Below are 242,444 nucleotides of genomic sequence, written 5' to 3'. Positions count from 1 at the left end.
TGGAGAGTCAACGAACGTTAGTGTGATACAGGAGATATTTGTAGTCTGAATCCATTGCTTCACAAAGATCTGAGAAAAGTCGGGATGCAAGCGGTCGAGATTTTATGAAGTTTAAAACTTCAATCACTTGATCCAGAGCAGACATCAAATCTTTCGGCAAAGATTTGAATGCAAGAGCTTATCTGTGGATCATGCAGTAAACAACTAATACTTTGGATTTTCTTGACGCACAAGAGTGACGAATCCCTTTCTATTTCCTTGCATGGAAAGACAGCCATCGGTGCAAACGCTGACAGTTTTTCCACAGTAGTTTGAATAGCAAAATGTTTTCGTTCACCACTTTGAAAATATCTACGCCTTTGGTCGTAGTTGGTAAGTCTTTGCAAAATAAGAGTTCGTTGACACATTTTTCATCCTTTATGAACCTAATAAAAGCTAGCAGCTGGGCTTTGCCGCTAACGTCAGTGGATTCATCAACTTGAAAAGACCACAGCAGAGACACTTCATCGTCAGTCACGTCGAAGTGTTCGCAGATTTGATCTTGTAAATTTGACGATAAGTTTTCAATTCTGCGCGAGATAGTATCATTTGACAAAGGAACTTTTTTAACTTTTCGGCGGCATCGGGTCCAAGGATAGTTTCAACAACTATTGCTAAAGCTGGTGCAATGACTGATTCAGCCTCTGTGTGTGCTTTCTTGCGTTTTGCTAATAACTGAGCAACTTTATAACTTGCAATCAATCCCTTTTCTGGCAGCTTTAGGTAGTTCGTAAGTTTCTTAGCTTGTTTATTTTGTTGAGCCATGATGTTTTCAAAGTATTCCTTCGGTTGCGCTTTTACAGCTGGATGTTTTGTTTCCAAGTGTCTCTTCAATTTGCTTGGAACAAGCGCCTCATTCGACAGAGTTGCATTGCAGATCAGACAGAATGGCAATGGAGCATCTTCAGGTCTAGAAGATATGAAACCATATCCGATGTCATCTTCTTTGTACCTTCGTTTGGTTCCTTGCTTTTTATTTAACGCTTTCGCAGTTTCATTCTTGCTAACGTATTTCTCCATGGATAATAAATAACGCTTATTGATAATTTGTTATTATTAGCATACACGTGTGGCGTTCGGAAAACTCCCGCGGCACACCTGCAAATCTTCGGCGGCACACAGTTTGAGAAACACTGGTCTAGAGTCTAGATCTAGAAGTGGTTCCCAAACTTTTTTGACAGCCTCAAAGTGGCTCTCAGGTGGAAACGTTCGTAAAAGGAGACGATATGGCCAATAGGGAAGCAAAACAGAACCCTATTGGGTTGTTTAAGGAACAAGTCCATTCACTCGCGAGGATAGAAGTAAGACCCGACAAACATGTCACTATCCACACACCGTTCCTCCTGAGGCCGTTTTTATGACACATGCACGACTGATAGGGTACCGTACAGAGAAGGAATGTGGAAAAGTTAGCCCATGTGCTCCGCCCACGGTTACGCCTTTAGCCCGAGAGTCTTGGGATATGCGCCATCGGTATAGGCCTACAGGGGCGGACTGGCTATTTGGGCATTCGGGCTAATGGGCCGGTAGGACCACAGTAAGCATCTTCTTTTTTGAAATCACGTCTGTATTTAATAAGATAAGGACCGCATGGATACCACTATTAAATTGTTAAATATTTTATAGAATTCCTTTTTCAGGTGAATGGGCCTCTGAGCGAAGTGGGTATTCACACGTCGCTACGGATGGCTGCGCGCTGGACTGTCAAACCCTGCCCGCTTCCACCTCCCTTCGTCCTGCGGGAGGTTTGGACTAAGAAGTAAACTATTTTCAACTCTTTAGGATACATATATTAGGCATAAATAAATAGCAGCACCAAAGTTTTTAAACTGCTATTCATTTATGTCTAATATATGTATGTATGTATCACATTTGTTTCAGCACCTAGCTTCAACTCTATGTTTACGTTCACAACTCTGAAGGAACATCCGAAACATGTAAAACATTTTACAAACAAACACTTTACAAACATTGTGAACAAGAAGTCATGGAAAGAGAACAAGTAATCTACTATTTATATTAACACGTCACTAAATAGCAGGGCCGGACTTAAGCATTGTGGGGCCCTATGCGAAACGGATTTCGCGGGGCCATGTTTGGGTAGGGAAGCGGACAATAAGTGAAATTTAAGAGTTTGTATTAGACAATAAATTCGTCTATGCATTTTATTCATTCTTTACTACGTACAGAATTACTTTACGAGCCTTGCGTGTAGCAAGGTCATACAGTATATCAATAATTCTGTTTCCTACATAAATCACGCTCAATAGCTTGAATTACCAAATGTTTCAATCTATCTTTGAGAATTGTTGACCTCAATTAATTCTTCATTAGTTTGAGGCGCGAGAAGCTTCTTTCACCAGATTACACAATTACGGCTTATACATAATGTCGTTTTTATTTATCGCGCGTTGGATTGGTGTATTCCATATTGAGTGAGGCCCCAAAATGACAACTTGTGTCTATATATATTTCCGTATATTTTAAGGACATTTTCGTAGCCTATATTTTGCAATTTCGGGAGATTTCCAAGAGCTCCTGGTAAAATCGACAAGAGGGCGCGGAAAATTTGTTTTAAGTTATAAAATGGTTTAATTTAATAATTTATACACCTTGAATTAGCGCGGGTCCTATGAAAGTGCGGGGCCCACTGCGGTCGCATAGGATGCAGTGGCCTAATGCCGGCCCTGCAAAATAGCGGCGTATGCTACGCCGCCGGCCGATTAGTGAATACATAATTGCTGTGTTCAAGGCAGATGTCCTATGTGTTTGTCAAGTCTCCATGTAAAAAAACATCTATGTCACGTTGAGTGGCCTCCCTTAAGTTATTATAATTGTCCCTGTTGTGTGATTATCTTGTTTGGATTTTGTTGTTGATCCAAAAAATATAGTACGATCTCTCACGGATCTTTTGCTGGACCTGGAGCAGACTATGACAGTGATGTATAGACACCCAGACAGAGACATTGGTTGACACCAACACTACGAAAACTCGGAAGGAGCAATAAACTTGCGAACACTAGGGCTCGAAATACCACGGCCAGTGATACTGGCAGGACACATCGCGGATCTTTAGATTCATGTAGGGAAAATGTGGTACTAGCAGAGTCCGGGTGACAAGACAATGTCTGTCAACTTATATCTAGGTGACGGTAGATTTATACCAGTACATATCACATCAAGACTATACGTAGGCCTACTGAGATGTGGGCTCCAGGATCCGTGCTAAGACAAGAAAGAGAGAGAGACACTGTCCAGTGTGACTTGTTATTTGTACCAAACAGCAATCTATATGTAACTATGTTATTTTAGCCTTTATGATTATATAACTCCGAACTGTTCGTAACATTATTCATTTCTTATATGTTTTGTATTAATTACATTGTTTTATCTACTTAATTAGCCAACTAAATTAATCACATTATTATTTCAATTCTATCCAATGTTGGTGGTTAATATATGAACTATATATATCACTAATTAAATACCTATTTTAATGACAGTATTGTGTTCGGAGATCCTAATTTGTTACATTAGTAATTGTTGTGCTCTTTACTTCATCGTCACCTGTTGTATTAATTTCAATCATTATTACTAGTTGACTAGCAACAGCGATAATCATCCTAGACATCTTGCCATCAAGAGCTGATATTCAGTTTCTTGACAATAATATATTTGAAGATGTAGGCCATAATAAATGATAAATATTAGATTCTGGTTGAAATCAAAGCATAACTACTATTTGCTTCAACTAAATAAATAAACAAGTTGAAGTTCGCAAATGCATGACTTATAAAGTATTTTACCCATTTGTACAAAACTTAGATCAACTTACTCTGTCTGTCTGGTCAAAAGTTTGTACACGTTTTTTCTCCCACACCCAATCTCGGATCAAGCTGAAATTTTGCATTCTTATTGATTTAAAAAATAACCAATTTGTCAGGGTTCTTTTCTATGCTTGGCTGATTAGGCTCTTTAGTGGTTACTTAATATTACTATTACGAAAAATTATTACTTGATACACTTTAACTCCAACTATATATATCCATTGAAACGCAAATAATACTTTAATATTCAATAAGCACACGATGGCATCAACTCAATAAATATTAATACAAAACCACCAGTCCAGGAAGCGACTATCCAACCTTCCTGGACCGGGAACAAGACCTCACTAACTTAACACTCTCTCTGTTACATTCAAGGAAGACTAAATCATTCAGCTCATAACACGCGCAAGACTATTCACATTCATAACCTGGGGGGATACATAAACAAGGGATATAACTAGCATACCAAAATATTAAAGTAACATATTCACTCTCGCCATACCTCCCCCTGACGAAATTAGTTAAATAACTATTGGTAATTCATTATTTTGTTTGGTATCGAACAAAGTAAAGAAATTGTACTTGACTGATGCGGTGGTATAGGTTGAATGGTTAGCCTACTTCAGAAAGGACAATGGTAAAAAGCTCCCTATCCACACCTGTATGCTGAGAGCTATCCTTCACAGTAGTCAAAGGGTAATGGGGTATGCACAGCGCTCCTATTCCTTAATACTTGTTTAAAGGTAGGCCTACTCAGCAGTTACGTTCTCACTTAGTCGCTTTCTTCTACCAAGCTCTGTGACTGTGCCCTGTAGGATTGTCCTTTAAAAGATCTTTAAAGCTTGACACGTGTAGCCTAATTACTCATAGAATAAGCTTCATCGTTATGACAACGCTAATAAAATTGTTAAAACGGGTTTTTTTTATAGACCTCACTATAACAACTAATGATTTCGGCATGTTCAAGAATTCAAACTAGTCATGCTCACAGAAGGAAAGATTAATAATTAATAAACAAATAAGTGCAAGCGTTATTATTTAAGTATAGGCCTACTATGGAGATAAAACTTTAAAGGCTATTCGAAAAAAAAAAAAAACAGTTACCCAAAGAGACGAGAATACTCAAGTTTGTCTCGGTTTGATATCACTTATCTACGGCGACAGACTGTGGGGTCAACTCGTTTTCTTAACGAGGATAATTTATCTGAATATAGTATTGATAAGTAAGGTCAATGTAACTTAGATATTCAATTCATAGGTAGAGTCTACATTTACAAAAACCATTTTAATGGTAGGCCTAATGGAGCAATAAAAAAAATAAAGATTCACTCTCTTATATTCGTTTATTTTAAATCAGATTCGTAAATATTTTTTTAAAGCTTGACTCTCACATATAAACTGCTAAGAATCCTATTCCATCAAGCATCTCAAATCTAATATCTCCAAATTCCTGCTATGAGTGTATTAACAAATCCTGCTTTTGGCAGGTAGGCTTACGTTAAACAATAACCAATCAGGTGCTGATTCGCCATTTGTTGATTTATAATACCAGATAGTTTTAACATTAAAGTCAATGAAACTTTAATCGATTCATAGGACGACTAGACTATATATTCTATTTAATTTTAGAGGACATGCCTGAACTTTAAAAGATAATAATATCGTATTTCATTCTTCCACATTCATCACTATTTGCTATAGTCTATCTCTGATGTGTAACAGTAATATAATATGAAGCATAAGATTGTAGCCAATGAATCCAGTCGTAGCACATTTCGAACTAAACAATAGAAAAAGTTTTCAAACAAATCAAAATTGGAATACGAAATTCTGTTTTTCTTTCACTTCTTACGTTGAAATTCTCGTGTCCTATAGATCTAGCTTAGGCCAACACCTTTCTACTCATTTGTAGACAGTAGTAGCCTACGTTATGTAACGTGTATACATTTGAAGCAGTATAGGCCTACATGTATTTTTAGGTACGAATTCGAGTGTGTGCTGTAATGAAAACAAAATCGTGTGGAGATAACCAGAACCCCCACCCCCTCGCCCAAAGAAATAAATGTCTGTGCTTACGCCACTGTAAAATGATAAACTAGGTATAGGGACGGCTACTAATGTAGGGACAACGCAATGCACTCTGTCCACAACTTCACAATCTAAGAAAGATGGCTACATCAAATGGCCTTAATGGATACATATTTGTATACATTTATTTAGTAGGTAAGGAGGAAATAGCGTACGTTATATAGATTTATGTGCTTGCATTTGCAGAAGAAGCATTGCTATCTAAACACTTGCTTGAAGATGGTTTTATTTTGGACCAAAGTAAGCTTATACACAATTAGGCTGAAATAAATTGTATTACTGCGTAATAGTGTTACTTTTCTAATTTATTTGGTTACAACAACAGCGTTGGATAAAAGTGAGGTTAAATGGTGACATTCATCAATATTTTGTTAGTATCACAGGGGCTACATAATTATTAGACCATCAGGTTATATGTTGATTCTAAACAATATACAACAGCAACAACGTTGACAAAACCAATTTACACACAATGCTAAGAACAAAAGATTTTACTGATAGACTGTATAAGTTAACTAACTGAACATAATTTATTTATTATATAAATTAACTAACTGAACATAATTTATTTATTATATAAGTTAACTAACTGAACATAATTTATTTATTATATAAGTTAACTAACTGAACATAATTTATTTATTATATAAATTATAAGTTAACTAACTGAGCATAATTTATTTATATATATAAGTTAACTGACTGAACATAATTTATGTGTTATTACAGCAAGTTTGTTTCGTACAAGCACTGTCTGGGCCCATGAGTGTAAACATGAAGGTAAAGTTAATCTATAACGGCATAAATAATAGTAGGCTAAACATAATACAGAAACTTTTGCTGATTAACCATCATGATACTATTACCTACTGAAACCACAAACGCCGCCACATTCATCTAAATGAGAAAAAAAAAAGGGGGGGGTGTTTCTAGCTCAAATCCCGATGTAGAATAGGAATTTAAATTTCGAGATTTTGTACTCAAACTAAGTTGTGTTTGCTAAGAGCTGAAAGAAAACCTTCTCCCAAATATCCCATACCTCCGTCCCTACCCTGTCCACATTGGACCAGAGCGGCAAATCAGCGTGCTACAGAAGCAAGAAAGTTCCGTTGTACAATAAATAAATAACAAAACAATAAAATAACCCTTATCTCGATCATACCTGGTTTTCAAAACGAAATCGATAAATAAATATCAGGTTTCATTACATGGATTGGACGCAGTGCTTTTTTGTAACAAAAATAGGTTCCGGTACTCAGGGATGGATTGCCTAACTTTTAACTACTAATAAATTAATAATAAACGTTAAAATACAAGAAAAGTAGGCCTAATATTTTTTCCACACATTGAAAAAGGTGCCGGTACGCCGTACCGGTGCGTACCGTCACAAAAAAAAAGCACTGCATGGACCCATATATCGATCATTTAACCCAGCTTTTTTACCAAAGCTTCTATCAACTAACTCCGTCTGTTTGTCTGGTCAATATCTTGTACACATTATTTATTCCTCTTTTATTCTTGGATCAAGTTAAAGCTTTACACAGTTATTCATTGTTGATGACAACACATTAATCAATCAAACACACTAACCAATTATTTAATCAATAAGTCGTAATTAATTTTTTTAATATGGAAAATGTAGGACTACTAAGCCAACGCGAGATAAGCAAAAATGAGAGGTATGGCAGCAATTAAACGGTGCTCTCTACTTAAAGCAAGAATGCAAGATTCAAGACGCGTAAAAACGAGACCAATCGTCAGACTTTTGATATGGCAACGAGTGTTGTGTGACTGTGTGTTTCATTTGTTCTCTTTATGTAGTCTCTCTTGTTCTATTGTTCAGACTTCAGAGTATTCACGTGTTTTTCTCAAGTATGCTATAGAACTAAGTGTGTTGGCAGTCTGTTAATCTTCTTGTTCATATTACCGTATTCAAAATGGAGTTGTATTTCAAGCATCAGTGTTTGTAATTAAATCTTAAGTAACATCATAACAACGAGGTCTAAATTGCCCACATGTTGCGAGGTCACAGGTAAGTGTTGAGGCCTTCTCTAACGATTGGTCTCGGTAAACGTCACAAGAGCAACTTATGCAATGGTGTGATGTGTACAGTTAGGATTGATTCAAAATAATCGATGCCATTTCACTCGATATAAGCGAGGTTTTTTTAGAAAAATATTTATTTATTACCCTGTTTTCCACTTGTGTTAGCTTTGCAACACTGGCGTCTGCTCATATCTGTCAAACAGAGCATTGTAATTTAAAAGAAAAAAACAACATAACCTTTCATTTCAAAGGCTTTGTATTTTCAGGATCATGTATCTCTCCACCCAAAGTATGTTCTAATGAAGGTAAGCGTTATATAATACAAACTATATTTTCATTCATATGTAGTTTTCAACTCAAATAACTCATAATGTGTGTGTGTGTGAGAAAGAAAGGGAGAGAGAGAGAGGGAGAGAGAGAATTAAACAGATAAGTGGTGAGGTGAATTAATTTAAAGAAATATAGGCCATGAAGAAAGGGTTAAAGAGAAATCATTAAAGAGAGCGCGAAAATAGTACAAAAAATATGAAAAAATAAAAAAAAACTTTGTGAAAGAGTAAAGAGAGATAAAATTTACTGAGTTAGATCTATGAGAGGGACATAAGGAATGTCAGCACAGCTCTAGAATCATAGCCTACATAATACTTATGCTAGCCCTCACCAACACAAAACATAAATTAAAATCTTTCTTCTGTTTTCTGTTTGTAATAAGGCTCAAGATTTAGAAAAGGTGACAGGTACGAGTTCTCCTACGAAGTGATGACCAGCACTGGACTAACACGTGATCCACACGGGACTGCTGGTACAAAATTGACATGCAATCTAGTTATATCGGTTCTACGCAAATGTGAACTGACAATGGAGGTCAGTGCAATTTTGAATTTCGTTCCAACTGTGTATCTTTATCTAGTCAAGTCATAGTGATAGTTCACAAAGATAAAGGCACATTCCTCGTTCCATATACTAGGACAAATTTGTACATATGCTCTTTCTTCCCTAGCGCTATTAGAGCATAGAATGGGTTGCCTTAGCTAGCCAGGAAAACCAGTGACTTGGCAGAATTTAGGTCATTGGATAATATGCATGACTAAATGCAATGGCGTAGCAAGACACCCATGGGCCCGGGTTAAAGAATATCTCGGCGCCCCCCCCCCCCACACACACAATACGACAAATTTAGTGTATGACAAAAATTAAGTAATCTGAGTGAAATGGTACATTTATCAAAAGACATTCCAATGTCATTGCAAGGATCGAACTTTTTTTTGTCAGTAATAATGTCAATAGATTTGATTCAGTTGTGACTCTACAAATCTTAAAAGTCAACGTTTGTAAAAAATTCTATACAGAATCAAGCGACATTTTTCAAATCTGTTTTCAAAATAGTACAGTTTTTTTTTCCCTTTAGTGTCATCCCAAGTGCTCATGTGGCCCCAACTGGTCATGAGTCATGGGCTCAAGCGCAATGAGCCCCTTGTTACACCACAGGCTGTGGGCCCCTAAAGGTCGTAGACCCGGGTTCATTGAACCCTTTCGCGCCATGGATGCTACGCCACTGACTAAATGCATGACGCGTAGGACGTAATCATCTTCTTTTTTTTAAAGTAACGTCTGTATCATATAAGATAAGAGACCACAGTTGACTTAGTTGAATAGCAGACCATCCGCATTTATTCCGCAGTAAGGTGCAATGTAAAAAAGCAAGGCTGTTCCATTCTTCACAATATTCACTTATCGTCCAATTAGATCTAGCTGTACTTCTACCAAGTATAGATCTAGAATCTAGATCTACCTCTGGTGACCTTTGAGATATTTGGTTTCTCCCGCCATGCTACTTTGAAAAGTGGCCCAGAAGAGTAGGCCTAAAACACTAGATCTATATAACACACATCTCAAAGCTCATCAGGCTTAAACTCATCACAGCTTTTTGCTGTTTACCTGGCAGGTTTTACTAGATCTATATCATAGACTATCTTATCTTCTTATCTTATATAATACAGACGTTACTTCAAAAAAGAAGATGATTACGTCCTACGCGTCATGCATTTAGTCATGCATATTAACCAATGACTTAAATTCTGCCAAGTCACTGGTTTTCCTGGCTAGCTCAGGCAACCCATTCCATGCTCTAATAGCACTAGGGAAGAAGGAGTATTTGTACAAATTTGTCCTAGCATATGGGACGAGGAATGTGCCTTTATCTTTGTGTCTTTCAGAGTATTTTATTAAATTTTGTTTTTGTATTTGAAGATTATGGTTCAGTGTTTTATGTATGATTGCTACTTTACTTTTGAGCCTTCTGTCCTGAAGGCATATACAATAAGATCTAGATCTAGATAAAACGACAAACTCATTATTTAGTTGTCTTTTTCTTGGACCTAACTCGGTAACTGCTATAATTTGCGTGTAGTGTTGATTATTGAAACATTTGTAACATCGATATAATTAGCTAGAAAAAAATCTACAATGTATTACAATCAAGACCAAGTCTCAGTGAAGAAAAATAAAAACCAGGGTGGCTAGTTGTATCAATGTAAATGTATGGTATGCACCGCGGACTGTCGTCACAATACTAGAGAGATAGTGCCGAATTTCGCATTTCCCACCCTACCCGCTGCTAATCAATGAATTAAACTATTTCTTCGTTTTACACGGGAATAATAATCATACGTTAAGTGAAATCAGTAATTTAAATAACTGAATAAGTAATACCTTTTTTATTACTATACTTATAATACTATATTTCCTTAGTTACTCAACTGTCATTTAGATGATCGAGGTCCTTCAAGATTTTATACCACAACAGAAAATTCAGAAACGCTCGCAGAAGAGCTAAGCAGGTAGAGTCTAACTAACTAGATCTAGATCTAATTTATGTCATGAAACTTTTATTCTGAGAATTCGCAGCGGTCTGAATCCGTCTAGTGAATTTTGTTTTGTTATTAACCAAATTGCAAGATGAAGGAGTAGATGAGAAAGAGGGCATAAAAGGAGTAGACTACTTGATAGAAGAGTGAAGATAACTCTAATAAAACTATATCTCTGACTAAGACAAAGTCTGATTCAGCAGAGGCAGAGGTGTTCACTGTTGAGTGTTTGTTCAAAATCTGGTTTAGATCATTAGATGATTCCCCGAGCAACACAGAGTTCTGGAAGCTGCTGTTTTGTTTCATCAGTTTGATCAATTGTAATTTTTGGTAGAAAAAAAAAAGTGAGTAATATTATGCTCATGTAATTTTGCTTATTATGGCTTTGAAGGTTTGAACTCTATTTTATATTGTCATTGAATTGTATAACTAAGTATGACTGTTTGAAAAATGTTATATTTAATATATCATTAATTTTTGTTTTCATTACTGTGAAGGCATCAAGTCTATTTTCATTACAATGAAGGCATGGTCATTGGCCATGAGATATATGTTTCTGAATTGGAACCTTTATACATTCTAAACATAAAGAGAGGTATTGTATCACTTCTTCAGTTGCCTACAAAGCCTGATGATCTAGAAAACAAATCAGTCGAACTGGTAAATAAATACAATATAATATAGATCTAGAGAGTAAATATATACTTTGTTTTTAAGCTGAATTTTTAACAAATTAAAGCCACCAAAATCTAGAAAATGTTGAGTATTCATTGTAAATTTTTATGAGTTATATTTTATTAGCATTTATCTTACATTTGATCATGTTTTATATTACGATTTTGAGTTGGTAATGTATAGGGAAGCTTTAAAATGTTTGCTATAGATTCTATTTAATTTACAAACATCTTTAGTCAAATAAGAGATCAGAACAAAAAAAAAATTATAACAAAGAAGAGGCAAATTATCCTGTAAAAAAAAAATCCCATAGTAAATATCATCTAAAGGTACTTGATTACATGTTATTAGTATTTTTATTTAGTAATATATACATTTTCTTGCCTAAAATTAAAGAATCTCACTTTTGTTTTTCTTTCTACTTTAGCATGATATTTTTGGAACTTGCTTGACAGATGTAACATTCCCAGAAAATACTGCTACCTATGTACAAACTTATCGCGATTTAGTTGCTTGTAATCTTTCTCACATAAGTGAAAGCCAAGCAAATGTTTTGTCTTATAGCAAAACTCTGATTGGAAGACATAGAATGGCCCCTATCACTGAGGTAAATGTAACCTAGTACCTGTGGCTACTTATTTAATACACTTTTTTTTCTTTATGAAAGAAATTCAGTTATAAACTGAACATTTAGAAAAAAAACTATAGTTCTTATTTCAGTTAATAAAGACCCAAAGAATTTTTTCCCTTGGGTATGAATGCTTTCAACAAAAAAGTCAGTGAAATCGTCTTATTTTATATATTACAGATGTTACTTAAAAAAAAAGATAATTACGTCCTATGCATTTCTTGTGTCAATCTAGTCATGCATGTTAATCAATGACTTAAACTCTGCTAAGTTGTTGGATTTCCTGGCTGATTCAGGCAAACCATTCCATTCTTTAATGGCACTAGGAAAGAAGGAGCACTTGTACAAATTTGTTCTAGTGTATGGAATTAAGAAATGTACCTCTATCTTTGTGTCTAAGTATTTCATTAGGTTTTGTTATTCTTTTTGTAAATTATAGTTCAGTGTTTTATGTAGGCTATTATTGCTACTTTACTTTTTATTCTTCTGTCCTGAAGTGTCTCTAAATTTAGGGATTTTACTAATGGCGCTACTCTAATCAAATTTGAATATTCATTTGTTATTAATCTCACTGCCCTTTTTTGTATTTGTTCTAATTTCTTTGTTTTCTTGAGTTGAGGGATCCCAAAAAGATGCATTTTCTAATATTGGTTTAACTAAAGTTAAATAGCATTTTAGTTTTATGTTCTTGTTTGATTTGTAAAAATTTCTTTTAATAAATCCTAATGTTTTGCTTTATTTTTAATAATTTCATTTTCATCAATATGGGGATTCCTTGAAAACTTTTCATTTATTATTACACCTAGATATTTTGAGTTTTTAGTCTGTGTGACTGGTTTAGTAAGTAGTTTTTATTTGTTTTAGTGCCTTGTTGTCACTCTCAATAACTGGCATTTTTCTGGGTGGAAATACATGCTCCAAATGATATAAAAGGCTTAACAGAAATGTCTAGCTCTGATTTTATTTAGGAAAAAAATGGACAAAGTTATCAAGATACACAGAGACATTTACTAATTTGATCAAAATTGCACTGACTATTTAACAGTTAAGAAATTTAGGTGCTTCACAAAACTTTGTTTTTTAGTGCCTAACTCATGTAACCTAACTTGTGTAACCTTTTCTCCTGCCAAAAATAGTATTATAGACTGTCCTATGCTAACAAACAGACAGCATTTCAGTTGATTGCTTCTCATGAGGAAATAAAAGGGAAAAAATTTGAACCTTGTAGGAATACAATGGTGACAAATCATTATCTTAAGACAAAGATAAAAAAAAAAATGCTTACACAAAAATGCTGGACACATTGAAATGGTAAAGTTATCAGATTCAACCTAGATGTTTCTTGTTCACATTATTTTGCCTTTGTATCTGATATTTTTTTTACATTGTTTGAAAATTGTGTTTTAATTCATTACTTTTTAATCTTATAGTTCAGTTATCCATTTGAATCAGAAGTGACCTGTGATTTTGAATTAGGAAAACACAACATTTTAAAACTAGCAAGATGTGTTCAAAGGCAATCTCACATACCACTTGGCTATGAAGACCAACATTTTCACTCAGTTGTCACCAACATCAGGTGATCTTTTATTTTAAATATACATAATCTTAGTTGGATTTTAATTGATGTTAATAATCTACTACATTTACAAATCATGCTAATACAGTCATCCAACTCATTTAAACTCTGATATAGAGAAAATATTTGTAACTTTTTTTTAAAGTGTTTTTTTTTCCTCATGCATTGTTTTTGGTTCAAATTAAATTGACGCTTGTAAGCAAACAATAAGTAACTTGAAAAATATAATTATAAATAGTTTCTAAAAAAAATACATCTTGACAACTAATAAAGCACAAGCATACCCTCCTAAGCTTTGTGTATCTAAATGCCTCTCAAGGTCAATTCAAGCAACTTACAATGACAGAATACACAACTGCTGTTTTAAGGGGAAAAATATTGAAAAAAAAAACATGGATCACAAAAAATGCAATAGACAAAAAAAAAAAAAAAATTTCACTAGTCTCTCTGTCTTTGAAATTACATCAACATACTGCATTTTTAAAAATAAATTGTAGTATTGTTTAAGTTCACATTTTTCTCAGTTCAAGCCTTGTCTGGATGCAATATAAAGTAAATAAAACTATTTTAAAAAAAAGTTTTGAAGAGGAAGGTAGAAAGGCCAGACTAGACAATTCATTGTTCATAACTCAGACAGGGTTATGCCCACCTGGTACAGACCTGAGTTGCAAATAAAAAACATCCTTAATTTTTATGTATTTCTTTTCAAGTTTTGCTTCAAAGATAAAAATATGTTATATCCCAAGCAAAACTAGGAGTTAAAAGGATCTACATATCTTTAAACATAAGTGAGTCAACTTAAAATGTAAACATCTAACATTGCTTTTTTCCAAATCTAGTCAGGTGATAAAATTTTTATCCAAAACTCGAATGGGAAACCGACCTGTTGACCATTCTTTGAATGGAAAACGTTTGGTCAAGCTAACGATGGAGTATGAGTCCAGTGATAAAAAACACAGTAGTGATGATTTGGAGAGAGATCTAGATGTTGTGCTACAGGATTTTATTGCCCAGGGTCACAGCAACAAAATCAACCTAGATCATTCTGCCCAAAGGTAGTATGAGAAACTGTTTTGTATCATGTGAACTTATAGCTCAAGCATACTTTTTAATCTAAAAGAAACAGTATTGACTTGCCTTTGCATTGCAGTTACAGAAGATTGGTACACACATTGAGAGATATGGAAGAAGATGAAATTAGAAAAGTGAAAGATGCAATTTTTGCTTGTCGTCATTCAACTCTTTGCTACAAAGCATTTAATGAAAAGTTAGATTATAAAACCCTCCAGGTAAAAGATCCATCTAGGTATTGTTCAGTTGCTTGGAAATCCCATTCTTTGGTGTTTTCCTGTTTTATATGCATTGAAAGACATACTAAGCAAAAGCAATTTCATTGTTGATTTTTATTCAGCCCTTATTTAGCTATTTAAGCCGAAAATAAGTCTTTTATGACTCTTATGTTTCTTCTCGGCTACTTTAAACATTGATATGACATCATATAAATGTTAAAAAATAAAAAGGTCAAATAAAGTAGAAAGCAGCTGAAAGGGAGATCTTATTAAATCATTATTTATAAATTAATAAATTGTAATTAAGTTAAGCTATTTTTTTCTGGATAGTAAATTTAGCGTTTTTATGTTTTCATTTAAGTCTACAAAAGAAGGTCTCTTGATTAGCAGCTTGATGTCATGTGGCTCCAGAGATTGTATGATCTTTGTGGCAGAATCTTTGAAGTTGAAACACATTGAGAGATTTGAAGCTGATAGAATATTGTTAAACCTTGGATTGTTTTACCATCCTTCAAGTAGATTTGTTAAGCACATATTTGTAAGTAAAAAATATTTAAAAAATTGATAGCTACATTTTGTTATCAGTACTGCTGAGCTGATTATTTGAATTTACTGAATGCAGATACTGAGTTTCTGCTTAAAATACCAACTCTCTTACCATATTTTTTTTCATTAACTTAATATAGAATAGTAATAATAATGCAATAAAGTTTCAAAATTTAGATGGTCCCAAAGAATATCAGAAATTTTGTCTTATGAGAGTTAAAAAGAAATAAATAATGCTAAAGCAATGTCTTCAAATCTAAAGAGTTCACATGGTTTGGGAGACCCTCATTGTGTCACAACTAACAGTAAAAGTTCCCCTTTCAGACCTTGTGATTTTTAGGGCAGATGATGTAAAGATCATCTGTTTCTGTGGTGCAAGGGAAAAGGGGGCCTGCGGGGGGGGGGGGGGGGGGGCTTGTGGATAGCATAATGACCAACCCTCTATACTATTCCCTGACTAATGTGAAGTACCCTTTAGAGCTGGGTGGACTCAGAGGTGCCCTTAAGATCCCAAAATGAATCTGGGACCCCCCCATCAGTTCAAAAGCCAAGAGTTTTACCACTCAGCTACCACACCTAACTGTTAAAACCAGGGCTTTTTCTTTTTGCAGTCTCTTTTCTTCACTGATAGCCTTTGCGTTGTCTCAGATGTATGTCCCACCATTCTTGTATAAGTCCTCAAGCTGTCCCTTTCAGAAAACCGTTTGCTGCTAGGTGATCTCCTTTGTGCCAGTTGGGTGTCAGAGCCAGCTGAAATTTGAGCTTTGGTCATCTTTATATGGGATAGGTGCAGTATCCAGTGAAGCACAATTATTGAACCATCAGTAATTTCCCTTTGCTATAAGAATTTTTGAATAATAAGAGAATTAATTAATCATGTTTATTTTTTGCATTAAGGACTATTGCAAACATGACTACAGCTCAGAGTGTCTTTTAGCAATGTCTGCTATGATGAGCCGTCTCAATGATTCCTTAGAGTCCACTAGTCACAAACAAGTGGTAATTTCTTTTCTAATGTAACTTATAACATGGAAATTAAATGTTTTCAAATATTTCTATCAAAATAAAAACAAAATTGTCTTTAATTTTTTTCTAGAGTGTATATAATAAAACATTCCATTTTGAACATGTCCAAAAAAAAATTGTATTTTTAATTTTCGGGTTTAGCCTTTTATGATAAATTAGCAAAATATTTTCCCAAACAATTTCAGGTTGGCTATATTGTATTTGATGTTTTGACTTATTTGCACAAGATGATTACTGAAAATGGAAAACCTTTAATAGAGAATAGACTAAATCACAGAGATAAATTAATAAAAGAAGAAACATTGCTCACAGCAATCAAGGTGAGAATGTTAAACTAATGTTGTGAATAATTAACTGCATGAAATCTGCAATGGTAACTTTTATTTTTGGATAATCTTGTTCCCATCATTTCATCCTAATGAAAACTCTCAGTGATTTTTCTCAGATTTTTTAAATTTATATTTAGAGGAAAAAACCTGTCTATAACTGTTGATGCCTTTTTCTATATTATTTTGAAATCTTGTTAAATAATTTATTTATTACCTTTCTTACACTGTGAAGACTCCAGGGGATTAAAATAATTATACAAATTCATTATTATTTTTCAATAGTGTGTTGGAAATATTGGCATGTTTGCAGATAAGTACTATGATAGTGTTTTGGAGAAAGACTTGAAGATCACAAAATATCTTTTGTCATTGGTAAAAAATCAAAATATAAGTGTCAGTGTAGCTAGAGCTAGTGTTCAGGTATGTTGTAATTTTTTTAAACAAAAAGAAAACTCATGACAATGAAAAAATTTTCATTGTTTATTTAACTAGTTATAATATATAATATTATATAAACAATTTTATTACAAAATGGGACTTGTAATAGATGGCAATAGATAGATAATTCATGAATTAATAATAGTATAAATAATTGATTCTTTATTTGTTCAGGTTATAGTGGTTGCCCCTTGCATCTTTCTAGTTAATAGTGAGAAAGTATGCAATATAGTTAATCCTAGAATGATAATACTTAACTTACCTATCTGTATGCAGAATCTTTTTTGTCATCACATGGTTAAAAGTGCATTTTTTTATGTATTTAGATATTGAAACTGTAAATATTTTTGATCATGACATACTAGTATTTGGATACAGGCTCTTGCTGCTGTTGGCTTAAAAGATGCTATGATAAATGAGCTTCTAACAGTGTTAAAGGAAGAAAGACGGCCCATTGTATTGAGGGCAGCTATTTTCGATGAAATATTGATAAAAGGAAATGAAACAGTCATGATGAAGCTTGTAAAACTTCTTGAGGAGACTTCCATAGAAAACCTTCAGACATACATTGTAACTAAAGTGTCAAGTCTAAATGAGGGTCTTCATTTAAATCATGAAGAGTAAGTCACACATTTTAATAGAATCAAAGATGTATAATTTTAAAAAATTTATTGTGAGTTGTCTTTGAATTTCTATTCTTTTCATTTATTGTCACATAAAAATTTAATTTTTATGATGACTTTAGACATATCTTTAAAAAACAACTTTTATACTGAAATGAGAATCATAAATTGTAACTAGTTAATTTGTGTTTACCAAGCCAGTGTGCATCTAGAGACTAGGAAAGTTTCCAAGTTACAGTTTTGTTCTCTCTGAAGCAAAAAAAAATTCTACTTAAAATATTTGTTATTACAAAATATTTAGAAATTGCTTAACTTTGTCATAATTTGTGCAGATTTTTAGATTTTTAAATATTTTTGTATACATCTTATACCAAACTAATCTATGAGCTACAACCTTTTTTCTTTCATACATTTTGTTGAAACATGCCTGAACAGTGGAAGAGTGTAATTATATTCCTTCAGATTTGAAAGATATTGTTACGTATTTCTGAATCTTCTGGCTAAATGTATTAGTAGGCACACAAATAAAAACACTGCAGAGAACTTGACGACTCAACTTTCAGCTTCATATAACTTTATTGACTATTAACTCTAACAATTTGTTACTGTAACATGTAGCGTAGAAGACTGTACAATATCTGTCAGTTTACAGTTAGCTATACTTCGTTGCAATTCATCTCTTCACTTCATTGCAATTCATTTCTCAACTTGCATCGAGCCGTATTCCACAGAACAGACCAACGACACACTTCCCAGTGTCGCTCCAGGTCTCCCAAACCTGAACCAAGTCGTACTCAAGTCTACCGAATCAGAGCCGCACACGTCTTACATCGACTGTATCGACTGTAACGGCTCAAGTCCACTGTAGTTCGCTGTATAGACTTTAACGACAGCAGTCCACTCCCGTTAACTCTACCCTAGTCGTACACATTTCTCTTCTACTGTCTCGCACAGTAGACAACAGTACTGACGACTCACTCACAACTGACTTTTACATTAAATCTCTGGCTTATATAGAGTCCCTAATCGATCCTCCAAAGTTGCACAAACACTGCTAGTATTCTCTGCAATAACATGTGAGGAAACGTCACATCCTGTCTTTGTTTATACATGTAGATTCCAGAAAACATCGGCTGCAGTGTCATCTTGCCGGGGTCACAAGTTGTGACCTCTATCTGTCACTGTTCATTTGTAACACTGCCCCCTTCATAGATCAGTTCGTCCTCTGGAACAACATGTGAGGGCACGTCATATCCTGTCTTTGTTTATTCGCGTAGATTCCAGAGAACACTCGGTGCTGTGTCATCTCACTGGGGTCACACGTTGACCTCTACTTGTCACTGTTCATTTGTAACACTATTCCTATATGCGATTCGTTGTTCCATACCCTTTAAAAAAACACAAAAACATTCCTTGAGAGTGATACTTAAACAAGGAATGGATTAGGTAGAATTAAAGTAAATCATACAAGATTAGATTTTTAATAAACATTTAATTATGAAAACAAATTAACTAACATAAAAAAAAGCTTTTACATTGGTTATAGTTGATTATTTTTTATTAATTAATCAACCCAGTTAGTACAATAATGTACTGAGATTTACTGAATGTTTTTGCTTTAATATAAGATGGAGACATAAATTGACAAAACTCGTGGAAGGACTTCAGATAGATCAAGAAGAAAATATTTGGTTGAAGTCTCAGTTTTCTCAGTTCTCACATACAGTGGTCATACCTCTGACCTCATTGCGACTAGGTGGACAGCTGGCTCTTAATATTTTGTACACACCAACAAGCAGCCTATTTCACAGTTTTACCATCAAGGGTACTTTAGAAATTGGAGAGGAAGTGTGGAATGTATTTGACATAGTGGTTGATATTGAAGGTTTGTTTTGGTTTAAAACTTAAGTTTAGCATTTGTTGTTTTTTGTTTGTTTTGTGTTTTGAGTTCAATTTTAATTTGAATAAAATAAGTAATGTTTGTGTGTTTTAGTTTTGTGTTTGTTGTGTTTGTTTTCTGGATAAAGAGGCATGCTTTCATTAGCCCCCTATTTTTAAAACTGTTTTTACTTTTAGTAGAAATTCAGTGTAACCTTTTGTATTAATATAAAGAATATAAATAAGAAAGATATTTGTACCAGCATTAGATTTAATTTAATAGTTTAGCAGCAAACTTACAAGCCCTGCTTTTGTGATCAATAGTTTTGTTTTTTTTCAGGGATGGATGACATTGTTCACTTACTTCGATCCAATAATAAAAATAAAACAGATAAGTCAAACATTATTCAAGAAATTATGAGCATCATACAACAAAAGTTTCGTGAGGCAGGAAAGAGTAATACATTTCATTTCAAACACTTTAGTAAAACCATCACACAGGCAATCATTTCTATTATAACATCCTCTAATTTACAAGTGACAACTCTGCCTAAGGCATACATATTTCTAAAGCTCAATGGTAAGTTTTGAAAGCTTTTTACTTATGAATTTTTTTTTTCTATCAAACTATTTGGTTTTATGCAGCTTATTTATGTATGATCTGAAATTTTTATCTTTCAGGTTATGATGTTGGTTGGGTTTCTTTGAACTCTTTTCTAACCACTCTTTCACACATGAAAACTTCTGACAGTTTAGTTACTACTTTAATCAAAACTGTTACTAAAATATGTAACACCTTTTTGCCCCAAGCAGTTCAACTCTTTGACTTTCACATGGTATGCATTGTAAAGTATAACTTAGTTTGAAAAAATTAATTTCCTTGTTAGAAGTTAGAATAATAAGTCAAACTACCAGAAAACGTACTAGTAAGAAACTTTAAAATATCATTTACAGACTCTACCCACTATTGCTGGATATCCACTGAATACCAATCTGGAGGCTGCTTTTGTTGCTAAGTCTGGTTTGCAGATAAAACACAGTCCAGCAATCAATAAGCTATCGCTAAATCTTGCCTTTCATCCGAGGTAAATAGTACAATTTTTTAGTAGGGTAAGTAATAATCTTCCTGTCTGTAAAAATGCGATTAATGATAGAATTAATAAGGTAGACAAGTAACAGAAGATTATTCTTTTTAATTTCCAGTATAACTACACATTTTCAAGGAGGTATGCAAGTCTCTGTTGGTGGATACTCAAGATCTAAAATAACATCAAAAATATCAGGATTTGCTACTTTAGATTTGTCTACGAAAATTGAGTATTCTACTGCAGACACGGTAGCAGAAAGAGAACTATTTTTAAACCTATTCTGGAATATAGGAAGTGAACAATTCAAATTTTTTAATTTCAAGTGATCCTTTTTTTTTTGTTGTTGTTTTATCATTTTTTTAACTAGCGAAGCCATTTCTTATCACTAACTACAGCAATATAAGATCAAAACCAGCTATTCTAATGTTTATAAATATAGAATTCACATTCAAATATTTTATTTTTAGGACTGATCTGTTCTTGTTGCACAATGATATTGAACATAAAGTATCTCCTCCAGAGACGGAAAAGAAATTCTTCAAATGCCTTCCTGACATATATAATTTAATAACTGGTAGAAGGTTTTGCTTTCATGGCAGCTATTTTGATGTATCAAAAAGTGGGTTTTACAATTTCATGAACTCATTTAGGATAACTGGAACATCAGACTCAGAAGATGAGTAAGCAACAAAATAGTTTTATTTCAATAACATTTAGTTTCTTCTTGTCCATCAATCTGTACAGCCTCTAAGCTAGTCTACTTGTCCATCAATGTGTACAGCCTCTAAGTTAGTCTTTAGAATACTTGTCCATCAATGTGTACAGCCTCTTAGTCTTCTGAATACTTGTCCATCAATCTGTACAGCCTCTAAGTTAGTCGTTAGAATACTTGTCCATCAATCCGTACAGCCTTCTTCTGCATTCTCATTTTTATGTTGTAGGGTTCAGGATAACTAGTCCTATAACTGAGTGCACAGTGGTTTACAGAACAGGCAGCTCTTCTCTACAAGGACTAAATTTACTTGTTACAATTTTCAGCTTTCAGAAAATGCAAAAAAGTTTACTTGTTGTGATTAGCATCATTTTCTCTTAAAGTTGTGATGGTCCATTTTAGTTTTTCTTTCTATTATTCTCTTAATTTCTTCTGGATAGAGAGGTTCAATTGCATATTCATTCTTCCATATTCGTTCAGTATGTCAGCCTTTTTATATCCTCTTATTTTAAGTTTCATGTTTAAAATGCTATGGCTCTTGATAATCAGTCATGTTGTCTTTTGAATTGCATTTGATAGGGGACATTTGTTTTGTTAACATTATTTATTGTAATATTCTTTAATTTTAGTTAGACAATTTAACTAAAGCAAATCATGTTTTAATGCAGAGGTTTAAACCAATACACAGTCAATGGTAGCTGGAGTAGCAACTTGCAAGGACCACCTGAACATCAATTTAGAATACAAATATCTGGCTTAGGTCTGTAGTTTTAATGTTTACATTTCATCAGTGCTCAAGGAAATATTTCAACTCATTATTTAATACTGGGAAAGCCCTTAGGATCTGGGGCACTCATTGGTAGTATGCTAAGCTGTTATGTGCACCATAATTGAGAAAAAGTATGAATGCAGAAGCCTTCACTGACAACCTTTTTTTTAAATTAAAAAAAAAGTTTCTCTTTCAATCCTTGCAATATATGGGGCTGATGATATTAAGGTCATCTGTTTCTTTGGCAAATGGTTAATGAGCAGGGTGTCATGTGGCTAGCACAATGACCAACTGCCTGTACTTTCCCCAACTAAGGTCAGGTACCCATTAGAGTTGGGTGGATTCAGGGGTGCCCTAAAAATCCCGAAATTAAAAATTCCAGAGATTCGAACCCAGGACTCCAGGTTTGGAAGCCAAGCACTTAGCCATTCAGCCAGCATGGCCCCTTTTTTTTTAGTCAGCACCTAATGTCTCTTTCTTGTCTGTTGCCTTCCCAGCAATACCTCATGCACTTGAATTTTATAGTAGAAGACACTCTCTTGACTATTCTACTTTCTTGTTCTTTGTCTGTCATACCAAAATTCATATTTATGCTGGGCGGGAAAGGTACCATGTGAATAACAAATGAATGTCCCATTGACTCTCAGATATTTCCATGCATTGTAATAGCTGTGGCTTAGGCCTTTAAATAAACTTTCTTTTACAAAAAATAGAGTGGCTTAGATTTATATTTGAGAATACACAGTCATTTTAAGTTATGTCTAATACATTAAATAGATTATGTTCTATCATCTGCTACTCAGGTTCTGAACTGTCTCGAATATTGAACATCACAGTAAATGTAGATCATCATTTTGGTTTTAAACTGCAGTGCTTTATTCCTGATGCTAATATAGTTTATGTGCTCCAGCGTAAGAAAGTTGTGAACTCTACACATCATCACATTGTTTATGCCTCAGTTCTTCAGCAGGAAAGCAAAACTTTATACACTTTACTTTTTGAGGTACCTTAACAATTCATATGTGAAGAAGAAAAACTTGGTTTATTATAAACATTTTAATGAGAAACTAAACACCCATTCAATGGATGTTACTAACCACAAGTTAAACTTCACAAATATAGAGTAAAACAGTATGCTTTACATTTGATGTATATATCTTTTTGTTGCTAATGTTGAGAGTTTTAGTAATCAAACCATTATTTCTTTGTTTACCTTTATTGTATGTAGAGCAAAGGTCACAGAATACCTAAAATTGGAATACTGCCTGGTAATATAATCCTTCCTTACAATCACACTGACAATGTCATCCACTTCAGCTTTGCATTGCCCAGTTTATCTCTGGACCTACGCTATAAAGATAGAATTCATTCTGCAACTTATGCAACTAAAGATTTTATTGTCAAATATTTCTGGTTAGTTTTTTAAAATTATTTATTTTGTGAATTAGCTATTTTTATAAATAGAAGCTTCCATCAATGATCAAAATGCTTGCAAATTTTATGTTATAAATGTTTAAATAAAAGTAAATTTTCCCTTTCTGACCTTGCGATCTATGGGGCAGATAATGTTAAGGTCATCTGTTTGCAATGGCCAATGATTATTGAGCAGAGTGTCAGGTGGCCAGCACAACGACCAACCGCATTTACTTTCCCCAACTAAAGTCAGGTACCCATTAAAGTTGATTGGACTCGAGGACGCTCTAAAAATCCCGAAATCCAAAATCCCAGTCTTCATCAAGACTTGAATCCAGGACCCCAGGTTTGGAAGCAGATCTTAATTAATTAACCACTCAGCCACCAGTTTAGACATAGGTATTGTTTTTAGGTTGAAACCATACTATTGGAAAACCTTTTTTGCTAATTAAGTAGACTAAAGGAAAAAACTCAATCCCTTTTCTCTATCTTAATAATCCACAATGTAGAGAACATTCTGAGTTTGGGTCATACCATTTTGAGAAAAAAAGGTATGCCCCTCAGATGTGCATATTAGAACAGGATCAGCCAGAAAAACTAATAGTTTTGTAGAGTTTAATTAACATACATGACTAGACTGATACATAGTTACTTGATGGACGAAATTATCTTCTTCTTTGAAGGAAAATCTGTAATGCATAAAATGATAAGTGAACTATTCAAATCTTCTTTGAATCATATTATATCTCACTAATTATTTATTTCTACAATATTTTTATTGACATTCCACCCTATAAACTTCTGTATTTTGAATGAAATTAAAACTGTTATGCTCATGAATGAGCTTAAGAATATATTTATTTAAATTCCAATCTAAAAGATATTTGATGACTACCACCATTGCCCAAGGTTACTGACTAGGAGCTTAGACAGTGATTTGATAACAAAAAAAAATATATCAAACTTAGCTGTATGTACAGCTGTTTTGACAGTAGAGCAAAGTGACTATTATGATTAAAAAAGGAAAACTAAATAATTTCTCTTTTGAACATTTACTGATCACAAGAGAAGTCCCTATATGGTTTCCCCCATGATTTTTTTTTCTTTTACCCAAGTAATCAATACTGACAATAAGTGAATTTTTGTTTTCCACAGTGAGCCTAAACTGAAATTTCTATATGCATTTCACCCAGTTATAAGACAGGCTGTGTCACATGGTCATACGTCCACTTTTTCTTATCATCAGGAGATTATGGACTCAAAGACCCCTCTAGACAAAATCTGGAAAGCATTTTATAAATTTGTTATCATTTGGCCAGGTAAAATGATATTAAAGATGTTTACTAAATATTTTTTTTGTCAAAACATATGGATAAGCTCTTACTTTCTTGAATATTTTAAAAAATTTAATTCTATTGTAGTTAAAAAAAAACTACATATAAATAAAAACAAACTGTTTTTTTCTGGGTTTTTTTGGTTGGGGGAGGGGGTGGGCAAAGATAAAATAGTAATATCTTATCCTGTTGTTTCTTTCTCTTATACGTTCTGTAGTGTTCAAAGGGTCACACCTAAAGCCTTATTTTAGTTTATTTTTATGTTTAAATTTTTTGTCAAATTAGTTTTGTCTACATGGCTTTGAGTCCTGTGAGAAAATTTTTTTTGATGGTTAAAATATAATATATTTAAAAAAAAAAAAAAAGAAAGCCTTATTCATAGATGAATATTTCTTTTTAGTCAATAAGTAGATTTGTGGAGTATTAGTTTTCTTTTTTTTTCTCTCATAAATAGAACAAAAAATTGTGACAACAACAGAAATGGTTGCTAACATGTTCTCTGCAGACAGAGTTTCGCATTTAACTTGGAAATATGGAAATGAAGTTGTAAGTTTAATAAACTGTGACATTTTTATTTCAGTCTTGACACTTGTAATCTACTTTTTCATGATGATACATAAAGCTGCAAATAGAAATACTGAAATTTTACTTGGTGCAGTAGCAATTTTAACAGATTTGATAAGCCATGGCTTGTTTGAATGAATAAAAATAGCATATTCTTTGCTATTGAGTGGATAATACAGATATTCTTTTCTATTAAATGGATAATACAGATATTCTTTTCTGTTGAATTGATAATACAGATATTCTTTTCTATTGAATGGATAATACAGATATTCTTTTCTGTTGAATTGATAATACAGATATTCTTTACTATTGAGTGGATAATACAGATATTCTTTTCTATTGAATGGATAATACAGATATTCTTTTCTATTGAATGGATAATACAGATATTCTTTTCTATTGAATGGATAATACAGATATTCTTTTCTATTGAATGGATAATACAGATATTCTTTTCTATTGAATGGATAATACAGATATTCTTTTCTATTGAATGGATAATACAGATATTCTTTTCTGTTGAATGGATAATACAGATATTCTTTTCTATTGAATGGATAATACAGATATTCTTTTCTGTTGAATGGATAATACAGATATTCTTTTCTATTGAATGGATAATACAGATATTCTTTTCTATTGAGTGGATAATACAGATATTCTTTTCTATTGAATGGATAATACAGATATTCTTTTCTGTTGAATTGATAATACAGATATTCTTTTCTATTGAATGGATAATACAGATATTCTTTTCTGTTGAATTGATAATACAGATATTCTTTTCTATTGAATGGATAATACAGATATTCTTTTCTATTGAATGGATAATACAGATATTCTTTTCTATTGAATGGATAATACAGATAATTCTTTTCTGTTGAACTGATAATACAGATATTCTTTTCTATTGAATGGATAATACAGATATTCTTTTCTATTGAATGGATAATACAGATATTCTTTTCTATTGAATGGATAATACAGATATTCTTTTCTATTGAATTGATAATACAGATATTCTTTTCTATTGAATGGATAATACAGATATTCTTTTCTATTGAATGGATAATACAGATATTCTTTTCTATTGAATGGATAATACAGATATTCTTTTCTATTGAATGGATAATACAGATAATTCTTTTCTGTTGAACTGATAATACAGATATTCTTCTCTGTTGAATGGATAATACAGATATTCTTTTCTATTGAATTGATAATACAGATATTCTTTTCTGTTGAATTGATAATACAGGTATTCTTTTCTGTTGAACGGATAATACAGATATTTTTTTCTGTTGAATTGATAATCAGATATTCTTTTCTCTTTCACATTTCTAAGTGTATGTTAATTGGGTGGATTGAAATAAACCACAAAGATTATTAATATTTGTGAACGTCAAAAGTAAACTTCATTTGGCTTTGGGTTATTTTTTCCATAAGAAGTCATTAGTTTGAATACCTGAGGTATTTATTGATTTCTGTGTAACTAAGTAAAGACCCTTCAGGAAAATAAATATTTTTTTAGTATTAAATTACAAAAACTGGTTACATTTGAAAAGGAAATCCATACCCACAATCACAATTTTTTTTAACTCAGGATGAAATACACATGACCTCTCATGTGACTAACAAGACTACATCACATTATCAACTGTTTGACTACACTCTTTCATTGAACAACTCTGGAAAATTTGCTGTTGGCCTAGTAGGTCATTTTTTAATAAAAGGTGCAAAACCATTTGTGAATGTGACCATCAGAACTGATGTCAAGTATGTGAAGACTGGTATGTGTGAAATGAAAATAAAAGTAAGTTAGTCTCATATTTACAACGTATTTTAAAGTCTCACTATAAGAAGTCAAGAGAAAATTATTCATTGATTCAGCACTTAGCTTCACATTGGTATTTAGATCAGTGGTTTGGACATTAGAATTGACATTATCATTTTTCATATGCATGTTTGTTTTGTTATGTTCAAATGCATCTCTATCTGAAACTATTATCTTTTTTCTATTACTTACTTCTTAATGAATAAAGTCCATTACAAATACATTTCCACAGAAAACAAAATCATCTTGTCATTCTTCAGATTCTAAAGAGAAACCACTTTCTATATATGATGTGATACAGGTCAGAATTTTATAATTATGTTGATAGAAAGTATCAGGAAGAAAGATGAGCTCTAAAAGTAGTGTTCTTAAGCTTGACTGTACATGACATAAGCTAATTCTCCCCTTCTCCTAAAAGGTGAATATGATACGATGGTTACGGGGATGTGATAGAGCCTTTGAATTAAATAATTGTCAGAAATGGTTAGAAAAGGTAAGATTTATAATTCATCTGTCAACAAATGACTACATTTTGATTAAACTATTTCAAAAGTTTTGAGTTGATATGTGAATAAAACATTTCTTTCCTTCTGCAGGAACGTTTTCTACAGTGGTGGAAAGGTTGTGAGCTGCCAGTGCAGGAAGACAACTGTAAAGTAACACAGGGGACTGAAGAAAGTTTTTCTCTGGTATTTGGATAATGTAAAATTTGTCATCAATTCCATTTTAAATAGAAATCATAGATCATACCATCTGCAATGCACTTTTATAGGTTAATATTAAATGAGTTCAGGAGGTGCAGTGGCTGAGTGATAAAGTGCTTTGCTTCTGAACGGGGTTCAAATCCTGGTGAAGTCTGGGATTTTTAATTTCGGAATCTTCATGCGCCTCTGAGTCCTCCCAGCTCTAATGGGTACCTAACAAGAGTTGGGGAAAGTAAAGGTGGTTTGTTGTTGTACTGGCCACATGACACCCTTGTTAACCGTAGGCCACAGAAACTGATGACCTTTACATCATCTGCCCTATAGACCACAAGGTCTGAAAGGGGAACTTTCCTTTTACTTAACTATTATATGAGTTCAAGAAAATATTTAGAACTAAAACCTCTCTAAATAAAAACATTGTCGAATTGAGAAATTCATTTTACACACATATATAATATGTAATATATTACTATTGATTTAAATTGAACTGTATAAATTTTAAAAAATATTTCTTTGATATGAAGATTTTCTGAATAAATGTGTACATGTAAATAGATTTATATTTTAAGCTTGAAACCATTTTGTATTTTAGCAACATCTTCATATCATAGTTTCATATATATATATATATATATATATATATATAACATCTGCCCTTAATAATAATAAAATGAGACATCAAAACTTGATTTAGTTACTGAATACAATATATTGTTGTTTCAGAGAATTTACACACAAAAAATAAATATTTTGCACTTGATTTCTTATTATTCTTAAAATCAGAAAAACTCTTTCTGGACACTTGATACCTGGAGCTATGGAATGGATGGGCTAATTCTAACCAAACCTCATAGAACTAAGTCAGTTGTTGGACAAGAAGCTGGATTGATGCTACTTTGGGAAACTAATTCTACTTGGCCAAAAGCAGAGGAGCCATTTATTGCAACTAATGGAAGTCTCTTTATGAGTAGAAAGTAAAATGTCATATTTTCAATGTGGCTTACTCTTACTCTGAAAATGTATCATATTGTAACTACTTCCAGTGCTAGAGTAATATTTAAAAGTTCTAACTTTTCTCTTTTTCTTCAGGCAATGGGTAAAGCTTAACCTGAATGACTATGTTCACAACATGATGTTCACTTTTCAAGGTGAGCATCTCAACACTCCACAGGTGTTTCAACATGACCACAGCTGGACACTGGTTGAGACAAGTGAGCACAGTTTTGACAGGTCCTTTAAAATTCATATAGATTTTGAGCACTACAAGCACTTTGATTATAACTTGCAGCTGTGTTCTCCACGCTCTAATGTGACTCATTACATTAACTACACAAAGATTTCTGACTTAGAACATGAAATACGTGCTAATGCTTCTATCCATTCTCATCAACCAAAGTTCAAGCTCAGTTATTTTGGTGAGTACTTAGTTAGTAGTGCACATTTCTTTTGTTAGTCAGGACAGATTGCTATGTGGTAGAGTGTTTGTAAGATCTGATTATCTCCTTATCTTAAATTATCTTATATAATACAGATGTTATTTCAAAAAAGAAGATGATTACATCCTACGCATCATGCATTCAGTCATGCATATTAACCAATGACTTATATTCTGCCAAGTCACTGGTTTTCCTGGCTAGATCAGGCAACCCATTCCATGCTCTAATAGCACTAGGGAAGAAGGAGCATTTGTACAAATTTTTCCTAGCCTAGCCTCCTGCAATGTTAGAGCTTGTGACCAGAGTGATGACATAATAAGGCATCCAAGTGATAACACTATTTGCTCAGAGACAGTGTGGAGAGGTAGAGCAAGTGTAGAGAGGACTACAGCACAGTGACAGTGTAGAAGTAGTTTTGAGAAGGATACAGCACCAGGCAAAACAGATTAAACTTGTCTTTCTTTTACAACTTTCTTCTTTCATTTTAAAATAATTTCCTTAAAGTATTAAAAAAATTTTGCTTTGTTACTAACCCATATATTGTGGTCAAAACAGGATAAAGTCATTGGTTAGAGACTAGTATCATTTCAATGTTTTAAAATGTAAATGACAATTAGTTATAATTGTTGCATTGGTGTCACTAGCAACAAGAGTCACATTTTATAACATGACAATAATTAATAGACAATTGAATAGCTTTTAAAAAAACATTGTGTATTTCTAGAGGCTACTGACATTAATGCAGTAAACTTTGCCACTCATATTGACTTGATGAGCACATTGTTAAATTATGATCTCAACTTAAGAAAACAAACTGATGCTAATGGTTTGACAATGTCTGCAAACATTTCAGCTGATGGACCGGTAAATATTTCAATTCTGTCATGTTTAGCATGTATAATTTTAAGGATATTTAATGCAGTGCAGAATAGTTTTTTGCTTTGTTGTATTTTTTTTTTTTAATTTATATCTTAACTATTTTAAATTGAAACAAATGCATTATAAATAAACATGGTTATGGACTATTATTTCAATTTTAATCATAATGTTTGATCATGAAGGAATCTTTTTTTTTCTTTTTACATTTTTCATTTCAAAAGATATCTAAATTTTTAAAAGACAGATTTTCTGTGTGTTTATGTTGTTATGTATGTACACAATCCTGATGCTGTCCCAGCTGCGATGGGCAGGTCACGTCTACAGAATGGAAGACCACCGCATCCCTAAACGACTCTTGTATGGCTAACTAAGCGAAGGAAAGCGCTCGCACGGTGGTCAAAGAAAGCGCTTCAGGGACACCCTCAAAGCTTCTCTGAAGGCGTTCAACAAGGCACCTGGGAGACAGAGGCACATGACAGAGCATCATGGCGTCGCGCTGTGAAAACTGGTTGCTGAGGAAAGAAGAAAAACGACAGAAAAGAAAAGCAAGGCAAACGACACTAGCTCCTGCTGGAATAACCTGCCCAGTGTGCGGCCGAACATTCCGGGCTCACATAGGTCTCACCAGCCACATGAGGAGGCATAAAACCCCAGTGCAAAGCCCTCAGCCCCCTAGATGACAAAGTGGTCATCATCAAACCACGATGGACGAACTATATGGAAGACTAACCAATGAATGTTGTCTTAAGTTGTTATGTATGGAAGACTAACAAATGAATGTTATCTTCAGTTGTTATGTAAATAAGACTAACAAATGAATGTTATCTTAATTTGCTATTTCTGGGAACTAACAAATGAATTTTATCTTAATTTGTTATGTTGTATGGAAGACTAACCAATGAATGTTATCTTAAGTTGTTATGTTGTATGGAAGACTAACCAATGAATGTTATCTTAATTTGTTATGTTGTATGGAAGACTAACCAATGAATGTTATCTTAAGTTGTAATGTTGTATGGAAGACTAACCAATGAATGTTATCTTAAGTTGTTAGGTGCAGGTAGCAGAAAAACATTCTCCACATCCATATGGCTACAGAAGAATCATTCACCTCACTGGGACTTGACTTATTGGTCAGACAAACATTCTGGCATTGCTGCTGATATTTCTTTGATAAAACAGAACCAAATGAAACTTATCCTAAATTTGTTGAGGGTACAAAACTTACATTTTATAAAGATATTAGCAAAAACTCTTATTAAGTTTTTTTTTAAATCACTATTATCTATTAAGTATTTTAATGGATGATTTAATAATTTTTTTTATGGTAAACATATTATCATTCTTTATTCAAGATTGACCAAGATAAGATAAAGTATATCCCATTTATAACCTGGACTTTAGAACTAGTGGAGCCACAAAAATTACACCATAAATTGGAATTCTCTAGCCTTACTGCAGCAAGCATTCAACACAAAATGGCTGTTGTACAAAATACTGTCTCCCATGTGATGAGGAGCAGTGGACAGACAATGGCACATAACATCAAGGCAGAGTTAAAAAATAAACTATTGCCTATTTTGAATGAGGTAATGAAAAAAAAAGAGACAAAATGGAACATTCTAGGGCTATTTAAGTTATTTTCTATCACTATATCATATAAAAAAACTGTTTTTAAATGTAATAAAAATTAATTTCTTTATATGCCCAAGTACATAACTATTGGAACTTTTAGCTTACACTAAGACAAGTAACACACAAATGTCTGTTTGGTAAAGCTATTTGCACCAATTGACACATTGATTCTACTTTTTCCACTTTTATATATGACTTTGTTGATGATCTTAACAGAATCACTGATATATAAGGAAAACTAATCTTAATACCCATTCTATAAGGTGGTAAACAAAGAAATAAAAAGCAGCAATTGTTTAATCAAAATAGTACTCATTAAGAGAAAAGTTCAAAATATTGACAAAAGCTATAAAAGCCACACCCTTCATAACAAAGCTCCAAACTTAACATTCCAACAATAATTGGGTACTGTGTTCTCAAGTTGTCCATCTAAGAAAAGAAATTTAAAAAATGTGAAGTTGGCATTCTTGAAAAACAGTGTAATTAAGAAAATGTAATAACAAAAAAAGAACACTTGGATTATTGAAACCTAAGATAATTTTTAAATTGAATACTGACTTCATTTTTAATTGCTTGTTAGCCATAATTTTAATTTACTCTATGTAATTAATCTTGCTGCACACTGGCATTTAGTGGATTAAGCTCTAATATCACAAAACAAAATATTTATTGCAGCTGGTATAAAAAAATGATTTGAAGAGCAAACATGATTATTTTTGTTTTACTGTACTTTTTTAGACTTCACAAAAAATATTACTTTAAGTAATTTTTACTTTAAAAAAACAACAAAAGTCAAAGTAAAAATATTAAGAAGTGAAAACTCATTGCTTTTTTTTAATAAAATAAGTTTTAATTATATAAAGAATCTGTTTGGATCACAGCTTACTTGTTATGTATATTATTATTTTTTTTTTTTTTGTAATTCTAAAAAATGTTGAATTCCTATCAATTTTTTTTCTAGAGTTTAGATGGATTCTTCAAAAGACAAAAAATTGGTACAATGGCAGTGGATGTTCTAAATGAGCTTTGGTTAGACCTTCCTTTAGGTATATTGAAAATCTTTACACTCATATTGTTAATCTATAATAGCCTATATATGCAAAAGCCCTAGCTGACTGACTGATTGATTTATTTATTACTCAATATTACTAGTTCTCCCACTTGGGCTGGATGAAAAAATATGAAAATGTAACCTGTTACTACTTACCTTTCACTTTGGAAATGGCATCAGTTAATTTTCTCTAAAATGGTTTTTTATTTTAAAATGATTTTTTATTTTACTCTTTAATAAAACCAAATTGATACTTATTTTTGCTTTCAAGATCACTGAATATTTGTTGAAATCTTTAGTGTTTGAAGCACTATATATTGTATTACAACTAGACCTAGATCTACATGTATTCTAGATATAAGAATCCACCAATTCTCACAGTGAATATGAGGGCCTATTATTTTAGATCTATAAGTTTTTGCAAAGCTTTTTATTTTTGTATCATGCTGTTCTTTTGGAAAAGGGGGGGGGGTATTTTTTCACAAATATTCTTAAATTCACCCAGTTATTCCTATAACATAATATAGGCCTACACTAGGAATAACTACAATAAGCACTTTATAACCAGAGATCGTAATTAGGTCTTTTTTTTGGTAGGGGAGGTGGAATTTTATTATCAAGTTTCCATTTATGTTTTACTAGAGGTAGAGGAATAGTTAGGCCTACTCCTTGAAGGATTATAAGATGCCTAAAATTAATTTATGTTTTGGATGTTCCTTCAAGATTGAAGATTATTACATCCTGGCCCAAAACTCCAGAAAGATGGTAGCAGGGCATGGCAGAGGGCAGAGTTTGAACCTGGGACCATAAAGATAATAGTCCAAAGTGCATACCACACATTGTGCTAAATAAATATAACCATAATTGGGGAGAAAAGTGATTCTAGAAATCACAGGCAAAAATAGGTATGTGTGGAGGATATTAGAAGTAGGCTGTTCTAATTCAGTGAAACAAATACTAGAATTACCAGACTAAATGTATATTAGGGAAGTATCAGAATTGTGAGTATATAGTTATTAAGGTTTGAATGGAAATGTGATAAAAAAAGAGCTAGACTGAAACTTAAATATACAATGGAAGACATGAAGAATAATCAAAGAGCATATCTAGTTTTTTTTGTTAGGTAGAGGAGCAAGAACTAAGAAAAAATGTGGGCATAGTGAGCACAAGTATCAGTGATACTAGAATTCATGGGCCAAGACTATGAGTGGAAACATTCTCAAGTATGCTGGCATGAAAGAGGGTGGGATCATGTTCAAATCTTATAAAATAATACATTTTGAAACAAGATTATATTGTAATTAATCAGAGATAAAATCAATGGGCTTAATCAGTGGGTAAATGTAATCCAATATATAAATGAAATAAATAGCAAATACAGAAATATTCTCAACATTTTTAATCCAGTCAGTTAGTATAACTTTTTTTAACTTATGCTACAATTAGATTAATTTGATTTATAAGAAGTTTAATACAGACAACAATCATATAGGCCCCTATTAGAATCACACCTTTATTCACCCATCTAAAATGAAGGGTTTTACCAGTGTTTTGAGAAGATATTTAAATGTATGTTAAATTGAACCAGTTAATTTGTACTAAGCTATCTTACTTAAACTATATGTTGTATAAATCTTTCCACCCAATAAAACCATTAATTCCATCTTGGCATCTTCACCAGTTCAAGCACTCAAGTCAAGTCATATTGATGAGCTTTTGACTACTAGTGTTCAGTACTCTACTCAGTTCTTATCTCATTGGATAGTACATCCACCATTTTTCATCAACCAATTTATCAAAGTCCATATGTATCAAAATTTCTTGGAAGCATTGGCAGATAAAACCTTGACATTTTCACAACATCTTTTTGTAAATATGCCAACATTCATGGTAAGTATATAAATCTGCATATTGTTTAATACTGTTGTTTGAAAATGAATGTCTGTTTTTAACTCAAATTATTGCTAGTTTTACAATAAGTTCAAATCTTTGGTCAATAGTTTTAGAGCTTTTGTAAAGTAGTTAGTCATATCTCCCCTCAAACTTATTTACACTCTAAGGCCTTGATGCAGTAAACATTTACATTTAAATTTGATTAAAAAACAAAATAAATTTTTGCCCTTTAAGGCTTTTTTTTCTTTCAAGTAAAAAAATATATGATCTACAAATTAAAATTGTTTTAAGCTTCCATTTTAATATTACAGCAATGGCCAAAGTTACCTGTGTTTGAGAAAAAATTACTTGCTTATATTAAGTACAAGACCTTGGGCTCTCAGCTGAAAGACAAAGATGTTGCTGTTATCATTGATGGGCGACGAATCAAAACATTCGATGGTATTATCTACGACATCACAGGTATTTAGTGACAATTAAACACTATATTTATTATATATGTCAGCGATGATGCACCTAAATATAATTACTTATGGAACACATATAATTAACATTTTTGCTAAAAATCTTGTGATGTAAATCTATCTTGTAAAAGCTTAGCAAATTAGAGAAGGTCTTTATGATAAATGTTAGAAAAGCCTACATCAATTTTTAAAAACATTCGCCTCATTCTATATTTGGGTTTAGTAAATTGTGAATCTGCATACAGCTTTTATTTTTTTTGTATAAATAAACTGTTTCAAAATTTCTCTTTAAAATGTTTATTGTTAAGTAGGATAAGTTTGCTTGCTTAATGCTACAAATCATATTTTTTTTTTAGAACCTCCAGCACAGTTCTGCTCTTACTTGATTTGCTCTGACCTTAAAAAGGGTCATTTTGCTTTAACTTATGCCAAAGCTGGGCTAACATTGTCTTTACAAAAGTTTGGTTTGACACTTGCACAAGATGGCTCCATTATTAGCTTTGGTTCCAAGAAGATTGAGTAAGACTTTTTATAATATGATTTATTATACAACATTTGAAAATGCAATCTTTTTTCTTTTATAGTGACTTATATAAGACTTGTTATTTATAACCTTTCAGTTATCTTCCATACTACTCCAATGATGCTCATTTAATCCTGAGTATCCATGATGGAGAGTTTCATATTGACATTGGCTCAGGTCTGGTGCACTTGATTTTTAATCCTGTTAAATCTTTTTACATCCTTGCCATAGACAGGACTCTCAACAATGCTACAATCGGTCTTTTAGGTAAGATAAAAATTATCATATTGTGCCTTATAAGCAGTTTAAAAAGTGTTTGAGAATGTTGGCAACTTACGTTTAGTTCAAATGGTATTAAAAATGTTAGTGGATAATGAAAAAGAGAAAATTTTGCATGCAGTGATTATATTAATATGGGTTCACAAAAACTGAGTCACATTTTATGCCTACATTTTTCTATCCTTTCTTTGTTAATTTGTATAATCTAATACTACAGAATGCTTTGCTAAAATTTACAGATAGGTAAAAATGTTGTTGATTTAATATCACTAATTTTTAAAAGTTCATTTAAAAAAAGAAAAATTTAATAATTCTAATTCTGCTGTATTCTGTTATTGCATTAAATTATATTTTTGGATGTGTGGCATTAATTCCCCCCCCCCCCCCCCCCCATGCACTTGAACATTGAAGAGATGGACTAAAGTACAATGACAATACTACTACAGAACAATTGAATACATATGCTATACACATGCAATGATAATAATAATTATAATAATTTATTTGGACTCATTATTTCCTAAGACATTCAATGATGATCTATTTCAGGTACTAACAATCATGAAAAAGGGGATGATTTTCTCCTGATCAATGGCACTGTAATAGAGAACAGCATTGACTTCCAGAACAACTATGAGCTAAGCAAGAGTGATGAATGTCACATTTCTGAACCTCCATCTTCTATTTCCTGCATGCCTTCTAATGATCAGACCTGCTCTGTATTTTCTTATCCTGATCTACAGGTCTGCAACACTATTCTAAGATCCCAGCCTTTTAAAGTAAGGTAACATTTTGTTAGATAAGATTATTTTATGGGTCCAAACAAATAAAATTTGATTTGACTACAATTATTTTCATCAGCCTTACTGCTATTACAAATTACAATATACAAACACTAACAACATACACACAACAGAAGAAATAAAAAACCACAGACACACACACACACACACAATCAGCACTTGATGAATTGGGCTCCTTTGTACTTCTTGTTGACATCAAACATCAAATGATTTGAAACACCCCCTAACAGTTTTATAAATCTATCTGTTCAGCAGTTTCTATAATAAAAAGTTATTCATTAACTGCTTATACTAAGGTTAATGTATTTCCTACATTTACTTTATACATGTATTTCAGTTACAGTGTCAGGTTGATGTTTGCCAAAAACAATCAGAGTGTCGCAGCATTGCAGCTTATGTAGCTGCATGTCGTAGTCGAGGAATTTATATTCATTTGCCTCCTCATTGTAAGAAATTTTCTATGCCATATAATTATTTTATTCTAGTAATTACTTTTATTGTGGTTTGTTTTGCATGTTTCAAATGTTCCTACAGAATTGAAGTTTATATCATCCAAGCCCAAACCCCAACTGGACAGTGGGGGTAGGCGCTGGGCAGGGTTTGAGCCTGAGACTATTGAGAGAACAGTCCCAAGCGCATACCACATTTTTATATTAATTTACAAAAATTATATTCATAAATCATATTAAGACAGTCTTTGCTTTTGTCTGTTTTGACAAAGTAAAACTTTAATTTGAAAATATCTTATTTATTATTATTCACTCTGAAAAATCAAAGATCACTTTCCACAGGTGAGTGTGGTAACAAACTAGAAGGACAAGAGATTGTTGTGGTTCAGTCTCTCCACCAGAAACTTATCAAATCCAATGATCCTTTGCTCAGTGTTAAGCATTTGTTATCTAGTTTTGAGCATGATGCCAGTATTGGATTGGTGACCTATGGAGGAAGTGGGCTATGGGCAGAGCCTAAAGCACATCTGCTGGATGGGAAGTAAGCCAAATTATTACATGATAAATGTATTTGTATTATTAAAAGCATTATCAAAATTACATTTTTATAATAAAACAATAAAAACAAAATTATCATCTACATAAATTATTTTACAGAAAAAAAGAATCTTATAAGGTCTCCATTGACTGCTAACTGCATTGTTTATACGAAACACCTTAACTAACCATTATTTTGTATACATTCAATATTTATAAATGAATGGCCTCTTAAAGTAATCTCTCCTTATATAAAAAAAAATTGATATTTCTATTAGACATTATAAATAATGTTGCTTTATGTTACTATTTCTAGACTTTTAGTAAAAAATACAAAAGCATTACACAATTTACCAAGTGCTGTAAGTCCAGGACAAAATGAAACTTCAGCAGAAGATGCTGTCAAGGTTGCAGCCAGCTATCCATTTCAGTCATTAAATTCCAAGATGATAATTCTAATATATCACCATGTGGTAATTATTTTGAAGTAGTATTTTTTAAAGCCTTGTCATATTCACATTAAACTACAAACAAGTATTTCAGCCAGTGATTACTAAGATTTAGAGAGAAAAACTAAATATTATTGTAAACATTGAACAATTACAAATTGCTAGTGCCTATATTTAATGGTACATAATTATAATTGGATGGAATTTTTGTTTAAACTACACAACAATTAGTTATGTTTTGCTTTTAGCCATGATGATTTAGGGAAGAACAAACAAAGGAATAGTTTGTTTTTCATTTTACTTTTGTTTTTTAGACTGGACAAAAAAGGATTAAAGAAACCTTGTTAAAAACTTTGCAACGCAAGGGTATTATTTTAGTTGCAGTATCTACCTATTCCACATTGGAAGATAAACAGATAGTTGGACTTTTGACTGATGGGAAAACTATTGGCACTTCTGCTAGTGTGACATTGCCTCAGGTAATTTATTGTACTATTTTCAAATTACACTGACAACAGTCTATTTATTAACTGCTTATGGAAAATGTGTTGAAGCATGGGAATATAGGTGAATCAGTAAAGGTAATAATAATGATGTCCAGCTTTGCTCATATCTGTATATTTAGGTTACCTTAACTAAGTGTTGAGACACTAATTAATCAGCATCTGCCTTGAACCCAAACCTTGATGATTTCATCATTCTTGATTCTAGGAGTCAAAAGAAGGACTATTAGCTCTAGGAAGACATACACATTTTTACTTTAATGCAATCACACAAGTCTATATGTACATAGTTGTCCTTTTATTATTTTTCTTAAAAAAATGCAAGATACCAGTGAATCTAATTAATAGATAAAAAGATGAACTTGAACCATATAAAGAATGTTTCTTTTAATTGATATTTACACCTTATTGTTTTTTTTTTTAAATCACAAAGAAAATCTGTCAAACATTAAAGGCATTATACACAACTCAATGATACTTAAAAAAAAAATTATATTTCATATTCAAGTACAAAATACAATGTGGATTACTTCAACAATAGAGATCCCCCCCCCAGGTCTCAGAGCCATAAAAAGGCAAGACCACACTATGAAAATCAATGTCCTGATGAATACCACTATGGACAGTTTAGACTAGCATAGAGCAACTGCTTACTGTTGATGCAGTGAATAGAAACATATCCCCTATGGCTACAACCATATGCTAAAGGTTAATTTTTAGGCTAGACAGGTGAATATGTAGATGGCAAAAAGAGAACTTAAATCTTTTGTCTGCATTAGATGTGGCAAAATATATAGATCACTGCAAGGTTTGCATAGCTAAGTGAAATGCTACACCCCTCCTTAATCTAAGGACTTCAAGATAATTTAAGCTTTTATATATATACACTGTCAAACAGGTATGAACCATGTAAGGCATTATTTATTTTAAAGTTGATTAGTTCTTTAAATCAAATAATGTTTGTAATTCCAGGACTTGTTCACCACTGCAGTGCAAGAGTCAAAAGGAATGTGGATCAGTCTTGACACACTCATTGCAGGACAACCAAACAATATCCGAAAAATTGTTTATGAATTGACAAAACTTAGGTCTGACAGTCATAACTGTACCCTTAGCAATGATAGTCATAGTTAATTTAAACATAAATTCAACAAAACATCTATATATCTTTGTTAAAATATAGTTTACTACTTCAGCATAATAAATTATTATAATACTATGTATATTATCACGTAGAAATTCAATTGCAATTGTCCATTCCATAGTTTTAACTGAAGCTATTCAAACATGTAAAAAATGTCAAACCCTAATACTATAATTTAAGAAATTTGAGTGAACTCCTGCAAAACTTTTTAAGGTGTTGATGTCATTTTATTCCTCTCTTGTTTGAAAGCTTGGCTTTCTTTTTATTTTACTGCTTTCAGAATGCCACACTTTCAACTACAAACTAAAACTTCATTCAAACATTCTCCATGGAAATGGTTTAATACATTGGCTCTTGTCTAAGTAGTAAAAATGCTCTGTACACAGCTGTCTGTAGATTTACTTTTAAAACATTGGATGGTGCCTTTCATGTTTTTATTATTAACACTGCCATTGGATGATTATTTATTTTTATTTAACTATCTCTGTATTAATGTAAATTGTTTAATAGGACTAGTTTTGAATTTTATGATTGCTTTCACTGATTAAATGTTACTGGTCTCAACTGTTTATGATAAATAAATATTGTATTAAAGCACTTCAGATAAGTAAAAGGTGTAAAGGGAAAGCCACTATCAGTACTTTGTGTTGTATATCACATAAAGAAATTCAAAAACTAGAAAACCTATTGAAAATCCCATTTCATCAATTTGAAGCTTGTTTAGTTTAGTTGCAGCAGCTACTTATACCATCGGAAAGCAAACTGTTTTGATTTGAAAATGAATTAAGCACACCTTCACATCCCTTAGTCTTTTGGACCGCTGGATACAAGATATGTTGACCGTCTTTCTCCATTCCTCTTTGTCATTTGTCTTGGATAGCTCATTCAATGGCAGGCCCATAAAGCATTATTATTATCTAAACAATACATAAAATGCTTTTATAGTTTTGCTTAGAAAAGTAAATTTATAATGTATGGTATACAATGTTATGGAACGGGAAATATTTTTGGAACATTTATACCTAGCTTTGTTATTATAATGTTATTAAATAAATTAAATATTACTTGAGTGTTTTCTTAAACTAAGCATGCACATTGTATACAAAATTTAATAGGCAGTGGCATATTTACTTCTAGTCTTATGAAAGCCTCTTGAGACCCTTAACCATTGCCTGTCATGTCAAGGCTGAAATGTCTGGATGTCTGCCATATTTCCACAATGTTTAGCCAATAACTGTTAGAACGCAGCCACCACAGTGTGCAATGCTTGTGTAATATGGTGGAGAGATAATAAGAAGGCAGGCTTTATAACTAAACAGCAAGTCTGTAACATTTTTTAAAAAGTCAATCCAATGAAAGCTTGTGGGCCTGATGGATCAAAAGGGCAAGTTTTATAAGAATAAGCAGAACAACTGGCTGAACCTTTTGTAGACATTTTCTATACCGGTACTTCGCCAAACAACCACGAGATTCCATCCCTGTGGAATTTGTCCACAATTATACCTGTCCCAAAGGTTGTCAAACCAGTGGAAAATAACGATTATAGACCTGTATCTCTGACATCAATTGTTTCTAAATGTTAAATAAACCAGTTAAAATGTTTTTAATTAATGACATTTCAAATAAGTTAGACCCATTACTATTCACATACCAACATGGAAAAGGTGTAGATAATGCTGTACTATACATTTTAAATTATATTTACAAACACCTCGATTCACACAACACTTATGCAAGAATGTTGTTCATTGATTTCTCATCAGCTTTCAACACAATCCATATCCTTATTGAAAAAATGAAAGCAATGAAGATAAGTCCATATATAATTCTGTGGGCTAATGAACTGAGACCTCAGAGAGTGAGGGTTAACAGCACAGTTTCTAACGCATGTATTGTTAATACAGGAGCACACTAAAGGGCTTTGACATCGCCATTGTGGTACATTCTATATACCAATGATCTTCAAGCAGGTAGTCCTTTTTGATCCTTAACAAAGTTTGCAGATGACTTGGCTGATCTTGCCCTACTCTCAGAGAACACAGATGTAAATCAGTATTTAAGAGAAATAAATGATATTGAAAAACTTCCGAAAGGAAAAGAAAGAAAATGTTATTGTTTCAGTAGCTGTGGAGATCAATAGTTCAAACCTTTAAGTACCTCGGAACTGTGTTAGACACTAAATTAAATTTTATTGAGAACATAGATTACATCACCAAAGATTAAGGCTACTAAGAAATATGTCATCCTTGAGTGTTAGTGAAAAAGCATTGTTTATGTTTTACCATGCTCACATCTGTTTTTAGTAATGCACAATTGTAAAACAAATTTCCTCACTGATCATAAAGATTATTATTATAATATAAACATTTTGTATGAAGGAAGGTTAGATTGGAATTGTTTGTTGTTCTTAGGTTCTGTGCTAAAAATATGGACATCTGTCTACCTGCATCTCTTGTCAAACAGTGGACCCATGGGATCTGCCTCAGAGTTTGTGCTTAATGTTGTTTTGAATATTAAATTGTGTAAAAATTATTTTGACCAAGTTGTAAAAATAAGATGTTACAGTTTACTTAGTATAATAATGTTTTCATTTTAGATTTTTTTTTATTTTTTTGCTTTAGATTTTAATACTTGTGGCTAGGTTAAGGGAGAATTAAGAAAACAATGTGACTGGTGGAATTCAGCAGTTCAGGCAAGAGTAACACATATTCATTTTTTGGGTTCTCTCAGCCCAGCCCTTATGACAATGTGAAAAATACACCTCATTATAGAAACATCAGAGTTGAAGTGCTATTCGTAAAAAACCTCACCAGCTCAATGGACTGCCCAGAGCTATACTGCATGTAATTTAATTATTGAATATAAAAACAAACTAAATTTTATTTAAAAATTAAGAAGAAATGAAAATAAATGATTCATGGTAATATTTTTAATTAAAGTACTTCACTCAAATTTAAAACAAATATTTGAATAACATTAACAAAATGTATTGATGACTAAATAATTTTGAAAATGGAATTGCAGAGAAATTTGATACATTTTCAGGAAGGAATATCAACACAGAGCTATAGAATGAATCTATTCAAAGGCAGTGTTATACTGAAAGCAAAATATGTCAGAATAATTAGGCATCAAAAACAAAAATTTTAAGAAGTTGGTGTCGCGCAAAAACTCATTGGATACTCCCAACATATTTACAAAATGACACCCAAATGGCATTAATAGTTGCAGATTGACACCAATCTTGTTTAAATTTTTTTTATATATGTACATGTATAAAATATGCATATTAGTTTTCAAAACCTATTAACACTAATATTCATTATAAAAAAAATATTATATATATATATATATTATATATACTGTTGTAGCCCTATTGGTGGAACGATAAGGCTAACCGTGTATGATCAGCTGACACATGTGACACAGGACAGTAATACAGTTAGCGTGCTATATCGAAGGGCAAGGGACAGTACTGGTATGAACTTTGCATGTGAATATGACCCGTGTTATCATCGGATCATAAGCCTGCATGGACCAGAGACAGTGTGTAAGGCAGTGCAGTTCAAGACAGGACAGGGATGAGACCGGGACTGTTAGTAGGCCATAAAGTCAGTCCTGGCGGAGTCCTCAAGTGAACATACGGGTCCAGGAAGAGATAGAGACAGTAGAGTTTAGTACAGTGATGTAAAGTGTAACATTTTTAGTAGTTGTGTTGCCTATTGTCTAGCATTGGCTGTTATCTATTCATTAAAGTAGCAGATTATTTGGAACTCTTATCAAGTTCTTGATGTGTTGTGTGTTGAGCAGTTGTTTACAGAACGCCTAATTAGGAGAGAGAGAAATGTAACAATATGTATATGTGAAGGGTGGCTGAGGGGTAAAGCGCTTGGCTTCTGAACTCAAGAGGTCCAGGGTTCAAATCTTGGTGATTTTAAATTATTTTTAAGTACTCCACCGAGTCCACCAAACTCTACTGGGTATAGACTTTAATTGGGGAAAGTAAAGGCAGTTGGTCATTGTGTCTAAAAGGGGATACTTCACTTTTTACTTTACTATATATATGACACATAAGACAAAACAATTTGATAATATTTAGATGGTCAATATTGTCATAATATTTAGTGTATGGAGAAATACACTATTTTAAAAAGGGTTCAGGCTCAGATGACTAAACATAACAAGTGTACTTATTTTGTGCAAATAAATAGATTGGTGAAATCAGATGGAACAGGTTATAATATAGGCATTTCCCTATGGGAGGGGGAGGTGATACATACAACTTAGTTCATCACACTAATGTGACTAATGTAATGTTTACCTACAGCTTTAAAAAGGAAGTATGCACTGTGCAAGCAGTAATTAATTGAAAAGTTCTTATATCATACCAACAGAACTTTTTTTTTTACATACAATTTGCAAATCATGTTTAAAAAATGTTAACCAATTTATACATTGATGGACTCTTAAAATTCCATCTTACCATAACTATGTATTCTTGTCTTTTATATCAATTCTCTGATATCACAAGTCTTGAAATGATAATGTTAAAAAAGAAGAAATGCATTTATATACTTAATAATAAAATGTTATTCAAGATGAATTGTATAACCTTTAGTTAGTAGATGGAGCGGTCAACTAGATAAAAAATAATATTAAAGACAATGATTTGATCTGTTAAATTTAAAAAATAAAATTAAATACTCATAGCCAGTGGTTTTCAAGCAGGAAGCCTGTAGAGTATTCACAGGGCTTAATGGTACTTAGAACATTAATGATGATATGTAACTAACAACATTAATAACTGAAAAGCGGACGCTTTCAAAAGAAAGAGGGACTACTTAGACATAACAATATTACACATTTTTAGCTTTAATGAAATCACAGATATATAATTTATAATGTATATAGATAAGAATACAACAAAATGATTGAAATTTATAAATAGATAAAAAGATGAACAATGTAAAAAAAAAAAATTGAATTTGGTACAAGATTAGTAAGCTAAAGTAAAATACCACAACAGAAATGGGTTAATATTGGAAATCATTTCAAAAATATAAGACAAGAACTGTGTATCATTAATTATACATCAGATGTAAAAAAAATCCAACCACTCCACAAGATTTGTTCCACATTTTACCCAGTTCTACTAAAAGTTCTTTGTACCCAATATAACATTTTAAAAAAATTCTTTTCTAGCATTATTTCATGAGCATATTTACTAGCATAATAATAAATAATATTTACTAACATTATGGTGATCATATTTACAAACATCATGTGTGAGCATATTTACTATATCATGTGTGAGCATATTAACTAACATCATGTTTGACCACATATACTTAGATGTCTCTGTATGAATGACCATACTACTTCACCTTACTTTAAATTTTCACAAATTAATATTATATGATATGCATGATCATATGACGGAATAACATTGCCATAAGTTTGAACATTTAAATTGTTAATTCAAAAATTAAAGCTACATAAATACTAATAAATAAATATTACAATCGGTAATGTTAATAATTTTCATCTAGGTATAGTACACAATAAAACTAAAGGATGATTTGGACTAAAATTAACAGAAGCAACTTCAGGTCACTATTAGTTTGTATCAATATTAAGAAATAAGATGTAACTGTAAAGGATTCAGCAGCTCAAATTTTTTAGGCAAAATTTTTTTTCTAGAACAAAAGAACATTTCTTTGATCAGCTTTTAGTGCAGAAACATTATTTCCATGAAGCAAAACTTGCTTATTAGACATATAATATTTGTTAAATATAATTCTGAATTCAAATTATTTCATTGATTCTTGCCAAAACTTTGGTCTAGTATAGATACAATTTCACATATTATTATGCTTTCATTTCCTATATCAGTTTTTCATTTCTTTTCAAATTATGGCACTAACACATTCAAATGAAACAAAAACAATGAATAAAGTAGATATTTCTCTTGTTTTTTTTTTCCAAATCACATTGTTAACAATGTGAAATGAGATTCTATTGCCTTGAATGAAGATTAATAAAAGCATTTTACCTTAGTCAAAGATAAGGTACCATTAAAGTGAATGTAATATGGGGGATACATTTTGGGAGAGGGTATTCCCTTCATAGTCCTCCAGTGAAAAAGACAAAATTACAACTTATGGCCCTCAAACAGTCATGTGTGTGTGTTATACAGAGAAGTAGGCAGGTAAAGCAAAGGTATTTTATCCTTAGAAACTATGACAATTGGGCCAAAGAAGAGAGTAAGGTAGTGGGGTTAAACTGTGATGTCTAAATTGGATATATGCAGTGAAGTAAAGGAGTGGCATATACTGTAGGCCATTGGAATTTTTAAAAATTTATTGTCAAAACAAACAACATTTAAACTTCAAATTTATTACTCTCTTCAAACTATTTCTTTACAATTTAAGTTAAATACACTTTTTAAATACATATTTTCACTGTAGTTTCATCTAATCTTAAATACATATATATTAACCATTACCTTAACTATGGTAAGCCTTAATTGTGCATAATTAACTTTGTTTAACAATTATACTTTATGTATGTATGGATGACTACCCTGTTGTGTGGCATGCGTTCTGGGCCACTGTTCAAACAATGCCTGCCACTGCTGAAATGCAGGAGATTTGGGGGATGTAACAATCTTCTTTTATGAAGGAAAGGCTTTAACTTAACAAGGCAAGTCATAATATTCAGGCTGTTTTGTAAAGTGTAATTTATTCAAACTCTCACTTAAAAATTTGATAAAGAATTATTATCTAATCCCCATCCAAACCAAACCAATACTAGCAATACCCAGGCCTACAGTCCAGTAGATTTGCTGTCCTTTATGAAAAGCATTTACAGCTGCAAATGTTCCACTCCATAAAAGAACTGATGGCAACAAGGCAGGCAGGCTCAGGGCCTTAGTTACACGCATGCAGGGAAATCTGGCCTCTTTCTCTGATTCAGCTGAATAGAATTCATGCAATAACCTAAAAAAATGAAGCATTTAGAAAATGAACACATATACACCACATTACTAAACAACTTTAGTTCACTATAAATTAATAAACTAAATTAATAAATCAAGCCTAACTTTGGATGTCAAGTACTTAATATACTGTAAGTAACAATTATATATAATAATAAATATATGCATCTTAAGTCCAATTCTATGGATATATTCATTTACAATTCATTTAATCTAAAGAGCTCAATATACCAATAATTAAACGAAAATGACTTATACAATTTTACTTTTTTTCCTATTTGATCTAAGTCTTCTTTTCTTTAAAAAAAAATGGTCTTGAAAAAATTATATTGAAAGCGGAACTAAGTTTTACACCAACCTGTCTTTCATTTGATATCTTAAATAAAGCCACTGCTTCAGTTTCTCTGCTTCTACTGGTACTTCATCAATTGGTATTCGAGAGACATGAATATGAACTTGAGGACTTAAACCCATAAGAAAATCTTTGAAAACAAAAAGTTCAATTAGATTTTTTTAAAGACCTAATTTAAAAAAATCTAATTAAATTTATGTCATTAAAATTGATATTATTAACCTTGCATTGGAGGGGCTTCTCTGTGTTTCTTTTCACTAAAATTGTAAGAGTTTCCATAAGCCAAGGTGATGTCAAAGACAGAGTCCACAGTGGTTCTTAAGTGATCAACACAGACTTGCATAGCACCAACTCTAGGAAACAAAACATTTTCCAGTGGTTCTAATCCTGTTGAGTAGTAAAAAAAAAATAGCTGAATGAATCCTGTTTTCAGAAAAAAAGAAACAAAATTGCAATATCTATTTTTCTTCTCCCTTTGGTTGAAAGAAAAAAAAGTAATGTAGTTAAAATAGAAAATATTACGATGGAATCACAAGATTGATGATAGCCAAAAGTGTTATCAGAATAGACTTTAAAAAAATCAAATTTCTTTTCTAGGGATTTATCTTGAAATAGGTAATTCTATAAAGATAATAAAAATATATCTTATCTTCTTATCTTATATAATACAGACGTTACTTCAAAAAAGAAGATGATTACGTCCTATGCGTCATGCATTCAGTCATGCATATTAACTAATGACTTAAATTCTGCCAAGTCACTGGTTTTCCTGGCTAGCTCAGGCAACCCATTCCATGCTCTAATAGCACTAGGGAAGAAGGAGTATTTGTACAAATTTGTCCTAGCATATGGGATGAGGAATGTGCCTTTATCTTTAATCACAAAGTCACATTAATATGTTTCTAGAGAAATTGAAAAAAAAGTGAGGTTAATGTTAAAGAATAAACTTGAATTTCTTTTCAATATTATAAATTTTTTACTTTTGAATAGCAAGTAAAAAAGAAAAAGTTTATCATAGATAATTAAAAGACAAAATCTCACAAAAACTCCTTGTACCTTGTTCTATTGCAAAGTTTTTACTCAGTTTTATTGTCTCATGATGTTCTGGGTTGAACCGGGTTCCCTCTGGGAAGATGACCAGCCACATCTACTTGTTGCATAAAAAAAAACATGTGAAGTCATATTTATGTTATTTTATCCTCATAGTGTAACTTAGACTACATCATAAAATATTATGGGGAGTTAAAGATTACTAGTTTTTCTATATAATTCAAAATAGTAAATGTGCAAGAACTAAACTAGTTCTATATTGTACTAAGGCGATAATGATAGAATGCATCAAATAAATATTTAATGAACTAAAATTTTAGCTCATTTAGTATAAGGATATCTTAAGTAAAATAAGGTTAGTGAAAAAAGTGAAAATGAAATTTAAAAAAAAAGTTAAAGCAACATTTGTTTAAAAAAAAAGTTGCAAAGTTTTGAAATAAAGTCCCAATGAAAATAATTTTTAATAATGTAAAAACAGCTTTAGATTCAAAATTTAAACACTTTTCAAACTTTAATATTATAATCATATCTAAAATGGACTATGAATTTTTGAGAATATGAGCACCTACAGGTTTTTGGTCTGTTGCATCCCTAGTCAGTTGTTTTTCAGCTTTTGCTCTGTTGAATTTTTTTGCCCTCTTAACAAACAGTGATCCATGCTGAAATGTGTAAGTTGGGAAAATGTATTGACATCCTCAAAATGTGTAATAAAATTATAAAGTCTTATAATGGCAAATGTAATACAAGGCTTTAATTACCATTCCTAAATAAAAGCCATAAAATGGTAGAAATTTCAATCCATCCTTCAGGACATAGCGAACTCTACCCAAGCTTCCTCTGCGTAATGCAATGCAGCTTGCTATTACCCAGTCCACTAAAGAAACAAAAGAAAATATTCTGTGATGATCGAGCAAGATATACATTTTACTTTTAAAAATTAGTGTACTAAGCATTCTTGCTAATTACATTCACTATACATAACATATTAAGACCAGCTCTCTTACTTGTGGTTTGATGATTGGACATATAAATACAGTTCTCTCCACTTGGTAACTCCTGAAGTGCTTTAAGGTCTCCATAAAATATCAACTGTGATTGAGATAAACATTTAATTAAGTACAAAACTACTCAGAAGAAATAAAAATGTTTCAAAAGTCTTTGAGTTATTTTCAATAAGTTCAGAATATAAAAATGTTTCAATACTGGAAACTATGCTTCTATTTACCTCTACACCAGTTAAGACTTCAAAGAAGAACATTAAATTTCTGTGATAAGTAGAGAATAAGAAATCATCTCCTTTAACATAAACCCACTTAGGGAAAATTGCTGAAATAATTCTCCAGCTTCCCCAAACAGTTATATATGCTGGTGCTGCTCCCAACATAAAAGCAGTAGGAACAATCCATTTGAGATTTACCATTAAAATAATAGCTGACAACATTTTCTGTGGAGAAATAACACAATTTTATACATAATTTTATAAAAATAATAATCATCAATCTTCAACATGATGATTCTATAAGACTGCTTTGTCTAGTTTATGTAAACATGTACAATCAACACTCACTGCTTAACACAAGCAAAGAACACTTGAAATAAAAATTATTTAGAGATAGATCTTTGACAACAAGTCAGGATGCAGAAATACTAACAAGTCTTAAAAAAAAAATCTCCAATTGATAATAATTATTTGAAATGTTAACATTTTTTATGGAAACATAAAATAAATTCTCAGAGTAAGTTGAAACTTTGCACAATTATTCATTGTCAATAACAAATCACGAATTAATAAAAAAATTAACCTTTTAATCAATTAGTTGTAATTAATCAATTTTGATCTATATGCAAATGTATTAAGCCAACAGAGATAAGCCTTGCTATAATGAGAGATATGGCAGTGATTGAATGGTGCTCTCCTACCAAAGCGCAAATGGGACTCTTGTCAACATGCAAGATAGAAAATGTGTAAGAGTTACAAGATTAGGAGAGAAACAATTGTGTACAGTTATGATTGATTCAAAATAATTGATAAAATTTCACTCAACTTCTTAAAGTATTTTTTACATTTCACTTGTTTAAACTTCTAATTAAATTTAAATCTAATATTAATATTTTATGTAAATTTGTATTCAATTTTCTTTAAATATTGTCATCTTTTCAATTGGCCTATATTGATTATATCAAGAGGAAAACATGAAATAGTTTCTAACAGTGTTAATGAAATTAATCTGAGATAAATCAAGACTTAACTATTTAAGAGGTACACTAGACCTATGCTTGCTATATAATGTAATTTCTTTTTACATATATTAATATAGCTACATCTCTTTATCTTGCACTCTGCTAACATTAAACAAATTGACACCACAAACTCATAAATGCACTAATCAATTTTAAGTTGCATCAAAAAATGCTGTAAAAAATGTCAAATCTTTTATTATGTTTTAAATGCTATCCAGATATTGAAATAGACTCTAGAACCCATGGCTAAAAGAACAAAAATTTCAAGGAAGAGTTTTCATATGATTTAACAATGTCTGGACTTGATTTAATCACTCATTTATGTCTGACTATAACTCATCAAGATGATAATGATATTCATTTATGAACTTCAATATAAACATATTTAATGTAAAATGTAGAATAAATTTCTGACATTTCTTCAAAAGAGAAGAAAATTATGTCTTAAGCATATCCAAATGTGAGGTCTTAGTCAGTGGCATAGCTAGGGCTTTGGGAGTTTGGCTTCTTTAGGAGCCCATGCATTTTGACATCATGACAAGAGATAATGTACTTAATAATATAATTCACATATTTGGGAACAACAATAGCCAGCAACCTAGATTTAGACACTGAGCTGACAAAAAGAATAGGAAAGGCTTCTGCAGCAATGGCAAAACTGTCCAAGCGTGTGTGGGAAAATGCCAAATTGACAACGGCAACAAAATCCTGGTCTACAATGCCTGCGTTCTGAACACACTTCTTTATGGCAGTGAGAGCTGGGCAACTTACATGCGTCAAGAACACTGATTAAATAGCTTCCACCTACACTGCCTGCGACGCATAATGTGCATCTCCTGGAGGGACCATGTCACCAACCAGTAAGTTTTGACACAAGCCAACATGCACAGCCTCTATGCTCTCCTTCAAAAGAGAAGACTACGCTGGCTCAGTCATGTCACTCCCATGCCAGATGGAAGAATCCCTAAAGACATCCTATACGCTAAGCTTGCAGAGAGAGTCTAACCCAAGGGCCACTCAAGACTAACCTACAGAGATGTCTGCAAGCGAGACACGAGAGCCACGGGCATCAACCAAAGTATGTGGGAGGAGATAGCCCAAGACCGGACAGCATGGAGACAGACTATACGTGCTGGTACGAACTTTGCCGAATGCAAGAAAAACAAAGCTGCGTCAGCAAAGAGAAAGAAAAAGAAATCTGCCCTGTCAGCTATCCCTAGGACAGATGAATATACATGCACGAACTGTGGCAAACTCTTCCGCTCCAAAATTGGCTTGATCAGTCACTCCAGATTCTGCCCCATCTCAAGTCGTAACCAAAGACATTGACTCATTTGGGTGCATCCATTGTCTTCCGAGACAGAAGGAGCCATATATATATATAATATATATATTTTTAAAGTCTAAATTCAAATTGGTAGCATATATCAGTAAAATTAACAAAAAATAATCATTAAGACTCTTTTAATGAATAATACTGTAACTGTTGTTTGTTGGCAAGATAATGCACAATTAAGTGATAATCTCAATTCTAGATCTAGAGAGTATAGATCTAGATATACAGTGTACTAGCTAATTCAAGATGATATGTGTAGTATCATAAAAAAGGGACCAAAAAAAAAAAGTATTATCAGCTAGATCTAATTCCTAATCTAAATAAGTAATCTTAAAAATATATCTTCAAAATCTAGCCAGTCTTGAGTAGTCTAGACCCTATCTGCCCCAAATGTTCTATGAACTCTCTGAGTGTGATGATGATGATCTAGATTGTAGATCTATGAATATGATATGAATTATCTATTTTAATTTTTATTATAGAATTTATAGATCTACATCAGGGGCGCGCGTGTGTGTGTGTGCGTGCATGCACGCGTGTGTGTGTAATGTCTTTTAATTTCTATTTATACTGAATTATACATTCACTTTTTTTTTTTTACATTCCCAATTGAGGAATTACAACAAGAGTTAGCGATTTCTGAAACCAATTTTACGATTTAAAAAAAATGTTCCGGAACTGTGAAACTTGCTTATCGTTGCTTATCAGTTGTTGTTCTTGTGGCTGATGCCAAATTACAGCCAGTCACCATTGACCTGTGATACACTTGTTTAGTTTCCAAAAAAAAAAAAAAACTTGTTCACAGATGTATGTGTATCTAAATTATGTGAAAGTTTAGCAGCTAATTTTTTTAAAGTGTGTAAATACAGCTTCTGGCACCCATAAAAACTCCTGCGAAAGAACTGACTGGAACTTCTAATTCAGGTCATAACTTGCTTGGAGTTACGTCCTCTAAATGTAACATCTTCGCTAAATGGTAAGCTGAAGGTATTGAAAACTGGTTCTTGACATCTTTAAATTTGTTTTTATAAATTCCACAATTAAGGAATCTAAATAAGTCTTGTACTTTTAACCATTTCTCTAGAAATAGTTTATAACCTTTTAACAAAGGAAAATTACAAAACCTGTTTTCTTTTGCTTGCCTAGACAAATGGGAAAACCTTGTTTGAAAAGATTTAACATGCACTTACATTTTATGTGCAAACAACCCATTGCAATGATACTTACGAAAACATGAAATCTATCTTCCACTCTTCATTCAAAAATATTAGTAACAATGTCACAGTTTAATGTCATAACAATTTCTTCCTTAAGTATTTATAATCTTCTCATTACCTTGCCCATGCTAAGCCTGCAGATGCATTGGAATATTTAGTTTCTAGATCTTCAAGTAATTTTCGGAACTGCCTGTGGTTAAGACCCTTAGTTCTGATAACTGAAATGAAACTGTACATTCTATAAAACATTATCATTTTATGCATCTTTGTGCAAACTTTTCTGTTTAAAGTTTATGGTTGGGATATTCTTTGTTAAAAAAATTATTTTTTTTCTGTCATTGATCAAGTTCCATCAGTTGTTACACTTGCCATCTTGTTCCAAGCATACCCAAAACTCAACACAGTTCCTCATAGCATTGAATAAATACTGGCCTGAGATTGTGTCTTTGATTGAGTGTATTCAAGTATAGCCATAAGAATAATCTTCGTTTACTTGAAACTTTTTATAATTTATAAATATATTATTTTTTAGTGTATTTGCATTTTTATATATATATACTATGGGCACACCTGATTTCTGTAGGTGTCCGCGGGCCGCATAAAACACTCCAGCGGGCCGCATGTGGCACACGGACCATAATTTGCCCACCCCTGATCTACATCAATCTTAGAATCTAGATACTACTACTACTACTAGATTTACTATTATTTACTATTAGTACTATTCTACTTCTTTCTAGTCTAGTACTCAGTAGTACTAGATCTATTATCATTATATTTCTAGATATAGATTGATAGAATTTTAGAATAGAATAATGAATAATGATATAATCTAGATCAGTAGATCTAGAATGTAGCATACTTATGGGTTACTTATGAATACTACTAGATATTATAGTAGTTTATTTAATTCGGACATTCGCTGTTTTTTGTGGTCATTAAATAATCATTTTAATATTTATTATAAAACTAGTGCGCTGTATAATGTGCTTGTCCATTTTCCAATGATTCTGACCCAATTTCCTTCCATTTAGCTGTCTTTTAATGTAAGAAAAATGAATTTCAAATCTGTTAGTCAGGTTGTTGTATTTTCCTATGTTACCCGGATGACTTTACCTCTTCCTAGGGTTAAGACTATATTTTTTGATTAGCTAAGTCTATACTAATGAGCCCGGCAATATTTATTCTGTTTTGGAGCTGATTTGATTCATAAGCCAAGTTGTTTGATTCCATACAAAAAAAAAAATTAATAGGGTGGCCGAATTAAATTACGATTTTCTTACCAAAATTTATTTGGACAGCCAGTTTTGGACATCAATGTTAATGATCTTATATTATATTTGTTGTTGTTTTTTTAATAGAGAATAAATGGGCAAATGTTTGGAGTGAGCTTGGTACATTAAATGAAGTTAAATGCTTAGATCTAGACCTACTAGATAGATCTAGATTTATATAGAGAGAATATAGAGGATTCAGTTAGGCAAGTATGGCTATTAGATCCTAACCTGTACTATACTACAAAAGATCATCTGTATTAGAAATTTATTAAATGAATAAACAAAAAGCACAAACATTCAACACACATCTAATCATGCAAACATAAAATAAGTCTAAAAGTCGGTGTAGAAGTCACTATCCCAGTGACCTGATTTTGGTAGAATAAGTGTGTTGACCTTAAATATAGATCAGGGGTACAAATATAAGTAGTTAAACTAACTTAAAGTAGTCATCCTTACATTTCCTTTGCCTTTAAGTTACTTTAACTAAAGAAGATTTTGATTTTCTTTTCTATGTCAAACCATTGTAAAATAATGCGCTGTCAAAACTTTCAAATTTGGGCCTATAGCCAGGTGTCCAAATGGCGAATAGGGGGTCTAAGTCTAGTTACAGTCTAAGTCTAAAGTAATAAACTACTCTCTCTAGACTAGTCTAGACGAGTAGGTAGTAGATCTGATCATCTGCATCTGATCCTGGATTTTAATTATTAGTATTAGTATGACTAGAATCTAGATTAGAATAGACAAGTACAGGCTTTTTGTTTAATGAGATTTCATGCTAAATCTAATCTAGATCTATATTTATACATGCTAGACTAGATAAATGTAATGTAAGTCTACTTGTCTTTCTAAGGACACTGTGACTGTGTGATTATCTCATAATCTGTGATACCGGCTACTTTCAACTTTCACATAAACATAGAATGATAGATCTAGTTGTAAGAGGCGTGTTTCCGGTGTTAAAGGTCAAACGCCTGCTTGCGGAGGCATGTTCTGCATTGGTACTATTATTTCGTAATTTAGATTTAGTGATAAACAAAGAATCTAGGTGGTAGACTTATTAATGAAAATAAAAATAATGGTTTTAAAATCTAGAAACCTTACCTAGATCTATTCTAGATCTACAGCAATTCCCATTTACCAGATTCTTCAAGTTATTCAAAACAAAACCATGCGGTCTCCATTAATATAGAAAAGTGCATACTCTAGCATATTTGATGTTTGACATGCACTTTTTTAAATGATAAAATATTAAACTTGTCTTTTGACCAGTCAAACAATGGAACCATTGAGGCCTCCTATATTTTTTTTCCTTTAAAATTAATTATCAATGATAGGCTCTGATAGGTTAACTGTTAACAGCATACATAAGTGGACTGGTCAATACTAAGCAGACACAGCAGGCTCACTAGAACGGAAGCAGGTCACACGAAATGATGCCCAAACCAGCCTCCATCAAGGTTTACGGGATAAATGGGGAACTTTTGAGAAAGACTTTTCTTAATGATCTGTTTAAGCAGATATTGTCAGACGTTTATACAGGCTCTGAGTCGTGCAGCATACGAACTTCTACATGTAGGCCTATAATGATTCCATCTACCCGTCTGTCCTCTTTGTAAGCCTAAAAGCTGAGCTTATCAAACCAATGATGCGAATCTTGTGTGGAGAATACTAATGCTTCAAGAGTTGCTTTTTGTGGGGCAGCTTTTTAGATACTAAAGACAAACTTGTGAACTCAGGCCAGAGGCTCATAGATTTACATTAGAAACCAAAAAGAAAGCTTGTGTGTGCTATCTTCGGCTTTGAGAAAGTTTTAAGCGATATACAATGGAACGAGAAAGAGGCTTTATCTGCGTCAAATAGGGCCTAATGTATAGATTAGTTCAGAAGCGGACTGGGTGTCAAAATCGGACATGCAATCCGTCCCACAAATAGTTGTTTTACATATGATGTGATCATTCGTATCTGTCTTTATAGGCTTAAAAGATCTTTTATAAAAGGCAATGGTAGGCCTATGATGTAAGAACATATTATAAAATCTTTTATTTTCATTCAAAGTGGTCTATTTTGGCGGCAGCCCTACTGGCCCCTGATGTAGGTAAAAGTTTGGTCTTAGTATCTACGTCGACCTACACTTGGAGTCCCAAGCTGCTATATTAGTTGTCTGTCTGTGGCATTTTACGTCTCGAGAGACGATCTTTTCCCTTTGCAACTTCTTGTGTGACTAAAGAGGCCAATCCTTGATACACAGCTGCGATCGCAGGTTGGGCATATATAATCACCAGGCGCCGTTGCATTTTCACCCTTCTTTCTGTTTCTGTTGTGTATGACATCTGCAATCCGTGACCCTTCCTTTATGCTCTCTCTCCATGTGGATCTATCCAGTGCCACCTCTTCCCAGTTGCCAGTGTCGATTTTGAAGAGCTTCATGTCGCGTTTGCATACATCCGTATAACGTAATTATATTACTTGTATTATAATGCTAATTTAATAAATGATAGGTCTACAAAACAAGACACATTGTTTATCTGAAACCTTGTTCTAGCTTAATGTAAACTAATTAGACCCAAGTGATACTCCATAATCAAAGAATATATACCATGCAAATCCTTTTGAAACCTGTATATTTTGCCACATTTAATTCCGACAAAGCCGGCGATGGTCTATTTAAGGCTTAAGTTTTTCGATATTTGCACCAATGGCTTTTATATTGGTTCCCAAATTAGTAAATTACAGGGGCAATGAAATTTTATTGTTCTTTAAAGCTAAAGTGAATTTAAATATCACTCACCTTCGCCTATTCCTTAGTCTGTTGGATCGCTAGGGAACCACATATTATCTGTCGACTGTATTTCTCCATTCTTGTCTTTGCCTAGGCCTGTCCATTTTTGATGTGGTCTTCCTATTACTTTCTCTGCCTCTCTTTCTTTTCCCTTGTACTGTTTCCTCCAAAAAGGTCTTAACCAGCCTATCGGCTCCGAGATCTTTACTACAGGAAGGGTGCATGGCATTATATATTTAAGGGCACTTGTGCATTACATACTTTAGGGGACTTCACCTTTGTAAAGTTTTAGGAACCACTTGTGATGGAATGGGTGTGTTGACTTGATTTATAAGTTTTCGGACGCTCCCTTCAGAAATGAAGCTAATTGCATCCTAGCCTAAACTTCTTCAGGACGGCAAGGTTCGATCTCGGAATCATCGTGCCGACAGTCCGGAGCGCATTAATTCCAGGAGACCAGGCAGTCATTTGAACATCCAATGTTGTCGCTCTGCCGTGTTTCGGACCCACCGTTGGGTGTGGCTACAGTGGAGACACTCTAGGAAATAGTTCTAAGGCAAGCCTCTACTTATATAGTATAAGTAATGTTCTAATGGTTCTAGTGGTTGATCTGGATCCTCTAACTAAATTCTATACATTTTAGCTACTGACAATGTTTTACTGGTTACGCGACGTCATTGCGTGCTTCACATATGGTAATATTCCTCTGTAAATATTCACAATCAATTAAATTTCACTATAACTGTCTCTAGTTACTTTCTTAGTCTTTCTAATAACTACACACTGTCTTGAATGAAGGCTTTTAATACATCGATGAGATGTCAATAATTAGGCCTATACACCTTCTCGACCTCATAATGGTACTGAGAGATCTGAATTTTACTAAGTCCTCTTTTTCTGACTGATACCTTGTTAAGTTTTAAATTTTTTTTTTTTTTTTTTTTTATAAATGTGCCTTTCTTATTAATTTAATAAGTTGTTACAGGCCCTATTTGTAAATTATTTTTTTTTTAAATTTCTTTAAAAAAAATATTTTCATTATGTTTTAATATGTTATCATAGAGTGTCTCTATCTATTGACTTTAGGTGCAGACGAGACTTAAACCAAGTAGGTCGCCGTTGGGTTTGCTATTCACGTGAACTGGTTCACTATTTTTTAATCATCGAAACTGACGATGTCTTGTTGTCAACAGATGTAGGTTAGACGTATATTACATAATGTGCATCATTGGAGCTCGCCATGCAGAAAATACTAGAACATTGCCTACAAATACAAATAAATAAATGAGCAATAATTAGATTTATCACAGAAGAATATTCAAACCAAAAGTACAATCCATAGCGGTCAAATAATGCTGTTTATTTAACCAAATAGCAACACATTTTTGCACGCCTATTAAGTCTATAGTTAACGGTAGCTCCCCCCTCCCCTTTGTGAATGGTCATTGCAGGAGTTCAAAGAACAGGCGACCCTAACATTTCACCACTCACTAGCCTATATACCAGGCCAACTTTGCCAATCGTACTTTAGGCTTCTTTGTTTTAGTAAGCATGTTAATCAATTTATTTTTTAACCGTTACTCCGTAGCTTTTAATCTCTTATCTAATATCTGAACAATAAAAATTATTCGCAGACCAGATCTTGCATATTAGTTCTGATAATGAACCAGAATTAACACATGTAATTATGCTTAATCATGGGGCAACATGTTTCTGTCGAAATGTCAAAAGTTTCTTTCAGAGCCAGACTAAAGACGGCATTACACATTAACATTGACCAATAGATAGGAGACCTAAGAAAGACATTTATTTACATTGTTTGAGTAGGCCTAATAGTAAATTACACTCCATTATAGTTGCTATATACTTTTATTGTTCTTTAAAGCTAACTTGAATTCGAATCCATGTTATCATTATCAATAAGAAAACCAGACATAGAAACCTGTAGAATACAATGACAATATAGCAGTGTTGCTAGAGGATCAAAGGAAGAGATCTTTACATCAGGAAGAGGACATGGTATCTATGCATCAGAAGAAAAAAAAAGGGATTAGGTCTTTATTATATACTATACAGAATACGATTAGGGAATGAGGGATCTTAGGATTAAGGATGGGGTAAGGGTTAGGGATCTACACACCAGGAAAGGATAGCCCAGTCAAACACAAATCAATCGGAATCACACAAAAACTTTAAGACAAAGTTCAGAATTCTTCTTTAAATACGAAAAAAAATATATTGCGAATAAATTTAGAAAGTTATAATTTTACTCAGTGTTGTACAATCCTTTTATTAGTGTCATTTGTGTGACGTCTTGAACACGAAGATAATTACAACTATCACACCCATTACAGACATACGTGAGTTACATATATCTCATATCTTCCCACCTTTCAGAATCGGCCAGTAAAGTCCATTTTAGTTATTTATTTCAGTTAATTAGGCATTTTAAAATTCTGTTGCACACATTGTAGGCTATGCACTATAGAATGTATTACAGCAAGAAAACGCATGGCGCTGGGTCCCTGACATCGCTGGTGCAGTTTTTGCGTTTCTCCGGACCCTCTAGCTAGCTAAGGTCAAGGTGACATGAATATCCTTTTTGTTTTCGTCTGTGGGGCCGTCTCAAGAAACGGAAAAGAAGAGCACACGTACTTTTTTTTTCTGCTATCGTGACGCGCTCTAGTAACAAGCAAAGGAATTTAAAAAAAACTTTAATCTAGGTTTAAAAATTTGAAAAGAAACACATATGCAAGATAACAATTGCAAAAATAAATGCTAAAAATATCATGGTTCCTAAAGTCCCAAAGTCTCCACCTCTGCCAAACTGTACCTGTTATTGAAAATATTTTATAGGCCCATGCAAATATGCACGGTAGACATTTAATATGTCTGTGACCTTTTTACTTATCTCCTTTCACTTCGTATATTTAGGTAGGCCAACTAGATTCTAGAGAATACTGACGTCTTTTTCTTTGTTTCTATTTAGATCTTCTAGATAGTTACTAAACTTGAGATAGTGGAGAGTGTATCAATTTCTAACGAAACGATGTCTTCAAAAAGGTAACTAATAAAAAAGAATTTTCTTCGTTTTTTTTTTTAGTGCTAACATAGTTATTTTTTTATATTTTCATTCACTTTCTACATTTTAATAATAAATGAAGCTTCCCTCTCATGTGTTTGGTTTGTTGACAGAACTTTACGATGTACAAATGTGAAATTTAGACCTCAAAAAAAATGTTTTATAATGATGCTTAGATTATATTAAACACTACGAGAAATGCAAAAGGACGCGAAAGAAAGATTTGATGATATAAAAGTGAATCCACTGATACAACTTGACGTCCTTGTTTTAGCTAAACACCAGGCTATCTTCCAAGAGAGCTTCCCTTAACTGGAGATTTTCCCGATAAACTTAACAATGTCAAGGATGCTTAGGGCCTTAGTGTCAGAGATTGCCAACTAAATTAAAAGGAACTGAACTCTAATGCTATGTCTCTATGTGCACCAAACTTTATAATGTATGTTCTTTAGTTCCGCAAGTTAGTTGCCCGTTTGTTTTTCATTAGCCTAAGTTGTAAGAGAGTGGAGGTCTAATGCTTCTTCCAGAATGAAATTATTTTGTGCAACAATTTAAAAACCTTAGAAAATTTTATTCTGCACTTCTAAAAATGATCAAATACTTTAAAAAACAAACAAACATAGTCTCAGCACTTCCTTTAGTAGGCTACACCAGCTACACTCACTAGCTAACTATTTGTAGTTGTTCTACCTAGGTGTGATCATCTTCAATAAAGAATAAAAGCTACTCTTTTTAAATGTCCATTTCTTTTAATAAACATAAGACTTGACACCAAGACGTGATCTACGCAGAGGCGGACTGCCTATATGGGCCGCGGTACCCAATTAGGCCGTTAGGGCCAGCGAAAGGGCAGCATGAATGCCAGTACATTGTTTTATGATTTTATAATATTCTCTTTAAAAGCAACACTTTGGGCATCGTGAGTTTAAACAAATCTTTGACACTTAAAAGTCTAATACTAATCTAAAGCATTGTCATAAATACCATTCATCCGTAATAAATGCTCCAAGTAGACGTCAGTTCCTTATATACATACTAAATGATAAACAAGAAACTGTATGCCATTATTTCTTATAGAGATCGACGTTAGTGTGAATATATTCAGATGTATCTATAAAGAGACCAAAGTTTTAAGTGCTATAGATGACATGTCCATTCACATACGATTTCCTATTGATTTGATGGAGTTGTCGCATGATCTCAAGTTAGCCCCGCTACGAAGTTCTTCACAAATCATAATTATTATCTTGAACAGTGTAACAATGTGTTGATTGGACTCAAAATGCAAAAGAATCGAAAAAGAAGGAGCAGAAAATAAGTCAGATAAAAAGCAACTATTGCTGGATTCCTGTGTTAAAAAATTGGAGTCAAATTCTGAATGTTTTCTCGCAAGCACTAGAGATTCACCAACCTTATGATGACAGCATTTATGAATGAACAGACTCAACGCCATAATACGACAATTATATAGACTTAGTTTGAAATACATAGAGGCTTTGCTAAAATATGAAATAATCTTGACAGCATTAGTTTTACTGAACGTAAGGATATTGAATTGCCGTCAAACAAGTGGACTTGATGTTATGTTGTGTGTGTAGCCAGCTCTACGATGCGGACAGTCAAACTAGGTTTTCAAGTTATTAAGAAAGCAGTATTTGACCTTGTGAGTAAAGTAAAATTCCTCTTTCAGACCTTGCTATCTATAGGGCAGATGATGTTAAGGTCATCTGTTTCTTTGAGAAATTTTACAAAGAGAATTATATAACTGTTGGAAAAGAAGTCATCTATTTTTATTTTATATAAATAGTACTAAATTTAGAACTTTTAAGTTCATTAAACGTACTTTTTCTTTTTATTAATAATCTTTTGAAACATATAAAATATTTTAATTTATATTAAATTCAATATTTTAAAGCAATATTTACAAAATACTGAATTTAAAAATTGTAGATTTATCTTCCAGAAAGAAATTTAATTTAAAGTAAGAATAAAAGACCTCGAATTTCGTTTACCTTGATTGTCATGTGGTAATTGCGTAGAACATTGGCTTTCCATACCAAAGGTGCGAAGTTCAAATTTCTGTAAAAAATTTTCTTTCTTAAATAAAGTTTTTAAACCTATTAATAAATAACTAAAAATTGCAATAAATTGTGCTTACTTTTTTTTTAAATCATCATCTGTCCCTTAAACGGTTAGCGTAACACAATTTCTTCACTCTTCCTAATTAGAAGCTATCCTTAGCGGAAATCAAAAGCAGGTTCATTGTTGACGTCAATCGTCTTTCTTTTCTTTGTAATTTTATTTCTTCTGTACCTTTATTATAAATGATTTAGACAGTGAGTCGTATTAAACAGTATGACCAAACCAGCTTTGAATGCCTTGAATGTGAATATGTATATGTTAATGTATATGATAGCAGGAATTTTTCATAATAAGAGATTCACCATTCCAAGTGTTATACTTTATTAATTTTATTCATTTAGTAATAGTGCTTATCAGTTAGTTTCAAAATCATCTAATAAATTATTCATATCGCAGAATACTTTCGATACATTATTAAACTTTACACAATGCTTTTGAGGACAGATATAATTGGATGTCCATCATATTTCATATGGCATACAATTTGTGGGCCACCTGGGTCGATTTTGACCCACCGTCCTCCCTGGATCTACGTCTAGCTAGCTGTGGCCAATTGTAATGCATGCTTCATATCTGAATGGCACAAACTGTGAGACTAATTTCCTCAAGGTTAATAGAGATTTTATTTTTACTATTAACTAAACCACAACCGCATGAATAAAAAAAAAGTATTTTCTTTTCTAAAACAAAAGCTTATTTTCTTTTTATTCCTTCATTTTTAATCTGCTAGAAGGGATGAGGGGGGGGGGTTGTGTGGGTGGATGGAATAATAATCCACTAGAAAACCACAAAAACAAAAAAACAAAAAAAAAAAAAAAAATTAGTGGAATAGGCTGGTGTAAAACAAGAGGAGGAAATTCCAGCTACCGTCGCCTCAGCGTGGCGCCTCCGTGGAAACGTCCGCGCGGGAAAGTGGATAGGCTAAGAATGGTAGCTAACATAGCTCTCAGTGGGCTACCACACGTACCCTCTAGCGAGGTTACATTACACGTGGTAGGGATGTAAAAAAGGCTCGCTAAACCAGTCCGAAACCCCCATCAGCCCGTTTCCCAAAGGGGCCCATACGTGTGGTGATGGTCCCCCCACTGGTACGATGGGACAGCATAGGCATAAGGATGGCCCCCACGTGGGGCTTGAGCTACAGGCCACACATGAAAGGAGGAATTCATGCAGAGGTTCGGAAGAACGTGCAACCTGCCAGGACGGGTGTGCATAAATGATCACTTAGTCGATGGGGGCCTCCGGACAGAGAGATCGGTGAAGAGCCAATTTCTCATCCTGGCCACGAAATAAAAGCCTTTCTCGGGTCACATGGTTCATAAAAGGAGCGTGCTTGCCTCGAACCATTTGGACATCTGAATCAGGTGTAAAACAAGTGATATAATGAAATGTTATGATGTGTTGATTGACTGTGTTGACTGACTGACTGGGATGTGTTGATGACTGACTAGCTATAACAGTTAAAGGTCTCCGGTCAGAAGGCAGTGCGCTTCAGTTCCATTACATGTAGAACGCCTTTTGCCAAACTATTCTATTCTGTGAAAAGTAAAACATGGCCAATGGCTATTGTGTGTGTTGATTTCCTGTAGGCAGCACTCAATACTGTGTGTGTTGATTTCCTGTAGGCAGCACTCAATACTGTGTGTGTTGATTTCCTGTAGGCAGCACTCAGTACTGTGTGTGTTGATTTCCTGTAGGCAGCACTCAATACTGTGTGTGTTGATTTCCTGTAGGCAGCACTCAGTACTGTGTGTGTTGATTTCCTGTAGGCAGCACTCAGTACTGTGTGTGCGCTGTTTCATGTTTATTTTAATGCAGGCTACTTAATAAATATTTGTGTTTCGCAATTGACTTAACATAGTAACACTGGACCGTGTCACAGTTTGAAACAATCAAAACCAAACGATGAGCCGTGAAAGGTAACTTATACACACTACAAATAGATTTGATTCATTGTAAGTTGTAGCCTATTATCTGAAGTAGGGTACGTTAGAGACCTCATCAGTTTCGTTAGTGAGTTTTGAGTGTATTTAACACATGTATGTATGTAATGTATAATGCATAAAGAAATAGATAACTACAATTTATAAGATAAGTTCAAAAACATGTACATTATATTTGCTTATCTCACTGACCTACAATATTTCGTTGGTTTATCTGCATTTAAATTTTAAGAAGGCTGAGAAATAAAAAAAAATCTATAGAATTAACACAAATGTTGGCACATGAAGATTTATAGCCTATAACTCTAGCAAATCAATTCTTAAGGCTTTATCAATTCTGGATAAATCATCCAAAATTCCATATTTATTTACTCTTATTTAAAAAGTTAAATGACTGCATAAATAAAAAAAAAACTAATTAGAATATACAAAATTAAATTAAAGCTTATATATATTAATTATATATATATGCTACAAAATATAAGATCCAGTTGTTTAGGACTTTTCGGCTCGTTTTTGGTTACCGTCAGATTGAAAGTTGAGTGTCTGCGGTTTAGTTTAGTCTACAGCAAATTTCTAGTTTTTTTTTTCCGGTTTGGTTCTGTTCTGGTATCTGTATATTTACAATTGACGCACATGCTTCTAAAATGAAAACCATTGTGCTAGTTTGTTAAAATGAGAAATGATTAGAAAATAAATAGTTGACTACAAATGTACATTAAACGTTTTTATAACCTTTTTTAAACGATCATTAGTGATAGGGACAGCCACTCAGATAAGATTTATTTTTTTTTGTACGTAAGTCTAACGTAAAATCTGGCTAGTTCTAGCTTGTTCTAGATGTAACCAAAGTTTTTGATGTCAAGAAACTCTATATTCTATACATTTAACTGATCGCGTAAAGCAACGGTTTTAAAAATGGTCATGTGTCCAAATCAACAATTCTTTTTTTAATTTAAAAATTTGTTTTAGTCAATAGCAGCCATTATTCTCAATCGTAGATTTCAACCACTAAGTTATATTCACATGCATAAGTTCAACCTAATTCTTTATTCACAACCTTACTAGTCTAATATCAAGCAATATTCTCATCACAATGTCTTTAGCAATGCAGTGGAAGATCACCTCCAGAGTGCAGTCCACTTACCCAACTACTGGGAAATTCTGAGTAAGGCTGGAAAAAGAATTACAGACAACAAACTGAGAAGTGCCGGGAAACAATGTGAGTTAGTTTTAGGCTTTGTTTCAGCAGAGGAGTACTTAGAGTTCAATGAAAATGAAAATTAGTTTCCAGGAATAAGGTGTAAATCATAAACATAAAAAGGGCAGTAATTTCAACTGAAATAGCTCCAAACATTTCACAAATGCATTATTTTGTTTGTTTTTTCGTAATTTTCAAAGAAAACGTCTAAAGTTTGAGTATTCTCTTATAATTAAAGAAGTCTCAGTGAGACCATTACGTTTACGATAGTTTTATTGACACTCATTTTTAATATACATATTTTTATTGAAATTGATTCGAAGGAATTTAAATTCTTTAAGTTCATGATTTACTATAAGCGCTGTTGACAAGATACCATTGTATCACTTTCGCTAATTTTTTTTTAAAAAAAGGAAATCATCCTTAAGTGTTGTGGGAAAACAGGGAAGAACATATGTATAAAGCAAAAAGTCATCATTAAACAAGCAAAATATTTTTAGAAATTAAAAAAAAAAGATTCTCTAGTGGAAGAACTCCGCACTTACAATTATATCTCTCAATAATGTAGAATATATTTCCCTTATTCAATATCAAACACAATAATTAATTACCGAAAAATTGACTAATTCGGGAATTTTTTAATTGATTCATGTAAAATATATAAATTAATTAATTAATAATTATTTAAAGTTTCAACTTTATCAGATAAAGGGTGTGGGAGAAGTAATGTGCTCAATGGACCTCATTCACCAATCGTAAACATTTAGTCACGTGATCTTATTGATAAAACAATGGAAAAAACTGTCACGTGACAACCATCATGAATTAAACATGAGATCGTAAATTATATAGAAGAGATAGAGCACCACGTGGCTAAATGTTGTTTGTTTACGATTGGTGAATGAGGTCCATTATGTAAGCGGACGAAACCTTACATATTTAGCCGTATCTGTGAATACAGAAGGATTAATTTCCCTTAATGGTATCAAACAAAATACTTAATTACCAGTAATTAATTAATTGGTTTATTTTTATAATTGATTGTTGTGTCTATGCCAATGAATAATTGTGCAAAATTTCAACTTGATCCGAGAATGCGTCTGGGAGAAATGACGTGTACAAACATTTTAGCAGACAGATTGAGTCTTTATAAGCTTTGTACAAATAATAAGGGGTCTGCTCTTTTGGACTGTACGCTTATTTTTTGTCTGAAACAAATGTTTTATCGTTTCTCAGGATTCTAGTTGAATGAACAATGTGTGTGTGGGTGTGTTTGTAGTTGAGTCTTTATTTGTATCTTGAATAAAATTATATCTTTATTGTTATATCTTCAATGATCTGACTAGTTTCTCTTACTGTGACAGTATTAAATGGAAGATTTTTGTGCACACATAGATTGAGTAGTCAGCCTTTATAGAAATAAATAAATGTCAAATTAATAATTGTTTTTATATTGTTAAAAGTATTAAATCAGCGAAATTATTTAAATTTGAATTGCACAGAATTTCAAATTGATGACGTAAATCTAATAAGCAAATGAAAGTAGAAAAACATTTTTGGAATTGAACCTCTCTAGTGTACGAAAGTTTTCTTTTCCTGGTTTATTTCCTTTACATTGTTGTATTAAAATAGCCATTTATATGTATAGAACAACGACAAAAATTGAAACAAGGTATGTTGCCATAGAATAAAAACCTATAAATCTTAAAAAAAAAAAACCAACTTACAACTGACCCCCTACATGAAAACAAAAATGAATACGTACTTCTATAAGTACATATCTTCAGTGAAATGATGATTTGTAGAATCGGATGGCTGCATGGGTCTTGTGTGTGGTATGCGCTTGGGAATATCGTCAACATCCTCTGACTGTAGTACGTGATCTCCTGCTGTCTTGCAAAAGATTTGGGCAAGGACGTAATTGTCTTCATTTCTGAAGGAAGGTAGTAAATGTACATAGAGCCGTGCTCCCCACCAAGAGGTCACACCAAAGTGATACATTGCACACACACACACAAAAACGCAATAGCGCACATTTTATAGAAGTAAAATGAAATTAGTATAGTTCCATGATAAGACAATTAGCTCTGCATCACTTCTCAACAAAACAAAATAAAAACCAATTTTATTGCAAAGGTTTATGTGGGTTTACGTTTCTGAAATCACATATTGTGTGCATTTTGGTGTTAATTCTTTTGTCTTCAGATACCGTAGGTCGATTTAGAAATTTTGCAATGACAGTTAGTATGCCTTTTTAAAATTTCATCAGTTGGAGTGTGGAACTTCAGCCTGTATTATGGGCAGCACTTTCCACACGAGCATCTTTTCCTATGTCTTTGTCAACAAGGCAGAAAAGCTAATTCATGACAGAGCTACAAATTGACCGCACGGCCAAGGAGCCACCTGATTCTACACATCTTCTCACTGAAAATATATACATCTAAATAACTTATACACCAATTAATGCGATTTCTTTTACAGACCTCACAGGTGGCAAGTCAATCATGTTGAGTGGTGGCTTACCAAATCAAAAGCCATTGCCTATTAAAAAAATTCAGTTTACGATGAGGTAAAATAGTTGTTTGTATGTAAAAAAAAAAGGAAGCCCGGTGGCTGAGTGGTAAAGCGCTTGGTTTCCGAACCGAGGGCTCCGGGTTCGAATCCTGGTGAAGACTATGATTTTGAATTTCGGGATTTTAGGGCGCCTCTGAGTCCATCCAGCTTTATTTGGTACCTGACATTAGTTAGGGAAAAGTAAAGGCGGTTGGTCGTTGTGCTGGCCACATGACACCTTCGTTTATCAGTGTGCCACTGAAACATATAACCTTTACATCATCTACCCTATAGATCTTGATTTCGAGATTTGGACTTCGTATGTATGAAGGAGCAGGCGGGACCTCGATTTAAAGGCCATTCCTAGGTACACGCATAAAATGTTTTCTTCTTCCTTTTTCGCGCATACAACCCGCGGGCAATACATGATTTTACAGACGGAAGGCAGCTGTGCGGGGTGTTCAAAGGTGCGGGGTTTATTAAAATGTATTTTACTCATAAACATAGCATAACGGAAAGTATGGACATACCGGTGGGTTTTTATACTTCCTTCAGTTCGCCGTGTGGCTGTCAAATGTACAGTGAAAAGATTTATAAACATCGCATTATAAACCTCAACAAAACAAATAGTAGGGGTGCGGGCTGTACGATTTTGTTTTTACTTTTTTTGTAATTTGTGCGGGGTATACGCGTATACTGTTGGTGCTGTGATAACGGACTATTAGCATTTCAGTTAGACAGTTTAGAGTACCGGTAGTGGCTAAATATTGAATACGATTATTCGTTATTAATATTGCTGGTAGGCTGCAAGGAATGGTTAGACCCTAACGACAGAAGTGGATTAACCCCAGCGGGCTTTCTCCTAGACTTAAAATGATGTGTATTAGAATACTTATGAAACAACTTTATTCTCCTGTGCTTAAAATGATGTATATTAACACTAAGAATACTTAATGATTTGAGAAATTATTCATTGTAATCGCGTTCACCGAATATTAAAGCCATTAAATCCGTTGTCATTTATATTTGGAAAACCGCAATTTTAACTTGAACTTGTATTTGAAAATGTACACAATACTACAGATGGATGTTATAGTCTTCATCAGAAACAGAGTTAGCAAATAATACTTGAAGTGTGGACAAACACATTTACACAACATTTACACAACTCAAATCTAGTAATCACACAAAGGGGCTTCTACATCCTGATATTTAAATACAATTAAGAAAGTTGCCTTTGCATCCTTTGTTTTTCTTTCCTTTAGCGATGGGCACGAGATCTCCCTCAGTGACAAAGAAGTTGCTCATGCTAACAGTTACGGTCTCAGTGAAGGGTAAGTAAAATTGACTTGAAACATAGGCCTCTCTTTTGAAATAGGATTATCTTTGCCTATTATCTTCAGTTTTTACTTGAAACATAGGCCTCTCTTTTGAAATAGGGTTATCTTTGCCTATTATCTTCAGTTTTTACTTGAAACATAGGCCTCTCTTTTGAAATAGGGTTATCTTTGCTTTTTTTTTTCAAGCCTTATTTTTGTTTTCCATTAAAGAATAACAGAGCTACGTGATTGGCTGTTGGGTCTGCACAAATTAGAACACAAACCACCGCAACTGACGAGGAAAGATCACCCTGAGCCATTTGCTCTGACAATCACTAATGGGATTACTGATGGCATCAGAACTGTATGTCTTGCATTCAAATACAAGATATATCAATAGATTTTAATTGCCAGAAATTAGTTTTTAAGTTATACATGAATGTATGATACATGGCTATTTGATACATGAATGTATGATACTTTGATATTTTAGACATTGATATTTGATACACAGAAGTTATATACATGAATGTATTATACACGGATATTTGATACATAGAAGTTATATAGATGGGTGTTTTACACATGTTTGTTTTAAATGTCCCCCTGACTCAATTTATCTCATTATTCAGTGTTTCCACATTCTCCTTGATGAAGGCGACTCGGTCTTAATGGAAAGAGAGACTTACTCCAATACTCTGACTTTGGTAATTTACCTCTTTTATTCAATTAGCCAATCAAAATGTACTTATGTTGACGCCTGATGTCTAAAGAAATATACTGAAAGTATATGATTATGGCATTTTGTATTAATGTTAAAAATTTTACATTTCAATATGTTTTCCAAAAATTGAGTAGTCTATCTTTAAGTCCTCATTTGGTCATTTGGCCTAGTAGTAATAGTCCTGAATGCAAAATGAATAATAAAGTAAAAATTAATGTATTTGCAGCTTCAACTTTTCGCAGCCAGTCCTGTTGCTGTGAATACAGATGAGGATGGAATAAATGCTAAAGATTTAGAGGCGATTATGAGTTCATGGCCAGAGGTACATCCGCATTCCAAACGACCTCGTGTTATGTACATCACTCCGGCCTGCAGTAACCCAACTGGTAAATTAATTGGAGATGGCTATTAAATAACCAATAAAGCCCTATTGAACTGAATGGTGTGCTTTGATAGATATGGCTAAACTATGTTAAAACCCTAAATTATTTCAATCTTCATTTCGCCCTAGATTAGATCTTAAGTTGAGATCGAAATAAAATCCACTACACTGCCTTAAGAATTCAGCATAGGTAGAAGGTCAATATGTACATCTATTCATATAATACATTCGAAAAACTTAATTTAAAAAAAACACAAACGAAATAATTGGCTCCATCTATCCACAATGACTATGATTACCTAAAATGATGTCCACACGTGAGACTCGCACCTCTCTAGCGACCCCAGTATTGAGAGGTTATCATAATTACTTTTTTACATTATCTTTCTTTAAAGCTCTTGTAAACCTGTCGGGTTTGTGCAGAGCTAGAAGTGTATCAACCTTCTGGATTCGAGCTGATCTCGGGTTTGTGCAGAGCTAGAAGTGTATCAACCTTCTGGATTCGAGCTGATCTCGGGTTTGTGAAGGGCTAGAAGTGTATTAACCTACTGGATTCGAGCTGAAGTCTTTTGAGAAGAGAGGCAATCTTTTTACTGCACTATCCCAACAGTTGGCATCATGGGCGTAGCCAGGGGGATGGGGTTTGGGGTTCAACCCCCCCCCCCTTGAAATGAAATCCCCCTCACCCCCCCCCCCCCCCGCGGGAGGGGGGGAACGGAATTAAGTGACTGATTTTTGCTTTCATTTTGTTTATATTAGGTGAGATTTTAATACTAAATCATCACTTACCACAGCACAGCCGAGGGGGTTTTGAGTTTTAAAAAAACCCTACCAGGGGGTTTTGAGATACAAATCCCTCTACCAGGGGGTTTTGAGTTTAAACCCCCCTACCAGGGGGTTTTGAGATACAAAATCCCTCTACCAGGAGGTTTTGAGTTTAAAACCCCCTACCAGGGGGTTTTGAGATACAAAATCCCTCTACCAGGAGGTTTTGAGTTTAAAACCCCCTACCAGGGGGTTTTGAGTTTTAAACCTCCTACCAGAGGTTTTTGCAGTTAAATCCCCCTCTTCTATAAAACAAAACAAAAAAGTGCAAACAACAATCCCCTAATTCCAACTGCACAGTTAATGAAGATTTTGATTTTAAAACCCCCTCCAAAATTTACGATAAACCTCCTCTTCAATATAAAAAAATGCAAATCACACACTCAAAATTCTATGAGTGTAGCCAAAGGGGTTTTGAGTTTAACCCCCCACCTCCAGTTCGGGTTTCAAGGTAAAAAGTACCTCTTCAATATAAAAAAAAATTTAAAAAATTACACACTATAAAATCTATGAGCGTAGCCAAAGGGGTTTTGAGTTTAAATCCCCCTCCTCCAGATGGCTTTTTTTTTTTAAGTTTAAAACCCCTCCAGATGGTTTTGAGTTTAAAATTCCCCTACAGAGCGTTTGGAGTTGAAAACCTCTCTCTTCAATATTATTTTAAAGCAAACTACAATCACCAAATTCTATGATCGTAGCTAAATTGGGTTTTGAATTAAAAAAAAACAACAAAAAAAACCTCCAGAGATTTTTTAGTTTAAAACCCCTCAACAGATGATTTGACGAAAACAACTTTCCTTTTCGATATAAAATTTAAAGCGAAATATAGGCATGTAATTCCAAGAGCGTAGTCAAGAAAGGTTACAAATTTCTACCAGTGGCTTGGGCTCCATTAATAAAGTGTGAATAGTCTTCTGCCAAAATTGAAAAACACTAAATGTGGCTCAACAAAGATGGCTAAGGAGTCAGTTATAGAGATCGGGTCTAAATCAAGGAAATCATATGCCGAACTGGGAATCGAACCCTTAGTTAGGTTGTGACAGAGCGTCGCATGAGGTTTTGCGGGACATGTTCTCCGACAAAATGAATTAAGCAAAATAAGTTGCGGAAACAGCTTGCCGGAAAATGCGCCGAACGATGCGAGAGGGTCTAAGTCAGTAAGAATAGCACATTAGGTTTTTGAAATAAAACTTTTTAATAGCAAGATAATGCACTGTAGATACCTCAGAATATGCATTTTGTTGGCTTTCAATACCAGAAATAGTGCTCGGCGGCGGGGCTTCGCCCCGCGCTAGGGGAGCGCTGCGAGCTCCCCCAGACCCTCTTGCTAACAAGGGCGGGGAGTCTACAATAAACAATAAACGTCTTCCGAAAGGGTCAGAATGTAATAAAGATTATGTACACACACACACACACACATATATATATATATTTTTTCCGCTGGGGTCCCCCCCCCAAAAAAAAAAAATCCTGGCTACGCCCATGGTTGGCATATGTCATTGGACTTATCAAGACTTTTAGAGAAAGTGTCCTTTTTTTTCTTTTTAAACGCTGCACTGAAAATTAAACTATATAAGACACCCACCCATATATGTGTATATATTAAAATTTGTTACTGTGCAGTTAGGATGAATTTATTCAAGTTTGTCCTAAGTATCTTTCATTTTTTTAAAACAAGGCTACACGTGGTCAGAGCAAAATATGGTAAATGTGTACAAAGTGTGTAGAAAATATGACGTCATCATAATTGAAGATTCTGCATATTACTTTTTGCAATTCGGAGAAGTAAGTATAGTCATTAGAAAGTCATAAGTTAGTCATCGTAAGGTCCTTAGAAAGTCATAATTTAGTCATCTTACGGTCATTAGAGAGTCATAATTTAGTCATCATACGGTCATTAGAAAGTCATAATTTAGTAATCGTACGGTCATTAGAAAGTCAATATAGTTATAGTATATAGGCCTATAGGCATACACATCATGTAGGCAATGTTAGAGAAGAAATATAGATTATATTTTTCCTAAATTTATCTAAAGGAGAGGTCATCTTGACGGTCCTTGAAACCTGCATGAGTCCATGACCCTAGCAATATTTTTTAAAATGTCAATCTAACAGTCCAAAATATTTCAGCAACTAATACACAAAGAGACATATGCACTTCTCTTTAAATCAGTATGTTATAGTATGATCCTATTTGATTCTTAATCAATTCATGTTAGGTGTCTCTTTTAAATACTTCATTCTGGAATAGGGCTGTCACAGTAAATGTAGTAGCTTAGGCTAATTAATATTGATTTATTCCAGATCTAATCCTATTACCGATGATCAGTAAATGTATACCTTCTAATTGACTGAATCCTAAAAGAAACTCTAGTTCTGGTCTTCTGAAGGAAAAATATGAAATCTTTAAAGGAGTCGACGTTTCAATTGTTATTTAGTTAATACATTATCATTTCAATAAAAAGCTAAAACTTTTTTTTTTACAAAAACAAATATTAAAATAGAGGCAGCGGACTTTCCAGTCGATTGATGTGGATGGCAGAGTCATTCGATTGGACACATTCTCTAAGACCATTGGAGCAGGGTCAGTTTGACATTTTTTTTAATACAGTAATTTCAAAAATGAAAAAAAAATTGTTAAAAGAAGAGGTAGTATTGTGCTAATTTATTTCGGATTAGTATTTTTTTAAAAGTAATTGACCTGTTTGGAATGAGAAAGTTACAATTTACGGACAGATTTTATTGAAGCATTTGTCGAAACAACTGAATAGAAATGTATAAAATGAATAGCGTATAAAAATGCTAACCCTGGATTCAGATTATAATTTTTATGGATGCGATGACCATTTAGGCTTATAACTAAATGATGTTATCAACTTAAAAGCGGCCCTCGTGAATAAACTTTTCCATAATGTTGAGCATTTTCGAATAAACCAATGATAATGCAAATATGGAGATTAGGCTAAACTTTCTAAAATGTCCAAATGTCTACAAGATTTATTGTTACATTTGCACTTTCAGGCGTTCATTCAGAAATGATGACGTCATATCCCATGCAGGATTGCAGGGCATGGTTGTGGGCAGTACATTGCGACAACAATCCGTATTGATTACCACACGACTATCCATTAATAATGTTTGACTATTTTTGTTCATTATGATAACAAATTATTGTTATTTATATAGATGAATGATTGATGTTACAGGTATCGTCTGGGATGGATCAGTGGTCCATCAACATTGACCGATCGCTATGTTTTAAGCATGTCTCAGTATACTGCTCATCCTTGTGTGCTGTCTCAGGTAATCATCGAGAGGCCTTTGGGAAAGTACACTTTAACTAAGACATTAGTAACGAATGAAAACATGTACACAAAGTTTTCAAGAATCTATGGTATTTGTTAATCTGGCAGAGATTTGTGTACGTTTCTTTATATTGGTATTTTAGTTTGTATTGGAAAAGAAAGTTTAAAAAAAGACATTCGCAATTTGACCAACTAAGGGAAGGGCAACTCTCTTTCAGATTTTGTTACTGCTCTGAAGGACACCTTGTACTTTGGACTATCACTAGCTTACAGTAATTGATGTGTTCTAACATTTGTATGCCAATGTTTAGGAGACTAGCTTTGAAGATTAGTAATCTAATCCAAAGTAACCACATTCACTGTAAACTGTATTGTCAATGAATACAAATACCTATTTTATGCCATTAACTATTTTAAATTAGAATTTTAAATTGTTTGTCAGATATTTCAATTGTTATTGTTGCTCTTGTATCAATAGATAATGATCAATCACATACTGCAGTATTGGGGCTATGAGACTTTTAACAAACAAATGATCTACACCTCAGAAATCTACCGGAATAACGCTGAAATTTTGGCCTCTGCACTTGACAAGTATCTTACAGGTGGCGTACTTAACTTTTACTGTTTAAAAATAAGTAGTTTCTTTTTTAGTGTAGGCTTATGTGAGTCGAGACTACACGACCAGTCCTCCGGTGCAAGATTCCACATTTTTTTTTAAATTGGTATAATAGACGTTGTTTAAGCAGCACAAAAATTACTTGTATTCATGTAATGTACATACAAAAATTACTTATATTGAAGGCCTAGCGACCTGGAGTTTTCCAAGAGGAGGTATGTTCATGTGGCTTAAGATCAATGATATTGCAGACACCTCTGTGATTATGAGGGAGGCTTCTCAGGCTGGGGTATCCCTGATATCTGGGGACTTCTTTGTACCTGAGTTTAAACCAACGTGCTACATTAGATTGTCTTTCTCTATGGCTGACATGGAGGATATTGAACAAGTGAGTACACCAAAATAATGTCAGATGGATGACTTTCTATTTGTTTTATACACACGTAGTTTTGATTGAAATAAATAGTAAGATTTGTAGACTGAAACAATTCAGTCATACATTATAGCATCGTTTCACAAACTGTTGGGGGGGAACCCCTTTTCGAGGTCGCAACATGTTGTCTAAGAGGAGGGCGCAAAGTCATTCATTTTATTTTTCTTGGAACAAAAAGTAAACAACCCTTATTTTCATAAATGATAAATCCCTAATTGAATATTAACCAAGCAAAGATTGCAATTTTACCAATGTTTAAAAAAAAATTAAAATAATTTAAAGTAAGAGACGTCATTTCATCTTTTAAATAGAAACATTAGGAATGTAAACAGTTTTTGAAAAAGGCGTACTAACAAGATCAACTCAATACTTTGTATAAGAATACATTTAATAAATATCCGCAAATGTGATGTTTTCTCGACCTTCTTTTGTCAGATCAGTTGACTTTCTTCCTATTGTACATCATTCTGTTGACTAATTTTGCATGCCATGAAAACTTGTAGTGACAACAGGGCCAGATTTAGGCAAACTAGGCAGCCGCCTAGGTCCTCTAATTTGTCAGGGCCTTGCACAGGACTCAAAGAAAAATTTTTTTTAGAGAAAAAAATTGCGAAACATGGATCAAGTGTTAAACATAGCCGAACTGTATGGCTACTAACATGTATCTAAGTCTCTACTATGATTGAAGGTTTATTCACGAATACTTGATATATTATATCGTCCATAATATATATGTATTTGCTATCGGCGCTATATGAATTTAACTTTTTGTTGATTTAGATATAGACACAGAAAGGTTTTTTATTCTTTGCATATTTTTCAGTCTTGATTTTTTTTCATTTGGGGCTACCCTAATCACTTCGCTTTGGGCCTCCAATTAATTAAGGCCGGCCCTGGTGACAAAACTTAAGACCAAGGTGATTATGTGCCGATCACGCCCATAACAGAAGTACATGAAATATAAAGGCCAGTGATGCCTCTTTTATTAGATTTATTTGACCTGCGTTTTTTGTTTTTTTTACTAAGATGAATGGTGCGATCCAAACGCCAGTAGAATGCATTTCAACAGCTCATAATGCAGGAACTCGCTTTAATATTGGTCTTCCCCACACATTCTTACTATTTTTTACTGACCAAAAAGTGCAATGTGGACAACAAAGAACGCAGAAAAACGCCTCGCTGGGGTAAGGGAGGGCCTGGTGCCATTCCAGAAAGAACTTTTTCAAAAGAGTACAGAATTATCAATAAAGCACTACTTTTAAAAAAGAATTTCATATAGAGTTTTTGTTTTCACACAAACTCATAGGAGCCACCCAAGGGTCCACCACCATGGGTCAATGGCCACAATCTGACCTCCCTCCTTACAAAATAGACGTGTGTAGAGCAAACGTGTTGCTGGTCTGTATTGTTTGACTGACTGATTGCATGATACCGCAAAGTGCGGCAATATATTAATTTTATTATTATGATTTCGTTGTTGATATTCATAAGTATCCAATGAACTGATTGGTAGGAAGAAATGGTTCAGTGAAAGCCTGGCTTAATGACACATTACCCAAGCACATTTCACCGTCACTCATTACATTAAAAAAACATATGAGTAACGGGTCTTAGAAATACTGTATTATAGTCACAATTGTGCTTTCTCTTTTTAAAAAATCTTTTATATATATATATATATATATATATATATATATAATATTTTTTCGCCAGGGCATTAAAATTTTTGCTGATGTGATAAAGGCAAAGAAGAAAGAGTGTCTTTGTAACGGCACACAATAATAAGCTAACAGAAAGTCTTGCTTATCGCTGAAGCTCTGGTGAAATCCTGCTGCACAACATTTTTACTTTGAATTTTGTTTCAATTTCAACCACAATTGTAAAATGAGCATTCATCAGATGAGATAACTAATATTTTTAGCTTCTGTACATTAATTGAACGTTGTGTGAACAAAATATAAATACCTAAATAAACTGAGCACAAATAAACTGAGCACCTCCAGAGTTCTTTTATTTCTTGAACATCTTTTGAGTTGTCATGGGCAAGGGTATTGTGACGATATCATTAAATGTGCTGAGGCACTAGCGGATCCAGAACTTTGGAGTGGGTGGGGGCGATTTTTTTCCAAACCCTAACCCTATGCATAAACGTGCGTACAGCACACACACACATATATATATATATATATATATATATTGTGATGTTGCTAGTTCAGGCTGTCTTGAAGTCAACCAATTACTCTGCAATCGTTTGGGTGTAATTGATCGGGTGTATTACGTGTAGTTGACCAACAACACAAACAAGAACCATACAACACCTGTTTTAACAAGTGTAGAGATGTAGTCAACGATGATGAACAAGTTAATATATATTTATTATGATAAAAGGCCACAGTAGAAGTCTCTGTCACTAAACACGTCGTTACCCTGGAATGTTCTAACGCTAACTGATTTTCCGGTCTCTAACCCAACATATCCCAAACGTCACTAGTCCCGTTCAATATGCGTCTACTATGGTGCGTCGCTAAATAACTAAAATAACTAACCTATATAAATAAGGTGTCTAACAGATTCCTCCCCCCCTTGAAAAAAAAATATGTCAATATTTTTCCACTACTGTCAAGTCTTACAAGGGCGTTTTCAATTTAAGGGGAAGACAACAAACATAAAATCTTGACATCTTCATCTTGACTTCTTCATCTTGACATTTTCATCTTGACTTGACAGTTCTTCATATACATGTCAATGTTCATAACAGTTCATAACATTCCAAAATCATCTTCATTGTTACACAGTTCATCATGGAGGAAAATGTGGCATCTTATGGGCATGTCCTACACATCTCAAATGTTCTTCACTGGCAGTAATCTGATAAAATACAATATTTCAAAAAAACAATTATAAACTTTATTTACACATTCAATACATTTTTTCTTACCACCCTTTTATACGCTTTTGTCCATTTTTCTTTTATACTCACCCTTTTCCATAGAACTAACTTTCGTCAATGATATATGAAATGATTCACACAAAAAAAATATCCATACTTACTTTTAAATGCTTAACATCAACTTTACTTATCTCCCTTTTTCATAACATATAAATGGTGTCAATATATTAATATATATTACATACTCAATATAATCATAGTTTATTTACAAAAGTATTTCATTTCAATGTCATTCTAGACAATAGAACAGCTACAATATTCACAGATCCACTAATAGCTTTCACTTCAAATTTATATTCCTGTAGTGCTAAGAACCATCTATAAACACGACTGTTTTTCATGCTCTTTTGCTGTATATACTGAATAGGTTTATGATCAGTTAATAATATGAATTTCCTTCCTATTAAATAGCTCTCTAGCTTAGTAATTACCCATATTACAGCTAAGGCTTCTCTTTCAATGACACTATATTTTTTTTCTGCCTCTGACAATTTTCTGCTTACATATAATATAGGATGTAAGTTATCATAGTTCTGCATTAAACAACCACCAATAGCATTACCAGATGCATCAGTTGTGACATAAAATATTTTGTCTTTATCAGGTAGTCTTAATATTAGTTCATGACTAAAAACATCTTTAATTCTGTCAATAGCTTTCACACATTCCTCATTACAAACTACTTTTTGAGGTTTTCCTTTTTTAAGTAAGTCATTTAATGGATTCACTATTTCTGCTAAGTTTTTTATAAACTTTCTGTAATAATTTACTATTCCCAATATACTTTTAGTTTGTCTTTTTGTTGTAGGTATTTCAATATTAAGTACTTTCTTTATGTTATCTTCAATAGGGCTAATCATGTTGTTATTTACTTTATGTCCTAAGAAAATTATTTCCTCCAATCCTATTTCTACTTTTTCTGCTTGAATTGTAAGTCCACTTTCTTTTATTATTTTGAACACTTCTTTTACATCTACCAAATGTTCCTCCCAACTATTATTAAAAATACATATGTCATCTAAATAGCAAATAACATTTTCTTTGTTTCCAATTATCATGTTCATCATTCTATTAAATGTGGCAGGTGCATTTACTAATCCAAAACTCATATAATTCCATTGAAAAATACCATATGGTGTTACAAATGCTGTGTAAGGTTTTGCATTTTCTGTTAAAGGTATTTGCCAATAACCTTTAGTTAAATCTAATTTAGTAAAAAATTTTGCTCCATTTAATTTATGTAAAATATCCTCTATATTTGGCATTGGATATGGGTCAAATTCTGTGATGTTGTTAAGTTTCCTATAATCAATACATAACCTTATATCTCCATTCTTCTTTTTGGCTATCACAATTGGTGAAGCATAAGGAGATGTTGATGGCTCAATTATACCTGATTCTAGTAAATTGTCTATTTCTTTCTTTACTTTGTCTTGTAAATGTAACGGTATTCTATATGGCTTAAGCTTGATAGGTTTTGTGTCTGTTACTTTAATGTCATGTTTAATAATATTTGTTTTTCCTGGTATGCTGGAAAAAATTTCTTTGTATTCCTGTATTATTTTAGTTATGTCTTTTGACTTTTCCTTAGTTAGATTATTAAGATTAATCTTTTGCCAAGTTTGATTCTCTTTTGTTTCTATTACAGGTATTTCCTTAATATCATTTTCATTGTGATTTTCATTTGTTATTATCATCAAGCATTCTTCTCTTTCTGAAAATTTATTTTCTATTTCCTCCTGAATGTTTTGTATTAACTCATCTTCTCTATCATGATACAGTTTCAAATTATTTATGTGATATGTTTTAATTTTCCCATTTATTTCAATTTGATAATTCACATCATTAATTTGTTTTATCACCTTAAATGGACCTTTCCATTGTTTACCAATTTTATTTTTCAGGTCATTTATCAATATTAATACATTGTTTCCTACTTCTAGTGTTTTCAATTGTCTTTTCTTATTTAGATTCTCATGAGCACTTTGTTTGTACTTCTTATTGTTGTTATATGCTTGAGTCCATATTTCTTTCAATTCTGTTGTGATTGTTGTTTCACTGTCATTATTTAATTTATTCTCATTGTCTATTAGATTTTCTTTAAAAACATCTAATTCATCTCTGGGTTTTCTTCCATGTATTATTTCATATGGTGAAAATTGTGTTGTTTCATGGATGTTGTTTCTATGAGCAAATAGTACATAGTTAATGTAATGATCCCACTTGTTCTGATTATTCTGAATTATCTTTGTTAGTGATCTTTTTAATGATCCACCATATCGTTCACATAAACCGTTACTCTCCGGGTGGTAAACCGAAGAGTATATGTGTTGTATATTGTATTGTTTAGTCCATTTCTTAAATTGTTCTGACTTAAACTGAGATCCCTGATCACTCAATATAATTTTAGGTATACCATGTCTTGTAATTACTTTTTGAGTTATGGCATTAATGATATTTTCTGCACTTGTATTTGATAATGGGATTGCCTCTGGGTATCTACTAAACATGTCTATTACTGTTAGAATGTATTTGTTATTATTTTCAGTTTGAATTAAAGGACCTATTAAATCAATAGATACTTTCTGAAATGGTGCTGTAGGTTCATCCATTTCTTGAATAGGTGCTTTATTCACTAGACTTTTGTTCGATCTCTTTTGACATATGTCACATGAGTTTATGTATTTGTTGATTGTTGCTTTCATTTTGGGCCAAAATACTTGTTTTGACAAATTCCTATAACATTTCTTTACTCCCCTATGTGCTGCTAAATTATTATCATGTGTCATGATTAAAACATCTTTCTAATATTTCTGTGGTAAGACAAGTTGTTTTATTTTCTTATTATCATTACTTGTTTGTCTAAACAATATTTTATTCTCTATGCAAAATTTCTCCATTGGATTATTATTGTTTTTATCTGATATTCTCGAATAAATTTTCCCAATAATATTGTCATTCATTTGTTCTAATGCAAATGTGGGTGTTGTTTCTTTTTCACTTTGAAATATTTGTGTTTCAAGACTATTTTGTGTTTCATTTTCTATCTCTCTTTCCTTAACATCTGTATTTTCTATTTGTATTACATTACTGGTTTCTTTTTCTTTATCATTACTTATTACATTTATTGTATTTTCCTGTTTCTCATCTTTTTTATCCATTGATCTTGTTATTATCATACTTGTTATATTTTGTGTTTCTATGTTTTCATGATTTTGTCTTATGTTTTTGTATTTGTTTTGCCAGTCTTCTAATTCTTTTCTTGAACATTCTTTAACTCCTTTTATGTTTCCTACTAACATATCATATCTCATTTCTGGTATTGCAATGCCATCACAATAACCAGTGAAAAATGGGGTTTCAATGTATACCCTTATAGCTTTAAATTCCCTTACAGTGCCATCTGCTAATTCTACTTTCCTAGTAAACCCTTTATACCAATGAGGTTTGACAAATTTAGTTTTTACTGCCAAGGTGTTACAACCTGAATCCCTGATTAATTCCACCGGAATTCTATCTACAAACCCTGGGTACACTGCAAAATTGTTCCTATTTCCTTCCATGAAATATATCCTATCTGTACCTTTATTTTTGTATTCCCTACTGTAACTCCTATTTCTATAATTTCCCCTGTCATTCCTATCTCTACTCCTATATCTACTGTTATTTTGTTCATTGTATCTATTTCTACTTCCAGACCTACTATTCCCTCTTCTACAGTTAGCTGCTATATGACCTTTTCCTTGACATTTAAAACAGGTTATTTCACTATATTTTCTATTTCCACTATTTGATCTGTTTCTATTTCTACTTCTATCAACATTTTCTTTGGTGTATCCTATTAAATCTACTTTGCTCTTATCCCTATCAGAAAATGGTTTATTTGGATAGGCATTTTTGTATACTCTCATTATCTCTGTTATTTCATCTATAGTTTTTGGGTTTCTTTCTCTAATAAAAGATTGTAATTGAGGATCACATTTATTTACAAAGTTGTCCACTAGAATAAAATTTTTTAATCCTTCATAAGAGTTATTCACTTTTTCTAATTTTACCCACTTATTGAAGAAATCCTTTTCCATATTAATGGTGGTTTGGGGTTCTATTCCTAATGATGGTATATTGTCAAAATATTTCTTTCTAAAAGTTGTAGCATTATGACCATATGCATTCAATAATTCTCTTTTTAAAACTTGATAGCTATCATCAATATGATGGTCATGATTTTGGCATATTGTTAGAGCTTGACCATGAACAAAGTCTATCAGTATTTCAGACCATTCTTCTTCAGGCATATTAAATGTAGACATTTTTGCCTCATATCTTTTCAGGAAATCACCAATGTCATCCTTCTGTTCATCAAAACTTTGTATTTTTCTCTTTAGCCATGTTTGTGAATTAGGGTTGTCTCTTTGAGTGGTATAATTATTTGAGTTATTAGTGTTATTTCCTTGTTCAGTTTGGGCTCTGGCTTGTGCTGCATCCAATCTCATCTTCTCCATTTTAGCTTCATGTTCTCGGTCCTCTTTTTGCTTCTCATATTCTTCCTTTCTGATCCTATCTTGTCTCTCTATCTCTTGTCTTTGACGTTCTTCTTGTCTTTCTATCTCTTGTCTTTGACGTTCTTCTTGTCTTTCTATCTCTTGTCTTTGACGTTCCGTTTCTTCCTTCACAACTTGCTGTACATAAGCTGCTAAGTCCTTTCCTTTTAACTCCATGGCCTTTCCATCCTGCATAGCTGTTTCCTTAACCTCCTTAAGGTCCACATATGATGATGTAGCCATTGTGTTTTATATTTTATATATATTTTTACTTGGCCTATATTAGTTATGGCTATACTTTAAACTTATTTTATATTTAAGTTTTTCCACACTTTTATACAAATTTTAAATGATATGTCTCTATCTATAGATTTAGTAAATGTATAAATCTAGTCTGAGTTATTATGGTTATATTCAAATCTGTATATTAGGTCCAGTATTACACACAAATTTAAATCTAGTATATTATAGTATGTATAATATTACCATTTAGATCTATAGTTATCAAGAGCACTATGACTTTTAGATCTAGTATGAATAACTATGATCAATTTCAAAATCTGGTATGACTGAAGTCACAGTGAAGTGTTTAGAGTAAATTCAAAGACTGTCTAGAGTCTAGATCTAGAGTAGATTATGGTTCTATTTAACCATACGAAACAAATATGTGTATACAGTGTCAAATATATCTTCAACAAGATATATATATATCTAGAATGTACTACCTTCATTCATCTTCCAATTAATAATATTTCAAATTAGAGTCTAGATAATTAAATTGTACCAAAGAGATGTACAACAATTTGCAGATCTAAATTTAGCCAGACGATAGTGTTTGACTACATAGCCAGTTTCGGCATTATTCTCATGGCAAAATCATATTTGATTTTAACCGCTCAAACTAAAATTATTTTAGTCTGATTCACAATGAAAGAATCCTACCCGCACTTTCTATCATTAAGTGAAAAAAAATACAGATCTAATTAAATTAATAAAAATAAATAATTTAAAATAATATAAACAAATGAAATAATTAAATGAGACTATCGCTATGGGTTGGGATGTGACAATATGGCACACAATGATAACGTCACGAAGTAACCAGGCAACAACGGATATGACGTTTACACAAACAAAACAAATTACAATCCTAAACGTATAATATAGCTTTTCATCTAAATTACGTCTTCTACCCCGACGGGTTTTAAGGCGCACCACCTGATTTTACTCAGGCTAACGTACCAAATTTAGACAAAATCTATTTCTAAGGGCAATCTAAACATATACTAATAAGAAAAATGGCACTTAGCTTTTGATAAGAAAGATCCCTTTGTTCGGACTCCCGAATATGCTAGATCACAACAAATTCCACTGCCTCTCTTCCAGTTCTGACTCTGTTCTCCGGTGCTACCAGTATCCCACGTAATGCCACAGATGTCCTGATATGCCACAGCAAAATGTTCCAGTTTCTTTGACGACTGTTGATGACCGTATGTGTAGTTCCGACGACTTTGTATACACAGTTACTGACGAATAAGTTAACGGTTCTTCTAGCGATGACTTGACTTGTGTAGATGATTACTGACAAATAACAGTCTCTTGACGGCAACTTGATCTGGACGACTGACGAATAACGAATTTCTTGACGATGACTTGATCTGGGCTGACGAATAACGGCTTTCTTGACGATGGCTTGATCTGGGCTGACGAATAACGGTTCTCTAAAATAGTTCACTGCTTCTGCTGCTACTCTGGTAGTACGACGAAGTTTGCTGTTGTACTCTGCTTCATTAGACCAAACTGTCCAATGCAGACTAGGTGAAACCAAGGTCACCTCCGACGACGTTCCGTTACACGATTAACGGTTTTCAACGAAATTAAGTGGATGTAGCTGTTTCCACAACTTCACTGCTAACAAGTCTAGGTATGGTCTAGACCGACGAATACTAGATATATCAATGTTCAGTAATGATAAAGATTACTTCACTAACCTTCCAAAGGTTAAACACAGTGACCGTTATAAACGTGGCAAGCAACCGGTTCAATGAGCAAACTGCTCCACAAGAATCTCTCCAAGGGTAAGACGACAGAGCGATTTCGATTTAGTTAGCTACCAAACTTGTAGTACTCACAATACTTCTGACAGCGGGCAAACTGTCCTTCTCGAAACTGACGAGGTAAAACTTGATACTCGATGTGGCTCCTATGACGAAGAAAAAATATGTCCAACAGGTTCACTAACGATCTCTCACCCGTTATGAATGAACGGTTTCTCTGGTTGTAGGTCGATTCAGCATATGAAGATCAGGCGTTGCGATGATTACGGTCCTGACGAAGGTCACCCTGAGTTAACGGCTCGTTGAACGTGCGATCAAACAGGCGACGACTGCATGTAGATCTAGAACAAAGTCACTCTGCGATACTGCTGTGTTCAGCCGTACTCCGATGAAATCTTATATCTTCGAGTGCACGACCCTCACCTGAGTAAACGTTCTGCTTCGAGGTCCGGTTCGATGTTCGGCTTCATCAAGGGTCCGGCTTCGAGGTTCGGGGTCGCCACTGTGATGTTGCTAGTTCAGGCTGTCTTGAAGTCAACCAATTACTCTGCAATCGTTTGGGTGTAATTGATCGGGTGTATTACGTGTAGTTGACCAACAACACAAACAAGAACCATACAACACCTGTTTTAACAAGTGTAGAGATGTAGTCAACGATGATGAACAAGTTAATATATATTTATTATGATAAAAGGCCACAGTAGAAGTCTCTGTCACTAAACACGTCGTTACCCTGGAATGTTCTAACGCTAACTGATTTTCCGGTCTCTAACCCAACATATCCCAAACGTCACTAGTCCCGTTCAATATGCGTCTACTATGGTGCGTCGCTAAATAACTAAAATAACTAACCTATATAAATAAGGTGTCTAACAATATATATATATATATATATATATATATATGAGAATTAAAAAAAGGAGTGTTTCTCAACCTTCTGTCAAAAAAAAAAAGTCATTTTGAGGCCTTTCTCTTGCAAAGTTGGGGGTCTGGGAAAGCGCATTAACCTTCCTCAGTGGAGTTCGGCGAAGCCCCGACGCCAAAAGCGTTTTCTTGCATTTTTCACTGTAGAAACGCATTCTCCTAACATCTACAGCTCATTATTCATCAGTGGGGTTCGGGACGACGCCCAAACGCCAAAAGCGTTTTTTTTTTTTTGCAGTCTTCTCTGCAGAAACGCATTCTCCTGACATATACAGCTCATTATTCATCAGTTTTCGTCTGGAAAGCGGAAGGGGCGGTAGAGTGAAAACGATTAATCCTCGCTCCTTTTTACAATTTCTGCTAATGATTGCATTTGGCATTAAAGGATAGAGGTGGGGCGAATCGATATAAGAATTTAATTTAGAGCATATATAATTATATTAGTGACAGATTTTTTTTTTATTTTGTAATTTCTTAACTATAATACAAAAAGAAAAAGTATTGGTTTGTCCGATGGCCGGGGGGGGGGGGCGATTGCATGTATCGCACCTCCCACCTGGAACAACCCTTTTTCATTTTATATTCACTAATCATAAACCTGGAACAACCCTTTTTCATTTTATATTCACTAATCATAAAATTTGACATTGGAGTGTGGTGCGACATAATATACAAATAGGTTCACATAGGCTATCAATACGTAGCTTATATTATGTAAATATTCAATTAATTTTGTTCACAACTTATGATTTATCCATAAAAATAGGACTGCCCCCCCCCCCTCACTCAGAGGGCTAGAGTGGGGAGGGCAGTACATGCAATTGAGCCCCCTTACCCCACCGAATCGGACAAGATATCAGAACATAATATAAAAAATATATATTAATTAAAATAATTTTGTTCACAAATTATGATTTCTCCATAAAAGTAGGACCCCCCCCCCACTCAAAGGGTTTAGGTGGAAAGGACAGTAGAGGTATTTGCCCCCCCCCCCCCCAATCGCCCAGCAGGGGAACGACGGGATTGATGTCAACGCCCCCTCCCGACCATACCAAATCGGCCAACATACTACAGGGGGGAGGCGAAATAATCTAAAAATAAGTTGAAATATAAATAATTAGTATATATTATTAACTTAAGTAATAAATATCAGGTGACCGAGCCTCGCTCGGATGAATAATTTGTTAAGGAAGGATATATACCCGAAGTCATGTTGGGAATATTGTTGTAATTACGAAAATGAACGATCGGGTAAAGACTATCAATGCGAAGAGTTGCATTTTCGTTCTGTCAGTTCTCAATGTAATAGTACATGGTGATTAGAATAGAAAGTTCCCCCAACAGTAGGCCTATAGAAAACCACAGCTCACGTCTTAACGTTTTACATTGCTTCTTTCGCGTAAAACTATTAGGCTATTATAGGCTTGGAAGAAAGTCTTTGCAGTGTAACTTCTAAACTGGTTACTTTCTGACACTTAATATTGCAATTAATATATTCATTATGGCTCTAAGACATGGACACTTTACAGAAAACAACTAAGACTTCTTGAGTGCTATCACCAAAGATGCTGGCGCTTCATCATGGACATACGGTGGCAAGACCGCACTACAAACAGCTATGTCTTTGACAACGCTGGTATGGACAGTATAGAGGGTCTGAGTAGGGCACGTATCCCGTATGGGAGACGAACATATGCCAAAGGTAATCTTTTTTTGGGGAGCTAAAAGGTGGTCGACGTAACAGAGGCGCCCCATGGAAACGCTTCAAAGACCAGCTTAGGCGTCTGACATAGAAGAGAGCACCTGGTTGTATGCGGCCTCCGAATGAGACAGCTGGGGGTCACTCACGAATGCCGCGGGACACACATTTGAGACCAAAAGAAAATCTGCTGCCGAGGACAAACGCAGACGGCGAAAAGAAAATCTAAATCGACCATCTGCGGACAATGGTTATGCTTGCCCTGGATGTTGCAAAATATGTAGGTCACAGCTGGGGCTGCGCATCCACGGGAAATACTGCATTCCTCACTAATCTTCGGACTAGAAGACAAGCCTTATTATTATGGCTTTAGTAAGAATCATCAAGTGATGCAAAATCTCTACGTTATAGTGTAAAACGTGCACCTAGTATTAAAGTAAAATCGCGCATTTTTTCCTAAGAGACTTAAAAACATCGCGTTAGTATTCTAAAGAAGCGTTATTGTGAGGCATCTCTTTTACTCCGACAACCTTTCAGCTTACTAAAAAAAAAAGATTGCCAAAAATATGTTGTCCCCCATACGGAATAAGTGCCTGAAAAGCGTGACTGTCGGATTATAAGAAGTTCATACCATTTTGCAAGAATATCGCTGTTTGTATTGCGGTCTTTGGTAAAGTCGTTCAAGAAGTCTTAGTTGCTTTCTATAAAGTACTCGTCTCAGATCTACATTACGGGGGTTTGAGAGAATCACTGATTGACACTGATTTTTGTAGACAGGCGGAGCGATTTATTTCGCCACACTCTCGCCTGGAGGCGTCCAAAAGCACGACTATCCCTGATCACATATCAACCTCTCTTTAAAGCAATGAGTCATTTGATACTATATCTACCACTTTAAGGGATGTCTATGTACGGTGATCTTTGGGCGGAATAGGTTTTATTGGGTGACTTCTGGAATATGACTTTTGTTTTACCGAGGTTTATAGGTTAACCAAAAAAAGCAGCAGCGTGATGAAAATTCGTTGACCGCGAGCTGGATATCATCAGGGGCAGTCTTAGGCCTATGCAGCCGCCCGCAGTGGACCCCGAAGGTTCAAAAGCCCCGCGCTAATTCTAGGTGTAAATTATTAAATTAAACCATTATAATTTATAATAGGGTTCCTGTGGTCTCCTTGTTTTCAAGGAGATCCTGGCAATCTCCTGAAACTCATAAAAATGTCCTTAAAAAGACAAAATTGTCATTTTGGGGTGTCAGTCAATATGGTAAACGGTAGTCCTATGCGTGATATAAAAAAAACGACATCGTCAGCTTTCATTTAATAAAAATGTAATGCAAATACGAATTTATTTTCTAATACAAAATTTTTATTTTCACTTATTATACTTATCCCTATCCTTACTGGTCCGCGAGCAATCCATTTCACATACGGCCCCGCAAATGTTAGGGCCGGCCCTGGATGTGCAAGTAAGGCATACATAATGGGACAGTCAGTAGACTTCGAAGCTTAAACACATTGCAATAATTCACCAGCAAAATAACAACAAAGTAAAAGCTACCTGTCGGTCTAGTGGTCTAAAGAGTAAACAACTTATAAAGCCTTTAAAACACAATAACTAATCTTACATTAAGATATTTAATTTCATTATTTTTCTTCCATAAATTCCTAATGGATCAATGTACAATAAGATGGTGCGCAAATGTTTAATTACGCCAATTGAATCATTAAAACTTGTTCTTGTTTGCGAAAAAAAGTCTTAGTGTACTGCTGTGAGCCTAGTGACGTAAGCGGTGTCAAGTTTTTTTTCCCATTGACGTCATACAGAAAATTTCATTCATAAAACATTCTAGCCAAAATAAATTTTTCGATAATGAGCCATTTTCAAACCGATATAACGGTCGACCTCGAGTTTTCCCGATGTGGCCAGTGAGTTGAGAATTTTTTTCTCATTATTATGCACATACCGTGAACTTTTAAAGAAAATCGTTAGAGCCGTTTTCGAAATAAAATTTATATATATATATATAGGCCTATAAATATATATATACATACATACAAGAATTGCTCGCTTAAGAGTATAGGATTTCGTATACAAATTGTGTGAATTCTATACAAAAATTCGTCCGTATAATTGTCTCCTTTTAAACAATTACTGAACACTCCAACACTATCGTGATGCAAGAGATACAAATGTAAACTATAGATTCAAAACGGAGACCCTTCAACAATAACTACAAATCTTTTATTCTGAAACTAGGAATCAATTTAATAATATCCAAACTTTATAAATGTACAACGTACAATGTATACAACAATGTATATATAGCAACCATAAACACAACTGATTACCACTAATTAATTTGCTAAATGATTAGTTTAATGTTATTTATTTATTTATGTTTTGTTTCCAACAATAAGTAATTGTGCGTAGTTTCATCTTATGATCTGAGAATAAGAAGTTGGAGAAATAACGTGTACAAAAGATTTGTGCCAGACAGTGAATTCATATACGCTTTGTAAAAAATATAACACCCCCAACATACCAATACAAAAATGTTGCTTTGTTTTCTTACCCAGTTTTTTTTTTTTTTAAGAAAAATACTGAATGTGTCGATATGCCAGATGAGCCTGAAAGCCAAGCAACGTGCAACGCGTCCTTCTGTCGTGCTGAGCTGGACAGAGCGATGGCTACGTGCAAAAACCGAAAAGCTCCGGGGCCAGATAAGGTTACCCCTGAGATGGTAAAACACCTCGGGGGTATTGCGAGAGGTAAACTCTTGGAGAGTATGAATCGAACATGGGCAGAGTCCAGACTACCCGGGGCCTGGAAAAGTGCTATCATCGTACCAGTCCTCAAGAAGGGCAAAGACGCGACTAACTTGGTGTCCTACTGAGCGCATGGTTAACGAGCGGCTAGTTTGGTCCTTTGAGAGTGCCGGTATCCTGGCGCCAGAGCAGGCCGGCTTTAGGGCAGGCTTGAGCCCAATCGACCAGGTCACGATATTCGCACAGGTGGTGGCCGATGGGTTCCAGAGGTCCGAAAGCACATATGCAGTATTCATAGACCTAAAACAGGCTTACGACCGCGTGTGAAAGCAAGGCCTCTATCTTAAACTTAGAGCCATTGGTGTGCGGGGAAAGATATACAATTGGATACAATCCTTTCTGTCTGGGAGGAGCACACGTACAAAATACCAGCACTCCCTTAGCAAGCCAAAACAACTACTTAATGGCCTGCCACAGGGCTCTGCCCTGTCCTGCACACTTTTCATGGCCTTTCTTAATGATTTGCCCAGCTCACTGCGGTCCAAAAAACTGCTTTATGCGGATGACACTGTCCTCTGGTCAACCGGGAATAAAGCCGACCAAATTCAGGCGGCATTACATGCAGACCTCCAGACCATCTCCTCGTATTGCGATAAATGGCAGATTCAGTTAAACGAGTTCGAAACCTATAGGGTGCCCGCAGTTAGTATATAATTATATTCAAATCTGAAGAAACATCCGAAACATGTAAAACACATTTATATAGGCATACTGAATCTAGTACGACTATAGAGTATAATGGTTCATTGAATATCATTTTTATGCGGCTCGACTACCTCGCCATGAGGATTAAATTTCTTATTATTAAAAAGAAAATTGCGAAAATACTTACTAATATTTCCAACCAATTGTATTATTAAATAAGGTCACATGGAACAGCAACCATAAAAGTTTACAAAATGTCTGACATAATTCCATTTCTCGTATTCTCTTAATATTATTACTCTACTATTTTTTGTCATTGAAATGCTAAGGAGTGTATAACACTATAGATCTAGATCTCTGAATCAGTACAAACTTTGATAGTTTCTGCTTTTAGCGTCGTGTCGTTATATCGGTTTTTTCTCTTAGACTAGTTAGCCTGCTGGATCGGATGAAAGCATCAATAATTTCAATTTCATTGAATTGATCAATTCAATGACGACAATGATCAAATTCAATTAATGAATTATCAATAATATCAATCAATCATTTCAATGTCAATAGCCGACTAGAGTTTAGATACGATGAAATCTTTTTGTGATTCTGACAGAAATCTGACTTCAACTTGGAATGACATTTCATTTTGTTCATTCAGTTTCACTTATTTTCAGTGTTACTCAGTGTAGATTCGGACAATCATCAATTATTGTGAATGATTGATTCTGTAAGATTTATTTGGTACTTTGTCAATCACTACTAGAAATACTTTCCACAGATAATATTTCTATTTAGTTAGTTACTAGATCTAGTAACTGTAGCAGAAACTATATCATCTCTAGGCTCATAGAGACTCTTAAATTTTAATGTATTATTAGTGAATGTAAAAAAAATTTCCACTTGTCAACACATGTATTATTGTATACACATAATACAGATTTACAGATATCTACTGTTTACTTACAAAAAATCCTTATTTTGTGGACAAATCACTTATAAGTATTTAGATTACAGTGTCCTTTAAACTTCATTTTGATGTTTATTGTAGAACACTGACCCGAAATATTGGTAGGCCTACTGTACATGCTCTACCTTTTATATTTCCATGTCATATTGCTTTCATTCTCATACATGATGAAGTATTGGTCATTTGTTAAGGGAACCATATTTTTTTCAAATTTAACTTTCTATATATTTCTCCAGATGAATGCACCTAGTCCATGGTATATTTCTAGCATGTTTTTGTTAATGCTTTTTTTGGCCTTTAAACTATATCTATTTAAAAAGGAATTTTTTTAGCTATGTTATTTACTTACTTACTCTCTATGTTTACAGTTTTGCCTGTTAGTGCAAAAAATAATAAAAAATTAATGAGTGATATAAGAAGGTCTTAGATAAAATATCAAAGCAGAAGTGGAAGACAAGATTCAAAGTGTTGCATGAATAAAGGACTAGAATGTCTAGCTGTTGAAACAATGACTTAAATTATATATATTTTTTCTATGCATTGTCAGCAAGCTTTTAACAGCTGACTGTGGACAGTAAATTACTAAAAAATGGTATCTGCAAGGGATACTTGCCCATAGCAAATTGAAATGCATTATAATTTTTTATAGTAAACATGAATATCCAATATCTTATTTATGTATTTCAAGTTTCATTTACTTCTTAGGTCTATTACTATATGGCTCCTTTTGTCTCGAAAGGCAATGGTTGCGCCCAAATGAGTCACTGGTTTTGGCTTAATCTTGAGACGGGGCAGAATCTGGTGTGGCTAATCAAGCCAATTCTAGAACGGCAGACTTTACCACAATTCGTACATGTGTATGCCTCTGATTTAGGGCTAGCAGACAGGGCAGCTTTCTTTTTTTCCCTCTTGATTAAAGCCGCTTCAATTCTTTTGTTCTCAGCAAGGGTTGTCCCAGCAAGCACAGTCTGTCTCCATGCACTCCGGTCTTTGGCTATGTTTTCCCACATACTTTCGCTCATGCCTGAGGCTCTCATGTCTCGCTTGCAGACATCTCTATATGTTAGTCTTGGGCGGCCCTTGGGTCTGACTCCTTCCACAAGCTCAGCATATAAGATATCTTTCGGGATTCTACCATCTGGCATGCGGGTGACATGTCCGAGCCAGCATAATCTTCTTTGTGTCAGGAGAGCATACATGCTGTTCATATTGGCCAATCTCAAAACTTCCTGATTGGAGACATGGTCCCTCCAAGAGATGCCCATTATGCATCTCAGGCAGCGCAAGTGGAAACTATTCAATCTGTGCTCTTGATACATGTATGTTGACCAGCTTTCACTGCCATAAAGGAGAGTGCTCACAACACAGGCGTTATAGACTAGGATTTTGGTCGCTGTGGTCAATTTACCATTTTCCCAGACGCGCTTGGAGAGTTTTGCCAATGCTGTGGTAGCTTTTCCTATCCTTTTTGTCAGCTCGATGTCTAAGTCTAGGTTACTGACAATTGTTGAACCCAAATAGGTAAATTCCTGCACCACTGAAAGGGTGTGGTTCCCAATTTGTATTATAGGTATTTCTGCGACGTCTTGTGCCAGGATTTCGGTCTTGGAGAAACTTATAGTAAGGCTAAACTCTTGACAAGCAGCTGCTAAGGCGTTCACTAGCTTCTGTAGACCTCCTTGTGAGTGAGATACGAGTGCCGCGTCATCGGCAAACAGCAGCTCCCTTATCAAGATACGACGCCTTTTCGTTTTGGCTTTAAGACGTGCCAGGTTAAAGAGCCTTCCATCTGATCTGCTATGGATGTATAATCCGTCTTCCAGGGATTTAAAAGCACTGGATAGTACGACTGAGAAGAAGATGCCAAATAGTGTAGGGGCCAGTACACATCCTTGTTTTACACCGCTCTTAATGGAGAATGGCCTGGAGGAAGAACTTTCAAACTGAACGGTGCCCTGCATATTTTCGTGAAAAGCTGACACTAGTTTTCTTAACTTATTTGGGCAGCCGATTCTCTCTAGTACAGCAAACAGACCGCTTCTGCTAACAAGGTCAAAGGCCTTGGTCAAATCAATAAAAGCTATGAAGAGGGGCTGCTTTTGTTCTCTGCTCTTCTCCTGTAGCTGCCGCAGAGAGAAGATCATATCTGTTGTAGATCTACCTGCCCTAAAGCCACACTGCAACTCTGGATAAACACGATCTGCACACTATTACTAAGCTATCAATAAGAAAGTAAAAATGACTTTAAACTCAAGCTAGAGATCAATAAATCTAAAATTTGCACAATGCTTTTTTTTTTAGTGTTTGTGCCATTCTAATTAGTTTGAGCAAGAGAAAATTGTTCACTTTATAAATGATTTTGGTGTGTCTAAGAGAGTAGATACTTGTATGCTTGAGAAGGCTCAGGAGTTCAAATTCAGGTGTTTTTTTTTATAAATGCATTTAAAAAGTAATCACCTAGATACCTCCTTCTTTCTCCCCTACCCTTTTCTAACTGATCCAGACAAGTGATAGGATCATAGTATATTGAAAAATCTAAAAACATGAAATTGCACTATGCAAAAACAATTGGTAAAAATATTTGTAATTGCGCAGATTTATCATTGTTAGTCTAGATCTATTACACATTTAAATACATGACTGATCCAAACTAATTGAAACAACTATGCTTAATATAAGTTTTGTGGTTTTTATTTTTAAACTATTTTTTTTTTGTTTTTCTTGCTGTTTATGCACATTTTCACCATATTCCTAATTATTTTAACAATTTTTCATATATGTTGTTGTTTCGAGTTTACTTTTTTGTGTCTTCCTTTGTTAAGGCGTGGTGTTCAAATTATGTTATATGATGTATTCATTCTTTAAAAGAACAAATTTATTGACAATAAAATAGTTGACAAATTGTTCTAGCCTTTTTTAAAACTTAAAATCAAATTAATGTTTTATTTATTTGTCTAGCACCTAGTAATTTATTCTAGGCTTACTTAACTATAGACTACAAGGTCTGTAAGGGGAACTTTTACTACTTCCTGCTTATTAATGCAGGCTTATTTGTATTCGTTCATACAGCACTAAAATAAAGCTATTTAGTACATTTAGAAAAATTGGAGCATTTTGAGTTGTTATGTACATTTTCAAAGTTAGTCAAATGAATATAAAGAATGATTAAATATATCTAATTCTTCAAGGAAAAGATCATTTTGTTCTGTAAGTCAGACATCTGTCAGCTGAAACACATGATGCAGTTCAGACTTATTTTATACAGTGGAATTAGAAAATGGTTCTTTAAGCAGCATAATAACAAAATCAATTGACATAAAATAATTAAAAGATAGCTATAAAACATAAAGAGGATTTTTTTTTTAATTCAACAAATTTGACTATTTACAAGAAAACGAAAATGAAAATTTTAATTTTAGTTAGAATCAGAATTTTAGGTGTTCCTTGCCCTGACATGCCTTAATTAAGATTAATAGCTGCCCTGTTTAGGTTAAATATCTGTTATAACATTAGTCATATTATCAAATCAATTCATGACTGATATTTGCTAAATATCCTAATTTTGAAAAATCTTTCTTGATGAACCCATATATATGTAATAACATTACAGTAGTATGTGTTGTCTGCACAATAAGCTTACATGGCATGAAGCAGAATTGAGCTAAACTTGAATTGTAAAAGGCTGATATTATTTTATTGTTTTATTTTTTTATCTTAAATATGTCATTGTAGTTTTAAAAATTTATTTACAGGTTGGCTTTTATTAAATAGCTTTTTACAGATTTAATCTAAAAAACAAAGTCTTCAGACTTTCAGCAATTGTAAAATAAAATGATGTTTATTTCCTTATTTGAGCCTTTGAGTTTCAAGAGTATGATAAAAACCATTCTTAGCCAATGATTTACAACTGCGATATGGTTCCACGACAATTCGTTCACTGACATTTCGTTCACCGACAAATCGTTCACGACTTTTCGTTCACGCGACTATTCGTTCACCAGACATTTCGTTCACCCGACAATTCGTTCACGCGACTATTCGCTCACGGACTATTCGCTCTCGGACAACTTGTTCACCGACAACTTGTTCACCGACAGTTGGTTCACGACAAATCGTTCACGCGACAAATCGTTCACGCGACTATTCGTTCACGGCACGGACAAATTGTTCACAGACAAATCGTTCACTGTACAGTAACATATTGTTAATATTATATATTCTCGTCGCGTGTTTAATTTATTTACATTAAAACTTTTGTAGCTTTTATTTCCAAGTGCAAAAAACTTCTAGAGATCAGGTCAAATCCGAGTTTATTTAATTTCGTTGTTGTTGTTGTTGTTGATATTTTGTTAAAGAGGACAGTATGTGATAAAAATTATACTTAAAATAAAAAAAAAATAAAAAAAAGAGATCTTACAAGCTAGCTGAAAAATGTAAACGGGCCCTCACTTTAATATAGGTAACATTTTTACTTTCACCTTTAATATACCTTTACACCCCCCTCTTTTTTTTCATCTACCGGGAATCTACCCATTCATCTGGCTACTCTAGTTAACACCTAGTGGAGTGCTACACAGACTGGCTCCTCTGGAAGTAATAAAACTTTATTGGACATTGCCTATACACATGTTCAATCTGTCTACATTGAAAATATCTACTAGGCACTAGTATAGTACTTTCCATCAAGTTTAAAAGAAGTTTTATTTTATTTTTATTTTAGTTTACTTGTTTCTATATGTGACCACCCATTGGTAGACTAATTTGATTGCTTGGACCTCAATAACAAAATTATTGAAACAATTTTATTTTGTTGTATTGCGATAAATTATAATTTTTTGATAGGGAACCAAAATATTTCCTAGTGTTGTATATGTAATTAGTTTTCTTTTTTCTTAGATGTCTTAATTGATAAGTATTAACCTTAGATCTGTATCTATAGTATGTGACGTTCAGAGTTGAACAGTTAAACCATATATTGTACCAAATCTAGTACCATTGTTAAAAATCTAAATTATCTCTCGTAAAAACACTAAAAGGATTGTGGAAAAAATACTAGTGTGTCTGAGCTAGCCAGGAAAACCAGTGACTTGGCAGAATGCATGACGTGTAGGACGTAATCATCTTCTTTTTTAAAGAAACGTCTGTATTATATAAGATAAGATTTGTTTTTGTTAAAAAGATATCAATAAAATGGGTATGTTAATTAAACATCTGGACCGCTATTAAGAAAGATAAGCAAATATGGGTAGGTCGAACAAGACCACATGATGGACATGAGTGTAAAAGAAGGCCTACATGTTGAAAGTAAAAATGTTACCTATAGTAAAGTGAGGGCCCATTTAAATGTTTCAGCTTGCTTGTAAGATCTCTTTTTTCTTTTCAGTATAATTTTTTATCACATACATCCCTCGTTAACAAAATATTAACAACAAACAAACAAAAATTAACAAAGAATTTCGGATCACGCCCGATCTCTAGCAAATTTTTGTTTTTGGAAATATCAAGTGAACGATTTGTCTGTGAACAATTTGTCTGTGAACGAATTGTTAGTGAACGATTTGTCGCGTGAACGATTTGTCGTGAACCAACTGTCGGTGAACAAGTTGTCCGAGAGCGAATAGTCCGTGAGCGAATAGTCGCGTGAACGAATTGTCGGGTGAACGAAATGTCTGGTGAACGAATAGTCGCGTGAACGAAAAGTCGTGAACGATTTGTCGGTGAACGAAATGTCAGTGAACGAATTGTCGTGTCCCCCTGCGATATATGGCCATTTTTTCGTACCCAAAGAGAAGTTTGGGATATATCTTGAGCTTTTCCAGTCTTTATCTGAATTTAAAACTTAAACCTTTGGCAAGGCAGCCAAGTAGACCTATAGTTAATGTCTCATTTTATCATTTTTGATGGCTTAACAATTAAAGCAATTTGTATTTTCTATGAAAGTTACATACCACAATGTTTTTTTATTTTTTACACAGTGATTCCATTTGTTAATGAAGGCAAACACAGAAAATGGAAATAAAAATTGGCAATTTGTGTTTCACTTCTAAATTTGACTCAGGAAATCTAGCAAGAGTAGAAAAAGTTTCTAAAGATGATGAAGGCACAGAAAATGGTAATTCTTTGTTTAAACTTACAAATTAAAGTTAACTTGCTTTATCTTTAAAAACATTAATTTCTTTAAATTTGGTTGACATGAAATAGACAATGTACAAAATATCTGCATAGCGTCAGGACCAATTAAAAAAAAACATGTCCATCAGAGCAAGAAATCACTGATTGGAAAAAGAGAAAAAAAAACTTTACCTAGTTCACCAAAATGGAAGCCTCAGAGAAGCACCTACTCAAAAACAAAATTCACAAGTCAAAACTGACTTAAATGTACCCATTTTATATAAGAATCTCTGAATCTTAAAAAAAAAAAAGTAACCCTTTCGGACTTATAAAGGTCATCTGTTTCTGTGGCCCATGGTTAATGAGGGTGTCATGTGACCAGCACAATGACCAACCACCTTTACTTTTCCCCAACTAATGTCAGGTACCCAGTTGGGTGGACTTGGGGGCACATAAGAATTCCAAAATTTAAAAAAAAATTCAGTCTTCTCCAGGGTTCAGATCCTTGGTTTGGAAGCCAAGCACTTTACCACTCAACAATCATGCCACTAAAATCAAATCAAACCTAGAAATTGAATCTTCTGAATAAGTTAAACATTACAATGACTACTATGGTTGCACATATCTTATGTGGGACGATGGGCTGTAATTAAGCTGTACAAGCCTAATGCTTTTTTTTCTCTATTAAGGTTCAGTTCATATATCACTCTGTATGTATATTTAAAAATTGATTTTAAGTAATTACAGTTACCTGTAAAAAAATTATTCATAGTTCTATTCCCTTGTTTTAATTTTGCTTGTTCTCAGATGTCACAAATAGCTTTCAATATTCAGGTTCTAATGCAGACATCAAACCTGATTATGAATTTAATGTTTGGACAAGTCCTGACTGTGCTGGAACTGAGTTTGAAAATCCCAACAGGTAAGATACACAATATCTAAAAAGCCTAAATAAATTTGGCTGAAAATAATTCAATTGGAAATAAGTCAAGTTTATTTTCCACAGATCTTGGTTTTATTTTGGCATTAAAGGCTTGACCAACAACAAAGTAATCAAAATTAATATAATGAATCTGAACAAACAAGGGAAGCTATACAGTCAAGGTCTTGCTCCGATTTATAAAATACTTCCTGGAAAGCCAAAGTGGGAAAGGATTAGAGAGAGGCCTACTTTTGAGGTTTTGTTTTCTTAACAAGTATTTGAAATAGATTACTGGTGCAATACATTTCATTATCTGGTTAGCTACTTATTTGTAAAATGTGTATTTTATTTTAAGTATCATGCACAGCTCTTCAAATGTTTTTTATGGCCTTTACTATTTATCTTTAGCAGTCAAAGGTCAATATCAGCAAAGGCTCTAATAGAAAATGCACAAAAATCCATGAATTGTAAAAGTTTCTTTTTAATTTCCAAGTACAATTCAAGTTGCCATGAAAACAAACCAACAATACAAATAAGCCATAGAACTGATAATATTTTTTTCTTTTGTATTTCTTTTTTTTTGAAGATTAAATTGTCATAAAATATCTCAAATATAACCACAAAAATGTCTCAATACCAATAGATATATACATTATCTGTCTACTTTTCAGATGATTGATGGTCAGTTTATTTTGAGGTTCACATTTAGATTTCCTGATATGAAAAGTGGTGCAGTCTACTTTGCATTTTGCATTCCTTGGTCCTATGAAGAGAGTCAGAATCAACTTAAAGAACTAGATGCTCAGTTCTCTGATTGTCAGCAGTATTCATCAGAAACGTTAAGTAACTTTTTCTTCTTTAACATAAATATTTTGAAAAATTAATTATTAATTTGCTAAATACTTTCATTTTATATTAAGAGAACAGAGTGTTGTAGTACTTAGGGTGATCAATTCAAGGTCCTGGTTTGTGTATGGAGTTTACTATCTACATATTTTCTCAGGACATTTCTTTAGTTTCATCAGCTTTAATAGAGACTAGCCTTAAGGCAGTGTTTCTCAAAATGTTACTACTGATGTTCCCCTTAGATAAAAAAGTTTAAATTGAGGTCTGGAGCGTGCATTAAACTTTTCCAGCTATGCTTCCTTTGAAATGTCTTTTTAAAAACAAAAAAAACCTGCACATAATCAATCTTGTTCCAGATAATTCTTGTGAACACACTAAAAAAAGGTTTTACATATAAGAGGAAAAGATACCAATTCCTTTTTTTAATTTTTCAACTTTGGTATTAATGACATTTTCACTTGATTAATACTCATGGAGGTGCGGTGGCTGAGTGGTAAAGCATTTGGCTTCTAAACCGGGGGTCCCGAATTTGAATCCTGGTGAAGACTGGGATTTTTATTTCAGGATCCTTGGGTGCCTCTGAGTCCACCCAGCTCTAATGGGTACCCGACATTAGTTGGGGGAAAGTAAAGGCGGTTGGTCGTTGTGCTGGCCACATGACACCCTCGTTAACCGTAGGCCACAGAATCAGATGACATTTACATCATCTGCCCTATAGATGACAAGGTCTGAAAAGGGAACTTTACTTTACTTTAATACTCATATATGGAGTTATAATATACAACACATTTTTAGTCCTTAAAAAAAATGAGACTATCTTTGCACCATTTATCGGCATGTCATTTGCAAGAGGTCTGGAATAAGACTTAATAAAATAAAGAAACACTTTGCTTAGGATAGAATCTTAACATTTTACATCATATCTAATGTGGACCACTGTTACTATAAAAAGGACCTATTAGTAATGTGTAAGAATTTCATCTTCAAAAATGCTTATACACACCTCACTTTGTTTATGTTTACAAATTTTTTTATCGAAGCTGTAAAGCAAATCAATGTCCTTATGGCACACCATTTCAAATATGGTGTGATATAAAAACATATGGTGTTATATAAATGCGACTAGATTCAGTTATAAGTAAGTCATTAAAAAACTTAGTACATAGTGTGGCAAACACAATGTTGCAACCATACTCAGTTTAATGTTTGTCTAGCCTAGCTTTATTTTGTATTAACAAAGCTCTTGCTAAGTTCAGACTTTTTCCATTTGTAATGTGTCAGTTTCAAAGATCTCTATTTAGAAAAAAAACAACACTTTTTTTTTAAATTAAGAGCCCCCCTCTGTGGGGAAGCTTTGAGAAAAGTATGGTACCTTGAACTCTTGTATCAATGCATTGGTTAATGTAGTTAAAACCTCATAAGACTTAAAGATTTGGGCTTTCAATTAAATAGTAATAATTTTTTTTATCGATGAATTGGATTATGTTTAGTTGTTAAACCAATACAAGTTCTGTAGATCTGTACAATAAATGTTTACACAATTAAATTTTTTTTTACGTTTGTCATATTGCATTAAATATCTAATTTAATTTTTATTTGTGTATAATTCAAAATTCAGTCACCCAGAAAAGATCTACTACCATAGAGAACTCTTGTGTCACTCATTGGATAAGCTACGAATTGATTTGATCACTATATCTTCCTGTCATGGACTGACAGATGACCTTGAGCCAAGATTTGACAAGCATCTCTTCCCTGACAGAGCTATTCCCAGATGTAGAAGATTTATTGGTAAAAGAGTAAGTCTAAGCATTCTTAATATTGACCCACAGATACTAGAGCTTCATTAAGAAAAGTTGGTACAATGATTCTATTTTATAAAACTTGTTAAAGTTTTCTTTAAAGTTTATTTGTTGTTTGTTTTGACCAGAACCCTTTTTTTAATTCCTCCAGAGGAAGGCACACACAACAACTCTGCCCACCAAACAATATTTGGCGGTGAACCTCATTACTTCGATCTTTCCATTAAACAGTCTTAAAGGGATAACCCTTGGCATAATTTTGTTCTGCCACCTCACTCATGCATTCTTTTTTGGCCACTCAAGAAAGATTCAAATTTCTTTGTCTCCTTCCATGGAACAGGACATTTCTTTCATAGTTTCTTTGGGCCAATCAGTTGTATTCCTAAAGAAAAAAATACCTTTGCTTTGCTACCTAAATCGTGACCACTAGTACTTCACAGAAGTTTCTTTGTTCCACTTAGATCTTTAGGATGACATATACTTTGCTTTTCTTTAACCACATTGCCAAAGAAAACACCTTTTCACATATGCATACTCATGTATTGAAATTTTTTTTGAATGTCAGTGCTATATCTAGTCATAGATTACAAACGTTACTTTAAATAAGAAGAGAATTACATCATACGTATTTCCTGTGTCAATCTAGTCATGCATGTTAATCTGTTGCTCCCCCCTCTAAATGCTCCTTCTTATACAAATGAGCCTCACAAACAAAGGCATATATACTCACTCTAAAAACTCTTTGAATAATTAATTGTAGGTCAAGATCTAACCTTTATAAAAAACCTTTGCTTTGCATTCTCTTATTCCAATGGAACACAATTTCCCTTTCATCTCTGGATAATTTAGTCAACATATGCATGCTATTAGAGAGTGTTATCATTTATTTCAAACTTGTATTTCTATATCTTTAAAAAAAACAAGAAAAGAAAATGAAAGTATAATAATATGTATTTAAAAATATGCATTTAAACTTTAAAACTTCAAATTAACAAAATACAAGAAACATCCATTGTGGAAATTTGATTGTAGCTTGCAGTTTATGGGCCTCATTGAACAAATACATGGTAAGGAATTTCTGGGTAGAAAAAAAATCCTATTTTCCACTGCGAGATTGATAGAATCAGGGCTGTAGATTATATAGAGCTAAGAAAGAATCAATTTCATGTGCTATTGATATTGCAACTTTTAAAAAATAATTTAGATAATTGAATGCATAATACAATTAACTAAAACATGTTGATTTATGAAATATTAATCATTTTCAAAATAAAGCTTTTAATTTATATTAAGTATCATATTTTGAGATATTTCATTGTTGTTATTAATGTTTATATTTTCCACTAGGTATTTGTACTGAGCAGCAGAGTCCATCCAGGTGAAACACCAGCAAGCCATGTATTTAATGGATTTTTAAACTTCATTCTGAGAGAGAATGATCCTCGAGCTAAATGCTTACGACAACATTTTGTTTTTAAACTGATTCCTATGTTAAACCCAGATGGGGTGGTCAGAGGCCACTACCGCACTGACCCAAGGGGAGTGAATTTGAATCGTGTGTACCTAGATCCCAGTCCTGAACTGCATCCATCCATTTATGCAGCAAAAAGTCTTATTGTTTACCATCATATTCAAGAAAGAGACAGGCTGGACCATTCTTTAGATCATGTCAACATCCAGTTTCCAGGTGGGTGTAGAGTGCCTAGCAGTGAACGTCATGCAAGAGAACTCACTAAACTGTGTAGTGGCGATGGGGGAATGCAGCTCATTTACAAAGTTGAGGAGGCAAGAAATGATGATAGTGACTCATTGTATGACAAAGAAGCTGCCAGAGCATTGAAACAAAAGATTATGGAGATGAACATTGAGGATTTACACATTGGTCAGCTTAGTGACCACCATTGGCCAGCTCATGCCAGCCACTTGCCACCACTTTCAACTAAGGGATGCCAAGAAGAGCATCTTGAAAAAAAACATGAGCTTCAAGAGCATTATACACATCACCAACATTCCCCTCGTCATTGGCAAAACCATGCCCATCACAAAAAAGAGGACCTTTCTTTGGAGTCTCCTCTGCTGAGTAATGTTGATCATCTGGAATCGAAGCCCGAAAAACATTCTTTACTTGAAGCACATTATCTCCCTCATTTACAGAGCCACAAACATGGATTTCATCCTTTGTCTACAAGTGAGGCTGACTTTAATCCTGTCCCAAAACCTAACAGATCTTCAAGCCCAACTAACACACTCACAAAGGCTTTGCCACTAAATTACAATATCAATTCTGATGTTTCTGTCTCAGCTCAGCCATTGATTGAACCTCTTGATCTGTCAGAGTTAGAGGAATCAGAAAACACAAAGAAAATAAGTAACGTGGCTTTGATGGGTTCTTCCTCAGACTGTAGTATGGTACTTTTATTTTTTCCTTTATTTTTTATTACATTTTATTAAGATATAGATGTATTATCTCTATCTACTATCTCTGCAAATTTTAACATTATCTAAGTATTATTTTTTATTATTTGAAATTTCACATCATTGTGAAATGGAATTTATCTTTAAGTTTTCCTTAGTAAAATGGATGGCTGCCTGGTCGTGCGGTTTGTGCACTGGACTGTCGTTCGGATTTATCGACGGTCGAGGGTTCAAACCCTGCCCGCTCCCATCCCCCGTCATCCTGCGGGAGGTTTGGACTAGGAAATAAACTATCTTCAACTCTGAAGGAACATCTGAATTATGTAAAACATTTTACAAAATAAATGTTTTTGACTTTCACTTTTTCAATTAATTTCTTTTTATTCTTTTCTTGATTCAACTAACACAGTACAAAATTCTTTTTTTATAAAAGTTTATTTAAGACAAGAACAACTTATGACACTAGAAACAATCTCTTGTTTATATTATTAGGTGAGCTTATTTGATGTGAATGAATTTTCATCTGATACAAATCAAGATCATATTGCTGCTGACTCAGAACTTAGGCTCAGACTTTCTTCTCTAAACATGTCAGAAGATTATAACAAAAACAGGTAAACTAATCATAAAATAGTGGTATAGCCCATGACATTCTCTCAGTACATTATTTAAATATTTGACTTAAATTTAACTTGCAGGTACTTATCTTTTATTTATCTAGTGTTGCAGTAACCTCTGATGACCTGGAGTCAGAGAGAATGGGGAATGAGGGTTCTGAAGCTGAAATAGACAATGAGAACCCTGTTGAAGAAGGAAACAATGCTCCCCACCTTCGAGCTCCAGAGCTTTTGATGATCCCCCCTGAGAAAAGTGGTGTAGCCCTGTATGTAGACCTTCATGGTCATGCCTCTAAACGTGGATGCTTTATTTACGGCAACTACTTTGATAATGAAGACATCCAGGTAATTAACTAGTATAGAAACATTGACAAATAGTTACAGATCTATTTATTCAGATATTGGTGTTACACTGAAAGCATTGTCAAAGTAACTATCCACATCAATGTCTTTGCAGGTTGAAAACATGCTTTATTCTAAGCTCATAGCCTTCAATACTGCCCACTTTGATTTTACTGCTTGCAACTTCTCTGAAAGAAACATGTACATGAAAGATAAAAGAGATGGTATGTCTAAAGAGGGCAGTGGCCGTGTGGCTGTGTATAAAGCTATAGGGCTGATTCACAGGTGATTTTTTTATGGCTACTTCACCTATAATTTTTTTTTCAGTCCTGTGAATCATATCCTTCTACAAATTTTGTTCACATTATCAGATAAACCCATCTGCAGTTCAGTTTCCTCTATAAGTCCTCTTTTCTCCCTATTAATGTTTTTAAAAATTCAGTCTTCAGTTGCATACTAAAGATAATGTGCCATTTTTTTAGTTATATATTTATATTTTAAATTGCTTCTATATAAGGCATATTTCATTCTATAGCATTCTCAGTGCACAATTGTCCAATTTTTTTTTTGTGGACCAGTTGGGGGGGGGGGGGGGGGGGGGAGGAGGTATCTGAAAGAAGGTTTCCTGATGTTTTTAGGCACTCAAATAAGAATTCAAACTCAAGGCCCCTTGATAGGTGGCCTAGCTATAGCCAGCAGTTTGGGCCACACTTCCCACACAATCGTACATTGCAATACTAGCTAATATACCTCATTAATTTCTTTTTTTTTCTCATACAAATCAACTTGAAATTACATACACGTTTGCAAATTAGTATGTTATGTTTACTAACTCACAATTGTTCAGGTTCTGTTTACTGACTAAAGATTTTTGTAGCAAAATAGTGTTGAGACTTTTTTTTATTTACTTCAGATCTTTGTCACTTTTGTTTAGATTTTGTTTATTGACTTCAGATCTTTGTCACTAAAAATGTATTTATTGTTGCTTCAGCTTCACATTAGAATGTAATTACAACACTGGTCGAATGGTCAACCCAGTTCCTCCTGCATCAAATGACAATGGAAGGGCGACACCTCCACCTCAAGCTGGATTTCCACCAAAGTACACACAAGCTCATTATGAAGATGTAAGATAACATTAAAGTTTTGTATATCTGTGATTGCAATGGAGTAGACAGGTGGATCAATCTTACTCCTTTAAAGTTAATAATATTATTATTAGGAATTATTCAATACGCACTAGTTGCTTATTACAAATGTCTGCACAACACTTATTAAGACCTCACAAAATACAAGTGTATTGCAGAAAAAAAGTCCTTGTCCTAGTCTAATATATGGCTTGCTGCCTGGGCATGTGATATGCCTTTGGACTACCATCTTAATGACCTAAGCTCAAACTCAGCCTGCTACCATTCCCTGCCATCCTGCAGGAAGTCTGGGATGGGATGTACTAAATAATCTTCACCTCTTAAGGAATGACACAAACTTGTAAAACAGTTAAACAATTCTAAATAATGAGAAGTTTAATATATTTATTAACAAGCTCAGTTATTATGGGTGTGCCTGTATTAAAAAAATATAATTATTTTTATTTTAAATTATCAAAGGTTGGTAAAGCTATGGCAGTAGCAGCCCTTGATATGATTGACCTAAACCCCTGGTCACGCATTGTCAATTCAGAACATGGAAATTTGTTTAACGTTAGAGAAGCCGTTCGTAGATATTTGAGAAGCTTAAGGGGACAACCTAGAGCCCCCAGAAATGTTCCCTCCAAATATAGTGGAAATAACAAATCGCAAAAGTGAGTACTTATATACATTTATACTGTATCACTGTTGTATTTAATGTTTATAAAACATACTTGAGGATGATGTGTTTTGTACAGCATAGCAATATGAAAAAAAAATTGAATAAATGAATGTCTTGTACACCTTTACATTGCTAGATTTTTTTTTTTTAATAATTTTTTCTTTAGTATACCGGTATCAGTTTAATATTATTATCTATAACACTCGTATTAATACTTACATTGTTTCAAATTGTTCTTAAGCTTGCCACAAGGGTTTTAGGTTTTCTAATGTATGGTAATTTATTTTTTCCATAATTTTAAGTGTGTTTCAAATATATTGTTTGGATAAGTAAATTATAGGTTATAATATAGGATATCATAATTATCCTAAATTGATATATTTTGTATATATTTTATATCTCTTCTTTCAAGTTCTGGCCAGATACCCCAAACTAGAAGAGCAAGTCTTACAGAGGTTGGAACTATTTCTTCCAACTCTAAACTGAGACAGGGACAAGATGTTTCCAATCGCTTATATCCAAGGCCAGCCTATCCAGCCATGAATGAATCTCTTGCTGCTAAGAGGGAGCTAGGACCAGTGAAAGAAGGTCTTTCTTTTTTTTGTGTGTGAAATCTGTCAGTTTAGGCAAATAATTTTTGTTTTTGTTCTGTCTCTCCTTTCAATAAGATATTTGAGACTTTGTGTGTTCTAGCTTTTTTTGTTTCTAGCACAGAGAATACATTTGCCTCAAGCTTCCAACATGCGTGGAAAGATGACTTTTAACAATGCCACTTTTTCAAGAAATTTAACTAACAGAAATCAAATGACATTGGCTCTGGGTGCTTTATCAGGGGAGCGACAGGTTTCTAGCTCTAGTTCTAGGCTAAAAGACTCTGATAATTTATCAAAAACTGAAGATGTAGTCCTTCAAACTTCAAGGGCAACTGAAATGCTGAAATCAAGGGAAGAAACAAAAGTGAATCAACTTAGACCAGTAAATAGCACAATCTTTTTTAAAAATCTTTATTAGTTTGGTTCTCTATTAAATATTTGTGACATTAATTAAAGATAAACACATTTTAAATATCTATTAGTATTAAACAGAGTAATACCAGCAAAGGTTTGACTAAATCTTGTTAAAGAAAACTGTTAGGAACAAATATGCATCATTTTGTAATGGCTCTCTCTTATGCTCAAAGAATCAAATTTACCATATCATTTCAAAAAAAAAAAAAGGAACAAAGCTTTTATTTCTATAAATATATCAATGGGTTAGAAACTAATTCATGATTTTTAACTCTTAGGTCAATAAAAGATTAACATCAACCAGAGTTCCTTTGGCAAGTGGTGGAAAATCTAGAGTTGGATTGCCTTCAGCATCAGACTCACAGTCGATAGCCAAATTAGAAACTGTAGTAAATCAGAAGGCAGAAACACAAACCAGCAGTAGGCATTCTAATGTAGATTTATTAATGGGTTCTCCAGAACAAGGTTCATCAGTGACTGTGATTGAAAATAATAATGACTTGAAAGATGGAGACTCAGAGGGCATGGAAATAACCGAGGCAATGGCAATAGGCAGTGGAGAATCAAAAAATGTTGAAGGATCATATCGTTTTGGGTAAATATTATTAAAAAAATTGTATCATCGTAAGAAAAAAATTAATTTTACATTATCTCTAAAAAAAATAAATCTACAACCGTTATGTTAAAGTTCAGAACTATGACTATGACTTGGTGTATATTTTCTTAGGCTTTTTTCTTTCTAACACAAAAATTATTATCAATTATAAAAATTATTTTTTATGTTTTTACATATTTAGCAAATGCATATGTTTAACATATTTAAACTGTTTTACCAATCTCTAGCATCATGCTCTTGTGCTAATACTGTACAATTTTTAAAATGTAAAAAAAGAGTAACTTCTTACCTTTATAGCAATTATCCATGTTTTTCTTTCTTTTACCTTCTCAACAATTCTCTGTATAGAAAAATATTTGGAAGGTGGGGGAGGTATAACTTATTACTATTTATAATTTGGTTTTCTTACTTGCTACTGTTGACAGAACCAATGTTAAAAGACGCAAAAGAATGCACAACATCTCTAAGAGACGACAGGGTTCTAAAACAAGCATAACTTACAGAGGCTTGCAGGCTAAGGAAATAGCTTCAGATAGCAAAGCAGAGACACAGTTTTCTAATTGGAAGAGACGGCATTCAAGACAAAGGAGTTTATCAGACAATGTTCCTCCAAATATCACTTCAAATGCTCAGGGAGATCAAGTCATATTTCTGTCAAATTCGGGAAAAAGTAAGTTGTCCATTAATCTTTACTTTATTATACTGGCTCTACTAATATATAACTAAATATAAGGGCAACATATATTAAGTTTACTTACTAGTCATTTTCTCTTTAGATTCTTTTATTCTTACTAACTTTTCTAGTATTCAAGTATTGTGATATATGCATTGTGACGCTGGTGTTTGTGTGGTTATCACTTGTAGTCATTCTAAATGTCAATTTAGTGATTCTAACACTCTAACATAATATGAGTCATTTTAAATTGAATTCACAGAACATAAATCCAATCAAATATATTGAATAATTTAATAGGGATACTAGAATTCATAGCATAGTGTTAGTGAGTATATATATATATGTATATGTGTGTATGTATTTGTATGCCTCTTTCTATCTCAAAAGATAATGGATGCGCTCAGATAAATCTTTTTTTTTCTTGAGTCAAACAAGCCAATTCTGGAGCAGCAAATTTTGCCACTATTCATGCATGTGAATGAATCTGTTTTAGGGCTAATGGATGGGGCAGAATTTCTTTCTCATCCACTTGACTAAAGTTGCTTCATTGCTTTTGCTCTTGGCAAGGTTTGTACCAGCACACTTAGTCTGTCTACATGCTGTCCGATCTTCCACGATGAAAGCAGGTTTCCTTCAACATATTTTTACTGATGCTAGTAGTCCTCAAATCTTGCAGACATCTCTGTAGGTTAATCTTAGACCTCCCTTGGGTCTGGCTCCCTCTGCAAGCTCAGCATAGAGGATATTATATATAACAAACTATAGTGAAATGGCTTAGTTTAATAAATTTTAGTGCATTTCAAAACATATTTATGATATCTAAACAAAGAAACAAGAATTAATGTTGTAATGCACAAACTGTAAGAGAAATTTCCTTACAGATAATAAAGATTATTATTATTATTATTTATTAATTTTAAAAAGTTGTATATCATTATAGGTTCATTTTAAAACTATTGTAAGCTAAAACTGATTTGTACTAAAATGATTGTATTCTATAACAGGTCCAATAAAAAGTAGTTCCTTGAAAAGTTCTGCAGTAGTTCTTACTCCAAGGTACTATGTAGGAACTATTTTTTTCCAATCAGCACTAGAACGTCTCTTTTCTGTATTGTTTAGTGCATTGTTAGAATTTTTATTTTAAATTATTTCTCTACTAGAGTCTAACCTATACATTTGATTAATTGGTTTCTATAACCTATGTATTTGATGCATTTTAAAAATAAAAAGTTTTCCCTCAATTACTGTTAACCAAATTTGTAATATAATTGCATATTGATTCCTACTTTATTTATTTATCACTTACTTAGTTTAAAGAATAACACACAAGTTATTGAATTAGATCATGACCCACTGAACACATTGTTGGAAAATATTTAAAGTTTTAGTTACCAATATGTATTTAGATGTTATTGTCAGTCCAAATTGAAAACTCTATCAAAGAAAAAAAAAGATTGATACCAAAAAATATTTTTTTAAATCAATGCATGAATAACCTTTAAATACTGTATACAAGATTTCTACATAATAGCAAAATTATGTGCAAGAAAATAATAAAGAATATCTTTATTTATAAATATTTATTCTTTAAAATTAACTTTTTACTAGAAACAATGAGATTTAGGTTTGGCTAACCTTTTTTTTTTATCAATCAGATTATTTTTACAATATAATCATCTTCACCTTAAATTAGTGAAAAATAAAATGATTATAATTGACTACGAGCTAAGGTAGTCAGAAGAATATGAAAAAAAAATGGAATCTTATGATAATTTTGCTCCTATTGAAATTAGCTTTGTTAACCACATTCTGTAAAAAAATTGTTAATGTGTTTCCGATGTTCCTTCACATTTGAAGATAATTACATCCTATCCCAAACCTTCTGAAGGAGGATGGCAGTGGGCAGTTTTTGAGCCCAGGACCATCAAGACCACTGAACAACAGTCCAGAGCACATACCACACAACCAGACAGCCATCCAATTCTGTGGTTAATTATAATTTTAAACAATCATTTCACTTAATTCCAACTTGAACAAATTTTTGTCTTATGAAAACTTAATATATACCTATTATTTTAAAGAAATTTGAAAAATAATTTATGTCTAAAAGCAGCAATCAATAGATATGTTATTTAATTTAAAAAACACAGCCACATAAACAAGACTACTTGCATACAAAATTGTAACTTTATCTTTAAAAGTATTTTAAATTTCTAATACTGGAGTGTTATCTATTTTAAGGTTATGGAAATAACAATTATAATAAATATTTGAACAAACAAATTGTATAATCCATTTTAGTCCCTCTATATCATGACAATATCACTTGAAGCTATCATAACATATGCTAAGTTTTACCTTGTGAATACATTAAATATATAGTTCATTGTATATTAGCCATATAGATGTGTCTAGTCCGCTAGTCCATTGAAAATATAAAAGTGGTTGAAGGATATGGTAAACTTTGGGTTTTACACTCTAGCTATTGTAAAGCATTAAGAATAGCTACATAATGTTTGGAGGTTGAGTACAAAACATCATTCACTTGAGGCATTTCACAAATATTTTAGTGCTCAACTGATTCATGAGAAACATCTGAACGAATCACAGTTAATTTAAAGTTTCATTATTACAGATCTCAAATTTTATTAAGATAGAAGTCTCACTGAGTCATCAGTTAATTTAAAGTTTCATTATTACAGATCTCAAACTTTATTAAGATAGAAGTATCACTGAGTCATCAGTTAATTTAAAGTTTCATTATTACAGATCTCAAACTTTATTAAGATAGAAGTCTCAATGAGACATCAGTTAATTTAAAGTTTCATTATTACAGATCTCAAATTTATTAAGATAAAAGTCTCACTGAGTCATCAGATTGTTGCTTTGATTAAAGTAAAAGTTGTATATAGAATCATTTTCATGTGATCAAAAATGTGGAAAAAAAAATTAAACTTCAAGTAACAAAAAAAAAAAGATTTTGTTTCAATAATTCAATGTTTGAAATTCATAAATGTTTTCATTTGGTAATAATTTTATTTCATTAAAATAGAATATATATATATATATATATATATATATATATATATATATATAATGCTGTTTTATTGTTCTAATTTTTATTTCTTTTTAAGCAGACCTTTTTTTTTATAACTTTGTTTACTTTTACCAAGTTTGTTAATTTTCAAAATTTTTGTTCCTGACATAATCTTATGTAGCACATATTTCATGTCAATTTAGTTAAGTTTTTATGAAGCTTTTTTCAACTCACTTTGCTGTCTGTCTAAAAATTGTGTTATTTCTTCTGCACCCAATCTCAGATCAAGTTTTAATTTTGCAAAATTATTTCTGACCTGTCAAAACAAGAATCAATATAAAAAATCAATTAGTTAATTAACAATTGGTAGTTAATTATTTTGTTTGGTATCAAACAAGGGAAAGAAATCATATTTGACAGATGTACTGGTATAAGTTGAATTAGTTTCCTTGAGGAGGCTTGAGTCCTGAATGAACAAGTTTTTTTTTTTTTTTTATACATTTAAAATTAAAAAAGCAGTCACGATAACTTCCCCCAGACACCCACTTCTTTCCCTCCCTTTCCCCAACTAGTTCAGGCAAGTGATAGCATCATAGCGCATTGAGAAAGTTAAAAATTGGTAAAAATATTTCTAATCGCACAAATTTATTGTTGTTAGTCATGATCTATTAACTAATTTAATCACAAGACTGATCCAAACTTATTAATACAATGAAACTTAATATAAGCTTTGTTTTTTTTTTTAAAGTATTTTTAAAAATGTTTTTCTTGTTCTTTTCATTCCACATCCATATGCACAGCTTTTATCACTTTAACCTTTTTTCTTTTAAGGAGGATCACAAGTTTTAATTTGAAACATTCTAATTTTTTTAAATTTTTTTTTAAGAAGAAGCAGCTCAAGTATTTTTTTTTCTTTCTCTTTTTTTAAAAATTAAAATGGTTAAGATTGTTTTAGTGGTATTTATATACTTTCTTCTAAACTGGTGTTTTTTGTATTTAAAAAAATTGGGGGTTACTTACTAACTTTTGATTGTGTGTACATTTTGATATATATTTATTTTTTTTATTTTAATGCTGCAGGAAAATATCTTTAACAATGGTATGTTCATTTGAATAAACCCTCCTTTAAAAAAAAAGATTTAGTTATTAACAAATAAATTGTTAATTTGAATTTAAAATTTGGAACAAGCGGGTAAGAGGCTGTGGAAGTCGTCTATGACTGATCTCTATGGACAGAGGTTGCTGCTATATGCGGCAAATGGCAAAAGGAGGACCTAGGTCTAAGTAAGTTGGTAAATGGTTTGAATTACAGGAGTACAATTTATTTTAAAATGAAGTTTTGAGGAATGTTGAATTAAATTGCTTCATTAGAATATTACTAATTTTGCCATCAGTGCTAAAAATTCTATGGAACAGAAAATATAAATTTATTTTTTCTTTATTTTAGAGAAACTATTTCTGAATTGGATCATGATCAACATTTTTCTCTATTTTTACTCAAATTAGATACTCTCACTTCAAATTACATTTGTTTTGGCTACTTTCATTTGATAAAGGTGGCAAATGTAAACTGTCAGCATCTAAGTATTACATTAGTATGCTTATTTTTACATCTTTTATTTGTTTTCTCAGAGCTACCATCAGTACTGGGTTACACCACGATCACCCCACTTCATACAACGTAGAGCATCAGACCCAAGTCCAGGTAACAGCTTTCAGATCTAAAAAAATATTTTTTGTACTTTACAGAACGAACCAAAAATAAAAAAGATAAATTTAGATTAATGAGGAGTGCAGTGCAAATACAAAATATTTGTGATGTGTGAGAAAAAATGTTTGTGTCTGTTCCAGTTTCTTAATGTTTTCTTGAGTTGAGGGGTCCCAACCAAGGTGAAATAACAGTCTAGTTTTATGTTATTATTTGATTTATATAAATTTCTTTAATAAAAACCCTAATGTTTTGTTTGATTTTTTGATAGTTTCATCAATATGGGTATTCCATGACCATTTTACATTTATTATAACACCTATGTATTTTGTGTTTTTAGTCTCTGTTACTTGTTTACCATGAATAAGATAAGTGGAATTAATTTGTTTTAGTTTTTTTGTTACTCTTAACAACTGACATTTTTCTGGGTGGAAAGTCATGCTCCAATTTGATTCCCATTTCTGTAATTTATCTAATTCTCTTTGTAAAATTTCTGTATCTTGTGTTGTTTTTATTGTTCTATATAATATGCTTTCGTCTGCAAATAATCTGACTTTTGTTCCTGAACTAATGCAATTTGGTAAATCATTTATGTAAATTAAAATAGTACTGGACCTAAGACTGTTCCTTTAGGTACACCTGAGTTTACTGTTATTGGTGTTGATTTAGAGCCATTTATTATTACAGTTTGTTCTCTCCCTATCATAAAATCTTTAATTCACTGATGCAAAGGACCATCAATGCCAAAATATTTTAATTTTATAAGCAAACTATGGTTGTGAACTTTGCCTTGGAAAAATTTAGTAAAATAGCATCTATTTGCTCACTATTATCTAAACCTTTTGAAAAATCAATTAGTCCTATTAGTTGTGTTTCACATGATCTATATTTCCTAAAGCCATGTTGGTATGGAGTAAGGACATTATGTTTGTCTAAATGGTTTATGATATTGCTACATATTATGTGTTCTAGGATTTTACATGTGATACTGGTCTGTAGTTTTCTGGGTCAGATTTTTCTCCTTTTTTAAATAGGTGGGGTGAAATTAGCTTCTTTCCAGTCCCTTGGTACTCTGCCTTTGTTAAGAGATGCCTGAAAGAGTATTTTGAACAATGGTGCTAGCTCATTGCTTAGTTCTTTGAGTAATCTAGCTGGAATATCATCAGGTCCAGATGCTTTATTTGGTTTATGGTTGGCTAATAGTTTTTGGATCCCCTTTTCTTATACTTCTATATCTCCTATGTTGTCTACTTGGTTCAAATTAAGTAATATGTCTTTGTCTCCTGGGGCTGAGAATGCTGATGCAAAGTATTTGTTTAGGATGTTAGCTTTAGTTTCATTATCATTATGTATTAAGTTATCTTCTCCTTTCTGTTGTTATCCTTAGATATTACATTGTTTATGTATTCAATCTGCAGCTGTCTGCTTACTTTTTGGGTTAGATGTTTAATTTTTATATACGTTTTATAAACTCTTTCTGCCTTAGTTTCTTTAAATTTTCTATATATATGTTTTTCTTCTGTTTACAAAGCTTCTTTAATCTATTATTAAACCAGCATTTATTTATTTTGTTTCATGTGTATTTAGTTGGTGTATGATTTTCTATAATGTTTTTAAGATAGTTTTTAATGAAATTCCAGAGGTCATTGACTGGTTGGTTAATGTCTTTTTCTGATAAGAATGTTTGTTGAAAGTTTAATGCACTTTGGTGTAGTTGTGTTAGGTTGCATTTGTTCCAGAGCAAGATTTTTCTTTTGGATTGTATATGTTATATGTTATGTAATTTCTGGACTATTCTTTGTTCAACACAGTTTCACTTACTCAAGTTTCCTTTTTTACAAAGCTTCTATCATCTCAATCTGTCTGTCTGGTAAAAAAGTTTGTAATGGTACACATTATTTCTCCAACTTCCAATCTTGGATCAAGCTGAAATTTTGCGCAGCTATTTCTAGAATCAATAATAAAACAAACAAATTAGTAAATAAAATATTTTGTTTGGTATCTGGAACAAGGGAAAGAAATTGTACTTGACTGATGTGGTGGTACAAGCTGAATTAGTCCCCTATATAGCTTGATGCTTTTAAAGTTTGAAGCTAACAATAGATAACTATAAAACTTTCAACTTTTATAAGCACTTTGCTAGCACAGTGGTAGAATGTCAGCTTGGGGTGGATTAAGCACTGAGTTCAAATTCAGGTAATTTCCCTTTTTTTAAAATTGTGTTTTTTATATATGCATTTAAAAAGTTATCCCCCCTGACACTCTCTTTTTTTCTCCCCTACCCCTTTCCCAACTGATCCAGGCAAGTGATAGGATTATAGCATATTAAGAAAGCCTAAAATCATTAAATAGGGCTAAATAAAAACAATTGGAAAAATCGCACAGGTTTATTATTATTAGTCTAGATCTATTAGAAATTTAATTAGATGATTGATCCAAACAAATTGATACAGCTACGCTTAGTAAAAACTTTTTTGTTTTTACTTAAGTTTTCTATTGTTGGTGAAAAAGGTAAATCATTACATGTTTATATTTGTCATAATAGCTTACTTGTTTTCTTTTTGTGAAGTGGTATTTCATTTTTCAAAAAATTATGACTTAGTATAGTACTGGGATAAAAATTGTTGGTAAAAGAACCTTATATAAAATAGCATTAATAAAAACCATCAAACTACAAAGCCATACATTATGGCTGGTGACAAAGATCATATTCTTGCTAACCAAAACAAAATCTAGTTTGAGTCATTTTACACAAATAAACAACTTTTACTATAGACTCAAAGCTTAACAAAATATATGAATGTTTAGTTTTCTATTTATCAAATTTAAATGTCTAATTCAATGGATTATTTCAACTTTTGTTTCAGCCATCAACAACTAGTTTATTAGAGGTGAAAGGAACGACAGAAATTCAATGTCCAAGACCCAGTCAAATTTTTTGGGTGGAGTACTAACAATTTAAATTACCATTAATGTACACTGCAAGTTACAATCTCAAACCTACAGCATAACAATTCAATATGATTCATCTAGTTACATTGCTGCAATAAGTCAGGAGAAGCAAGCATTATTTCAGCTAAGTTAAATAAGTTCATAGATATTTTTTTTTCACTTAGAATAAATTAAGGCAAATAGTGTGACAGATGAAATGATATTAATATTTCAATGAAAAGTATAACTAAGGTTGCTGTAGTTTTTTACTAGCAGTATTATTTTTACATTTCTCTTTCTATTGACTCTTATAAATCTATTTTTAAAAAAATGACAGAATCGTTTGCTGTGATATAATAAAGTCTGTATAGTTTTGTTTTCTTTAGATGTTGTTTGAATATTTTTTTTTTACTAAATTTCTTGAGAATATATAAATTTGATACAACTCATTTCATTGACTGCCAGAGGGATATGTTTTTGTTCAATAGAAAATAACAAAACTTTAAACTAGTTTTAAATAAATAAATAACTGCCATTATATTGCTGCCATTTGTTGTTGTTTTTTTATCAGTCAGGAAAAGCATTAGTTGGATTATTAAAATTATTTTCTTTGTCCTATTAGTGTAAACAATATATGATACATATATTTTACAATTATTTTTTTTATTAAAAAAAAAATGTATAATTGAAAGACCATTACAACTTTCTTTTTCTTTGTTTAAAATAGTTTCTTTTCTTATTTTTTTTGTGTGGAGTTTTTGCGTTTTTACTTTTTTTGCCTTTTATTTTCCTTTTCCCATTTGATTTCAATGACTGTAAATAATTTGTTCATATTTTCAAATCTAAGAAAGCATAGCACAATATTCTTTTTTTTTTTTTTCATTTTTATTATTGATAAAAATATTCAAAATTTCATATATTAGTCAATATATCAGTATATATACATTAAGGTTATAAGAAAGTATTTAGGTATTTGAAAAACTGCATTTTTTTTATTGAAGTGTGACGCAAGGAATAGTTTCAATCTTTAGCAGCATTTCAGCTTTTTAGGTCTACTTTGTATCTTTTTGTGTATATAAGTCATATTTTATTATTATGTATCTTTATGTAGAGTGGAATTCCTTTTAAATGACTCCAGTTCTACTACTAATGTTGAAGGTAATGTCTCACAATGACTGCACAAAATATTCCTTTTTACCTTCATGTTCTATATTTTAAACTATTAGAAGTTTCAAGCACTCATTAAAAAATAATGTTTGGCCAGTGCATTAACATTTTTTTAATATAAAGCTTTTGAAAAACAAATAAAAAAAAATGAATTTACATAATTGCTTAGTCATGATATTGTTTTTTTACAAACTTATTTTAACACCAGATTACTTATGATACAGTTTGATTTTCTGGAATTGTATTTTTTCTTTATAATGGAGCATTCCACTTAAGGTTTAATGTCTTATAGTGGATGTTCCACTGAAATTGTAATATCAGCCTGGGTAAAAGTAGGGTTCCACTGTGGTTGTCATATGTTAGGCGATGTACTAGTTTGCTTATGTTTGCTGACAACAAAATAGAATTGTGACATCAAGTAGCTGACATTAAAATTGATGAATTTTATCTTTGTTTTCTTGTTGGTTTTTTTTGTTGATTAATCTTCTCATTACTTGATTAGTAAAAGTCAAGACAATTATATAGTCCAAGGTTTCCATTCAAGAATTATGTAAGCCTCTTCAGCCAAATTCTGATGCATTGAATTGTTAGATCTTGAACAAAAAAATCTGTGTTCAAGTTCACTGTGTTCTATTGTCTGAGATGTAGGCAAATAATTATATTTCTTAGGAACCAATATTAAATTCTAGTTGTAAAGTACTAACAAATAATTTACCTTAACTTACACTTCTAAGGTGGCAAATTCTATTTAAAAAAAAAGATCCAATAGTTCAACATTTTGTTTCAATAACATATATCTCTCTTTTTGTCACGTTCATTATATTTATCTTAGTAGGATAGTGCAGGTTTAAGTAAAATCAAGAAATAGTGGGACTGGTCGATACATAATTGTGAGATACATTTGAGGCATTTGAGCAGCAGGTTCGTTTGTAGTAGATCTGATAGTGCCTGTATAGTCACTGTAGTTCAGTCTCAGGACCGGGTTTAGATTTGATGCAATTAAGGCTCTATAACTAGATTTGAGATATGAGGGCCTCTTATAATTAACATAATTTAAAGCAAGTTTTCTTTGCTCTTTCTTCAGAATCAATGCAACTATTATTGTGATGATTTTAAGGGCCTAGCAAGTGGGGGCCCTAATAGATCATAATAGATATCTAGCTAACGTTGACTAAAAAAACTAATGGTGAACCCAGAACTTTCCAGTCTTTTATCATTGAAGCACAGGCTTCGGTTATAGTTTTACAGGCTATCTAGATTTATTTGGATAAACTGCAATGTGCAGTATCTTATTAAATTATCTTGTCTCATAAATTACAGTAAACCATTGGTCTTTGAAAACATAGCAACCAGTCTACCAAAATCTAAGTATATACATTAAAAAAAAAGCGTCTTTCAGAATAACAACACTATTAAATTATGCCTATAAATAGACTTGACTGAATGTCTATTACTATTACATTATTTTAGTCGATTTACCCCCAAAATTGATTCACCTTTTACTTAATTTATTAGAAAATCCGAAACTGTTTTGCTTTTGACAAGGCGCATGCGTAGAAAGTGTAAACAACAAATAAAACGACATTAACGTAATAAATATTAAGCTATCATTTTGCTTACAGAAGTGAAAAGGACATGTCTAGATCATTATAGGTCTAGGTCTAGATAAAGATCAGATTTATACTTTAGATCTACACTACTACTAAGTGTAAGATATATCTATAATATATTACTATTTTACTAAGTCGGTCTATAAGGCGTCTAGATCTAAACTCTAACTAAGTTAAATAAGTCTAAACTCTAATTACTCTAAACTTTTACTGTAACTCTAATCAAGTCAATCATCAAGTCTTAGAATTAGATCTATATAGTAAGTAAGTAAGTCTAAATCTAATCATAATCATAACTTGTCATAAGTCTAATCATACTAATAATTTAAATAAAAACTATAACTAATCATCTAATGTAGCCAATGCGTAAGTAAGGCCAAGATTGGATTTATCTAATCTAGATATTTACTTATTTAGACGAGGTAGGAATACTAGGAAACTGCAGACTCAGATTGCAAAGTTAAATTAATAAATAATAATTATAATGTTATTTGTTATAATTATTATCATAGTAATAGATCTATTATCTATACTAAGATTAAGATTAGGCAGCCCCTATTGAACTATTGTTATTCCCAACCAGCTGGGAATAGGCTTCAACCCTATTCCCAGTCAACTGTGTTTAGGTCAAAACCCTATTAAAATAAATCATGTATTAGTTTGCGTGACTAGATTAGTATATATGCAGAATCAGGTTTCTCTTATAATCTTATATTTTAAGAATATGCAGAAAAAAATTCAGATTACAAATATGTAGGCCTAATTGGATTTCTACTGAGATAAATAATTTTAAAAAAATATATTTTTAAGTTTATTTCTTATTACCGTATAAAGATTTAGGGGTATATTCATTGTCATTGGAAATACTCATTTTTGTTTTTAAGGCTCAACACTAGACTATCTTAGACTATCTTAAGTTAATTGCCACTTTTTTTCTGTTTGTATTAAATTGTCTTTGTTTTTTTAACAGCTATTAGACCTAATAGTGATTTACTCATTTAGAATGCAAGCAAGCTTTTGTACTTTAACTATAACTATAATAAAGACTAAAGATAAATTAGAGTCTATGTAATAAAAGTAATAGCATAGATCTACAAAGACAAAAAAAATAATAGAAAAAATATTCACATCAAATATATAACCTCTAACCTTAAGCTTGACATTTTGTAGCCATAACGCAATTTAATCTTCGTTGTTTTTATAATAATAAAAAAAATCATTTATACCATCACATCATTCAAGAATATTTCTTTCACTTGTCGATCCAAACAAAATAATTAATTACCAATCCCAGCTGGTTGGGAATAGGCACTTAGTTAAGATTATCATAATCTATGATCTAGAATAGTGACTATGTAGATCTAATATGCTAGAGTAATAGTATTATTATATTAGACTAAGACTCTCTATATATTTAATTGAATAATTTAGATCTATAATACTATTAATTAATACTATATAAGTATATAATATAGATCTACTAAGTTTTAATATATATTTCCACCCAAATGACGAAATGGTCATAGAAGTAGCCGTTTTGATAATTGCAGGCTAGGTGTTGACTCTTTTAAAGATAAATAAATTTTCAGAACGATAGACTTGTAATTTAAGTAGTGGTATTCTGTTTTTAGAGTTCTGTATTAGTTGAGTTGTGTGGGCCTGATGAATACATTGTCCAAGAAAACTTTTAGGCGAAACCATCAAGTGGCTTTCTAGTTAAATGCCAATGTGGATTTTCTTTTAAGGGTTACATGAAAATCAGAATTAAAAATGAAGCTCGAGATTGAATATTTCAAATCATATTTTTTCTTTAATGTTAACTCAGTGCCAAAGATAGGCATAAGGTGACATATTTAATTCTAAGGGGAACTCCATGCTGGGAAGCTATCTGTTTTGCAGGATTAAGTCTAAACTTTGATTCACAGTATCATATATGTACATTTAAAACTGCCCATGTTGGAATGGTCAACACCATTTTTTTCCCAGCATATTGCTTTCATTGCCTAAAACAAAATTATCACATACAATTGTGTTTGTCCTAAATTTTTTTTATTTAGAACTGAAAACAAAAGAGGTGTACTAAATTGCAAAAAAAAAATATTTTTTTTTTCAAAATCATATTTGTAATCTTATTTTTGTGTATATGTGCTAATCTAGTAGATACTAATTTTAGGAATAAAAGTCTTCTGCATTTCTTTTTTATGGTTATCATTTTTTGTTCCAATTCAGATAATAATAATAATTGATTGCTCATGATATATTCTAAAACAATATTTGCAATAGTCATAAGATAAGTTATGGACATATATATTCCAATTAAATCATGTAATATAATTAACAGAGTCATTAATTTGTGAGCATGAAGCATTCTGTTATCTGTGTTGGATAATTTATTCAAAGACACTTGTTGACACTGGCTGAAATATGACTTTCACAAATAAAGGAATGTCTGCTGTACCTTTTCATTTGAAGTAAACACACACTAAAGGGGGCATATAATTATCAGGCGCAGTTTTTAATAGAATAGTATTTTGCTTATACTTCGTGCAAGTGTCTATTCAAAATTATTGTTAAAAACAAACAAACTGAAAACAATTAAGACTGCATGTGTAATTTTAACCATTCTTTGAGATATAGCCTTGAGCTAGTTTTACAAATACACATTGTTAAAACAATTTTTTAGGGAAAAGTTTGAGTGGAAAACTTCTTGTCTTTCTGTAAAAATAAAACTTGACTAGAAGCAAACTCATTATCTTTGTTGTCTTCTAACCATTTCCACTTTCAAAAGTTCCCATTTCAGACCTTGCGGTCTATAGGGCAAATGATGTTAAGGTCATCTGTTTCTTTGACCAACAGTTAACGAGCAGGGTGTCATGTTGTCAGCACAACCACCAACCGCATTAATTTCCCCAACTAAAGTCAGGTACCCAGGGATGGACTTATGGGTGCTCTTAAAATCCTGAAATTCAAAATCCCAGTCTTCACCAAGATTTGAACCCAGGATCCCAGGTTTGGAAGCCAAGCGCTTAACCACTCAGCCACTACGCCCCCACATTCTAAGGGTGGCATAATTAATTACTTTTCTGTAATCTTTTCTTGTACTTTTCTCTAGCGAAAGTAGTTTTTGGCACCTCAACATTTGTGTAGAATTGAAAAGTTCAAATTCTTGGTAATAACAAAATGATTAAAATTTTAGCGTTAAGAAACCACCTCCAAATGATTCCAACTAAATTAAAGTAGATCTATTCTATGTAATGATGCTAATTATTCTACAACACAAGTTGTATTACAACCCTTTACTTTAGAAAGATCTAGATCTATACATCGACTCCCTGCCTTAAATTTTTACTAATCGGAGTTCATCTCAGATCTATACATCTATCTAGATCTAGTAGGCCTACAATAGGCTACTTTTGTCAGAATTAAACTGTATTCTACATTTGGTATTAGATCTGTTTCTTGTTGATATTTACTCATTATTGTAATAAGAAACACAATTTGACTTAGATCTCGAGTCTAGATCTATGTCTTCTCAAGACATCCATCTTTCAGTTTCGTTCTGGCTTCCAGATCACTAGACAGAATTCAAAGTCATGTAAATCTTCTGCGCCTTTTCTTCATCTTCAGATTCAGTGCGCATTATTATCAGTGAATTCAGAACACCTTTAATTTCATGCAATAGATGAAATCAGTCTGGTTTCAATATTTGTTTTATAAGTGTCAAACATATCTTTAGAAACGAACTAGTTCATTCACAAGACATCTCAAATGTCCAGAAAATATCTAGCATATCGCCAACCCAGTAAACCAATAGAAAGATTTCACTAAGAATCAGGAATGTGGAAGCACTTCAGTGTCGTGGCCCATATAGGTGACCTATCTACTCGCTGCACAATTAATATGCAAAGTTCCAACTGTGTACCACTACAGAAATTACGAAAACAGAAGAACCTGTGGATAGGACCCTTATTTTCTCTATTTAGAAACTTTTGCGGATAATCTTATTTACTTTTATAAAGGCTTCACGTGAATAATGTCGTGGCGGTACCACCACCTGTAATGGTCTCTTGGTCCTTCCCAATACAGCCAGCCCACTGTTATGTCAAGCAAATAGCTCATTAAAATATAGGGCGATAGGGGTTTGATAGTTCAACATCTTCATAGCACTGTCTCATGCGCAAGCCTCACATCTAGGCTTTTGTTGCTCTATATTTATTTCTACATATTGAGATCAGTATTGACATAAAGAACAGAGATGCATTAATATCAGGTTCTTATTAAAACACCAAAACAATTGCATCCGCTACATATTCACCAGTGAGAAACAGTAATAAAAGAAATGACGAACACTTTGCCAATCTAAGTGCAGACAACCTTTTTTTCGACAAGAGTATATAGGATGTCGGCTAAAGTACAAGAGATACACCTAAATGGAAATGAAGGTTTTTTTGTGGTTTTTTTTTTTTAAGCGTACTAGTTTCTTCTACTTTACAATATTGCCCAGGTATGAGAAGACATAAATTGCGTTCAGTGTAAAGTATCCGCTATGTATATTATATAAAGTATACTGTTGTATACTGTTAGGATGGCTGTCTGGTATTGCGGTAATGCGCGCTGGACTGTCGTTCGGTCATCTTGATGGTCCCGGGTTCATACCTTGCCCGCTGCCATCCCCGTCGTCCTGCGGGAGGTTTGGACCAGGAAGTAGATTCTCTTCAATTCTGAAAGAACATCCGAAATATGTCAAACATTTTACAAACAAAACAAACATTTAAGACAAGTCCCAGAACGTGTGCTGTGTAGAATTAACCAATATACTATACAGTCAAGTTCCCGATATGTATTCTCTAGTTCCCGACATGTATTCTCTATGTAATGATTGATGTGTCCAACCTACCAACAACTGGTCCCAGCCTCTCCTTTCGATCAACTTTCTTGTTCCTTTTGGTGTCTTTTTGTTGGCATTTAGATTTACAGTGGTACATTTCATGACTTGTCCAATCAGTAAATAAGCTAGTGTCCATTGTCCAGTAATCTGTTTGAAAGTTTTCGAGCTATTTACCTTTTATTTAGTGGTTACTAAATTGACCCTAAACCTATTCTTACAAAGCTTATATCAACTCACTTTGTCTTTCTGTGTTCTACAAAAGTTTGTACACGTTATTTCTCCGACACCCAATATAGGATCAAGCTGAAGAAAAAAAAATTATTGGTAATCAATTATTTTGTTTGGTATCTTGAACAAGGGAAAGAAATTATACTTGACTGAAGTAGTGGTATAAGCTGAATTAGTCCCCTTTATAGGTCGCCGAGTCTTAGTGAACGATAGATAACTATGCGATCTTTTATGTTAATAAGAACTTCACTAAGTTCACTAGCTGAGTGGTTACAAACGTATAATGTTGGATCGAGTTGGCTTAAGCCATGAGTTCAAATTAGGTCGTCCCCCCCCCCCTTTTTTTTTTTTTTAATTTATAAATAGTTTTTTTTTTTTTATTGTTAGTCTAAATCTATTACAAATTTAGTTGCATGACTGATCCTAAATAATTTTTGTTGGTTGTGTTTTTACTTGTATTCTTCAAGGTGCGACATGCTAACTACTTGCAATGGCGACTACACATCTTTCTAGTTTATTTCTCCAGAACCGTCATTACCAGTCGCTCTCAACAGCCTTCAACCGAAATAAGGGGGACGCGAGGTCAGCTGACCAGTACCAGCAACTATGACACCATCTTCACGCAAAGATAGCATTATCTAAGAAGTTATACATTATTTAGATATTAGGGCCTACCATTGTGTGAGTGTGCTATTTTTTATGTTTAGCCCGAATACATGTCATTTGTGTGTGCATGCGTGACAGGGCTGTATATCTGGACAAACAGAAAAAGCATTTAAAGAAGAAAAAAAACATCCCAGCATAAATGACTAAACTGTGACAGTAGGTTTAGCTAACAAAATACATTCAAGAGATGTGTGTGGACGTCTACACATTGCATACTAGTTTAGAATGAGTTCACCGTGCTCATTCAATTAGGTCAATCACGTTAACTTCCTTCTTGTCAATAGACTACTGTGTGACTAGCTGACTGCCAACTTCCTACTTGCCAATAGATTACTGTGTGACTAGCTGACTGCCAACTTCCTACTTGTCAATAGACTACTGTGTGACTAGCTGACTGCCAACTTCCTACTTGTCAATAGACTACTGTGTGACTAGCTGACTGCCAACTTCCTACTTGCCAATAGACTACTGTGTGACTAGCTGACTGCCAACTTCCTACTTGTCAATAGACTACTGTGTGACTAGCTGACTGCCAACTTCCTACTTGTCAATAGACTACTGTGTGACTAGCTGACTGCCAACTTCCTACTTGTCAATAGACTACTGTGTGACTAGCTGACTGCCAACTTCCTACTTGTCAATAGACTACTGTGTGACTAGCTGACTGCCAACTTCCTACTTGTCAATAGACTACTGTGTGACTAGCTGACTGCCAACTTCCTACTTGTCAATAGACTACTGTGTGACTAGCTGACTGCCAACTTCCTACTTGTCAATAGACTACTGTGTGACTAGCTGACTGCCAACTTCCTACTTGTCAATAGACTACTGTGTGACTAGCTGACTGCCAACTTCCTACTTGTCAATAGACTACTGTGTGACTAGCTGACTGCCAACTTCCTACTTGTCAATAGACTACTGTGTGACTAGCTGACTGCCAACTTCCTACTTGTCAATAGACTACTGTGTGACTAGCTGACTGCCAACTTCCTACTTGTCAATAGACTACTGTGTGACTAGCTGACTGCCAACTTTCTACTTGTAGCTACCATACCATAAAAGGGTATCAATAAACCTAGCATCATGTCTTCATTCGAGGCAAATTTGGATTGCAGAAAATCAATAAAGAGAAACTCTTCAACTGTACCTCATGCTTTTCTTGATTATGATCCATGTGTTAGGGGACGTAATGCATAATTTCAATTCTCTACTAGGCCACCTCCCTTAATGTACATCAGTACATCTCCCTTGGTTCAGTGTGACCAAAAACTGGCAGATTTTACTAGGGCCGGTCGCTTTTGTTTCTTGCCTTTGAATTCTAGTTTCTATAAGTGTTGCGAATGCGATCTATGTTTTATTTCAAAGTTTGGATAGCTGGGTAGCTTTTTACTAATTCATAATGTTGTTCTTCCCTTTTCTCCTGCAAACATTTACGGAACTGCTAAATGATATCTTCTTTTTAAAGTGCCCGCAATTAATCATCTTCTTTTGAGAACCACCAAGCGTTGTACCGAGTGTCATGCTTACCCTAGATTAAGAAACCTTGATCCGAATTATTCGTTTCTCAACTTAGAGTGCGCACTGATTGACTCTACATAGATCCTTATCACTGACGTAATGGTTGAATGTCAAGTAAAAATAGTCATTTCAGACCTTGCGATCTATAGACCATCTGTTTCTGTAGAGGTTGATGATGTAAAGACCATCTGTTTCTATGAAGGGTGTCATGTGGTCTGGACAACCACCAACCGCCTTTACTTTCCCAACGAATGTCAGGAGCCCACTAGGATTGGGTCAACTCAGTGGTGTCCACTAGGATTGGGTCAACTCAGTGGTGTCCACTAGGATTGGGTCAACTCAATGGTGTCCACTAGGATTGGGTCAACTCAGTGGTGTCCACTAGGATTGGGTCAGTGGTGTCCACTAGGATTGGGTCAGTGGTGTCCACTAGGATTGGGTCAGTGGTGTCCACTAGGATTGGGTCAGTGGTGTCCACTAGGATTGGGTCAGGTCAGTGGTGTCCACTAGGACTGGGTCAACTCAGTGGTGTCCACACAAATTATACGTTGAAAATTCCATCGAGATTCGAACTAGAGACCCTTCTGAAGCCGAACGTCCACAAGTTGAATGGACGCGAGTGGAATGTAGGCAAGCTCAACGTTCTAGAAAGGGAAAAAAAAGGTACGGGTGTACGCGTGCGAGGATGTGTGTGTGTGTACATAGAGAAGTTGGAATAACCTACACACACACACCCACAAATACTTTTCTTTCTTTCAGTGAGTATTGTGTGACCTACAAACGTATGGGGAAAATCCGTTCGTAGCTGACTGTGGCTGTTGTCATTTGGAATTAGGTTTCCTGGAAGTTCCTCAGCAATTAAATCATGTCTTCTTTGAAAAGAAAACATTTTGATTCCTAATGAACGATGTCGACGTTGGGGTATGCCCAAATCTATTTGCCTCTCTGACAGCTCATCTAAATTGGAGTCAGTGTTTCATTGGGTTTCCACTTTCTTATGTTTGGGAAGAGAGATGAAGTACTTCTAAAACAAATTTAGTTCATGAACTCAGAATTTGGAACTCACTCCCCATTGAGCTCTGACAGACCACGTACATCCAAGTTCAAGAACAAAGAAAATTGTTATTTGCTTGTTTAGCTCTTTTTTCTGTCTGTTATAATCTTCAACTGTCATTATTATTTCGGTGGTGCATGAATTCACCTACCTGGGATCATCTATCACCAGCAACAAAACGAATTGGAAAGGCCTCTATGGTGACTAGAGCAATGGCAAACCTATCTAAACGAGTTTCGGAAAATGCTAAATTGACCACGGTTACCAAGTGCTAGTCCACAATGCCTGCCTAGTGAGCACTCTACTTGAAGGCAACGAGAACTGTTCATCAGACATGCATCAAGAGCATAGATTAAATCGTTTTCACATGCGCTGTTTGCATTATGTGCATCTCTTGGAGAGATATAGTGTCTCTAGTCAAGAAGTTTTCAAACTGGTCAGGACGCACAGTGTCTATGCTCTATTGATGCAGAAAAGATTGCGTTGGCTTGGACATAACATGCGCATGCCAGAATAAAGAATTCACAAAGACATTATCTATGCTGAGCTTGCGGAGGGAGTCAGATCAAAGGGACGCCCAAGACTAAGCGTGATCCTAAGACATCAATGAAAATAATTGGGATAAAATTGCACAATATCGGACAGCATAGAGAAAGACTGTGTGCTGGTATAAACATTGCAGAGAGCACAAAACTGAAGCAGCCTTAGATAAGAGAAAGAGGAAGAAAGCTGCCATATTCGCTAGCTCTAAAGCAGATGCATTCACTTGCATGATCTGTGTCAAAGTTTGCCATCCCAGAATCGGCTTGTTTGGCCACATCCGTCAAGAAAAGTTTAGGAAACGCTGCATTAGGTAATGTAATTAAGTCCCCTACAGCTTAGTACACATGTAAATCTAGATTCTTTTTTGATGCATCAACATAGAACCTGTTTATGTTATGAAATTCAATCTACATTATTATATCTACACAACACCGTGCTATTCAATAGTATTTAATGTATTTGAACCAACACCTTCTAGTAGTCTACCTATTTTCTCACGGTCACAGATATTTGAACCAGTTGATAACCAACTATAATGCTATACATGTATACTATTAACTTCAGTTTATAGTACAAGGGAAAATAATGTGAAGAGTCAATGATTCTTTTGTTTCCATTATTTCGACGTATCTGCTTGTAGTTGTATGTTCTAATGTTGCTGTTTGGATCTGTGCCCCGCTTGTTGCATTCATTGCCGCCTAGCTGTGCTACATGTTCTCCTTGTGCTTTCCTTCTGTCAGCATATAGAAAGCTGTGCTGTCAGCAATGCAATCTTTTTCTTTGATTCTGACTGGTGACATCATACTACTTATAGTCGGTGTGATTTCCTCAAGACGGACGCCTTGCTTACTCTTCCATTCGTATATAGTGCTGACACTGTGACCCACTTTACGCGAACTCCTATCATAGGACTTGTAGCGTCAACCGAGTGAACATACAAAAATATCTCTCCCCCCCCCTCCCCCCATCCTCCTTTTTCACAATGATCTCCCCTTGACTTTACAGCATCTAACGTACACACACAATAAAGTTGGAATAACTCTTTAACATAGTCTCGAGGTCACTGGTTCTCAATCTTTTCATTTTGGGTGTCCCTAACTGTTAAATAGTGTTTTGACTTCCTAAAATGATAAATGTTTTTGCTCTGTTAATGGTCGGTCGTTGGTGTGTAGCTTCAGATAGCTAGTACAACTAAACCAACGTTGGTGTGTAGCTTCAGATAGCTAGTACAACTAAACCAACGTTGGTGTGTAGCTTCAGATAGCTAATACAACTAAACCAACGTTGGCGAATTCAATTTCAAGAAACAAACTTTGAAGTAAACTTGCTTCTTTGTACACGTTATACTACTTCTAGATTGCCCTAATAGATTTTTTGTTTTAAGGTTACTCAAATAGTTCTTATAGGTTACTCTAATAGTTTTTATATTATTTTTCCTCTTTAACTTATAAGAATTATTCTTATTTTGGAGATACAAAAAAAAAAATTCTGCTAAAAGACCTCATTTGGCTTCCTTTAGAAGCTTGCTTGTTCTCCCCATGAGGTTTGAGACCTAACGCTCGAGCTCTAGTCCTACTTTGTAGAGTCAATATCATAACCCAATTTTTTTTCTCTCCATATTATTAGAAATTAAAAAGGGGAATCTCCCAATCCTATTTTTACAAGTTTCTCAAGCTGCAAACAACTTACGTACGCGATATCAATCTGCAAACACTTATTAGTTGTTTTTTTTTTTTTGGAGAGGGTCCTTTTTTTCCCCATGAAATTGGAGGATTACAATATAAAAGTATCTATTTATAGCATACATAAATGTCCTGCGCATGTAATGTCTGTATTGTTATAAGCATTTATTGTTTTAATCTAAAGACCAGTTGCTTTATGTGTAATTTGAACCAACACTAACGGATTATTTCCCTTGGCTTATTGATTTAAGCAAACAGCTGGATAATTCTAATTTTGAAACTCTTTTAATATCCAGTGCATTTTTTTTGACTATGTTACTGTTCTGTGTACCTGTCTAAGATTGTAAGCAGGTTGTTTTGTTTTGATTTCCACTACACATCTTTGACTATGTTACTGTTCTGTGTACCTGTCTAAGATTGTAAGTAGGTTGTTTTGTTTTAATTTCCACTACACATCTTTGACTATGTTACTGTTCTGTGTACCTGTCTTACATTGTAAGTAGGTTGTTTCAGTTTGCTTTGTGTGGGCTCAAAACTCAATGTTGCTAATGCACACAATACATTGGTCCTTTTGGTTTATTCTTGAAATGACTAGGCAGCTATTAATAGTCACCACATTTAATTAATAATGACATTTCATTGACAGGAGCAATTACAATTGTGTTACTTCAAGAGGTCAATCTTCAGAGAGGACATTGTTAGGATTCATAGAAATGGATCCAGAGAAAGAAAAGATGTTGTCACTTCTCAAAACTCATTCCCAGACAATAGTACCTAGTTTCAGGAGGAACACAGAAACCTACACTAGCATTGGAAGTCTTCCCAACACACTGATATCTCCCTGTGCTAGTAAACCACAGAGTTGTCCCAGTAGCTGCTTGAGTGTACACAGTTGTCATTACAGCACACACTCTGTCACGTCTTTAGCCAAGTCTTCAAAGTAAGTCATTACAGCACACACTCTGTCACGTCTTTAGCCAAGTCTTCAAAGTAAGTCATTACAGCACACACTCTGTCACGTCTTTAGCCAAGTCTTCAAAGTAAGTCATTACAGCACACACTCTGTCACGTCTTTAGCCAAGTCTTCAAAGTAAGTCATTACAGCACACACTCTGTCACCTCTTAAGCCAAGTCTTCAAAGTAAGTCATTACAGCACACACTCTGTCACGTCTTTAGCCAAGTCTTCAAAGTAAGTCATTACAGCACACACTCTGTCACGTCTTTAGCCAAGTCTTCAAAGTAAGTCATTACAGCACACACTCTGTCACGTCTTTAGCCAAGTCTTCAAAGTAAGTCATTACAGCACACACTCTGTCACGTCTTTAGCCAAGTCTTCAAAGTAAGTCATTACAGCACACACTCTGCCACCTCTTTAGCCAAGTCTTCAAAGTAAGTTATTACAGCACACACTCTGTCACCTCTTAAGCCAAGTTTTCAAAGTAAGTCATTACAGCACACACTCTGTCACCTCTTTAGCCAAGTCTTCAAAGTAAGTCATTACAGCACACACTCTGTCACGTCTTTAGCCAAGTCTTCAAAGTAAGTCATTACAGCACATACTCTGTCACCTCTTTAGCCAAGTCTTCAAAGTAAGTCATTACAGCACACACTCTGTCACCTCTTAAGCCAAGTTTTCAAAGTAAGTTATTACAGCACACACTCTGCTACCTCTTAAGCCAAGTTTTCAGAGTAAATCATTACAGCACACACTCTGTCACCTCTTTAGCCAAGTCTAAGATTCCAAATTAACTCTTACTTGTGGTCATCATATAACACACTCTGTCACCTCTTTAGCCAAGTCTTACATATTTATATATATGTTATAATGTTATTTAGTTGGACTAGTTTATATCATCATCAATATCTATTCTATAAATCTATAAAGTAAAAAATAATGTATCTTATTAGTTTTTATCATTACTACATCTTTGGATAATCAAAGAAAGTATCGTATCTGGTTTAAGTCTAAGTCTTGAAATATGTTGCAGCATAGCAGATAGACTTCTATTAAGCTACCATGTTGATATAAAAGCCAACCTGAAACTATTTGATCTGATTGATATAAACAGCTGTACTAGACGTCCATCCTTTTAAATGCTGCCTTTTGGAAACACATAACAACAAAGTTCTTGATAAGAATAATTAAACTCGTCACACACATTGTTGAAATAAAAAAATTCTGAACTGGAACCTCTACTTTTTTTTTTTTAATAATGATATTTTCATGTTTTGCTTGTTTTGTTATTTCAGTAATGTGAATCTGTTCAAAGAGAACTATGTCCCTCTACCTGCTGTAGAGAAAGTATGGCAATCTGACTCAGACTTGTTCAACTGTTGTAGAATCTGTCAGGTTTCAGGGGACAGTGACAACTTGGTGTCCCCTTGTAAATGTTCAGGGAGTTTGAAATATGTCCACTATAGTTGCTTGCTGGTATGTACACTTTTTATAAAATTTCTTAATGTTTTTTTTTTAACTTTCTTTGTTCAAAGAATTAATGGTCAGCCTGTATACCTTAGATTTAAAAAAACCTAGACTCACTTGGCAGACGCATTGTGTCTTAACAGTGTCCCCCCACTATCCTTTGTCATTACATTATAAGTTGATAGCCTGGGATCTTAAAGATTTGTTAGTCCTTTCTGCTGTTACAAACATTCTTATTAGAAAAAGACATTAACCAACCAGTCGATGACCTCTGGAATTTCATTAAAAACCATCTTAAAAGCATTATAGAAAATCATATACCAACTAAATACACATCAAACAAAATAAATAAATGCTGGTTTAATAATAGACTAAAGAAGCTTTGTAAACAGAAGGAAAACATATATAGAAAATTTAAAGAAACTAATGCAGAAAGAGTTTACAAAAAGTATATAAAAATTAAACACTTAACCCAAAAAGTAAGCAGACAGCTGCAGAGTGAATACATAAACAATGTAATATCTAAAGATAACAACAAAAACCTATGGTCATACATTAAGTCTAAGAAAATGGAAACAACAGGCATAGCGCCATTAAAAGATGAACACAACATAATACATATTGATAATGAAACTAAAGCAAACATCCTAAACAAACACTTTGCATCAGCATTCTCAGCCCCAGGAGACAAAGACATATTACTGAATTTGAACCAAGTAGACAACATAGAAGATATAGTAGTACAAGAAAATGGAATTCAAAAACTATTAGCCAACACCAAACCAAATAAAGCTTCTGGACCTGATGGTATTCCAGCTAGATTACTCAAAGAACTAAGCAATGAGCTAGCTCCAGTGTTCAAAATACTCTTTCAGGCTTCACTTAACCAGGGCAGAGTACCAAAGGACTGGAAAGAAGCTAATGTCACCCCCCTATTTAAAAAAGGAGAAAAATCTGACCCAGGAAACTACAGACCAGTATCACTTACCAGCATCACATGTAAAATCCTAGAACACATAATATGTAGCAACATCATAAACCACTTAGACAAACATAATGTCCTCACACCATACCAACATGACTTTAGGAAATATAGATCATGTGAAACACAACTAATAGGACTAATTGATGATTTTTCAAAAGGTTTAGATAATAGTGAACAAATAGATGCTATCTTACTAGATTTTTCTAAGGCTTTTGACAAAGTTCACCACCATAGTTTGCTTAAAAAATTAAAATATTTCGGCATTAATGGTCCACTGCATCAGTGGATTAAAGATTTTCTGATAGGGAGAGAACAAACTGTAATAATAAATGGCTCTAAATCAACACAGATAACAGTAAACTCAGGTGTACCTCAAGGAACAGTCTTGGGTCCACTACTATTTTTAATTTACATAAATGATTTACCAAATTGCATTACTTCAGGAACAAAAGTCAGATTATTTGCAGACGATTGCATAATATATAGAACAATAAAAACAACACAAGACACAGATATTTTACAAAGAGAATTAGATGAATTACAGAAATGGGAATCAAATTGGAGCATGTCTTTCCACCCAGAAAAAATGTCAGTTGTTAAGAGTAACAAAAAAAACAAAATAAATTAATTTCACTTATCTTATTCATGGCAAACCAGTAACACAGACTAAAAACGCAAAATACCTAGGTGTTATAATAAATGAAAAACTGTCATGGAATCCACATATTGATGAAACTACAAAAAAAATCAAACAAAGCATTAGGATTTATTAAAAGAAATTTCTAAAAATCAAATAAGAACATAAAACTAAAATGTTATTTAACCTTGGTTAGGCCAATAATAGAATATGCATCCTCCGTTTGGGACCCCTCAACTCAAGAAAACATTAAGAAACTAGAACAGACACAAAATAGAGCAGTGCGATTCATAACAAACGAATATTCACATTTGACTAGAGTAACACCTTTAGTAAAATCACTAAATTTAGAAAGCCTTCAGGACAGAAGGCTCAAAAGTAAAGTAGCAATCATACATAAAACACTGAACCATAATCTTCAAATACAAAAACAAAGTTTAATAAAATACTCTGAAAGACACAAAGATAAAGGCACATTCCTCGTCCCATATGCTAGGACAAATTTGTACAAATACTCCTTCTTCCCTAGTGCTATTAGAGCATGGAATGGGTTGCCTGAGCTAGCCAGGAAAAGCAGTGACTTGGCAGAATTTAAGTCATTGGTTAATATGCATGACTAAATGCATGACGCGTAGGACGTAATCATCTTCTTTTTTGAAGTAACGTCTGTATTATATAAGATAAGATAAGATAAGTTACAAGGTGTTGTAACATTGTTTACCAGAAAGTTCTATGAGAAAAAGAAATGTCATGTTAACACAAGTAGGTGGGAAAATGGAAGGATCTTATTGTATAGCCATCACTTGGACAGACACTTATTACTGAATATATTGTATAGCCATCACTTGGACTGACACTTATTACTGAATATATTGTATAGCCATCACTTGGACTGACACTTATTACTGAATATATTGTATAGCCATCACTTGGACTGACACTTATTACTGAATATATTGTATAGCCATCACTTGGACTGACACTTATTACTGAATATATTGTATAGCCATCACTTGGACTGACACTTATTACTGAATATATTGTATAGCCATCACTTGGACTGACACTTATTACTGAATATACTAGTTATAATGTATTAATACAGTTAGGTGGATGTCCAAATTAGAGAAGGGAGGACCAAAGAATATTTATGCCGGAGAGATTTAAGCTCTAGAAGCTTTAGCCTTGAGTTCACATTCTTTTGAAGAGACTTGGTACATCAATAACTTTACTCAGCAGGGAGGTAGAATGAACTAAGGAGACACACAAGTATGTCCATGCATTACATTCTTGGTTACCTTTTGCACTTGTCTTTTAACTTCAATGTTGTTGTTTTTTTTTGTTTGTTTTTTTAAGTTTTAGGTACAATTCTGACTTTTTGTTTCAGAAATGGATTGAATACTCTAGCAGAAGAACAAGGGGAGAACCTATGTGTGAGCTGTGTCATTTTGTTTATAAAAGACATAAACGATTTAGAGTGAGTTGAGTTGCTTTGCATTTTTTTATGGAGCATTTATGGATTGTATTTAACAAATAATTGGATCTCTTGAAAAAGTAGAACTCTCTTTTAAACTCTTCTATTCAGGTGGCACATTCATGGGAAAAAACAGAGGGCTGGACATGGTTCTCAAAAAAGCTCTAACGATTTTCTTAGAAATTTGACAGTTGATGTAAATTGTTGAGAAAAGAATAACTTTACTAGTTCATTGACCACAATGGGAAAACTGTAGTTTGACTATTATTATTTTTTTAAAGTATAAAAAAAATAATTTAAATTTGGCAAGAGAACTAGAAAATCTATATCTTGAACAGATTACCCTATTCATTAAAGTTAAATAAATTAATGTTCAGTAACATTTTGCGCACTGTCTTTTAAGTTTAGATCTATAGGCCTATCCTTAGAATTGATTAGAATTTCAATATTATAAAGTGTAGTAGATTTAAACATTCGATTAACCATCACAGGTGGTGGGGAGGAGGGGGAAGCAGGGAATGGGGCAGGATAATGGTCCATTTTTTTTTATAATCAAACATTCATTAGTTAATAAGATCAAAATAATCACTCTATAAGATGTATAAAAAAAAGGCTTTTTATATTTTTCTTTTTGAATAAAAGAATGTCTACACATTGTACATGAAATAGACTTCAAAGCTCAAAATAAATATATTCAATTTTAGACTAACAAGATGTATGGTTACATATTTTATAATATATCTAAAATTATTTTTTTTCAGTTGAGAAAATGGAAACTACCCAATGTATCAAAAAAAGATAAATGTCTACACACAATATTTTTCTTCACATTAATTCTCATGATAACCTGTGCAGTGGCTACAGTTCTCTGCTTCCTATCTGATCATGGCCAGGTGGCAGACAACAAATCCCAGCTCAGTACAGAAGAGGTCATAACACTGACATGTGGGGTTCTGTTCTTTATTTCTTTCTTTGCCGCCATGACGGTGGAGATTAAAGCCAGACACACTGTGTACAGACTGTTTCGCAAATTCATAGTGCGCAATACAGAATGGCAGATAGAGCCTTACAGCAAATCTTAATTTAAAAAGTTTCTATTTTAATTTGTGATGTTTATATTTTTTGTGATACTTTTTTTCTCTATTTTATACTGTGTATTTAGAATTTATTGAAAAGTTTCTTGCAATACAGTAATTGTTTAATTATTTACTATTATGGGAACTTTCCTTTAATATAAACAAAATGTGCATTTTAATGTGATTTCCTACTATTTTTTGGATACATTAATATATTTCAATATTTCTGCAAAATGGAACCAATAGCACACTGTTTGAATAACTTTCAATTCTAATGTTTACATGCATGTTAGTTCTTGTTTTCACTTTAGAATATTTTATATAACTCTCTATCCTTCAAAACTTTTATCTGTTCTGCAATACTGTGGGTGAAATCAAGGAAACAAACTGTAAATGACTATAGTTTTATGCTATGTCTGTATGTTGTTACACTTCCTTTTTAAGTTCTAACAAAGCTTTTTGAATGTTCATTTTTTACAAACATTAGTTTTTATTTTATCTCATTATGTTTTTCAATAATAATAAAAAAAAATTGCATCAATACTACAGGATGGTGTTGATGGACTTTAGAGTTTTGAAAATGTTTCTTTAGATCAAAACAGACTTGACTTCAAAAATAATTCCTAAAATCACTACTGTTTTTGCATTCTACACATTTTTAATATATATATATATTTTTATGGTCACATCAGCTGCGCTGAGGGGGGGGGGGGCGCTGTGTGGGCGACATCGTTCTGACCATAGAAAATTCCCAGGCTTTCATCTCGCTTACTCAAAGCCCAAACCCAAAAATTGGACCAAGAAAGCTATGGACAGTGAGAAAACATGGACCTCAGCTCTTAAAGAAAAGCGTGCCATACGGAAAATGGATGGCTCTTCTACCACCAAAGCAAAAGCCACCTTGACCTGCAATAGATGTGTATGGGAGTATCTCTCCAAAATAGGGCTCCACGGCCATATGAAAATGTGTTATAGATGAACAATAGTCGTTCTATGACTGAAGGAGGCCAATATGAATATGATATAAATATATATATATATATCTGTTGGCCCAGATTTTAAAAAAAATGTCAGTATTTTTAACCATGCAGATGTACACTGGTACAACCAAATTACATTTTAAACCTTTTCTTTTCCGATGTTATTCTAATCCTTGCTGTAACTTGACCATCATCACAAAATGTGTTGTTTTAAACTATCAATGTGAATCTTCAAGCGGAGGAATTTAAAATCATGTTCAAAATTACTGCCACCCAACCTAAAAAATGTTTTTACAGTTATGACTGAAAAAAAAATCCATCAATTTTAGACTTTTAAAATAAAGCTCCTATTTTCCCAAATGTCTAAATTGGAAACTTAAATTGTATGGACTTAGTCCCAAATTGAAAGCAAATATCAGGGTTTGTTTTGTATAAATAAAACTAAGTAAAATGTACAATTTGCTTTTTTTTTTTTCTCTTTGAAAATAAAAGTTTTGTCTAATTTGTAAAATGAGAGTTTAACCAAATAATTGAAGTGTTCACTTTAATAGATAAACATCAAAGAATGTAAATAATAAATGTACAGTCCAAAGTAATTGGCTGCTAGATAGGAACTAGTCCTATGGAGAGTGGAAATAGTGAATGTACAGTCCAACTAACTGGGACTGGCTGCCAGGTAGAAACTTGTCATATTTAGATTGTAGATAATAAATGGCCAGTATCATACCTCATGTCTTTCATGAATTTGTATCTTGATTTCATACAAATGTTTTTATTACTCTATGAAAATGTTCTGTTCAAGTTGATGTCTTAGATTACGTTTGTAAGATTACACTGAATAGTTCTGTAGAGTCAGTTCCATACATTGTTGTTTTTTTTATCTCAGCCACTGACTCTCAATGAGCAGCTCAATTAAGAACTAGTAAATGTAATGCAGTGTTAGTCATTATTGTAACTATTTTGTCTTGGAAAAAAAAACACAACAATTTGATAACAAAGTCCTCTTTATTTGTAAAATTTGTTTCTTGCAATAGATTTTGTATCCTATTCTTTGATTGTAATTCATAAAACTGCAATGCAAATAAAACAAATGTCAACTTTCTAAATATGTTTGTACATAAACAGCATATTTTTATATTGTTTTTTTCCTATGAATATGAAGTCATTAGGTAATAAAGAAAGAACAAATGTTACAGTCCTATTGTTATGGTTTTTACTTTCAAAATGTGTGTTCTGGTAGGGAACAATTGTTTCTGGATACTAAACAATTTCCATATCTCCAGCTAACTGTTACACAAATGGCTTTAACAGACTAAATGGATAGAGCAAACTTTATAGCCAGCTATTTTCAACAAAACAAATAACTCAAGCAATAGGAGTCATTAAAAGGCACTCAGATGAAACAAACAGAAACATTGTTGTAAAGTACAGATGTTAAATTATTCTTGTACATTTGTTTTATTCCTTTAAAAAAAGTTGCAGTGGCAGTCTAGGTTTCTAGGATTGAACCTAAGCTTACAAGACAAAAAGAACATGACCAAAATAAATTGTTTCCATTTATAAATAAAAACAAAACTTAAGCATCTTCATCTTTCTTTTCTCATACTCACAATGTCTAAAAGAAAGTGTAAGAAACTGGACATCACTAGCCCCAATACTAGGCACCATGGGGACAAGAACTGACTAAATGAACTCACAGAGTAGTTCTAACTAATTTAGTCTTCTTTCAACAAAAATTTAAACATCATAAGAAACCAGTTGTTAAAAGTGCATTCAAGCTTCTATTTTAAATTGAAGCATTCGAAGTTTCCTAAGTCAACATGTTACTTCAGCGTACCGAATAAATAACACACTCTCAGTAAATGTTATTTTTAGTTTCTACTTAACCATAAATACATTTTTGCCATAAATAAATTTTTGCTCCAATTTTGGTTTAACTTTAATTTTTTAAGTTCTCAATAACTTTCAACAATGACAACTACTTTTTTGTCACTTCTTATTTCCAGTCCAGTTGAAACAAAGTAAAAAGAAGGCCTTACAATTTTCAATAATATTTTCTATATAGTCTGAAGGTTCTTAGTTACTTTTTTACATAAGGATCAGAACTGTTGACTGAAATAAAACTCTTATAAAAGATCAAAATTATTGGATACTAACCTGTTCATATTTCAGTTCATTCCAACTTGCTTACCATTCAAATCATTTATCTATTTCACACAAATTCTATGCTATATTAGATAATTTTTCATAGATCCCCAAAATATTTTTGACTCCTATTCTCCACACACAACTCATCATCATGTTTTAAAACAAAGTAACAAATGAATTCTTGTTCAAAGACAACACAAATATCTAGAAGGCTCGTCTCTAGTTCCTTCTGATAGATCAAGAAAAGTACTAGGTTTAAGAAGATCTAACCAATGCTCTACATAGTTGAAATGTAACCAATAACTAAAGTAAAATTTGATCTAAAAATTTTAAAAGAATTTCTTTCCATCCCAAAACAATAAAAATGTGCTGACATGAAAGCCCACAACAGTGTCATAAGTAGTCAGCGACACAGACGAGTTGAATCATATAGCAAGCAAGGTTTATGAGAGAAAACTTGAATGAATGTCTTGAAACATATTTACATCAGGAGATAACACTTTCATTTGACCATCATAAAAAAAATATATAGTACACTTTTAACGTACATCTACACAGAGTTCAAAGGGCAACAGAAACATATGACATGGGTTAACTTGATAGGCCAACAGATCAGTTCATGAGCAAGAAAATAGTTACACATACCAAAAGAGTATACAAATATATTCACTATTTGAAAAGTTATTACATCCATCACGATAGAACATCACTAGCCTAGAGCAGAGTTTGAATCTTGTCAACTTTCACCATTTAAAAAAAAAAAAAAGCCAGCAAAAAATAGAATAGTCACTTTTTTGTCACACACAAAATGTGGTTATTGAGAAGAAATAGATACAATTTAAAATAAGTTACATTATTATGTATAGACTTAACGACTAATAAATTGTCACTTAAACATTAAAGACAAAAATTATCAACAAACATCAATTTTATTTAAAATAATTTAGTGATAAGGACTAAAAAAAAAATAGAACTGTTTGATTATTATAAAAAAAAAATGCTATCAAATACATCCACATTAAATTACTTATATTCATATATATTAAAAAAAAACAAACTTGCACATAACATCAAACAAGAATGACAAGTTGAAGTTCCTGGAGATTTCTAGTTCATAGTAAAACCAGATCAATACTTAGTTTCTAAGTAAGAAAAAAATTCTGACACGACAACAAGATATTCAAATTATTTTACAAGCTCTCTATGTAAATAAATAACTTTAAGTAAAAAACTCTGTTTAGGAAATCAAGAACCAAATTCAGTTGTGTCTTCAGTAATAGGCTTGAACTCGTAGTAACCACGGCCATCCATCTTAAGGTAGTACTGGAATGATACAAGTTTTAAAAAGCAGAATTAAAAACTATTGCACTTAAGTAAAAATGCAATTTAACAAAGTTACAGTTTGTTACTGTGAAATACCAAAGGACTGGCCCTTAAGTTTATAAGGAGAGACATTTGAAGCTGAAACATTTTAAGATGAAGGTTCACAAAATGAAACAGACTGACTTGTAGGCTATAAGCAAACTAATGTGTCCAATAAGGTTTGTGAGCTCGCTGATGTAATTATGAATATTTAAACTATTTAAACAGTTGATATTTTTTCAAGAAAAATTTTAGAAATAATTTTTTTCTTTCTTTAATTTTCATATAAACTTTATTTTTTTCTTTTTGGCCTTTATCTCAATTAGTTCCCCAAAATAAGCTGTTTCAAGGTTTTTATCCTAATTATTAGAAAAAGTTTAGTATTTACTGGTTGATATCTGTGCTTCATTAAAATGAAAAAGTTGCTATATGTCTTCATTCTTCAACAGAATGGTCCCTCCCCACCACACACTTTTGGACCATGAACTCTAGTAGTCTTACTTTTTTTAAGGTTAGGGTAATGTAAGAGCCTTTTCAACCTTCCATTCTGATCGTTCTGTCCCTTGACTTTGGTTGTAGTGGTGCTGTGACCTCTCGCACAATCAAATCCCTCCACCTTTCCCAGTCAGCAGCTGTTGTCAGTAGGATATCAAGAGAGAGGCGGATCCATTCTTTTACGTTGTCCAGCCAGCTATTCTTTGGTGACCCTTCCTTTGTGCTCAATCCACTGTACTTTGAAGGATGACTTCTTACAGAATATGACTGAACCAGATCATCTTTCATCTCTTGACAGTAATGAGAAGTTCCTCCTTTTTCTAGTAGCCCTGCACAACATTACTTCGTTCCACTTATGGTGGGGACACTGCCATCAACAACTTATTCCTCCACCTTTACAAGCAAATGTTTTATTAATGTTTTATTGGTCAGTTAGTTGGTAAGGAAACATTTATTTTGTATCTTTTCATGAACAATATGATACAGACAGCTCTTTCCACAATTTATTGGTTCACCAGTTCTAGATGTAGTAGATCCTCTCCTTACCTTTAGTCCCAGTTGAAATACACACTCTGAAATGTGTGACTCATCAGGTTGGATGACAAGTTGCTTGCCAATAAGTTATTGCATACATGCAACAGATTTTGTATTGTTGCACAGTAAAAATTAGCCAAGATGTTCTTTTGTAATTTAAAGCTGTTAAGTTTATATATAATAAAAACAGCAGCTGTGTGACTTTTTTTTTGACAGTTTTTCAAGATGGTCTTCCTATAAAAGCTTGGTGTCTCATAATGTTTACTTAAGATACAAGCTAATAAATGTTATTTACCTCATGATGCTTCCACAATGATTTTCTGTGAGACACAGTAAACAGAGTTATCCCAACCTAGATGTTATCAAACAAAAATAAACATTTATTGTTTATGTATAAAATGTGTATTTCATGGTGGAATATGCTGTTTATGTAGCTGTTGTATAAAATGCATGATACTGTACTAATTGTATGTACCCTCTAATGGTCTTAAGCTGACCTGTAAGTTTTTTTTGTGTATGTTCTATGTAGCTCTTAAGCATTAAAAAAAAAGCAGATGATTAATGCTTCTTGCTTTAGAGATGTTCATTTTACTGTGTCTCTAAGTCCACACACATACAGTTAGCTAGGGCATGTGTGTCAATCATGTTTTCATTTTAGTTTGAACAATATTTATTATTCAAATTATAGCTGCAAATTCAATCAAATAAAATAAATAATCCCATGATAAACAAAAATATACATTAAACATAGATCCCTTGTATAAAAGGTAAAAGTATTTAGGTAGCTTGACTGGCACAAAACTGGGAATGTTAAACAAAGTACTGTAAACAAAGAATAATGACTGACAACTACTGACCAATTTCTATATTGATTAATGATTCTGATATTTGCCTTGTTTTCCTTTTAGAGTCTCCCAAAAAAGACTTTTCTAGATTATGTTTTCTTGACTCTTCCTTCAAACTTTCTTTGGAAAATTTTTGTTTTCGCTGACTTGTGTACTTGTTTACAAAATACGAGTTCATGGTCTTTCCATGGGGTTTCTCTCTGACTGTGATGTTAAAATGACCCCTGGATTTTTTCAAACTCTCATAGTGGAGATACTGAAAATCAATCTTAGTTCAAATACTAAACCTTACCTCTCGACTATATTGGTACATGAATCCTTCTACATCAACACTAACAGCACTAGTACATTCATCTAATATAGCAAACTGAGGTTTATGATAGAACAGTCGAGCCATCTGTACAGACATATAAGATATTTTTTGTATTCATTAAACTGAAAGAAAAATCATTCAATTAGTTTTCAACAATTTAATACAAATTTGTCTGAACTGTTATGACATACATTTTAAAACTAGAAATTAATATAAAAATTATTTACACACAAACAAATCTTACCGCAATTCTTTGTTTCTCCCCACCACTCAAGACATCCATCCAGTCCTTAAAAAAACGAAGAAAATGTGCATAAGACATTTTTAAGTAAGTCTACACACATTTTTTTTACTCTTCTTTCCTCCCAATAAATAATTGAGATTGTAAAAATGAATTAAATAGCCCCATCAACAAACAAATGAAGTCTAGAAAGAAAATGACTTACTTGTACTGCCTCCCATCCTCCCTCTCTGTCTAAGATGTGGTTCAATTGGACCTAGAGATTACAAGGACTCAGTCACAATACAAACAAATAGGAAACAAAGAAAAACTATTGATAAAACAAAAGTAATTTACCAACTAAAAAATTTTTTTATGTAAAATAGGCTCATATAAGGCAAGTGAGAACAAGACTTGTAGAGTTAAGAGGCTAGGGAGAACAAGAGTTGCAGAGTTAAGAGGCTAGGGAGAACAAGAGTTGCAGAGTTAAGAGGCTAGTGAGAACAAGATTTTACATAGTAAGAGATATGACCTTGGCAAGAATCTCAGCCAGTTCCTCATCTCTGACACCTTTTTTCAATTGTTCAGCATGACTATCAGGATAAATGACTTGATCTCGCAAAGTTCCAACAGCCATGTAAGGACGCTGAAAATAATTCAAATCATATTCAAGTAGTTATTTCAGAAATATAGATGAAACTTTAACAAAATCCTCAACTAGTAACTGACTTGTTCACAGTTTAAGTTGTTCTATGAAATCAATGAGTAGATGTTTACCTGGGGTACATAAAATAACTTTCCCTTCTCTGGTTTAGTCATAGTTCCACCAAATAAAGGCCAAAGCTGTGAAAATGGTCAGAAAATTGTGTCTCACCATTAAGTCTTATAAGTAATTAGAGCTAACAAATTTATTTGCCTCACCATTTAGTCTTTTAAGTAATTAGTGCCAAAACATTTACCTGTCTAAAAAAAGCATGTATTCCTTTTTGAAATAAGATGTATTTTTTTGTGAGCACTAGAGTTTAAAAAAATGACTAATAAACTCAAATTGAATTAAAAGTGAACTAAACATATGTATTACTTCTCCTAATATTCTGAAGAGTGAACTTTTCCCACAGCCATTAGGTCCACAAATAAGGACATTCTTCCCTGATGTTACCTAAGTATAGAAAAAAATAGAGAAATCAGTGTAAAGAGAAAAAGACACAACAGACTGAGAACAAAGTAAGACACTTAGAACAAAGTAAGACATTTAGAACAAAGTGATCTAGACAAAACTGTCATTAAAAAATCTTTATGTGAAGTATATATATATATATATATATGTATGTATATAAGATAAAATGCAAACACTTTCCACCATACATTTAATATTCCTATCAGCTTCCAAGTCTGTGTGTGTTCTAATATGATAGGGAAAACAATTGAAATCTATAAATAAGAGAATGTAAAAAACTCTTACTTCAAAATTTAACTCTTCAATCAGGACATCTCCATTGGGCGTTACAAGAGGCACTTTATCAAATCTAGTTAAAAAACAATTTTTTAAATACGTTATCATCCGCCTCATTGCTAAATCGAGCATAGTCAGAAATCAAATCTGCAATAAAAAGCTAGCATATAATATTGTATATTGGACAAGTAAAAAAAAAAGAAAACTGAATAAAAAAAACATGGCCCTAGTATTAAAAAAGAAAAGCCAGACCGACGCACAAGGGTAAAATGTTTTCAAGAGAATGCAAAAGAGGAAAAGGGCCACCACACAGCCATAGTGTTTAGTAATGCTTAGTTAAGTCAGGAAGAACAACTGCATTCTTCATTTTATAGATTATGTGTGAAAAGGCCTAGCAGCACCAAAATAGTTTAGTACTTCTGCTTATCCAAGAAAATGCTTTGAACAGACAAATAAAACAAGGCCTGAGAGGTTCAGGAAATAAATGAGCTCCTAGACAACAAAAAACATACATGTTGGATATGTAAGTAGACTTGTGTAGATTCAAAATAAACACAGGAGTTACTTAAGTCAAAATGTATCACTAATAAAGGGAGTACTCCTTTCATGCCTAATGATCTATGGGCGAAGATAATGTAAAGTTCATTTGCTTCTATAGATGACTGTTAACAAGGGTGTCATGTGGCCAGCACAATGACCAACCACCTTTACTTCCCCAATGTATGTCAGTACCCAATAGAGTTGGGTGGACTTATAGGTGTCTTAAAACTCTTGAAGTTCAAAATCACTCAGTGGGTTCAGAAGCAATCGCCAATGCATAATAGATCACAAAAAGTTTGATACTCATATCTCACTCACATGATACTCAAACAGCATGTTTGCTAATTGGACAAGAAATTTTGGCACAACCTGATTCAAATAAATGTCAAGAAAACCTTAGTGGCAATGACTTCTACAACTGAAATGATGACAAAATTGATTAGAGAAAAAACAATTAGTTTAAATACAGGAGAACTTTTTTTTAGAGTTGATAGGATAAGGGCAGAGTGAAAAAATTTAGATTCTAAAAGCAGACCTGCCTACCAAAAAAAGTCCAAATGCGTAACACTTACGGTCAAAATGCGTATTTTGGCACCAGAATGCGTAACACTTACGCAATCCACTATTTTGTCATATATATATATATATATATATATATATATATATATATATATATATATATATATATATATATATATATAATATTAGATGTCATGATTAGATCTACGATCTAAATCTAGATCATTAGAGATGATATCTAGACTAGATCTAGATCTGGAACTATGTCTAAGACTTTATGTCTATATAATGAATATGATCTACTCTAGATCTAGGCTCAAGAGTGTTACCGATGCCGTGGATCCGCTACAAACGTAGACCGTAGGTCTATTCTATACTAAGACTAAGAATCTAGCCTAGATCTAGACTATATGGTAGTTATCGATCTAGATCTAGTCAATCTAAATTTTAAATCATACTAAAACTAATTTCTACTAATGAACTTACAAAAAAAAAAAAAAAGTCACGTTGGTGTTTCAGCTAACTGACGGTACCAACCTGGTACCAACCCGCCACTCCCTCACTCTCGCGTTCTTCATTTCTAGACATCTAATTGCTATTTAGAACCAATCAACGTATAGATCTGGGCACATTGTGTTCACCCCACCTTTTCTGTTTCCCCTCTCTCCCCACAGGTGGGCTTAGCGTGACCTCCTTGACCGCTTGTAAGCTAGTCTAGAGAGGAGAAAAAAAAAAGGATACGAAATGCGTAACGCGACGGGTTAAAAGCGTATTTGCGTACTGGCGGTCATTTTTGGGAGATTTTGCGTAACGAATACGCATTTTGCGTAACGGTAGGCAGGTCTGTAAAAGACTAATTCAGTGAGCTCCCAGGTAGCCCAGCCATGAGTTCTCTAAATATTAACACTGATGCAAAGACCTGACTTGTGAACTCCATATTTCACTTGACACTAAAATACCAGTGTAAGGCTTAGGTCATGTAGGATAAGACAGAAACTAAGCACTTGTGAAATAAGATGCCTATGTAGAACATCAGGTTGACAACATAAGAAACCATCAGGAGAATGGATGGTGTCTTAGAACTTAACTCATTGATAGCCTAATCAAGAAATAACACTTAGGCCAACACATTCAAACTTGGAAGACAGTTTAAACATCAATAGATCAAGCCACAGTCTAAATAGCGACTAGAAAAAAAAAAAACAGCAATGAAGTTTAGTTTAAAATCATTTACAAACAAATAGAAAAAAAAAACAGATATAAACTTAAGATTTTACTTGATGATGTGATCTTTGATAATTATTTTTCCATTTCCTGGTTTAAGAGTCAGCTGTTTCAAGTTATTTGAAGATCCTGAATAAAAAAGCAAATTTACTTTTAAAAAAAACATTTGAAAATTTTTTTTTACTTAAAAGACCAGAAAAGTTCTTTTTATAGAAAAGATTTTAAGCATTAAACATGCATTTTAAAAAATTTGTATGTAAGGAGTAGACTATAACAACTGCATTAGATACTAATGAGTAAAAAAAAAAGCATTATCACTGATTTTATTATCATGGTAAAAACAATTAAGTACAAAATTATTTAAAAAAAAAAACTGCACAAAAAGCTACTGTGAATTGCAGAAAATGTTATTCAATCATTGACTTCAGTGCAAAAGACTAATTCCTTTTACTCCTGTTAAGGCCTCCGTGCGGTGTTGGTTCTTTGAAATATGACTAGTGTAGATCTACGTCTGACTGGAAGAAACACTGAACTCAAACTACTTCAGTAACACCAGCGAAAGGCCTAAACAATCAAAATATGTAGTCGACGCTGATATTGTTCTACCAATATATTTAATAATCACAAAGGGAATCGTCCGATGTCAGCTATGTTCGTAAATCCGTATATCTATTCTACTGCTCTACACGAAGCGTCTTCTTTGTAGCGTCACTTAGAGTGTTCTTGTTTTTTAAAGATCTGTCACGTCACTTGTCGCTAAGTAAAACTTTCCCCTTATTCCCGAAACAAATAACCCTAACCCTAACCCTAACCCTAAATCCTAATCATGTCATAACACTCCTATTATTGTTATTTTCTAGTTGTATGAGGTAATCCTTGTGTTTATTATAACATTTCCATAATGAGCTTCATTTACCAAAAGATACAACAACCAGTATTTATACATACAGAGTATCAATTCCTTTAATGTTATATTACCTCTACTATTTTCTGTGTTCACCATGGTGCGTTCATAACGCCCAGCATTAAGATCATCCAGCACCTTCATTAGGTCTGTCACCCTGGCAGTAAACCTGCAAATAGCAAGCAAAGATGAAGTTCTTAGCTATAATAATTTATAATATCTTTAATAAAATAATCAACAAAACTAACAAAAATTTCCAACTATAAATTTTATAATTTAACTCAATTGACAGTATATTTTTTTTAACCTTATTTCAGCTGATTGTAAAAACAAACAAACCCTGCTAATCTTGTTAACTCTCTGCCAGCCAAAACTATTCTTCCAATAGCTTCTGCCATCTTGACTAACATTCGACCACTTTTGAAATAGTCCTAGAAAGAATAGATAACCTGCATATTACATTGAGGATTACTTTAACCTAATTAAATAGAGCTCTTTTTTTTGCCTCGCTACTGAAGCATAGAAAATATTGCTTGAATCATCCAGAAAAACGAATGACTTAGTGGAGTTAAAATCTCTAATAAACTGAACATACAACATTTTGAGGATCAACTGAAAAACTTGTTCATAAATGAAATTTTTAGTTAAGAAAATTCTGTACCACTGACTCCTGTTAAAAAAAAAGCTAGCATAATAATTTATAATTTAATGATTACCAAAGGTTTCTCAGTGCTAATGCAAAAACTTAAAGAACTACTGTAATAGGCAAAGGTAGGTTGTGCAGTTAAGCAAAATTATCAGGGTCTTACCTCAAGACGCTCACTGTGAGAAGAGTTCATGTGTCTTGGGTGATTTAGGTTAAGGAATGGTCGACTTACAACCAAGTAACCAACTACTGTGGCAACATCTGTAAACAAAATATATTTCATCCTTAGAAAATAGTTTCTAAAGAGGGACATATTAACGACCTGCAGTCAAAGATGCTTTATCGTTGTATAACATCCCCAAATTATATTAGTTAAAAACCCATTAAAAATTAGTATTTTTAAACCCAGAAGCTAATAAATGTTTGGAAAAAAATGTTCACATACATTTAGCAATGATGTTATCAACAAATCCCATCTGAACTCTGAAATGGATGAAGCTACGAAGATGGTCAACCTAGAAATAAATGTAAAACCTAGTAAAGCTGACAAATGAGACTACATATTTTGAAATTCATCATTTACAATAATAATACTATGAATACATATATTTTTTTTAAATGGTTAATCTAAAATCAATGCAAATAATGAACAATGCAATTATAACTCACTAATTTATGGAATGTGCTAGTAATAATGAACTTTTCTCTGTTGTTGCCTTGATAGAAAGCAATCTCTTCACTGGGGATATAAATATATTACATAATATTCAACAGTTCAAATAAGACAACTAGAAACCAAAGAGATCCTAATAAAATTAAGAATACTTAAAAATCAGTCATTAAAACAGTCAAGTGCCACCATTATATTTAATAACATGTGGTTGTAACACAAATATATTCAATAACAACATAATGGTAAAATATGTACTAACAGAAACTTATTCTTTTAGATGTTCAATTTAAATTTAAAAATAAATAAATTATTTATTTTTTGTTCCCCATCTGTGTTAAGTAATTCTGAAACTGTATAATTAGTAAAAACTCTTTTTTAGTTTTAAGTTATTCTAAAACACCACATCTTAAAACATTACACATTTTTTTACAGACATAAATGTAATTCTGCATAAGCAGTAATTTATCCAGTCTAAAATATTACCTATTTGTGATAAGCCTAGAGTTGACATAGCGGTACTCCCCTTCTAGTTTTTGTTCTGATACTGTCATACGCCCCACAGGTCTCCTCAACCTACAAGTTCATGAGAGAAACTGTTTTAGGCTTCACATAATTCATGCATACAAATTAAAGGGAATTTTTTTTTTCAAATTTTGAGTTATTGACCTATTTAAGTTCTGCTTAAAAGTTGTAATAGTAAACAACGTACCATTTGTATCACATGATTAGAAACATTTCTATTTAATAAATTAGAAAGTAAGTTCTTTACATGTAAAAAAAAAAAAAACAGGATGAGATTTTGTTTTTAGACATTGCCTACGTCACTCCCCTCTAGATATAACCAATCTCATCGCTTTGGTATCTTCTAAATAGGTCATGAAGGTTACAAACACTTCATTCTTACAATGTTTGATATTCATTGATATAGTGTCACACACTTTTATTTAATCAAGAGACCTAGATAACTATCTAGACCTAGACTATAATTTTAACTTGATCCATGACCCCGCCAATAAAGTAAATAGACTGTGTGTCAGACTGATTTTAACAACCTGGTCAAATATACATACATAGTCTACTATAGAGTGTAATCAACATTTCTGATGTCACATAGAAACCCAGTGAAAATCTGACTGTTTTGGGTGCGCAGAAAAATTACATCAGAAAAACATCAATTACTAAGTTATTTTTTTAAATAAAGAAAAAGAATATTCTTTATTTGTAAATCATAACACATAAATCAAAAAGTGTTAAAAACCATTTGAGTTTCCCTTTAAAACTATTAGTATGTGCATAATATAAAACAATACAAAATATACCTTGTAAGGACAGCACCAGAGAAAGCCAGATAAAGCAACATGTAAGTTGGGCCCTGTGAAGATCGAGACATAGTCATAATTATATTTTTAAAACAGACATTTTTTAATGCTAGAAATATTTTATGGTATTTTGTTACTATTATAAAGAAGTCATCCTTACCATTATGCCAATGGCACCAGCTAATTTCACTGTGTATAGAATGACATCAAGTATGGGCTGAAAAAACAGAAAAGATCATTTTAAATTAGAGTTTAGACATAAATATCTTTGGAAACATTTCATGAATATAATTAAAACAATTACTTATTTTCCTATATTGACTTTGTTTGTTCACTACTAGAAAGAAACTGGTATAAAACCAGACCTTGCTGAGATTTGAATAGAGCTCGGCTACACAGTCACAGAACTTCTCAGCATCTTGTGTTAAAAGCTGGTCAGCGTTAGATATACGATTGTCTAAGTTGCTCATTTTATAAAATGTGAACCCCCTGTTATAAAAAAATAAATGCACAATCACTAACAAGAAAAACATTAAAAAATACTTTATTAAAAAAAACACATCTCTTTTATATAACTTGGAGAGCAATTATTTTTGTCTTTATAACTAATGAATGTTAAATTTAAAAAATGGAACATTAATCACCCCCCCCCCCCCCCCTGGTTGACCAAATGTATAGATCTACAAGACTATAAAATTACAACTTTATAGATCTAGATTTAGAAGACAATGTGCAAAATGTTCCTATGACTTACTTTAAGTATTTGTCATACAAGTATTTGGACAGTCTGATTCTGAATCTCAATTTTAACATGTTCAGTCCATACTGCAACAGAGACAGAAGACACTAAAGCAAACATTCTACTTAGCAATATACTCAACATATGAAAAGGTAACTTTTTTTTTAAATTCATCACACATGAAATATAAAGTACTCACTTTTAGCAAATTATTAACAACAGATATCTGAGGATAAAAAAAATTAAGTAAGAAACTGTGATGAACTTTCTTAAAAATTAAATTATTCTCAAGTTAATAAGTGTTATAATGGATAACAAGATAAAAACTAAAATATTTTATTTCTTTTAAACTAAATTAGCTACCAAAAAACAACAGGCTACTCACCACAGGCATGGCATAAATGAACTTCAACAGAAGACCTTTAAATTGCTCAGCATCTCTGCCAATAATTGAACTGCAAACAAACAATTCACAAATTGACTATAATGTAAGGTCATAGAAATTTGGACAATAGTTTAAAAATTCTAAAAACAATACCAGTTTCATAGCACCATAAGAGCAAGATTACATGTTTCTAGTGCTTTGAATGCAATAAAACATTTTGAATGAAATTTATGCTTACTTGTAATATTTTTACTTTCAGTTTGTTTGACACAATTTTTCTCATATGCCCCCCCCCCCCTTTTTTTTTTGTTAGTTTGTTTTGATGTTTCTCAACAATTTAGGATCTCACTATTGCTGATAAAGCTTACCTTTCAATAGAAGTTCCATTCTGAATCATCCAAACATCAGCATAGGTTCTAGCCACCAGACTAATAGCTACAATTCCAAGGTATGCAGTCTAAACAAATAAGAAACATAGACAAATTGACTTAGAAATAAAAGTAATTAAATGAAGAGTTTTTCTATTGGACAAAAAATAGCATGTTATAAGTGTTTGAAAAAAAACTGCTGCTTTAAAATTTTAGTAAAATTTTAATTTCAGTTGTTCCATTCGTAGTACAAAAAGCACTAAATATGAAGAAACTCTATAATAAGATTAAAATCTTTTAGACATTACTACCAAGACACTACAGTTATCTATCTTACTATGACTCCTACAAACAAAAAAAAAATCATTGAAAGGTACCTCAATTGTAAATATCCCAGGAATGAGAACTTTCAAAATTTTTGCCAATCGTCTGAAAAGTTACAATTTTAAAAGACAATATTTTCAATGAACTTCTAACCTGTTTTTTATAAAAATCACATAAACATAATAATTTTCAATATTTTTTTTTTTCAAAGACTCGTTTTTTTTTTTTTATTAAACATATTGTAAGAATGTTAGCAGCACCCCCCCCCCTTTTTTTTTCTATAGCATACATTAAAAAAAAAAAAACACAATCATTATTTTTGCACATAGACTATTTCAAAACTCCTCTCAAATCTTCATATTCTTTTAGAAAGTAATCAAGCTTGATGAGGAGCCAGTTCCATGTCTTCAAGCCAAGTATAGAGAAATCTCTCAAATTCTGACATAATATTTTAAATTTTGATACCAAAGTGTTGCCACCTACAATAAATGAGCTGTGGATTAAACATTAGAGAGCTCTAACACAATCAGACTTTTGAGTTATCAGCTAGGCATTGCTGGTTTGTTGTCATAAAAATAATAATAAGCCGTTTTTGGATCATTAAGTTATTCATTTATGTTTTTCTTTTAAAAATTATTGAACCTAGAAATAATTACTTCACATTTTGTTTTTTTTTAATAAATCAAAATATATTTATTATTCATATTATGCAACAAATAGCTGAAAATATAATATTAGCATCATTTTATGTATATACTTCAGCACAACAAAAATACTCACGCAAAAAATACAGCATTCACCACTGCCTTTTCTTTTTTCTGGCCATGCTACAATAGAAAAGATTAGATGTGAACAATTTTAGATTTAGTATGAGTCACAAAAGTGTAGGTGTGGGGAGTGTTGCTGTGAAACAAACAAAAAAAAAAAAAAGAGCCAGTTTTGTAATTTTATGAAATAATTTATTTTATAGTCTAGATCAGTGATGCCCAAATTATGTCCCACGAACTTGTGGTTTTATCTGGCCTGCCAAAACATAGGCACAATGTACAGAAAATCCCCACTCCACAAAAAAAGATGTTTAAAACAGTGATCTTTGCCTACATGGGATAAATGGCTTGGTACCGATAATTACTAGTTATTACTCTAGTACTATAACTAGATTCATTGGTTTCTAATGAAAATGGTCTATTGTCTATTTTCCTTTTTTAAAAAAAAACATTTTGGTTGATATGGCCCACAACATGGAAGTCAGTAATTAAAATGGCCTGCCATCTGTTCTAGATGGTATAGCAATAAAGTTCTATTCTTTGTATATGAAAATTATGTTTTCAGAACAAATTATAAAGAATTGGTTTAATTCTCAACAATTACATTTGCTATTTATGTTTTATCCTGAATTAATAAGGATTTTGTCTTGGTCTATTTAGTTCTTTTTGATGAATCTGACAAGTAAATGACAAAAAAAAAAAAAGTAGTCTAATTCTAGTTAATTAGTAGCATTCTATTTCTAATAACAATGTTCAAATTCCTACATTGTACATCACTGGCACATTAAGGATGCTCTAAAAGTACATAAAGTAATTTATTGCTATTTATATCAAACTATATGAGACCAATTTAAAGAAAATATCTGATGTGTAAATAACCCTTTTTTTTTTAGATGGACTCTATAAATTGCAAGGTGACTCTCATGTTCCACCCTAATATTTTATTTCAACCAACTGATTTAAAAATTGGTTTATTTTGATTTTTAAGTAAAGCCAAAACATGTTAACAGTTTAAAATTTAACAAAAAAACTAAATAACTGTGAAATGCACTGAAATGTATTAATCAATTAGTTGAAGCCCTCAGATTATGACATTGAGCCCATGCCTCTATTCTTTCATTTCATTTGTCTACATGATTTTATAACAGAGATTCTTTTATTTTATTATTTTAAAGTCCCACAAAATATTTCTCTTAAATTTTGATTAAACATGTTTGGAAACAACAATTTTTTTTTAATGAAAAATAAATAAAAGTTTAATAAATAATTTTAATCAAATGAAAATACTACTCATTATCTTTTCAGCTAATACTTTAAAATAAAAAAAATTGAAACACAGTTTGACTATATTTAGAGTAAAAATTGTTGCATTTCCTCCCAAAGTACCTCTGATCTAATTAGGTATTTCTGTTAATGAAAATCTTTTATAGGAAATTTAAAATGGTCAAATTTATAAAAGAAAAAATTTGTTTAACAATCTTATCAAATGAATAAATGAAAGTTAAAGAAAGCGACCAAGTTACATTATTACCCAACATTTATGTGTTGACTATAGGAAAAATGAAGACATACTACTTATTACAGCAATTTGAGAAACCAAGAAAAAAATCAATATAAATATGCTAATTGTTCATGAACAAGATATGAAAAGTAAGCCTAGTAATAAATGTTTAATGAACAGCTCAGCCCCCCCCCCCCATTTTTGTTTCCCAAGGAGATTACTATGAATAAACTACAGCTGGCATGCTAACCATCCCCTTGCTTCATCAAGTAGCTAGACAAGCCTTTGTTTGTGTATAGGTAAAGCTTGAAATATTATTTAGTTTTGTATTAAATTATTTTAGTCCATTAGAGAACTTTGAAAAAAAAAAAAAATGAAGTAGGACAGTGAACATCAGATGGACAATAAGTTTTCAAGTAGCCCCATGAATTAGGATGCAAACAAAATTAAGAACTAATGAAGTTCAATATTTAAATACTGATGACAGTTTGATCATAATACCTGAGCAATTAGAGAATAAGCCAATGTTTCTTAAAATTTCACTTATATTATGATGCCTAGTGACCAAATTTTTTTTTTTTTAATTGTCTGCTAGGGGGTCTGGAGGTGGGGTGAAAGTTGCCCCAATGGGGACCAGGACAGAGGAATTTCACAAAGTAAACTTCAGAAATTCATTTTCCTGACATATAACATACAATGTAACATATCTCCTAGTGAGAAGAGTGCAGGTCAAATTAAGAAGGGGTGACCAGGCTGATAATAAAGTATTCTTCAAAGCAGGACTGTTTACACAAAAGACACCAATAAACTGGAAATAATTTAAATGCTAAAGATGAGTTGACTCTGGAATCATTAGTAATAATAATGTTTTTACTTGATTAATACTCAAATATGCTTTTTAACTACAATGCAAAAACAACAGATTTTTGTCTTTGAGTAACTTCGTTGTGTCCTTATGGGGGTGCCCCAGTTTAAAAAATGCTATACAAGGCAATCAGTTATCAGTGATTCACCGAAATACTTACTTGAGCTATAACAACTTTCACTTCCTCTTCTTGACCATCAGTACTTCTGTAAGTAAGATTGAAGATTAACTTCAAATGATAAAGTAGCTAAAAGAAGTTATATATATCGAAAGCCATTCAGTCTGTGTCACATTTTTATAAGTGAACTCAGATAATTTGTAAAAAAAAATATTTATTTAAAATTACTTTAAAAAAATATTTTAAAATTTTGCAAACAGACACTTTTTTCCTTACAAAGGAATTTTTTGTAGTTATTTCTTTTTTTTTTGGGTAGAGAAATGAACAAATAACAAACATTAATATTTAGTAAAAATGGTTTAAATGTTGTTTTTTCCTTTCTTTTATTATTTTTATCTCTAACAACATGCAAGCTATTTAATAGCCAAAAGTGTGTACAAATGGATAAGATGTGGTACGCTTTAGATATCCTATCAAAGCAATTTTTGTTTAGAGCAATTTCTTTAATTCAATCATAATTGTGATTTTTTAAAGCGTATTTTAACCCAATAGTTCATATTTCCAGTTAAGGAAAATCCTTCCCATACCCTAGGCAAAGAATAAAAAAAATCATTTAAAAAAATACATTATGAAAAAAATAATAAAATTTAAGATCTAATACTAATAAATTAAAACAAACAACTTAAAAAAAATAGAAATATACGTCTTATTAAAAAAAAATATACATAAAATAGAAAAATATGTTTAAAAAATATATATATAATATATATACTTTTTAATACACATTTAGAATTAAAAAGCTTAAAAATACTAATTTTCCCAGGTGAGGGCTTATGCACTGGGGACATAGCCTGTTTGAAAAAATTCTATTTAAACAATAAAGATTCTTCCAAATTTTACTACAAATAGAATAAATTATCTCCAAAATGATTTGTAATCACCCTTGCAATGAGACTAGAACAATTTTTTAAAGTTTAAAGCAAGCATATATATTGAAAAGGGGATTTTAGAAACACTCTATGATAATTTAGGACAAAAATGAGAAAACGTTCCCAAATGCAGAAAGAGGTAAAATGGGTTTAATGCATGATAGGTAAAAAAAGGTTAAAAAAAAAACAATGGAGAAACAAAATGAAAACGCCAATGACTTTTTCTAAAGAACCTTGTTTCCTTTTTTAAATGAAAAAAAATGATGATGTTGGTCATAAACTAGCCATTACATAAATAGCATTGCAAAATCAATTGACCAACGTTCCTTCTTTCAGGCCTTATAAAATAAAAAACATGTGCTTGGAAGACATCATAGATCTAACAGATTTTCTGATTTATTCAATAGTAATTTTTATTTGTGTGTTTCCCAAACGGTCCAACAAAGACTAAGGGATCTAGGTGAAGGTAAATTGTTTTTTATTTTAAGTTTTTAGTGTTAATTTTTCAAACAAGAGTCCAGATCTACCTAGACTGCCTTACTATGTCTATGGGGTCTAGATTCTAGCTCTACTTCTAGAGCTAGGCCCTCTACTCTAGGCTGTAGACACTCTACAAGAAAGCATAGAATAGTGAGTCTAAAAGCTGAGTATATACATCTAATCTACACTCCACCCTGTTTTGCCTAGTCACTCAGTTCAGTCTCAGCAGTCAAACTCAGACTGTTTTTCAGTACTCCTGACTTGAGTCTGATGTGGTCCTGTGGGTGACAGTAGACTAGAGGAGATCATCTAGAATATCTAGAGAGAATCTAGACTAAATCTACTAGATCTATTCTAGAGCTAGAGTGTCTAGAGTCTAAACTTCTTCCTAGATGTAGATTATCATATTATATGATATATCATTATATGATTATTCATTTATTGTACATTGTCTTGGACTAGACTAGAGCCACTAGACTTCACTATGACTAGAGTGACTAGAGTAGAGCTAGAATCTAGATCTAGAAACTAGAGTAATTACTAGAGAGACTCAGACTGGGCCTTTTTAGCCGTTTAAATAAACTAGAAAATGATTATTTTATTATCCAATTTAGATTTTAGATCTAAATCCTAAGTCGGCTAAGTTTGAATAAGTTTTTACTAAACAATTTTCAAGTAAAATGACTAAAATTGACTAATACTTATAATAGAAACTAGAATTACTAGATCTAGAGTAACTTACATCTATCAAACACCTTTGTTTTAAGGTACTTATCGAACACCCCATTGTATTTTTTAAAATTCTCCTTTATTTTGATGATTATGACGAAACTAGTCCATTCCTATTGTGCATCGTCCATTTCTTTATAGTTAAGTTATATTTAGTTTCATTTTCACCCGAGGATAATTTTTTTACTTATATTCAAAGTGCATTGGTAATATTGGTATAAAAATTGACCTCTTGGGAAGAGTGAAGTGAGTCTCGGGTTAAGGGTATTTTTTAATGCCAATGATGCTTCAGCTCAACAAAACCTATATAATACGCTTCTAATTAGGCTGAGAAATATTTGCAACTATTTTATTTAAAGTGTCCTTTGCTACCTAAACATGAAAATTGAGGTTTAAAAGGGGGTGTTCGATAATAGCTGTTTTTATGTAAGCAATCTCAGCTTCGTAACATATTGAACACCATTTTAATGTTAAAAATAAACATCAAAGGGATATAACCCAAAGAAGACAAAATATTTAAAATATATATTTTTTAAGTGTTATTTTTTAAAATAATGTAATGTAAAAGTACATATATAAATTACCCATGTGTTACAATTTGTATCAGCTATTTGTGGTTACATCGATATGCACTGATTGTACCCATTTTAAAAGCTTGATTTTATGACACATATAGTTTGATGCTATTATCATCGTTGTGATGACACAGAAACAACAAATTCAGAATATAACACAGGAACAATGAATTTAGAATATAGAATATATCCAGCTGTGTTTTTTTTTTTCAGATGCCCCATTCTATTAACTTCTGAATTATGTGTTATAAACAAATACCTAGCGCATGCGCTTGATGTGAAGAGATATTAATAAAACGAAAGGTCTAAGGAGGAGGTATAGAATGTAGATATGGTATTTTGAAATAAAAATGTCTTTGGTAGGTAAAAAAAAAAAGGGGGGGGTGGGGGAGAGAAACAGTTAAGAAACTGTATCCAGAGATCATCAATAATTGATCGACCATTAAAATGTGACGTTAGCCTCAAAGAGTCAAACACATAGTCAGTTGTGCTTCTTGATCTACACATGTGGAGCAGGGTCTATAAAATTATATATATATATATATCTTACCATAAAGTATGATAAAGCTCATAATGCGCTACAAAGACACTCCTTTGAAACATCACAAATACTCAAAATAATAACAATAACACATTTAACCACTCTCTTACACCCCCTTACCCGCGCTTTCTTCTTACGCAATTCCACTCTCCAACATTCACACTTTTTCAGTGCAAAGTAACAACGTAAATTTCAAGACTCAATCCAAACGCAGCCACCAGACTAACACACAACAAAAAAAAAAATGGTCAGTGATAGCCCAACACACAGGTGTAAACCAGGCCACCAACACAGCCCCAAAACATTGTTCAAGTTGTAGTAAGAACAATGTTGAGGGGAAAGGGGAAGGAGCCATCATTCGAGTACCTACGGTCAAGCCGCTAATTAGGTCACAAACACTAGGCGTGATAGATATATAGATATGTTGTTTGTGTGTGTGTGTGACAAATACTAAGCGTGCTCTAAAATACAGTGGTTTTTTTTGGTCAACCAGGTGGTTTAGGGAGGGCGGACCTACCTACATCTATAGGTAACAGAGCTCGCAAGCTACCATAGCTTTTCAGCACCCCCCCCATTCCCCGCCCAGATCGAAAAATATCTAGCACTGACTTTTGGGCTGTTACATACACTGAGCGTGCTAGATCGGCGGCTAGTTACGTAGGGCCGCATACCGTATGTTTTGTTTTTAGGTCAACCAAGTAAACTGTTGTGTCCTGCAATGGCTTGGGAAGGGCGGGATTATCTATTGGCTACCAAAGCTTATTAGGCTCTCCCTCAAATAAATAATATCTGGATTTATTAATGGCCTTATGTCTCAAAATAGCGTTACTGGGCTTAGCACCGTCAGTTTCTAAGCAGAGCTGATCAGTGATAGATTTCTTCGATGTGGACCATGTGAAAATGACTAAAATCTGTCTGTCTTGACATGGCGTAAAAAGAAAATGATATAAATAAAAAAAAATAGATTATAACACTTTTGAAACACCATACTTTTCACAAAATTTTAAGATTATAACACTTTTAAAACACCATACTTCTCGTGTGTTTGATAAGTTCTTAATATGTTCGATAAGATAAGATAAGATAAAGGTAAAACAGTGTTCGATAATTTAAGCTTTTGAAATCATCGACCTGACCCAGTTTAAAATCAAATATAAGTTTAACTTTGAGTAGTAATTACTAGTAATAGAATAAAACATGTCTACTTTTTAAGAAAAATGGATGAGGAGTTCATAGATACAATCAGTTTTTTTCTAGGTCTAATTTTTACGGAGATACACAAATTCAAACATAAAAAATGTCGGCGACTGAGCTTAACTTGTTCGATAAACGTAAGTTACTCTAGATCTAATAACAGCACACTAAATTTATATTTATAATAACTTATACTTATAGATCTAAGACTAAGGCGGTAAGTCTAAACTACACTTACTCTTAATTCTAAATTCTATAAGTCATAATAAGTAGTACTAGATTTATAAATAATAAGAATAAGACTCAACTGACAACTCATATATGATATTGTTCTAAGATAGTAATAACTTATTATGACTTATAGATTCTAGATTAATTTTGAATACTTTGATTAAAGGGAAACTCCGATAGTTTTTCAAATTTTAGTTATTGACTTATTTAAATTCTGCGTAAAAAGTTGTAATAGTAAACATTATATCATTTTTTATTTAAATGCTCAGAAAATTTTATATTTAATAAATTAGACAGAAAATTCTTCATGCCCCAAAAAAAATGGGGTTCTGAGAGATTTTGTTTTAAGTTATTTCATGCGTCACTTCCCTAAACAATACTGAAAGAGAAACTTGATTTAACCAATCGTATCGCTTCATTCTTACAGTAGCTGTTAGGCTGTTAGGCTGTTAGGCTTAGTGACGGCCTAGTCCAGAGCTATGATACAGTTATATATATATATATATATATATATATATATATATATAAATGTATAGATAGATCCAAAAGCATTAGGATAACCAGCTCGAGAAAAAAAAGTAACATTTTCATCTAAGCCTCTCCCTATCCCAAGAAGTAAATAGATCGTGTGTCTGAATGATTCGAACAAGCTGGTCAGTGTAAGGCTAGTCGAGACTACGTGTAGTCGGTCATGACAAGACAACCAAGCGATAGTGTTTGTTGTGTGTTGAGTGGTCTGGCGAGAAAATACACACTGCCGTGATTAGTCAAGCATGTAAATCTACTTTTAATACGCATATTTTCTTTGCTTACAAGATCCTAGATCTGCATAGACAAAGATATATTTCTTTTACGAGAATGTAAACTTTGCTGTATGGTCTCCTGTTATACAATAAGTCAATAGATTAAAACACCTTTGTGACGTCACATACAGGGTTAGTAGCACTTTTCCATGACAAAATTTTAGGAGATTTTAGGAGGTTTTTTAAGGATGAAATGTATGATGTGTGTGTGTGTGTTTCCTATCCGTTTGTGTGATACATAGTAAAACATACACAAAACTAAGCATTTATCAAATCAATTATTGTTATTTGATTTTTAAAATAATAAATATCTTGCCAATATGCCACAGAAACAATGTTATCAGCTGTGGTATGTCCACAGAAAATGTAATGAAAGTTATCTTTTAATCTAGTAACAACTTGACTGTCTTCCCAAAACCTCAAACAACCATTTTTTTTCAAAGATTTATTTAAAAACATTACAAATGGTTACTTTTCCATTTTTTTAAAAATAAGAAACATTCTTAGAGATGCCTTATTCATGATGTATATTCTCTGTGATGGAAATGTACATTTTTAGTTCCTATGTGTATCTTATAGATACTAGAGTCATGGTGTGCATTTGAGGCAATGTTTTATTCTTCTATTAGTTAACTTAAATCCTTTTCATAAACAGAGCCAGTAATATATAGGGCAATATTGGCCTATTTGAATGTTTAGTTGACATTTGCTTACTAAAAAATGGCTTTTGGATTGGGGGGGGAGGGGGGTTAGACCTATTCGCGTTTTTTTCCCTAGCAGAATCATTTTCAACCATATAGTTTCCCTGGCTTTTTACGAGTGAAATAATTTTTACGGACTTTTCACAGCTGTATGAGAAATATTTTCGTTAAATCTACAGTAGATCTAGACTCTTGATGTAAGTCACTAAAATTCGCGGACTTTTCAGGGATGTGAGAGAAATATCTTCACTATATATATTCTAGTGATTTAGCGTAAATCTAGAGTCTAGATCAAAGTCACGAAAATTTGCGGACTTTTCACTGCCGTGTGAATATTATCTTCACTAAATTTTACAGAAGATCTAGACTATAAAGCTAATTCATTAAATTTTGCGGACTTTTCACGGCTGTGTGAGAATTATCTTCACTAGATTCTAGTGATTTAGAGTAAATCTAGAGTCTAGACATAAGTCACTGAAATTCGCGGACATTTCGCGGCTGTGTGCGAATTATCTTCACTGAATATACCGTAGATCTAGAGTCTAGATCTAAGTCACTAAAATTTGCTGACTTTTCGCAGCAGTATGCGAATTATCTTCACTGGATATACCGTAGATCTAGAGTCTAAATTTGCGGGCTTTTCACTTCTTTGTGCTAATTATCTTCACTAGACTCAAAGTGATTTAGCGTAAATCTAGAATATCTAGCATATTTCTAGAGTAATCTAGACATTAGATGTATCGAGATCATTAAATTGACAAAAATTCACTGAGTTTTCAGGTTAGGTGTGAATTATCTTCACTAGATCTAAATTAGAACTAAAACTAAATCTAGATACTATTACAGTTACTAGATACTAGCTAGATCTAGAAGATTTACGGACTTTCCACGCGAAGTCACTCTTAGTCTTACACTTACAACAAGAAGATTTTAGGTGAGGGAGGGCCCGGAGGAGTGTAGCCTACAAATTAGTCTTGTAATTGCTCTAATTATAGGCAATAGTCACTACAGACTAGATCTAGCGCGTCTTTAGTGGTAACAATAAATGACTTCAGAAAAATACTGCCAGGTGAAATGCTTGCTTGGTCCAAGGCCATCCATCTTCAATCACGAGGTCGCGCTTCACAAATGGGTGAAAGGCGGTGTAGACGCGTCACTGGTCAGCTCATTAACACAGCCAGCCCGTAAGGTCATGCGATCAGAATGCCTAGTTACGCTGTTGTTTTCCCCCTCACATTTTTAGCAAGAAATAAGCAAGATTTTTTTTTTTTAAATATTGGGTAAAAATTTTAGGAGAGTGGACAAAATTTTAGGGCAATTTTTAGGAGAATTTTAGGAGACTTTTCATTTTTTAGGAGATTTTAGGAGTTTTTAGGAGCGCTACGAACCCTGCACATAGAAACCTGGTGAAAGTCTGACTGTTTTGGATGCGCAGGAAAATTACGTCGGAAAAACATCAATTACTAAGTTATTATTGCAAATAAAAAAAAAGAATAATATATTCATTATCTGTAAATCAAAACACATATCAAAAATTGTCAAAACCATCGCGGAGTTTCCCTTTAAGACTGGGTCACTTTGAGTCTAGATTCTAGATCAAGTCAAAATCTAGAGTGAGCTTATATATAGATCTAGATAGATCATGAATTTAGATTTATGCAAACCTTTTTTGAGTTTTCTGTGTTATTCGCTTGTATAAGAAATAAGTGGCTATGCCGGCTGCCGTTATTAAAGCAGAGTTTTTAGGAGTGAACTTTAGAAGTTTACTCTGTGCCGCCATGTTTATTGGATGATGCCAAGTACTGTATAAAAAAACAAAATAGCAGATAAAACCAAAAATAAATCTTTCTCTAAAACAAAAATGCACCAAAAAAAATTCATGTTTAAAAAATGCAAATAAAATGATATTTCAAAAACATTATATCTCTAATTGTTACTGCTATGGTTTTATATATTGAACAAAATAAAATTATCAAAAATAATGTGTTATTCTGTTTCTGGGCAAAAGTAAAGGTTTTTAATGAAATAGAAATAAACTTAAAAGAAGTTCAAAGTCCGAAACAATTTTATTATTCATAATCACTAACCATATGACGTAGATCTAAAGTCCGTAGACTCTTAGAGTAGTTAGGGGTCTAAATCTAGAATCTCTTACACTCTAGAATACTCTAGATCTAATTAAAGATATAGAAATAAATACGGTCCGTGGGTGGAGGGTAATATAATATTCTGAGGTATCTACAGTGCATTTTCCTGCTATTAAAAAGTTTTATTTAAAAAATTTATGTGCTATTTTTACTGACTAAGACCCTGCCGCGCCGTTCGGCTCATTTGCCGTCAAGCTGTTTCCACAAAAATCTGTCACTGGTAATTTCTGAAGCCTCTTCCCACTTGCTCCGAGGACCTCCATGAATGTGTGGCGCCAAGTTGTACTAGGATGTCATCGTAAATCTTATTATGCGTAATTTATTTTGTCGGAGAACATGTCCCGCAAACCTCATGCGACACACAGTCACAATTTTACTAAGGGGTCGACTCCCAGTTCGGCATAGGATTTCCTTGATTTAGACCCGATCTCAATAACTGACTCCTAAAATCTGTCTTAGCCATCTTTGTTGAGCCACATTTAGTGTTTTTCAATTTCGGCAGATGACTATTCACTGCACTTTATTAATGGAGCCCCGCCACTGGTAGAAATGTGTAACCTCTCTTGGATACGCTCTTGGAATTGGGTGACTGTAGTTTGCTTTAGATTTTATATCGAAAAGTGAAGTTTTATCGTCAAAATAATCTGTTAGAGGTCTAAAAAACATCATTAAAAAAGCATCAAAAATTACAGTCACAACATTACCACATTTAAAGGAACTTTTTGAACAAACGTGCCTAAGAAAAATCGAAAAAATCTTGGAAGACAACGGCCACCCGCTCCATCAGAACTACGCCAGGTCGTCGCGAAGTGGGCGACTGCTGTCAATCAAAACAAGAACGGAGCGGTACAAAAACTCGTTCGTACCTCACTCGGTCAGACTCTATCACCGCCACTCATTGATCAGGGAACATGGAATGCACCATTTACCTGTGTGTAGTCGCTGAATGAACTCTTTACGTTGTGTCTGTTGTATTTATGTGTATGTTTCTGTTGTGTTGTCTTTATATGAGAAACGAGTCCTTGTAATCACAACAAATTTCCGTAAGGATCAATAAAGCAGTCTTAGTCTTAGTCTTAAACTAAAAATCTTAGGACTTTGTTGTTGTTTTTTTAAATTCAAAACCCCATTTAGCTACGATCATAGAATTTGGTAACTGTAGTTTGCTTTAGAGTAATATTGAAGATAGAGGTTTTCCACCTCAAAACGCTCTGTAGGGGGATTGTAAACTCAAAACCATCTGGAGGAAAGGAGTTTAAATCAAAACCCCCAATTGGCTTGGCTACGCTCAAATAATTTTTGTGTGTAATTAGCTTTTTTTATATTGAAGAGGTATTTTTTAGCATCAAACCCTTGTGAAGGGGGATATAAACTCAAAACCCCTTTTGGCAACGCTCATGCATTTTGAGTGCGTAATTTGCATTTTTTTTACATTGAAGATGTATTTTTAAGCTTCAAACCCCGCTGGCGGGGGGTTTAAACTCAAAACCCTTATGGCTACGCTCTTAGATTTTAGAGTGTGTAATTTGCTTTTTTTTTTTTATTGAAGATGTATTTTTTAGCTTCAAACTCCACTGGTGGGGAGTTTAAACTTAAAACTGAGTCAAAACCCATTTAGCTACGCTCATAACATTTTGAGTGCATAATTTCCTTTTTTTTTTCATATTGAAGAGGGGGTCTATCGTAAATTTTGGAGGGATTTTAAAATCAAAATCTTCCTTTGGGGGTTATCGTTTGCATTTTGTGTGTATTTTGTTTTATAGAAGAGGTGGATTTAACTGCAAAAACCCCTGGTAGGGAGGTTTCAAACTCAAAACCCCTGGTAGGGGTTGTAAACTCAAAATCCCCTGTTAGGGGTTTTCAACTCAAAACCCCCTGTTAGGGGTTTTCAACTCAAAACCCCCTTGGCAAACCCCCTTTGCTGCGCAGGGGCAATTGATGGTTTAATATTAAAATCTCACCTAAAATAAAGAAAAGCAAAGCAAAAAATCAGTCACTAAAGTCCGTCACCGCCCCCCCGGGGGGGATTTCATTTCGAAGGGGGGGGGTTGAATCCCAACCCCCCCCCCCTGGCTACGCCCATGCTGGTACTACATAGCAGTGGCGTCACTAGAGTCGGTGTAACTCGGTGAGGTTAGCTCAGTTGGTTACATGAGCATTTGACGCCAGCTAAGTCTTTATCTTACAATATTTTAACGTTTTAAACATTGATACTATTCAAAATTTGATTTATAATTACAATGAACAGACAACTTTTAAAATTTTACCCGTGTAAAGTTATTTAAGTGCTTCATCCAATCCCCATTGGTCAGGACTTTGTGCCCTCATGAAAGAACGTCGTCCCCTCTTCCATGTGGTGCCTCCCACCACAGCTTGAGGAAAGCTGCAGTATTCTTATGATCATCCTCATCTTTAGAAAGGCGTCTTGTAGAGGGCCTGTTCTGTTCACGCAAAAAAACGTCAATAGTACGATTGTACGTTAGTCGAGAGAAATTGGTTCGTACTGCTGTAAAAACGGGGTGGACTCACGTTGTTGAAAGGGCTTTTTTTTTTCTTAAAAAAAACAACAAAAATTTTCAAATCATCTTGCTGCTAACGTAGAAAAGTTTTACTTGTAGGCTTACGATAAAACCAGGTCACATAAATAATAATTTAATTTGTTTTAAAATTTCGCCTAATTAATACTAAAATATAAAATAACTACAATGCAAATATAACCAATTTTTTTTCTCAAAAAAAAAAAAAGACTTCCATTGCGTCCCCTTTCTTATCGCGTAACTTTTTGAACATCAGTACCAAAGGGAAAATAGATATATACAATAGGACCTAAAAAATATATACATCTAGATTAGTACTGTAGATATTCCGAAACATATCTTGGTAAATATCTAGAGATTTTTAAGTTTTTTGCCTTTATTCAGTTTTTCAATGCGGTTTTTTTTTTCTAGTATTTACCAATGTTCTATTTTTTTCAATTCTTTCAATTTTTCTGCTAGATTGTTTTGATATGTTTGAAAGTGAGAGCTGATTCTGTGTGTCGTTTTGTTCTGAAGCACATGTAATATTGAAACAATTGTTCAACTTTAGACTATGTCTTAATATAGGCCTCTGCTAGATTGTTTTGGTATGTTTGAAAGTGAGCTGATTCTGTGTGTAATTTTGTTCTGAAGCACATGTAATATTGAAACAATTGTTCAACTTTAGACTATGTCTTAATATAGGCCTCTGCTAGATTGTTTTGATATGTTTGAAAGTGAGCTGATTCTGTGTGTAATTTTGTTCTGAAGCACATGTAATATTGAAACAATTGTTCAACTTTAGACTATGTCTTAATATAGGCCTCTGCACAAGTTACACATCGTTCACATTCTAATGGCTCTTATTCTTAAAGTCTTAAAGCTCAGCTTGATTGATCAAAATAAAAAAATAAGTAATGGATTTAATGTTCTGAAAATTATTGTGCAAATGATCCCACAGGGTGGAGTTCAGCTGTGACTTTTGACCCCAATCATGACGAAGCATGATGAAAACATTATTTGAATGACAATTTCATGAGTTCATCAATATTTTATGTATTCTATTCTATGGATACTAATAACTAAATAGTACCGGCATGTCTATTCTATGGATACGAATAACTAAATAGTACCGGCATGTCTATCTCCATGAAACAGATGTTTACAAAGGTGATGGCTATCATTAATCTCCGTCCTCCGAGAGCAACATTTTGCGTTAGGAAAGATGCTCTATTGGAGAGGTGGGAACATCCGAGAGATGTGTGCATAGATCTAAAAGAATATTACGTAGAGAAACAGAAATTAATTGGAAGGACAAACAAACTTCAGGTTTCATTGTTAGGTCGAAAGTATTTCAGACCATCCTCGTGTATATGTCATTCTTTCAAAACGAGCAGATAATCGAACCAATGCAAGAGTCTGGATTCATTTTGTTTATAGCTTTTTGAGGCATCAAACTCAGCTGATGTGTGTGACTTTGTACCCCATACCCTGTGTCAACTTACCCCAGTGTGGGGCGAGATGTGACAACCTCAACCGAACCACTCTTTTTTTTTGTTGTTGTTGTATATCTCTGATAGATAAAGAGATACAGTTTATTTCATTTGCTCTATTTATTGTCAGTGTAAGTTGGGAAATGTGAATTTTGATAAGAATCAGTAGGCCTACATTTAATTTTTCACACGAACAAAGCATATTCAAATTGAGCGAGAATGTGACGAGAAATAATCACGCATACATTGGCTCAATTTAACGTAACATTAGAGAAATCAAAATATGTTTCTAGGATCGTTAAAATGCGCTGGCCGTTTTATGGAAAGAGAAAAAAAAAAGAAAATAATAAAAAGGGGGGGGGTTGGCCAAAATAAACAATATATAGGTAATGAACAAATCAACGGGTGGAGCCGGTCTGTAAAGCTAGCATATAATAATAATAAGGTCTATCTTCGAGTCTGAAAATTAACTCTTTGACTCCGTAATTATTTATCACATTCTGGTGGAATCAACGCTGGTACCGTCAGTTTGGAGAGAAAGAGTTAAGGAGTAAAGTATTTCTCGTGACTACGCAGTTCAAGATGTGATCTACATATTTTGCCACAGCTGGTCGGTTTTGGTTCTGTAGTCACAGATTAATAATAAATTACTGTAGACGTTACTAATTAATAATGATAATAACGAGACTGTCTTTATCAAGGTAGACATATATAACTAACTTTTATTTCCGTCCGATTCTTTGCTTTCGCATAAAACATAGACAACAAACAATGACGTAATATCTTCTAATATTAACACATCCTTCCTTTTGAAGCTATTATCACATCCTTCCTTTTAAAGTTCTTAATACTTATATTTACAAGGAATTTTGACAACTCGACCACTTCTGGTTGTCTTGACCGGCACAGCAAGTTCTCTAGATGTTGGTTTATAATTGTCTGTTTCTTTTGTTCTAACAGTTTGCTGATCATTGTCTTCGTCGGTGTCATAGTACCCAGAGATGTCTTCTTCGTAGCTCTTGTTTAAAAACCGTTGATTTCGTCTGTATGTTTTCCCATCATTTGTCTTTATGATGTAAGATCTGGGTGATGGATGCTTCTTAATGACGACTGCTTTCTGCCATGTTTGTCCTAGACGAACTCTCACCTTCTCCCCGACAGAGTAGTCTTTAGGTAACCTTGCTTTTGCATCGTACCTCACTTTGCTTTTCCTCTGTCGTTCGTTGAGTAATGTCTCTGCATTTTCAGCTACCGATGGTTTCAATAGTTTGGGATCAGTTGGAATGATGTCCCTGAGTCTTCTACTCATCAGCAGTTGTGATGGCGAATAAAGCAGTCCGCTTATCGGAGTATTTCTATACTCGAGCATAGCGAGATATGGATCTTTCCCACTTTTGTATGCTTTGTTGAATATCTGCTTTACGATACCAACATACACCTCACTTTGTCTATTTGATTGAGGGTATCTGGGACTTGATGTTGTTATCTTGAAACCCCATTCAGAAGCAAACTCTCTATATTGATAGCTATTGAATGGCATATTGTCGCTCACTATTTCTTCTGGTATGCCATGTCTAGCAAAAATACCTTTCATTGCCCTGATAACACATTCAGCTGTTTTGTTCTCCAGTCGTTTTATTTCAGGGTATTTAGAGAAATAGTCCACAACTAGCAAATAGTCATTGTTTCGCCATTCAAACAAATCTGTCGCAACCTTTTTCCATGGTCTGTCTGGTACAGCATGAGGTAGCAATTTTTCCTTCACATTATTTCTTTTGAACGTTGCACATGTTGCGCATTTCATTATTGTCGAAAAAATATCTTTGGACAATCCTGGCCAAAACACACTCTGTTTTGCCTTCGATCTGGTTTTCTCAAGACCAAAATGACCTATGTGCAACTTGTCGAGAATTTCATTTCTCATACTTGAAGGAATTATAATTCTGTTCTCATAAAACAATATTCCATTCTCTTCATGAATACTGTCTTTAAATGACCAATACACTTTCACTGTTTCATGAACTTGAGTTTTTATCTTTGGCCAACCTTCTCTGACATAATTCATTACAAGTTTTAATTTAGCATCAGATTCAGTTTTCCTTCTAAATTCAATAATCTTCTGATCACTTCCCGGAAACTGTGCTGTTGCGCTATGAATTCTCATAACCATGTCATCATTTGAATTTGATTGTTCTTGACCATTGATGTACGCACGCGATAACGTATCAGCTATTTGCATTTTTGAACCTGGAGTGTAAGTTACTGTTAATTGATATCTCAACAGTCTTAACATCATCAACTGAAGTCTTGGTGAAATCTTATGTAAAGGCTTAGTCACAATAGTTTGCAAAGGTTTGTGATCTGATTGTACAGTCACAGTTCTTCCAAAAATATAATGGTGAAAATGTTCAGCTGCAAACACTATAGCTAACATTTCCTTTTCTATTTGTGCATATCTACACTCTGTTTCTGTCAATGATCTTGACGTATACGCAACTCGTTTATCTTCTTGCATTAAACATGCTCCCAACCCTTTAGAAGAAGCGTCACACTGAATAGTAACTGGCTTTTCAGGGTTAAACAATTGCAGAACTGGAGCTTCACTAAGTGTTTTCTTTATTAGTTGGAAAGCATTTTCTTGCTCTGCATTTCACTGCCACAATACATCTTTCTTTAGCAATTCACGCAATGGACTGGTAATTGTGGACATGTTTGGAATGAAACTTGACAGAAAGTTCAACATCCCTAGCAGTCTTTGAATTCCTGTTCGATCTTTTGGTGCTGGCATCTCCATTATTGCTTTGATTTTAGCTGGATCTGGACGAATACCATCTGCTCCAATTAGTCTTCCGAGATAATTAACACCAGAAAGTTTATATTGTATCTTGTTCTTGTTGAACTTTACATTGTTCTTTCTAGCTCTCTCCAGAACATTTTCAAAAATTTGATCATGTTCTTTTTCATCTTTTGCTGCAATCAGCATGTCATCTGACATAATATGTACACCTGGGATGTCTCCGAATACTTGATAAGCACGTTTCTGTAATACTTCACTAGCTGAGGATATACCAAAAGGCATTCTTAAGAATCTGTATCTTCCAAACGGAGTATTGAATGTACATAAATAAGAGCTTGGTTCATCCAGCTCAACTTGCCAATATGCATCCTTTTGATCAAGTATACTAAACACTTTTGCTACTCCCAGTGAACTATTGATTTGATCAAATGTTGGTATAGTGAAATGTTCTCTCATTATATATTTGTTCAGTTCTCGGGGATCTAAACACAACCTCAAAGAATTATCTTTCTTCTTTGCTATAACCAAGTTATGAACCCATTCTGTTGGTTCATCAACTTCTGTGATCACTCCATCTTGTTGCATTTGTGTGAGTTTTCTTTTTAATTCTTCATAGAGTGATGGTGCAACTCTGCGCGCACATTGAATAACTGGTTTTGCATCTGACGTCAGTTTAATGTGATATTTCATTTTGTATGTACCGAGCCCTTCGAATACTTGAGTATATTTTTTCATCAACACTCGTGGAACTTCATTTTGTTGCTTGACATCGTGTACTTCGACATTTCTCTTTGCCTCAATTAGTTTTAAAGCAATAGATGTCTTCAGACCTAGTATAGGATTTATACTTTTCTTGATCACGTACATATCATCTTTAACTTCTACATCGCCGACTTTAAATGTGACCGATGCAACTCCCTTCATTTCTAATGCTTCATCCCCCAATGCTCGTAGTGTAGTATTTGAATTCTTTAACTGAGTATCAGTTTCTAAATTGTTCCACGTTGACTCTGATATCACATTAGCTTGTGCTCCTGTGTCAATCTTCATTTTGACTATTTTTCCCATAATATTGACATCAACCATCCAAACTTTGACATTGTTGTCAGTACCAATTGCCTCAAACCACAACTCATTTACTTGGCTTGACTGACTTTCATCTTCCAGTAAATCAACAGCTTTGAAATGTTTCGAACGACATTTTACAGCGAAGTGATTTCTTTTTTTACATTTTCGGCATGTCTGTCCGAATGCTGGGCAATTGTATTTTCCATGAGATCCACCACAAGATCTGCAATCTCTAATGAAACTTGTTACATGATTCTTTGCCATTTTTTCCTGTGAGGTTTTGACTGGCTTTCTATCTTCTGTCTTCTTTAATTTATTAGCAGCATCCACATGTAGTCCTTTCATATCTATTATTTGGTTCTGGGTATGCTCGTCAGCACGAATTATGCTTGCTGCTTTCTCTAAAGTTAAGTCTACATCTCTCAGAAGTCTCTCTCTCACTCGATCCGACTGTATGCCACATACCAATCGATCTCTGATGAGTTCATCTCGAAGGTTGTCAAACTTGCATTCTTTTGCCAAATTCTTTAACTCAGTATAATACTGTTCAAACGTTTCTCCGTCGTTCTGCTTTCTTGAAAATAATTTAAATCTGTCATACACAGTGTTGGACTTAGGCAAAAAATGATTCTGAAACCTTTCAATTACTTTGTCTACAGTCTCATCTTCACATACTTGAAAAGTATTGTAGATGTCGCGAGCGGGTTCACCGATCAGGTGTAACAATAAAGCTTTCTTCACTGGCTCGGGCTTCGTATTCTTTTCAGTGGCGACCATAAACAGTTCAAAACTTTGTCTCCATTTTTTCCATCTTTCAGATAGATTACCGTCTAGTGACAACGGTTTAGGAGGATCGAATAATTCCATTATTCGTACAGATTCTAGATTCTATGTCTAGATCTAGATCTAACAATATGAACTAACGACACCACAAATAAAATGTACTTTTAGCAATTTAGAAACCACTAGATCTAAATCTTCCTGTTACCAGCACTTTAAAGCAATGTGACACTAGATTTGACACCTAATCTAACACCAAATCTGACACCATGTTCTGTAGTCACAGATTAATAATAAATTACTGTAGACGTTACTAATTAATAATGATAATAACGAGACTGTCTTTATCAAGGTAGACATATATAACTAACTTTTATTTCCGTCCGATTCTTTGCTTTCGCATAAAACATAGACAACAAACAATGACGTAATATCTTCTAATATTAACACATATTTCCGCTGTCCTCTGTATCAGCTGATTAAAAAAGCACTGCCTTTGGCATACTGTCTTTCCACATACAGCGTACTTGTCGAAGTATAAGCAGTCCCTCTATAGTCTATACTGTCCATACACATCATTCGCTAATACATCGTTATTTGTAGTGCGGTCTTGCCAACGTATGCCCATGATGGAGCGCAGACATCTTTGGTGAAAGAGTTCAAATCTTAGTTGCTTTCTGATACTTTCTGTATAGCATCCATATCGCGGATTCATATAGAAGGGTTGAAAGGACCACTGCTTGATAGACACTTAGGCCTAATATTGGGGATTTCTTCGCTGCCTGATTTGACTTGGCATTGCGCCAAAGAAGATAGCAAACTGAATGGGAGCAAGTAGGTCTACATAACTCCCTATATATATATATATATATATATATTGTTGTAACTCTCTGGGTTAGGCACTCAACGAATAGGCATGCAACTCAACACAGTGTAACAGGAAATAAATACAGGTGTTTATTCACTAGGACAAACACATAGCATCCTTCAGCTTCCTCAGAGTCTTTCTACTAATTTACCAGTCCTTTAGACAGCAACCCGAATGTGGACCAACGACAGCCTTCCCCGCTTCGCTCCAGGTCCCTTCTACAACCTTCAGGCAGCACCAAAAGCTGGCTTCTTAGTTTCCAAACATTCAGACTCTTCACAATCCCTGATGCAATGTTATTATCTCTCTCCTAGTCTCTTCCTGTTTACGTTCACTAGTGCGCTAGTGCGCACCTCAAGCACTGGTGCAAGGCAGGGTTACAACACTACCCCCACCTTAGTCTTTTCGTCCCGAAAAGAAACATGTTCACGGTTGGCCAGTGCAGGTGGAGGTCGGTCAGTGGGAGTCACAGATTGCATTGATCGTGCTCCCCACAAAGCAATCCACACTGCTCTCTGCAGGTGCCGCTTTCTCCTTCTGCTCCAATTGACCTGCCTTTGGTTAAGGGGAAGTCGTTTTCGTTGTCTGGCCTTTCTCTTAGTTACCACCGACGGCAGACTCATGGCAAGAAGCGATGCAGTGGATGTCATAGCGTAGGTCATCAAGACCATTTGTCTTACACGTTGCTCCAGCAGGCTTTCTCGATGTGCCGTGGGCCCCCAGGAGGCCAGGTTGTCAAACACGGTATAATCTTTAAGCTTGTCTGAAAGAGATATCTGTGGGGCACGTTTACAACGTCCTATGTGTCCATCTGCTGTACCACCATCAGCGCTTCTCTTGCTGATACTGGTATCAGGACAAATACTTAGTTGGCAGGTCTTCCGGTGCTTGAATTCTCCCCTTGAGGAGGTCCCGTCATCACAGTTATTGTTCAACGTCTGAGTGTAGGCAGGAATCACGATAGCATGATCAGATCTGTGCTCAGTGCTTTCACAACAAATGTTAGGATTCTTGTCGTAGGAGCCAAGCTTGCACGGCTCACTATTACAGTCATAGACAGCGCCACCATCAACGGCGTCTCCGTTGAGTAACGGATTGTTTATACCTGTCGACATGGTAGCCATCTGATCGTCGGTCTTGCTCATCACGGTATCAAACGTATCATCAGTCTTGTTCAGCGAGGTACTGATACCTATCTGTTTAATCATGGTACAGATCTGCTCGTTGACCTCTTTTAGCTGTACCTGGAACGAGTTCATCTGATCTGTCACGGTATTCATGAGCTCTCTGATATCTGGTTGTACTTCGAACAGATACGAGTCCGGATCTTCATCTTCGTCCAGCAAGGCTTGTCGAAGGCGTTCTCTCATCTTTTCTGTGGCACAGAAGATCCTCAGCTCCCTGGCTCGGAGCTCCTCTTTTAAATGTTTACAGCTAAGTTCATCTAGCTTCCTAAGCGTTGCCATTCTTTCCTTTCGTTGAGCTGCCCAAATCCCACTTCTGATACCAATTGTTGTAACTCTCTGGGTTAGGCACTCAACGAATAGGCATGCAACTCAACACAGTGTAACAGGAAATAAATACAGGTGTTTATTCACTAGGACAAACACATAGCATCCTTCAGCTTCCTCAGAGTCTTTCTACTAATTTACCAGTCCTTTAGACAGCAACCCGAATGTGGACCAACGACAGCCTTCCCCGCTTCGCTCCAGGTCCCTTCTACAACCTTCAGGCAGCACCAAAAGCTGGCTTCTTAGTTTCCAAACATTCAGACTCTTCACAATCCCTGATGCAATGTTATTATCTCTCTCCTAGTCTCTTCCTGTTTACGTTCACTAGTGCGCTAGTGCGCACCTCAAGCACTGGTGCAAGGCAGGGTTACAACAATATATATATATATATATATATTATATATATATATTGTTCGATAGAGTCAAACTATCCAGGCTGCAAGTGATAGCTTCTAGAGTTTATCCAGAGTCTTAGTGTGGGTTCAGAAGTGGTAGATCCACTATGGACATGATATCATCTACAAGAATGCGCAAGGGCGACACGCGAATTTGTGAAGCGTTCCATACAGCGAATGGACGCAAAAGGGACCTGTTCTTGAAAGGACAGCTTTCTTCCGTCCCGAGCAGTCGCCAGACTAAGAAGGATAGCGCTGAGACATTTCGAAAGTGTTCTGCTTTTACGACGACGATGAAAGCACTAGTTGATATCCCGACTCGAGCAGAGATGTGTTTGCAGAGCACATAAAATCAGCACTAAAACCATCTCCCAGATAACCCCATCTGGTCTACAAAAGAGATTGGACCATAGCACACTGAGCATGCTATAAGCATAAAAGATGTGCTATATAAAATAAAATAAAAATATTCAGTGTACGATTTCTGCGTGATTAATAATGCAAATTTTGTTTTGAAATTACTTGTTAGCAGTAGATTGACAATGTCCCTTTCCGTGTTATGTCAAGGTGGTGCCAGTGCCCAGACCTAGGATGCTTTCATGAAACAGCAGTGCTGTTGGTAATGTCAATTCGTCTTTAGTGTCCATTTTCAAATTTTTCACTAATAGCAGTTTGTGGATTTCTAGATCCACAATAAAACGAATAATATTCCAAAAATAATGCTTCATTGCGACAGGCATAGTTGACTCGTCCAGCTAAAGAGAAATACGTCATTTGCAAATAATGGATGAGAAGCTTTAAAAGTTTTAACTCATCGATCAATAAAAATCTTGAAATGTTTTGTTGCTTAAAGGAATTATTTCAATATATTTTCAGATAGGTACAAATTTTTGTAAAAACTTCTAAGGCTGATAAACATAGACATATGTATATGTCTATGTTGCTAAAACATACTCAGATCCAAAGATCACCGTAAACGGACAGCCCCTTAACGTGGTAGACCACTTCACATATCTAAGTAGTATAGTGTCAAATGACGCCTCACTTTCAAGGGAAATTGATAACCGTCTGGCCAGGGCCACTAGCGCTTTTGGACGCCTTCAGGCGAAAGTTTGGCGGAACAAATCACTCCGCCTGCCTACACAAATCAATGTCTACCATTCAGTGGTTCTCTCAACCCTTCTATATGGCTCTGAGACATGGACACTATACAGGAAACATCTAAGACTACTTGAGCGCTTTCACCAAAGATGATTGCGCTCCATCATGGACATACGGTGGCAAGACCGCACTACAAACAGCGATGTCCTTGCGAACGCAGTTATAGAGGGACTTCTTATGGTCCGACATCTACGCTGGGCAGGGCACGTATCCCGTATGTGAGGCGAACGTATGCCAAAGGCACTCTTTTTAGTAAGCTAAAAGGTAGTCGACGTAACTGGGGCGCCCCACTGAAACGCTTCAAAGACCAGCTTAGGCGTCAACTTTCCTTAGCTGACATAGAAGAGAGCACCTGGTTGCATGCGGCCTTAGAACGAGACAGCTGGAGGTCACTCACGAAGGACGCAGGATACACATTTGAGACCAAAAGAAAATCCGCTGCCGAGGACAAACGCAGACGGCGAAAAGAAAATCTAAATTGACCACCTGCGGACAATGGTTATGCTTGCCCTGGAAGTGGCAAAATATGTAGGTCACAGCTGGGACTGCGCAGCCACTGGAAATACTGCATGCCTTACTAATCTTCGGACTCGAAGACAAGCCTTATTATTATTATTATCTTGCTAAATCAATTTTTCGCCTGTAGTGTGACACTTTCTGAATTTTGCTATAAGCAATGGGATGTTGACACTCGTTAAACATCTTCTTTGGTGTCTAAGCGAAGATTTAGTCCACCGTGTGCGTAAATTCTGAACTTCATATTTGAGTGAAAGTCTTTATTTTATCATTATGGAATTATCTTAACTGATCCTTCAGCTTCAATGGTTTCATAGCGCCATGAGACAAACTTTCTTTTTTTTTTTTTTTCATAAATGTTCAAAAGGGAAGAAATGAGTCAAATTTCAATTAATCAACACTGTACTTTCTACATTTCTGTCATTTAGATTTAGCCATGTTTGATTTTAATTACAAGTAGATAAAATTATGCTCTTTATTGAATTGATTAGAATTAAAAATAACAATGATTCATTCCAATAACATAATTAGGGCCTACCTAAGGTTCAAATCATATATTTGTGTATGAGGTCATTCCATTCATGGGAAATCAAAGTAAAAGTCAAAGACCTGATTGAAGGAAATCCACTTTGCTACATCCCCAATTCATTTGTCCACTATTGTAGACCACATTGAAAGAGGTTCAAACTATGGCAAAATTTAAGACTGAGAAGAGGAATGGAGAAAGACGGTCGACGAGTCTTGCATAGTGCCCCAACGGTCTAATAGACTAAGGGATAGGTAAAGGACCACTGGTAGGGAATCATATTGGCCTCCTCGACTCTGGGTCATCTCGAACACTTTTTCATATGGCTGTGGAGCCCTATTTTGGAGAGACACTCCCGTCCACATATATTGCAGGTCAAGGTGGCTTTCGACTTGGTGGTAGAGGAGCTAGCCATTTTACGTGTGGCACGCTTTTCTTCAAGAGCTGAGGCCCATGTTTTCTCGCTGTCCATAGCTTTCTTAATCACCGTCTCTCTCCAACTAGTGTGATCTAAGCCTAAGTTTTCCCAATGGTCAGTATCAATGTTCACTGGGAATCAGTGGTCTAAAGTTGCATACTTCACATTTGTTACTTTTATTATAGCATAAGCCTATTATAGCCAACAATAACAAAATAAAAAACTGAAACAATATTTATAACAAACTTTTGATTATTAGTACTTTTAATATTTGATGGATCCATAAGACAAATGAAAAATTGTTTGTCCTATAGGACACTATAAACTCAGCTACCAATAGTTGTGAACATTCAATGTATTCTACGTGATGATCACAGACACTAGCAAACACACCTATACACTTCCTTTGGAGTTCAATGGAGTTTTAAACAGTGATCTTTAAAGTCATTTAGAAATTACTGTCAATCTCTAAAGGTTTTTGAACTAACTTAAAACATTGCTGATGTTATATATTTCTTTATTAGTATGTATGTTGTATGTTCTTGCAATGACATTTAATAAGACCTGAAAATACACAATGAGCTCTAAAGACTTATACAATCTTCTTTTTGTGTTTATTAAGTGGATACACCTAGGATGGTATTTAAAATTATAAAAAAAAAAAAAAAAAAAATTGATTAAATTATATCAGAGGTCAGTGTGACCTAACAAAAGTAGCATGATTTTTAAATTAAGTTTTGAATTTATATATATATATATATAAATATATTTTTAAAAATCTGAATTGAAAGCTATAAACTAAATGGAAGATACTTTGTCTCTCTGGCATAATTAATTAAGTTTTTATATTCTAATTTTAATGTAGACTGGTAGGACAGCACTGTGAGTTCAAAAATGACCTATATTGTGATTGCATGACAGTAAAATAAAGCAAAGTTTCCCTTTCAGACCTTGGAATCTTTAGGGCAGATGATGTTAAGGTCATATGTTTCTTAGGCCAACAGTTAACAAGCGGGCTGTCATGTGGCCAGCACAACGACAAACTGCCTTTACTTTTCCTAACTTAAGTCAGGTACCCATTAGAGTTGGATGGACTAAGAGAGGCGCCCACAAATCCAAAATTCAAAGTCCTAGATTTGAGAGATTTGAACCCAGGACCCCAGGTTCAGAAGCCAAGAGCATAAACACTCAGACACCTTGTCCAGAATTGCATAACACTTGTGTTTTCTTCAAAAGCAGACAAAAATTGACTTTATCTTTAATTGTATAATAACTAGGATATTAAAAAGTGATTTATGCAGGTAATTAACTGAGAAATAAATCTGAAGTGAATGATATTTCCATTTGACTTGTAACAATAAATTTGAAAATACAGTATAACAAAACAAAACGCAATAAATATGAACTTAATAGGTAAAAAAATTATGTTGCTGATAAATGTTGAAGAAAAAAAGAGATTAGTTTTGATTCCAAATAAACTCTGGCAACATTGGTATGATAAGTAGAAAAACAAATGTGTCAAACAAGTGTCACAGAGATCAAAAAAACAACAAATAAACATTGACTAAAGTATAATTACACTTATAATATATATATCAAGATACAGAGAATGTGACATATTGTATTAAACTAATGTAGCACCCGTGTATTGTTCTATATTCTTCTACTGATTTTTCTGATGCAGGCATAAAAAAAAGTGAATGCTTGTATATGTTGTGGATCATTCACTGTCTTAGAAAGAGTTAACAAAGATGTATTTTTTCAATATCTTCATTTCTGTGAGTGTTTATCCTAAGAAATAAAAAAGTTTCATACCATAATTTTTAAAAAAAACAATGAATAAACTGTGTGAAAAAACATAAAAAATATGACATTTTGGACAAAAGGCCAAACAACACAGTCTATCTAACAAAAGTTACAATTTTTTTAAAATAAAAAAAATTAATTCTAAATGATGGTGATAGTAATAGTAATGCTTTAGGCTACATTAGTATTTTGTACATATGAATTTGAATATTTGTGTTAAGTCATTTTATTAGAAAACTAAAGGAAAAGTTGAGAACAAGTAATACAATTTTGTTTAAGTATATTATCTGAATAACGACAACCTTGTTTTGAATATACATGACTAGGAAACAAAAACAAAGTTTTGAAGTTTAAAATCACCAGAATCACCAATAGATTCACAAGATTTGAAGATATGAAAACAAATGAGTTAATATGTTACATCAAACCAGTGAGCCACATAATGGCACATTTAAAAACTAATGCTAGTACACTAAAACCCTCTTGTTGCCTCCTCATTCTGACCCTACTAACATTTCGGTCAGTCAGCAGGGACCATGCGACTTATTTACAAATATTATATTGCTTAATACCTGTTACATAAATTGATGTAACGGATCATCAGTTGATCTACTCCAGAAAGTTGAAAAAAGTTAATTTTTCTTGCTTGATAAAATTGTTTATAAACCTTAAATTTTGAACCTCTAGTAATAGGAGAGGGGATAGAACTAGCAAAATATCACAGCCAATATGTAATAATAAAGCAGTTTCATTTTTCTTTTTGCTTCATTGGAATCAAAAATAAATTATTTACAAAATGCTGATTTGCATGACTTAAACAAAATATTGATAAACATTAAGTTTTTATAAAAAGGTGGAAGCCGGGTTGAGTCATTACATTTTACTTTTGCATAATGAATCATTGCAATAAAACAAAAAATTGAAATGAGATCCAGAATCATTCAATAATTTTACAAATAGAAAAAAAAAAAACTAAAAAGAAATTAGGGGATGGAGGATTGCATTTATTTCACTTCTGAGTAGCTGAGCTGGTCACTTATAAAAATAACAACATCAGAGGCACAGAGAGGGTATAGCTACCAACAAAAAATATATAGGTACATTTACAGTTCATATTTACACTTCATGTTACTGCCCTTTGTAAGCTCTCTAGCTAGGGCTGACCAGTTATAATGGACCATAATGTCTGTAATAGACAACCAACATTATGTGAACTTCTTTAACAAAAAATACATTCCTATTTGATCAGTGGCCAACTGAGGCACTGCCTGACCAAAGTACAACCTTCATTGGGGTTTGAAGGTGAACACAATTTCAAAGTCATCTTACAAGTGCTGACAGAAACCTTGACTTCCAGTGCTTCACACAGCCAATGTGTCTTGCTCAATAGAAGGTTTACAGTAAGTGCTAGACTGGTCTGGGCTGCCATCATTGGCAGCCATGCATACAGAGGAAGAGGAGGTGACAGTAGAACTCTTTGAAACTTTGATGACTGATGACTGCTCCTGAGTGTGTCGAACCACTGTGTAAGGGGAGCACATTTCTCTGCGAGTTTTTCGCTGCTGTTTTTTGTGAGCTAACATCATTTGGATATGCTGCATTTTTCCTCTAAGTGCAATATTTTCAGGGTTATCACTAGGTTGAGCTGTAGAAATATATTTGTTTAATTAATAACAGTTCCTAAACAATTTTTTTTTAATTAAGCTATATTTTTTTCCCACTAATTTAAATATGTATAAAATGTAAAAAGAAATTTGATGATATCTAGATACTACATTTTAACTACTTTAACACAATAAATTTGAAAGTTTTTGGTTTTATCAGAACTAAAGTTACATACTTAGTTATACTTTCTATTGAATGTTTTGACTTTATCCATGATCATTAATTATCTCCCTTGCAACAGTAATCATAAAAAGACACCAATTATATAACAATTCTATAAAAATTAGAATGAAAACCCTCTTCTCGAAAATCTTTTATTGTAATATCATTATTTAAAAAAACAAACAACAACACAACTAACCAGAGTTTGTTTTGAAGGTTGGACTGGGGGGAGACATGAGGAGGGATGATATAGTGTTAGCTGGTGGAGGAGGACCTTTAGGTGCAGGGGCTGGAGCAAAGTTTGGAGTGGAACTGCTAGGGGCAGCCACCAGAAGATCATTCAAAATATGAAGGATGGTGCTAACATTCCTACGAGGCTGTCCATGCATGTCTTGAAGAGATGGGTCTAGTGTTCCTGAGAAGAGAGAGGAAAAAGTTGATTCCAAATGATTACTTTAAAATAAAATTTTTAATTATTTCAGGCAGTCATGATTCACACTTTTAGTGTCCATTGCATTGTAAAATGGAAATGTGAACTGTGTCCACTCTTAAGTGATACGAAAAATTGTCAGAATCACGGTTAGATATAATTTAAAAAAAAACAACTAACTTTTATAATAGTTAAATTCAAGCAAGCATTGAGCACTAGGCAGGCCATAGAGTGGAACCCCCAGGGAACAAGACGCAGAGGAAGACCAAAAAGAACATGGCGACGCAGTGTACTTGAAGAAGCAGAGAAGACCGGGAAGAGCTGGGACACCATCAAAAAGCTAGCAAGAGACCGTGGAGAGTGGCGTGTTTATGTCGAGGCCCTATGTTCCATGAGGAACTCAAAGGAATGATGATGATGATGATGAAGCATTGAGCACACATTTAGAACAGTAAATTTAAAAAAATGTTCTCCTTTGAAAAGAATTTGGCTTACTGACCTTGAAATGTTCCAGTGTAAATGCCACGACCTAAGTGCTTCATGCTATCAATAACGGCACCAGGACTAGGTGGAGGAGAGGGCATTGAGCTATCTGGTATCCTGGCAAGAGCTGGCGGGCGATGAGATTGTTGCATCAATGCTTGTGTAGGGCCATTCCTGGAGGAAGGGCTGGAAGTGTTCTGTGGCACAACTGGAGGCTCAGGCTGGAATTTTTAAAATTCAGATTCAAATGAGACTTCAAATCCAACATTAATTAATAGTAACTAAATAAAAACAAAATAAAGAAAGGGTAAGTAAAATAAATCTAAGTAAATCTAAAAGGAGAGGAAGTCAGCATTGATTCAAACACATTTAAAATGATTCACATGTTATTTTATTTTGACGAGCTCATCATTCTGCCTATATATGTGTGGATTCATGTAGTGTGTACTAGGAATAATTATGCAAAATTTCAACTTGATGGGAAGTGGGAGAAAAATGTCTACATAATGTAAATAACTACACATATACAGCCACATCTCTCAATAGTAGCCTTTGTTTCTTTTTTTTTTTTCAATACCTGGTACCAAACAAAATAATTAATTACAAATAACCAATTAACTAATTGGTTAATTATTTCATTGATTCATGCTTTGTTTGTTAGGTACAACAAATAAGTAAGTAAACTTTTAACTTGATCCAGAATGGGATTGGGAGAAATAAAGTGTACAAAAATTGTACCAGACAGAATGAGTTCATATAGCTTTGTAAGGAAAAGGCACAGAATCCACCTATTATATATATATTATTTTCAGCACCATCCACAAGAAATAGACATCTATAAACTACTCAAAGCTGCAATAACTTACTCTCAGTGTTGATGTGCGATTGATCTCTTGAAGCCTGTGAATTCTCTGAGACAGGCATCGGGTAGCTTCTGCTATAGCTGATGGAGATAGACCTGACTGAGAAAGAACAGCTGCTGCTGCTGGAGTCACACTGGGACATGGCTGAGTCTGCCTCTGACCTTGTAGCATGGACAGTTGTAGTTGAACAAAGACCATGTTATCACCCATCCGAATAGCCAGCATCAATGGACTTCGGCCAGATAAAAAGTCATTCACCTGATAACGTTATTGAAAAATAAACATGCAATTAAAATTGGCTATTGAAAAAAAAAAGGTTTTAAAAAAGTAGAGCTATGTATTTTAGATAAAATTTGATTCAAAATACAAAATAGGCTGCCTGGTCATGTGGTATGCGCTCTGGACGATCATTTGGTCATCTTGATGGTCCCTGGTTCATACCCTGCCCACCACCAAATATATGCCCCATCATCCTACAGGAGGTTTGGACTAGGAAGTAGATTAACTTCACCTCTGAAGGAACATTTAAATACATGTAAAACATTTAACTAAACATTTTACAAATTAAAATATTCCGTAGATTTATCTAATTTTAATACAAAACCAAAGAATTTTGTATCACCATTCTTAACTTCCTTTGAAAAAGAAAATAGCTTATCTGTTTAGTTTAGTCTAACAAGTTCATTAATTTTTTAAAACTTATTGTTTTGCTTTCCTGGCTGGTCTAGGCGAATAATTCCTTGCTTTCTAAGAGCACTTTAAAATTTCATCCACGTTTGTCTAAGCCAACTTGAAATACCCAGGTCTTAATTGTTTGTCTTTGTAAGTGAGCTCTGACTTAGACAAATTGACTTAATTACTAGAATTATTCCAGAAACACAATTACTATTTACTTTTTAATTATGCAATATTAACCTGAGTTTCTGTTAAATTTTCCAATGCTTGTATGATGCTTTTATCAGACTGATTTACCTGTAGAAAGAAAACATAATGAAATTACTTATAAACATAAAATAATAATGCCTCTATGAATAAAAAGTATCTCATAATAAAAGACTTAACAGCATGATCAGTTTAGTGGAGCACTGCTCTCGGAGATAGCACATATAGGCCTAAACCTATCATCTATGCTACCTTAACGGCCATGTAGGCCTACATTTTTAAGAAATAGATTTCATTAAAATTAATTGATATATTAAACCAAGTCACGATTCTCGGTCAACACGTCGGGTATAGAGGATATTTTGTTCGTGACCAGCTGGCTCGGCTGTAGGCGAATGTTGTCACGAAGTGGCATTGAATTTGGGTTAAACAAAACCTACTTTTGTACACTTCGCTACATGCCAGCGGCTTTGAATAGGCAAGGGTCTCTAGCGGGACGGAGCGTGCTTGACGCTTAATATAGTTATGCACTAAGCTTTATAGGTGGCGCCTCTCTCAAAATTAGCTAGTTAACACCCTAAATGTCGAATCAACAGTTTACGTTTAATTGAACCGTAAAGGATTGCACTATAACATATGTATCCTGAAAATTACAGACCGATTATAAACAACAACAACAACTATAGTCTATATACTTTACCATTCCAATTGACACGGTTTCTTAAATTAAAATTACCGCAAAGAAAATGAGTAAACAATATTCCATGAAGATAAACGTAATACTGATTAAATAAGAACGTAACGGGCCAAAGAGCTTCATAAGAGCCCAATTTATGAAAATATCACACACACACACACACATATATAGGCCCTAAATCAATTTTACGCAGTGCTTGTCCATAACTATTTTTATCTATAATTATAACAACTTACAATATGCTATATTTTTTTCAAATTGAAAATGTGTTATAAAAACTTTGAATGATTAAAATATAGAGAGAATCGACTCAATGACTATCCCCACATGACTTTGTACTTAACAATAGACATTCTTTCACTTGAAACAGATGTCTCCCTCTATGAACAATTAAACCTTCGTACTATCCCGACTTCTGGCACCATATGCTCTCGGGTATGCTATTCTACCTCAACGTGGCACCCGGGTGGAAACGATTAGTTGAGAAATTAATAAGGCGAAATGAATAGCAAAACAAAACTCCCGTGGGAGTGTCCAAGGGAATGCGAAAGTTTTCCTATTGCACGATAGGGAGTTGAAAGAGAGCTTCCGCGTCCCTGTCGATAATCCATGCGCCGTTCCTCAAGGGACCGTTACACTAATGGCGAGTCCTGCACGGTTAGCTTGGTATAACATAGGAAAATGGCGGAGGTTCCCGGTGTACTCGGCCTTTGGCCATGCATTCTAGTCCATGCGCCCGGAGTGCTAGATATGTCTGAAATAGCAAGGCTTTACATAGGCATTTACTTGGATCTCTTCCAGACAAAACGGTTTGTGCGAGCAGGCTCGAAGAGCCTTCGGCTCAGCTCTTTTGACAATCACAAGGTACCATATGCGTGTTGTATTTTTTTTAACATCCAAACGCATCTTATGCATAAATACATACATATACACACAACGCCATTCATGTATTCATGCTAAGTCCACAGTGATACTATAAAAAAACAGTAAATCAGAATCAACGATAAGGAGTCAACATGTTCCTTTATAAACAACACCAAAGGGTATTGAAGTCAACGATAAGGAGTCAACATGTTCCTTTATAAACAACACCAAAGGGTATTGAAGTCAAGGATAAGGAGTCAACATGTTCCTTTATAAACAACACCAAAGGGTATTGAAGTCAAGGATAAGGAGTCAACATGTTCCTTTATAAACAACACCAAAGGGTATTAAAGTCAACGATAAGGAGTCAATATTGTTCAAGTATTACCACCCGGGGATGTCCAAGTCAACATTTATCTTCATCACCCCTATCTGAGAGAAATGAGCAAGTCCCGAGCGAGTAAATCGGGTCAGTTCGTGCGTAAGTTGTATCGATCGTCCATTGATCGGTATGCCTCATTCAGGAAAACCCACACCCCAGACACGATTAGGAATTAAATATCTTTTTTAAATAATATGGGAAATAAAGCAAAAGCTTCCATTCCAAGATATTTGCCTTGAATGTGAGCGTCATTAAATAAATATTTAGAGAAGTATTTATTTTATGAATAGCAAAGTTTACACAAATGGCGGAGCTTTTTTGGGAAACTGTGAAATCAGGCTCATGGAACTATTTTATTTTCTTACGCGGGCAGATGACACTAATAGAATGATTCATGGCGACTTAAAATTGTGCAACACCCGTCTCTTGTCATCTTCTCGAGGCTAGTCAGGATAGGGCAGAGCCAGATGTCAAAGTTACGCAACACAATCAGACGATTGGTGTCCTTTGAACACAACCAGACGATTGGTGTCCTTCAAACCCTATAAGATTACGTCTCAATAATAAACCGTTTAGTTTTTAAAACTACTGTCACAGTTACATTTTTTTTTAATTCTCAAGTCAACTTGAGTCATTTACGAAATTACAAATTAGTGCAGAAAGTTAAAGGAGGAGGAGAGAGAGACTGTCCCTCCCAAGTCTATTTCCCCCCTTATCGCGGAAACGTTATTCATATTCAATGAGTTATAAAGACAGACTAATGGTAAACCGTGTTTGGGGGGGGGGGGGAAGCTACCATATTGAAAGAAAACTTTGTCTAGTGTCAAACTGGGACACAACTCTGAGCACTGGTTGAACCAAGTTGATTTGCGTCGCAGTAGTCTATTGATTTGGACTAGAGTTTTCTTTTTAGACTGCATTGACGAGATGTGTCAACGGTCCGAAAGAATTGGAGACACGCAAGTTCACGCACTTTGCATTTCTAGTCAGGTAATGTTTCCAGGTCTCTTACTACAAAGACATCGGACTTGACCAGTGGTCTCCTTTTAGGACAGGATCAAACATGAACCTCAGCTCGTAGTTATAATTAGATTTCTTTGTATTTTTAGTCGCGCACACGACAGCAGTCAGGGAGCAGGAGCATCAAGTGCACAATGTGCCTTCAAACCCACAGTACCGACAATCTTCAAACATCACAGTACCGACTGTCTTCAAACATCACAGTACCGACTGTCTTCAAACATCACAGTACCGACTGTCTTCAAACATCACAGTACCGACTGTCTTCAAACATCACAGTACCGACTGTCTTCAAACATCACAGTACCGACTGTCTTCAAACATCACAGTACCGACTGTCTTCAAACATCACAGTACCGACTGTTGGGAAAAGAACTTGAGGTTTGTTTTGGATGTGTTGTTTAGGATGTAAAGTTTTTAAAACAATTAGATCATAAGACGATCATAGCAGCAAATACGACATGATTATTAACAATCCAATATTCCAAAATATTTTTGCCAGTAAAGAACGCTCAAAAACTGTGAAACATACAATATTTTTATTTTTGTAATCATAAACTAATTATTATAGATAGATACATAGATAGATTTTGGTAAATGTCAAATTTATGTATATATCTAATTAACAAAAACGTTTAATGTCTTCACAGGTGCAACAGTACTTGATATCATTCGAAAGCGTCCACTGTTGTTGTTTTGTTTTAACTTAATATGCAGATTAAATCGTGCTATAACTATTGCTTGCAGGTGCCACCGTGTTTAACGTAATTTTGATGCTACTCAAAAGGCGAGGGTCTGGGTGAAACAATATGTAGAGAACAGATGACGTAGCCATATCATTCGATGAACAGATCTAGCCACAAACAAGTCAGAGATTGTAGAATTAAGCCTGGATAAGCAGAGACAGTCCAGCACGATGGAACCAGAGGCTGTATTACTTGTCTCTGGACTTGTTGTGCACTTCTACTCGTGTGACGAGCAATGGAAGTTGTGATTGCAAAATACAATGACGTCATTACATAGGGAAAAAAAATCAATAGATCGTGCCAGTTAATTTTTTTTTTCTTCTTTGTGCCTGAAACGTCACAGCTGTTGTGTATAAAAGTACACTATACTATCTTTCCATTATTCACCTTAAGATCTAGCTAATGTGCACTTATTATTGAATAATTTAGTATTAACTCTAGGTTACAGTAACTATTGTAAATATTGTTATTGAGACTTTCGTATTATTTGTTTGTAAAGCTCTGTAAAATAATTCATAGGAGAAGCGCAGGCTATTAATAAATCACATACTGTGTGTGTGTGTGCTGCTTGTAAAGGTGAGAGGGAATGTTTTTCGTGAAATGTGCAGTTTGTTTTGTTTTTTGTTTGTTTTCTTTGTTTTGTTTTAAATGTTCGCATGTTCCTTCAGAGTTTAACCTAATTTACTTCTAGTCTAAACCTTCCGCAGGACGACTGGGGTTGGCAGCGGGCAGGATTTGAACCCGGGACAATCGACAAGTCCAAACGACAGTCCAGCGCGCAAACCGCACGACAAGGCAGATGTGTAATGTCTGTGCATCACGAGTTTGTTCTTATCGACGCTGAAAGTGAAGGCGCGGAATGCGCACTGTACGACACAAAACAATTCAGGACCACTGTGAATGTGGGGAGGAAGGGGAAAAAGTGTCTCGTTCTTTTCGACATTCCAAAACTAAACACACCACACCAGGCCAACCAAAGAATATGTGTCAATATTTTTCTTTAACTATTATAAAACAGTGAAGATTCCCTTTTACCTAAAGCCTTATCCTGTCCGATCCTTAAAAAAAAAAAAAAAGCTATGTCGCTAAGTCTCTCCAAAATGTGGCTAAAAGTTCCTCTGACCAACACTAGATACGCTGGCCGAGAAGGGAAGTAATTTAATAAATATTATCTCGCGGTTTTCTTCATACAATATTTCTTTAAAAAGGGGATGATATTATTATTATATAAACATCTCTCCCACAGGCGTATCTATGAGTTCAAAAAAGGCACTAACTAGGCCAACTATTGGAGGGTTGGAGATGTAGCAGCTGGGAGAAGTGCATAGATCTAAAAGGAAATTAGGTCAAGTAGAGAAAAAAGAAAATAAATTGAAAACAAAAAAACACGTTTCATTGCTCTGTCAAAAATCTTTCCCTCCCCACTCACATGCAAGCTCTTGAATAGACATGACACACACACAGAGAACCAAAATGAAGGAAGGAAAACTAATCTAACTCATGTCATACATTAGTCCTCAAATGTTGAATACCTAGACACAGTCTAAAGCCACATTTACAATCGCTAATTTTCTACAATACATTTGTTGATACTATTCTCTATTATCAGAAGTTTGGGAAACTGCGATCAACACACTAAAAGGCACCCAAAGACGTTTAAGAGAAACTTCTGACGTCAGTGTTACACTTACATAACACACTGCCTAGGTTTATTCAGTGTTACACTTACATAACACACTGCCTGGGTTTATTCAGTGTTACACTTACATAACACATTGCCTGGGTTTATTCCGTGTTACACTTACATAACACACTGGCTGGGTTTATTCCGTGTTACACTTACATAACACACTGGCTGGGTTTATTCCGTGTTACACTTACATAACACACTGGCTGGGTTTATTCAGTGTTACACTTACATAACACACTGGCTGGGTTTATTCCGTGTTACACTTACATAACACACTGGCTGGGTTTATTCAGTGTTACACTTACATAACACACTGCCTGGGTTTATTCCGTGTTACACTTACATAACACACTGCCTGGGTTTATTCAGTGTTACACTTACATAACACATTGCCTGGGTTTATTCCGTGTTACACTTACATAACACACTGGCTGGGTTTATTCCGTGTTACACTTACATAACACACTGGCTGGGTTTATTCAGTGTTACACTTACATAACACACTGGCTGGGTTTATTCCGTGTTACACTTACATAACACACTGGCTGGGTTTATTCAGTGTTACACTTACATAACACACTGGCTGGGTTTATTCCGTGTTACACTTACATAACACACTGGCTGGGTTTATTCAGTGTTACACTTACATAACACACTGCCTGGGTTTATTCCGTGTTACACTTACATAACACACTGCCTGGGTTTATTCAGTGTTACACTTACATAACACACTGGCTGGGTTTATTCCGTGTTACACTTACATAACACACTGGCTGGGTTTATTCAGTGTTACACTTACATAACACACTGCCTGGGTTTATTCCGTGTTACACTTACATAACACACTGCCTGGGTTTATTCAGTGTTACACTTACATAACACACTGGCTGGGTTTATTCCGTGTTACACTTACATAACACACTGGCTGGGTTTATTCCGTGTTACACTTACATAACACACTGGCTGGGTTTATTCCGTGTTACACTTACATAACACACTGCCTGGGTTTATTCAGTGTTACACTTACATAACACACTGGCTGGGTTTATTCAGTGTTACACTTACATAACACACTGCCTGGGTTTATTCCGTGTTACACTTACATAACACACTGCCTGGGTTTATTCAGTGTTACACTTACATAACACACTGGCTGGGTTTATTCCGTGTTACACTTACATAACACACTGGCTGGGTTTATTCAGTGTTACACTTACACAACACACTGCCTGGGTTTATTCAGTGTTACACTTACATAACACACTGGCTGGGTTTATTCCACGTGACGAAGTGACAATAATTCTTCGCACTGACGGAGCTTGCTCAGAATAGGCGTTCCAGTTCATCCCAAATTAGATGACTACACCAAGGGATGTTATACGTGTGGTCATGGGGAAGGTAAATCATCAAAAGACTAGAAAGAATCCTAAGTACATTTCTTCCGCAATATAGTCCCAAATAATCTTAATTTATTTTAAACCATCGTAGTGCCTGTGTACAAAATGGAAATTTCGCAGGTAGATAATAGCAAAATAAAGAAACTTTGAAGTAATTTGGTGTGTAGATGAGCTAGTATGGAACATAGTGTCATTTTTATATTGAAGTTATTAAGGCATATAAAGTAATGGTACAGCGTGAAAGTAATCAACCATGATGATAATACACAGTACAGTATTTTTGATTTTATAGTTTTTACATGAACTCAATGAAGATGCAGAGCTTATAAGATTTGAATGTGTCAAGATACTTTGAAAGAAGAGAACACATTTGTCTTCAAAACTAGGAGGAATGTATGCAAATGATTTGGTTGCGCATTGGAGCTTGAAAACAGAGCCATCTATAGTACATATAGGTCAGTGAACTTTAATAGGTGATATAACTTTGTTATACGTTCAAGCTGGGTTTTTTTTTTCAGGGAACAGTATGCATGTCTATGAGCGTGACTGGTAAATAGACATGATAATTTAGTTCTAGGTAAGACGTGAAGTGTATATTCAAAATGATATCACTAAGTCAAGGGGAATAACTAGCTGTTGGGCTAGTTCAGGATCTCGTACGCGTGACTCTATTCTTGAAAGTGGATATATGATTGATATGCTACGCAAATGTCACAGAATGCGACCCACCCAATAACTTTCACTTCTCATTCAAGGGGAACAATCATGATCAGGATATGAAAAATTTTAGCTTGACTTTATAATTTTTTTAAAATTTGTCACATGGAGATTACTGATTATTAATGAGATATTTCCCCATCAATAATGATTATTATTTTAAATTTTCAAGAAAAGAAAAAGAGTTACTTTGCACAAACTGTAATGTTTTGTTTTTCCTGCCATTTAATTACGTTGTTTTAAAACAATATCAACTTATAATGTTTGATTGAAATGTGTCCAAGTAAATGTCGAACGTATAGATCTAGGTAAGTGTTTAATATATAGATCTAAGTGTTGCTCACAAATCTCAACGCTCTAAGGTTAAGAATTCTACATTTAAAAAATATCAAAAAATGCTTACGCTTAATCCGGACTCCATATTAGGCAGCAGTGTCACGTGGCTGTCGTCAGGAATCTGGTGATCTTGTATGCAGCCTCCTTTTAACACTCTGAAATACACAGGACATTAGTTGAACAATTATACATGGACCTAAAAAGCAGGTACACACAGCACACATTGAAAAAAAGAAATAGCTTCAGAGATTTAACGTTCACAATGTATCTGTCTAAAATATTGCCAGCTATTTTCATTATAATGGCCGAACAGATAAACTTATAAAGATTTTAAGTTCGTGCTTAAGTCAGATAGTGCCAATGCTCCAATGGTGTTATTTTAGGGAACTACTGGAGAGGAGAGAACAAAAAATAATCCCTGTTGGTGACTTCTGGGCTATCAAGTCTTAATGTATGCCCGACTTTGCAGAAAAAGTGTCTATTTAAACAAGATTTGACAACATATCTGAGAAGTGGTGGCCCTTGTAGTCAGAATGTCAATGACAAGGGTCATTGTAGTCAAATGTCCCAGCGCAGCGACTCGAATCACACAATGATAACGGAGGTTGAAATTAATAGGCAAAATAAAAGTGGTCACTTCTTGGAATCCCACCGGTGTAAACCTAGTTTTTCTCCACATGAACCATCTCTTCATTGTTTTCATACAGTGTTTTTCTGTTTCATACCTACATTTAAGTAGGCACTGGAACTTTTCAAAAGAGATTTTGAAGTTTAGTTTTAAAGTTGTCAAGATGTTATGTAAATCAAGTTTCAGAGCTGATGAAACAGGCGTTATGTACTACGTAGAGAATTGTATGGTGTGTGATATGTGTGTGTATTTATGTATATATCAAAGTTGGGAGAGACGAGTGTTTCATTGTGTATGGAGGGTCAGAGGGATGTACTATGTCTGTTAATTATCATGAACGAATAATAACAAGACTCTGGATATAACATATAAGACATGAAATAAGATGTTGATCTAACGCCATCTTGGTTGACAACCACAGTTACAAGGGATGTTACTCCCAAACACCGAGTGGTGCAACCTATATAAAACACACATCAACAATGTCCTAGTGACATTTTATATTTACTAGATGTATACTGTGTGTAAAGATCTGTTTCACTTAAAAAAAGGTCATAAATTAACTCTCTTTCTCTTTATATATATTAAAGAGAAAGAGAGTTAATTTAAATCTTATGACCTATATATATATATATATATATATATATATATATATATATATATATATATATATATATATATATATATATATATTCTATTCGAGTTAACTGAGTATGTCTTTCCAATGCATTGATTGAAATGGATGTTCAAAGATTCTTTAAAAACTTGCATGCTGATATTTGTATGTGGTTAAAATGTGAACCCGATATGCTTGTTTAGATAAGATATCTACCTCCATATCAAATAGAATAGTCAAAGCTGTGGAACAAACATGTTTAAAATGATGTTTTTCAGATGAAACCCGCTTATTATGGAAATCTCGTCAACACGTTATTATGAATGGTGTTGACAAATAACTTCCAAGAGTGTTTTCATTTCCGGCAGATTTTCGTGTGTTTACCATGCAGTAGTTAAACTCTAGACACTTAGCATTCCCTCATGAATATACACCGTTCCCTTGCAGTATAGTTTTCAACACTCGATGGCTCGCCCTACACTCTCTCATAGTTTAGTTTGAGTAGAACAAAGTGATGGATGGCTTCCTAAGTAAGTCTATAGGCCTAAGTATTGCTATTCTTTTTCATGTTATTGTTCTTAAAAGGTAGCACAAAATGTGCTTTTGTATCAGCGTGTTCGTATGAGCAAAGATAGACTGCTTTGATGCGAATACGTTCTTTCGATTATAGATGCCAGTACGCGTTAGTGACCATGGACTGCTTTGGTGCGCGTTAGTGACCATGGACTGCTTTGATGTGAATACGTTCTTTCGATTATAGATGCCAGTACGCGTTAGTGACCATGGACTGCTTTGATGCGAATACGTTCTTTCGATTATAGATGCCAGTACGTGTTAGTGACCATGGACTGCTTTGATGCGAATACGTTCTTTCGATTATAGATGCCAGTACGTGTTAGTGACCATGGACTGCTTTGGTGGGCGTTAGTGACCATGGACTGCTTTGGTGCGCGTTAGTGACCATGGACTGCTTTGATGTGAATACGTTCTTTCGATTATAGATGCCAGTACGTGTTAGTGACCATGGACTGCTTTGGTGGGCGTTAGTGACCATGGACTGCTTTGGTGCGCGTTAGTGACCATGGACTGCTTTGGTGCGCGTTAGTGACCATGGACTGCTTTGGTGTGAATACGTTCTTTCGATTATAGATGCCAGTACGTGTTAGTGACCATGGACTGCTTTGGTGTGAATACGTTCTTTCGATTATAGATGCCAGTACGTGTTAGTGACCATGGACTGCTTTGGTGGGCGTTAGTGACCATGGACTGCTTTGGTGGGCGTTAGTGACCATGGACTGCTTTGGTGCGCGTTAGTGACCATGGACTGCTTTGGTGCGCGTTAGTGACCATGGACTGCTTTGGTGCGCGTTAGTGACCATGGACTGCTTTGGTGCGCGTTAGTGACCATGGATTGGGAGTGTGTGATTAAGGTACTGCATATATTTCTGTGAGCTCCCCTTAAAAAAAAAAACACAATAGGAACATCTTTAAAGCCCAGTTTAAAATAACAACATCCAAACATCAGGAACATTTGAGGATTTACTTTTTAAAAAAATGAATTAGAACAACAAGAGTGCTTAATTGGCTTGTTAGTGTGTGCATTGGAACACTGGGAGCAAGGTGTTATTGTATTGACGTCATCTAACAAAAATGGCTGGGTGCCTCACACCCTGAGCGACCCACTGTACTGTTGAAGAATCTTGTTCTGCGGTGGTGATGTTATTATTTAATGTCAGGAGACACAACACAATTGTTTCCTCTCATGCTTTTAACTGACTTTCATTTCGATACTTCACAACATCAATGCAGGCCTTGGCGTGGGCTTTGTTTGCATCGTATTGATAAGTGGTGGAATGATAGTTTTAGAAAGAAGTTCTTTGGAGTACACAATAGTTTGGTAAACATTGCAAGTATAGAATGACGGATTTCGGTAACCAATGCACTCTTATGCCACTCTGTGTGTATATATGTATATATTGTATTTATTGACATTGTTTATATACTATTTCCACTTAATAGGAAGCATATTTTTTATCCAAATTCATATAAAATCTTTTCAAATGTCATGGTATTTAAGTTCATTCGAGGTCACTTTAACGGAGGTACGTTTAGGAGGTCATGGTTAAGGGCCGCACAAGAACTTTTTTTTTTGTTAAGCTAAGATAAACAATGCTCCTAAACTTAACCTAAGATAAACAATGCTCCTAAACTTAACCTAAGATAAACAATGCTCCTAAACTTAACTGAGATAAACAATGCTCCTAAACTTAACTGAGATAAACAATGCTCCTAAACATAACTGAGATAAACAATGCTCCTAAACTTAACTGAGATAAACAATGCTCCTAAACTTAACTGAGATAAACAATGCTCCTAAACTTAACTGAGATAAACAATGCTCCTAAACTTAACTGAGATAAACAATGCTCCTAAACTTAACTGAGATAAACAATGCTCCTAAACTTAACCTAAGATAAACAATGCTCCTAAACTTAACTGTGATAAACAATGCTCCTAAACTTAACTGAGATAAACAATGCTCCTAAACTTAACCTAAGATAAACAATGCTCCTAAACTGTTGGACGTTTATTAGTTGAAACTTGCTTTAAACTCTTGTCACGTTTTTGGTTGACTTTATTCAAGCATGTCAATAAAGATTTGTTTAAAGACACCTTATCTGCCAGCGATATTTAGCTATCTCCGTGTGTCAAGATCGCGTCCAGGACCCAATGATTCTAATCGTATCATCGCAATAGCCCTGTAGACACTAGACACACCCATATGGTATACAAAGCAGCCATGGAATAGAAGAGATGTAGATTACATTGAACTACCCACCGACAGAACTAGGGGAAAAAATATACATAAAAATCTGTCAAAACTTACAAGCAAAATCTGACGCCAGACCCTGCTGAACATAAATCAAAGCTTCCACAAAACAGAATTAGATGTTACCACTAAACATTAGATAGACATTGCCTCCGCCCATCCCCATCCCCTTTTTAACAGACAAGCACCAAAACATTTTCCTTTTAAACATCTAGATGTTCTCATTAAATGGCAATCAATGTCTATTTAAATAGATTGCCCCTTTCCTCTTTTTTCCACTAAAAAACAAAACAAAATAAAAATGTGCTAACTGTAACAGATGTTATTGTTAAACAGTAATAGATCACCCCCCTAAAAAATCGCTGTTTTCCCTAAACTAATTATTGATTTGTAAGAATCTATATGTTATCTTCCCCCCCCCCCCAAACATACAATCAATATTTCTCCTCTACCTCCAATGTGACGAAACATTTTAAATGACAACCAGATCGCCTTACATCGAGATGGACTTTGTAGTTTTGTATTTGTTGGAATTTCGGACAGAAAAACAAAACCGAGCAGATTGAAAACAAAAATCTGTACTCTTCAAGTGACACAGTTCGTGATCCGACTTCTGGGTGGGTGTCAAGTCAATAGATCTAGGTAGTCTTTTTCTCTACCTGGCCGTACCTGTGTCTCACAAACTCCACTTCTCCTCAGCAGACGAGATCTAGTACTTCCCGATTGTATTCAAACCATTGACGTCAGCGCCTGGATTTTGGTGGGCGTTTCTCGGAGAACGACTTTTTAAATTTTGATTTAGAAGAGTCATAGTAAAGGTAAAAAAAAGTTAGCGAATAAATCATAAAACATTGGATAAAGGACACGATGTTGAAAGCCAGCCATGCTGTGTCGTATGTTGTCATGTTATGCTGTATGCTGTGTCGTATGTTGTCATGTTATGCTGTATGCTGTGTCGTATGTTGTCATGTTATGCTGTATGCTGTGTCGTATGTTGTCTTATGTTTTATGTAAAAAAAATATGTTTGCTGTGTCGAATAATGACATTTGATATGTTGTATGATAAGTCGTCGAATGTTGACATTTGTTACGTTATCGTGTGTTATGTTGTATGTTATGTAGCATGTTGTATCTTGTGTCTTATGTCGTATCGAGCTTAAGTGCATTGACAGGCAGCATTTTTTTCATTTGGGGGGGGGGGTGGCAGCAACAGAAGGATTACAGTAGCGAGGTGTGCTCCCCTTTCCGACGATTAAAGTGAGTTACTGGATTTAAAAAGATATGCTATGGGATAATCTAGTGCCATACTACTTTGAACGCTGAACTGATTATGACCCAAGTGCTGTAGATCAGTGAGTCCTACACATGTCGCCTGTGTATGTATGCTAAAGGTGTTTATTGCATTGTCTAAGATATTTGGAAGGAATAAAATCCACTTTTGCCGGTGCACGAGCAGGACATCACTCAGGTTCTTGATGAGAAATATGATTCTTTTCTTTCTAACCGACGACTTGACAATATTAACACTTAGGATTTGCTGTATTAACACCTAAGACTTCGGTCATCAACACTTAGGATTTGGTTTCATTAACACTTAGGATTTCGCTTCATTAACACTTAGGATTTGGTTTCATTTACACTTAGGATTTGGTTTCATTAACACTTAGGACTTTGCTTCATTTGGTACATTTTAAAAGGATTACTTTTATACAAAACAAAAATTATTCTTTTTTTTTACATTAAGCTGAATAATAGTTTTCACTAGTAGCTACAATGAACAATAGTCTACATGTGACTCTCATCATAAATTTATAGTTACTGTCTAGCGATTAACAACACCCATGCACATAGTCGCAGCATTTGAAAAGCACCCACGCAGGAAAGAATGTTTAATTAAACCCTAAACACACGCACACTGAATACCTTAATTAAGTAATGTGTGATAGAGTGAGGTAGATCAAAATGTGTGTTCATTAAATGTACAGTGTGTTTTGTGTCGTCTGTTTGCTAGTCAAGAGTTATCCCTAGAGGTTCATATAGAAAAAAAAAAGAATTTCACACAGACTCCACCAATAAGAACCGGAGCTAGATAGGCAAAAAGGATTGGGGTGGGGGGGGGGTCTTTGAAATAATGTGGGACTTTTCAAAGCAGCCAAAATATATATTAACTTACTCTTACTATAAATGAGTATAGTTTCTGTTACCGAGGTGTCCCAACCTCCCATAATACCTGGTTCTTTGGGCGCATTGATCCACTCAGTGTAGCGGTTAGGTGCATTTTAAAGTAGCCTTAAGGAAAATATTGCTTTCTCGTAAAAAAAAAAAAGATTAGTTGCGCAATTCACTGCCTACAAAATCACCTTGCAACAGAACAGAGCATGTTAGAGTAACATTTGGCAAGTTGAAATTCAAACGAATAGACGTGTAAACAAAACAAAACAGAAAAATAATCAAATAGTATGAATATAATAAATAATAAGATATAACAATTCAATTGCCAAACTTTATTTTTTTTAAGCATCAACGCAAGTTTCGTTGGATGAGTCACCAATATCATGAAAGTTTTAATATAAAAATGGATATAAAGATTAACAATAAAATATGAACAATTTCCAATCACTGTAGGGATTAGCGAAGAGCAGAATTGGAGTTTCATATCTCTTTAATTAATATGAGTAATTTCAGATCTTTGTAGGGTCTAGCGAACAATAGGCATACAGTAGTACATCAGTGTAGTGATAAGCATTAAGCAACAATATGAATACTTTGTAGGGACTAGCGAACAATCGGCATACAGTATTAAACCAGTGTAGTGATAAGCAACAATAGGAATAGTGTAAGAAACGTATTTCGCATTATAAAAACTTGTAGCTGTACTGCTGAGCATTGTAATACTGATCATTGCACTACTGAGCATTATAATACTGATCATTGCACTACTGAGCATTGTAATACTGATCATTGCACTACTGAGCATTATAATACTGATCATTGCACTACTGAGCATTGTAATACTGATCATTGCACTACTGAGCATTATAACACCAATCTGCTCAAGATTGTGTTGTTCTTGTCCACTCCAGTATTGCAACATCGAGTCCTAGTTTGGTTGACGCAACCTTCAAGCCGAGGCTCAAGTTACCGACGGAATATTTCTGGAGGGGGCAAGTCAATATCTGAAAAACACCTGAACCCAGTTTTGTTGCAATAACATGTCACACACACACGTACAAGCGAACACACAGTGAGACTTTCCTACAAACAGCTAGCCATTACATTGAGATATAACGCCTGTATTTGATTACAAAGCTTATATCAACTCGCTCTGTCTGGTACAAATTTTGAACTCGTAATTTCTCCCACTTCTCATTCTCGGATCAAGTTGAAACTTTGCACAAATTATCGATGTTCCTAGCAAAACATAAATCAATCAATACAAATGAACCCATTAGTTCATTAAATGGTGGTTATTAATAAGTATGTTTAATATAGACAAAAAAAAAGGAAAAACATTGAGCTATAGGGCAGCAAATGTTGAGTTATTCTCCTTTAGATAAGCTTTGCTTTTTTATAAGTATTTTTTTTACATTTTGCTTATTTTCAATGGCCATCCGACACATTGCAGCGTGACATGTTTAATGTGTAGTTTAAAACAAATATAGAATGTTTGCATCTGTTTTTGTTTCCTCTATTTTTCTATTTTCTACAGGCGACTTTTGCACCATTGTGCATAGACCATGTCGCCTACGTTGTCCACCGGGTCATTGCAATGTTTCTATCGTGCTGAAACATTGTGCCGTGTCATAACATCCTAAGTTTGGAGCCAACTCTGTGGCCAGGGTCCCCATGTCCTTATCTCTGTCCAGTCTGACCAAGTTGACCTATACACATACACACAATAGCCTTCAGGCGATTAAGCGTTGAGAAAAAAAGAGTACATGTTACATCATTTTAAAGCCACTCTGCCCTTTTTTTTTTCTACCTAAAGTAAATACAAGCAAAATTAATTTTAAGAAAATATATCTGGCATTACCCCAACCTGAAGCCTAATTAGAGTTTCATTATCTTAACTCCTATATCTAGCTCTACAGGATAAAAAGCTACACAGTTGCAGAATCTGCTGCTTATAATTTAATATGACATCTTTCACGCTTTTTAACGTCAAAACAATAGTTTCAATTTAACATGAATGTACATACCTAACTAAGTCTTTATCTATATCTAATCAGATTTATATTATCCTGATTCAACCTACACACTTAGTCTTGTCTACAGAATGTTCCGTAATATTTGTATCCCCCTAGCAAGAGCGTAGCAAGGGAGAGAACTAGGTCAGAAACAACCACCCACAGTTTATCCTTCGTCGCCCCCCTCCCCATGCCTTGCTGAGGCCCGCATTGAACGTGATCCAGGGCTGGTTGAAGTGTTTGCCCCCCAACACGGGACAACTAAGAAGAATGAGCACTGGAGGCGTGAGTGGGCAGAGCAACCGGGGGGGGGGGGGGGGGGAGAGGGGGGGGGAACTCAGAATGGTTGTATTTTTATTTTCCAGCAAGACAATCAAGTCAGAGTTATTGCCCTGTCCCACACGGCGATGGTAAATTAGGTTTGTTTTGGGGGGGGGGGGGGACGATCAATGCTTTACATTTATCTCTTGCACAAAAGTAAATACATAATAATTGAACAATAAAATCGATTTAAATTTCAATCAAAAGTAAATTACAATATATAAACAGATGTCGCGTAGCTTTGATTTATATTTAGGGCTGTCTATTGCTTTCTTGTTGCTTTAGTTTTAAATGTTATCAGTTTTTTTAAGACCCAATACAACGTAACTTCCCTTGCAAACAGGTCAACAGTTGACTACTTCAATGAAAGACACTACATCAGCACGGATACAATAGCCTACTTGTACCTCGGAGTTTTCTAATGGAATAACAAATTACGTCAAATATGATAACAGCACAGTTCGTGTGTCTCAATGTCCTTGTGTTGAAATGGTTCTGTCGAGACACATGACATGACACACCTTTTTAGGTTCATTAAATTGTATGATTCTTGTTTGAAGATCAATTTAATAGAAATACAAGTCCCCACTTAAAACACACAAAGACATAGATACACGTTTCTAAATAGAATAAAACGTCAATGATATGTTCACGTGTGTATGAGTTGCTGGCTATACCCTGTGTGTGTATATATAAATAATGAGCGTGATTAGAATGACTGAACATAACGTGTGACACTTAGGCGCTGCTTTCGGCCTACAATGAAAGTGAGTGTGAACCACAAACTAGGATTGACTAGAAACTAACACACACACACACACACACAAAGGCTCTGCTTTCTACTTTCAACTAATCTGTAGATCTACCTACATTTTAGTTTGTACACATAAAAAGAACACCAATAAAGTCACACATACACACACAATCTACCAGAGAATGTAAGATAGAACCCTAACCTTAACCTAGACATCTCTGGAGAAGCTTGCCAACGAGGTCCTCCGCTACTCCCCTAATCTACTAATGCTACAGCCTACGCTCACACTTTATCTATCTGGTAAGCCCCGCCACCGTCCTCCCCACTTCTCCACTCCCTGCTGTCTGTGGTATTGGGGAGGGGGGAAGATAGATTATCCTTATGGCACGTGACTTAACCAACAGTGATGCTATAAATAGACCATGAGTTTTTTTGTTGCTTTTTTTTTTTGCTCCTTTAGAGGAAACAAAAATAATTCCTGTAGCTGGGGAGAACTTATCTAGATGCAATATCGATGTATATATTTTGTTTAACTATGTACAATTACATCTATATATTTCAATTTATTTTTTCAGATTGTTTTTGTTTTATAAAAAAGGAACGCAAGAAAAAAAAAACCTTTTTAAAATTGGAAACAAAGTCCAAAGCCCTCTCCAGAATATTAAAACACGAAGTGAACAGAAATAGAAAAATGATGACGTCATTTGATATGTCAATTAGAGCTGAATTTCTCGTCCAAGTAATACAACATTCAATCACAGGGAGGAGGGGGGCACTCAATAGCCAGGTACTTTCGTTCTAGAATATTTTAGTTGAAGTTGTAGCCCAGATATCAAAGATTACATTTGAACAAAGCAACGTGAATGTGACCTCTGCCTAATTAGGTACATGTAGGGAGAGTTTTATTCACAGACCTATATATTTTAATATATTCATATATTTCATGGCTCAATTGTCAATAGAGTTTGTACATTAGCTTATTAGAAAGTTATATTTTTACTCAATCTCTGAACCATTTTTTTTATTTCATGCATTTTACGTCCTACGAGATTTGCATGAGTTTTCTATGAATCTCTTTCCTTTCCCAACCCATTTTCTTTCCTTTTATCCTACCGGTAGATAAAACTCTTCACTAGATACCCATCATGAAGATATGTATATGATAACACAATGGTCAGCGTGAAAGATAATTAGCACCAGTGAATTTTCTCAAGTGTATCCAACGTTACGAGCAATAAACCATCGTACACACATTGTTTGGAATCATAGTTCTAATTGGAAAAAAAAAGGCATTCGAATAGCATAATGTTAGTTTAGGCGTCTATAAAATGATTGTGTTAATGTTAAGATACAGGTGCTACCAATGTTTTGTGTGTCACCCTTAACAGACAAATTACTAATCTCTGGAAAAGTGCAAACCGCTTTCCGCTCCCGCCCAGAGCTATCGCACTGAAATATAGGCCAGCGATCAATAAAAGGTCAAACCGCAAGAGTTCACGCTATGACGTAGGCGTGGCTTCGGCCAGCTGATTGTATAAGTTGCGTAGATAGGAGAGGATATGAGGACACATCAGCCACATCGAACAGGGAGTGTGTGTGTTTGTGTGTGTGTGTGTTTGCATATAGTGAGACTGACGAAGTGAAAAGGAAGAAGAATAGAGGTATAGTGTGTCCCATTATATCGACGATGTGTCTATTAATTAATTTTAAAAATAATTACACACGCAAAAGTAATTAAGCTTAAAGCAATCACCTTTTTTTTTTGTAGCAATTAAGGTTCTCTGGTTAGGGTGACGATTAACTACACGCGGAAACTAATGTATTTATCTGTAAACTGCGTTTGACATTTCAGTTGATTTGACAAGACGTAGAGATTATTTTAAAACGCAAAATGAGCTCTCCTTTTTATCGTCTCTGAACGATCATTATCGAAGGAGGTGGGTGAGTGGGAGGTGCGCCTCGGCGTGTCCTACACACAGGCTAGTGACGTCAATGGACGGAATTTGTGGCTCTGCATAGTTTCATGTTTGAAAAAAAGTGGAGAGTTTAGCTGTACAGAAGTCTATTGACATACTTAGAATAGGTTGTTGAAACAGGCTGAGATAGCGACTATTAGCTACATTCCTTTGTACATCTAGATATATAAATGTACAAGTGATTACATTGATTTATACGATAATTAAATAAATGTCAAATAAAAAACAAAAAACAAAAAAAAACGTAAAAAAATTGAAAAGTTGGTCAAGATAACTGTCTTACTGTCCTCATTATAGGTTTCCATTATTCGTGTGTCTGGCCGTGGGATAGGTCTTGGACTTTCGGTTTGACCAAACGATGTCACAAATCAAACCCTGCCCGCAATCCATTAGCAGAATCCTTCATGAACATGCATATCATTGATATTAAAAAATCTAAATTTATTAAACGAAACAAATGATTTGAACTATTCCAATTATAGCCTCCTTGCTATACCCTCAGCATACATTTTTGTCAAACCTCCCGCAGAACGGCGGGGGTGGCAGGGAGCAGGGTTCAAACCCGGGTCCATCAAGACGATAATCCAGAGTGCATACCACACAACCAGACAGCCAATCAACACTGTTTTGGTCAAGAAAACAATAATGAACGAGTACAAAGAAATGAGCACTATTTAGAAAGTTGTGGCATAGAGTATAGAACCACAGCCTAGCCTAGTAGATCTATCTGTGTGTGTGTGAATGCGTTTTGTCGTTAGTTGTAATTACCAAAGCTAGTAATTAGATGTTTCTGCATATAAAATTTACTATGAATGGTAATAAGGATTGGGTGCGGCTTAGGCTTGTATATAGCGCTGTCTTTGAGACACAAAGACTAAAAGAAACCTTTTTTTTTAGCATCAGGGGCGGTGAGTAGATTTTGAGTGCCTCCTACACAGGTAGCAACCAGAACGTGTGGGAAGGGGCCATAAGTATTTAGAGATCCACATATTGACTAGATCTAATATATTCTAAGTCAAACCACAAATATTTTAAACATAACACCTTTATATCTTGTCATAGAAAAAGGGGGGGGGGGCATTTCTAAAAAAAAAGAAAAAAAAAATTTATTGACACAAGTCAGCTGATAGTGACGTAATTGCGTCAATATATATATTATAAAAGTCACACCTATATATATATAGGTTGGTGCAAAGTTGGCCTATATTTTGGATAAAGCCGATACTCGAAACAAGGTTACAAAAGTGAGGGGTCAAAGTTCAAAGTAGGTCAGCGAACAAAAGAAAGTTTATGCAACTTTACAAGTGTATTTATTTTTTTAAATTCACTTACTTGTCTTTATAAATGAGTGAAATTTTCGAAGGTGACACCCTTAGTTTTCTGGCCAGTGCTGCTTTTAATCCCAGGACCGTCTCCAGTGGTGAGACGGATATTTCAAGTCGACCCCCGGTGGTAGGGCACACAAAGAGTCGAATGCAGCCTGGTCTTCGTCTACTGGACCGTACTTTCGAAAAAGGTTTACGGCTTGAGACATTCAATTTCCTTTCCATATTTTGTCTCCGGATTGAATCACACACAACTTGTTAGATACTTTTATCTAGTCTATAAATATACACACAATGTCTCCACGGAATGGGCCAAACTTTTGACCAGACACAAAAATCCAAGCACTAAAGTTTTTCAGGACTTCACTGGTTGCGTCCTACTTCCTTATATACCATGTCAGCGCAGTGAACTCCTCCTCTCCCTTTCCGCTCCAGACGTTGAATAGGGCTGTACCATTTGAAAGGGGAGTCAGCTCAAAAAAAAAAAAAAAACACAACAAAGATTTCTCAATGAGTTCAGTCGACCAACCAGAGGCATTGTTATAAACCGTCTGGGTTGAATTATATAGTGTTTGTTTTTTCCTCAATGGGTTTTTCCCGTTGAGAGACCTGATGCTAAAAAGAAATATAAATGAATAATTTAAAAACAAAAATTAAATCATTTATTTATTTGATATTATGATATTAGTGAACACAACTTAGATAAATTGAAATACTTTTAGATCTATAGTCCATGGACAAATCTAAATCTAGGCCTATATATTTTAAAAGGTTTAGATGCAGAAGATTGTATAGTGAAAGCCGGAGGGGGGGGGGGAGAGGGAGGGGAAGGAACAATGCAAAGTCACACTCCTTTTTTTTTCTTTATAAGTAGGCTCTACATGGACGTTAGCATCGCCATATAGCTGTATCTTACCATTACTGCCTCTGTGTGTTTCCAACCTATATATTTATAATAGGCCTATATACTTTTTTTTTTAATTTAGGGTATAATTTTTTTTTTTTTGGACCAATGAAATGGGCTTCCCAAATTGGCTCTGTAAGAGACCCCTACATCCGTTGCCCCAGTGGTGCAGAAAGTCGTTATGAGATTTAAAAAAAAAATTTTAAAGCCTGATTAGGTCTAGAATTCTGCATCTCTAACTATATCTATTGGCTGTAAAAATAAAAAATACATTGCAATTCTATGAAGCATTGAACAGAAGTTTCTTATTTGAACAACAGAAGTTCCTTATTTGAACTCAATGTATACTAGAAACAAAAGAATCACGAGCATCCTATAGCCAAACGTGTGCTCCCTGATGTTTCCCCACCACCCCTGCTCTCTAGTTGTTATCCTGAAGACTTGTGTCTTTGAGCTCTACTGCAAAGGCGTTTTGCTCAAGTCCGAATATCACAGAAGAGAGGAGCACTGGACCCGACAACTAAGACCTGGCAGTGATCTACTTTTTTCGCCTGATTTGACACAGATAATGACGTCTTTTTTTTTTTTTTGAGGGGGGGGGAGGTGTTTCATTTTTGATTGTTACCTTAACCAGTTATACTTTTGGATACTGATGTAAACAATTAACTTGTTATTGCGGTAAACCGGTTTCACATTTCCGATATTTGCACTTCCTCAATAGAGTCCTATTTCTGGCGCATTCCCCGCGACTCAGGGAAAAACAACAACAGAACATTAACTGGCAAGGTGCTTTACCTTCGAAATTTGGACAAAACTTCTGCTACGTTCCGAAGCCCCAAACTTGCCACTAGCCCCCCTGTTAACTACCTGTTATGTCGTGTACTAGGTCACATGATCTAGTCTAATGTTATCAAGCTTACGATTAAGTAAGTAGCTCTGCCTACTCCCACCCCCCTCTATTTTGTTTTGGAAACACTACACCACAATGTTCACCATTATAATAGGCAGGATACAACAAAATGCACAGATATAGATCTAGATGTCTTTTTAGTGCGATACATCTGGCTGTACTTGAAGGAGAAATGACGATTACTTTAGTTTATAGTTAGTAGACTATTTCATTCAAAAAAAAAAAAGCTTATATTCCCATGTTTAGACTAGAAGAACTAGACTAGATGTCAGCTAGGAAGTACCCACAACGCTTGACTAGATGTCAGCTACGAAGTACCCACAACGCTTGACTAGATGTCAGCTACGAAGTACCCATAATGCTTGACTAGATGTCAGCTACGAAGTACCCACAACGCTTGACTAGATGTCAGCTACGAAGTACCCACAACGCTTGACTAGATGCCAGCTACGAAGTACCCACAACGCTTGACTAGATGTCAGCTACGAAGTACCCACAACGCTTGACTACACGCCTTTATGTTTTGCATCTTGTTTTCTACCAAATTTCTCAAATCACTTACTTCCGACTTCCTGGTCGTGTGAAATGCGCTCTGGACTTTTGTTTGATGGTCACGATCGTCCCGGGTTTTCTGCCTTGCCCGACGTCTTCCCCCGCTGTCCTGCGGGAGGTTTGGGCATGGGTGTAATAATCTCCAATTTTGAAGAAACCCCCGAAACATTGAAAACAAAAACCTTCACCACTCCACCACTCCACGTTGTCACTCTGCAGTGTGAGAGCTCTTCAGCTGTCTCTTTCATAGTCCATCTACTGTCCAGCAGCTGTCTCTTTCATAGTCCATCTACTGCCAGCTACTTTCCAGTATGCATGTGCAATGGCACATGAGTTCATCTTTATGTCAGTTTACAATAGATAAGATATGAAATGTTAGTTTTTCTCCCAATTTGTATCACTAAATCTATTATTACCACAACTTCCGATCAAACACTACTGGTGATGTTAGGTGAATAATGCATCTAAGCAGTTGCGTTAAATTACAGGAGCGAAAAAATAGAATTCTATTTGTTGTTGTTGAAGCAGTAATGGATATAAGCACTCCACTATTTATACAATTCTTCCAAAGGCATGCATCTCAAATAGACAACCAATCCAACTCCTTGTTAAAGAGCTCAAGCCGTACCTGTGATATGAACATTGTTTTGTACCTCATATAGAATAGTCATTATTAGTAAGAAACAAGTCTTCGTAAAAAATATTTTTTTCTAACAGAAAATGAATGTGAACAATTAGAGACAAAATTGTTAATATGATGAAATCGACCAAAGTTCTTAGAAATCACAGCTCAGCTTTCGCACTGGTTCTTCTATGTGTCGAAAGTTCTGACATGTGACCCGGTAGAATGAAGAATAAACAAGAAAAACATAAAATATACCTTAAAAACCATAACAAAGCTTAAAAGAAGTGCAATTGTATCAATTTGGATTAGTCGTGTAAACAAAATTGTAATAGATCTAGACCAAAAAAAAAAATAAATCTGTGGGATTAATACTATTTTTGTCAATTATTTTTGTTTAGCGCCTTTCATCTTTTAGCTTTCTCAGTACACTATTATCCTATCACTTATCTGGGCCGACTGGGAAAATGGGTGGGTGGTTTTTAAAAGCATTTACAAAAAAAAAAAACAAAAAAAAACAACCAACAAACAACAACAAAAAACCAACAACCCAGCGGAACGACCTGAAATCGAACTCATGGCTGGCGCATCTTCAGGCCGACAAGCTAAATATTCTGCTACTTGTGGCTAAAGAAGATTGTATATAGTTTGTATATAGTTTGTTTCAATGTAGAGCGGCTACCTAGAAAGGGGACTTGGAAGACGATGCGTTTCCTGTCTTACATTCAGAAATTCCTGGACGCGATAGTCCTTTCAAACCCGAAGTTGGCTCTAGATCTAAGTCTAGTAGCCTACTCAAGCCAAATTTACATCTATTTCTTTTTTACTTTAAAAAATATAACGGTCAAATAAGAGTTTTCCTCGCGTGGCCAACGAGCTAGTAGGGCCCCTAATTATTTTCTCAGCGAAATACATCAACTGTTAAATTTGAGATCAGCGTCCAGGTTCCGGAAGGTTCCATGAAGTTCTGACTTGAATAGAGGTATTGTCAAAATGGGTTAAAATACCAATAAGTAGCAGAGTTGCCTGAAATGGGTCAGGGTCTAAATCTGCAAAGAAGAATAGTAAACCATAGATGTTTATATCTAGGTCTATGATTAAACAGAGATGGCTCAAAATTTCTAAGTACTTCTAAAAGTAGTTCTTTGTAGAAGGATCTTAATGACATAATAATGAATCAAACATAAATACACATGACATATTAGTTCAAAACATTAACTGCTGTAGGGAAGAACAACGGCATAGAAAACTGCAATAAGCAGCCGTGCTGAACCAAAGTAAAAACAAGGGCCTTCATCAGATACAAACAAGCGAAAAAAACACACACACAAATGACACAAAATAGGCTCAAAGTTAGCTGTCCAATGTCGCTATCGAAACAGAACAAAAATCCAAGAAAGAATTGATATCGCTATAGCCAGGGATGGAGAAAGACGGTCGACAGATTATGTGTGGTGCCCCAAAAGACTAAGGGATCAGGTGAAGAGAATCCAGAAATTAATCAGTGCCACTTTGTCAATCGGTGGAACGTTCGAGATAGAAAACTCCAGTCACAAAATACTTTTTTTCATTGTCTAATTAGGTGTTGGGGGGGGGAGTGATATGTTGATGGCGCTGTAAAGGGGGGGGGGGTCACTAATCACTATGGTTCGGATGCACTCACATCACATCTTTGTTTACAATGTATAGAGAAAAAAATCCATTTTCGAAAAGACGAGAGAGAGAGAGAGATATTAACAACGGGGGAGGAACCAAATGAAAAAAGAGAGAGAGAAATATACAAAGAGGCGGGCGGCAGAGACCTTCACCAGGTTGTCTTCCAATTTGCGTCATCGGAGACCAGCAGTGGGAACAGTGTCATCATTGACAGAACTGACAAACAGTCAAACACATTCGTAGACAAACTTTCTCCCCATTAAAGAACAAAAAACAAAACACAAAGAACTTTATCTAGACGTGAAGCCTAAAATCATGTTAGGACATAAAGTATCCGATTGGTTTGTTGTCGACATCGCGCTGTGTTGTACACAAAATCATTGAAGAGCTCAGGGCCAAAACAACAAAAAGAAAGAAAAAAACAACAACAACACATTATTAAAAAGAATCTAGTTTAGGAATGTTGGATTCAAACTTAATGACAGAATCGGAAAAGTTATTGATTGAAGATTCACATCTAATCATCGTAGTTCAAAGGTCACCAATGAAACGTTAGCTGATAAGTGTAGTCAGACTACTGTCATACATGATATTTCTTTGTAAGACTCATGACATTAGGGCCATGGTTGCTCTCTGCCTGTCTGAATAAACTGTTCTGTCCGAGAAAGATCCAAGCAGATGTTGTTGTTTTTTGTACATTCCTATTAAGGATGGCTCGTATCCCAAGACGCTCGTATTAGAGACGAGGCCGAAGGCCGAGTACACTTGGAAAACTCCTCCATATTCCTTCTCTGTACCAGGTATCCGCCATAAAAAACGTCCCTAAATTTAAAGAACGGCGTGTGGATAGAGACTTGTTTGTTGGGTCTTTCTTCCATCCCCGCCAGTGTAATGGACTCGGTCCTTAGGCAAACCAACAGAGGTTTTTGTTTGCTTCTCTATTGGCCTAATCGTCTCCTCTAACGACCGTTTCCACCCGAGCGCCACGTTGAAGTTGAGAAGCATTGCCCGAATAGCCGTAGCTAAAAAGTTACTGATGAAAAGATAACTGATGAAGTTAATGAGCGTAGATAAAAACAAGTTATGATGGGGCACAAAGCATCATCAGATTCTGTAAAAACTATCATCTATAAAGAAAGAACGCATTTCTATTGATCAAAATATCACAAGGAGTAAAAGAGTTTTTAGTTTTCTTCGTTGTTTTCCCATGCAATCTAGGACACATTTACAGGCTATCAAGGACACATTTACAGGCAATCTAGGACATATTTAAAGACAATCCAGGACACATTTCCAGGCAATCAATGGCATATTTACAGGCAATCTACGACACATTTACAGGTAATCTAGGACACATTTACAGGCTATCAAGGACACATTTACAGGCAATCAAGGACATATTTACAGGTAATCAATAGCATATTTACAGGCAATCTAGGACACATTTACAGGTAATCTAGGACACATTTACAGGCTATAAAGGACACATTTACAGGAAATCTAGGACATATTTACAGACAATCCAGGACACATTTCCAGGCAATCAATGGCATATTTACAGGCAATCTAGGACACATTTACAGGTAATCTAGGACACATTTACAGGCAATCTAGGACATATTTACAGACAATCAAGGACACATTTACAGGCAATCAATGGCATATTTACAGGCAATCTAGGACACATTTACAGGCAATCAAGGACACATTTACAGGCAATCTAGGACACATTTACAGGCAATCAAGGACACATTTACAGGCAATCAAGTACACAATTACCGGCAATCAAGGACACATTTACAGGCAATCAATGACACATTTACAGGCAATCAAGGACACATTTACAGGCAATCAAGTACACAATTACCGGCAATCAAGGGCACATTTACATGCGATCAAGGACACATTTACAGACAATCAAGGACACATTTACAGGCAATCAAGGACCTATTTACAGGCAATCTAGGACATATTTACAGACAATCAAGGACACATTTACAGGCAATCAATGGCATATTTACAGGCAATCCAGGACACATTTACATGCAATCTAGGACACATTTACAGGCAATCAAGGACACATTTACAGGCAATCAAGGACACATTTACAGGCAATCAAGGACACATTTACAGGCAATCAAGGACACATTTACAGGCTATCAAGGACACATTTACAGGAAATCTAGGACATATTTACAGACAATCCAGGACACATTTCCAGGCAATCAATGGCATATTTACAGGCAATCTAGGACACATTTACAGGTAATCTAGGACACATTTACAGGCAATCTAGCACATATTTACAGACAATCAAGGACACATTTACAGGCAATCAATGGCATATTTACAGGCAATCTAGGACACATTTACAGGCAATCAAGGACACATTTACAGGCAATCTAGGACACATTTACAGGCAATCAATGACACATTTACAGGCAATCAAGGACACATTTACAGGCAATCAAGTACACAATTACCGGCAATCAAGGGCACATTTACATGCGATCAAGGACACATTTACAGACAATCAAGGACACATTTACAGGCAATCAAGGACCTATTTACAGGCAATCTAGGACATATTTACAGACAATCAAGGACACATTTACAGGCAATCAATGGCATATTTACAGGCAATCCAGGACACATTTACATGCAATCTAGGACACATTTACAGGCAATCAAGGACACATTTACAGGCAATCAAGGACACATTTACAGGCAATCAAGGACACATTTACAGGCAATCAAGGACACAATTACCGGCAATCAAGGACACATTTACAGGCAATCAAGGACACATTTACAGACAATCTAGAACACATTTTCAGGCGACGAAGCGACCACAAATAAAAAAAAAAACTTGGCATTTAACAAACAATTCGAATTTAATTGGATGAACTGTAAATGGTGTGACAAAATGTATAACGTTTATTGAGATCATCCATTGTTGTCAACCAAATATTAAGATCAACTTGTCACTAATGCCAAGAGTGAGCTCAGTGAGGCTCAGACAAAGTCAAAACAAGGAAGTACGCTCTGACAATAGAAACTGAAGCTAAAGAACTCTTCAAAGTCTATCCTATACAGTACAAACATGTCAACAAACAAACGAAAAAAAACAAACAAAATGTCTGATGTAAACATCTTAATTACCGGACGATGTCTGACATTTAACTTGGCTAGTGAAATCTGACCATCTTGAATGTCGGTGAAGAATCAATCACTGACGACCAGATACCAGCAAACGGGGTGTCGGCTTTCGCAACTATGACCTTGACTGACAGGTCACAACTGACATCAGTCAATAACGTACCTCGTAACTTCCTCGTATCGACCTGGTCTCTCGACGTCACACGATGGAAGGAGGGGGTGGGGAAAGGAGAGTCGGATCGGAACAAAGTGTCGGATGACGTCATATCATTAAAATATGTTTGCATGTTAAAAAAGAGAAAAGAAAAAAAACACACTTTTCTTTTATTTCTTTCAAAAGAGCGAGTTGTTGAACATCTGACAGCAGGCTTTTGAGTTGTCTGTATGTTCAAAACATCTGACAGCAGGCTTTTGAGTTGTCTGTATGTTCAAAACATCTGACAGCAGGCTTTTGAGTTGTCTGTATGTTCAAAACATCTGACAGCAGGCTTTTGAGTTGTCTTGTATGTTCAAAACATCTGACAGCAGGCTTTTGAGTTGTCTGTATGTTCAAAACATCTGACAGCAGGCTTTTGAGTTGTCTGTATGTTCAAAACATCTGACAGCAGGCTTTTGAGTTGTCTGTATGTTCAAAACATCTGACAGCAGGCTTTTGAGTTGTCTTGTATGTTCAAAACATCTGACAGCAGGCTTTTGAGTTGTCTGTATGTTCAAAACATCTGACAGCAGGCTTTTGAGTTGTCTGTATGTTCAAAACATCTGACAGCAGGCTTTTGAGTTGTCTGTATGTTCAAAAATCTGACAGCAGGCTTTTGAGTTGTCTGTATGTTCAAAACATCTGACAGCAGGCTTTTGAGTTGTCTGTATGTTCAAAACATCTGACAGCAGGCTTTTGAGTTGTCTGTATGTTCAAAAACAAAATACTGTAAGATAGTGGGTAAGTGGAATAGATGTTAATTTAGTCGATTTAGTCGGAATCGCACCTACATGGAATAATTCAATAAATGAAAGATCTTATTATAAATGTTTACGTATTAGTGATGAAGTTGTTCCTCATTGTTCCAGCTCAAGAAAAGATTGCATGATCTATTACACAATGTACATACGTTTGTAAAGACAGTTAAACTAACATTCACCTGTAGCATGCTTATGTTCAGGGGGTTCCAACAGATTGGGGGCCCTATGCGAAAAGGATTGCGCGGGGCCTAGTCTGGGTAGAGATAAGGATAAAAGTGAAAATTTAGATTTTTTTGTTAAAAAATAAATTCATCTTTGCATTTTATTCTTACTTTACTAAGTGCAAAATCACGATCGAATTAACTTTATGAGCCATCTCCAATAGAAGGTAGATTTCCAACATACAGCCGATAAACATTCAGATCTGCCTTTTAGATTTACTATCAACTAGCAAAATACCGCTTTTGACTTTTAGCGGCCCCCGAAAGGGGAAAAGACGCTATTAGTTTTGTGTGGCCTGTCTGTCCGTCCGTTCCGTCTCAGAAACTAGAAGAAAAAATGAAAATCGGACATCATGATATTTTAGATCATTCAAAGTTCTAATTCAACTGCTACTTTTTTTTCCGAAAGTGAACCATCTAATTTTTTAAATTATATATGCAAGCAGATTTTTCCAAAAATTACACCATTTTTCAATGAAAAACTTTAGGGGAGGTATGCTTTTTAAAAAGATCACAGACTTCGTTATTAATAAATCAAGCATGTGTGTAGCTGGGGGGGAGGGGTCAACACCCCCACCCCCCGAAATTAAATCCCCCCGCAGGAGGGGGGGAGTCGGAGTTTATTGACTGATTTTTTGCTATGACTTTGTTTATTTTAGTTGAGATTTTAATACTAAACCATCACTTGCCCCAGCGCAGCCAAGGGAATTTTGAGTCAGTGGAGAAAATGTAGACTCTCCGCCCTTGACAGGAAGGGGGTTTGGGGGAGCGCTGGGAGCCGCCAAACACTATTTCTTGTATTGAAAGCCAACAAAATACATATTCTGAGGTATCTACAGTGCATTAATCTGCTATTAAAAAGTTTTATTTCAAAAAACTAATGTGTTATTCTTACTGACTTAGATCATCCCGCTCCCACTCATAGCATTTTGAGTGCGTAACTAGCTTTTTTTTATACTGAAGAGTTGCTTTTTAGCTGCATACACCGCTGGAGGGGGGGGGGGGTTTAAACACAAAACCCCTCATGGCTGCGTTTAATAGAATATGGTGACTGATGAGATGCAAGACAACATTAAAGAACACTTATAGAACATTGTGATTAGATACAAGACAACATTAAAGAACACAAACAGAACGTTGTGATTAGATACAAGACAACATTAAAGAACACTTATAGAACATTGTGATTAGATACAAGACAACATTAAAGAACACAAACAGAACGTTGTGATTAGATACAAGACAACATTAAAGAACACATAGAGAACATTGTGATTAGATACAAGACAACATTAAAGAACACATAGAGAACGTTGTGATTAGATACAAGATAACATTAAAGAACACTTATAGAACATTGTGATTAGATACAAGACAACATTAAAGAACACAAACAGAACGTTGTGATTAGATACAAGACAACATTAAAGAACACATAGAGAACATTGTGATTAGATACAAGACAACATTAAAGAACACATAGAGAACATTGTGATTAGATACAAGACAACATTAAAGAACACATAGAGGACGTTGTGATTAGATACAAGACAACATTAAAGAACACATAGAGAACGTTGTGATGAGATACAAGACAACATTAAAGAACACATAGAGAAAGTTGTGATTCTATGTATTACGTAAAGCAGCTGCTAGTGGCTAACCATATGCAAAACTATGGCTATGTGCAAATGACGCAATGTGCTTCCTACTTGCCCTCGTACTTACGCAACTTACTGGAGATGTCTGTAATCGATATGTGCATCACGTGACGCCAGATGCTGGCAGAAGATCTGTGAAAAGAACCACCCATTGCTAATTGCCTTCATAGATTCAAAAAAAATGTTTCAATAGATCGAGCTCAATACCAGCACGCGATCTTCTATCGATGACATTTCTTCATTGCAATACTTGACACTTGACACTAACAAGGCACAAGCCTGGGGACATGCATGTCTTAAATAGCAGAATACATTTCACTGATCATAAGTGTTGAAAAAAAAAAAGGCATAATAAAGACAAGTAATATTTAAAAAACAAATACTTTACAAAAACAACAACTAGGGTTATAGTGAATGTAATTGCATCAATTACTTTAAATCTATCATGTAAATATTTTTTTGTAGATCTAGGGAAAAAAATCTGTGCTATTGGAAAGATTTGTATTAGGCTTATTGTTTTTGTTTAACGCAACTTTCATGCTAATAGCATGCTCACTTTTGAGGACCAGTGGGATGGGGATGGGCTGGGGTTTATGGGAGAAGGTTTCCAGGCTACCTTTTCAAAAATAATTTTTAAAAAGTTGCTCGAATCCTAAATTCGAACTTGAACCTCCACGAGAGAAGGCTGACTTGTCAGCCACTGAGTTATCCGTGTACCTATTAAAGCAGATTTTGGTGTGTTAATTTAAACATTGTAGCACCCATATCCTACTTTGTACACTGGCAGTGTACGTTTTTCAAAAACTTATATAAAAAAAAACTATTAAAGTTTTTTCTATTTTTTCTTTTGTTTTCGTTTAAGAACATGTTTGTCTACGTTTTGCCACGTGCTGTTTGACTTTTACACTTGCGTTTTAGTATTTTATTGCGCTTGAAAGTGACAACATTGTCAAAAATTGAAAAAAATGAAACCTGTTCGGAAAATGTAAGTAATAACACATTTATATAAATATTTTCAAATAAAACTACTTGATTTAGAAACATAAAGTATCCTAGTATTATAATTAATTAATAGATTTAACATTTATAGCATGGTCTTTTCACATTTTAATTTTTGGTAACGTACACTCCCAGTGTACATGGCAGGCTATGCCACTGTAGGAATCAATGACTGATATATGAATCGAAATAAATCAAGACTTTATTTAGAACATAGATTTGTTTGTTTTAACCAATATTATCATATATTATTGCTATACATAATAGATACTAATGTCACCCCCCCTATTTAAAAAAGGAGAAAAATCTGACCCAGGAAACTACAGACCAGTATCACTTACCAGCATCACATGTAAAATCCTAGAACACATAATATGTAGCAACATCATAAACCACTTAGACAAACATAATGTCCTCACACCATACCAACATGGCTTTAGGAAATATAGATCATGTGAAACACAACTAATAGGACTAATTGATGATTTTTCAAAAGGTTTAGATAATAGTGAACAAATAGATGCTATCTTACTAGATTTTTCTAAGGCTTTTGACAAAGTTCACCACCATAGTTTGCTTAAAAAATTAAAATATTTCGGCATTAATGGTCCACTGCATCAGTGGATTAAAGACTTTCTGATAGGGAGAGAACAAACTGTAATAATAAATGGCTCTAAATCAACACCGATAACAGTAAACTCAGGTGTACCTCAAGGAACAGTCTTGGGTCCACTACTATTTTTAATTTACATAAATGATTTACCAAATTGCATTACTTCAGGAACAAAAGTCAGATTATTTGCAGACGATTGCATAATATATAGAATAATAAAAACAACACAAGACACAGATATTTTACAAAGAGAATTAGATGAATTACAGAAATGGGAATCAAATTGGAGCATGTCTTTCCAGCAATGCAGACAAGCTCCAGACATTTCGATGGGCTTCACACACAGACATGGTGACTACCAAACAGCAATGCAGACAAGCTCCAGACATTTCGATGGGCTTCACACACAGACATGGTGACTACCTAACAGCAATGCAGACAAGCTCCAGACATTTCGATGGGCTTCACACACAGACATGGTGACTACCAAACAGCAATGCAGACAAGCTCCAGACATTTCGATGGGCTTCACACACAGACATGGTGACTACCAAACAGCAATGCAGACAAGCTCCAGACATTTCGATGGGCTTCACACACAGACATGGTGACTACCAAACAGCAATGCAGACAAGCTCCAGACATTTCGATGGGCTTCACACAGAGACATGGTGACTACCAAACAGCAATGCAGACAAGCTCCAGACATTTCGATGGGCTTCACACACAGACATGGTGACTACCAAACAGCAATGCAGACAAGCTCCAGACATTTCGATGGGCTTCACACAGAGACATGGTGACTACCAAACAGCAATGCAGACAAGCTCCAGACATTTCGATGGGCTTCACACACAGACATGGTGACTACCAAACAGCAATGCAGACAAGCTCCAGACATTTCGATGGGCTTCACACACAGACATGGTGACTACCAAACAGCAATGCAGACAAGCTCCAGACATTTCGATGGGCTTCACACACAGAGACATGGTGACTACCAAACAGCAATGCAGACAAGCTCCAGACATTTCGATGGGCTTCACACAGAGACATGGTGACTACCAAACAGCAATGCAGACAAGCTCCAGACATTTCGATGGGCTTCACACAGAGACATGGTGACTACCAAACAGCAATGCAGACAAGCTCCAGACAACAAATGCTTACGACATAAAATGGGTGCTAAATGGCCTAACATCTTTGACCGTAGAAAAAAAAAAGAAACTGCTTTTCTGATGATGATGCAAAATGAATGACGACATTTAAACTAAAAATAGGCGTCACGTGATGTTGAAAATATATTTTGTTTGTAAAAATATCCCGAAGTTTAAATTATTAGGTTTATATTTGAGATGATATTTCAAATGTTTTAATTATGTGGCTAGTTCTATACTTAGCAATACCGTAGGGACCAAAATACATTGGTTCATTAGTATTATAAAAAAAAACATAAGAAAAAAAAAAAGGTTCAAAGTAAATGTTCTCGACTACGTAAGTGAAACTAATTCGACTGACTAGTAGACTTCTATTAATAGAAGATTGCTTGTTTATTCTATGTATAACCAATCTTGGGGGTACGAGCATCAGTTCTAATTGTATGTTATGCAACGCACTCTCACGCGCTGCCTCTTTCTCTTACTCTCTTTCTGTCTCTCTCTATCTTTGCGCAAGTCAGCATGTATATCAGGTTCTTTTCAGCCACCTTTCTCTCTCTCTTCCCCCCCTCCCTCCCTCCCAACCATTCTATCAGAGCCAAACAGGATCCTGTTAGAACACTTAAATGTACATATACCTGCAACACAACAACCAATCAATAAATACAGATCAAGATTAAACTGGGATGTTATTTATAGACCAACATCATTTTTTGTTTACCTCACCCTGAGAAAAACTAGCACAATGACGTCATGCCTTGTTTTTGTTTTTTAACGCGCGTATTCATGCATGCAATTCATTTGAAGAGTAGTAAAGTTGTCGTTTTCAATTTATTTTTGATTCCGCTTTAATTTCGATTTCAATTTCCTTATTTTGGTTCATGAGGTTCATATTTATCTTCATTTAAGAATTCTTATTTCTATCCAGTGGTGTCACTAGGATCGGTGTCACCCGGTGCGGTAAGCTCAGGGTGTCTCACCCCCTCTTCCCAAGGAAAATCTCCCCCCCCCCCCAAAAAAAAACAAAAACTAATGTTTTTTTTTTCATGTTGAATAATACTAATGTAAGCTAATTAGTTGATTGGTTACACCAGAAAATGGTTTTCGATTCTATTTTAAAATGTCGTTTGAACATTTTTATTAGCGGCCCCCGAAAGACGTTATTTGTTTTGTGTGGTCTGTCTGTCCATCCGTCCCGTTTAGATCTCCTAAAATAGAGAGGATAGTGAAAATCCGACATCATAATATTTTAGACCATTCAAAGTTCTGATACAACGGCTACTTGTTTCTTTTCTGAAAGCGAAAACCCTAACCCTAATTATTAAAATCAAGTATTCAAGTAGTTTTTTCATAAAATACACCATTTTTACAGCTGTTCACTATTAATAGTAACAGACACGGGAGGCTATTTAGTAAGGGAGATGACTATTTACCATATTTTTAACACAGTTATGCAAACAGTTTTAGATTTGTTGTCAAAACATTTTTCTTTACAGTTGTATTGTTAAGTTAAGTAAGTACTGTCATACTAACTACTACATTTACACACAAAAAAAAAGTTTACTTCTTTTTTTTTTTAAAGAGAAAAAAATCTATTTAGTATGCATAAAAGTGGAACTTAATTTAAAACAACAATTAATAAGTAGTATTTTCATATTATCGCGTGAACCGTAGGCTGGCATGCCGAAGACAATTCGATCATTTATAACATCATTATAAGACATCAGTTAGGCCAGGTTCACATCTAACTTCACATTCACTTTCACCTATCCCTTGGTCTGCTCAACTGTTGGGGCACCACACAAGATCTGTCAACCTTCTTTCTCCATTCTTCTCTGTCATTTATCTTTGATAGAATTTCATTCTGATATTTTTTCTTAAAATATTGAAACCGGTCTTTTTACCTGCCTGGGTGGACCACTTCGGGGGCCGATTTTGAGTTTGTGTTTCCACACAAACTGTCTTTATAACTTGTTAGAAGTTATTTAAGAGCTCCTTACGGAAAAGGTTTTAAACTATACTAGTTTTTCTCAGCTGCCTCCGAAAAGGCAAATCAAGCACTAAACAGGTTTACGTCCTTCGAAACCTGGTCGAGCAAAGCCTGAAATACCAACAAAGGATGTTGATCAGAATTGTAAATTTTAAAAAGAGGTTTGATAGCTCTAGAAAATAGCAAGAAAATAAAGCATTTCGCAACAATATGACCAGATTCAGCGACATATCTAAAGCAAATCAAGATAATGTGTCACAATTGACGCTGGAACTCTTCAACACCGAGACGGATATGAGATCAGGGTTTATGTTATCCCCATTTCTCTTTCTTGTAGCCATCGACGGTGTCATAGAGAAATACATTAAACAGGCTGCATTCGGGTTTTCATGGTGTAAACCAAACCGAGTTGGATATCACAAGCAATGAAGTTGCATATCATGGTGTTGCATGTCAGATTGGAAAGCAGGAGCCGTATTTCAAAAAGTACGGCCTATCTGACCAAACAAATCAATTAAAATCCACTTACTCAATATAATCATTGTCCCAACGGCCACTTATGCTTCGAGACGTGGCAGGTTGAAAAGAGCAGTGATGGCTGAGAAGGCTGAGATACTGTTACCACTAGAGACATCTTTTCCCGCACATTCACCGTCTAAGGAAAGAGACGACTGAAGGACATATGTAAGACATAGCATTAGGCAAGACGAAACACGTTGTCCAAAGTCAGACTTAACATGAAAGCAGAAAAGAGGAACGCAAACACATGGTCGTCCACGTAATCATGGCGTCACGACTTTTTAGAAGGAAAATGACTGTGAAAGTCGCCTAAGACTGATTTCTGTGGAGAGAACTTGCAGCCTATGCGTCGAATGGGGCTTATGTCTATGTGTTTCTCAACAATTTTACAATAAAAAATGTTAGGCTCGTCACTCAACTGATCAGATAAGATGTTTGAGGGTGCGCCTTAAGCTGACTCGGAGTTGTCCGCCGAGCGCCAAACGTTTTTTCTACATTTCTTAGCGTCTACAACGTATTATTTGTCTCATAATAGACAGATTACACGTCAAATAGAATTTAATTCAGAAAGTTTGGGACATGTTGATACTAAACTGTAAAAAACATTCAAGGTAGTACATTTAATTCAGAAAGTTTGGGACATGTTGATACTAAACTGTAAAAAACATTCAAGGTAGTACATTTAATTCAGAAAGTTTGGGACATGTTGATACTAAACTGTAAAAAACATTCAAGGTAGTACATTTAATTCAGAAAGTTTGGGACATGTTGATACTAAACTGTAAAAAACATTCAAGCTAGTACATTTAATTCAGAAAGTTTGGGACATGTTGATACTAAACTGTAAAAAACATTCAAGGTAGTACATTTAATTCAGAAAGTTTGGGACATGTTGATACTAAACTGTAAAAAACATTCAAGGTAGTACATTTAATTCAGAAAGTTTGGGACATGTTGATACTAAACTGTAAAAAACATTCAAGCTAGTACATTTAATTCAGAAAGTTTGGGACATGTTGATACTAAACTGTAAAAAACATTCAAGGTAGTACATTTAATTCAGAAAGTTTGGGACATGTTGATACTAAACTGTAAAAAACATTCAAGGTAGTACATTGTTTTTTTTTAAAGTTGCATTTTGACTTATTTTCGACTTGAGTGTCACCCCCCCCCCTGCTGGGTGTAACCCGATGCGGCCCCCCTGCTGGGTGTAACCCGATGCGGCCCCCCTTGTGACGTCACTGTTTCCATCTCTGTCTTTATTTCAGTTTTCATTTCTTTTGCGTTTGTATATCACAGATATTGATTCTATTTCGTTTTGCTATGATCATTGTCACGTTGTGTATGCGTCAAGGTAGCAAGAGAAGTGTAAACAGGAAGTTAATTTATACATTAGTGAAATAGTTCCTCGAAGATTCAATATTATACAGTGATAGCGATAGTGTTTGTGTGTGTTGAGTGGTCAGGCGAGAAAATACACACTGCCGTGGTTAGTCAAGCATGTAAATCTACTTTCAACACACATTTTTTTCTTTGCTTGCAAGATCTAGATCTAACTGCATAGACGAAGATATATTTCTTTTACGAGAATGTAAACTTTACTGTATGGTCTCCCGTTATACAATAAATCTATAGATTTGTTTAATAGGTTAGTGTGACGTCACATAGAAACCAGGTGAAAATCTGATCGTTGTGGATGCGCAGGAAAATTACATCAGAAAAACATCAATTAAAAAGTTATTGTTGCAAATTAAAAAAAAAAGAATAATATATTCATTATCTGTAAATCAAAACACATATTATATAAAAAAATTGTCAAAACCATCGGAGTTTCCCTTTAAACTTGTTAATCGATATCATTCATCAGCATTGAGCACCTTTGTATTGTTGGCCTTTAGCCTGTGTTATTTCGCTATTAGATCGTTACCTCCATTAGAACTTATCCACACATGACACAGCGCGGAGGCGCCTAACAGTGGTTAAAGAAAGTTTATTAGAAATACAAATTTTCATGTTAATTCGGTTATGAGAACTTTTTCGAAAGCCTATGTATATATATAGCAAACGACTTGTTTCAATATCCACAAATCAGTCTATTCAATAAGTTTGAAGCTACATGTTAAGTTCAGGTTGGATAATTTATTGTTTACTATGAATTACAAAGTGTGTTATAGCTTGATATATAGAATGTATTTAATCTTGTCATGATTTCTGTTTGAAGAATTAAAGTATTTTATTTGGTAAAGAAGAAAGAGTGGTGTCTGTCTTCTGTCCCATCCCTCGACTTCCAAGTACATCTATCTTGGAAAATGTATCAACAAAAAGAAAGCATAAAAGTCAAGTAAAGATCTTGAGCTATAGATTTAATCGAACACAGGATACTTGTTGAATACAAGTATTGGATTGAACCAAAATGTTGGGTTGAACCAAAGTGTTGGGTTGAACCAAAGTGTTGGGTTGAACCAAAGTGTTGGGTTGAACCAAAGTGTTGGGTTGAATCCAGCTAGCAGTATTCGGATGGAGATTGCAAGGTTTGAGCACACATCAGTAATCATTATCATTTAACGTCAGCTTCCTCAATATGTTAATTGGTAATTGTAGTACTGGTATGTTGATGAAAAGTGCTCGTGCATCAATGACATCATTAAACAAGTGATTTGCTTGTATTTCATCAAACAGGAAAAAGTAACGCAGTTTTTCATCAGCGTGTCATTATCCATAGACTCAAAGAGCAATCGTGTCTTTGTGTTTGCGTGACACGCTCCATAGCAACACGTTCACAACAAGCTATCATCAAGATTGTGTCAATGTCATCATGGTTCGACACACACAGTGCAGTCAGTCACCCTATTCACGACTGCCCCAATTCCAGGCCACGCCGCCACATCAATGGTGTCTTTAAGCGATAACTTGGTGACTGAAACAAAATGTCTTGCTTAAACTTGCTTTACATAATAATCATAGGCCGACCTTTTCTTTTCATACAAACAAACAAACAACAACAAAAAAAAAAAAACTCAACGAAGACCTGCAAGGAATGCCCACAAAGATACTGGTTGCTATCTACAGCCATAGTGAACCACCATTTCAGAACTAAAATGAAGTATAATCACTATGCTAGTTTCAGCAGTTTAGTGCTACACGCATCTGTCAATACATTCGCCACTTTAGTGCTACACGCATCTGTCAATACATTCACCACTTTAGTGCTACACGCATCTGTCAATACATTCGCCACTTTAGTGCTACACTCATCTGTCAATACATTCGCCACTTTAGTGCTACACGCATCTGTCAATACTTTCACCAGTTTATTGCTACAAGCATCTGCCATACGTTCACCACTTTAGTGCTACAAGCATCTGCCATACGTTCACCACTTTAGTGCTACACGCATCTGTCAATACATTCACCACTTTAGTGCTACAAGCATCTGCCATACGTTCACCACTTTAGTGCTACAAGCATCTGCCATACGTTCACCACTTTAGTGCTACAAGCATCTGCCATACGTTTACCACTTTAGTGCTACAAGCATCTGTCAATACATTCACCACTTTAGTGCTACAAGCATCTGCCATACGTTCAACAGTTGGAAAATTACATTTATATTGGAATACATTTGTCCGACCTATTCTAGCCTAATATAAAAGTATATCAATAGCCCCCCAAATGTTCATAAATGTAGTCAAGTGTATGTTGTTAACATGTCAGTTGATTAATCTAGCCCAAAAATAGGTTTGTTAATGTCGCGCGCATCTTGTAGGGTATTTTCGTTTGAGCACCATAAGGTCTTATTAGTTCTGTTCCTAAGGATGCGCTATATTGGTGTCATTGTGCTCTTGTTGTGCCTTGAGATGAGTCTCTTTGTGTTCTCTTGGTGTGCCTTGAGATTGAGTTATCTGTGTGGTGTTATTCCCCAGTATTGGGTAAGTTAGTTTATTTTACTATCTTCTACATGTCGTAGATCTAAAATCGTTTCTTTTATAATCGTGAGAATGGCGATATCAAAGGAGTGTGTATTTTTCTTATCTAGGGACGCAGGCTTGGGACTCTGCTGGAGTCAAGTCTGAGTTATAGGCTTGGTATGGTAGTTGACTATTGCCCGTGACGTTGGGTTGGCGTTGTGAAGCCTGATTGACTATGGCACTGAGATTAAGGTGTGCTATAGTCCTTTGAATGTAATTTGTAATTGCTATTGCTATTTATTCATAATGTATGCCTCATAATATCATACATAGCATTAACTCATTAAACCTTTGTTGTTATATGCAATATTGTTATTCACTAGTATACGTTGATATTTGGTTTATTCGTTCCTGGATATTTATTGCATAAATTGATTGCTAGACTGTTAGTGGTGCCCAGGCAGACGAGCCAAGGCTGAATTATAACCCCGACATAAAGTTAATAAACACTGTTCAGGTGGGGAGCCCGGCGAAGTACATCATACCCTAGATGTGCGCGAGGATAAAACCCACCTGACAGTTAAAAGCCTATATATTGATTAATGTAGTCCAATGTTTGTAAAATGTTTCACATGTTTCGGATGTTGAAGATAATTTACTTCCTAGTCCAAGCCTCTCGCAAGAAGACGGGGGATAGCAGAGGGAGGGTTTGAACAAGGGACTATCAAGATGACCATACGACAGTCCAGAGCGCATTCCGCACGATCAGGCAGCCATTATATAATGCATATAGATTCTCCTAATTGATTATTTTTTTTACTGCAGATTACTAGATTTACACATATCCTACTTACAGCTGCCCACTATATAGACAGAGGCGGCATTAGCAGTGCGCGCGGCCCTGGGCGAGTGTCTTATCAGGGCAACGAACATTTCTACGATGAGCTGATGATGACAAAAGATTCTCTTTATCGCGTGGCCTCCCTCGTGCGCGGCGTCTTGGGCAGTTGCCGCACTCGCAAAGTTCGCCTCTGATTCGGACTCTCAATGGTGTAACTGTTACCCAGACTATTTAAATTTATACAGTATTCCTATTGGTAATAGTTGAAAGTAATTCGTAAGGTTTAAAAAGAAAATTACAACGGGACTTTTGCTCAATGTTTCGGTTCAAACTAGAAAAAAACGTCCTAGAGTTGTATTATTAAAAAAAATAATGAATTTCTTGGAACAGTTACAAATGTGTATTTGTCTATTCGACGTTTTTTTTTTAAACAAGAAGTAAATCGTCCTGAACCTCCAGAAATCTATTGAGTAATCTAACCCTAATTAATTCAACTTCCGGTCTGAGAAAGTGAACTTCTCTAGCAGAGAGTAGATATAATGACCTACTTAAAGACACAAACAACAGTCGCCATTGCCCAGGCGGTTTCGACATAAAATGACATCACTGGTCGGTTATTTCGTTGATCACAATTGATCCACAGAGCTGTTGATCGATAATGTAGTAAGACTCACTTTTGCTCTGCGTGCTGCAATATCGAACCAGCTGACAGTGAGCCCAAGATCTGGGTCATTGACGTCATGGATTGATTCCCTCCCCTCTTTCCTCCAATACCCCCCTCCATCTCTGCCAGACTTGATCTCAGTGGGCAGACGTCCACATTATGATTTGGTCACACCATGTCTAACAGAACGTTGCACTTTAAACTTTGACCCTGCCTTTCATTTACTACTGGGATGTTAGCATTTAAACGCTGACCCCAATGTAGCTTCATATTGCACTTTTGAACTTTGACTAGCTCACACCATACTAACTTTACCTAAATAAAACATTGAACAATATACTTCTCCATGTCAATACACTTCTACATCCAAATACATTTCTCAATGTCAATACATTTCTCCATGTCAATACATTTCTCCATGTCAATACACTTCTTCATTTCAATACACTTCTCCATGTCAATACACTTCTTCATTTCAATACATTTCTCCATGTCAATACACTTCTCCATGTCAATACACTTCTTCATTTCAATACACTTCTCCATGTCAATACACTTCTTCATTTCAATACACTTCTTCATTTCAATACACTTCTCCATGTCAATACACTTCTTCATTTCAATACATTTCTCCATGTCAATACACTTCTCCATGTTAATACACTTCTTCATTTCAATATATTTCTCCATGTTAATACACTTCTTCATTTCAATACACTTCTCCATGTTAATACACTTCTTCATTTCAATACACTTCTCCATGTTAATACACTTCTCCATGTTAATACACTTCTTCATTTCAATACACTTCTCCATGTTAATACACTTCTCCATGTTAATACATTTCTCCATGTCAATAAACTTCTTCATTTCAATATATTTCTCCATGTTAATACACTTCTTCATTTCAATATATTTCTCCATGTCAATACACTTCTCCATTTCAATATATTTCTCCATGTCAATACACTTCTTCATTTCAATACACTTCTCCATGTTAATACACTTCTCCATTTCAATATATTTCTCCATGTTAATACACTTCTTCATTTCAATACACTTCTCCATGTTAATACATTTCTCCATGTCAATAAACTTCTTCATTTCAATATATTTCTCCATGTTAATACACTTCTCCATTTCAATATATTTCTCCATGTTAATACACTTCTCCATTTCAATATATTTCTCCATGTTAATACACTTCTTCATTTCAATACACTTCTCCATTTCAATATATTTCTCCATGTTAATACACTTCTTCATTTCAATACACTTCTCCATGTTAATACATTTCTCCATGTCAATAAACTTCTTCATTTCAATATATTTCTCCATGTTAATACACTTCTCCATTTCAATATATTTCTCCATGTTAATACACTTCTTCATTTCAATACACTTCTCCATTTCAATACACTTCTCCATGTTAATACATTTCTCCATGTCAATACACTTCTTCATTTCAATATATTTCTCCATGTTAATACAGTTCTCCATGTTAATACATTTCTCCATGTTAATACACTTCTTCATTTCAATACACTTCTCCATTTCAATACACTTCTCCATTTCAATACATTTCTCCTTGTCAATACACTTCTTCATTTCAATACACTTCTCCATTTCAATACACTTCTCCATGTTAATACAGTTCTCCATGTTAATACATTTCTCCATGTTAATACACTTCTTCATTTCAATACACTTCTCCATTTCAATACACTTCTCCATTTCAATACATTTCTCCTTGTCAATACACTTCTTCATTTCAATACACTTCTCCATTTCAATACACTTCTCCATGTTAATACAGTTCTCCATGTTAATACATTTCTCCATGTTAATACACTTCTTCATTTCAATACACTTCTCCATTTCAATACATTTCTCCATGTTAATACACTTCTTCATTTCAATACACTTCTCCATTTCAATACACTTCTCCATGTTAATACATTTCTCCATGTTAATACACTTCTTCATTTCAATACACTTCTCCATTTCAATACACTTCTCCATTTCAATACATTTCTCCTTGTCAATACACTTCTTCATTTCAATACACTTCTCCATTTCAATACACTTCTCCATGTTAATACAGTTCTCCATGTTAATACATTTCTCCATGTCTATACATCTCCGAATATAGAATTCCTTAGTTTACCACATAACCCTGCTTGCAAGACTTGGCCGACACACTTTCAAAATATAAGGTTATATTTCATACTTAAGCTCTGAAATACATTCTTCAAATTAATATTGCACGTTAAGTATGAGTTTATCACTTTCCAAAGGAAGAAATCAGTTTTAAAGTTTGAATTAGCACACAAATCTTCATGTCCATTGGAGCCGATTTTCTGCGTACTGTGAGCAGAAGTACCGAGAGGTCGGATACGGGCTAGATTTGGTCCGCGGGCCGTAATTTGGACGTCATCAGCGAAACCTATTTCAAAGTAATGTTCCATTGTTTGTCCAACTTTGTTTCGACATAAAACATTCTATTTTGCAATTTCAGCACTGCACTTTTAAGCTTTGACTAGGCCATGACGTAACGAAACAGTTCTGTCATAGAGATAGCAATAATTCCTACTGGCAATAGGGGAAGTGGTCAGGTGTCTCTCTGACATTAAAAGTACACCCGTACGTCACAACCATCCACCCACGCAGTGCACCTTCTGTTCCAGATCATTTCAACCTTGATGGATGTATACCAAACTCCCGTTATTTCTATATGAAAAGTAAGATGTATCTACACTACCAACAAGATCTGCTTGCAAACAATTATGACTAAGTTACAAGATTCAATAACGTGACTTCAAAAAGATGTGCGTCAAAAAAAATGTTCATATATAAAAAGGACATCAACAAAGAGAAATCTTCAACGAAAGAGAAGTAGCGAAACAAAGGCGTGTCTCCAGTAACGACTAGTCTCTTGTATTGAAGATGAAACTTCAACTAAATAATTGGCTCCAATAAAAAAAATGCGTATTTTATCTGAAGACTATCTTCAAAATCTAGACGTGACTGTGTTTTTAAATGTGACATTAACAATAATAATAATTAACAATAACTCGTCAACAAATAAGACGTCTTAAATCAAACAGATTTGACCTAAAAAAAAAAAGAAAAAAAGATTTGTTCTCATCTAAAGTTTATAAGATCTGCTATGTGTCTTTAATATTCTACTTACTTCTCTTTAAAGAGAACTCTCCATCTGAAAACGTTAAGAAATAGCGCTATTAAGCAAAAGTAAAGACTTGTAAAGCATATTAGCACACTTTGTTAGCACAAAATCTTGAATTCTTGATAGCTCTAATAAGACAACTTTTACTATTTGTACGCTTGGCTGATGGGATGAATTCCATTGAGTTTCTTGACATTGATCAAAGTCTTCACAATTATTTACATTCATGATTATTGTTTATTCTCATCAGTTCATATGTCAAGATAGGGATTGATTAACTCTTTCTTATTTCTTAACGGCAATATGGTTCATAGCTCGAAAACGATTGCACCATCTTCTGAGTCGTTCTCAAAATCGGCACAATGGTTAGACTACTTCTTACTTTTTTTATCTTTACCTCCGTCGTTGTGTACGAGGCTATGACGTAATCATCTCGTCAGTACAAAGCAATGGATAAAACAATTAGATCATTTTCTAGACATGTTACGAACAAAACAAAAATCGTGGCAGTGTGAGCAGGTCTATGATGTTAGATTTATAACTTCCTTATTTATTAGATTGTTTATAATAAAAGCAAATATAGGAACAAAAAAAAAAGTTGCAATAATTACTACTTACGTATTATAATATTGTAGTCTAGTTTTGTGTTCACTCTTTTCTATAAGGAAAATGGTCATTATGGATGAAGCTCTATAGACTACTATAGAGATTTAATGACTAAAAAAACCCAGATAGTAACAAGACTAGAAAGACGAGATTAAAAAAAAGTAAAAGATCGAAATCTTTCTCAATGCTGATGGATAATATAAGAATGCAATGTTTTATTGGAAAACTGTTTAGTCATCACTAGTCAAAATCGTTTCATTTTGGCATAACCCTTATAAAAGACCCACATTGATGAGGTGTAAGTTGCCCACATTGATGAGGTGTAGACTTAGGTGTCCCGCATTGGCGAGTATGTAACTTGCAAACACTTCCGGGTGTGGAAGAGAGAAAGTAAAAGAAAGAAATATGGAGAAACCTTCCAGAAATAGTTCATAAAAGTAGATATTTAAAAAAATATATATTATCTAAGAAACACATGAAAAGAATGAAGGTTAAATACATTCTTTTAGATACGTTTTTAGTCAAGAAATGTCCTGACCACATTCCAGATTAGCATGTAAAATATAACAATACCTTTGAACATCAATCATCATAATTTAAGCCTGAAGACTCAAAAATAGTTAGTGAATTCAACCAGAACTTATAACTACTGTTACCTATTTGGATTCAATTACTGGATCAATATCATATCGATCAATAATGGTCAAATAATAAAAGAAAGGAGAAACTAAAACATCAAGCGTTAGTTAATAAAAAGTTAAATATAAACACTACCGACCTAAATCTTTGCTATATAAAGTTAAATATAAACACTACTGACCTAAATCTTTGCTATATAAAGTTAAATATAAACACTACTGACCTAAATCTTTGCTATATAAAGTTAAATATAAACACTACTGACCTAAATCTTTGCTATATAAAGTTAAATATAAACACTACTGACCTAAATCTTTGCTATATAAAGTTAAATATAAACACTACTGACCTAAATCTTTGCTATATAAAGTTAAATATAAACGCTACTGACCTAAATCTTTGCTATATCAAGTTAAATATAAACACTACTGACCTAAATCTTTGCTATATAAAGTTAAATATAAACACTACTGACCTAAATCTTTGCTATATTAATTTTAATATAAACACTACTGACCTAAATCTTTGCTATATCAAGTTAAATATAAACATTACTGACCTAAATCTTTGCTATATAAAGTTAAATATAAACACTACTGACCTAAATCTTTGCTAACATTTCTCTCATTTCCTAGAACGTCGCTTTATCTCTTTCTAAAATGTGTAATAACAATGTCAGACAAATCTAAACCCAATTCCAAATATTAAAAAAAAGTATTCAAAGGGCAAATAATTTGTTTTTATTTTGAACAGACTAGTGCATGTCTTATTTCCAAATGCAGAGGTCCGGAAGACACGAGACTTGAAGGTAGCGACATCACCAATGTGAAGCATGCCACTATACAGGATAAAGACTAGGACAAACCGAAGGGACTGTGCTAGTTGGGTGAAATGATGGCGGTGCCAATAGGAACAATTGATGGCGTTGCTAATTCAGACAGGTGATGGCAGTGTTAGCTGTGACAGATATCGATGCTGGTTAGGACAAATCATAGCAGTGTTAGCTGTGACAGATATCGATGCTGGTTAGGACAAATCATGGCAGTGTTTGCTGTGACAGATATCGATGCTGGTTAGGACAAATCATGGCAGTGTTAGCTGTGACAGATATCGATGCTGGTTAGGACAAATCATAGCAGTGTTAGCTGTGACAGATATCGATGCTGGTTAGGACAAATCATGGCAGTGTTAGCTGTGACAGATATCGATGCTGGTTAGGACAAATCATGGCAGTGTTTGCTGTGACAGATATCGATGCTGGTTAGGACAAATCATGGCAGTGTTAGCTGTGAAGATATCGATGCTGGTTAGGACAAATCATGGCAGTGTTTGCTGTGACAGATATCGATGCTGGTTAGGACAAATCATGGCAGTGTTAGCTGTGACAGATATCGATGCTGGTTAGGACAAATCATGGCAGTGTTAGCTGTGACAGATATCGATGTAAGTTAGGACAAATCATTGCAGTGTTAGCTGTGACAGATATCGATGCTGGTTAGGACAAATCATGGCAGTGTTAGCTGTGACAGATATCGATGTAAGTTAGGACAAATCATGGCAGTGTTAGCTGTGACAGATATCGATGCTGGTTAGGACAAATCATGGCAGTGTTTGCTGTGACAGATATCGATGCTGGTTAGGACAAATCATGGCAGTGTTAGCTGTGACAGATATCGATGCTGGTTAGGACAAATCATAGCAGTGTTAGCTGTGACAGATATCGATGCTGGTTAGGACAAATCATGGCAGTGTTAGCTGTGACAGATATCGATGCTGGTTAGGACAAATCATGGCAGTGTTTGCTGTGACAGATATCGATGCTGGTTAGGACAAATCATGGCAGTGTTAGCTGTGACAGATATCGATGCTGGTTAGGACAAATCATGGCAGTGTTTGCTGTGACAGATATCGATGCTGGTTAGGACAAATCATGGCAGTGTTAGCTGTGACAGATATCGATGCTGGTTAGGACAAATCATGGCAGTGTTAGCTGTGACAGATATCGATGCTGGTTAGGACAAATCATGGCAGTGTTAGCTGTGACAGATATCGATGCTGGTTAGGACAAATCATAGCAGTGTTAGCTGTGACAGATATCGATGCTGGTTAGGACAAATCATGGCAGTGTTAGCTGTGACAGATATCGATGCTGGTTAGGACAAATCATGGCAGTGTTAGCTGTGACAGATATCGATGTTGGTTAGGACAAATCATAGCAGTGTTAGCTGTGACAGATATCGATGCTGGTTAGGACAAATCATAGCAGTGTTAGCTGTGACAGATATCGATGCTGGTTAGGACAAATCATGGCAGTGTTAGCTGTGACAGATATCGATGCTGGTTAGGACAAATCATGGCAGTGTTTGCTGTGACAGATATCGATGCTGGTTAGGACAAATCATGGCAGTGTTAGCTGTGACAGATATCGATGCTGGTTAGGACAAATCATGGCAGTGTTAGCTGTGACAGATATCGATGCTGGTTAGGACAAATCATGGCAGTGTTAGCTGTGACAGATATCGATGCTGGTTAGGACAAATCATAGCAGTGTTAGCTGTGACAGATATCGATGCTGGTTAGGACAAATCATGGCAGTGTTAGCTGTGACAGATATAGATGCTGGTTAGCACAAATCATGGCAGTGTTAGCTGTGACAGATATCGATGTTGGTTAGGACAAATCATAGCAGTGTTAGCTGTGACAGATATCGATGCTGGTTAGGACAAATCATGGCAGTGTTAGCTGTGACAGATATCGATGCTGGTTAGGACAAATCATGGCAGTGTTAGCTGTGACAGATATCGATGCTGGTTAGGACAAATCATGGCAGTGTTAGCTGTGACAGATATCGATGCTGGTTAGGACAAATCATAGCAGTGTTTGACATATATCGACAAATCATGGCGGTGCTAAGTGTGCCTGTCTTTATAGAGCAGAAAACGGCAATACAGTGAAGGAGCTTAGGTTTTGAAGAGAAGAAACTCCATGTTTGATAGGGAGACTCAATATAAACGTGAGACTAAGACATTGATTCCCACTTTTTAAAATAACTTGAGACTATGATCACATTGGTTTGAACTTTGGCCTGTCAGAAGGTCCACACACCCCAAATGTAAAGCCTCTGTCTGTTGTGACTGTGCCCCACACGTCACATGTGGAGCGCGAATGTACAGAAGGACTTCTTAATGAGGACACATTCCCACGTTATGAGTAAGTAGTCAGATCGATGGTTGAGCTGATGGCTGGGCTCACCATGTGACAACAACTGGGCGTGTCGGGTGGGTGTTTGTCTGGGTGGGGGGTAGAAGAGGCGCATTTAAATTCGATGTCACCCTGAGTGCGACTGTTTCATAATTTCACCTCCCAGTTAGATCTAAAGATCGAACCAATAGTAAGTAGGTGTGAGCTTGCTTTCATTGATCGAAGTTGTTTGTAAACAATAATTGTCAGAGTGAGTCATAGCTATTTATAGAGCACAAGGAACATTGCCAGTTTGTCAAAGATAAGTGTGTCGCTTTCTTCAGTATCTTTCTGTCAAAGTTTCAACCTTGGGACATCCCGTTCAGCCCGTTTGGTGCTTCCTTTGTTCATTTTGTTACCTCTAAAGACTTTTTAAAGTCTTTCTTTTTATCAAAGTTTTTCTCTTTAATATATAAAAAGTAAAGACAATATTTTAAAAGTTACTATACCGATCTGGAAGAATTATTTTTAAATCTTTCTTTTCCATCTGAAATCTTTGAAAAAGACTTTCTTTGTTAGGTAGAGTGAAGTACAAGCTCACACTATGACAATCTCTTTTGTGGACATGTGAGGGATGGGTATTTGAGAGAAGACTGCCTTTAGGCGCTCAGCTATAAGCCACTGTCAAAAAGTGGCGTAGCTATAGGGATTTGGGGGCCTGGAGGGCTTGACCTCTTTAGGGGCCCTTGCATTTTGACATTTCAACATAAGATAATGGGGTAATATTTGATGTAAAAACAAAATTTCGGACATTCATCCCGGGGGTGGTGTATTTTAATTTTGGACCCCCCCCCCCCGCCACCACCTTAACTACGCCACGGCTGTCAATTGTCCTTTTTGTTTCCGGCTGATGAAGGCCTTTTGTCCCAATGTCCTGTATTTTTACTTTGATTCAGTTGGGTTACCTATAAGTATTGTATGTCTATTGAAAAAGTTTGTTTTATAGTCTTGACATTTCTCTGTTTATTCTACATCATAATTTAGGACCCAATGCTGTAGATATCACAAGATGAGTATTTTAGATGCTTTGTTGTTAAATATGTTTTTAGAAGTATCAGACCAAATAATGTAATCTCCTTAAAATATCAAACTTACCTAAAAGTATACGCTCAATAAATAGAACAAATATAACAACTCTATGATTGTCACTATATAGTGATATTTAATATTCATGTGTTAATAAATCACTATATCTAAATATACTGGTTAATAGGTCACCACAGTAGTGCAAGATGCACATTACATAGAAAGTGAACAACTTAAGGTCTCATACTCGTTTTATGAATAATCTCCCTTTAGAGTACTTTAGACACTATTTACTGTGTCATTATCACAATATGGACACTTTAGTCTTTTTTAAGAGATATAGGCAAGTGAGCAGAAGTCTGAATGATTGTTTCGGGACTAGAGATGTTGAATTAAAAAGTTTAAAAAGGTAGAAATTTTGGTTTCACTCTGAATAGATTGTAAAATGTTTGTTTTACATGTTTCGGATGTTCCTTCAGAGTTGAAGATAATTACTTCCTAGTCCAAACCTCCCGCAGGACGACGGGGAATGGGAGCGGACAGGGTTTGAACCCTGGACCATCGATAAATCTGAACGACAGTCCAGTGCGCAAACCGCACGACCAGGGTTCTAATCCACTTCAGAAGCCTCTTTCTTTTTAAGTCTTATAAAATCTGAAACTTACTGTGACGTGGTGTTTACACGTAAAGGTTGCTACAGAAATGTAAACAGGATTTTGTAAACATTTCTTTTTACCATTTGACTACTAGTATCTTCTAATGTCTAGACAGAAAAGTCAATAATTTATTTTGGGTAGACAATTGGTTTCCGGTACCTGAAAACTAGAAAACTTTCGATTGGAAAAAAACACTCTATATAGAAGAGACTTGTTTCAGAGTCTGCATTCAGTCTGTTCCATAAGTTCCGAGCTTCATGTCAAGTCTACGTGTGTGACTTTATTATTGAATTTTAAGTTTAATAATAAGTTTATTTCTAAGTATATAATGTGCATTCTCTAGTTTTATGTTTTCCACTTGAGGATTAAATTATTTAATTCGTAAAGAGGAACTCTGTTATTTGTTCCCCTACACTTGGGTGAGTTGGGTCCTATAATTGGACATACATTTATCGAGTAAAAACACCAAGATGCATTCACTATTACATTCCGCTATATGACATGCTATGAAAACATACTGCATTTAGTAAGCAACTGATCATTGCTATCTGTTTGATAATACACTACAAATCACTAGTCCAACGGATGCTTCTAAAGACGCTATAGTTATTAGGCGCGATAAAATAGTACAAATATTTTGTAATGTCTCTACCTGAATGTTGACCTACTTTTCTTTTTCAAGGTAGATAACAAAATGACGCTCACGCACTAACACCCACGCACATGATAGTCTGTTAGTATGTTTAGGTAAAGGCGTTTACCTGTGCACCTGTTACGTAATCAATTATCTACTAAAGGTACAACCTTTTTGTGTTTGTTTGAATGTAGGTCAACACATGCGTGGTTTTGTTTCGTTTCTTTCTTTGTTTTCAGTTCTATTTTTTTAATACTTTTTTTTTAAACTACTTCTGCCGCATGTTGAAAAAAAAATGGAGCAGGTTAAAAAAAAATACCAACTATTTAGGCCAAAAGATGACCCAGACACGAGATACAAACTGGTGCAGTGCGGGGGTAAGGGAAGTATTTTAGGCGTAAGCAAATTCGCATGTTTGCCAGCAGACGACTAAAATAGAAGAGCACACATCCTACGCGCCCTGTCTAAAAATAAGACCGCTAAAATAACGCTTGGTCCATGTCCGAGGATTATCTTTCCCTGCATCGAAGAGCTCAGAGTTGAAATAGTTGTCCGCGGGTCAAGGGAGATAAGCACATAGAGTCTAATCACGTCACCAACAGTGATAGAGCACTGTAACAAAAGTAGTACAGATAGAAATTTCAACCAATAACCCACATCCGTCAGCATATACTGGAATATAGATCTCCACGAGTTGAACATTGGTGTTAGCAATAATTAGACAAAGCTAAAAGCTTAATAGAATATTAGACATTTTTATACATGGAGCAATACATAGCTTAAAGATGTATTACACTCCTCACTGAAAGAAAATGTTTGTAATTTATGTTTATAGAAGTGATAATTTGTGTGTACAATAAAGTAAATTTTTCGAGGTTCTTCTGTTTGCAAAAAATAATCTCACTATGAGAGACTCCAACGGAAGCATCGGGCCGAAACCACACTACTCCACCGAACTCGGATCTGAGCAGCTTTCTTCATCTGCTCCCATGTCATTCCAGTATCATCAGCTTCACCGATGACTGACCTCTTCCAGGTTTGCTTGGGTCTGCAAACTTTCCTTGCGAATTCCAATCAAGTGCCTGCCTTGCAACATTGGTGGCTGGTTTTCACAGGGTGTGTCCTATCCAGCTCCACTTTCGCTTTTTGATGTCTTGGGCTATGGGCTTTTGCCTAGTTCCCTCCCATAAATTAACAGTAGATATCTTTTCGGCCAAATAATTCCCAATATCCGGCGTAGGCATCTGTTAACAAAGGTCTGGAGTTTTTCCATAAGTTTTGGTGACTCTCCATGTCCCTGAACCGTATAGAAGAACAGACTTAACGTTTGTGTTATAGATTTGTATCTTGTTTTGTAGAGACAGTGCCTTGGCGAGCCAGATTGCTTGAAGAGTGGAAAAGGCAAACCTCGCTTTAATAATCCGATTTTGTATATCACCATTAGTTCCACCCTCTTTCCTAACTCTACTTCCTAAATAAGTGAAGTGGTCCTTATCGAGGATGTTCTCTCCTTATAGCATGATTGGGTTCTCTTGTCTGTTATTGATCCTCATGACTTTTTTCTTTTCAACCTGAAAGAACCAGTACACTATGTCACCCAAAAAAAAAAAAAGAACATCTATGTCTTACAGCATTTCACTTTTGTATTAAGTTGGCAATATCGATGTTAAGTTAGGGTCCTTGACATTACTGTGGATACATCTGCAATAGTTTGCACAACCAGAGCATACAAATACACTTTTGCTTCAGTTCAATTGTGAGGCGCGGTGGATGACCTTAAAGCGCTTGGCTTCCGAGCCGGGGTCCGGATCCTGGTGAAGACAGGGATTTTTAATTTCGGGATTTTCGGTCGCCTTTGAATCCACCCAGCTCTAATGGGCACCTGACATTAGTTGGAGAAAAATAAAGGTGGTTGGTCGTTGTGCTAGCCACATGACACGCTCGTTAACCTTAGGCCACAGAAACAGATGACCTTTATCACAAGGTCTGAAAGGGGAACTTTTTTTTTAGTTCAATGTAGTAGCAACACTGTAACCTTTATGTTATGGGGTGAGGGATTCAGTTGTATAGTTGGAAACATATACTGTACAAAGTATGTTTGACTGTTCTGACCCAAATATGACTTTGGTAGGAATTTTTTTTTCCTCGAAAATGTTCTCTCTGTCCCAGGTGACGGGCCAGGTGTAACGGTTGAACCAGTGTTTTTATAGTTTAACCGTTGAACAGGTGTTTGTATGGTTTGACATAAAAACATTTACGTCTCAAGTTACACGTTCAACAAGTGAACAAGAAATGAACATTAAGATTGTTCAAACCCTGGATGTACTAAGTCATAACACACACATGTTTTTGTCACACTGACCTAATTCAGTAACTTATGGTGCAAGTCTGCTGTTTTCAATACCTGGCCTGCAGTTCTGAAGAGTTTTTTTTTAAATTACAATCTAGGACAGCGGTTCTCAACCTTTTAACCTTGGCGACCCCTAATACGATTCTCCACTAGGCGGCCACCCCCAACCTAAAAATGTGTTTCGTTCCTAGGCCTAGGTAGGGCCTAAGTAAAATTAACTAAAAAAATGTGTTTCGTTCCTAGGCCTAGGTAGGGCCTAAGTAAAATTAACTAAAAAAATGTGTTTCGTTCCTAGGCCTAGGTAGGGCCTAAGTAAAATTAACTAAAAAAAAATTTCCGTTGGTCTTAGGCGACCCCTGTCAAATGTTCATTCGACCCCCAAAGGGGTCGCGACCCACAGGTTGAGAGCCCCTGATCTAGGACAATCTAGGTGGTTGGAAGGTTTGTCCTCTTTAACAGCAGTAATCAATGTAGTAGTTCAGGTATTGTGTGTGTGTGTGTGTGAGAGAGAGAGAGAGAGAGAGACTTAAACTACTTATTAAATGTAGCAATTCTTGGATCCAGATTTTTAGTTCTTCAGTCAGTAACGACACTATCTACTACCAGGTAACACTCGTTTCATTTCCGTAGAGATTCTCTTTAATTTTTCACGGCTTTACTAATGTATAGCCATTCCTTTTTTAGCGGCCCCCGTAAGGGGAAAAAGCCGCTATTAGGTTTGTGCAAAATGTCCGTCTGTCCGTCTGTCACACTCAGATCTCGAAAACTAGAAGAGATATGAAAAATATTATTTCATCATTAAATGCGGCTTGAAAAGTTTAGGTGCAACGGCTACTTTTGGTTTTCTAAAAGCAAACCGTTTAATTTATGAAATTAATTATGCAAGCGATTTTTTCATAAAAATACACCAATTCTAAAACAATTACGTAAATGTAAGGGAGGCAATGTTACAATATGCTAACAAAGATGGACAATGTTGGTGTATTTTCAGTATCACTAAGTCAAATATATTTTTAAAATGTACAGGAAATGTTTACAACAAATATAAATAATAGTTAGAGATGTTTTTTCTGGTCAACTAGCTGCTAAGATTAAAAGAAAACATTTCTGTTTGTTTATAAAGGCTAATAATGCACTTTGTATGTAAATATCACGCACATTTTTTTAAATGGACTTTTTATGCAGCGATTTTCGTGCAGTAGCGTAACGTCGCAATACGATCAGGTGCTAAACCAATTCCTTAAACTTTTTTAAAAAATCAGATTTTAGTTATTTTTTGTTTAGTGCCCCCATCCGAATAAAAGAAGATTATTTTTGTGCGTTTTGTCTGTTGGTCGGTCTGTCCGTCACGATTAGATTAAAAAAACTACAACTCTAAAAGCTATTGAAAATCTGATTTACCCTGTAATGTTCCTCCCGTAACATCTCAATAGTTTTAAGTATCAAAAAATTGATTGTTCCGGATTTTTGTGTGCAAAACTAATCAACCCAAACAAATGTTTGTTTGCTCTTCTAATTTATATTACATTCCATTTCCATGTTTAAACGTTGCAAAAACACATTATCAATAATATGTTGTTCCGTTTTTTATGTAAATAGCATATTAATGCTAATTCAAAATCTCTATACTGACTTATATTTCATTTAGTGTAAAAATGTTCCGGATATTGTTTTATAAAACATGAATTATGCTAATGATTGTTTGAAATCGCATAATTTACTAATATTACACTTATATTATTTGACAATGCGTCACTATAATTGGGTTATCAATATCAAATTGTTCCGTATTTTCATCTTTAAACAAATTTTAAAAATATCGACAATAGGTTGTTCAGGGCTTAAAAAAAAAGTAATTTACTAGAATTGATTACTGAAAATTACTTTTTAAACATTTAATTTTCTTGCTGAAACATAACATAGAAGTTTTGTAATCAATAAAGCAAGTTCCGGATTTTGTTTCTTACAAATCGTCGCTAGAAATTTCCGAATTTATTTAAAAATCTACTAACGCCAAATAATTGTTTAAAGTCCCTCTTCTAATTAATAAACAAATAATCTTCTCATTTACGAATTAATGTTTTTACGGATTTTTATCAAAATATTTTAACTCACTACTCTCTTACAGTACATTTAACTTTCTACCTAAAACATTAAAAAATCTAATTATCGTTAATATTATGTTCCGATTTTTAAGGAAAACAGAATCCAAACACCAAAGTAAGGTATGAAAATCTCTCCACATGGCTGTAGTATATCTAATTTTTATACGAGACCATGCAAAAAAATGTAATTAACGGTATTACATTTATCTGAAATTCTCTTTTTCTTTTACTATTTATATAAACATCCGGAACAATCTATTATATAAACTTTTCAATTGTGTTCATACCTAAAAATTATTGCGATGTTTTGAAACGTAAAATAAAGGTTAATCAATTTTTAATAACTTTTAGTTGTTTTTTTTTAATATCAAGATGACGGACAGACCGACTGACAGACAAAACGCAAAAACAATGCGGCTTTGATCCTCTTTAAATAAATTCTATTAGAACTCAGTGCACCAACGTCTATAAACCCTCGTTAAATATCTCGTGTAAATAAAGACATTTTTTATGGTACCGGTACTAGCCTATTGTGAGGTAATGGAATTTTTTTTCTTTGACGTCATATGAATGGACTCTTTAAATGCAATGTTAAAAGAACGCACTCGGTGCACCAATGTCTATTAACCCTCGAAAAATTGCACGTATTAATGAAAACATATTTTAGTCTAACTAAGCCGTGTGACGTAGTGTTGTTTTTTCCTTTGACTTCATATGGAATGAATTCTTTAAATGAAATGCTAAAAGAACGCAC

At 34.2% G+C, this 242,444-nt stretch overlaps 8 protein-coding genes and 1 long non-coding RNA gene across 34 annotated transcripts; 4 read left to right on the top strand and 5 right to left on the bottom strand.

The window, feature by feature from the left end:
* The first annotated feature begins 5,966 nt into the window (after positions 1-5,966).
* Positions 5,967-40,978, top strand: LOC106071782 (uncharacterized). 5 transcript variants are annotated; one of them, XM_013231949.2, is made up of 46 exons: positions 5,967-6,092; positions 6,687-6,737; positions 8,270-8,308; positions 8,716-8,867; positions 10,755-10,843; positions 11,368-11,530; positions 11,973-12,152; positions 13,604-13,752; positions 14,592-14,807; positions 14,903-15,041; positions 15,403-15,579; positions 16,485-16,586; positions 16,799-16,933; positions 17,225-17,362; positions 17,759-18,000; positions 19,632-19,888; positions 20,222-20,461; positions 20,563-20,717; positions 20,836-20,966; positions 21,085-21,291; positions 21,437-21,649; positions 22,350-22,441; positions 23,254-23,453; positions 23,679-23,863; positions 25,019-25,182; positions 25,652-25,743; positions 27,368-27,577; positions 27,831-27,899; positions 28,017-28,091; positions 28,195-28,287; positions 29,086-29,276; positions 29,392-29,717; positions 30,463-30,602; positions 31,665-31,832; positions 31,973-32,206; positions 33,214-33,298; positions 34,985-35,193; positions 35,508-35,658; positions 36,017-36,179; positions 36,281-36,450; positions 37,012-37,241; positions 37,603-37,711; positions 38,057-38,255; positions 38,568-38,724; positions 39,015-39,179; positions 40,176-40,978. In XM_013231949.2, the coding sequence occupies exons 1-46, from the start codon at positions 6,038-6,040 to the stop codon at positions 40,335-40,337; spliced, it is 7,269 nt and encodes a 2,422-aa protein (XP_013087403.2). In that variant the 5' UTR covers positions 5,967-6,037; the 3' UTR covers positions 40,338-40,978. The 5 variants fall into 5 exon arrangements, with proteins under 5 accessions (XP_013087403.2, XP_055886657.1, XP_055886656.1 ...); XM_056030682.1 differs by having other exon boundaries at positions 14,879-15,041; positions 37,012-37,205; XM_056030681.1 differs by having other exon boundaries at positions 14,879-15,041.
* A 2,283-nt stretch (positions 40,979-43,261) lies between these two features.
* Positions 43,262-63,458, bottom strand: LOC106071784 (1-acyl-sn-glycerol-3-phosphate acyltransferase epsilon-like). Of its 10 annotated transcripts, XM_056030691.1 has the most exons (11): positions 62,840-63,458; positions 62,694-62,760; positions 57,609-58,863; positions 49,972-50,190; positions 49,751-49,835; positions 49,505-49,620; positions 49,316-49,405; positions 48,753-48,843; positions 47,919-48,083; positions 47,703-47,826; positions 43,262-47,345 (listed from the first exon to the last, which is right to left on the bottom strand). In XM_056030691.1, the coding sequence occupies exons 4-11, from the start codon at positions 50,185-50,187 to the stop codon at positions 47,126-47,128; spliced, it is 1,107 nt and encodes a 368-aa protein (XP_055886666.1). In that variant the 5' UTR covers positions 50,188-50,190; positions 57,609-58,863; positions 62,694-62,760; positions 62,840-63,458; the 3' UTR covers positions 43,262-47,125. The 10 variants fall into 10 exon arrangements, with proteins under 10 accessions (XP_055886666.1, XP_055886664.1, XP_013087407.2 ...); XM_056030689.1 differs by lacking the exons at positions 57,609-58,863; positions 62,694-62,760; positions 62,840-63,458 and adding exons at positions 53,659-53,758; positions 55,922-56,373; XM_013231953.2 differs by lacking the exons at positions 57,609-58,863; positions 62,694-62,760; positions 62,840-63,458 and adding exons at positions 53,659-53,769; positions 55,658-55,867.
* Positions 60,363-78,118, top strand: LOC106071783 (kynurenine/alpha-aminoadipate aminotransferase, mitochondrial-like). Of its 4 annotated transcripts, XM_013231950.2 has the most exons (14): positions 60,364-60,474; positions 60,589-60,662; positions 65,873-65,988; positions 68,449-68,536; positions 69,786-69,854; positions 70,071-70,203; positions 70,472-70,546; positions 70,790-70,949; positions 73,446-73,552; positions 74,272-74,351; positions 74,974-75,070; positions 75,551-75,677; positions 75,877-76,079; positions 77,838-78,118. In XM_013231950.2, exons 2-14 carry the CDS (start codon positions 60,649-60,651, stop codon positions 77,904-77,906), a joined length of 1,338 nt encoding a protein of 445 aa, XP_013087404.2. In that variant the 5' UTR covers positions 60,364-60,474; positions 60,589-60,648; the 3' UTR covers positions 77,907-78,118. The 4 variants fall into 4 exon arrangements, with proteins under 4 accessions (XP_055886662.1, XP_013087404.2, XP_055886660.1 ...); XM_056030685.1 differs by lacking the exon at positions 60,364-60,474 and having other exon boundaries at positions 60,497-60,662; XM_013231951.2 differs by lacking the exons at positions 60,364-60,474; positions 60,589-60,662 and adding an exon at positions 64,586-64,742.
* A 362-nt stretch (positions 78,119-78,480) lies between these two features.
* Positions 78,481-86,570, bottom strand: LOC129926473 (uncharacterized). The gene is made up of 2 exons (XR_008778150.1): positions 84,341-86,570; positions 78,481-78,992 (listed from the first exon to the last, which is right to left on the bottom strand). It is a non-coding gene; the product is annotated as an uncharacterized LOC129926473 (long non-coding RNA).
* Positions 86,571-91,989: 5,419 nt separating this feature from the next.
* LOC106071786 (cytosolic carboxypeptidase-like protein 5) lies at positions 91,990-119,179 on the top strand. 5 transcript variants are annotated; one of them, XM_013231965.2, is made up of 20 exons: positions 91,990-92,486; positions 98,702-98,838; positions 99,645-99,759; positions 99,844-100,015; positions 100,431-100,597; positions 102,224-102,404; positions 103,755-104,816; positions 105,315-105,436; positions 105,544-105,784; positions 105,897-106,066; positions 106,773-106,908; positions 107,389-107,582; positions 108,003-108,178; positions 108,300-108,565; positions 108,876-109,192; positions 109,639-109,883; positions 110,894-110,945; positions 114,007-114,025; positions 114,559-114,631; positions 117,502-119,179. In XM_013231965.2, the coding sequence occupies exons 2-20, from the start codon at positions 98,736-98,738 to the stop codon at positions 117,513-117,515; spliced, it is 3,825 nt and encodes a 1,274-aa protein (XP_013087419.2). In that variant the 5' UTR covers positions 91,990-92,486; positions 98,702-98,735; the 3' UTR covers positions 117,516-119,179. The 5 variants fall into 5 exon arrangements, with proteins under 5 accessions (XP_013087419.2, XP_055886983.1, XP_013087418.2 ...); XM_056031008.1 differs by lacking the exon at positions 114,007-114,025 and adding an exon at positions 92,963-92,982; XM_013231964.2 differs by lacking the exon at positions 114,007-114,025 and having other exon boundaries at positions 99,672-99,759.
* Positions 119,180-120,222: 1,043 nt separating this feature from the next.
* LOC106070110 (E3 ubiquitin-protein ligase MARCHF2-like) lies at positions 120,223-139,691 on the top strand. 6 transcript variants are annotated; one of them, XM_056031010.1, is made up of 6 exons: positions 120,223-120,440; positions 128,402-129,549; positions 131,568-131,861; positions 133,173-133,353; positions 136,354-136,443; positions 137,202-139,691. In XM_056031010.1, exons 2-6 carry the CDS (start codon positions 129,467-129,469, stop codon positions 137,520-137,522), a joined length of 969 nt encoding a protein of 322 aa, XP_055886985.1. In that variant the 5' UTR covers positions 120,223-120,440; positions 128,402-129,466; the 3' UTR covers positions 137,523-139,691. The 6 variants fall into 6 exon arrangements, with proteins under 6 accessions (XP_055886985.1, XP_055886986.1, XP_055886989.1 ...); XM_056031011.1 differs by lacking the exon at positions 128,402-129,549 and having other exon boundaries at positions 120,240-120,440; XM_056031014.1 differs by lacking the exons at positions 120,223-120,440; positions 128,402-129,549 and adding an exon at positions 120,470-120,602.
* On the bottom strand, positions 139,278-164,743 carry LOC106073788 (ATP-binding cassette sub-family D member 3-like). Its single transcript, XM_056031009.1, has 27 exons — positions 164,606-164,743; positions 156,801-156,846; positions 154,288-154,334; positions 153,561-153,612; positions 153,184-153,272; positions 152,816-152,885; positions 152,630-152,656; positions 152,446-152,516; positions 152,057-152,180; positions 151,852-151,908; positions 151,692-151,744; positions 150,856-150,945; positions 150,369-150,438; positions 150,145-150,214; positions 149,863-149,960; positions 149,393-149,484; positions 149,128-149,222; positions 148,203-148,278; positions 145,876-145,939; positions 145,495-145,572; positions 145,191-145,256; positions 144,946-145,059; positions 144,640-144,690; positions 144,438-144,482; positions 144,173-144,277; positions 143,331-143,387; positions 139,278-141,967 (listed from the first exon to the last, which is right to left on the bottom strand). Exons 1-27 carry the CDS (start codon positions 164,719-164,721, stop codon positions 141,890-141,892), a joined length of 2,001 nt encoding a protein of 666 aa, XP_055886984.1. The 5' UTR covers positions 164,722-164,743; the 3' UTR covers positions 139,278-141,889.
* Positions 164,744-179,371: 14,628 nt separating this feature from the next.
* Positions 179,372-206,316, bottom strand: LOC106071787 (midnolin-like). The gene is made up of 7 exons (XM_013231967.2): positions 205,922-206,316; positions 193,345-193,432; positions 185,462-185,518; positions 184,550-184,804; positions 183,700-183,904; positions 182,970-183,185; positions 179,372-182,588 (listed from the first exon to the last, which is right to left on the bottom strand). Exons 1-7 carry the CDS (start codon positions 206,137-206,139, stop codon positions 182,305-182,307), a joined length of 1,323 nt encoding a protein of 440 aa, XP_013087421.2. The 5' UTR covers positions 206,140-206,316; the 3' UTR covers positions 179,372-182,304.
* Positions 206,317-227,607: 21,291 nt separating this feature from the next.
* Positions 227,608-229,377, bottom strand: LOC129926322 (fibrillin-2-like). The gene has a single exon (XM_056029639.1). The coding sequence runs from the start codon at positions 229,375-229,377 to the stop codon at positions 227,608-227,610; it is 1,770 nt and encodes a 589-aa protein (XP_055885614.1).
* Between the last annotated feature and the right edge of the window lie 13,067 nt (positions 229,378-242,444).

The sequence above is a fragment of the Biomphalaria glabrata genome, chromosome 5, assembly GCF_947242115.1.
Source record: "Biomphalaria glabrata chromosome 5, xgBioGlab47.1, whole genome shotgun sequence".
Taxonomy (NCBI): domain Eukaryota; kingdom Metazoa; phylum Mollusca; class Gastropoda; family Planorbidae; genus Biomphalaria; species Biomphalaria glabrata.
This window is presented reverse-complemented; position numbering and strand designations above follow the sequence as displayed.

Bases quoted from the DNA above. Each gene is read 5' to 3' on its own strand.
- LOC106071782 (XM_056030681.1), top strand. From the start codon at position 6,038: ATGGCTACATCAAATGGCCTTAATGGATACATATTTGTATACATTTAT. The intron at 20,462-20,562 runs GTAAGTTTTGAA...TTTATCTTTCAG, and splicing joins CATATTTCTAAAGCTCAATG to GTTATGATGTTGGTTGGGTT. The intron at 22,442-23,253 runs GTCTGTAGTTTT...TCTGCTACTCAG, and splicing joins AATACAAATATCTGGCTTAG to GTTCTGAACTGTCTCGAATA.
- LOC106071784 (XM_056030689.1), bottom strand. The intron at 49,836-49,971 runs GTAAATAGAAGC...TCTCAATCACAG, and splicing joins AAGTCTTAACTGGTGTAGAG to TTGATATTTTATGGAGACCT. The intron at 47,827-47,918 runs GTTAATAATATC...TTGTTTTCAAAG, and splicing joins AGAAGCCCCTCCAATGCAAG to ATTTTCTTATGGGTTTAAGT.
- LOC106071783 (XM_013231950.2), top strand. The intron at 68,537-69,785 runs GTAAAATAGTTG...TCTTTCCTTTAG, and splicing joins AAAATTCAGTTTACGATGAG to CGATGGGCACGAGATCTCCC. The intron at 70,950-73,445 runs GTAAATTAATTG...TTTTAAAACAAG, and splicing joins GGCCTGCAGTAACCCAACTG to GCTACACGTGGTCAGAGCAA.
- LOC106071786 (XM_013231962.2), top strand. From the start codon at position 98,736: ATGGAAATAAAAATTGGCAATTTGTGTTTCACTTCTAAATTTGACTCA. The intron at 98,839-99,644 runs GTAATTCTTTGT...GCTTGTTCTCAG, and splicing joins TGATGAAGGCACAGAAAATG to ATGTCACAAATAGCTTTCAA. The intron at 108,179-108,299 runs GTCTTTCTTTTT...TTTTGTTTCTAG, and splicing joins GCTAGGACCAGTGAAAGAAG to CACAGAGAATACATTTGCCT.
- LOC106070110 (XM_056031010.1), top strand. From the start codon at position 129,467: ATGATCTGTGTCAAAGTTTGCCATCCCAGAATCGGCTTGTTTGGCCAC. The intron at 131,862-133,172 runs GTAAGTCATTAC...TTGTTATTTCAG, and splicing joins TCTTTAGCCAAGTCTTCAAA to TAATGTGAATCTGTTCAAAG. The intron at 136,444-137,201 runs GTGAGTTGAGTT...ATTTTTTTTCAG, and splicing joins AAAGACATAAACGATTTAGA to TTGAGAAAATGGAAACTACC.
- LOC106073788 (XM_056031009.1), bottom strand. From the start codon at position 164,721: ATGGCGGCACAGAGTAAACTTCTAAAGTTCACTCCTAAAAACTCTGCT. The intron at 152,657-152,815 runs GTGAGTAGCCTG...TTTTATCCTCAG, and splicing joins TCATTTATGCCATGCCTGTG to ATATCTGTTGTTAATAATTT. The intron at 151,745-151,851 runs GTAAGGATGACT...CGATCTTCACAG, and splicing joins CTGGTGCCATTGGCATAATG to GGCCCAACTTACATGTTGCT.
- LOC106071787 (XM_013231967.2), bottom strand. From the start codon at position 206,139: ATGGAAAGGAAATTGAATGTCTCAAGCCGTAAACCTTTTTCGAAAGTA. The intron at 184,805-185,461 runs GTTAATATTGCA...TAACGTTATCAG, and splicing joins AAAATTTAACAGAAACTCAG to GTGAATGACTTTTTATCTGG. The intron at 183,186-183,699 runs GTCAGTAAGCCA...CTCTCTTCTCAG, and splicing joins TTACACTGGAACATTTCAAG to GAACACTAGACCCATCTCTT.
- LOC129926322 (XM_056029639.1), bottom strand. From the start codon at position 229,377: ATGGAGAAATGTATTAACATGGAGAACTGTATTAACATGGAGAAGTGT.